Consider the following 288358-nt stretch of genomic DNA (forward strand, 5'->3'; position numbering starts at 1 on the left):
GCTGGATGTTAACCCCTCTGTGGGTAGGGATGGTTGCCCCGGGACCCAGTGTCTCTGTGCAGGGTATGGCGATAGCAGGGGCTTGCGCACCCAGACATACCAGGGGATGTTTGGTTACTCACAATTAAATGAATCACATGAGTCTTTTGGTAAACCAAGGTGCTGGTGGCCGGCCACCGCGGCCGGTTGTACTCTGGTCCCCCACCCGGGCTGGTGGTCGCCGTCTTTTCCCTCTGCACTGTGTTTGCTTGTGTTGGACTTCCCGGTATGGAACACGGGAGTTCGCTCCCGGCTTGTTGTGTACCTGAGCAGCCGTGCCCGCTAACGCTGACCCGTGGGATCTATGGGCCCTGGCGGTTGCCCTATCCCTCTCTGTGGGTGGTTGTCTGCTTTTGGGACTTTGGTTGGGACAGGACCTATAATCCTGCCCTCAATCGGTTGATTAGCTAGGCCGTTGGTTCCCGTCCTGGCTTCAGGGTCTGAGTACCCCCTCTGTGCACAGTTTCCGGGTCGGGTCTCTGGTGTCGGTACCGGCGGGCTCCAACCCTGTACCGGTCCATCTCGGATGTCCGCTTGCCGTCTTCCAGTCGCCTGCCGATGGAGACCACCTTCTGCCACCTAGCCAACGTACCAGGGCTTCAACCCTGGCACCGTTCAACTTGAGCTACTTCTCTGCTGTTTTCACGCCCCGGGCTGTCTAGACCCTTAGGTGGGCATTCCCTAATCGCCTGGTCCCGCCCACTGGTGTGCCTGTCTTGCCGGGGGTGACTAGGGTTTCAGGTCGGCTGTATGTGACCCTGTGGGGGATGGTGTTATGCGGGGGCCTATTGTGTGACTACCTGGTTTTGCCAGGGCGTCACACATCCGTCTGTTTCATGTACAATAAAAACAGGCAGATATTTTAGGTCAGTGTGTCATCCGACTTTGGTTTGAGTATAATCAGTTTTTCTCATGTGTGAAAAACTAAAAATCCTATTTTCCCCCTATCTACCAGGCTGTGAAAATCAGACTGCAGTCAGTCGCCATCAGAATGCGGTGCGATTTTTTTCACTGATCCATAGACTTGCATGCTCACTCTGATCAAAATTTGGCATGTATCTGTGATTCTGCACAGACCACTAGGTCCATGGAAAATCACAGACATGTGAATGACCCAATTCACCATTGTAAGTATGGGTATATCTGTGATAAACACGGATAGCACTTGTATGCAGAAATTGAAGGAGGATTCATACATATGTGCCGCCCCAGCAGCGGATCTAAGCACTCAGGTCCAGAGGTAGTATTCGTTCGTGGCCCGAGGGTCTCCGAAACTGGGGGCTTAGGTGCCACACTCAAAATGCAAAAGGGGTATTTACAGGGGATTTGGTATAGTTTGTGACGCCACCCGTGGTGTGCAGTAATTGGGAGTACCCGGGGTGATGGAGTGGGGCAACTAGGTGACGTTGCCCTCCACGGGTAGGGGTAGGCCCCGGGACTCTGGATGGTGCTGCTTGGGACACAGTGCAGGGGTCAGTCGGGTACTCACTCAGCAATGAAGCAGACGCTGACATCAGGGTAATCCAAGTCTCTGAATGCCGCTGCCTCTCAAGGGGAGCTTGTCCGGGTCCTTTCCCCTGCAGTGCTGCTGGTGGTCTGTAACCTGCCTCCTGGCACTAAATTTTAGAGTGTCCATTGTGGTCCGGTAGGTTGGAGCTATCCGGGCCCCGCTCCCCATTGTGGCTAAGTGGAGGAGCCTGCTCTCAGGACTCACGCTTGGGATTTCAGTGGGCTGCTTGCTAGGAAAGCCCTATCCCCCTCGTTGCGCTAGTGCCCCGATTCTCGAGCTGGTGGGAACAGTCCATAAAGACCCCGTTCTCCTCAGGTTAATTGCCGGGTTGCCTGAAGCTTCTCCCCGACCTAGGGTCAGTGTACCCCGTCGTGCCTTCGGTCCCGGACCAGTGATAGGACCAGGCTGTTGACCGTCCTCCTTGATGGGTTCCAGGCACCTAGCCTCAATCTCCTGCGACTGGGGGTTCAACTCCTCTAGGTCCAGACCACCATCTGCGACCTAGTTTACTTCTCTCCTGGGAGCTACAACTCCCAGATTCCTCAGAGCTCCTCACAGCTCGAGGGCTACCACTCAACTGGCTGACCTTGACACCTCCCACCTCCCTGTCTGACCCCAATAGCTGGGCAGCCCTATTCCTGCTTAAGCAGCCCACTGGTGTGCCTGACAGGTGTGGTGCAAAGTGTATCTAGGATTTGTGAATGCTGATGGAGGCAACACTGCAGGATAGAGACCCAGAACCATGAGGGGTTGAATACTGCACAGGTAGGGTAGTTTGTGCAGTACCCTGTGACGACCTGAATAGTACAGGAGCGTCACATTCCCCCTTGGTTAAACGTAGCTTGTCATCTAGCTACAGGAAATTCAGAGGTTTATTTTTTTTTAACTGAAAAGGAAAAAGGAATAATATTTTTATTTTTCATCCCACATAAGGGAGACACAGTTACTTTAACGTTCTACTAACTCTTAGGGGCCCTTTGCACACTACGACATCGCAAGCTGATGCTGCGATGCCGAGCGCGATAGTCCCCGCCCCCGTCGCAGCTGCGATATCTTGTGATAGGAGCCATAGCGAATATTATCGCTACGGCAGCTTCACATGCACTTACCTGCCCTGCGACGTCGCTCTTGCCGGCGACCCGCCTCCTTCCTAAGGGGGTGGGTCGTGTGGCGTCACAGCGACGTCACACGGCAGGCGGCCAATAGAAGCGGAGGGGCGGACTTTCCGGCCTTCATCTCGAGCCTGGGTCTACCCGCAGTCTCCATTTCAGCATGGCCCATGGCCCACCACCCTGCTTCAGCCGTGGGTCCCCGGGGGGGAAACGAACGCTCCCAAGTCAAACCCACCTGCAGAATCCAGCAGGGGGCTACCCCCGAGAGGAGAAAGGGGTCGCAGAGGGGGCCGCCTTCGGCAAACGACATAGAAAAGCCCGGAGGCTACGCACGCCTTTACGACTCATATTACTTAGTCATTTATGCTAATTAACCTTCATATTTCGCCCTTCAAAACTTACTTATTGCCCGTATTGCTTAAACATGTTACCTTTGCCGGTGTTTATGGTTATCTTTAATGTTCTAAGTATAGATTGAGCTCTGCTCGGTTATGTCTGACATCTTCTTTCCCCAAATAGGTTAAGATCCTCTGTCCTGCTTAGTTGAAGCGGATATGTTCCCTATGAACGTTTGTTCGGACTTAGATTACTGTGTAAGGTCTTTATACCTGCTGTTCTTGTTGTTTTTTTCTCTGATACACTCTACCCTTCCCAAGTCTTTCTCTCCTCTACTCTTCCGCGGCCGGGCTGATCGTGTTCGATCCCCTCTTTCATATATCTCTAATGTCTCATTCCCTTATAGATGGCGGACCTAACCATCGCTTCTTTCAATGCCAAGGGCCTCAATGTTCCGGAGAAACGGACACAGGTACTTTACTACCTTCACAAACGGAAGGTGGGAATAGTGTGTTTCCAGGAGACCCACTTCAAGCTAGGACATGCCCCCATTATTAAAAATAAGTATTACCAGACATGGGTATTCTCTGACAACCCAGATTCCCCTTCTAAAGGAGTGGCGATTGCCATCCATAAGTCCCTCCCGCATCAATTCTTAAAATGCTCGACTGATAGTTTTGGCAGATACATCATCCTCTCTCTGAGAGTGGGGGACCAAACTCTCACAATACAATGCCTATGCCCCAAACCAAAGGCAGGACAACTTTATTACCCGCTTGGTCGACGAGGCGATCCCGCTGATACAGGGCACGGCAATTCTGTGTGGCGACCTCAATGTCACCCTGGACCCCACATTGGACAATTCCAGGGGGAAATCCAGCATTTCATACACTACCATTAAACGCATCAAAAAAGCTTTATTGCGTATTCAACTGTTCGACACATGGAGACTGAAACACCCGTCGGACAGAGACTATAGCTTCTACTCTCATACACAAGACTCATACAGTCGTATAGACTATATACTACTACAGCACAATGCTCTTCCATGGATCCAACATTCCAGGATGGATAACATTTTGTGGTCAGACCACGCGCCGGTCTATTGTACGATTGCAATTTCCTCTCTCTCTGCCCCTTCAGGGTCGTGGCGGCTGAATGAGTCGTTGCTGCTGGATGAGCTCTGCGTCACAGACGTTCAGACCTCTATCACAAGGTTCATGGAGGACTACACGGCGGACGACACAGCCCCCACTTACAAGTGGGAAGCATTGAAGTGTGTCCTACGAGGTATTTTTATCAAGCATGGGTTCCGAATTAAAAAAGAAAGGGCCCAAGACATAGTAAACGCTCTCCATAGGGTCTCTGAACTGGAGCTCATCCATAAACGATCCTTATCGGCCACAAATTTACAAGCTCTTTTGCAAGCCAGGATTGAGGTTAAAAATCTGTTAGATTCCTCTTACAAGCACCTACTACAGGTGGGGAAAGGGAAGTTTTACGAGTTTGGGGACAAGCCAGGAAGATTGTTGGCTAATGCGTTGAGAGAAGGGAGAGCCCATACCCTCATTCCTTGCATCAAAAACTCACGCGACGAACTGCTCTATGCTACCCCCGACATTTCAAACACCTTTCATAACTTTTATTCCAAGTTATATAACCTACCTGTCGAGCCACCGGAGCCGAGGGTAGGCGGTCCTTTAATGCCCTCACCTTTCCGACGTCTTAATAGCGCTATAATTGAAAACTTGGAAAGCCCATTTTCACTGGAGGAACTGTTGGCGGTGATTAGCGACTCACCTGGTAATAAGAGTTCTGGACCAGACGGGTTCTCCGCCAAATTCTACAATTCCTTTTCTGAACAATTCACTATAAAGAAAAAGTAGCGCCTATGAGTAGTACCTGCGGGTCTAGTATACAATTTATAGGTATAAGAATTTGCTCACCTGATGAGGTTGTGCGCCCTCGCACAACCTCGGTGTTAGTTGTATAGATCCTCCGATCTTTTCTGGATTGGGAGTCTGGAGCCTTGGTAGCGATCCTATCGTAATCTTTGTTGCAGGGGATGTCCGGATTCAGGACCGCTGATTCCTCCTGATCCCCGGCACTCTAGGTTCTGGAGTGTTACAGCGATCCACCGTGTATTGTAAGCGCTCAATAGACCGATAATTCAATCACCTACTTTTCTGAACAATTGGCTCCCCTAATGCTTCTCTCCTTCAATTCAATTTCTGACTCTGTCCCTCTCCCGCCCCATTCCACTACGGCCCCCATCTCCTTGCTCCGCAAGGCTGGAAAAGACCCCACGGCGTGTAGCAGTTTTAGACCGATCTCACTCCTTAATGTCGATTTAAAATTCTATGCCAAGCTTTTGGCAAATAGACTTGGCCCTTTACTGCCTGACCTGATACATCTGGACCAGTTCGGATTTGTCCCGGGTAGGGAGGCGAGGGACAATACAATAAAGACCTTGGACCTGATCCAACATGCACACACAAAAAAACTCTCTTTGATGTTGCTATCTCTGGACGCTGAGAAGGCCTTCGACAGAGTCTCCTGGCAGTCGCTTTCACAAACACTGGACCATATGGGCCTGGGGCCAGTTTTTTCGTCCAGGATTATGGCCTTATATCATTCTCCGACTGCACACCTTAAAATTAATGGCACTCTGTCGAGGCCCTTCACCGTCCATAACGGGACCAGGCAGGGGTGTCCCTTGTCACCTCTGCTATATATCCTGGTCATGGAGCACTTGTTGTCGGCCATTAGGACCAACCCGGATATATAGGGAATTAGGATCGCCAATCGGGAACATAAATGCGCCGCCTTTGCCGACGATCTTATTATTTACCTCTGTAACCCCCTCATATCACTCCCACCCCTAATGCTAGAACTAAACCGCTTTAGTAAATGGTCCAACTTTAAAATTAATTTTGATAAAACAGAGGCCCTAAATATTACTTTGCCACAAACGACAATAAATGCAATAAAACCTAACTTCCCCTTCAGATGGCCACCCCACGGCAGTATTGGATACTTGGGCATCAATATCCCATCCGACTTGACGAGACTTTTTCAACTAAACTATCAAAGCTTCCTGTCAAAGCTTGAGGGAGACCTGACCTTGTGGCAGAGAGGTACTCATTCATGGTTCGGCAGGATTGGCGCCCTTAGAATGACAGCCCTGCCTAGATTGCTGTACTTGATACAGACTGTCCCGGTTTACGTTCCGGCAGCCTATTGGGCCAGGATACAGCGCTTAGTTAATCAATTCATTTGGTCAAAGAAGCGCGCCCGTCTCAGGAGCAGCGTTCTAACTAGGACCAAGAACGCAGGAGGTGTGGGGCTGCCCGACTACAGGCGTTATTACATGGCGGCCGCCCATGCCAGAGTTTTGGACCTCTTGCATAGCTCTGGGTCTAAGCTTTGGGTCTGCCTAGCGCAGGATCTATGCCCCTTGTCAGTGCTGACCCTGCCGTGGACCTGGCCACTCCTTACCAAACATAAGATCGAAATGTGTTATAGCACTAAACAAACATTGAAAACTGTACACTCTAAATCATTACGCAATCGCCTGATTCAGCCGGGAGGACCCCTTATGCCATTAACTGATAACCCTGAGTTTCTACCGGGGGCATCACCCAACAACTTCCTGGGCAGTACGAAACAGAGCCCCTTAAGACTGAACCAAGTGGCCCCTGGGGGTTCCCTTCTACCGCTTCTGGAGAGTGTGGAAAATCGTAATTTCAGGATGCGGTTTCATTTTGAATATGCACAACTCAAACACTTCATAATCTCACAAAACATTGTTATGGCGCATCTTCCACCCCAAACCCCATTTGAAAACCTTTGCACTGGGTCTTTAGATACACGTCATGCGATATCAAAAATATATAAGATCATAACCAACGCGGCAGAGGCATCCCTTCCTCGCTTTTGAGCGGCGTGGAAAGCAGAGGGAGGTCAACCAGACGTTCCTCAGGAACCAGTGGGCACGTTGCTTCCGACTGACCCACAAGTCCGTCGTGGCCACCAGAATGCAAGAAACCAGCTATAAAATACTCTCCAGGTGGTACAGGGTCCCAGCGTCTCTTTATGCGTGGTGTCCCGAGGTACCTGATACCTGTTGGCGTTGTGGAGCACAGGGAGGCGCCATGTCCCACATCTGGTGGTATTGCCCGGGCTTGGGGGTCTTTTGGAAAAAAGTACTAGTGTGGCGCCCTGGACAAGCCAGGACGTCACAGGTACTGCAACAACACACCCCACACCCCGGCTAGGCACATCACGGTCAGACAAAAATCCTTGTTGCCTCCCTCCAGGGGCTGATGTCCACACCAGGGGGTGGAGCCAGGCGGTTGGCCCCACCCACCGAGGAGTTCACAGTCCTGAAGGCGGGAAAAGGAAGGAGAGGAGAGAGTTCAGTTTGAGGAGTGAAGTGGTAGCGGAGCAGCCTGACCGTGTCCGGGTGCGTGGCCCGGGCACATACAGCAAGGTTGGCAGACGGTGGTGACCGTCTGCAGGAGGGGCTGATTGACGTGAACCGTAAGGATCGGGGACAGGCGGTGGCCCCCCAGTACCGGATCGGGGAGCGAAGAGAAGCCAGCACTATTCGGCAGGGCCTATGGAGCCCGACCAGGCTTGGAGTCGCCGTAAAACCATTCAAATCCGTTAGCGAAGGGAACCTCCGGGGTTTCCCAGCAGTCAAGACCCGATTGAAGGCAACCGCTCAAACCGTGAAGGGAAATACAGTCACCGCCAAGGCTACAGTTCCCAGGGCCAGAGCCTGCGGGCAAAAGGGGCTCCCTCAGCCTCCATCCAAGCTGGGGAGCGGGTTACCGGTGGGAAGCCACCAGAACCGAGAACATAACACAGGTGCAGGGAAAGGCAGTCACCGCCAACCTACCGGGAGAAGAACCACCGCAGCCATCTGTGGGACCCATCCATCCAGCCATTTGTTTTACCGGAGACTTTGCATTCATCATTGGCTGAGTGAGTACCACCGTGCCGTGCGGCACCGCGCTGCCCCCGCGACCCTGCACCTCACCAGGCCCCGTAACCCGCCTGCCATTCCTCCCTCACCGGGCCCCGGGACAACCAACCCCCCTACCCATGGAGGGGAAAAACAACATCCAAGCTGCTTTCTGTCATCGCTCCCGGGATCCCCATCCAGAGCAGCGGTGGTGTCACAACCTCACCACAACCGTGGGTGGCGTCACGGACAATAAATCCCCCAAACCATTCCCCTTTTCACTCACGGGCAAGGAGCGCCGCTCGAGTCCCCGGATCCGGCCCACTGCTCGAGCCACCGAGCAGCAAGCGAGGCAGCAGCAGCGCCAGACCCGAGCGTGGTGAGCGCAGCGTCCCCTCCCCGCCCGCGACAACTTGGCATCACGAACAGGATCTTACCGCTCTGCCGTCTGGTAGAGGTGCGCCTTGTGACCGCCGGAGGTGTCCGGCCGAAAATTTTGAGAAGCCGCCATTTTGGGAGCGAAAAGTCCCCGCTCGAGCGTCTCCTCGAGCAGTGGATGCACGAAAGCCGAAACCCCGCCCCTGTAGAGGAGGAGCCGGAAAAAGACTAAGGGGGACGGATGGCGTCTGGCCGCATGTAGCCCGCGGCTATAAAAGCAGGGACACCAGGACCCTGCGGCCATCTTTTGGTTCCTGGAAGAGGCCGCAGCAATGCACCAACCGCCCCGCAGCACCGTAGCCCCCGCGCCCAGGACCGCGGCGTGGGTGGAGGTCCGGACCGCTCAGCTACAACAACGGCTGCAGATCCGTGTGCAGCTCCTCTTGGAGGAGTGGGAGGCCGACATGGCGGAGGTGGTGGCAGCCATACGGAGACGTGAGGTGGAGAGAGTTCTGGAAGAGCGGGTAAGTGACCCACGCCCCTGTACCCCTAGCGGGTCGGTCATCGCGGCTGAGGGGCCCGGTCTACACCCGCTCGCCCTGCTACCTCCCCCGCTACCCATGTTGACTGCTGCTGCCCTGTCACTAGGCCCGCTACCACCACAATCGGTAGCGGTACCCTGCCAATCCGCCCACCTCTCGAGCCACTGAGCAGCAAGCGAGGCAGCAGCAGCACCGGACCCGAGCGTGCTGAGCGCAGGGTCCCCTCCCCGCCTGCGACACTAGCAGCTATACAGGAGGTCACAGGGATCATAGTCCCCAGCCACCCACAGGCAGTCCTACTATACATTTTTAATGTCTCGGAAAAGGCCTTTAGAAAGTCCCTCTTGGGCCACCTTCTCCAGGCAGCCAAGACAGTGGTCCCACGGCGCTGGAAAGATCCTGCCCCCCCTACGATAGACGAGTGGGTAATGGTGGTGAATGTGATCCACCGCATGGAAATGGTGATGGCCCATTCGCGTGGACAGACGTTGGCGACAGCCACTAAATGGTTTCAATGGGAGTCATTCCTCTGGCAAAAAATTTCTTGAATTAATCTAACCTCCGGAAGATAGGCACCTTGGCCCCACTTACTTCAGATAATAGTCACCACCGTTCCAACATGTCTTGGCCCAACGGACAAAGTATCAGACCCGGCCGATGCGCTCTACTCTCCATCTCTTCCCCTCCTGCCCTGACTTATCCTTCCTTTGGTATTTTTCGTGATCATACTGCTTCTTAACCTTTCCTCAAATGGCTTCTTATTCTTTTTGGTTCAAAACAACTATCCATGTATTATAACAAATCATTTACATACTGTCATGACGTTTCCGAATGTGTTGTGTCGCATAGACTTTGGTTTCGCATTGGCAGTTATAACATGGATCCATATTCTTTTAATGTATTCTTTAAAACTCAATAAAACTTTAAATTGGAAAGAAACGGAGGGGCGGAGTAAACATCCCGCCCACCTCTTTCCTTCCGCATTGCAGACGGGACACAGGAAGGAGATGTTCCTCGCTCCTGTGACTTCATACACAGTGATGTGTGCTGCCGCAGGAACGAGGAACAACATCTTACCGTCGCAGCAGCCAAAATAATGAAAATGACCGACACTACACCGATCATACGAAACCGACGCTTTTGCACTTGGTAATCGTAGTTAAAACGATTTACACACTACGATGTCGAGAGCGACACCGGAAGTGCGTCACTTTCGATTTGACCCCACTGACATCGCACCTGCGATGTCGTAGTGTGCAAAGGGCCCCTTAGAGTTCATCTTTATAAAAACAGTGGAACGCTACCGGTTGTGTTAGTAGTGGGGGCTCAACCTGCTCCGTTGCAGCCCCTTCCTGCGACAGTCCAGTTCCAACGTCCCGGATCCCATTAACCCACAACCCAAACAAACCTGACCCTCTGCATTCCTACTTGGGGTCCGTGACAGGGTTAAAGTCCCAGAATTAAAAGGATGACTCTGGTAGGCACAGGAGGTGCAGCTTATTTATAATGAGCACAAGTCCATGCTGGCCGCAACCAGTCCCGCAGCCATGGTCCATTCTTACTACTAATATATACCTATGGAAAGAACAAAGTCCATGCACCAAGTGCAAACATCACATAAACGTTTCTTAATCAGATGAGGTACTTTGTTGATTAAACCCGGTAATCATCATTTTGCATATAAACACAACTTATCATTACTCAAGAAAAATAACAAACTATGAAAAATAAGAAAAGAAAACAGATTTCTAACTTTTTTTTTTTTAACTTTAGATAGCCGGGTCCCGTGACCACGATTCCTTGTGACAGCGCACCACGGACGCCGGCAGTAACTTCTCATCAATCACCATGTCTCCCGACTCCAGATTCCACCCAGGATGCCCCCTGGGGAAGTGCTGTGCCACATCTCGCCGGGACACAAACACCCCAGCCGTGAGGCCCGCTTCTCGGATAAACCCCCATCCTTGATCGGGGTCAAAGCGCTCTACAAGACCACGGTACCACGTCCCTCTGACTTGGAAGGTAGCTTTTTTCAGGTGCTCCTTTTCTCTCTGGGTATGGGCTGCAATCTCCCGTCTCTTGTTGTCACTTCCAGGTGTGTTTTCTGTAATTGCCTTTCTCTTTCCCAGTAAGGGGCGTCAGCGTCCGGCCTGCCTCACTGGTAGCTCTCGTAGGTGGACTCCTGCGGCCCCAGCAGCTGCTGGGATGCCGTGTGGTGGCGGAGCTGGCAGCTCCTCAGGTTCCGCCTCTGCCACAATGGGAAAAGGGACAGATTGCTCCGCAGCCGCGGGTGCAGAGTTCGGGTGTTCCGTATCAAGGTACGGGCCCGGTGATGCGGCCGAGTCTGGTCGGGCCGGTGCTGGGGTAGCTGTTGTCGTGACTTGGTCAGGTGGTTGAGTCAGAAGCTCTGCAGCTTGCTCTTGGTAAATGGGGACTGAAGGTTCCACTCCCGGTGTTGGGATAGGCAGCTCGGCGTCCGGTGAGGACGAGGGCGTCAGTGGCGGAGATCTTGCATCGGAGGGGGGCAGACCGGACCCCGCAGCCATATAGGCCGGATCAACCAGGGCTGGGTAGCTGCTTACCCGCTCCTCGTGTGGGACTTCAATCTCACGGGCTCGCACTGCCATTGCCAGGCTCCTCATCACTTCCCTCCAGTGGTCCAGAATAAATAGGAACTGCGTCCGCATCCTCCTGCAGATTTGTTCCGTCTTCTACTTGATCCAGGTTGCAGTCCCCGGAGCAGCGCGCTCCGATGACTAGTCTCGTGCAGCCGCCATCTTGCCTCTGCGGTACCCAGGAACATTATGGCAGAGTACTGGCGTCCCTGCTCCACTTCCACTGTTACATGCAGTCACGCCCCCTCGGTTTTCGCCAGCCACTCCCTGCTGCGCTGGGGCCCTTTGGGAACTTCCGGTTCCGGGCAAACTCTCAAAACAAAGGGCGGGGCTTCGGCTTTGCACGCTTTTGGTCTAGAAGATGGCGTTTTGGTGCCAAAGATGGCGGAAAATGGCAGGAACGGGACTTTTGACATGCAGTTTCGCTTTTCAAGGCGCACGTCACCCAGGTTAGTGGGCCCAGTTCGTATCCTGTTCGTGACGCCAGAAATTTTGAGGTGTGCCGTCCCAGCAGCGTATCGAACTGCTCGGGTCCGGGGGTAGTGTTCGTTCGTGGCTTGAGGGTCTCCGAACCCGGGACTTAGGGGCCACACTCAAAATGCAAAAGGGGTATTTACAAGGGATTTGGTATAGTTCGTGACGCCACCCGTGGTGTGCGGTAATTGGGAGTACCGCCGCTGTCGTTGGGAGTACCCGGGGTTATGGAGTGGGGCAGCTAGGTGACGTTGCCCTCCACGGGTAGGAGTAGGCCCCAGGATTCTGGATGGTGCTGCTTGGGACATAGTGCAGGGGTCAGTCGGGTACTCACTCAGCAATGAAGGAGACGCTATCAACAGGGTAAACCAAGTCTCTGAATGCCACTGCCTCTCAAGGAGAGCTTGTCCGGGTCCTGTCCCATGCAGTGCTACTGGTGTTCTGTAACCTGCCTCCTGGCACTAAATTTTAGAGTGTCCGTTGTGGTCCGGTAGCTTGGAACTATCCGGGCCCCACTCACCACTGTGGCTAAGTGGAGGAGCCTGCTCTCATGGCTCACGCTTGGGATTTCAGTGGGCTGCTTGCTATGAAAGCCCTATCCCCCTCGTTGCGCTAGTGCCCCGATTATGGAGCTGGAGGGAACAGTCCATAGAGGCCCCGTTCTCCTCAGGTTAATTGCCGGGTTGCCTGAAGCTTCTCCCCGAGCTAGGGTCTGTGTACCCCGTTGTGCCTTCGGTCCCGGACCAGTGATAAGACCAGGCTGCTGATCGTCCTCCTTGATGGGTTCCAGGCACGTAGCATCAATCCCCTACGTCCGGGGGTCCAACTCCTCTAGGTCCAGACCACCATCCGCGACCTAGTTTTCCTCTCCCCTGGGAGCTACAACTCCTAGCTTCCTCAGAGCTCCTCACAGCTCGAGGGCTACCACTCAACTGGCTGAACTTGACACCTCCCACCTCCCTGTCTGACCCCTAGGTGGGCGGCCCTATTCCTGCTTAAGCAGCCCACTGGTGTGCCTGACAGGTGTGGTGCAAAGTGTATCTAGGATTTGTGAATGCTGATGGAGGCAACATTGCAGGATAGAGACCCAGAACCATGAGGGGTTGAATACTGCATGGGAGGGTAGTTTGTGCAGTACCCTGTGACGACCTGAATAGTACAGGGGCGTCACACATAGTATACGGCACTATCAATAAAGTTTTCTATAATTTCGCTAATTTATAATCTGGCTGAACTTTAAAGGTATAAGCACACAGTTTTCTGAGAATTTTTTTTGTGGAGCACATTTCTAATATACTCTACAAAAACTCTTGGAAAACCTTTCCAATTTATTTCTAGGTGAAATCCACTTTGCTGCTCATTTGAGAAGTTTGAGCCTTTTGATCCTGAGGAGGTTTTAAAAAAAAAAAACTACAGGGGGAAGCGGACAGGCAGGGCCCTGAACTCAGCCAGCAGCGAGGCACCGATGGGCCGCCTAATGCAGCAGTCAGCTGTCTCCCATGTGTCGGCATTCTGACATCCCTCTGGGGGTGGAATTTGCTTGTTGTCTGAGACTGTTCTTACATTGGCAGCCAGCTCAAAAAACACATAAGGCACCAGCTCCATGCATTCACTGGGCACTCGTGTCTTGCAGGCACCAGTACAATTGAATACAGAGAAGATATCACCAATAAAAAGGTACCTGGAAGTAAATGTTTCTTTCCAATACGGACTGTCTCATCGGTAATGTGAATTCTGTATGGTCCGCAGGCTGACTATGAATAATAATAATAACACCCAATATCTACTTACCATTATTAAGGACATATGGAGAGTGGGGTTTTTGCGGGCGCGGGCGGGGGCCGCTGCCGCTTCTCTGGGCCTGCTCGGATCTGGGTTCGCTGCTGCGGCTCGAGTGGTGACCGGAGCGGGGCTTGCACGGCCGTCCATCCTCACAACCGTCGTAAAGGGGAATATTTACAGGGGATTTGTTGTGTCGGTGACGCCACCCATGGGTTGCGGTGAGGGATGGTGACACCGCCGCTGCTTGGTGATGGGGTGCCTGGGGCTGATGGAGCGTGGCAGCAAGATGGGATCCCCTCCACGTGTAGGGGAGGTGTAGTCCCGGGGCCCGCGGTCGGAACACGGGAGTAATGGCTGCTGGAGCTGGCGCGCCGGGTCGGACTGGGGGTCAATGGTGTACTCACAGTTCAGTAATCTAACACAAGTCCAGTGGTAAACCAAGTTGCCAGTGACCAGCTGCCGTTGAAGGGTGTATTCGGGTCCCACACCCGGGTTAGTGAACAGGTGTCCCTTCCTCCTGCACTCTGTTTGTCTCTCCTGTTGGACGACTTCGCATGGAACGGAGAAGTCCACTCCCGGTTCTGTGTGTGTGTTTGAGAGCTGTGGCCCGCAAAATCTGACCCTTGGGATTTCTGTGGGTTCTGACGGACACAGCGTTGGGCTTCCGTTTCGCTCTCTGGGCTCCGGGAGAACAAGGCCTGAAACCTCTGTGGAGGTCGCCTGAGCTGTAGTATGTTTGTTCAAACGTAATAAGAATATCTGTGTATATAAATAATCAAAATGTAGATGTAGTTGCATAATTGTCTGTCTGTCTATGTAGCAATTGCACAGACCTATAGTATAATTCAAAGCTGTATATTGAAAAAGTTAGCTAAAGTATAAATGAACAAAGGAGATATTCCTTAAGTTAATTGGGAGCCATATCAGTAAAATTCACTTGAGAAGGAATGTAGTATTTGTAGGATGAGGCGTGTGATCCCATACTCCCATGTATCATTTCTACAGAATCTCATTGTCGCTTACCGTCTTCATAGTGTACTATTTGGGATGATGTATGATCTCATGCATTCTCCCAATGCTGCCCATATGCACTCCCCCCCTAATTATTCTTTATCAGTATGTGTGAGCAAATGGAGAAGTTTTTGTAAATATCTTTCAGGCTGAAGTGATGTGTTTAATGCTTGAACAATAGAATACACGGGTCAGTTGGTGACGCTGGCTGAAAGAGAGAGCATGTCTGTGTTCTTTGTCTTATATACATTTATATATTTGCACTGATATACAGCTAATACGGCACCGTCTCTGGATATCCCAAACGAAGGCTCCATTAGCAGTCTTCAACCCAAATTCCTCCCTTGACACCTCATCCTATGCTGGTTGATTAACAAAGGGCATGCAACCTTCCTCCTCCTAGGGTCCAGACACCCAGTCTGTGCACGGCCTCTGGACCAGATTCCCGCTGTCGGCACCGGCGGGCTACGACCCTGCTCCGGTCCACTTAAGGTTTCCCGCGACCTGATCTCCGTCGCCTATAGCCTTGTTCACTCTCTGCCACCTAGCCAGGTAGTCCAAGGGCCCCTACCCTTGACTACACTTCACAGTGTGCACTTGACTTCCACTCACTACTCCACACTTGAACTCTCCTCAGACTTCAACTTGACCTGTCTGAACTGAACTCCACACTAAAACTGTCGTTTTCCCGCCCCTCACACCTCAGGACCCCTAGGTGGGCGTTCTCATCCGCCTGATCCCGCCCACTGGTGTGCCCTTATTATCATGAGGGGGTGGCTAGGCTTTAATGGCTGTGTGTTGTACCTAGGTGTGGGTTTTGGTGGTGACAAGGAGGGTGGACAACTTTTGTGACTACCTGGTTTTGCCAAGGTGCCACAGTAGCATCATGCAATATAATTGTATATGGAGCGGATACTGACTTAACATTCTAATTGAGTGCTGTACTGTAATGTTGGTGGTTCTTGTGCTGTATTCAGGTACTTTTGATTGTTCTGATAATGTAATGCTGTAGCAATCCATAACTTGTCAGATAACACAATACATGGATATGGTAATATATTTAGATTTTTGTTACGAGCATTAATAAAAAAAATTAAACACTGTAGCATAATGCTAACAGCGTGTAATATACTCACTGTCAGAATTTGGCTCTGCTTAAAAGGCTCCTAGTGCTCTCAATGAAGGAGGGTCTGTAGTTTTTCACTGAACTCTGAGAGAATTAGGAAAAGCAGCTTGTTGGCAGGTGACAGTATAAAAATCACATATGAATGGTCAAATGACAACTAGTTAAACCACGTAAGCTGTGTATACGAGGAGCACCCCAAACAAAATTTTCCCTGAGGGCAAGAAATCCTAGATTCACTTCTGCCCTGATAGAGGATTGCCATAGCAGATAATGATCCGTATGTCCAATTTTGGACTGCTGATCCATTTATTTTTTTTAAGAGATAAGCATCTTGTATATAGTGAACTTGGAAGTACTTGGCAGAGCAAACACTCCTATACATGGGACAGTCCGGTGACATAGCTGATGGCTGAATGATCAGCCATCCCATTATGTGGCTGACAACTTTCTGCGGAAATATATGACCTAGTTCAGATATCTGTATTTTTGGCATTTGTGTCCCTATAATAATCTATTGTTAAATGGAATCTCTCAGCAGAGATTGATTGTCTAAACCAAATACAGGTGCTTGGTGCATCATGACATGGACAAATATTTAAGTGCACTTTCCCACCTACTTGCTTTATCTCTATCTCCACCCTCTCCTTCTTGGATTCATAAATCTGGCTTCATAAAGTCCATGAAGGGCAGAGATAGATGGAAAACAAGCAAGTGGGAAGATGTATTTAAATGACACACCATGATGCACATATAGGGACATGGACTCGTGGTTATGTCCTTCCTCTTCAGACACCAATAGTGTTGCGATACGTGATGTATAATGTCAAGTGTAATGTGAATTATGTTGTGTGTGACGCCCTGAACTAGCCAGGTAGTCACAGATAGCGCCCCGCACAACACCTGTCCCCTAATAAGGTGTCACCAGCCAACCAGTAAAACCCTAGTCACCCCTCTCAGGGCTTGATGTTCACACCAGGGGGCAGAGCCAGGTGATTGGCCACACCCACCATGGAGTTTAGAGAGCCTGAGGCGGGAAAACGCCAGATAAAGTTAGTGGAGGTGAAGGAGAGTGGAAGCAGGCCTGTGCCCAGGTCTGCAGCAGTCTGACAGGTGCCAGGGTTGAAGCCCGGGCACCTTTGGCAAGGAGGCAAGCGGTGGCCTCAGCCTGCAGGAGCCCGGAAGACGGCTCGGTGGAACCGTGGTGGACCGGGACAGGGTAGTGGCCCGCCGGTACCGACCCGGGGAACCGACTCGGAAACCGGTGCACAAAGGGGGGTACTCAGACCCTGAAACGAGGTCCAGAAGCCACTGGACCGAGTTAATTAACTGATTGCGGTCTGGACTATAGGTCCTTTCCCACCCAAAGTCCCGACTGAAGACAACAGCCCAACAAGGGGGATAGAAAGCCACCGTACAAGCAGAGAGATCCCACGGGCCAGCGTCTGCGGGCAAAAGGGCTCTCCCAACATTCACAAAGCCGCGGAGCGGACTCCCGTCGCTGAAGCACAGGCAGTCCACAGATACACAACACGGTGCAGGAAAACGGCAGAGACCACCAACCGGGTGGGGGACCCGACCACCATCAACTTGGTTTACCAGAGACTTGTGTGTGTTACTAATCATGAGTACAACAGTGCCCTCCAGCCGCGCACCTCCCTACACCGCCCAACCACACAACACCCAACGGGTCCCGGGGCCATCATCCCTGCCCACGGAGGGGTTAACATCTTGCTGCGCAACATCTCCCCCGGGTGCCCAGTAAACGCAGCGGTGGTGTCCACCTTCACCACAACCCGTGGGTGACGTCACGAACTCAAACACTGTTCCGGCCGTACACCTACGTCCCCCTAAAGCGCCAGCCCCCCTTTCACATTGAAGTGGACCACGGGGCCCCCGGATCCGGAGAGGCTCGAGCCACCACCCGGCGAGTCCGGATCCGAGCGGCTCGGTTGCCGCCGAGCACGGGGCGGTACACAGTGCATTATTGTCAAGGCAATATGTCATGTGAGCTGTAATGTGTAGTAGTGTTGTTAAGTAGGTTATGTTATGATGTATTATAATGTTTTGTACAGTGGTGTGAGAAAGCTGGGTTCTGCACAGCAACAGACAGTAGGGGTTAAATAGAGTTGGAACTAGCCCATAGTGGGAGGGTTTAAGGTCTGGGGACAGAGGCGGTTTCCTGTGGAACATCAGATAGGGCTCAGTGAGTAAAAGTATACTGTAGACGTATGGTCTGATTAGCTGTCAAGATCACATGCAGTGGGTGACCTTTGGTGAGAAGGAGAGAGGAGACAGGGACAAAGAGTGATCCTGAAGGACAAACATACACAAGGAGAGAGTGGTATACACCCAGCGTGAAGGATAGCGTCAAGCTCCAGGACTGACCATAGAATGTAGTGACGGTTTCGGAAATGGGACGTCCAGCAGAAAGAAGCCGTAAGCTACTTGTGGTCTAATAATTAATGGGATAGACTGGAACATGAGATGGGAGTGCCCCTTAGACATCAGAAAGCTTAGAAGCTTGAGTCCGGCCACATTGGTGAACTCTCTCCTCTACAAGGAGAATCAGGAAGACAAAATGACTTCCACAAACTGTTTCATAGAGCTAGGCTAGGTAGTGGTGAAACGAACCAGAACAGAGGGGACAGGAAAAAAACGAGCTGGACTGAAGAGAGTGTGTCTAAAGTGACTGTGTCAATTAAACGTTGTGTGCCCTCTATCTTGTGTACATAGTTGTCAACAAAGGACTGTTAAGTAAAACTTCTCCGTTAATTTTAAATAGTTGGTGGTCTCTTCTTAAATGGTTTTTGACTATTATTAAAAATTTTATTTTTAGTAATATGCATTAAAAACATTTTTTCAAAAAGCAAGGACAAACAAACAATGATTTTTCAAAAAGTGAAAATTACCAGGGTGTCAATTTCTTTACCTCCTAAGTGCCTCAATCAGAGTGATAAAGAGTAGGTGACCTTATTAGTCAAAAATGTCTCAGTCAATACTGAAGGGGCACAGGGAGAAAAGTAAACCTTTCCTTATTCTCACCCTATCAGGGTGTATTCCTGCCTACCAATGGAGCACATCCTTACTTAACTGATGCCCCCATTCCTCGGTGGCTCTCCCTTTTCCTTCCCCTAACTCTCCCTCTCAAACTATAGTTTAAAGGCCTCTCCAGTGATAACAGAAACGCCCTAATGTTTCCTGGCACCCAAATACATATGAGGGGATGCAGAAATATACAACACTATGCAGGAACATTCCAGGATGTAATAATTTATGAAAAGTTCCGCTAGACTATCCCTCAGTTCTCTTTCTCCTACCTAGCAATGGAGTACACCCTTATTTTTCCGGTGCCCCCATTCCTCGGCGGCTTGACCTAAATATGCCCTAAATTCCTTAATAATAATCACAGGGCATCAGTCACAAGGACCTTTCAATATATGTAAACAATAGGACTTTAACGTAATTTAGCACTTCTGTCATTTCTTTAGTGTGGGGTGCCTAGAAACATCCAATATTTCAAAGCATAAATTGCTCAAGATCTCGACGAGTTTCACTCCATCTAAATGGTGAACGGAGTTCATCCAGAGATTTTTTCTTTATTCATTTTTCATAGTGGCATAATAGCCTCCTTAGGTGTTGTAGCCTCCAGGGACCAGAGCAGTATGATCATATTTAGGGCAAGCCGCCAAGGAATGGAGGCACTGGAAAAATAAGGGTGTACTCCATTGCTAGGTAGGAGAAAGAACTGAGGGATAGTCTAGCGGAACTTTTCATAAATTATTACATCCTGGAATGTTCCTGCATAGTGTTGTATATTTCTGCATCCCCTCATATGTATTTGGGTGCCAGGAAACATTAGGGCGTTTCTGTTATCACTGGAAAGGCCTTTAAACTATAGTTTGAGAGGGAGAGTTAGGGGAAGGGAAAGGGAGAGCCGCCAAGGAATGGGGGCATCGGATAAGTAAGGATGTGCTCCATTGGTAGGCAGGAATACAACATGATAGGGTGAGAATAAGGAAAGGTTTACTTTTCTCCCTGTCCCCCCTTCAGTATTCACTATTTGAGACATTTTTGACTAATAAGGTCACCTACTCTTTACCTCCTAAGTGCCTCAGAGTGGTAAAGAAATTGACACCCTGGTAATTTTCACTTTGTGAAAAAAATCATTGTTTGTTTATCCTTACTTTTTGAAAAAAAAATTGAATGCATATTAATAAAAATTTTAATAGTCAAAAACCGTAAATAGGTATATTCTGACACAACGCTAAGTTTGTATACGGATTTAGAAAATTCCTCTCTGTAATACCTCTTCTTAAATGGGTTAACCTTTGGTCCATGTTAGCCAAAGCAATCGGCATCATGAGGCCTGCATTGCCCACACCCCAGCGATCATCCACAGCCCCAGCCAGGACCCCATCTTTCATGTAGCGTGCAGGGTAATGGTAGGACAGCACCTTGCCCATGACATGCTACACACTGAGTGCCTCTACTTAGTTTGAACAGTAATTCAAACAGTCCCTTTAAGGTTAACAAATTGATTACTACTATATCTACATTAACCACTTCACGACCGATGACGTACGCATATGTTAGTGGTTGTGTATGGCCCTTTAATGCGGGCTCACAGAGCCTTGGGGTATCCTTATAGGCTATTATCCCACTCCCATTCCACAAGGGCCGCTAACAAACTACGTGTGCACTCTGAATATATGCCATCCTTCAACAGAAAAAAACCTCACATGGGAAAACAGGTTTTGCCATTGGCAGAGGGTGATGGATAGATCTGGTCACATGCTCCTCTACCAGCAGCCATTGTATGACGATCTCTGGGTGATGTCGCTGCTACGTCACCATTTTCTGTGACGTTACAGCGACGTCCCGTCGCTGTGTGTGACACCCAGCAACGACCTGGCCCCTGCTGTGAGGTCGCCGGTCGTTGCTGAATGTCCAGCTTAATTTTTTGGTCGTCGCTCTCCCGCTGTGACGCACACATTGCTGTGTGTGACAGCGAGAGAGCGACGAAATGAAGCGAGCAGGAGCCGGCAGCTGCGGTAAGCTGTAACCAGGGTAACCAATTGGGTAACCAAGGGAAGACCTTTCCCTGGTTACCCCATATTTACCTTAGTTACCAGCGTCCGCCACTCTCGTTGCCAGTGCTGGCTCCTGCTCTCTGCACATGTGGCTGCAGTACACATCAGGTAATTAACCCGATGTGTACTGGGGCTAGGAGTGCAGGGAGCCAGCGCTAAGCGGTGTGCGCGGCTCACTGCTCTCTGCACATGTAGCACAGCGACGCGTCTCGTAATGATCGCTGCTGTGTTTGACAGCTAAGCAGCGATCAGAACAGCGACTTACAAGGTCGCTGTTGCGTCACAGAAAATGGTGTGTGAACCCAGCTTTAGTGAGCTTCTTCTGATTGTAACTCTTATCTGCCTTTTTCTGAGCTCCTTTTATCTGATTGATGGCCACAGACTACATTAAAGTTGAATGTGCAGGGACACAGTCTGTAGAAGTAAAATGGTGCAAAATTTGTAATTTAACTCCATTCTAAAAATAACTTTTAGCCTAAAGTAAATGCATCAAAATTAAATAAAAGACATCTTAGAAGTGTATAGCTCAAGGAGATAGGACAGTATGGCCCGAACTCACCAAAAGCAAAGCTTTAACGGCAGAAGACTGACGTAAAAAGCTTGGAGTAGGGCAAAAATGCTGCAACTTGTGGCATTTTCACACCAGTTTCTTAAAGTGACGCAAAATTGGGCATATCAGGGGTGGAATAGGGGTGTTACAAGCTGTGGTGTCCCTTACGCCCCAAATCTTACTCCAGTTTCCTATTTGTGGTGAGGCGTACACCATTTCCCAGATGTTCCTGATTCATTAAGAGACATTCTACTATATCTTTTAAGCCAAGCACAATAAGAGCTCTTTTGTGTGCTTGGATGGGGCAAGGGGGTCATTGGACCAGGTGCTCATTAATCTGCCTGGAACTAAAAAAAAGCCAGTCTTCCAAGAGTTTACTTTTCAAAGTTAATTTACAGTGGCCATTCATAGAGAACGAATTATTGGCTTGTCTAAGCAGGTTATATGTATTTATGTCCTTTTTGTTCATCCTGGTGCCAAGCCCCGCAGCCTACTGCTCTAGGCATGGGACTGATGGTGCTTTGTGGCAGGTAGTCTTGACCCTAAGCATGTGTGGCCACAATTTTGTTCACTTCTGTAAGTATGTTGATGTTCAGTGTGCATTTGCAGCCACCAATATAGACATTGAATGGTGTAAGGTCATACTATTGGTTCAAATACACAATGGATTTTGGCATTTTCTTTCTTGGGATTGATGGGGGGTCCATAGTTTGAACCCCAGCAATCAAATGGGTCACATATACAGTGAATGTATTTAGTTTGAAAACCTTTTTACAATTTGTCGACGTGATGTGAATGTACTTCACATATCCCTTCCAGTGTATGAAGCAAAGTGGACATACTACATACATGGCGGGTGCTGGCTACATTGTACAGCTGACATCTTCCTGTAACTACAGTGTGCCAGATTTACACCTTAGATCGATAGCATCTACAGTTGTGCTTAAAACTTTGCATACCTCAGCAGATTTTTTGCTTTCTTGGTCTTTTTTCAAAGAATAGGAATCATAAAATCTTTTTTTTCCACTCATGGATAGTGGTTGGGTGAAGCCATTTATTGTCAAACTACTGTGTTTTTTCTTTTTAAATCATAATGACAACCCAAAACATCCAAATGACCTTGATCAAAGGTTCACATACCTTGGTGTTATCATGCACAGAAGTTGACACAAATTGGTTTGAATGGCTAATAAAGGTAACATCCTCACCTGTGACCTGTTTGCTTGTAATCAGTGTGTGTACATAAAAGCGGAGTTAGGGTACCGTCACACTTTAGTGACGCAGCAGCGATCCCACCAGCGATCTGACCTGGTCAGGATCGCTGCTGCGTCGCTACATGGTCGCTGGTGAGCTGTCAAACAGGCAGATCTCACCAGCGACCAGTGACCAGCCCCCAGCGACGTGCAAGCGACGCTGCGCGTGCACGGAGCCGGCGTCTGGAAGCTGCGGACACTGGTAACTAAGGTAAACATCGGGTATGGTTACCCGATGTTTACCTTAGTTACCAGTGCACACCGCTTAGCGTGTGCAGGGAGCAGGAGCCGGCACTGGCAGCGTGAGAGCTGCGGAGGCTGGTAACGAAGGTAAATATCGGGTTACCACCTTGGTTACCCCATGTTTACCCTGGTTACAGCTTACCGCAGGCTGTCAGACGCCGGCTCCTGCTCCCTGCACATTCAGGATTGTTGCTCTCTCGCTGTCACACACAGCGATGTGTGCTTAACAGCGGGAGAGCAACAATAAAAAAACGAACCAGAGCTGTGTGTAACGAGCAGCGATCTCACAGCAGGGGCCAGATCGCTGCTCAGTGTCACACACAGCGAGATCGCTAATAAGGTCACTGCTGCGTCACAAAAACCGTGACTCAGCAGCGATCTCAGCAGCGATCTCGCTGTGTGTGAAGTACCCCTTAGTTTCTGGGATCCAGACAGACTCTTGCATCTTTCATCCAGCCACTGACATTTCTGGATTGTGAGTCATGGGGAAAGAAAAAGAATTGTCGTCAACAGATCTAAGGGAATAGAAGGTTGAACTGAATAAAACAGGAAAGGGATACAAAAAGATATCCAAGACATTGATAATGCCGGTCAGCAGTATTCAATCTGTGATTAACAAATGGAAAATCACCGGATCTGTAAAAACCAAACCACAATCAGGTAGACCAAACAAAAATTTCAGCCACAACTGCCAGGAACAAATTGTTTGGGATGCAAAAATAACCCCCGCACAAACAACATTAGCTGACATACAGGACTCACTGAAAACTAGCAGAGTAGCTATTTCAAGATGCACAATAAGGAGGCACTTGAAGAAAAATGGGCTGCATGGTCGAGTCACCAGAAGAAAGCCATTACTGCGCAATTCCACAAAGTATCTCGCCTACAATACGTTAACACTAGAACTACTGAGGTAGTAATTTTGACTACTTTGCACCATGTATTTCTATATAGGTGTCACGAGTCCAGTAGTTCTAGTGTTAAACAGCACAGAGACAAGCGTCCAAACTTCTGGAACAAAGTAATTTGGAGTAATGAGACCAAAATCAAACTTTTTAGTCACAACCTAATACTTGGCAAATGAGATTTAATGTTGATAAATGTAAAGTAATGCACCTAGGACGGAGTAATCCTATAACTGCGTATACATTAAATGGAAGAAAACTCAGGACTACAGAACAGGAGAAGGACTTCGGTATTCCTATTACAAATAAGCTGAGCAGCAGCACTCAATGCCAGGCAGCAGCTGCAAAAGCAAACAAGATTTTAGGAGTGTATAAAAAGAAAGATTAGATCCCGTGATCCCAACGTATTGTTACCCCTCTATAAATCACTTGTAAGGCCACATCTGGAATATGGGAACCAGTTTTGGGCTCCACATTTTAAAAAAGACATTCAGAAGTTAGAGGCAGTTTAAAGGCAGGCAACTAGACTACTACAAGGGATGGAAGGCCTCCCATATGATGACAGGTTGACAAAGTTAGATCTGTTTAGCTTAGAAAAAAGACGTCTCAGAGGAGATCTCATTTATATGTATAAATACATGTGTGATCAATATAAAGGACTGGCACATGACTTATTTGTTCCAAAGACAATACTAAGGACCAGGGGGCACTCACTGCGAGTGGAAGAAAAGCGATTCCGACACCTAAATAGGAAAGGGTTCTTTACAGTTAGAGCAGCCAGACTGTGGAATGCCGTACCACAAGAGGTAGTAATGGCTGATACTATAACAGCTTTTAAAAAAGGGCTGGAGGATTTTCTCACTACACACAACATTGTTGGGTTATAAATGACTTTGTGACCAAATGTAGAACTGGTGGAGGAAGGTTGAACTAGAAGGACCTAGGTCTTTTTTCAACCTAAGTAACTATGCAACCATAAATGTTACATTTGGAGAGGTGTCAACAAGGTCTATGATGAAAGGAACACCATTCCTACTGTAAAGCACGGAGGTGGATCGCTGACGATGTGGGGATGTGTGAGCTACAAAAGGTACAGGAAACTTGGTCAAAGTTGAAGGAAAGATGAATGTAGCAAGTTATCAGCAAATACTGGAGGCACACTTGCACTCATCAGCAAGGAAGCGGTGCATGGGACGTACTGGGACGTTCCAACATTACAACGATCTAAAACACAAGGTCAAGTTGACCCATAATTGGCTACAGGAGAACAAAATGAAGGTTCTGAAGTGGCCATCTCAGTCTTCTAACCTCATTATAACGCGCCCACGGAGCCTCAGGGCTATTCGTCACTGGACCAGTGGTATTTGGGGTTGCTGTGAATGGCCTGACTCGGCTCAGTGGCCCTGTCGGTGTCAATAAAAGGATGCAAGGTGACAGTATAGGGGGATGATGGGGGTTTGCATTGCAGCGCCACCCATGGTATGCGGCCAACGATCAGCTGCCGCTGCGAGATGTTGCTCTCCTCTGGGGCGGATGGTAACGCAGCTCAGATGGTCCAGCTCCCCACAGGCAGAGCTAGGCCCCCAGGGAGGACAAGGGTGGGGGTAGCGGCCATTGGCGCCGAAGCGCGGGGCGACTGACTGCAATGACGGGACAACACCAGGACTGCAGACAAAGTTCTTCTACTCCCTGTCAGGTCGTCTCTCTTGGAGTGCTGGCCCCAGCCGATCCCGGATGACTCAGAGGCCACCACCAGTGTTGTGAAGCTGTGAAACCTTCCTGCCTTGAGCTCTGTAGTGTAGATCCCTATGGCGTGAAGCTACCTAGGGACCCCAGTGTCCTTGGGTTTAGTGATGTTTAGGATGTTTTTGGTTGTCATGATTTAAATAGAGAAAACATAGTAGTTTGACAATAAATGGTTTCAGCCAACTATGGCGCCCCTGACCTGGTCAGGCACCACTGAGTACTGTACCCATGCTGGGGGCAGTATAACACAGGTAATCCAGAAGGCTGACCGAGGTGTGATTACACAGGCTTTTAGTAATCAGGTCTCCCACATGGACCTTTGAGTGGACCCCTGGGGAATCCATGAGGGGGCGTGGCCTCCATGTCCACTCAAGGGGTGTATTAGAGAGCCTGGTTGCTAAGTTGCGTAGGCAGGCACAGTGGAGAGGGAGTAGTGAACCAGTTAGTGAGTGCAGCTCAGGGAGAGCAGACGCATGCAGCAGACCCGGGAGTCTGGCACAATCTGACAGCGCACGTGCAGTGGCTACCAACGGGGGAGAACGGTCACCTGGGAGTGCCACCCGAAAACCACCCGAGGCTGGAGGCAAGCGGTGGCTGAGTAAGGGGACTGCCAGGGAGGTACCAGGCCTGTAAGGGTGACAGGTCCCAGTGCAGAGATTCATTCAGTTTTCTCCTGCCAAACCTGCAGGAGGGGGCACTTCAGACCCTCTCCACCACACCACAGAGTCTTCAGCCACGTAGCAACGAGAGGGCCCCATAGCTCACAAGAGGCAAGCAGCCGGTGTGACCTGGTCCAGGCTACAAGCACTCGGGCTGAAAAGAGGGGAGAACAGGCAGCAGCAACTTCCCTGGGTGACCCCCGTAGGGACTTCAAGTCGAGGTCACCACAAAAACATCAGGGCTAGAGAAGGCGAGTCGGTAGTCACCCTCAAAAGTCAGCCTGATGGAGTGCCTGGTTTTCTCTGGTTAATCCCAGCTACGCCCGGGTACTCACCCTGCCATCTATTGTGAGTAAAAACCCTGAAAGACTGTCTGGACTGTGCCTGAGTCATTCTGTGACCTGTGGTTCCACACACCTACACAGGGCCCTGGGGCCTGCCTCACTCTCGGGAGGCCACTACATCTAGCTGCATCCAACATCAGCCCCAGGCGTCCCCTAATATGCAGTGGCAGTCCCCTGACCGCAATACCGACAGTGGCATCACGAAACTCCTAAAGAAGCAACCTACCTGTGACCAGACCATCCGTGGAGTCCCTGAAGGTAATGCACCGCTACACCTGGGCTGGGGGCTCCACACAACCACTAACCATGAGTGGAAAAAAAGTTTTCGTGTTATCATTCTCTGAAAAAAGGCCAAGAAAGCAAAAAAATATGCCGGGGTATGTAAACTTTTGAGCACAAGTGTAAGTGGTTAGATATTATTATATTTATTGACTTATATAGCGCTATTAATTCCACAGCACTTTACATACATTGTGAGTCCCAATGGGGACAGTGTTGCCAATCTAAATTCCCTATCAGTATGTTTTTTGGAGTGAGGGAGGAAACCGGAGAACCCGGAGGAAACCCACGCAAACACGGGGAGAACATACAAACTCCTTGCAGATGTCCTGTTGTTAGATGGGATAAGTGGGGGTTTCCTATAAAGGCATAAGTGTTTGCCATGGTTGTCCTCATGGGAGATCACTGAGCTTACAATACAATGCAGAAGTGTTGCAGTGTATTGTTAAAACTGATCATAAGTTCAAGATCTTTGGAGGACTTGAACACTACTTCATCTCACACTCGGCAATATGCTAGGTGATGTAAGACTTCCAGGGAAGCTGCTCAGCCATGGTAACATGTCAGGAAGCTCCTGACACGTTTTATTCAGATTTTAATACCAGAGAAGTCTTGGGTTCTGCAGTTATGAAGTCAATAGATTGTTGGTGACTTTCTGCCCTCTGCTCCTCAGCACTCGGTGACACAACCCTGTAACATTATGTGGACTCCACTTCGAGACTGAGTTGCTACAGTTCCTTCCATTTCTTAATAATATCACTCACAGGTGATAGGGAAGATTTAGGAGAGATGAAAGGTCATGAACGGACTTTTTAAAATGGTAAGTGCTTTGGAATGAACTGTTTCTCCACAAATATTAGTGAAAGCAGACGGCATGACTCGTGGCTGTGTTATATGTACATGTGGTAATGGAACGGCATTTAAAACTGGAAGTAATTGATTAAGACGTGTGTCCCAATAATTGTGGTGATATTATGTATTAATTTTTATTTTTTAGAGCAAATGAAAAAAAAGACCAGATATACAGAGTGAAATGAAAATATAATTATTATTTTAAATGAAGAACAAAAGTGCAACATTACTGAGAAAACACAAATACAATACCCCTTGCATTCAGGAATACTTTAAATCAAGTCTTCTAAATTCTTGCCAGTATAGATTTCGTTTTGTGAAAAATGCAAACAAAAGCAATATTTTCTGGAGACATTTTAGGCACTTCACATCCCGAACATCAATTCCATCAGGGCTACAAAAATAAACAAAGATTACAAATCAATGACAAATCTCAATGTATTATTTCTGATTAATTTGCTGGACGTTTTACAATCTCTTATCACATTAAATATTTAATGAATAAAATATTATGCAGTGTTTGTTTTTAACTAACTTTAGCTCTCATGTAAAATTGTGGAGTAAAGACAAAATCCCTTTCGGCGCTTCCGGAGGATAAATGGATTATCAGTGCAAGTTTGCAACAACTTCAAGAACAAGGGTTTATTAAGGGTTCAATAAAAAACGGACAATTACGGACAACGCGTTTCAGCTAACAAAATGTAAAATTACCAATGTTTTTGTACCCCATGCAGAATTTTTTTTTATTTTTTAAACATTGCATTTTATGATTATTGGGGTACTACACACGTCATATTAATTGGTTCATACATTAAATATAATCTCCAGTCACAGAGACATCTGCAATAAGTCTCAAATATGAACGTGTATGAGACTTATTTGGAAGTGTAATACATCTTTTACGTGTGACATTTCTGCTTGTAGAGTGGCAGTGATTTCATAGGACTCCACAATTACCTGGTTTGTTCATGCTTCTACGTAACACACGCAGCAGCTCATCTGTCAGGGCATGAATATCGGTCCTGAACTTCACCCTCCCTTGTCGTGTTAGTTTCCACAGACAGGAACGTCGGTGCCCATCAGCACAGTCCCACCCAGTGCTCTTCTCAAAGCTGCTGCTGAAGCACAAGTTGTGCCGAACAGTGTTCTTCCAGCCATCTGGTGCAACTCGAAAGAATGGAAAATGCTCTCTAAGAAGGGGAATATGTAAACTGTTACACAATATATATTTCAAAACAAAAGCAAAAAAGTGGTCGAAATTAGTTTGTCAATTGCTCAAACATTTTAAAAGTTTAAAATCAACATGACCAAAGATATCACCATGCTTTATCTAATTGCCTCCAAGTTTTATAAATGTTACAAATGGAATTCTTAATAAATTGGTTTTGAATTTGCCTCTCAGCATCAGACAACCCCCTGTCTATTTAGCACTTCTTGGGTGGCGCTATAACATTATATTGGAATATATATATATATATATATATATATATATATATATATATATAAACATAAAGGCAACTACCCATTCACCGCCATTGATGACCGAGATGGGAAGAGCTGTGTGTTCACCAGAGGTGGTCAGGGTGACTGTGCTATGTCATCTCTGTAACCCTCCATCACGTCTATGTCTCGTCTTTATGTTTATATCTTTTATTACAGAAGCAGTGTAGAGCAGCCTGCTTGATTATTTCTTATAAAAAATTACTGCAGCAATAAGTAATATCACACACTACAATTACTCACAGGATCACACCGATACATGGTTATTTCAGGGTTTATAGGCTGCATCAAAATAATAATTCTATAGAAGGTAGGTTCAAAATAATGAGGGAGATGTGCATGTGTGACGCCCAGGGTTATGGGGTACTCTGTCCCGGGCAGTGAATAACTGGGGAATGTCACTTTGGTGGCCGTTGCCCGGTTTCGTGCCCTGGGCCCTTTTTGTAAAGGGGATATATTTACAGGGGATTAGATTAGTGTTCACATGTGACGCCACTTGCGGTGTAGCAGCTATGTAGATTGAGCCGCCGCTGCACAATGTCCACTACTGGGGCTGGTGTTAATGGCAGCCTGGATGTTAGACCCTCCGCAAGCAGGGCCCTGCCCCAGAGGCTAGCTGTAATGACGGGTGTTGGAAGAAGGTAGTCCACACAAAGGGTTCAGTGCAACTGGTTCTTTACTCACTTTCTAGTGGTAGCTGGTCACCTAAGGCCGTCTGGTTTCACCTACAGGTCCCCTTTGTCCCAGTGCCAGTGTAGTAATCTGGTACCTTCTTCCCCTGCACCTGTTTCTGGTTAGTGGGTCCCCGTGGCGAAGAGCAACTGGGGACCCCCTTCCAGTGGTTTTTCCACTGCTGTCCGTATGATGGTAGTGTCGCGGGCGGAGGGGACGCGCTCACTACGCTCGGGTCCGGGGCTGCTGCTTCTGCTCGGTGGCTCGAGCGGTGGGCCGGACCCGGGAACTCGAGCAGCGCTCCTCGCCCACGAGTGAAAAGGGGGTGGTTTATTTTGGGAGATAGTTCGTGACGCCACCCACGGGTCGTGGTGATTATGGGCACCACCGCTGCTGGTGACGGGGATCCCGGGAGCGATGGTAGGGAGCAGCTTGGATGTTGTCCCCTCCGTGGGTAGGGGTTGGTGATCCCGGGGCCCGGTGGTGGTACGGGGAGGCTGAATAGCTGGGGTGCAGGGGCAGCGCGGCGCGGTGCCGGATGGCACTGTTGTACTCAGACACAGATGCACAGAGTCTCTGGTAAACCAAACGGCTGGATGGACAGGTCCCGCAGCTGGCTGCAGTGTTGGTGCTCTCTCCGGACAGGGTGATGGTGGCTGTCTTTCCCTGCACCTTGTTAGAATGTTCTGACTCCTGTGGTTGCATACCGGTAGTCCACTCCCCGGCTTATAGGTACCGAAGGAGCCCGTTTTGCCCGCAGGCGCTGGCCCTTGGATCTCTAGCCTGTGGCGGTGGCTGTGTATCCTCACGGTGTGGACTGTTGCCTTCTGTTGGGTCTTGGGTGTTCGGAAACCCCTGGGGTTCCGGTCACTTGCGGATTTGACCGTTGTTGGTGGCTCCAAGCCTAGTCGGGGTCCGATGGCCCTGCCTTTGTGCTTAGCTTCACTCCGCTCCCCGGCTCGGTACCGGCGGGCCACCGCCCGATCCCGGTCCTACGGTTCCACAGAGATCCACTAACTCCTGCAGACGGCCACCACCGTCTGCCAACCTTGCTGACAGTGCCTGGGCTCCTACCCAGACACTACCAGGTTCTGTCCTCTCACTTTCACCTCCAAACTTAATCTGTCACTTTTTCCGCCTGTGAACTCCTCGGTGGGTGGAGCCAACTGCCTGGCTCCGCCCCACCTGGTGTGGACATCAGACCCTGGAGGGAGGCAACAAGGGTTTTGTTTGACTGATGTGACATGTCCAGGGGAGGGGGTGTGTGTGATGTTATGTTTGTGACTACCTGGCTAGTCCAGGGCGTCACAGTAGCATGAACCCTGTGGGGTTGTAGTCTCTGGTCCTGTCCCTGGTTCTCCCTTTGCTACAGAGTCTCACATTTTTGGGGTCAGCAAGGTCCTTGATGGTCCCCTCACTGCGCAGGTGTTATTAGGCTTACTTGGAGCTTTATGCCTGACCTAGGGTACTGTAATCAGTTGGTGCGTAGTTACGGGAATACTCCACCGGCAACTACCCTCCTGGTCACCAGGTTACTGTCAACTCCTAGTCAGTGCGTCTCCTCACGTCCACCTTCACTACTCCGACTCCTGTGACTGAGTGTCCACTGTCTGCCCCTCCCACCTGGGCAACTAGTGGACTGGACTTGCTCCACCTCTAGGCGGCCATCCATTGGTCCGACCCTAGCTTTGCACCATTCTATGGGGGATTTTGTGAAGTATTTGTGACCGGCACTGGTCTTCCGGGACCCTATGGGGTAGGCCTTGCATCCTGGTGAGGATGCATAACCTTGTAGCTCCCTGATAGCTTCAGTGGCACTACACATGCATTGAATAGATAGCCAAAATATAATAAATGATGCCAAATATTTACAAATGGCCCACACTCCATGGTTTATTAGACTTAAAGGGGTAGTCCCATCTCCAAGATCCTACCTAATATGTAGTAGGTATAATAATAATAATAATAATAATAATAATAATAATAATAATAATAATAATAATAATAATAATAACAACAACAACAACAACAACAATAAAAAATAATATTTGCCCCTTCACCCCCCAGCTGGGTTTTTTTGCTCCCCTTCAAAAAAAATTGCAAGTGAGGAAAAATGCAAAAAAAGTGTGATTGCATGATTGTTTTTCAGATATTTTATTCACAGCATTCACTATAATGGTAAAATTCATGTGTTGGTGCGATACCTCAGTTTGTTACAAGTTTGTAGACACTAAACATGTTTAGGTTTACTTTTATCTAAGGCAGGGGTGGGCAATTAATTTTCCCATGTGGCCGCATGAGAAATTGGGATGGTTTTAGGGGGCCGGGCTAATATAATGAACTCGGTTCTACTAAAAATATACACACACACACATATACATATGTGTACATACAGAGCCTACAAGAGCAGGATTTATTAACAGATGCATAAATCTTACAAACCAACAAGTTATGTTGCTCAGTTATATTTTAATAAATTTTCAACATAAAAGTGTGGGTCAATTATTATTCAACCCCTAGGTTTAATATTTTGTGGAATAACCATTGTTTGCAATTACAGCTAATAATCGTCTTTTATAAGACCTGATCAGGCTGGCACAGGTCTCTGGAGTTATCTTGGCCCACTCCTCCATGCAGATCTTCTCCAAGTTATCTAGGTTCTTTGGGTGTCTCATGTGGACTTTAATCTTGAGCTCCTTCCACAAGTTTTCAATTGGGTTAAGGTCAGGAGACTGACTAGGCCACTGCAACACCTTGATTTTTTCCCTCTTGCACCAGGCCTTGGTTTTCTTGGCTGTGTGCTTTGGGTCGTTGTCTTGTTGGAAGATGAAATGACGACCCGTCTTAAGATCCTTGATGGAGGAGCGGAGGTTCTTAACCAAAATCTCCAGGTAGGCCGTGCTATCCATCTTCCCATGGATGCGGACCAGATGGCCAGGCCCCTTGGCTGAGAAACAGCCCCACAGCATGATGGAAGGCTAACAGTAGTTCCATAAGCCTTCCACTTCCAGATGATGCTCCCAACAGTGGAGACAGGTAGGCCCAACTCCTTGGAAACGGTTTTGTACCCCTTGCCAGCCTTGTGACCCTCCACGATCTTGTCTCTGATGGCCTTGGAATGCTCCTTTGTCTTTCCCATGTTGACCAAGTATGAGTGCTGTTCACAAGTTTGGGCAGGGTCTTAATTAGTCAAAAAAGGCTGGAAAAAGAGATAATTAATCCAAACATGTGAAGCTCATTGTTCTTTGTGCCTGAAATACTTCTTAATACTTTAGGGGAACCAAACAGAATTCTTGTGGTTTGAGGGGTTGAATAATAAATGACCCTCTGAATAAACGTTTCACAATTTAAAAAAAAAAAAAAAAAAAAATAATAGAAATGACATTCTTTTTTGCTGCAGTGCATTTCACACTTCCAGGCTGATCTACAGTCCAAATGTCACAATGCCAAGTTAATTCCGAATGTGTAAACCCGCAGGGGGTTGAAGGGTTGAATACTACTTGTAGGCACAGAATATAATATAATATAATATATAATATATATATATATATATATATATATATATATATATATATATATATATATATATATATATATATATATATATATATATATATATATATATATATATATATATATTTATATATATATTTATATATATATTTATATATATACATATATATTATACATACATACATACATACATACATACATACATACATATATGTATGTTCGTGTGTGTATATATATGTGTGGCGCCCTGGACTAGCCAGGTCGTCACAGGTACTGCAACAACACACCCCGAGATAGGCACATCAGCCAAACACCAAATCCTTGTTGCCTCCCTCCAGGGGCTGATGTCCACACCAGGTGGGGTGGAGCCAGGCGGTTGGCTCCACCCACTGAGGAGTTCACAGTCCTGGAGTCGGGAAAAGAAAGTCAGAGTCGTTCAGAGAGTGAAAGAGTGAGGAGTAAAGTGGTAGTAGAGGAGCAGATTTGACAGTGTCCGGGTAAGTGGCCCGAGCACCAAGAGCAAGGTTGGCAGACTGTGGTGGCCGTCTGCAGGAGAGGCAGATCGACGCAGAACCATAGGACCGGGGACGGGCGGTGGCCCGCCGGTACCGAACCGGGGAGCGAAAAGAAGCCAGCACAAACCGGCAGGGCCTGCGGACCCCGACCAGGCTTGGAGTCGCCGTTAAACAGGTCAAATCCGTTAGTGACCGGAACCCCAGGGGTTTCCTAACAGCCAAGACCCGACTGAAGGCAACCGTCCGACCAGCAAAAGGAAATACAGCTACCGCCACAGCTAGAGTTCCCAGGTCCAGAGCCTGCGGGCAAAAGGGCTCCTCCGGCATATATCCACACTGGAGAGCGGGTTACCGGTGGGAAGCCATCGGGACCGAAGTTACACAAAAGGTGCAGGGAAAGGCAGCCACCACCAACTGTCCGGGAGAAACCACAGCAGTCGGCTGCGGGACCCGTCCATCCAGCCGTTTGTTTTACCGGAGACTCTGCATCTGTTCTTGGCTGAGTGAGTACCACCGTGCCATCCGGCACAGTGCTGCCCCCGCGACTCTGCACCTCACCAACCGTACCTCCCCGTCACACCTCACCGGGACAACCAACCCCTGCCCACGGAGGGGGAAACAACATCCCAGCTGCTCCCTGCCATCGCTCCCGGGATCCCCGTCACCAGCAGCGGTGGTGCCCCAACCTTACCACAAACCGTGGGTGGAGTCACGGACCAAATCCCCAAACCTTGCAACCCCCCTTTTCACTCACTGGCGAGGAGCGCCGCTCGAGTCCCCAGATCCGGCCCACCGCTCGAGCCACCGAGCAGCAGCAGCGCCGGACCCGAGCGTGGTGAGCGCAGCACGCCCTCCCCGCCTGCGACATATGTATGTATGTATGTGTGTATATGAGTATATATGTGTGTATATGAGTATATATGTGTGTATATGAGTATATATGTGTGTATATGAGTATATATGTGTGTATATGAGTATATATGTGTGTATGAGTATATATGTGTGTGTGTATATATATAATATATATATATATATATATATATATATATATATATATATATATATATATATATATATATATATATATATATATATATATATATATATATATATATATATATATATATATATACATATATATACATATATATACATACATATATATATACACACATACATACTTACTGTGTGTGTGTATATAGTATATACACTTACACACAATGTATACATACATAGACACACAATCCCCATATACTACATCACTACACCCGTAATATACATCCCTATACACTACACCTGTAATAAACTACACCTCTATATATTATACCACTATATACTACATCACTACACCCCTATATACACCTGTAATCCTGTAATATACTACATCACTATATACTACACCTGTGATAACCTACATCACTACACCCCTATATACTACACCACTATATACACCTGTATTATACACCACTACACCCCTATATACACCTGTATAATACAGGTGTATATAGGGGTGTAGTATAATACAGGTGTATATAGGGGTGTAGCATAATACAGGTGTATATAGGGGTGTAGTATAATACAGGTGTATATAGGGGTTTAGTATAATACAGGTGTATATAGGGGTGTAGTATAATACAGGTGTATATAGGGGTGTAGTATAATACAGGTGTATATAGGGGTGTAGTATTATACTACACCCCTATATACACCTGTATTATACTACACCACTACACCCCTATAAAACTATATACTACACCACTACACCCCAAATATTTGTCGTCAACAGTTACCCCCCTTCCCCCACCGCCCGCCCCCCATTGTCCCCGCAGGTTACTAGTAACCACTCACCTGTCTCTTCTTATTGTCCCCTCCTCAGGCACCTCCGTACGAGCCCCCCGCTGAGCGGCTTCTCTTTTCCATGCCCAGGCTGCGCCGATGCTGTTTTCTTAGGAGCCCCCACCGCTGCTTCTCTCAGTACGGGCACCCGCCACTGCAGCTTCTTCTCCTGCCGGGCGGGAACTTTTCAAATGACACACGCGCGTCGTACTGACGATATCAGGGCGCGCGTGTGTCACAGAGTAAAGTGTCGGGCAGGGAACAGAGGAGAAATTCCTGCGTTCTGCTGCCTACACTGTGCGGCGCTGCAGGATCTGTCCTCTGTTCCCTTCCCGGCACGCAGCGTGTGATGAGGGCAATCTGACCACGGGCTTCCCGGAGCCTTGTGCTCCGGACACAGGTCAGATTGCCCTCATCAGTGACCGGCCAGCAAGGACACCCTGAACCAGGCGGGCCGGTCACAGAGAGTAGGTGGGCCAGATGTGGCCCGCGGGCTGCCCCTTGCCCAGGTCTGATGTAAGGGGTTACAAAAAAAATAAATAAATCAGAAGTTTGTCCAAAAAAAAAAAAAATAAAAAAAAAAAAAAAAAAGTGGTGCACATTTTGCGCCATTTACCACAACACTCACAGCTTTCTCATTTTTCAGGTTCTATGGCTCAGTGACAACTTACTTTTGGTGTCTCGAACTGACGTTTTTAATGGTACCATTTTTGTGCAGATGCTACGTTTTGATTGCCTATTACATTTTGCGCAAAATTTGTGGCGACCAAATGTCATTTTGGTGTTTGGGTTGTTTTTTTTTTTATTGCCGCTACACTGTTTACCGATCAGATTAATTGATTTTATATTTTAATACATCAGGCATTTCTGAATGTGACCAAATATGTGTACATTTGTTTTTTTAAGGGGGGTGATTTGAACTTAAGTTTTGGTTTTATTTTTTTTAATATTTTATAACTTTTTTTTTCATGTTACTCAACAAAAAAGAATGAACGATCAGACTGATGATCCTTATAGTCCCCTAGGTGAAATACCTAGGGGACTATAAGGATCATCAGTCTGATCGTTCATTCTTTTTTGTTGATCACAGCTGAGATCAGCAGAAAAACACCTCGTCACTGGCAGCAGCCAGCCGGGTGAAAGAGGAAGCGAGTCATGTGAGCTACAGGAGTCATCACATGACCCTGTGCTACCATGACAACCATCGGCTCACAGTGATCATGTGGCACCCGAGGCTTCAGTCGCCACACAGTATTGCACTTTATTTTAAGTGCAATATTCGCCTCGGATAAGGAGGGGGTTTAATCACCGGTGTTCAATATTTCACACTCACATAAAGCTCAGAAGCCTTCTTCCAGGTGGGATATGGCTCACGGTAGGCATGGGGGTGGCCATCATGAGTCATAGCACTTACCCGGTCACTGATGCCAGGCACCTGGGGGGCGGGTTCCACTTGGGGTAGACGTAGGAGCACACTCACACAATCCGTAGTCAGTCTACCCAGGACACGAGTTCTGGGACATGACACCACCTTCACCTTTTTCTTCTCTTTTCTACACAGGGCCTGGGGCTGGGAGCGGAACGCTCAGCCCAGGTGCCTCACAGCGGGAAGGGAAACTCCGAACAAGGACTTTTCTTCTTATTTCCAACACTGGTAACTTCTAACTTATCCAAGGTAAACGCAGCCTATCACAGCACAGGTGACCAGTACTATCCGGGCGAGGGGCACAGCACAGAGTGAGTAAAGACACCTGGAACCACCGCCACTGACTGACTCTTGATTACCGGCACTGCCGCCCCGTGCCTCGACATTGAAACGCCCTCCTCCCCAGGGCCCGCTCCACCTGTGGGGAGCGATACCATCTCTGGCTGCTACTACCATCCGCCCCGGAGGACAGCGACATCAGTGGCGGCTAAATCCCTGGCCGCATACCACAGGTGGCGTCATTACATTTCTAGTATGACTATCCCCATCATCTTCCCTCCTTATTGGTGTACACCTCGGGGCACGAAACCAGACAGGCCACTGCGACATCCCAGATAATCATACCAGCCCAGTGACGAGTAACGCCTGATGACCCCTGCCCCCTGGGTGCTACAATCATGACACTGCGATGCCGATGGAGCCCGGCGAGTACGGATTTACTGCTCCGGGGATTTAAAATGGCTCTGTCACATTTTGACAGCGCCATTTAAGGGGTTAACAGGCACAGGCAGAACGCGGATCCACTCGTGCCTGCGAGGCACTCGTCAGCTGTACAAATCAGCTGTCATGTGCGTGGCTCCCCGCCGCATCAGCCGGGGGAAGGGGGGGGAGGGATTAGACTATGACCGCTTAGGACTTATTACTGCCAGTCGTTAAGGGATTAGCAAATACCTTCATGTAGAAATGTAGTATGGTACTATAGATTCACTGTGTCGTTCATCTCCTTCAGGGCAATGCAGGACCTTAGATATCCATGTCTACGACCATGCATATAGTCACAGTCAGTTGCTTGTGGTCATAACCATGGACACCCAAGGTCCTGTATTGCCCTGAACAAGAGGTAAACGACACAGTGAATTAGGAGAACTATACTACATTCCTAATTGGAGGTATTTGCTAATATTATTTCTACTACTACACCTACTACATATTGGGATAGGATCATGGAGATGGGAATACCCCTTTAACTCACTATACATATTAGACACATATCCATATACTACATAATGACTGGTGTATACACTGGAGATCAAAATTAGAGAACACACAATTTCCTAAATGTTAAGGTCATTGTGTAGTCCTTTGTGATTATATCCTAACATGATCCGGAGGAAGGAAGCGGCAGCTCACAAGGTAGGTGGCCAAACAACTTTATTCGGCTATCGCAGACAAGCTTAGGTACAGTGGGGAGAGGAAGGAGTGCAGGGACGGCGCTCGTCCGTTCCCCGTCCCTGCACTCCTTCCTCTCCCCACTGTTCCTAAGCTTGTCTGCGATAGCAGAATAAACTTGTTTGGCCACCTACCTTGTGAGCTGCCGCTTCCTTCCTCCGGATTATTGGAATTTTGTTCACGTTGTTCGCTGAGCACCACTTGGTTTGGAATCATTAGCCCAGGAACACATGAAGTCCAGAAACAGCTGAATGCTCCAGAATTGTGAGTACGGCTCCACTATATGGCAACTTAGGCTGCAGTGCCCGACTTTTCTCTTCTACATTATTGCAGATATCCTAACATGAGTGAACCATCAGTATTTTAAGCTTATTTCATACTGTATATTGAACTTCTTCTAAAGCACATAATAAAAATGTAAAATGAGATAAATGTAAAAGACACTGATCAAAATTAGAGAACACTGTCAGACACCTGCAAGTTATTGGTGTTAATCTGGCACTTGGTGCTAATTTCCTTAATTATTTACCAAACCCTATGTAACTGGCAGCCTAACTTTCCAGTTTGCACTGACTTTGCAAAAATGGTGTGCCGTTCTAAAGTGACAAACCCTCCAGGAGTAGGTTGTCTAGATGAAGGCCGAAAAGGTGACCCTATCAGCCATAGCGAGAAGTTGGTCGTTCCAAGTCTGTGATTTTGAGAATAAAGTATCTTGACAACATCACAAATGCTTTCAAGTCCCCCAAGAAGGCTGGTCACCCTTGAAAGACAAATGCAGGAGAGGACAGGATAATGCAGAGAATCTTTATGAGTAATCGTTTCAACACGCAGCTACAATTGCTGCCAGTTCAGCACTGAACAGAGTAAGGATCTGTCTCTTAATACAGTGTCACGACTCTGCAGTGACGGAACCGCTCATTAGCAGAAAGGCTAGACACCTTTTCTGAGGAGCATGTGTGACGCCCTGGACACAGGGGTCACAGGTCACAACATCACCACATACACCCCCCCCACACTAGAAAAGGTACCAGTCAACCATAAAGACCTGATTGCCTCCCTCCGTGTTAGACAGGCACACCAGGTGGGCGAAGTCAGGAGGAAAGACACGCCCCCCCGAGGAGTCTGCTGGCCTGAGGCAGGGAAAACACAAGAGTAGAGTTCTGTACAGTGGAGTGGAGAGGAATGACATACAGTTATGCTTGGGGCCTGGCTGGAGCCTAGGACCCCAAAACAGTCAGGCAGGCAGACGGCAGTGACCGCCTGCAGGAGACCAGGAACACGACCAGCGGAACCGTAAGGGACCGGGACAGGGTAGTGGCCCGCCGGAACCGAACCGGGGAGCTAACCGGATACCGGAGCACCAGGTAGGGTACTCAGACCACGAACTAGGCTATATGCCAGCACCATAGTCGAATTAACTGATTGCGGTGTGGACCTCAGGGGTTCATTCCCACCAAAGTCCCGTTTGACGGCAACAGCCCAACCAGTAAGGATAGTAGCCACCGCCAAAGGCCAGAGATCCAAGGGCCAGCGCCTGCGGGCAAAGGAGCTCCTCCGACATCTACAGGCCGGGGAGCGGACTACCAGTGCTAAGGCACAGTGGTCAAACTACAACATAGGTGCAGGAGAAAGGTGGACATTGCCAACCCGACTAGGAAGCTGCAGCCGGCTGCGGGCCCCGTTCATACCTTAGTTTGGTTTACCAGTGACTGTGTGGTTTAATCGTGAGTACACCAGTGCCATCAGGCACCGCACCGCAACCCTGCGCCCTGCACCCCGGCCCTCGCACAACCGGGCCCTGGGACCAACAACCCCTACCCACGGAGGGGTCAACACCTAGCTGCGCCACTACACCGCTCCCGGGAGTCCCCGTACCTTCACCGCAGCGGTGTTGTCCACCATCACCACAACCCGTGAGTGGTGTCACGAACAATAACCCCAAAACCAAATACCCGCATTCCCCCGTGTGCAACGCCAACCCCCTTGCAGAGCGACATGACCCCCGGGTCCGTGAGAGGCTCGAGCCACCACCCGTGGAACGCGAGCACGGACCCGAGGCCGCGGGGCGGTACACATGTTGTGTGGACAGAGGAGAAGTGGTCCACAGTTCATTTTAGTGATGAAAGCAAGATTAATTTTATTTGGGTCTGATGTGCAATATTATGCTCATTGACAAACTGGGGAAAGACTGAACCCAAAGTATATTAAGAAGTCAGTGAAAGGCGGTGGAGGAAGTGTCATGGTTTGGGGGAATGTCTTCTGAAGCAGGAGTTGGATCTCTCATATAGACACATGGCAGAATGAATGCAAGTGTGTCTCAGAACCTTCTTCAACAAGATGTGGTTCCTTACTTGTGCTCATCACTCAGCCAGCAATTTTCATGCAGGACAAGGTCCCGTCACACAGCAAAACGGGTAAAGCAGTTCCTTGAAACCGAAAACATTGAAGCAATGAAATGACCAGCCCAGAGTCCTGATCTAAACCCATTAGAATACCTCTGGAAAATCCTTGGTGACAAAGTTATGGCCAAGAAACCCACAACAGCGAAAGAACCGTGGAAGAGACTGGAAGAACAGTTGACCAATATCACACGAGAGCAGTATGAGAGACTAGTGATATCCTGTGGCCGCAGATGTGCTGAAGCCATTCAAAGCAAAGGCCAGTACACTTCCTACTGATTGGTGACTGTTACCTTCTGAAAATTTAGTTATCTTTCTCTGTAGAAAAAAAAGAGGATGTCCAGCTCTTCAGGCAAAGAATCACGTCTTTATTTCATCATACAGAGAATGACATGACCAACACTACGCGTTTCAGGTGAAACACTCACCCTTAGGGGTGCTTCACACACAGCGAGCTCGCTGCCGAGATCGCTGCTGAGTCACGCTTTTTGTGACGCAGCAGTGACCTCATTAGCGATCTCGCTGTGTGTGACACTGAGCAGCGATCTGGCCCCTGCTGCGAGATCGCTGCTCGTTACACACAGCCCTGGTTCGTTTTCTTCAAAGCTGCTCTCCTGCTGTGACACACAGATCGCTGTGTGTGACAGCAAGAGAGCGACAAATGAAGCGAGCAGGGAGCAGGAGCCGGCGTCTGACAGCTGAGGTAAGCTGTATCCAAGATAAACATCGGGTAACCAAGGTGGTTACCCGATATTTACCTTAGTTACCAGCCTCTGCAGCTCTCACGCTGCCTGTGCTGCCGGCTCCGGCTCTCTGCACATGTAGCTACTGTACACATCGGGTTAATTAACCCGATGTGTACAGCAGCTAGGAGAGCAAGGAGCCAGCGCTAAGCAGTGTGCGCGGCTCCCTGCTCTCTGCACATGTAGCTGCATTACACATCGGGTTAATTAACCCGATGTGTACTGTAGCTATGGTAGGAGAGCAAGGAGCCAGCGCTCAGTGTGCGCGGCTCCCTGCTCCCTGCACACACAGCTGTGCGCTGGTAACTAATGTAAACATCGGGTAACCATACCCGATGTTTACCTTAGTTACCAGTCTCCGCAGCTTCCAGACGCCGGCTCCGTGCAAGCGCAGCGTCGCTTGCACGTCGCTGCTGGCTGGGGGCTGTTCACTGGTCGCTGGTGAGATCTGCCTGTTTGACAGCTCACCAGCGACCATGTAGCGATGCAGCAGCGATCCTGACCAGGTCAGATCGCTGGTCGGATCGCTGCTGCATCGCTAAGTGTGAAGGTACCCTTAATCATGATGCTGGAGAGACGGCGCTACAGAGTTTATATGCAAATGCTAATTAGCAGAACAAATGTTTAAATCACTTAAGCACTTTACATATTCAAAAATAAAGTTACCATGAAAGTTATTACATGTAAAATAAAATGCAAATACAAATACAATATAGGTATCAATAGTTTTCTGGACTAAGTTAGGAATGTATATAAATTCTGACATATTAATTGTGGTGCACAAATATACATATGCAGATATGACATCTACAAATAAGTGCACATAAAATATATGCAAATGCATGACTATATATATGAATGAATCTGCACATATATGAGGATGCACACAAGAATTTTTTATGTGCATAGCTACAATATTTTTTTTAATAAAAAAGTATTTATCTCCCCCTCATGTGCTATTGAAAAATCATGCTGCCTTTAATTACAATTTTGGGTGCAAAATGACCAGAGTTGCCTAAAATGACCCATTTTTGTGCAAGCGCTGTACTCCAATGAATTTTTAATAAATTTTTTTAGGGAAAAAAAATTAAGAAACATTTTTTTTAAATTTTTTTATTATATAGAATTTCTTTTCCCCCGGTTTATCAATATTAGGCTGTACCCAACTGAGTGAGATGAAAATATATATTGTGTTCAAGCAGAGGCCACCAAATCGTATTGTGAGTTATAATTATCTGTCAGATAATACTGACAGAATAACCAAACTCTAAAAGTGCCACAACTGGATTTTGCAATGCATTCATTTCTGATTACAGCATTTGGGATTAAATTTCAACAATTTCAAGAGGAACTAAAAATGCACCCTGCGGCTAACCATGCATTCCAACCAATATGAAAGAATCCATGCGCCAAAGACAAGGCAAAGAAAATCGCATTGTGGCTGAGCAGACATAACACACAGAAACCACACAAGCCGCACATAGTGTGAATTAGAATCACATTGGTTAAAAGTGAATTTTTTATGTTGTGAGTCACTGAATTACCTATAAATATTTTCAGACCTAATGGTCATGCATCTGGTCAGTGTTAATGAATATGTAATTACCCGCATTGTGATTGAGCAAACATAACACACAAAAACCACACAAGCCGCACATAGTGTGAATTAGGATCACATTGATTAAGGATAAAAAAATTTTTTTATGTTGTAAGTAACTAGATTACCAATGAATATTTTCAGACCTAATGCTCATGCATCTGGTCTAGATGTCATATCTGCATATGTATATTTGTGCACCACAATTAATATGTCAGAATTTATATACATTCCTAACTTAGTCCAGAAAACTATTGATACCTATATTGTATTTGCATTTTATTTTACATGTAATAACTTTCATGGTAAATTTTTGAATATGTAAAGTGCTTAAGTGATTTAAACATCTGTTCTGCTAATTAGCATTTGCATATAAACTCTGTAGCGCCGTCTCTCCAGCATCATGATTAAGGGTGAGTGTTTCACCTGAAACGCGTAGTGCTGGTCATGTCATTCTCTGTGTCTGCATGATGAAATAAAGACGTGATTCTTTGTCTGAAGAGCTGGACATCCTCTTTTTTCTGCATTTCATTGGGCTGTGGCAGTGCCTGTCCGTGCTCCAGGATGGAATCGGGATTGAGCCTTACACGGTGAGCTGATTCATATAAATTGGATCTTTCTCTGTGCTACAGTCATTGCTGTTCTCTGATTATGATCATCACGTTTTGGGCAAAATTAAGAATTTATGGTGATTAGAGTTGAGCGCGGTTCGTGGTTCTCCAGTTCGCGGTTCGAGTGATTTTGGGGGCTGTTCTAGATCGAACTAGAACTCGAGCTTTTTGCTAAAGCTCGATAGTTCTAGTTACGTTCGAGAACGGTTCTAGCAGCAAAAAGCCAAGCTAATTACTAGCTGGCTTTCCGCTGTAATAGTGTAAGTCACTCTGACTCACACTATTATGAAATTTCAGCATATAGTCTGCGGGAACAGCGGGTTCAGATCACTGCTGCTGGGATAATGGCGATCGCCATTTTTTTTTTCTGTTCTTCCTTCCCTCCCTAAGCGCGCGTGTAGTGGGGCGGGCCAGCATGTCAGCCAATCCCAGACACACACACACAGCTAAGTGGACTTTTAGCCAGAGAAGCAACGGCATGTGTGATAGGATGTCCATGTCACAAGTCCCTGCATTATACATACGGGCATCTGCCCGTCTGGACGCCATTATCTGCCTTCTGCATCTGGGTGTCAGTCACCGCTGGCGTAGCTCCTGTCTCCGATACTGCCGTGTACGCTCTACACACAGCGCTATACAGAATAGGGATAGAAGTTTCTTTCAGCTCTTGTAAAGGCTAATTGCAGCAGGCTCAGAGCCATAGGTGACAGTCAGGTCCGTGGAAAGAGGTTTTAACAGCTACAGATAAGAGCGTCTGTGTAGCTAAGGTCAGGGAGTTCCTTGCTGCATTTCACAATTAGGCTATGTTCACACTAGAAAAATGATTTTTCTTAAGAAATTTCTTAAGAAATTTCTTAAGAGTGCACCTGTGTTAAAAAACGCACCAAAAACGCACCTGCGTTTTTGCCGCGTTTTCGGTGCGTTTTTGGTGCGTTTTAGGTCCGTTTTAGGTCCGTTTTTGGTGCGTTTTTACCGCTGGTTGCTCCCTGCGTTATTGTGCCAATTATCTATGGCAAAAAACGCAGTTAGCTGCAGAAAAGAAGTGACATGCTCATTCTTTTTCTTAAGAAAATCTACTGAAAGAATTTTCTTAAGAAAAAAACGCAGTGTGTGCACAGCTAATTTTTTTTGCCATAGGTTTTGCTGGGGAATGTCTGCAGAAAGGTTACAAGAATTTCTCATGAAATTTCTGCAGCAAAAACGGACCAAAAACGGACCAAAAACGCAGGTAAAAAACGCAGTGTGTGAACACAGCCTTAGGAGGGATAGAAAGTGAGGCTTCCTTTCCTCTACCCAGACCCACAACCCTGCCACTGTACCCTCCTGCCCTTTGCACACTCAAACTCATTGTTACTAAGCCATTATACTAGCAAACACTGAGGAAACTTAGAGGCATCCTTAAAAGTGGCTGTTGGACTTCCATTAGTGTCTCACTGGTGCAAATCTATTTGCAGCACCTCTGCATTGCACACTCAAACTCATTTTTACTAAGCTATTATACTAGCAAACTGTGCTGCCATTTTAAGGGCCATAGTTTCATTGCCCGGGATAGTTATTGTTGTTTATTCTGCTGTCAATAAAGGTAGACCACCGCTGCAATCTACACCACCTCTCAATTTTTACTACCACATTTTAAGTGGACATTCTTGTCACTAGCAAAATGAGTGGCAAAATGACAGATGCTGCTGGAAAGGGGAACAGGCGTGTTGGAAAAGGAAAAAACGTTTGTGTCCGTGGGGAAGGTGGCAAAGCTCCATTAACATCTGGTGAAGATAGGCCATCTTCCAGCAAAAGTAAGATGTCTACTACTTTCCGTGGACAATCGGATGTGCTCCCTTTTTCACGAACACGAACAACTGGAACAAAGGTAGATGTTGCCCCAAAAAAAGAAAATGCTTGAATGGATCTCAAGTGGTCCAACAAGTGCCCTCTCCTCCACCTCAACTACCTCATCCAAAAATAAGAATTATTCTTACCGATAATTCGGTTTCTAGGACCTTCCACGACAGCATAGGAGGTTGTCTCTCCACGCCCTAATTGGGACAGGAAGTTCAAGAGGTTTAAAAGGACCCTCCCACCTCCCACAGCCAGTGTCTTACAAAGAATCCATAGCATATGAGAAGTACCACACATACAGGAATATATGAATACAAAGCGGAGGGAATTACCTGCTGTCGTGGAAGGTCCTAGAAACCGAATTATCGGTAAGAATAATTCTTATTTCTCTAGTCCCTTCCACGACAGCATAGGAGGAATACCAAAGAATTGATACCTAGGGGGGGACCACAGCCTGCAGGACCCTCCTGCCAAAGGCCAAATCCCTGTTGGAATCAAGATCCAACCGATAATGCTTCGTGAAAGTATGGAGCGAAGACCACGTAGCCGCCTTGCAGATCTGCTCAGGGGAAGCCCCTGCCCGTTCAGCCCAGGAGACAGAGGTAGCCCTGGTGGAGTGCGCCGTGAATCCAGTAGGTGGAGAGAGATGCTGAGCGAGGTAGGCATCTCTAATTGCCCGTACAATCCAGTTGGCGACGGTACTCTTAGCCACCTTCTTGCCCTTATTGCGGCCAAAGGGCTGGATGAACAGGTTAGAATCAAGGCGCCAAGAAGCAGTAACCTCCAGGTAGTGCAACACTATCCGACGGACATCCAAAGAATGAAACACTTCCTCACCCGGAGTCCGAGGATTCTGACAGAAGGAAGGCAGGACGATGGACTGAGAACGGTGAAAATCCGAAACCACCTTGGGAAGGAAGGAAGGGTCCAGCTGAAAAACAATGCTGTCATCTCTGGTCAGGTAAGGTTCCCTAATAGACAAAGCCTGAAGTTCTCCGACTCTGCGAGCAGACGTAATAGCCACAAGAAAAGCAGTTTTGTGAGAAAGAGAACGAATGTTACAAGAGCACAGAGGTTCAAACTGTGACTGAGATAGTCCGGAAAGGACCACATTGAGATCCCAGCGAGGCGTCAGGACCCTCTGACGTGGACAGAGTCTACTAGCGGACACAAAGAACCGACGGATCCAACGATGATCTGCCAGAGCCGTGTCAAAGACAGCACTGAGGGCGGACACCTGAACCTTCAGGGTGCTAGGCCGAAGGCCTAAGTCCAATCCACTCTGGAGGAAGTCCAGAATCTGCGCAATATTAGGCCGAAGTGGGTCAGGAGGCCGAGAACCACACCAGGAGGAAAATCTCTTCCAGATTTTGTTGTAAATACTATTAGTCACAGGTTTACGGTTCTTCTGTAGGGTAGCCACAACTTTGTCAGAAAGCCCTTGGGCCTTCAGTGCCCGGGCCTCAGAAGCCAGGCAGCCAAGTTGAGTTTCTGGGGAGCCGGATGGAAAATCGGACCCTGTGACAGTAAGCTGGGGTCCGAACCTAAGAGGACTGGGCCGTCGATTCCTAGCGTCAAGACCAGGCTGTACCAACTCCTCCGGGGCCACAGCGGGGCTACCAGTATAGTTGGGACCCCCTCGTCTCTGATCTTCCTCAGGGCCCTTGCGAGAAGAGGAAGGGGGGGGGGGAACGCGTAAGCGAGGCGAAATGACCACTTGTGGCAGAACGCGTCTACCCCTAACGCCTCGTCCCGTGGGTTCAGGGAGAAATATGTTGCGACCTTGCGATTCCCTGCCGAAGCAAAGAGGTCCACCTCTGGAGCACCCCACCTTGCCACCAGAGAGCAGAACACCGCCTGATCCAGACTCCATTCCCCCGGATGAACATCCCGACGACTCAGGAAATCCGCCTGAAGATTTAGGGAGCCCTTCAGATGGACCGCAGAGAGGGAGAGCAGAGATTGTTCCGCCCATTGAAAGATTCGGGAGGACACTGACTTCAGGGCGCCTGAGCGTGTACTGCCCTGATGGCGGAGATGTGCCACTGTTGTGATATTGTCTGAATACACCAGGACGTGAGAGTCCCGGACGAGGTCCTGAGCCGCAAGGAGGGCTTCCCTGACTGCCCTGAGCTCCCGGTAGTTGGAGGATTGGGAGCTGACGTAAGGACTCCAGACCCCTTGAAATGGGGAGTTTGCCACCATTGCCCCCCATCCTCGTAGGCTGGCATCTGTGGTCAGTGTAACTAGGGGTGTCTGAGTCCAGGCAACCCCCACCTGCAGGTTGGCGGGACGCAGCCACCAGAGAAGGGATGAGGAGACGGACCCAGAGAGGCGAAACCGTCTGTTTAGGGATGACGGGAGTCTGTCCCAATGTGCCAGGATATGATCCTGGAGACACCGAGAATGGGCCTGAGCCCACCTGACTGAGGGAATGCAGGACGTCATGGAACCCAGAGCTGACATAGCCGCTCGAAGCGTCGGGCGAGCCTGCCTGCGAAGCTTTGATATTTTGGCTAACAGAGCTACCCTGTGGCCCTCTGGGAGAAAAGATGCCTCTCTGTCGGAGTCCAGCAGCACTCCGAGAAACTGCCGAGTGGGGGAGGGGGTTAACTGTGATTTTTTGAGATTGGGAATCCATCCCAGGGACCGAAGGATTTCCAAAGACCTTTCCACATGGCTCCGGAGGGTTGGAGCAGATGGAGCCATGAGAAGAAAGTCGTCCAAATATGGAACCAGACAGATACCCTGCAATCTTATGAAGGCGACCACCTCTGCCATGATCTTTGAAAAGATCCTTGGAGCCGAGGAGATCCCGAAGGGAAGTACATTGAATTGGAAATTAAGCACTTCCTCCCCGTGTAGCACCGCAAACCTGAGGTATTGCCTGTGCTCCGGATGGACGGGTACATGGAAGTAGGCGTCTTTCAGATCTATAGAGGCCATCTGGTGGTGTAGACCTATCAGGGGAATAGCTGATTTTACTGACTCCATCTTGAACCGCCGGTACCTGACCTGACGGTTTAGACGTTTTAAATTGATAATTATTCGGACGTCGCCAGACGGCTTCTTGACAAGGAAGAGGCGGGAGTAGTGTCCTACCCCTTCTTCCTGACTCGGGACTGGGGAAACGACCCCCGAGTGCATTAGCTCTATAATCTTTGTGTACAACAGAGCCTGTGAAACCTGCGACGCCAGAGCAGTGACTCGGAGACCCGGACGAGGGGGGGAGAGGAATTCTATGAGGAGACCTTCCGAGACGATCTTCAGAACCCATTGGCAAGTGGTTATGGACCGCCACTGGGGAAGAAACGCCGAGAGTCGTCCCCCCACCCGGGCCGAGTCACTGTTTGTCCTGCTGAGGACGTTGCTGATGGGAAGGGATAAGGAAGTTTCTCCCTCTACCCTTGGGATAGCTCCACCTGCCTGCCTTCCCTTTCCCTCTGGGCTGGGAGGCTTGAGGCATCGAGGGACGAAAGGACCGCTTCCTGTTGGGTCTAGGATCGGGCAAGGCCTTACGATCGGTCGCCTTGTCCAGGATATCATCCAGGGCAGGCCCAAACACCAAATCCCCTTTAAACGGAAGGGAGCAAAGCCTCATTTTGGAGGTGGAGTCTCCGCTCCAGGCCTTAAGCCAGAGGGCACGTCTGGCAGAGTTAGAAAGAACCGAGGTCCTGGCCGCCAGGCGGACAGATTCCACTGAGGTATCTGCCAAAAAACTGGTGGCCTTCCTAAGCAAGGGAAGGGATTCCAGTAATTCCTCCCTAGGGGTCCCCTGGGAAATATGAGCCTCCAACTGGTCTAACCACCTAATTAGGGACCTGGATACACAGGTGGAGGCAATGTTAGCCTGAATTGAAGAAGACGATGCCTCCCAGGATCGCTTCATCAGGCCTTCTACCTTCCTATCCATCTGATCCTTCAGTTGGGAAGTATCTTCAAAGGGAAGAGCCGTTTGCTTAGCTACCCTAGCCACCTGAACGTCTACTCTTGGGACCTGCCAATGTAATCCAGAAGGTTCCAGGGGAAACCGGCGTCTAGGGTCACACCGTACCCGTCTCTCAGGAAATTCCCATTCCTGAGAGACAATATCCAAAATATTGGTATGAACTGGGAATCCTAATTGTTTGACTGACTTCAGGCCAGCAAACATTTCGTCCTGGATTGAGGGAAGCGACTGCACTTCCTCTAATCCCATAGTGCTCCGAACTGCCCCAATAAGATCCCCCAAATCTTCAGAGGGAAACAGAAAGGACTGGTCAGACCCCCCAGAGGGAAATCCTTCATCAGGACCCTCAGAGGTGGAATCAGCGTCCTCCTGATCAGACGGGGTCGACTGGAGTCTCCTCTTTTTTGGAGGAGAGGGTCCAGGAGCAGGGCCAGGAGCAGGGCCAGGAGCAGGAAGGGAGGCCAGTGAGGCCCTAATCTCCTGTTTCATCATGGACCGCAACTCGTCTATCAGGGACGGTTGTTCGGCCCTAATAATCTGGTCCGTACATTGCTGGCAAAGCTTTTTATCCCATACTGCAGGGAGCTTTTTTATACAGATAGGACATTTTTTATTTTTTTCCATTCTGTCAGGTCTATCAGGCTTATCGGACTTGTCAGCCTTTTCTGACTTCTCAGGCTTCTCTGATTTTTCATTTCTGTCAGTTTTCTTGGTGGCCTTGTCCTCCTAGAAAACACAGACCAGAGAGCCATAAATCATCTGACTGAGACCTATGTCTGAGGGACCATCCCCCTCCATACTTACAGTAGCAGGGGGCACACTGGGTTCTGCAGATGCAGCTGCAGCGGAAGACATGACCGGGAGCACGGTTGCTTACCATGATCTGACGTCTTCGCGGCAGCCCTTATGCAAAAGGGCCTGCCCCTCCCAGTGACGGTAATCGTTCCCCGCCTCCGGTCCTGGACAGGCCAAGTCACTGTCGGCGTGTCCTCCACGCTGCCTCCGCAAACCGGAAGCGCTCGACCGGAAGTCCGCAAGACCGGAAGTCCCGCCCCCGGGAGCACTTCCGGATCGCTCCGGCAGCGTGTATGCAGGAAGCGGCCGGCGGCTCAGGGAGGACGCCGGCCGGGGAGCTCAACAGCCTGCATCACCCCTAAGGAGGCTCCGGAAGGCTGGAGCAGCGGTCCCCCACAGCGTGAGTTAAGGAAGAGGGAAAGAGGTATACCAAACACGGGATCACCACATTGTCAATTAAATACAAGGAGTTAATTTTATTGTACAAAAAAACCACATGTCCGCACTGAAAGTGTGGCACACACACAAGGTAATAAAAACACTTAAAAAGCCTGTGGCATGTTGAACCTATCCCGTTGGGAAACAATATACATTAAGAAATTTGTATATCAAAATTATATACGTAACCTCTCCTTAGTACGCCATACATATATTACAAACAGTATCTACACATTGTATTGCTATCAAATTTATCAAAGAAAATTGGTCAGTTGTATCCACCACAGATGATGACCGGATATAGAGTACAAACACAATTTAATGAAGGCCTAGACCTCCAATAATACCCAGAAGATGTAAAATAAGGGATACTACATCAGCATCAAACTGCAGTATTAGAGCCTAATATAACCAGCTAAAGGGATCTGACTGTGCTGAGACAGTATAAGCACAATCCAGTATAACCCAGAATGAATCAGAGCGGATGACCTATACCAAGCCTTCAGGGTCCCTTCAGTCTATACTCACAGTCAGTGACAGCAAATTACACAGAGATACATGCAAATGAAAGTAGCGTAAAGAGAGGGTTTCCCATGGGATTACCCCACGCGTATCGCCACCTCAAGGGGTGGCTTCCTCAGGGGAAAGGAGAAAGCTGTGCAACGCTTCCGTATGTGCCCTATATAAAGGAAAATTCATTAAGACTCACCAGTACCGCAGCTGGAGAATCTCGTGTACTTGCAGCGTTCTGATGGCGGCCGCCATCTTGCTTAGGTCATGTGATAGACAAGTACAGGCCCCCAGCTTATACTGCGCATGCGCTGACCATAGGAGCGGGCAGCGCTTTATCAAAAATACCAGTATATGTCCCTAAGTATGTTAAATACTAATAAATAGTCTAGCGGCGCTTGAGAAAATATGTTTCTATCATCAATTACATATATATATTTATACAGCGCCGACCATCTGGTATACATCACATGATCTGACAAAGGGAGGAACGTCCTCATGTTATACTGCGCATGCGCTGGTGCTTAGAGTGTCATCAAATTGTAATCCTGTACAGCGTGTAATGTTACAGGTATTACATATAGGTGTGTGGTATACGGTATATGAGCTTCCCTTATGTTTGTAAATAAACAAACATAATCAGACTCATCCATTAGCAAGATGGTAAGGGGGTATTTAACCCTTCACGGAATACAGCAACAGATCCGTGATTCAATACCCAACAAGACGACCCGGGTTTATGCTACGCATATCCGGATCGGAAAGAAATCAAACCAGTAGCGCAGCCTGCACATACAAATAAAATTCATTTATCAGGTATGTGATCGATGGCATAAATATCAGCAAAAACAATAAAGTCACGATTACATTTATTTATTTGCATAATACAAGCAGAGAGGGTTATTAGAGGTTATCGGGGTATGCTGTTTCCAGCTAGTGCTAAACATGAACGGAGCTCATCACTGTTAGATAATACAGGGTATTTCACCCTGCAGGAGGCATATCCAAACGCAGAAAAAGACCATATGCCACAGCCCGAAAGGGTGACACATGGTCCCAACCAATGCATAAGCAGATCCCTCCATAAAGTGACAACAACACATTATCTATGGCCCACTATTCTGCCCTGAAAGCAAGGTGAACTGCGTGAATATCAGCCAAAATATAATCACAATTACGTTCATTTAAATAGTGCAAACAAAGAGAGTTTTTATAGCTTATCAGGTTGCGCTGTGTCCAGCAGGTGCTATGCATATAGGGGGCTCGTCATTATTAGATAATACAGGGTATTTCACCCTACAGGAGGCATACCCATACACAGAAATAAGGCCATGTGCCACATCCTAAAAGGGTGACGCATGGTCCCGACCAGTGCATAAGCAAAACTCTCCACCAAATGACAGCAACGCATTATCTATGGCCCACTACTCTACCCTGAAGGCAAGGTAAACTGCAGTCACAGCAAACGGATTAAGATAGAATAGGGAACAAGGGAGCGAAATACAACAGAAAAACACACGTAAGGTGAGGTTTAGTCATCGATCATTGGGTCAGTAAAGATAACATTGATCACTAGGGAGTCAAGATCAAAAAACAATGGTAGAGCTTGATCTCTAATCCCAACCTGCCCCCAGGGCATAGAACTTATTTACTGCCCATTCAGACAATATAGGCGCAAATCAGGTCAATTTTGGGCTCTCAAAGCATGGTATAATTGGCAAATTCACCTATCTAGGTTCAGACACAGCGTGAGGGAACAGCAAGGGAGGAGCAGTGAAGGCCCGACCGATGCTGTCCGGCTTAAGGTAACAGGGGAAGAAAAAAAAAAAAAAAATTATACTGTAGTTCGCCGGCCACCACAGCATAGGAGAAAAATAAAAACCTCTCCATGCCCCATGGGGACAGGAAAGACACTGGCTGTGGGAGGTGGGAGGGTCCTTTTAAACCTCTTGAACTTCCTGTCCCAATTAGGGCGTGGAGAGACAACCTCCTATGCTGTCGTGGAAGGGACTAGAGAAAACACCAGTCCTCCGAGTTGTCATCCCAAATCACACTTGCTTTCTCCCAGCTCTGAAGTCTCCATCCGCCCTGCACAGTATGGTGGAACAGAGATGGCTGAGTCTGCAGAGCTGTTCAGTCACACTATAGCCTGGGAATCAAAAGGTCTGCTCCCAAGCTACAGTGAGTACAGACCAGGTGGTCTGCAGTGATGCCCAGAACCTTTGTGACTCAGATTCAGGCAGTGATGACCAAGTTCATGAGCATAATGCTGACCCTTACTCACAAACTGAAACACCTGTTGTAATAGACAATGAGGAACATACTGATGATGATGAGACGCAGATACCAGATTGGGATGACAACTTAAATATTCGTTCAGGGCAGGAAGAGGCTCAGTCTGAGGGGGAGGGGAGTGCAAATAACGCTTGATGAGGAACTTCTAGTTCCCACCTACTGTCAACCCACAGTCAGGCACTCGAGGAGATCAACAGAGGCGGTGGAGGAGGATGCTACTGACGACTAAGTTACCTTGCGCCTTCCTGGACAGAGGAGGAGTACTGGTAGCACGTCTACAACTGCATCCTCAGCCACCACTCTGTCTCTGAGCACTAGTCGGGGTGGCTCAGCAGGTCGCATGCCCTCTAAGCCTTGCCTAGCCTGGTCCTTTTTTGACATAGCAAAAGATCGCCCAAATCATGTGATATGTAAAATTTGTCGTGATTCTGTTAGTAGAGGGCAAAACCTCAGCAGTTTGACAACTTCTTCCATGAATCGTCACATGAATAAATATATGTCCCAGTAGGAAGCTCACAGTGCTGCAATGCGGGCTAGTGGAGCGGACCATACACCGCCTGCCCCTTCCAGTGCATCCGCGCGCTCTTCATCTTCTAGGATTGTGGGGACAGCGGTCACACCTGGTTTTCCACGCACAACTTCCACCACTGTAACCGCAACAGGCAGTTTGCTTGGTAGGTCGTCAGTTGGTTTGGAAGGGGAAACAAGTGCGTGTGTACAGCTCTCTCAGACATCGATAGCACCAACGTTGGATGAAGCTAACATCTTGTCTACGCCTGCACTTTCCTCACAAACCTGCATTTTTCCAGGGACACCCTACTCACCACCGTCTACACACAGCCAGCCAGATCTGTCCCTCAGATGTGGACAAATAAAAGGCCATTTCCTGCGACCCATGACAAAGCTAAGAGGTTGACTTTATCCCTCTGTAAGCTCTTGGCTATCGAAATATTGCCTTTCCGCCTGGTGGACACACAGGATTTTAGAGACCTTATGTCTGTCACTGTGCCCCAGTACCAGATGCCCAGTCGCCACTACTTCTCTAAGAAAGGTGTGCCTGCGCTACACCAGCATATCGCACACAACATCACTGCTTCCTTGAGAAACTCTGTGTGTGAACGGGTGCATTTCACCACAGATACTTGGACCAGTAAGCATGGACAGGGACGTTACAGGTCGCTGACTGGGCACTGGGTAACTATGGTGATAGATGGTGAAGGGTCTGCTGCACAAGTCTTGCCATCCCCACGACTTGTGTGTCAATCCTCTGTCTCTCCAAGTTCCGCCACTGCTTCTGCCTCCTCAACCTCGTCTGGGTCCTCCACCTCCGCCCCAAGCCTGCCTGGTCAGGCCACCAGCATTGTAACTGCGCAGAAGGAATCACGCACCCCTCATTACTATGCTGGCAGCAGAGCGCAACGGCATCAGGCGGTCTTTATCTTGAAATGTCTTGGAAATAAGAGTCACACAGCAGCTGAGTTGTGGGCAGCTCTGGAGACTGAGTTTGGTAAATGGTTGTCTCCACTCAACCTGCAGCCTGGTAAGGCCGTGTGCGACAATGCTGCAAACCTGGGTGCGGCCCTTCGCCTGGGCAAGGTGACACACGTGCCTTGTATGGCTCACGTGTTGAACCTTGTTGTCCAGCAATTATTAACACACTATCCCGGCCTAGATGGCCTTTTAAACAGGGCACGAAAACTGTCTTCTCACTTCCGACGTTAAACCGCCGCAGCTGAGCGACTTGCATCGCTCCAGAAGTCTTTCGGCCTGCCGGTTCAGCGCCTGAAATGCGATCTGCCGATACGCTGGAATTCGACTCTCCACATGTTACAGTGACTGTGGCAGCACCGCCGAGCCCTGGTGCAATACGTCATGACGTATAGCTTGGGCCAACGAGATGCAGAGGTGGGGCAGATCACCGATTGAGTGGTCTCAGATCAAGGACCTATGCACCCTTCTGCACAGTTTCGACATGGCGATGAATATATATAACCTGGACACATCCACCATTCCTGCTCTGACATGACGCAAGGTAATATTTGTTAATCATTTATGCCCCTTTTGCTATTGGGACTTTTGTGAGATTCTACAGATCTCCTCCATAAACTGGTAACTTTACACTGTCCCTATTTGACTTTCCACGGGCTATTATATTGCTGCCTGTCATCAGGTTTTGCCATCTGGTGGTTTGTCCTGGTATTGCTGTGGGTTGTTTCTGGCAGGCTTTTTCCATCTAGCCTGCAACCACTGTGTGCCCTGTATCACCTTTATATTTATATTTAATAAAGTTTGTATTTCACTTTGATTATTCGTGGTCCTTTCTCTTTGTATCCCCACCTCTACTTAATTTATTGGTACCTTGGGGCTACATATTTTTAGGTTTTTACATGGCGATGAATATGTTTAGCGCGGACAATGCCATTATCAGCATGACAATTCCAGTCATTTACATGCTGGAGCACACGCTAAACACTATTCGGACTCAGGGGGTGGGACAACAGGAAGAGGAGGAACTACAGGAGGATTCATATGCGCAAGAGACAACAACATGACCAAGGTCCAGACGTTCATCACCAACGCGGCAGGCATGGGACCATGGGGGACAGGGATCAACAAGGGCGCATGGTAGGAGGAGAAATGTTGAGGAAGGTGCAGAAGAACATGAAGAAATGGAGGACGAACTGTCCATGGACATGGAAGACTCAGCGGATGAGGGAGACCTTGGTCAAATTTCAGTTGAAAGAGGTTGGGGGGGGGGGGGGGGGAGATGTCAGAGGAAGAAAGAACGGTTAGCATCTCTATGCCACAAACACAGCGTGGACTTTGTCTGCATGGCTGCGCCAGACACATGAGCGCCTTCTTGCTGCACTACCTCCAACATGACCCGTATTGTCAAAATTAGAAGTGATGATGACTACTGGGTTGCCACACTATTACATCCCTGGTACAAGTCCAAATTTTGTGACATAATTCCAGCCATAGAAAGGGACGCACGTATGCAGGAGTATCAGCAAAAGCTGTTACTCGATCTTAACTCGGCTTTTCCACAAAACACCCGTGGTGCACGGAGTGAATCTCCCAGTTGTAACTCGACAAACATGGGACGGTCTCGTCATCTTCAACAGTCTACCCGTACCAGCAGCACCGTATCTGGTGCTGGTAACAGCAATTTTATTGAATCTTTTCATAATTTTTTTTTTTTTTTCATCCTTTGCAAGGCCAACAGAGACAACAAGTCTGACACACAGTCAACGGCTGGAGCGGATGATACAGGAGTATCTCCAAATGAACATCAATGCCATGACTTTGCAAATGGAGCCTTGCTCATTTTGGGCTTCAAATCTTGAAAAAATGGCCAGAGCTCTCCACTTACGCCTTGGAGATCTTGTCGTGTTCAGCTGCCAGCGTGGTCTCTGAACGTGTCTTCAGTGCTGCTGGGTGTGTGCTGACAGATAAGCGCACGCGTCTCTCCAGTGACAATGTGGACAGACTAACATTCATCAAAATCAACAAGTCATGGATCCTCAAGGACTTTACTACCCCTGTGTCATCCTGGGGACAGTAAATGCTTGTGTATTTTGAATGTCCTTGATGCAAATCTACCTGTGAAGTGTACAACTGGGGCACAAGTGCTGCCACTGAAGGGGTGGGTGTCTGTGTGGCCCAATTTTTGGAAAAAAGGGAGACTCCGCTTGGAGTAACCCTTGCTTACAATGTTTCTAAAAATGATCCAAGATGAACAGATCTGGGATCAGCAAAGACTTTGCTACCTACCCCGGTGTCACCCTGGGGATGGTTAAGGATGGCGTATTTTTGAATGTGCTTGATGTGTGGCGCCCTGGACAAGCCAGGACGTCACAGGTACTGCAACAACACACCCTACACCCCGGTTAGGAACACCTAGGTCAAACAAATCCTTGTTGCCTCCCTCCAGGGGTTGATGTCCACACCAGGTGGGGCGGAGCCAGGCAGTGGGCTCCACCCACCGAGGAGTTCACAGTCCTGGAGGCGGGAAAAGGAAAGCAGTTGAGTTTTGGAGTTGAGTGAGGGAAGTGGGAGTAGAGGAGCAGACTGACCGTGTCCGGGTACGTGGCCCGGGCACCTGACAGCAAGGTTGGCAGACGGTGGTTTCCGTCTGCAGGAGAGGCCGATTGAAGCACAACCGTGAGGACCGGGGACGGGCGGTGGCCCGCCGGTACCGAATCGGGGAGCGAAGAGAAGCCAGCACCATCCGGCAGGGCCTACGGACCCCGACCAGGCTAGGAGTCGCCGTAAAACCAATAAAATCCGTCAGCGACGGGAACCTCCGGGGTTTCCCAGCAGTAAAGACCCAACTGAAGGCAACCGTCCAAACCGTGAGGGAGACAAAGCTACCGCCAGAGCTAGAGCTCCCAGGGCCAGAGCCTGCGGGCAACGGAAGGGCTCCCTTAGCCAATCTACTGCTGGGGAGCGGGCTATCAGTGGGAAGCCATTGGGGCCGAGAACAGAACACCGGTGCAGGGAGAGACAGTTACCGCCAACCTACCGGGAGTGACCGCCGCAGCCGTCTGTGGGACTCGTCCATCCAGCCGTTTGTTTTACCAGAGACTCCGTGTGCGTTACTGGCTGAGTAAGTACCACCGTGCCGTCTGGCACTGTGCTGCCCCGCGACCCTGCACCCGGCCAGGCCCCGCAACCCACCTTCCGACCTCCACCACCGAGCCCCGGGACCACCAAACCCCCCCCTACCCACGGAGGGGAGAAAATATGTCAGCTGCTCCCTGTCAACGCTCCTGGGATCCCCGTACAGAGCAGCGGTGGTGTCCCAACCTCCCCACAAACTGTGGGTGGCGTCACGGACAATACCCCTAAATCTAACCACCCCTTTCACTCACGGGCGAGGAGCGCCGCTCGAGTCCCCGGGATCCGGCCCACCGCTCGAGCCACCGACCGAGCGAGCAGCAGCAGCCGGACCCGAGCAGTGGGTGAGCGCAGCGCCCTCCCTGCCCGCGACAGATGCAAATCTACCTGTCCAGTTTGCAACTGGGGCACAAGTGCTGCTACTTAAGTGGTGTCTGTGGGGCCCAATTTTTGGAAAAAAGAGAGACTCTGATTGGGAGTCCCCTTGCGGTGTTATACATGATTTTAGAAGGGCATGCCATGCCTATATCTGTGTCTCGTCCTCTTTTTCCTCGCAACGCTGTTTTGTTTTCGCATGAGAATTTGTTCTTGTCACTTTCCCATGTGTTTGTGTTGTGAGTTGTTTGTCGCCTTTTGGACACCTTTAAGGGTGTTTTCTAGGTGTTTTTATGTGTTTGTGATTGCCTCCCATTGTTTCCTATGCGGTTCGCCGAACTGGTTCGCCGAACCGAACTCGAACGAGACCTCTGTTCGGCGAACCGAACTCAAGCCGATCCACGACCGCTTCGCTCATCTCTAATAGTGATATATTTTGGATTTTTTGTAAAACATTGTTCTAGTGAAATGGTGTACCCCGTACAAAAAAAAAAAAACAAAAAACCTTTAAAATGTTGAACGATGTAGATTACATTATTTTGGAAAAAAGCAATTGATCATGCATTGCTCTCTAATTTTGATCTCTAGTGTATATGTATCAATATATTGTGCCAAAAATTGGTTCCGAACTTTAACCCCATACCGACAGATGTCAGCTCCCCGACTTTGATGCAGACTCACAAGCCGAGCCTGTATCTTTATGATGGCTCTGATATTCAGCCATCATCTTATCCTGACTGCCACGCCTTGAGCGAAGCTCCGCCCACAGCTGTTAACCCTTTAAGCCTCCGACAGTGACACCTAAAGTGCGCCGGCAAGGGGCACACTAATCCATGCACTCATTTGCCCCCGGAACATGATCGCAGGTTGCTGATGTATCCTCATGATGGCTGCTGAAGACTCCCATGCCTCTCAATGGTACTCCTGTGAAGCAAACTTCTGGCTGGTGTTTATAGGAAACCATAATTTTAACTATATTCATCAATACTGTGGTATTACTGTATATCACAAGCAATCCGAAGGTTCAAATTAATTATATAAAAATAAATGAACCCAATTGATAGAGTAATGAGGAAAAAAAAAAAAAATCTAATATACCAGAACTATGATTTTTGGGGGATGCTGTAATCCTGCAAAAAAAAATAAAATAAATAATAATTGCAATAAGACTGGATTAAAACATTGCTTCTACCCTAAACTGGCATCACTAAAAACTTCGGCCCAGGGCACAGAAAACAAGCCTTCACACAGCTCCATCAACTGAAAATTGAACTTTACCGTTCTTAGCGGAAACTGGTAGCTCCAGCTTTACTTTATTTTCTTTAAACCACTTAAATTGAAAAATAGAACAAACTCCACACCCCCACCCCAAGAAATAAACCCCATTATGCATGGCTGGCATCACTAAGGCTATGTGCCCTCACTGCGGAAAATTTGCCGCAATTCGCAGTACAGCGGTCCCCAGCCATTTCTATGGCATTTGGGGAGTGCTGTGCCCATGCTGCGTTTTTTTCCACAGCGGAAATAATGCGGATTTCCCAGCAGAAAAATCTGCAGCATGTGAATTATTCCTGAGGATTTTTCCGCATGATTCCATACTTACCTGCGTTGATTGAAGACACCGGAGTCACTTCCTCCAGTGCAGAGGAGCGCAGTGGAGCCAGAAGCAGGAAGGAGGTGGGGGGGCCTGCACGAGCTCTGGTCATGTGACAGCCAGAGCTAGTGCAGGCCCGCCCACCTTCTCCGGCAATGTGCAGACAGACCCTGCCGGAGATAAGTGCTGCGTGATGGAGGCAAGTATGAACTTCCCGATCACTCCAGCACTTGTTCTGCATTTAGGATGCAGTGCCGAAGCCATGGTACTGTATCTTCAATGCAGTATGACCGCAGCATATCCGCAGGACATTCCGCAATAAAACCGCAGCATGTAAAAAGACAAAGTTGTGCTGCGGTTTTCTGGGAGCTCCTGCGGAATGTCCTGCGGATATAACCTCAGGACACTTTCCCCGTGGGCACATAGCCTAACTGTACTGATTTAGGGGGCGGGGGGGGGGGAATCATATTGCTGGGTAAGTTTTACCATATATTGAACACTGTAAATATGTAAATAAAAACAATTTGTGGAATTGTGCTTTTTTGCTGTACTTATACTTTTTTTTCTCACTTTCCTTTAGATCACTTGATAAAATAAATGCTGTCATTCAAAAATACAACTCATTCTGCAAAAAACTAAGCTGTTATACGTCTATGGTCAACAAACTAATAAAAAAAACAAAAACAAAACAGTATAGTCATGTGAGGAAAGGGTTAATATTTTTCTATTTTATAACTCTACTTAGTTAAGATACAGCACTTTTCTCAGGTTTAATGAAATCCTGTAAATTAATGTCTGCAGCCCCCTCTAGTGGTTATATATGCAGCTCATGTGAACGGTATCTACGGTTTCCAGAACCGCTTTACCTGACAAAGCTGTAGATTTGCTGTACATTCAGACTGCCGTCCTCACTGTTCCTCAGAGCCAGAGAGATCAAGTTGCAGTAGTTGATCGGAGGACGAGGCCATGTTCCACATGGAGATTTTTGCACTTGACCCTTCCTGTACTTTACCCTTTGTATGTGAGTGGAAGGTGAGCTGGACATAAAGCAGTCATCTTCTGTACACTGACAAAAGAAAAAAATGAGGTCACAGATGCATGGAAACATGGCAAATAGGCTTGGTGGAGGCTTATATACGTTTTCGGGCTCATTTGCATTGATCAATACATTTGCTAAATATCTCTACTATTTTCAAATATTCATAGCAGTTTTGCAATACCATTTTCATACATTCATTTTTCCCAGATAGCAAAATGTATTTTTCATTGTTCATAGTATCCCTATAGCAGTAATGCTTTGCCATTTTTCATGTTTATATTTTTATAGTGGTTAGTGTGCAGTTTATTATCTGTATTATATAGAAACATGGTCCTGAGTAGTGATGAGCTGTAAAAGTCTGGATCCCTACGGTTTCAAATACACCCGGGTGCCGGACCTGGGCCCGGGATTCTGGGTGATTGATCTGGATCCGGCACTCTAGAAATTAAAAAAAAAAAAAAAAAAAAAAAAAAGGAAAAATAAAAAGAAAATAAGAATGAAGCAAGCACTTTCTTCTTACCGAGGCTCAGTCGTGGCTGCAAAATGCTCTTGCGGCCTCTCCTTCACTTCCTGGGCCGCTCATCATTGCTATGCACCGCTTTCCCCACCCACCGGCTGTCCTGGCATCTGTGATTGGTTGCAGTCAGATGCGCCCCCAGCCTGTGTGACATTCCGACTGCAACCAATCACAGGTGCTGTCTGCGGGTCAGTATTGTGGTATAAAAATAAACAATTGGCGTAGGGTCCCCCCCATATTATAATAGTCAGCATAGATAAAGTATATGGCTACAGCCCCAGCCCTGCGCTTATCTAGGCTATCAAAATAAGAGGAACCACATGAGGCTTTTTTCTTTTAACTATTTCAATAAATAATTAAAAAAAAAAAAAAAAAAACAGCATGCAGTCCTCGCCAATTTTTATACCTAGCCATGATAAAGCCCGACAGCTAGGGGCTGGTATTCTCAGACTGGGGAGACAGGGTGGATAAAAATCTTGATTTTTTTAAAAAAAATCAAAAAAAAATCAGATTTTTTTTATTTAAATCAGATTTTTTTGATTTAAATCATTTGATTTAAATCAGATTTTTTAATCAAGTTGTACACAAGCAAAACTTTGTCTTTTTGCAAATCTAATTGTTTTACACAAATAAAAATATTAAAACAGTTGATTATGAAACCTAATAATTTTTATTTGCACTATTAAACACTCAGAATTGAACTACAGAGAGTAAGTACTTTTTAACAATAGCCTATCTCTAACGTTTGAAGTAAGCAAACATCTTCAGTGAATACATCAGTCCTTTAGGGGTGCTTCACACACAGCGAGCTCACTGCCGAGATCGCTGCTGAGTCACGCTTTTTGTGACGCAGCAGTGACCTCATTAGCGATCTCGCTGTGTGTGACACTGAGCAGCGATCTGGCCCCTGCTGCGAGATCGCTGCTCGTTACACACAGCCCTGGTTCGTTTTCTTCAAAGGCGCTCTCCCGCTGTGACACACAGATCGCTGTGTGTGACAGCGAGAGAGCGACAAATGAAGCGAGCAGGGAGCAGGAGCCGGCGTCTGACAGCTGAGGTAAGCTGTAACCAAGATAAACATCGGGTAACCAAGGTGGTTACCCAATATTTACCTTAGTTACCAGCCTCTGCAGCTCTCACGCTGCCTGTGCTGCCGGCTCCGGCTCTCTGCACATGTAGCTGCATTACACATCGGGTTAATTAACCCGATGTGTACAGCAGCTAGGAGAGCAAGGAGCCAGCGCTAAGCAGTGTGCGCGGCTCCCTGCTCTCTGCACATGTAGCTGCATTACACATCGGGTTAATTAACCCGATGTGTACTGTAGCTAGGAGAGCAAGGAGCCAGCGCTCAGTGTGCGCGGCTCCCTGCTCCCTGCACACACAGCTAAGCGGTGTGCGCTGGTAACTAATGTAAACATCGGGTAACCATACCCGATGTTTACCTTAGTTACCAGTCTCCGCAGCTTCCAGACGGCGGCTCCGTGCAAGCGCAGCGTCGCTTGCACGTCGCTGCTGGCTGGGGGCTGTTCACTGGTCGCTGGTGAGATCTGCCTGTTTGACAGCTCACCAGCGACCATGTAGCGATGCAGCAGCGATCCTGACCAGGTCAGATCGCTGGTCGGATCGCTGCTGCATTGCTAAGTGTGAAGGTACCCTTAAGCCTACTGTTTATTTAGGACTTTTAATAGGAAAACCAGTTGTCCTGCTTTAGCAGTTCCTAAGCGGTTTCGGACTGTTGTGTGCACAAAACCAAATGAAGAAAACAATCTCTCTACTCCTGCGGATGAAGCCGATGCAGTCAGTAGCTGAGTAGCTAGATTTATTATCTTTGCTGGAAGAACAAGTGATTGCGACTTCCACCAGTCCAGTGGTTTTAGTTCATTAACGACGTTATCTGCAAACATGTATTTTTGAAATGGTGCAGATTCACACTTCAATTTCAGCACAGTTGCCACAATGTCATGGTTAGTATTGGCGAGCCACTCCATTGCAGAGTTGATTTCTGCCATATAGTAAAACAAAAAAGATTTTTACTTACTTTGGGGTCCCCCCCTCACCCTGGCGTTAGATCGTTGCCCCTAGTTTCGTCCGTGTAACTATGGGCGCACATGCACACTGCTCTCACGTCTCATTTTAATCGTGATTTATATTAAAAAAAACCTTTTGATTTAAATCAGTGATTTAAATCATGATTAAAATCATGATTTAAATCGATCCGATTTAAATAGAAAAAAATCTTTTGGATTTAAATCGTGATTTAAATCATGATTTAAATCGGCGTGATTTAAATCAATCCACCCTGTGGGGAGACCCATGGTTATTAGGCCCCCCAGCCTAAAAATAGCAACCTGTAGCGGTCTGAGATTGTCGCATCCATTGGATGCACAGCTTTACCCGGCTCTTCTCGATTGCTCTGATGCAGTGGCAATCGGTAATGAGGGGTAATAACAGCACTCAACTGTCACCAAACCCAAAATTAGTCATGGCAAGGGGGCTGGCTGGCAGCAATGACGTCACTCAATTCACCAGAGGTCATACCCGGGTTCCCATAGTATGACCTCTGGTGACCTGAAGCACTCTGGGTTAAAGTGCGGGGCCGTGTCTCGCACCCCGCCAGCACTTTAACAGTGACAGTTAGTTGGTTAGTGGGCGTGGCGATGTTTCCTCGTGTCCACTATAATCATGCAAGAGGGGGGTGAAGCTGCCCCTGCAGCCCCGCACTTCTAGGGGTTTTACCTCCAGACCTCCCTATTACACTATGTAACATGATTTTTGTTCCCAGAGAATAAATGTCATTTCTTAATTGATTATATCATAAAAACATTTGAAAAAATGTATTAGCCTGCAAAAACTTTGATTTTGCGGTCAGGACACTGAAAAGTTAAAATTGGAATACCGTCTTAAAGAAAATTACAAATGTTTGGGTTTAAGTTCATAATGAAAATGAAATACAATATTTCAAAATCATTAGCATATTTTAATCAAAATGCTACAAATTGATGAAAAGGAACCTAAAATGTTTACTTTTGTGAGGGTACGTCATATCACTTTTACGCATTAATTCCCATTCCCAAATATAGTCCTGCAACAGGTTTTCCTTGTAGTTTCCCTGGTATCCTATATTTCGAAATTTGCTATCTTGATGAAAGCGCTCTCCTTGCTCCTCGGAATCCATCTTTTGTTTGAGTCGATCATGATGGGCATCAAGGATATGGACTTTGAGACCTCGTGCAGCTCATTTTGCTTCACCAGTCTCAACCAATGCAACATAGTTTTTAGCTTTATGATTTCCAAAGGAAGCCTGTAAGTACATTAACAAAACTGATCCATGCTTCTTTCTCTTTTGAGGAGTTTGGGAAACTCTTGACACTCCATAACTTTCTCGATTTGAGGGCCAACAAAAACTTTAACTGTTGCTTCTGAAAGCTTTTTGAAGAGATCTTGTAGATACTTGAATGGCACCGATTCCTTGTCCAAAGCTGTGCAAAGTGATTCACGAGGCCTAGCTTGATGTGGAAAGGTAGCATTAGAACCTTTGAAGGTCTACAAGTGGCTCCCATTTAATGTTGTTGTTCCCCACGGAAACTCAGTACATTCAGGCCAATATTGTCTATGGTAGCGTCCCTGTTATCCCAAAGGCAAACAAAGCATGGAAGCTTAGTATAGCCTCCTTGAAGACCCATCAAGAATGCAACCATTTTGAAATCTCAAATTACTTCCCAACAGGGGCTGGCTGGCACAATTTAGCCTGGGGGGGGGGGCAATCACAAAGCAGTGGCCCTCAAATTGCGGCAGCCCACCATTGGACTGTTCATCTCTGTCCGCTGCATTAAAGCAGCAGTGGTAATAGGCTTTATGAACAGGCTGGTACAAATTATATTATATTATATATATGGCATATGAAAAAGTTTGGGCACCCCTAACCTTAACCCCACCCCTAACCTAACCCCTAACCTTAACCTTTTTTCTTTATAACAATTTGGGTTTTTGCAACAGCTATTTCAGTTTCATATATCTAATAACTGATGGACTGAGTAATATTTCTGGATTGAAATGAGGTTTATTGTACTAACAGAAAATGTGCAAACCGCATTTAAACAAAATTTGACCGGTGCAAAAGTATGCGCACCCTTATCAATTTCTTGATTTGAACACTCCTAACTACTTTTTACTGACTTACTAAAGCACTAAATTGGTTTTGTAACCTCATTGAGCTTTGAACTTTATAGGCAGGTGTATTCAATCATGAGAAAAGGTATTTAAAAGGTGGCCACTTGCAAGTTGTTCTCTTATTTGAATCTCCCATGAAAAGTGGCATCATGGGCTCCTCAAAACAACTCTCAAATGATCTGAAAACATAGATTATGTAACATAGTTGTTCAGGGGAAGGATACAAAAAGTTATCTCAGAGATTTAAACTGTCAGTTTCCACTGTGAGGAACATAGTAAGGAAATGGAAGAACACAGGTACAGTTCTCGTCAAGCCCAGAAGTGGCAGGCCAAGAAAAATATCAGAAAGGCAGAGAAGAAGAATGGTGAAAACAGACAAGGACAATCCACAGACCACCTCCAAAGACCTGCAGCATCATCTTGCTGCAGATGGTGTCAATGTGCATTGGTCAGTAATACAGCGCACTTTGTAAAAGGAGAAGCTGTATGGGAGAGTGATGCGAAAGAAGCAGTTTCTGCAAGCACACCACAAACAGTCGCCTTAGGTATGCAAAAGCACATTTGGACAAGCCAGTTCCATTTTGGACGAAGGTCCTGTGGACTGATGAAACAAAGATTGAGTTGTTTGGTCATACAAAAAGGCGTTATGCATGGAGGCAAAAAAAAAACAAACAAAACACGGCATTCCAAGAAAAGCACTTGCTACCCACAGTAAAATTTGGTCGAGGGTCAGTCATGCTTTGGGGCTGTGTGGCCAATGCCGGCACCGGGAATCTTGTTAAAGTTGAGGGTCGCATGGATTCAACTCCGTATCAGCAGATTCTTGACAATAATGTGCAAGAATCAGTGACGAAGTTGAAGTTACGCAGGGGATGGCTATTTCAGCAAGACAATGATCCAAAACACCGCTCCAAATCTACTCAGGCATTCATGCAGAGGAACAATTACAATGTTCTGGAATGGCCATCCCAGTCCCCAGACCTGAATATCATTGAAAATCTGTGGGATGATTTGAAGCGTGCTGTCCATGCTCGGCGACCATCAAACTTAACTGGAATTGTTTTGGAAACAGGAATGGTCAAATAAACCTTCATCCAGGAACTCATTAAAAGCTACAGGAAGCGACTGGAGGCTGTTATTTTTGCAAAAGGAGGATCTACAAAATATTAATGTCACTTATGTTGAGGTGCCCATACTTTTGTACCGGTCAAATTTTGTGTAAATGCGGATTGCACATTTTTTGTTAGTACAATAAACCTCATTTCAATCCAGAAATATTACTCAGTCCATCAGTTATTAGATATATGAAACTGAAATAGCTATTACAAAAACCCAAATTGTTATAAAGAAAAAAAGGTTAACATTAATAGGGGTGCCCAAACTTTTTCATATGACTGTATATATGAACAGAACTAGACTATGGGGAGGAAGGGCACCACCCTATGGGATCATCAGGTATACGAAAGCCAAAACGAAATAAGAAGAAAAAGAGTATACCTATCAAGGGATCACCAAAAAATTGAATCGTATGAAAGTATAAATCTTTTATTACAAAAACAGAGAATACATGAATCTCCTCACTGGGAGTAAAGGCACATGAAAACAATTAAAAACATTTAAAAAACAGACTTGTATCCCCAAGCCAAAAACCATTTGTAATAAATGTGAAAGTGAATCACACAAAAAATATCAGATAACCCTCATACAAATATTACATAAATAAGTAATGTAACCTGCTACACAGTATGCACTTTAAACTGTACAATATAGGTTACGTAATTATAATATACTAGAAGGTGGCCCGATTCTACGCATCGGGTATTCTAGAATTTACGTATTGTGTAGTTCATGTATGATTTTTGTTATATATAAAATTATTATATTATATTATTATATATATATATATATATATATATATAGTTGTTGTTGTGTGTAGTTACCAAGTGTTTGTGTAGGGCGCTGTACATGTTCTGGGTGTTGTCTGGGTGTGGCGGGGGGTGAGAGCGGTGTTGTATGTGTGTTGCGTTGTTTGTGGAGCGTTTGTGTGTTGCGCGGTTTGTGTGTGTGTGTGTGGTGTGTTTTGGGGGAGGTATGTTTTGTGCAATGTGTGTGTTGTGCGGTATGTGCGTATATTTATGTATGCCGCGGTGTTTGTGTGTTGGGTGTTGTGTGTGTGCAGCGTTGTCTGTGTGTGTGTGTAGGGCGGTGTTTGTGGTTCCCAGTGTGTGTGTTGGGGAGGAGGTGTGTACCTCCCATCGTGCTCCATCCCCCATGCTGCGCACCCCCCATCGTGCTCCATCCCCCATGCTGCGCACCCCCCATCGTGCTCCATCCCCCATGCTGCGCACCCCCCATCGTGCTCCATCCCCCATGCTGCGCACCCCCCATCGTGCAGCATCAGCCTCTCTGCCCCCAGCATCAGCCTCTCTGCCCCCAGCATCAGCCTCTCTGCCCCCAGCATCAGCCTCTCTGCCCCCAGCATCAGCCTCTCTCCTTCCAGCCTACCCCAGCCTCTCTTCTCTCAGCCTCCCCCCTCCCAGCCTCCCCCTCCCAGCCTTCCCCAGGATCAGCCTAGCCTACCCCAGCCTCAGCCTCCCCCAGCATCAGCCTCTCTTCTCTCAGCCTCCCCCCTCCCCCTCCCAGCCTTCCCCAGGATCAGCCTCTCTCCTCCCAGCCTCCTCCAGCACGCCGTGCTCCTCTGCCGACACTCACACCCCCCCGATCGCATACACACCCGATCGCATACACTCACACACACACACACACACCCGATCGCATACACTCACACACACCCGATCGTATACACACACACCCGATCGCATACACACCCACACACCCGATCGCACACCCACACACACGATCGCACACCCACACACCCGATCGCATACACACCCACACACACATTGACGATATCGCACATACGCGCTCACACTCACAACATCCGGAGATACCACATGCTTCTGGCCATGTGATCCTCCGGCAGGTCCTGGAAGCTCACAGCACAGTGTCACCGCCGAGAAGCAAGCGATATCCCAGGATGTTGTGAGTGTGATCTGATGTATGTGTGTGTGGTGTGAGTGTGATCTGATGTGTGTGTGGTGTGAGTGTGATCTGATGTGTGTGTGGTGTGAGTGTGATCTGATGTGTGTGTGGTGTGAGTGTGATCTGATGTGTGTGTGATCTGATGTGTGTGTGTGTGTGTGTGTGTGTGTGTGTGTGTGTGTGTGTGTGTGTGTGTGTGTGTGTGTGTGTGTGTGTGTGTGTGTGTGTGTGTGTGTGCGCGCGCGCGCGCGCGCGCATGTTCCGCCGCTGCAGGACCTTGATGCGCTGGTAACTATGCTACCATGGTTACCAGCGTATCCCGTCCCCCGCTCGCACGGGAGCCCACACCAGCATACGCTGGCCAGCCCCAGCAATGCGAGGGTATGTGTCGGCTGGGTTGGCGGCGTACGCTGATAGGGGCTCCCGGGGGTACAGTACTTACCTGGGAGTCGTGTCTCCGTGTCGGTTCGGGGAATGCGTGCGGGGCCAGAGCGAGCGTGCATTGCGTGAGGGTGGCGGGGCGTGGCCGAGTTGCCAATGCCTGCAGGGTGCCGGGGCGAGAGGCCAATCCGTGTGGGGGGGGGGGGGGGGCGGAGCGTGGGCGAGCGGCCGACCAATCCGTGTGGGGGCGCGGGGCCATGGCGAGCCCAGCGGCCAATCAGCTTTGTGTCACCGTAAGGACACAATTTTGGAGCAAGACAGACAGACAGACAGACAGACAGACAAAGGCAATTATATATATAGATGGGCTTGGGCAGAGCCTTAGATGGTATAAAGAAGGAATAGCAGTACCTCAAGGGCTATGAGCTGTCTTTTTTAGGATGACAAAGATAAAACAAGCCTGTTCCGATTAATTCACATCAATATAGTACAGTAAATAGTATAGATGAAAAAACCTCTAAGAGACTAAAGTATCACAGACAGAGCCAGGAGATGAAACCCTGATCGAGGCTTGCGTGTTTCAGTATATATAAAAAGTGCAACAATAAGCACAGGCAGAGATGATCAGACCCCCGAGTACAAGGAACATATAGACTGGTGCAATAGATTTAAGACCACACGCACTATCCTAAATGAAGAGTATGTGTAACAGCCCCTGTAGGACCGAAATGTCACCAGCAAAATCAGAGGTTAGTTATCCTGATCAGAGTCTGCAAGTATACTGCAGCTATAAAGTGCAAAAGTACAGCAGAAAATGCATACACCCTATATAATGTAGTAGTATAGGCTAGTAGAATAAAACTGAGGCATACCCTATACCATGGTTCAGGGCAATGCCAAATTACCAGGTCTGTCTTTTTCCCCTGAGGAAGCCTCCTTTATGGGGGCGATACGCGTGGGGTTATCTTGCCAATAACCTACCCCTCCTGGTACCCTGCTATACATCTGCTTTACCCCTTTAGGATAGTGAGTATGAGACTATTTGGCTATCAGGCTTGTTTTATCTTTGTCATCCTAAAAAAGACAGCTCATAGCCCTTGAGGTACTGCTATTCCCTCTTTATACCATCTAAGGCTCTGCCCAAGCCCATATATTATAATTACATAACCTATATTGTACAGTTTAAAGTGCATACTGTGTAGCAGGTTACATTACTTATTTATGTAATATTTGTATGAGGGTTATCTGATATTTTTTGTGTGATTCACTTTCACATTTATTACAAATGGATTTTGGCTTGGGGATACAAGTCTGTTTTTAATTGTTTTCATGTTCCTTTACTCCCAAGTGAGGAGATTCATGTATTCTCTGTTTTTGTAATAAAGATTTATACTTTCATACGATTCAAATTTTTTGGTGATCCCTTGATAAGTATACTCTTTTTCTTCTTATTTCATATATGAACAGAACCGCGCTTACTGCGTACATAGATACCGCAACAGAACCAAGATGACTACATAGATATGGGAACTGAGGCGAGCTTATGAGAGCAGAACTGAGATATGGGACCAGAACAGAGCTTACTACAGAAATATGGGAGCAGAACCGAGCTTACTACAGAGATATGGAAGCAGAACCAAGCATACTACAGAGATATAGGAGGAGAACTGAGCTTACTATAGAGCTATGGGAGCAAAACCAAACTTACTACAGAGATATGGGAGCAGAACAGAGCTTACTATGGAGGTATGAGAGCAGAACCGAGCTTACTACATCGATACGGGAACAGAACAGAGCTTAGTGTATCAATACAGGAACACAATCTTACTTAGTCATCTACATAGAAACAGCAACAGAACCAAACCTCCTACATACATACGGGAACAGAACAATCTTACTGCATTCACATAGTACCATAACTAAGCTTACTGCTCAAATATGGTACCATAATTGAGCTTACTATATAGATATGGGAGCAAAACCATTCTTACTGCATAGATACAGTACCATAACCCAGCTAACTACATATACAACAAATACAAAGCTTCTCCTATATTTTCAATGTTAAACACGTACAGCAAACTGATGGCACACGGACTGTACACTGATGCCATCCGTGTGCTGTACATATGTTTCATGACCCCATAGTCTTCTATTGACCATTGTCATCTGTGCTGCAGGAAAAAAAAAACAAAAAAAAAAAACAAAAAAAAAAAAAAACACACACACACACACACACACACACACACACACACATCTCCATGTGGACCACATGGACACACGGTCTGTGTAAATACACAGACATGCAAGCAGCGCCATAGGTTATATTGGGTATATGTGGTAAAAAAAAAACAAAAAAAAAAAACAGGTAGAACACATACCAGAACCACGGACATGTGAAGGAGGCCTTAAAGTGACAGTTACGTCACAGTGCAAGAAGGGAAGGGGTTAATTTAATTTGTCTTTTCATAAACACAGAAAGACAAATGAAAGTCCCTAACACCTATGTGAACGGTCTCGTACCAACAATCAGTGACAGCAGCGTTTTGGACGCAGAGTGTTTTTGCTGCGTCCAAAAGGTTATTTTGTACATGACTCCGAAAGGTCTGACTGACGGCCTTACCTGCTGTACCACCTCCCTATCCCAGTAACCCCTAACCCAACTTCTTAACCTAAAGTAAAACACAAGACGGCATGACATTGGATGTAAAGGCCACAACAGCCCCGTTTATTAATCACCAAAAAAAAAAAAAAAATCAATAACACTTTATCCATAAACATAGTAATAATTCTATTAAACATAAAACATAACCACCTGCAAATGAGGGGGGGTAATTGAAGAGTACCGTTGTTCATGATTGTAACATCAGCTCCACCATGTGCCCTCAGCTGCACCACACCGGCTCGAGGACACCCAGCCGAATGGTGCCCAACCACTGCCCTGCTGGGACCAAACCCAGCAGGGACCCACATTAACATGTCCCGCTGAGACCCAGAACAGCAGAGACCCACCTTTACCCCCACACCATTGCACCACCAGGGGTAACCCATTCCTGCATTGGGTTCAACCCCGTTCTTTGTGCAATCCATCGACTTCAAATACCACCCCCCCCCCTTCCGCCACAGCGAGCATGTATGACACCTTGTACGTGCGAGTACCGCCACCAAAGACCAACCAGGGCCAACAACACTGTTCCATTAATCAATATCTGAATGTCCACACCAGTCAGACTAAACTGAACCCCATTAGACCTCAAAATTCACCAGAGACTTTAAAGCTCCCCTGCCCCCGAACCATCATCCCTCACATAACCGGCCACACAAACTGTACCCAGCTGGCTCCCAGCTTCTGCCCAACGCACAGCCTGCGTGACCACTCCCCAATGAGAAGCCTGAGACGCTGGCCCCATCCAGAAGGAATTGGACGCAAACTCTGCCTCGTTGAGAGCGCAACACTGCAGGCACCTCCAAAAATGCAGACAAACTGATAATTGAACAAAGCCAACCTGTCTTGATGTAACCAACAGGGACCCACATGGGTTCCCTTAACCTCTGACACCTCTAGCAAAACATGCTCTGTCAACCAACAAAGATGTCCCCAAAAGAAGTGACTCTCTACAATTGACCACACAAGCACAAACACCCAGGCAGGCAGACACGGGCCCAAGGCGGTCATGCCTGATCTCATGGAAAAGGCTCCTTGATGTCCCGGCGCCCATGTCCCTTCCACCCGGGTGCAGTACCAAAACATCCAGTGGTCGTTCCTCCTAATGGGATAGCACCAAATCCTAATATACCCCACTTCATGGCCATACCAATCACAAACCATTAAAACATCCCAATTACCCTAGGGCCACCAACTGAAGCCCGTCAAGACAAACGGAACCCCTTAATATCACCGCTGAGCAGAACATCCATCCTCCAAAAGAGGGTCCAAAACGTCTAAAATAACAGGACACCTCACTGTTTGAGTACTGCCCAACAACCTGAACAACAAAATCAGACCTGGCGTGCAATTCGTGGCTAGCCAATAACCCCCGTCAACTGTACGCCGTAATAGCAGCCCCGAATCCCAAACAAACAGCCGACGCCACTCCACTAAACTGAATAAGTCTCGACCTACTCCCTGAGATTGCCTCTGTCAAAAAAAACCGTGGAATACTCATAAAACTACAAGAAGGGGATAAGGCTTGTCGTGCGGTCCCAAAGGATTCTGACCTTTGCTAATTGAACACCGTAAGGGCGCCTCAGTCAATTGGATAAAACTGTAATGGCAGCCCCGATTTGCCACCACTGTTCCTTGCCTCAAATAAGTCAAGACATCCACCCCACAATTCCAAACTGAGAAAACTGAACCAGACCTCTCACGGAACCTTGGATCCTCAAAAGGCCAAACACATCCCCACAACTCATCCTTGAACAACTGCATCCAACCCAAACTCCTTTTGCTGGCCACTGCGAGTCATGCCTGCCACCATACGACCGTCAATCCTAACTAGTTGAAGAAAAACCTGTGCCTGTTAAACGGCCCAGCCCTATTAAACACGATTGCCTCCCGAATCACCTGAACCATACAACCGGCAAAACACTCAGTACATCAACCTGGCATACAGGGCCCGACATGCACAAGGTTCGATAAGCCAATGCAGGCTAAATTGCCACGCCATGACTTGTGCTGACTTGCCAAACTGACCCCTGCAAAACAATACAAACGTTGCGTCTCTAGTAGAATATGCCCCATGGCATAAAACCCAAAGTTAAAACCAAGACTGTCAATCCCAATCCACGAGAACTCATGCACCAGCAACACCCAGTGGTACGAATAACCAATGCAGCACTGGAAAAATTGACCGCACCCAAATTAGCTCCTGACCAATGTACAAATACCGTCCCCTCTCACTAGAGCCAGGGTGTACTCAAAAAGGGGGAACAATCCAAACATGCCAGATATTTTGAGGAGCAAAGATGCCCAGCTACAACCATACCCTGTGGTACTAGAAACGGACCTGAAAGCTCAAAATTTAACCCACAATGACCGTCAAAACCCCGATCTTTCTGAAATGATCTCCTTCCACCCCCATGGCCGAACCTTGTAGAGTACAGAAACCCGAACGGCAGTATGCAGTCCAGTTATGCTCACCCATCTACCATCAAAAGGCCAAGGTAAAACCCCGCAAGTGCATGTGCCCATCGGTGAGAAATCCACACATAGAAAGAAGCCTGCCAGCAGCGTCTGCTAACCCCTCAAAGGACTGCAAATCATGCCTGAAAATTATGTTGGCGCTCAAGAGACCCATAGCAACGGCCAAAGCTACAACATTAACCACCAACCAGGAGCCCCGAAACCTTCTAGAATAGCGGACTCTACTCCAATACCCATCCACGGATACCCAAAATAGCACTCAGAAAAACCTGGTGTGGCAAAACCATGAAGCACCGTACCACAGCTCGAGCACCCCGCCACATTAAGCACAGGTTGAAGCCCCCCACTAGGCCCGAAGACCAACCAGGTAATACAGACCCGTAGCGGGTTCAGCCCGGCCACACTCTTACCCAAACCCGAAACAAAACTACACAAAAGACAACTGCAAATTATAAACCTCTCAACAAGCAGGAATCCGCCTCATGCTTAGCCACTCTACCAGTAAAAGCTCAAACAAGGCTGGAAACTGACAAACGGCGGCCAAATGTTATCGTATCTAAAAGGATAACACCATGCCACCGCTCCGACCCTTCAAAAGATCTGAGACAGACCCCTTACACCGGAAATTTGGACACCACATCCGGGTAAAGGCCTAGTTCAAGACCCCAGGGGAGGTATCATCTACCGCAGCAAGAAAGGATGGGTCCTAAAAGACCTGCCGTCCCAACCATCTCGACCTCTCCTTAATGTCTGTCCGCAACAAACCACGCCGCACACCAGTGACCCTGAAAACCCTTAGTACACACACAGCCCCTTTGGAGAGCCTGACTTGGACAGAGGCATATAAACCACATCCTCATAGAAACGCAACCACCTTCCTCCTCACCACCGACCAACCATAGCACACACCCCACTGTAACACTAAAGATTAAGCCGCCAAATGCACGCCCCAAAACGGCCCACCAGGTCAGTGAAATACCATCGAAACCCTTATCAAATACGAGGGAGCAGCGAAAAAACCCCTGCCAAAAGACCCCCATGACTCATGACTATTAAAACAAACCATGAAACCACCATGGACACGACTATCCCCGTCACTTCACAAATATCCTTATCCCCACCTCAAGCTCCGCCCCACCGCCGACTTCCACCTGAGTTACTCGCGAAGCGCCGTAACATTACCACGAGTCATACAAAATCCACCATAGAGTACAAGCATAAGTACGCTGAGCAAAATAGAACGTCTCCTTCACCTGTAGATAGACGCACTAGTATGAAAAATGCGTCAGTGCCCAGTGCTGCATCTGACCTCAGTGCCCCTGGGCTCCTCCAATGCTGTAGAGACAAAGCTGCCTCTTTTTGCGGCATAGAAGGGCACACAGTTCAGACCAGGGGGGCAACCATATCACTGATCCACACTGTTAGTCTTCAGGATCGCACAGCACCCCTTCAGCAGGAAGGAAACCGGAAGGCAGAAAACCTCTTTAAGGCTCTGTGCGCACTGGGAAGTGGAATTTTCTTGAGAAAATTCCGCATGCCCTCAAAGATTACCGCACCCGCGGTAAAAAACCGCGGGAAACCGCACCCGAAAACCGCATGCGGTTTGCCGCGGTTTGCTGCGGTTTTACCGCGGTATTATTCGCGGTATTGCCGCGGTTTTGCCGCGTGCGGGTTGGGATGTGCTTTATTGCATTCAATGCAATAAAGCACATTGAAGAAAAAAAAAAAAAAAAAAAAAGTCATTTAATTCTGAGAGTAGATAGACAGAAGAATAGATAGAGGGATAGATAGATAGATAGAGGGATAGATAGACAGACAGAGGGATAGATAGATAGATGACAGATCGCTGCATTTCCCACGGTCGGCAGTGAGTTCACATTACCGGCCGTGGGAAATGACCGGTAATTACCTCTGCTGCTTTCATTCAGCCTGTGTCTGTGACAGTCGCGGCTGGATGGAAGCAGCGCTGGACGTCGGACCTGGATTACGCCGGAGTTTTGTTGCGGGAGGGGTTAATAAAATGGTGAACGAGGCTTGTTTGTTTTAGTTAAAATAAAGGATTTTTCGGTGTCTGTGTTTTTTTTCACTTTACTTACGGGTTGATCATGTCAGCTGTCACATAGACGCTGCCATGATCAAGCCTGGGGTTAATGGCGGTGGTCCCCCATCACCATTAACCCCTTGTATTACCTTGCCACCACTGCTACACGGTGGCAAGAAGAGCCGAGGACACGCCGGTATTGTCGCATATTGCATGCGACAGTGCCGGGGCAGCTGCGGCTGATATTCTCGGCTGCCGGAGGGGGAGTGAGGCAGGGGACATTAACCCTGCCCCTCTCCCTCCCCAGCCTGAGAATACCGGGCCGCCGCTGTGTGCTTACCTCGGCTGGAAGGTAAATATGCAGCGGAGCCCACGTTCTTTTTTTCCTATATTTCCGTTTTCTTTCTATGTGTGTTCTATGTGTCTGTGTCTATGTGATCTATGTGTCTGTGATGTCTGTGTGAGTGTGATCTGTGTGTGTGTTTACTCTGCACGGCTTCCTCTTCCTGTAATGACATCACTTCCCTGCAAAACCGCAGACAGGCGATGCACATTACCGGAGGTAAACCGCGAAATACCGCAGGGAATAACGCAGGAAAACGCAGTGAACCGCACAGAATTTGCTGCCTGCGTTATTCCCTGCGGGATTTCTTGATTAACATTGAGTCAATGGAGTGAAATCCCGCAGCGATGTGCGGAAAAGAAGTGACATGCACTTGTTTTTGCTGCGGGATTCCCGCAGCAAAACATGCAGCTGTCAAATTCCGCCCAGTGCGCACAGGATTTTTTTTCTCCATAGGATTTGCTGGTGATTCACTGCAGAGATGTTATGAACATTTTCTGCAGCGAAACATGCAGCAAATCCGTGGCAAAATCCGCGAAAAATCCGGTAAGTGCGCACATAGCCTAAACCATCTGGGTTTTTATTTGTTGTTTTGTTTTTAATAGGTTACTGGTATTCCATATTTCTTTATGGAAATTAAACAACTATACAAAATCCTAAACTCTGTAGATAATTCTTGCTTTATTAGATTATACAGACTGAGATTACCTCAAAACCTTATAGATTTCAAACAATAAGCTATTTTTTTATCTAGTTTATGTTGGGTCATGATAAGAAAAGGCAGAAATACAAACTATTGTACCAGTTCACTGCTGGATGATAAGTCTTCATCAGAATCTTCTATGGTTGAACAGTCAACACAAGATCGTGTCTTGCCATCTAGATTGAGGGATTTGCAGGAAGAGGTGATGAAAGCCTCAGGAGGAGGTGTAGACATCTTCGGGCATTGCATTACCGCGTTAGGGTCTACTATAAGCCATAGGGTAGGATAAAAAGTTCTTTCTAGAGAGAAGAAAAGAAAAACAAAGTGGATTTTCTTTAAAGAAGTTAAATATTAAAATAGGGCAGATGCTCCTTAATGGAATAAGTAACAATGCTTTTAATATATCTTAGTCAGCTCTTGGTTCTAGTTTACTACAAAATTCTCTGCAACATGATGTTGTTAATGGTGGATTCAATACTAAAAGTAGGGCCATGATGCCTCTCTGGAAAAATAGAACATTACCAATTATGAGCACCAGATTCTGTAATGGGACATTGCTGCAGGGAACTAGTCTGATTGCTGTATGTGGAGTCGGGAAGGAATTTTCCAGCTAACATGGAGCTTGTTCTCTGCCCCATGGGGTTTTTTTTGCCTTTTTTTCAGGATCCACATGTTGGTTGGACTTTATGGACTTAAGTCTACCTTCAACCTTAAAAATATGTCCAATTTACATATTGCACTTGTGTATTACACATTGATTAATCATGGAGGATCAAATTATGAGCAAAATACACACTGGCCTCAAGTCACCAAGGCGTTTTCACCCAGAACTCTGGCTTAAAATTCCTTAGAATGTTCTCATTTTTTGCACAACTGAGAAGGTGCACAAAAATGTTGCAACTTTTGGTGTTTTAATTCCGCATCAGCTAGAATCTCCAACTTTTAGAAAAGTGGGCACACCTGGTCAAGCTAGTGAGTGGCAAAGCCTGCCTGACAAATTACTAAAATTTATACTGTAAATTATGCCAGAAGTGTATGCCAGCGCCTGCACGTGGCAGTTGTAGGATGCAAACAACATTAGGAGGTGCACACCTTGTTAGGCCCCGTTCACACGTCCGTGAAAAAAACGTACCGTTTTTCACGGACGTATTAAAGGGGTGGTTTGCACTCCATGTGCCATGTTTTTGGCGCATGCGTGTTGTCCGTGTGTTATACGTAATAACACACGGAGAACGGATAGTCCCGCCTTACCCGTTTCTTCAGGAGCTGTCTGTGGTGCTGAATGACAGTGGCCGGCACAGGCCACGCCCCACTGACGCTGCTTCCGGACCCCCAGTGAAGAAGATGCGTTGTTCAAATTCACTGGGTGTCGGATGCAGGTGACAGCCACGGCAGAGACTGCAGGGCTGGTGGAGTTTGAGTTTTTTTTTATTTTTAAAATGGCACGTGTGTTTCTCCGGCGCGTGTCACGTGGGCCCACATCCACACTACATCCGTGTGGTACGTGTGCGGGCCGCGTGACACCCATGCTGCCGGAGAAAAACGGACATGCCTCCGTATTGAGCACACGGGCTCACGTCTGCTCCACACGGAGGCACGGACCAATGGCTGAACACGTGCGTGCACATAAACCCATTGATTTTAATGGGTTTACGTGTGCCCGTGTCTCCGGTACATGCGGGCACGGACTTAGCACGTACCAGAGGCACGTGCGTGTGAAGAGGGCCTAAGGAATTTAGCTAATCTTACTCTGACGCATTCTTCAGACTGGCATACAAAACACGCCGCCTTCAGAAATCAGGGCCATTGCGTTTGTACATTTAGTCAAAATTACACACATTACATGTACTTTATACCTCTAATTTTAAGGTTTTGTTTTTTTTTACTTTTGAGTATATATTTTTTTTTAACAATAAAATACTGATTGAATCCTTAACCCGGCTAGATAGACAAAATCTATTACATTCTATTATATTATCTATTATTGAAGCAGCTTGCCCTGCCTACTCTCTGCAGATAGCGCTGTGAAGGGGTTAATTCTGCGCTGCTAAGGACGGATGAAAGAATACAGTACGAGGATATGAAGATTCCAAATGATTTATTGATCTACGATTTTTGAAGTCTCTGACTTCTTCCTTAGGATCCAGCCACAATAATAACAAAGATAAAATAAACTTTTTACAATAAATATTGGGTTTAATTAACAACCATTAAAAGGAAAAAAAAAAAAAAAAAAAAAAAAAGCACAAAGGCCAGAAAAAAATACGGGAGTGGTCAGACCCATCAATTTCAGAATGGTCTGATAGAAAGTTAATTAAAAAACAAGACTAATAGATAAATCAAGATATCTAAAATGCTAAAAACATTAATTTAGAAAAAAGGATTAGCAAAATATGGAAAAAGGGAAAAAAATAAAACACCTGGAATCTTAATATCCTGGAAATGTATTGCTTCATCTGTACTGAGCAGCGCAGAATTAACCACTTTACCGCTCCAATCTCCGATGTTGTCCGACTCAAAGCCCATGGACTTGCAGCTGCTCATGTTTAGGGATGAGCAACCCATGGATGTTCGGGTTCACCCAGACACTACCTAAAAGTTTGGTTCTATACCCGGACAATAGAAAAGCAATCCTGCCTCACAGGCAAAAAGGTGCAGCCCAAATCCTGATATTAGTAACAGTACAGCAAGGATTAAAATATAACTTTTAATATCAATTGTCTAAAACCGACAGATCATAATAGAATAAAGTGCAGTGAATAAATAATAAAGGATAGATCTCACCCGATTCTTCTCCCGAGTAGATCAGACACCACTGGATAACCACAGGCGGAAGAGGGCAGAGTTAGAAAATGGGGGGGACCAATTCAATAAATCCTTACCCCTGTCGTGCCCATGCAAAATACTTCCGCCCTTACAAGGGCAGCACCCAAGTCAGGATAAACTACCCCAATGGATACCATATAAAAGTCAATGATGACCTGAACTTTGATGCTGTAAAATGGTCGTAATAAAGCTATGTGCGCACTGAGCGTTTTTTTGACGCTGCGTTTTTGGCCTCTAAAAACGCATAAAAACGCACCCACAGTAAAAACCCGCACTGGTAAAAACTGCACTGGTAAAAACGCATGCGTTTACTGCGTTTTGGTGCGTTTTTGGCTGCGTTTTTTTATTTCTGCATTTTGCTGCATTTTTCTAATGCATTGCATGGGTGAAAAACGCAGAAAATCACAGAAAAGAATTGGCATGACCATTTTTTTTTCCAGCTCAAAAACGCAGCTAAAAAAAAAAAAAAAAAAATTGCGTGCGGACAGTAAAAATGAAAACTCATAGGCTTTGCTGGAGAAGCAAAGTCATGCAGTTTTGAGCACAAAAGCCCACCCAAAAACGCCGCAAAAAATGCACTGTGCGCACATAGCCTAAGGGCTAGGCAGCTGCAAAATAAAGCAAATGAGGGTAAGAGCAGGACAATTGCCCTTCAAATAAATGTGGATAAAGGGAAAACAAAAAAATATATATGGCGTGGGGTTTCCCCTATTTTTTAATAACCAGCCAAGGTAAAGCATACAGCTGGGGGCTGGAATTATCGGGCTGGGAAGGGTCATAGTTATTTGGCACTTCCCAGCCTAAAAAGAGCAGCTTGCAGCCGCCCCAGAAGTGGTGCATCCAGGAGATGCGCCAATTCTTGTGCTTTATCCAGCTCTTCCTGATTGCCCTTGTGCAGTGACAATCAGGAAACTATTTTTGGGGTTGATGTCAGCTATGAATTATCAGCTAGAATCAAGCCCAGGGGGTTAGTAATGGAGAAGCGCCTATAAGACACCCCCATTACTAACTTGGTAAGTGTAAAGTAAAAAAAAAACAAAACAGACTAATACCAGCCCACAGCTGTATGGTTTACCTTGGCTGGATATCAAATAGGGGGGAACCCACGTTTTTTTTTTTATTAATTATTATTTTGTTCCTATCAGCATCCAGCCATCTTCTCTATGCCGAAAAGCTAGTTGATTGGCTGCATCCTTTCAACAAACTTTATTCAGCATCCAAATTCTGACATGAACTTCCGTTAAAAGTCAGCGTTTGGATTTGAGCCCTGGACACTAGGTTCCTTACAGTTCAGGTTCGCTCATCCCTGGGCCTTATCCTTACTCTCCATAGCGAGGTGAGCCTCTACACCATTCTTTCAGCATAACCCAGATAATACCCTGTTGCGCTGTTTTCTTTTAGCTAACTGCTTACGCTCTGGAGACCCGTCCTCTGATCCACATGGTGACACCTCAGTGCTATGTTGTCTTTTTATGGCATAGCGGTCCACCTTCTCTTCAGCACCTGATTAAGAATTAGAAAGAAAATGGCTGTTATTTACAGTACATTTATACTTTTTCTTTCTCATCAAATGATGACTTTGGCTTAAAAGGGCCTCTGTCAGCACATAATGACTGTTCAAACCAAGTGCAGACGCTCGTGCATCATAGCGGGGCTGATCATTTACATGCACCCTCCCACCTGCTCGTTTGCCCCGTATTACCCCCTTCTCTGGTTCTGTGAAGCCAAAGCCGTCAATTAAAGAAGAGGGGAGGGTGGAGACAGAGGGAAAACAAGCAAGTAGAAAGTGATCTTAAATGATCTGCCAGGATGTACCAAGCGCCTGTACTTTATTTGAATAGTGATTAGGCAGGACATCTCTTCTCCCGGCCTAGTCATACCTCAGATCTTATAATCACATCTCATTGCAAATGACTGACAGCCTTCGCTAGGTTGCATTCACATGTTGCGGCCAAGGTGCATTTTTTTGGCTCAAACGCAGCAAAAAAATGCACCATTTGCACAATGTTTGAATATTGGGGCTAAACATCGCAGTTTTAGGCCATGTTCCCACAATTAACTTTTCACTGAATTTTGGCACCTATTATGTAAAGTAGGTTTCTTGCATTTTTTCATTGTGTTTTTAGCACGTTCTTTTGACGGTGTGTAGTGCCCCTGAGACTGCTCGCTACAAGGTATATTATTATAATCTTCCCGGGCATGAAGAGGTTAACCCGGTAAGTTTACACACACCTCACATAGCTCATCTAAACAGTCAGGAAGTGACTCAGCCAATTCCTAGCAGACCCAGGCACTGGGGGAACTCCGGGTCATCATAACAACATCTGGATCCTTGCAAAGGTGGGGTGCAGGAGTAGGAATAAGTTACAAAGCAGACAGGAAGGCGCAGTCAGTTCCAGTCAGACAGAGAGAGTAGACACGCTGTGGAGCAGCTCCCTGAGGGTTTTTTGCCAGGCACCCCTCAGGGAGGCAGAACAGAACCGTCTGGGATGTAACACCGCACCGACCTCTGCAGGAGTCTCCTGCAGAAGGGAGCCAGCCAGACCAGGGCTAGTAACACCTGGAGGGACGGGACCCGGTACCAGTAATCGTGGGCAAAAGGAGTACAATTGCCAGGGAGAGTACGATATGAGTACTCACGGGACTGAGCACAGGCAGGGTACGGAGCCCTAGTTCAGGACGACGCTTCAAGCTCACCTGATAAAAATGTGCTCGGCGAGGGGACCCTCATTAGTGTTCGGGGCACAGCAGCAAAGAGGGAACCTGGGAACGGGGACAGCGGTCCAACCCAAGAGGAGGTTAAAGCTGTCTGCCATACGGGCCAAGACAGAGAGAGAGCGAGCGCAGGAGGGGATCCCAAGACACTTCAGGCCACGGGAACCCACCAAGTACAGAGTTGTGCACAGAGGAGATAGCTCACCGATTACCAGACTGGACCGGACCTCACACCTGCCCAGGATTGACCGGAGTCTGATGGCAAGGACCAGCACCTGGGGTGCGATACCATCTTAACCAGAGAATAAAAGCATCTGGAACCCGCACCCGGTGACTGAGTAAATTCCGCCGCCCTGTGCCCCGGTGCTCCCGTGGACTGCCGCCCCGTTCTCACCAACCTCCCGGGGTAATCCCACTCCGCCTGTGGGGAGCGATACTATCCTGGCTGCACCCAGCACCTGCCCCGGAGAGAGACTCTGCAGCAGCGGCCAATTCCTGGCCACTCACCACGGGTGGCGCTGCAAAGCATCCCCCATCCCTATCCAACACCGCTCCTGGGAGAGGAAAAGTTGCAGGAAGGGTCGGCGGCGGAGGAGGAGGCCGAGACCCAGTCACCATTGGAACCGGCTACATGCTTCCCAGGGACCCTTCGCCCTCCTTCCATCCCCCCCCCCTCTCGCACTTGTTTGTCTTTTCATGTAGCCGACGGGGCCACGGAGCCAGGTCAGGCCAGTCACAGCAACCCCAAGAAACCACTGGCCTGGTGACACGTACCCTAAGGCCCCGTGGGGCACTACAGGTGGATTTTTGGCTTCTTTATAAAGTGCTTTGTTTTTGATACTTCCTGGTATTTGGCTTAGACAAAACTTCACTGATATGTACCACCCCTGCTCGAATCCAGATGTCACTACTCGTGGCTCGAGGGTCTCCGGACCTGGGGGCTGAGGGTCACACCCAAATGAAGAGGAGGGCTATTTACAAGGGAGATATATAGTTTGTGACGCCACCCGTGGTGTACGGTAATAGCGCGAACCACCGCTGCCGTTGGGAGTACCTGGGGTGATGGAGTGGGGTAGCCAGATGACGTTACCCTCCACGGGTAGGGGAAGGCCCCGGGACTCTGGATGGTGGATTGGGGTGCAGGGGGAGCGCAGGCTTGCTGGTCGCAGGGGTTAATCAGGTACTCACTCAGCAAGAAAGCAGATGCTGACAACGTGGTAAACCAAGTCTCTGGGTGCCGATGCCCTCTTGGGGAGCTCGTTCGGGTCCCGTCCCCTGCAGCACTGCCTGGTGGTCCGTGGCCTGCCTCCGGGCACAGTAATTTTAGCGTGTTCAAATGGCCCGTCAGCTTTGAGCTTTCCGGGCCCCGCACCCTGCTAAGAGTAGCAGAGGAGCTTGCTCTCAGGAGCTCACGCTTGGGATTTCAGTGGGCTGCTTTGCTTGGAAAGCCCTATCCCCCTCGTTGCGCTAGTGCCCCCGATCTCTGAGCTTTGTGGGAACAGTTCATATAGGCCCTGTCCTCCGCAGGTTAATTGCCGGGTTGCTTGAAGCTTCTCCCCGACCTAGGGTCCATGTACCACGACAAGTCTTCGGTCCCAGCCCGGCTACTGAACTGCGGCTGCTGGCTATCCTCCAAGACTAGCCAAGCACCCAGTCCCAATCTCCTGCGACCGGGTCTCCGACTCCTCTAGGTCGAGACCACAGTCTGTGACCAGGGCCAAATTTGGAGTTCATCCTGCCCTAGACACGGTCATTGGTGGCGCCCCCTTCTGATCAGTCAGATTAAGGTTTTGTGCACACAGCATTTTGTTTTCAGACAGATGCACCCTGTAACCCACCCAAAATACCCAAACTATGAATTCTAAAAGGAATGAACTCATACACTGCAGTGTAAAAACGACTTACTGTTCATATGTTCAGTCTTTGAAGTTTTTTTTAAGCGGGTCAGGTTTCCTCAGACATGAAGCAGCTAAATGTGATCGGTCCATTATATGGGTGGCGTCTGCTTGGATGCCGCTTACTAGTTTATTAAATTAAGTAGAATCAAGTAGCTAAACGATGTTTGAAAAAAAAAAACGACCAAGAAGCAACAGCACGAACTTCTGGGAGGCGGAGCATTGGAATGGCTGCTTCTTAAGAGAGCTCCCTGTTACAGCCTGAGAAAAGCCCAAATAGAAAATCAGCAGAGGGCTTACCGAAAACCAGGCAGTGGGGATAAGGCCAGGACAAGGGCAGTGCAGCGTTAGCCCGGCTCTCCTGTGTCCCCGGGGGTCCTAGAAGCTCGTCACACCGAGCAGCAGCAAGCTCAGCAAACAGGACTGCACGCTGTGTTTACCTGTCACACAGAGCTCCGTGGACAGGCCCACCGTCTGAGATACTGTGAGTGAGGGGGGAGCTGAGAGCCCCTGGAGACATTCGGCTGTGAGAGCAGGTCAGGAGATAAACGGGGCTGAGGAGGGGGCAGATACATCCCTGCAGGTCTCATCTTAAATGGCTGCTGCACAAGGCCTGTAATCTGCAACAGTAAACAGAGGCAGATAAGCCTGAAGTGCATCACAGCTCAACTTGATTAACCCCTACTTCACCACTTCACCAGCACTGACAGTATAGAAGAGGGTGAAAAACAAAAAGAAGTGGGATCAGTCATCTGGCCTGCCTCCTGCCCTTCTGACTGGTCTTTTTCAAGTAACATCTATACACTCTCATACACAGCGTGGAAATAATTGTGAAACAGCCAAGTTTACCACACAGATGTAATTAAGCTTATGTTATTGTGACGTCACCACAGTCTCTAAAGAAGCTCCATATTTACAGTTCTTACTATGGATAAATTTGTGGGTAAGAGCAATGCCACACAACCAAGTAAAGGAATTAGACCGCAAAGACGAAACCAAAATGCACCCCCATCACCAGGGGCTTCCCCTGAAGCAACTACAGACGCACCCCAGGCCACTGCTAAGGCCATCACGGATCTCTTGATGCCGGTGATTGATGGGCGGCTGGCAGCCTTCCAGTCTTCATTATACGTTATAGTCACCCAAGTTAATGCCCAGGGTTCAAGGCTAACAGATGTGGAGCAGAGGGTCTCTGACATGGAGGACTCTGTAAAGAAAATTTCAGAGATGCTGGAGAGCAGGAATAAGGACATTGCTGTATTGCTGGACAAGGTAGATGATCTTGAGAACAGGTCCAGACGCAATAATTTAAGGTTGGTGGGCGTCCCTGAATCGGTTCGGCAAGCTGATCTACTGAAACTCACTTCAGAATGGCTACCAGGAGCTTTGAAATTGGATCTAAAGTCGGGGCCAATTGCTATTTAAAGGGCCCACAGAGTGGGCCCACCTCGAAATGATGGAGAGGTCAGACCCAGACAAGTAATTTTTAAGGTCCTGGACTTCCAAGACAAGATCAGATTGCTGACAGCATTTAGAAAAAAAAAAAAAAAAAAAAAAAAAAAAATCGCTTACTTACCTACAATAACTCTAAACTGCTTTTGTTCCAAGATTACTCAGCAGCCTTGACAACAAGACGCAAAGCCTTCAATCCAGTATGCAAACTATTGGCGGAAAAATATATTCTCTTCAGTCTACTGTATCCTGCTGTTCTACGCTTCACTACAGGGGGAAAGAATTGGACTTTTGAAGATCCTAAGTTGGCTTTAAATTACCTTCTTCAGGACAATGGAGCTTCGCCAGCAGTCAACATAGACACTTAAATCGGAGACGTCACTGTGCTAGAGTTCTGATGTTCATTCTGTTTTTCCTTTTTTTTTCAGTGTCAAGACTGCCAGAGAGGCAGGTGACATTGTCATTAGATTAAGGTTTTTGTTTAGATGGGAAGGGGTTAGGGGGGCTCTGCGTGCGTACCTTTAGTTTAGCTCTCATATGGGTTGTCGCGTTTACTCGCTGGGATGGACGAGGGAACCCAAATAGGTTGTTTATAATTTTACAATTAATTCCTCCTTCTGGAATAGGATAAATGACTAACACAGAGAGCACAAATGTGTCCACGATTAAATCGCTGTATTGGTGCTCCTGGAATGTTAACGGGTTAAACTCTCCTATTAAGAGGAAAAAAGTTTTAAATTATCTACATCGTTTAAATTGCCATATTGTCTTCTTACAGGAAACACACTGGATGAAGGGCAATCACCCATTTCTTCACAGCAGAAAATATGCCGTATGCGCAGAAGCGTCATTTACGAGAAAACAAAGAGGGGTAGCTATATTGATCAATAAGCATATTAGTCATGAAGTTCTGGAGGTTTCAGAGGACCCTATGGGGAGATTATTATTGGTGAAAGTGAAGATAGAGGGCACTATCTACAACTTAGCAAACATATATGCACCAAATATTCCTGATCCACAGTTCAGAGCCAGATTGATCGAAAGTATCACAGGTTGGGATATGACTAATTTAATTGTAGGCGGAGATTTCAATGAGGCTCATGATGGAATTTTAGACAGGTCAAGTCCCCAGCCATCACCTCTATTGGCGCTCCATAGTGGTTTGCAATATCTCGTCAATCAATTGGGACTAATAGACACATGGCGCATGCAGCACCCAATAGATAAAGATTATACATTTTATTCACATGTCCATGACTTACATACACGGATTGACTATTGGCTACTAAGCCCAGCACTGACGCCACATTTACTTTCCTCCAACATCCTAAACATCTGTATTTCGGATCATGCACCGGTTACTTTTAATTTGCTATTATCTACCACAATACTACGGGAAAGAAGCTGGAGGTTTCCTTCATATTTATATCAATCTGAGGATTTCAAAGCTTCTTTACAAAACTACTGGAGCTTTTATGAGAATGATAATCACGAGCATAGTGGGGACGCTGGTTTGTATTGGGCTGCCTCCAAGGCAGTAGTAAGAGGTCAGATAATATCATATGTCAGCCATAAGAGAAAAAAGCTCCTGGAACAAACTATATCAGCACAAAAACTTCACGCAGGCATATAAAAGATTTTAAAAATAACAACACGGATACGACAAAACAACATTTCTTGGAGGCCAAGGAGGCGGCGGACACCTTGGCCCATGAGATGGCACTTAGTAACCTGGACTACCAGAAACATAAATACTTTAAATGGGGCAACAAACCTGGGAAATTACTAGCTTCTTTAACCAAACCCTTTAGAACCACCACTAGAATCCACAAAATTAAAAAGAAAGATGGTACCATGGTAACAAAAGATGAGGAAATAGTGGAGGAGTTCAGGGCATTCTTTGGCTCCCCCTATGAGGCGGAACCGAGGGAGGTTGACGGGGAAGCTGATTTTATCCATGGTACCATAGCGCCCATCTTGACAGAGGAACAAAGAGTAGTACTAAACGGCCCTATAAATATTTCAGAAATAGTAAAAACTATTGGCACTCTTAAACTAGCCAAAAGCCCAGGGCCCGACGGATTTAGTGACGAATATTATAAGATCTTGGGAGCCTCTATCGGTCCTCATCTATGTGCAGTGTATAATAAGATAGTCACAGATAGAATAATTCCCGACAGGTTCAATGAGGCAAACATAGTATTACCTAAGCCAGGAAAAGACCCACTACAGGTGGAGGGATACAGACCCAACTCATTACTCAACTCGGATTTTAAAATCTTTACTAAAATACTAGCTGGTAGATTACAACAAGTGATTCCAGATCTTATTCTGCCCTTCCAAACGGGATTCGTGCATGGGAAATCCATCACCTATAACATCAGGATGGCTATTGGGGGCTATCTCTTATAGCAGGAACCATAGATGTACCAAACATATAGTAGTTAGCCTTGATGCGGACAAGGCCTTTGACAGGGTCTCTTGGGCCTATTTACATAATCTTTTGGCATGTCTCCAGGTGGGATCCTGGTTTTGCGAAGCAGTCAAGATGATATACACAGAACCCAAATCCAGACTATCTATAAATAATACATTCTCTGAGCCATTTGAGGTACAGAGGGGAACGAGGCAGGGGTGTCCCTTGTCTCCTTTATTGTTTAATTTGGCTCTGGACCCAATGTTGAGGACCCTACATAATTTAGCAATATTTCAGGGCATGAGAGTCGGTGGGACAACAATTAAACTTTTGGCTTTTGCCGATGATATTTTATTGTTTATTGCCAATCCCTCTCAAGCGATTCCAGAGATAATGAACACATTGAATAATTTTGGAAAGGCCTCAGGCTTCAGGGTAAATTACAAAAAAACTGAGGCATTGGCAATGTACAAATCGGGTAAAATTGATAACAACTTATTTCCCTTCCAGTGGTGTACCAGGTCCATTAAATATTTGGGGATTCAGCTCCCAGCAAACCCCTTGTTACTATATCAAATTAATTATAAGCCTCTTATAAATTCATTAATACATCTACTCCAATCTTGGAAACATCTGAAAATATCCTTTTCGGGCCGATGTCACTTAATTAAAATGGTAGCATTCCCCAAAATAATGTTCTTATTTCAGACTCTCCCGTTGCTTCTACGCAAATCAGATATTAAGCTACTAAATTCATCCTTTGGAAAATTCATTTGGGGGCACAAGGGTCGTACTAGGATCAGCTTAATCAAGCTTCAATTACCAAAAGGGGCAGGGGGCATAAATCTTCCAGATCTGGGCAGATATAATCTAGCAGCAAATTTGAGATATGTGGTGGACTGGGTGCGAGGAGTATCTCACTTTGCCAATGTACAATTGGAACAACAGCTATGTTCACAAGTCTCGTTAACAGCATTGCTGCATTTAGGGAACGAGGAAATACCAAGTGAGGTTAGGGATCATCCAACACTATGGTATACTATACAAACGTGGAGGAAGGTGAGGAAACTTGGTAAAATTAACACTTCAAGTTCCCCATTTCAACCCTTTATTGGAAATCCGAGATTCCTCCAGGGTCGCCCTCCGAGGATTTATGAAACATTGTCAATGCAGGGTTGTGCTTATGCTGCAGATCTAATGGAGCCTGATTGGTCGTTGCTTTCTTACGAGAAGGCGGCACACCGATTTCCAGCTTTTGTAGGTCAGCCTTTTCTTTTTCTTCAGGCGCGTAGCTTGGCACAAAAATATCTTGTTGACAAGCCAAAGGGAGATCTTGGAGGAAGTGTGGATAACTTTCTTAGGAGGGCAAGAAGCCAGGCGTCCTCGACTAGTCAGGTTTATTCAATGTTGCGTACAGTTTGGACATGGGAGGGGAAAACAACAGGTCCAGCAAAATGGAAGGTAGACATGCCAGAGTTCGAGGTAATGGATTTTTTACAAGCCACGCTGTTGCAATGTAAATTTCTGTCGTCCAGTAGCTACACAGATATGGCCTTGATGATTCTACATAGAGCATATATTACTCCAAAAATTCAATCAAAAATGGACACAAATGCCTTATACTCTTGTTCTAAATGTGGCATAAGAGACACTGACCTGTTTCACCACTTATGGGACTGTGTTCAGATACAGGGAGTATGGAGAAGCGTTCACTCACTCTTACAAAACACATACAATATTCAGTTTGCTCTGACACCACAGTGGGCGATTTTTAACATGTTGGAGGAGGCTCAACAAAGTCTTCCGAGAGGTACCAGGGCAATGTTAACTATTTGGGCCTCGGCCACTAGGAAAAGTATCCTACATCTCTGGGTAAATCCTGAAGCACCCTCTCTAGCGTTTATCCAAACAAAACTAATGTTCATATTCAAAATGGACTGGCTGGATGCACTGTCGAATAAGGAGAAGTTGACTAAGGGTTTCTTTGAAACATGGTCTTTATTTATACCTAACTTGGCTACAGTGCTTAAGGATAGACTTAAATCTCAGTTTGGACAGACCTCTTGGTACCTTCTTGAACTGCTTAATGGACACATACCAATTACATAAGTTACCATTTTAAGTTGCTTCTGGTCGCACGCAGAGCAGGGGGAGGGGTGGGCGGGACTGTTTTGATTATAATGTCATCAATGAAATGCTCTTTGTATAAGAGAAGATTGTAAAAGAAATTCGGTTAAAATTCAACAAAAAGATGTTTAAAAAAAAAAAAGAAGCAACAGCACAAAAGAAAAAAAAAAAAAAAAAATCTATAATATATACACACTACAGTTCAAAAGTTTAGGGTCGATTACATATTTCTTTATTTTTGAAAGAAAAGAACATTTTTTTGTTTCAATGAAGCTAACATTAAATTAAAACAGAAATACACTCTATACATTGCTTATGTGGTGAATGACTAATTTTAGCTGCAAACGTCTGTTTTTTAATGGAATATCTACATAAGTGTATAGAGGCCCATTTCCAACAACCACCACTCCAGTTTTCTAATCGTAAATTGCGTTTGCTGTAATAGAAGGCTAATGGATGTTTAGAAATCCCTTGAAAATCCTTTTGCAAGTATGTTGGCACAGCTGAAAACAGTTTTGCTGATTAGAAAAGCTATAAAACTGACCTTTCTTTGAGCTAGTTGAGAATCTGGAGCATTACATTTGTTGGTTCCATTAAACTCTCAAAATGGCCAGAAAAAGAGAACTTTCATGTGAAACTCGACAGTCTATTCTTGTTCTTAGAAATGAAGGATATTCCATGCGAGAAATTGCCAAGAAACTGATGATTTCCTACAACAGTGTCTACTACTCCCTTCAGAGGAGAGCACAAACAGGCTCTAACCAGAGTAGAAAGAGAAGTGGGAGGCCGCACTGCACAACTGAGCAGCAAGACAAGTACATTAGAGTCTCTAGTTTGAGAAATTGATGCCTCACAGGTCCTCAACTAGCAGCTGCATTAAATAGTACCCGCAAAACGCCAGTGTCAAGGTCTACTGTGAAGAGGCGACTCCGGGATGCTGGCCTTCAGGGCAGAGTGGCAAAGAAAAAGCCCTATCTGAGACTGGCTAATTAAAGAAAAAGATTAATATGGGCAAAAGAACACAGACATTGGACAGAGGAAGTTTGGAAAAAAAGCGTTATGGACAGACGAATCGAAGTTTGAGGTGTTTGGATCACACAGAAGAACATTTGTGAGACGCAGAACAACTGTTAAGATGCTGGAAGAGTGCCTGACGCCATCTGTCAAGCATGGTGGAGGTAATGTGATGGTCTGGGGTTGCTTTGGTGCTGGTAAAGTGGGAGATTTGTACAAGGTAAAAAGGGATTTTGAATAAGGAAGGCTATCACTCCATTTTACAACGTCATGCCATACCCTGTGGACAGCGCTTGATTGGAGCCAAGTTCATCCTACAACAGGACAATGACCCAAAGCATACCTCCAAATTATGCATGAACTATTTAGGGAAGAAGCGGCAGCTGGTATTCTATCTGTAATGGAGTGGCCAGCCCAATCACCAGATCTCAACCCTATTGAGCTGTTGTGGGAGCACAGCTTGACCGTATGGTACGCAAAATGTGCCCATCAAGCTAATCCAACTTGTGGGAGGGGGGAGGGGGGAGGGGGGGGGGGGGGAGCATGGGGTGAAATATCTCCAGATTACCTCTGCAAATTACCAGCTGGAATGCCAAAGGTCTGCAAAGCTGTGATTGCTGCAAAGGAGCATTCTGTGTCAAAAGCAAAGTTTGAAGGAGAAAATTATTATTTCAAGTAAAAATCATTATTTCTAACCCAGTCACTGTCTGGACGATATTTTCTATTCATTATGCAACTCATTTGATAATTAAAAGTAGGATTTTTCATGGAAAAGACAATATTGTCTGGGTAACCCTAAACTTTTGAACGGTAGTGTATATATATTTGCTTCAGGTTAAAATGATGACTGTCCTGAAGTGTATTCTGTCTGAATAAATCAGGGGGTTCACAGACAGCCACAAGACCTCGTATGCACATACCCTGAGAGTGTCTATAGCCTTCAGATAGTAGTTAAGACCTCCATACATATTAATCAAAACTTGTCTAAACCCGCCATTATCAACAGGTTCTGCTCACAGTCCAATGTGAATGGGGGCACTAACCTACACTTGTCGGGTGGGGAATAAGAATCAAGCATGTCCAATTACGGAGTGTAGATCCTATTATCCTCTAAATGATAAGCTGCTGCCAGAGATGTCTAGCAGCGACTCTAATAGAGAACACAAACACTTGGCAGAATGAGTGCTCCTGTATATGGGAGAGCTGAGCAAGATAGCTGTCGGTTGAAAGATCAGACTATAGTGTATGGGGGATTTAGTCTCTTACTCGGCTGACAGACATGCAGATAGCTGTATGTTTAGTCCAGCACGCTGCCCTATGTTTTAGGATCAAGACTGATAATGTAAAGATTACAACATCCACATGACTGTCACCAGAACCACCATCAGTACAGTAATACATCACCAAAAGCACCCTAAATATAATAATACATCACCAGAACCACCCCAAAGACAATAATAGATCACCAAAACCCCCGTCAGTACATGAATACATTGCCAAACTTAGTACAGCAATCAAGTGAAGTGTCAGTTTAGACCCATATAAATATATGTATTGCATTAACGTACAACTCCCAGTATGTCCTTAACAATGGTAAGGAGATGCTGGTAGTTGTTACCAGCCATCACCAGACTGTGGACCATATAGAAACCACAATACTGATTAGCCACAGGCAGTAGACTTAACTTTTGGAAGATATCATGGGGCATCATGGGGTGGGACTCGAGATCCCCACCAATTGCTCAAAAGACCTCTTAAGTGCACAGCTCAGGAGACAGGACTATGAAATTCTATTCCCGGCATCCATTCTGTCTGCATGCTCTTCTGTCTCCTGAACTGTGGTCTTCTAAGCAGTCTACTCAGAAGGGGCTTAAAATAGAAATAATATCCCAAAACTTTAGATATTCTTTATAGCAGATTCCTCAAACTTCAACGTTACCCCTCTATGTGATCGGAAAGTTATTCCCTATCTCTGGGGGTCTGACTGCCGTGTGATGTGGCCCCCAACAATTGTGTGAACCGGGGCTCTTCTGAATGTAGTGGAGATCGATCAACCGCACCTCTGCTCCATTCATTCTAACGCCAAAGATCAGCATGAGTGCTGCACTCAGCACTCCCATTAAGTATGAATGAAGTGGTAGTGTGAATGATCAAACTCTGTTCTGGTTCTGGGAAACACTCGGGGCCACGGTAGTCGGACCCCCAGCGATTGGAAAGTTATTCCCCATCCCAAGGAAATGGGATAAGTTTCCAATGTGAGAAAACGCCTTTAAAAAGGAGCATTAACACTGCGACCAAAGATAGGAAACGGATTTATCTAAACAGTGTCCATCACCCGATGCACAAGCAAAACTTTCATACGTCGGGTGAGATGATTTTTAAGCTGACTGAAAGGGGATCTGTCACCCCAAAATAACACCTACACTGCAGAAATATTTATATAGGGGACATATATAATCCCCCATTATATAGAGTTCAGCTTAAAGGGAACCGGTCACATCCTTTTTTTAATATTAAACTGCTCTCTTGTTAGTCAGAAAATGTGCATCACTTGCACTGCGTCACTAACAAGACATTGAGGCAGTTTAATATCGAAAAATGATGTGACAGGTTCCCTTTAATATTTACTGAAAAAGCGACATTTATTTAATATGAAAATGAGGACATTTCTGCGCACCCTCGGCGCGGCATAAGCCTGGGTGCACCGATACCACCGAATATAGGAAAATACTAGCCAGTCCTTTGTCTTGATTGATAGTGATCCATTGGTAAGAGTGAGCACTGTAACATCAGATCTCCTGTCTGCACCGCACCCAACACATGAGGAGCACAGCCGCACACTCCAAGCGTCACAACAGGTGTGCACACAACATTGGAGGAGCACAGTGGCACACTCCAAGTGTCAGTGCAGGTGTGTACACAATGAGGTGGAGCACAGCGGCACACTCCAAGTGTCAATGCTGCGTTCTGATGCCCGAATCCTGTGTCTGTAGCTGCCACTGATGCACCTGGAATATAGCAAGTGAGCGGCTTCTCTGGGGAGGGGGACACGGCGCTGTGATGTGCCGTCTGCTCACTTCAACAACCTTCCTCCTCATTGAATCTGCAGTCAAATATAGGCAGCAACCAGGTGTCAGAACACACCAGCAGTCACATTGTGTGCACACCCTCGCCAAGACTGCAGTCACATTGCCTGCGCACCCACGCCGACACTGCAGTCACACTGCATGCAGACCCACACTGACAATGCAATCACATTGTGCATGTGTGCCACCCCCGTGCCAGCAGCCGGGCTGCTCGGATCTGGATCTGCGGTAGCTCGAGGGGTCTCCGTACCCAGGGGTCGTGCGGCCACTCAGTAAAAAGGGGGATTGAAAGTTCGTGACGCCACCCACGGTGTGTTGTAATGTGGGAGACCACCGCTGCTGTTGGGGGAGCCCGGTGGCGATGGTGTAATAGAAGGATGTTTAACCCCTCCATGAGTAGGGGGTTTGTGCCCCGGGGCCCGTCAGGTGTTGGTGTTTGGGGTGCCGTTGGGTAGTGGAAAAGGGGCTTTTCAGCGTACTCACTCAATACAGGAATAATGACACCGACAGCTTGTAAACCAGAATTCTGAGCACCACTGTAGCCTGGAGGGAGCACGCCGGGATCCGTGCCCTTGGTGTTGCTGTTAGCCTGTGGCCTTTCCCATGGCACCTTCTCACTAGTTGGACCCTCAAGCTTGAAACTTTTCAGGTCCTGCTGACCCGTATGGCTAACGGAGTGAGCTTGCTCTCAGGGTTCACGCGTAGTATTTCTTTGGACTGTATTTGGGAAAGTCCTATCCCATCAGTGCGCTAGTACCCAGATTTTGGAGCGGGTTGGGGATGAATCTAAAAGTCTTCACCCCAGTCGGGTAAATTACCGGGACACGTGAAGCTACTTCCCGGCCTAGGGTCCACGTACCCAGTCGTGCCCTGGCCCCTACCCGTTGATGGCTCAAGGCCGCCGGCTGCCCTCCTCAGGAGTCCGTGCCCCTTGATGCGATCCCCTGCGACCGGGGTTCCAGCTCCTACCAGGCCCAGACCAAAGTCTGCCACCTAGTAAACTCCAGGAGCCCTGCTCCAGACCGGTGACCTCTCTCTCCCAGAGAGTCACTTTTCCACCTCCTCCCACTCTTGTTTCACTTCTTTGTCACTTTCTCACTTCTCCCTACCTACCCCCAAGTGGGCGGCCCTATTCCCATCAGGCCCCCCAATGGTGTGTCTGGTGGGTTCGGTGTAAAGTGTTCCTAGGATTTTGACTGGCTAAGCTGTTAGCAACACCAAAGGATCAGGATCCGTAACCAAGAAGGAGTGCATACTGTACGGAAGGCCAGATTGCACAATACCCTGTGACGACCTGATAGGCCAGGGCGTCACACATGCACCCACACTGACACTGCAGTCACATTCTGTGCACACCCACACTGACACTTGGAGTGCTACTCTGCTCCTCCAGTGTCAGGACACGTGCAGAAACGCTAAGTGATTTTTTTACAGCACTGACTCTCACCAATGGACGTCTGTCAGTTAAGACGAGGACTGTCTTTAACATGCAAATAGAAGAGTGCAACGCTGCACCAAGACATCGGCACACCAGGGGGGACAGAACCGTCTGCATATATAAAATAACATATTAAGTAAAAACTGAATATGCCAGTGTGACGTCCCCTATATAAATGTGTATGCAGATTAATTGTCATTTTGGGAGTAAAATACTCTTAAAATGTCATTGTTCTTAGCAACACATTGTACGGAGTCTCCCAAGACTTCCCTCTCGTCTGGTCTTCTGCAACACATACCGAAACGGTGCCTGTACAGGGAATCTGTCACCAGGTTTTTGTTCCTCGATCTGAGAGCAGCATAATGTAGAGACAGAGCCCCTGATTCCAGCAATGTGTCACTTACTGAGCTGTTTACTGTCATTTTCTCTGCTGCAGATCTAGCAGTTATACAGAACTCATGTATATGCTGGACTACCTGCAGGACACCAAGTAGTCCTGTAATGATAAGCTATTGCTGCATAAACAGTGATTTTTTATCAAAACTACACTAAGCAGCCCAGTGAGTGACACATAGCTGGAATCAGGATCTCTGCCCCCTACATTATGCTGCACTCAGATTAGGTGGCAAAAACCTGGTGGCAGATTCTCTTTAAGATAAACCATGTCAATGTAATGCTCCTCACTAAAGAGTAACCACCCTAAGTAAGCCCTAGGCTGTGCCCAGAATAAATAATTGCCCATCACTGAGGTCACTGCACAAAAAACAACAACACTGGCTCACTTATAGTATACGGCCTCCATGTTATTCTCTCCTATAACATATTGCCACTATACTGTCCATAGTGAAATATGACAGTCACCATGCCCCCTCAAATGAAGACCCCCACTGTACTCACCACTATGAATTATACACTCCACACCTTCCTCACTTATGAAAAATCACCTCCACTGTCCCCACCTCTCCATGCAGCCCCCACTTCACTGTCCCTCTCATGATGTCACCACTCTATAATGATGAACCTTCTGCTTCGCATTCTGCATACCGAGCCCTCCCAGGCTCCTAACTGAGCCCCCAATGCTACCCTTCTCCATATCACGCCCCCTACATACCAAGCCCCCCCATGCAGCCCCTTCTCTATACTGCAACCCCCATTCTCTATCCTGTCCACCACTCTCATTTTACATCCCCCCCGTCTCGCTCCATCCCCCATGCTCCGCACGCCCCCCCGTCGCGCTCCATCCCCCATGCTCCGCACGCCCCCCCCCGTCGCACTCCATCCCCCATGCTCCGCACGCCCCCCCCCCCCCCGTCGCGCTCCATCCCCCATGCTCCGCACGCCCCCCCCCGTCGCGCTCCATCCCCCATGCTCCGCACGCCCCCCCCGTCGCACTCCATCCCCCATGCTCCGCACGCCCCCCCCCCGTCGCGCTCCATCCCCCATGCTCCGCACGCCCCCCCCCCCCCGTCGCGCTCCATCCCCCATGCTCCGCACGCCCCCCCCCCGTCGCGCTCCATCCCCCATGCTCCGCACGCCCCCCCCCCGTCGCGCTCCATCCCCCATGCTCCGCACGCCCCCCGTCGCGCTCCATCCCCCATGCTCCGCACGCCCCCCCCGTCGCACTCCATCCCCCATGCTCCGCACGCCCCCCCCCGTCGCGCTCCATCCCCCATGCTCCGCACGCCCCCCCCGTCGCGCTCCATCCCCCATGCTCCGCACGCCCCCCCCGTCGCACTCCATCCCCCATGCTCCGCACGCCCCCCCCCCGTCGCACTCCATCCCCCATGCTCCGCACGCCCCCCCCCGTCGCACTCCATCCCCCATGCTCCGCACGCCCCCCCCCCGTCGCGCTCCATCCCCCATGCTCCGCACGCCCCCCCCCCGTCGCGCTCCATCCCCCATGCTCCGCACGCCACCCCCCCGTCGCGCTCCATCCCCCATGCTCCGCACGCCCCCCCCCGTCGCGCTCCATCCCCCATGCTCCGCACGCCCCCCCGTCGCGCTCCATCCCCCATGCTCCGCACGCCCCCCCCCCGTCGCGCTCCATCCCCCATGCTCCGCACGCCCCCCCCGTCGCGCTCCATCCCCCCCATCTTCCATGTTGTGCACCCCCTCCCCCAGGTTGCTTGTTTGGCGCTGTCTTCGGCTGTAAAGTGCTTACCTGCTCCAGGCTGCATCTCCTGTTATCATATGCGGCGGTGGAGGGTCCTCCTCTGCGGCGGCTGCATCTCCCATATTCCGCGGCAGCAGCGGAGGCAGGATCATCTCCCGTCCTCTTCTGCGGCGGTTCAATCATTTCCCGTCCTCCTCTGCGCAGCGCTGCTGTGACCTCTGCAGTGTGAGGGCATGGACGCACATCGGGGCAGGGAGCTGATTGGAGCTCAGCTGACCCCGGAAGAGCAGGCGCGCTCACAGCTTCATTTACATTCGCGTCTTATAGACACAAATGTAAATGACTGCAGCGCCCCCTCCCTCCTCCAAAAAGACGCCGGATTTGACAAAGTTTGAATCAGGGAGTAAGATTTAAAAAAAAAATATTTTTTTTTTTTAAATTTTGGGTTTGGCGCCGCCCCAGGCACGTGCCCTCCAGTGCCTAGTGGCAAATACAGCCCTGTCTGCAACCTAATCTGCTTCTCCCCTGGGAGCTACAACTCCCAGCTTCCTCCAAGCTCCTCACAGCTCGAGGGCTACCACTGAACTCTTTGTTCCCCTGGAGCCGACTGACTTGTCACCTCCCACTACACTGCCTGACCCCTAGGTGGGCGCCCTTATTCCAGCTTAGCAGCCCACTGGTGTGCCTGACGGTGTGGTGCGAGGTGTGACTAGGATTTGTAGATGCTGGTGGAGGCAGTACTGAAGGATGGGTTCCCAGAACCATGTGGGTTTGAGTCCTGCACTGGAGAGAAAGAGCGTGTAGTACCCTGTGACGACCTGATAGTCCAGGGGCGTCACAGATATACTGCGGTGCAGATTACACGTGTTTTTGATGCATTTTCAAAGTGGAAACACACTAGAAATGCATGAACGTTTTTTACGTGTGGATTTTCTGCAGGTGAAATGCAATCTATGGGGAAAGTCTGCACAGAAAACTCAGCGTACCCGAAAGAGAAACGGACATGAAACACGCTCCACAGGTCAGTTTATGCTGAGTAAAAAAAGGAGCGCAATGGGCAGGAGATTCTATAAATCCATTCACTTTACTGGAACTGGAAGATGCTGTGTTTTTGATGTAGTCCAGAACATCCCACTTTAATTGTGCCAAAAAAACGCACCGTGGCCTCAGTGTCAACAAAGCCTATTGGTTCTTTCAAAACATGGATCCAATGCACCAAGGGAGAAGTTATTAGAAGATTCAAGGCTGGACTAGTGTGGGCAGAACACGCCCTCTGGACTCCAAGGTCATTAGCATATGCGGCACTGCAGGACGTAAGTTCAAGGATTCTTATTTACATTAAACAACTTCAGAAAAGAATTGTCCCATGTACTGCTATAGTTGAGGTTGGAAACAGTCATGGGTCCTTAGGCTACATGTGCACGTTACAGTTTTGTTGCTTTTTTTGGTGCAGTTTTGTTGTCAAAGTTCTGACTTTTGACTTCCCAGCAAAGTCTATGAGAATTCAGATTTGCTGTTCGCACATTGCATTTTTTTTGTCTGCAGTTTGTCACAAACTTCTGGAAAAAAAAAATGCAATATGTTCATTCTTCTTGCTTTCTTGTCACAGTCTTGTCACACTTTGTATACTGACAAACACATGAAGTCTAAATTGACAAAAATGTGACAAAATTGCACCAAACAAACCACCAAAAAACACACCAGCTATATGCGCACGCTGCAGTTTTTCCTGCATGCAAACTGCACCTTGTCACAGAGAAAATGGAAATGCAAAAAAAAAAAATGCTTGAATAAGGGTGCAACTGCAAAGTTTTTTTTGCTGCTTTTTCAACTGCAGCGTTTAATGCCAAACGGATGTGTTCTGCTTTTCAAGCAAAGTCTATGGGAATTTGGGTTTCTTGTGCACACCATGCTGTTCAAACTGCAGCCTTTTTGTTGCAGAACTTTGGTCAAAAACCCAGCTTTGCAGTGCAAAACCAAATGGCAAAAACAATTGACATGTCAATTGTTTTTGCCATTTTGGTTTTGCACTGCAAAGCTGAGTTTTTGACCAAAGTTCTGCAACAAAAAGGCACCTTTTTTGAACTGCATAGTGCGGACAAGAAACCCAAATTCCCATAGACTTTGCTCAGAACACATCCATTTTGGCATTAAACGCTGCAGTTGAAAAAGCAAAGTGCATTCTTAGCCTAACTGTGCAGACCCACATGGAATCACGCCTACCCCCGAAAACCTTTCCCAATCACATGAGGGCCAGGCAGAGTCTTACCCATAAAGCACTGGTCTATAGTGATACACTGCTTCATCTCCTCCAGCATGTCCCAGTCCTCTAAAGCAGTTGATAAATGAAGGTTTTGATACCTATGTCTGTGTGAGAAGTGCAGATACATCCTCCCCTGCTCCTCACAGGCACTCTGCTCAGCTTCATGCACTCACAGGTGTTTTGTGAGGCTGCAACATGATCCCACCCACTCAACACCAGTCATTAGAAAAAGAGACCCCTAACTAAAGGCCCTTCAATGCTTATTAAAGGCATATCTTTTAGCTTGGAAATTGTAGGCAATGCATCTCTGAAGTTGTACTGACACCCCCTGCACCTCCAGCCCTCATGCCTGCCTCCTTATTTCTCCAAGTCTATGACAGATCTATCACTGCTCTCTTCTCATGTCAAAGATTTAGCTCAGGTGACAAATCATTGCCTGGGGTGGTCTCATCAGAAGGGGTGGTGCACGTACAGTAGGCTCCTGATGATGTTTCAGGCTCTGCGCATGCGCCGGCCCTTCCATTGAGACCACCTCGAGTGATGATTCGGTGCCTGCATGGAATCACTGCATGGAGTCGCTTTATCAGATGTGGCACATGTACAAACATGCCTTCAGTTAAAGGTCGATTTCCTGTGTACAGGTTCGCTTTAGGGCAGGTGCAGACAATTGTATTTTTGAACCAAGTGCAATCCAACAAAACATCAGATCACACTCACACCAATGTTATTCTATGGGATCGCGCACATGTCTGCTTTTTTTGTTTGTTTTTTTGGGGGGTTTTTTTTTGTTTTTTTTTCCTGGAATAAAGTCTTTCTGAACAAAAAATAGCAGAATGCATGATTTGCATTCATATCATAGATCACACTCGACCGTTTAAGTCAATAGGTCCATGAAAAGAAAATCAGATTCAGATGGCAACATTTTAATTTTGTCAATCTTCTCCACATCTGGTAAGATCAGATCACATTCTGATCAGTGTGATTTGCATGGTTGGACTGATTTTCTCATGCGACTGACACCATAGGCTACACTCCCACAATGCGCTTTTGATATTACAGATTTCTGCACCTATTATGTAAATTAGGCTATGTGCCCACGCTGTGGCAGTTGGTATTTTGCAGGGTTTTTCTCTGGCAACCATCAGTCCCTTTCCTGTCCTTTCCTATTTTAGTCAGCGGGGGCCTCACCTTTTGCTAATCCTGTCATCTACCTGTGTATTGTGTTTTTCCTATATCACCGCAGTCTTTGAATGTGGGGGGCTAGCTATTCTTGTCTATTTTCTGAGGCAGAGAGTTATTCATCTTTCCTACCTTTAGGATAGTTAGTTCTCCGGCTGGGTTCGCGGTGCACAGGATGTTCGTTCACCCCTCGGCTACTTCTAGTTGTGTTGGTTAGTAAGGGGATGGCGGCCAGATTAGTTGCCAATGCTCTTGTCACCTTTTTGCCAATGATTTGTGGTGGTCTTCCATGGTTCCGGATCATAACAGTAAACACTCAGATTGGGAGGGGGGGAGGCGTGCCACCACACACAGGAGAGCAGACTCCGCCCACTTTACTGCAGGCTGTAATCTGAGCTTTTTTCTACAGTGGGATTTCTGTAGGATTTCAGAAGCTGCTCCCCCTAGTGTTTAACAGTGGAAAATATTAACCTTTTTAATTTTTTATTTATATTTTGCTCAATTACAAAAAAAAAATATTTAAACAAAACATTAAAATATTATTACTTTACATTTTTTAAGGTATTTAATTTTTTTCTGACGATACATTCCCTTTAAGGTATTGTTAAAATGGATTATAAAAGGGGTGTCCAATTTTATCTTTGGATTCTGGCACAGCATGCTTGAGATGCACACATACATATATGTGTGTATACTTCTATAGATGTACGTGCGTGTGTGTGTGTGTGTATATATATATATATATATATATGTGTGTGTGTGTGTGTGTATCCCTTTAAGTAGTTATAGCAGCTTTCTCTCCACTGTTCTCCTACACTGCTTTTAATCATTTTTAATGTGTATAAATTATGTGTTTTTCTACAGTTACTTTTCCCTGTCACCTTGAGAACTGTTTGTGAATCTGATCCTTATGGAATTCTGCTTGCCACCCGGAGACATCCTGTTCTATATGAAAAAAGTCACCATGATTGTGTGCAATTTTGGACATATAGTGCATTTTATTGTATATGCACATCTGTATACATTGGTATTAATGTGATGATATGTGTAACATTGAATTAGGTCCCCTCAAAAGGACATATTGAGTCCCAGGTGCGTCCCTGTGCGCTGTTCTTCGCCTGCTCTCCTGGACGACGCTGCTGTCACAAGCGACGCATGTGCACATTGGCGTCACAGCCATTGAGCACGCACGTGCGACGCCGACGAGCGACGCTTCCGGGGGAGTGGTGGATGGCATCGCGCATGCGCCGACGTGGGATCGCAGGTGGGACCTGACGCCGACGCATGTGCGTATTGGCGTCACAGCCATTGAGAACGCATGTGCGGTGGCATCGCACATGCGTGGGATCGCAGGTAGGAAATGATTAAATCACAACAGTACAAAAGGTGTGGGTGCATAGATTAATGGCAGCCCCCTGGGGAAGTGTTTTTCTGCGAAATGTACATTGGGGTGGAGGTCTTACTGTGCTGATTCACCTATCCACAATGGGTAATATTATTTTGCTATGCTAGACTGAGTCATTTGGACCACATGTGCTATAATGTCGATCATACAATGTATCTATCTATATATATAATTGCCTTATTCTGTCTGTCTGTCTGTCTGTCTATCTGTCTGTCATGCTCTGAAATTGTGTCCTTACGGTGACACAAAGCTGATTGGCCGCTGGGCTCGCCATGGCCCCGCCCCCCCACACGGATTGGCCTCTCGCCCCGGCTCTCTGCAGGCCCCGCCCCCCTCACGCAATGCACGCTCGCTCTGGCCCAACTGACACGGAGCCCTGATTCTCACACTCACTCTCACACACACCTCACACATCACAACATGCTGGGATATCGCTTGCTTCTACACCGGCTCCGTCAGGATCCCAGCAGCGCCACACATAACCTTGCGATGCTGGGATCTTCACGGAGGCCGTGAAAGCTGGTAACCATTATACACATCGGGTAACTAAGGTCCCTTAGTTACCCGATGTGTATCATAGTTACCAGTGTACACCGGCTCACACTCACTCTCATACACACCTCACACACACATCACATCGCATCCACACATCAAGGTCCTGCAGTGGCGGAAAATACAGACACATAACAGCACACACATAACAGCACACACATACACACACACAAATCAGATCACACTCACTCACACACACACATCACATCGCATCCACATACTCACAACATCCTGGGATATCGCTTGCTTCTCGGCGGCGATACTGTGCTGTTGTGATCTTCCAGGACCTGCCGGAGGATCACATGGCCAGAAGCATGTGATATCCCCGGATGTTGTGAGTATAAGCGCGTATGTGCGATATCGTCAGTGTCTGTGTGTGTGAGTGTATGCGATCGGGTGTGTGTGAGTGGATGCGATCGGGTGTGTGTGAGTGGATGCGATCGGGTGTGTGTGAGTGGATGCGATCGGGTGTGTGTGAGTGGATGCGATCGGGTGTGTGTGAGTGGGTGCGATCGGGTGTGTGAGTGTCGGCAGAGGAGCACGGCGTGCTGGAGGAGGCTGGGAGCAGAGAGGCTGATCATGGGGAAGGCTGGGAGGAGAGAGGCTGATGCTGGGGGAGGCTGGGAGGGGGAGGCTGGGACGAGGGAGGCTGATGCTGGTGGAGGCTGATGCTTGGGGAGGCTGATGCTGGGGGAGGCTGGAAGGAGAGAGGCTAATGCTGGTGGAGGCTGATGCTTGGGGAGGCTGATGCTGGGGGAGACTGGGAGGGGAAGGCTGATGCTGAGGGAGGCTGGGAGGAAGGAGGCTGGGAGGAGAGAGGCTGATCCTGGGGAAGGCTGGGAACGGGAGGCTGATGCTGAGGGAGGCTGGAAGGAGAGAGGCTGATGCTGGTGGAGGCTGATGCTTGGGGAGGCTGATGCTGGGGGAGACTGGGAGCGAAAGGCTGATGCTGAGGGAGGCTGGGAGAGGGAGGCTGGGAGGAAGGAGGCTGGGAGGAGAGAGGCTGATCCTGGGGAAGGCTGGGAAGGGGAGGCTGATGCTGGGGGAGGCTGGAAGGAGAGAGGCTGGAAGGAGAGAGGCTGATGCTGGTGGAGGCTGATGCATGGGGAGGCTGATGCTGGGGGAGACTGGGAGCAGAAGGCTGATGCTGAGGGAGGCTGGGAGGAAGGAGGCTGGGAGGAAGGAGGCTGGGAGGAGAGAGGCTGATCCTGGGGAAGGCTGGGAAGGGGAGGCTGATGCTGAGGGAAGCTGGAAGGAGAGAGGCTGATGCTGGGGGAGGCTGGAAGGAGAGAGGCTGAGGCTGGGAGGAGAGAGGCTGATGCTGGGGAAGGCTGATGCTGAGGGAGGCTGGGAGGGGAAAGCTGATGCTGGGGAAGGCTGGGAGGACGGAGGCTGGGAGGAGAGAGGCTGATCCTGGGGAAGGCTGGGAGAGGGAGGCTGATGCTGGAGGAGGCTGGAAGGAGAGAGGCTGATGCTGGCGGAGGCTGATGCTGGGGAGGCTGGGAGAGGGAGGCTGATGCTGAGGGAGGCTGGGAGGAGGGAGGCTGGGAGAGGTAGGCTGAGAGAAGAGAGGCTGATGCACACACACACACACACGCGCGCGCACTGCACAACACACCACACACACACACTGGGAACCACAAACAACTGCCCTACACAGACACCCACACACACAGACAACGCTGCACACACACAACACCCAACACACAAACACCGCGGCACACACAAATATACGCACATACCGCACAACACACACATTGCACAAAACATACCTCCCCCCAAAACACACCACACACACACAAACCGCGCAACACACACACAACGCTACAGACACACAGCGCTCTCCACAAACAACGCAACACACGCAACACACATAAAACACCGCTCTCACCCCCCGTCACACCCAGACAACACCCAGAACATGTACAGCGCCTACACAAACACTTGGTAACTACAGACAACAACATCTCTCTCTCTATATATATATATATATATATATATATATATATATATATATATATATATATAACAAAAATCATACATGAACTACACAATACGTAAATTCTAGAATACCCGATGCGTAGAATCGGGCCACCTTCTAGTATCTGAATAATGACTGTGGACTTACATGTGTGGATCCACATTTGCCCAGCCATTTGTTCAATTTGGAGATGTAACATTTACCTACACTGGTTCATACAAATGGTGATTGTATTTTTCATATCGCTTTTTTTGACCAGACACTGTGATCATATTCACTCTATGGGCAACATAGCAATTATTAACCTGTTGTTTGCACTAAGCACTTTAATTGCAACATCTAGGTGATTTGTAAATATCTGTTGCTTTGTATTAGCAGGGAGAATAGACCTATGTAAGCCCTTCCTGTTTGTTACATCAATTACTTCACTGCAACGGAGATTCAGCCTGTATTTTTGCCCTCCGCATCTATGTGTGTTTTGAACACTGTAACACTTCATTTTTTAATGTTCATGTATGGTTTTATTATTGTCAGTATATATGTGTAATAAAAAAATGTTTGTACTATTGAAATGCGCAATTACTCCGGTGTTCCCTTTATTTAAAAATCCTTCAATACCTCTATCTCTCTGTCTCTTTATCTATCTATCCATCTCTATATCTACGCATATATTTATCTTTGTAGCTGCTTCCGTTTTTTTGCGGTCCGCAAAAAAAAATGGAAGGCACACGGATGGCACACGGACCATATACGGAACGGAACGGAACGGATATCATACGGATGCCACATGCATGCATCCGTGAAAAAAAAACAGACCATTTTTTGCGGACCGCAAAAATAGAACGGTCATATGAATATAGCCTTAGTGTTACGGTACCTGAGGGTTGGCCATATCTACAAGAGAGGGTTTCAGCTCAAGCAATCGCACAATTATTAAATGTCACCCCCTGCAGTGTTTTTTATCGACAATTACCCCTTTTCCAGCACGTCTCTTCAAGATGGAATCAATTTTAGGGGTTCTGGCAGCAATAACCAAGTTTCTCACTCTGCCAATTAGAATTCCAGCATGTCCCTCTTGCAGACTCTATCTTATTGCCAGCTGCAGAGTGTGCACAACACAGCGCATGTGATGAATAGTAGAGAGATTTGAAGCACCTTCAACAAGATTAACTAATTTGAAAATATCATTTTATTGTTGTTCTGTACTAATGTTTGTTCCTCAGTTACAGGAACAGGACTGTGGCTCCATCTCAAACATACTGAAGCTGACGTTTTCTAGCTGCTGTTCATCTTCATTATTCTCATTCATCAGTTTAATTAATTTCTGCTTATCATGTTTGAAGCATTGTCAGTTACAACAGCAAGAACCTGTATACTGCATTGAACTACTATACTTAATTTATTACACATTTTAGGAGACGGACTATTTTATACCGACTCCAACTCCACCAAAATAGACACCAACTCAACCATTCAGACTCCACAGCCCTGCTACCAAGCCAGTGAAACAGTATGTAAAAGCTATTTAGCTGCAGATTACCACAATATCCATACTCCCAACCATCCTGGATCCATCAGCACTGTCCCAAATATAGGGACTAGAGTTAACCGAGTACCTAACTATTTGTACTCGCTATACTCATAACGAGCACTGTCTAATACTCACATATTCGTTTCGAATAACGAGTGCAATGCAAGTCAATGGGGAAAACTTGCAAAGTAACGAGTAACCCGAATGCCGCACTGCTCGCTACTCGCACGAATAGTATGGCATTCGGGTTACTCGTTACTTTGCAAGTTTTTCCCCATTGACTTGCATTGCATACGCTATTCGGAAACGAGTGTGAATAGTTAGGTACTCGCTCAACTCTAGTAGGGACCTGTCAAGAATAATCAGGGTATTTCTTGACTTTAGCTTTAGCAGTGTCCTCAGATTACCTCACATTACAGTGCAGCAGGGATCCATCAAATCCCAAGTCCACTATTTCTGTCTTTGTAGAGACTGAAGTGCCTGCCAGGACCTCTAGGTTATGTCACTTTCTTACATCATGTGATTAGGCAGCAGAAACAAGAGTATTGATGAAGCTGAGATATATATATATATATGTGTGCATGTGTATGCTTTTAGGGGGGCATCAGACTGCATTTGGGCCATCATACTGTGTGTAGGACTATGGGGGCATCATACTGTTTGGGGTGCTGAGGTCACCATACTGTATGTAGGGAATTGTGGGAGCATCATATTGAGTGGAAGCATTATACTTTTGACTTTTTAACATTTTTTTTCACTTGATAAAGGCATCAGCAGTGCATTAAAATGTGTTAATAAAAAAAAATAATAAAAAAAGTTATCATTTTTCAAGAATCTAATTACTGCAGCAGCGCAACCTACCTAACTTTTTTTTTTAACCAAAATTGAATACAGAGGTCCAGTTAATAGAGTTAGGTGCCAGCAAGGTCCGAAAAAATACAATTATAACCTACACTTGACCTGTGGTGAAGCGTTATATACAAAATATAATCCAAAGTTAGAATTGCAATCAAGATAACTTTATTAACAAAAAATAATATAAAAACTAAATAATATCAATTACATAAATATCATAAAAACATGAAACAACGCAGGGCAGAGTGGTCATAAGAGAGATTAAATGGCAGGATATATACAAATGTAATAAATATACATGGCATCATAGAGTAGTATAGCTAGTTTCCAAAATTTGTGATGTTATAGGGAACCTGGTCAGGTGCAATATGCACCTCTGGGTGCGTATTGTTAATACCAGCATTTAGTAGCATAGATAAAGGGATCTCAAGAAAAAGTATTTCTAAAGAGTCTTCATTATATGCTAACTAGAAATAGGCCCGATGCTATTGCATCGGGAGTGTGGTGAAAAAAACACACCTGTCTATGCTTAGTGGTGCCGACAGGAGCAGTGGTGAGTGGGGCTGGGGGCATGCAGATCTGGTGAGGGGGGCTGGAGGCATTCATATCTGGTGGGGGGCATAAAGATCTGGTGGGGGGGGGGGGCTGGGGGCCTACAGATCTGGTGGGGGGGGTCTGGGGGCCTACAGATCTGGTGGGGGGGCTGGGGGCCTACAGATCTGGTGGGGGGGGTCTGGGGGCCTATAGATCTGGTGGGGGGGCCTACAGATCTGGTGGGGGGGGGGCTGGGGGCCTATAGATCTGGTGGGGGGGCTGGGGGCCTACAGATCTGGTGGGGGGGCTGGGGGCCTATAGATCTGGTGGGGGGGGCTGGGGGCCTATAGATCTGGTGGGGGGGGCTGGGGGCCTACAGATCTGGTGGGGGGGGGGGGCTGGGGGCCTACAGATCTGGTGGGGGGGGGGCTGGGGGCCTACAGATCTGGTGGGGGGGGGCCTACAGATCTGGTGCGGGGGGCTGGGGACCTACAGATCTGGTGCGGGGGGCCTACAGATCTGGTGGGAGGGGCTGGGGGCCTACAGATCTGGGGGTATACAGATCTGGGGGGGGCTGGGGGTATACAGATCTGGTGGGGGGGCTGGGGTATACAGATCTGGCGGGGGGTATACACATCTGGTGGAGGGAAGCTGATGTCCCCTGCAGCAATGAGCACATTGTTTAGTAATGTGCTCCTGCTGGTTCCCTGCTGTCCTCTATTATGCCATGTCTCACCTGTCCTCCGTGCCCGTGGATCCTCCAGCTGCAGCAGACTCCTCCGTGATAGCGAGCGGTGTACGGAGCGGCTGCTGCAGGTTGATGTCATGGCTTTACTGCAGTTGAATGCTTTAATGCGCCACAACGCATTCAACTGCAGTAAAGGGCTGACAGCAGAATCAGCGGCGGCCCCGGACAGGTGAGTGTACAGCAGTGTGTGTGGCTGTGTTGTGTGCATGTGCGCTATGTGTGTGTATGTGCTCGGTTATCTATGTGTGTCTGCTGTGTGTGTGTGTTTGTGTGTGTGTGTGTGTATGCGGGCGTGTACGAATGCGTGCGTGCAGTGAGAATACGGAAGGCGGAGCATCGTTCGAACTGCGGCTGCGCAACGGACAATGCCGCAGTGCATCACGGAATAGGGGAACAGACAGAACTGGTGATTATGTAAGTAGATGAGGCAAGTGACTAGTCACAAGTTTGTTAGTTCCCTTGGCTAGTCGGCCCTCTTAGCAAGTAATCTCGCCCCTGTGTGTGTGCTAACATGCTAATGAATGCCCAGTGTCAGAGGATGGTCACGTTCACCTCTCTGCTGCCAACACGCCCGACACTGGATTATGGCTCAGTGCGCATGATCCCCGGACTTCCTGTCATGCACACTATGAAGCTGGGTGTACACAAACTGGCTTCAAACTGGTGTAGTGAGCATAACCGAAAGTGCTGGGGAATTCTGATCATGTGCACTGACATTATACCGGCGTTCTGAGATGGTGAAACAGACACAGGCATACGCGTCACTGCCAATGATGACGCTGGGCAGTGGGCACTGAATTGCATTTTAGTACACCCCTGTGGGTGTGCTGCCATACTAAGAGGGCGGAATGAGCGCAGGAACTAACGCCCTTGTGACTAGTCCCTGCGCTCATTAGCATATCATAAAGGATCTTTAGAAATAAGTTTTCTAAAGATCTCTTTATGTGCTACTAGATACAGGGACGGTTAGGCAGGGATTAGCAATATGCACCCAAAACTGCTCATGGTTCTGGGTGCATATTGCACCTGACAGGTTTCCTTTAATATATCAATATCTATATTCACAGTATATATAGGAATATACAGATTAAACCTCAATAAAATGATAGTGCTTATTCAAAGAACAGTATCTTTCCAGATAGGAATGAGCAGCCATATTATCCATCAAAGGCATAAGTGTGTATAAAAAGGATTAACACCCTCTAGCAGCAGCCATGAGATAAAGCGCAGACCACACGGCAGTGTTCAAGCCATCTTATACAGTACTGTAACCACCAAAACCCACCTTTGAAATATTCGGCGCATGTGAGCCACCCGTACAATCATCCTCCACCGCACCTGGCATCCCAAAAGTCACAATGTATATATATCGTGGGGGACCCTCATGATGTATTACGGTCCCCTTAGTAGCCCTCATGGTGTATAATGATCCCCCTCAGTAACCCCTAGGTGTATTATGGGCCCCACAGTAGCCCCCACACTTTTCGATGGCCTCCTAGTAGCTCCCACACTGTACGATGGCCCACACTGTACGATGGCCCACACTGCACGATGGCCCCCCACAGTAGCTCCCACACTGTATCATGCTCCACTCAGTGCAATGGCCCGACTCTAGCCCCCAGACTGTATGATGGCCCCCACATTAGCCTTAGAAGCCACCATGCTGTATAATGGCCACCTCAGTAGCCCCATAGTTTTATGGCTCCCTTAGTTGCGCCCATGATGTATCATTGCCCCCTTAGTAATTCCTACACTTAGTAATTCCTCCACACTGAACGATTGCCTCGACATTGTATCATGTCCTCACATAGTATGACAGACCTACATTAGTCCCCACATTGTTTGGAGGCCCCCTCACTGTATGATGGCCCCCACATTATCCACCACACTGTATCATTCCCCCTTGTTCATGGATGGCCCCACATTATCCCTCACACTGCATGATGGCCCCTAAATGAATGATGGCCTCCACAGTAGTCCCCATACTATACGATAGCCCCAACTCTGCATGATGCCCCCCCCTTACTAGCCCCTACACTACATGATGGCCCCCTTACTAGCCCCCACTCTGCATGATGGCCCTCTTGTGTAGCCTCCACACTGTATCATGACCCTCTTAGTAGCCCCCATGCTGAATCATGGTCCCATTAGTAGCACCGACACTGTATCATGGGTTTCTTAGTAGAGGCCACGCTGTATGGTGAAATATTGTTTGGTAAAATATTATGGCCCCCTTAGTAGACCCCACACTGTATCATGGCCCTGCAGAAATTAAAAGAGGTTTCAGTACAGTTATAGTGACTTACAGATGACGTTCTTTATGATAGAGTTGTTCATTTTGCCATGTGGACCAGACCGACATAACTTCTTCCAGACATGGATTCATGTACAGAGATTACAACAAAGACACATCTGTCTTCTCACATTTCCAGTGCTGTCTCCTTCTATTCCCAACTTGCACAAACTCCTCATCCTGCTGATACTCCAGTGCTGAACTGATGCTGCCGTTTGTGTCCTACCGTGCTTTCCCTAAAATAAGACCTACCCCAAAAAAAAGCCCTAGCAGGAATTTTCAGCATTTTCGGCGTAAGGCTTAAAAATAAGCCCTACCCAGAAAATAAGCCCAAGTCGCGGTTCAATAATGAAGTGTCTATGCAGCTAATTAAGTTAAGGAATACTGCAGGAGACTTAATTATAGAAAACAGACATCTCCAAAAGAGAGAAGAAAGAAGACGGAAGACCTCACAATCATACTTACCAGACACCGAACGGGAGGCCATACAGTGAAACGCACACCCACACACACCACATCTGGCGATACCAAACCTGGGCGAAGTGCAGTGGAGCACGAGGACCTGCGGTGAAATGCATGGAGGACTTGAGGTGGAACGCACTGATCCTACACCTCCCCAATAAACAACATGATGTCCCCACATCTCCCATCTGCACAGTATGATGGGCCCTCAGCTTCCTTCTACATAATATAAAGCCCCCAGTGCTCCCCTCTACACAGTATGATGCCCTCACAGCTCCCCTATACATAGAATCACGTATCCACAGCTCACCTCTACACAGTATGATGTCCCCACATCTCCTCTCTATACAGTATGATGGACCTGCAGCTCCCCCATACACAATATAGTGCCCCCAGTGCTCTGCTATACACAATAGAATGCCCGCAGTGTTCCCCTCTACAAAGTTTCATACCGTAAAAACTCCCCGAGGGAAGGGAAACCCCGTGTCTCGGGAAAAAGAAGATGGTGACCATTGACCAAACCTACTGCTGGTCCCTCACCGCCCTAGATAGGTTCCGCACCTATGCGCTGAGCCAGATACCTGACCCTAGGTATCCCTAGTGCTGGGCCCTAAATAGGAAACGGATGGGATGAGCTCTTTGTCAACCTCACTAAACAAGTGTAGAAGGCACAAGGGGGAAACGCATGAACTATTTATCATTAGATGACTCAGGTAGAAGTTCAGCAGAGTTTTAAGCAGCAAGACCACAGAGGAGTACAAACCACCTGCTTGCAACCTAAGCTTGAAGAAACTGAAAAATATCACAAGCACCAGTCCAAAGCAAGGAAGGGGTATTTAAACACCAAGGAAATACGTAGCAGCTAGGTGGAAGTCGAGCTCCTGCGAGGTCCAAAAGGGGAGAGATGACTCCAGCAGGAAAGCTGCATATACCAATGAATACTGAGAACAGGACCAATGGAAAGTCACGGAGCATTCTGTGCAGCCAGACACTGTGACCTTCTATGGCCTGAAACCACATGACTGTCTATCACACAAGACACACCAGTGTCATCTACACAGTATGATGTGCCCATTGCTTCTCTCTAAACAATATGATGTCCCCACCAATCCCCTATATACAGAATCATGTGCCCAAACAAAGTATGATGTCCCCACAGCTCCCCACTACTCAATATGATGCACCCACAGTTCCACTATATACTGTATAATGCCCACCAAATGGTCCTATAGCCTATAGTAGCACCCACACTGTATAAAGGCCCCTTAGTACCACCCATACTGTGCGATGGCCCCACATTAGCCCCCACACTGTATGCTGGCCTTCATAGTAGTCCCCACACTGTATGATGGCCCCCCTTAATGTGTCATGGCACTCTACATGATGTGTCATGGCACCCTGGCACCCTAAGTAGCATTCACACAGTATAAGAACCCCCTTTGTAAGTATGAGGGCCCCCATAGTGTCCCCCACTGGTATTATGGGTCTGAAACTGGTGTAGGAGCAGGGTGACTGGTGCTATGGGTTCTGTGTCTGGTGTAGGAGCACTGTGATTGATGTTATGGGGTCTGTGACCGGTGTAGGAGCAGGGTGACTGGTGTGATGGGGTCTGTGACCGGTGTAGGAGCAGGGTGACTGGTGTGATGGGGTCTGTGACCGGTGAAGGAGCAGGGTGACTGGTGTGATGGGGTCTGTGACCGGTGTAGGAGCAGGGTGACTGGTGTAGGAGCAGGGTGACTGGTGTAGGAGCAGGGTGACTGGTGTAGGAGCAGGGTGACTGGTGTAGGAGCAGGGTGACTGGTGTAGGAGCAGGGTGACTGGTGTAGGAGCAGGGTGACTGGTGTAGGAGCAGGGTGACTGGTGTAGGAGCAGGGTGACTGGTGTAGGAGCAGGGTGACTGGTGTAGGAGCAGGGTGACTGGTGTAGGAGCAGGGTGACTGCTGTTATGGGGTCTGACTGGTGTAGGAGCAGGGTGACTGGTGTAGGAGCAGGGTGACTGGTGTAGGAGTAGGGTGACTGGTGTTATGGGGTCTGACTGGTGAAGGAGCAGGGTGACTGGTGAAGGAGCAGGGTGACTGCTGTTATGGGGTCTGACTGGTGTAGGAGCAGGGTGACTGGTGTAGGAGTAGGGTGACTGGTGTTATGGGGTCTGACTGGTGAAGGAGCAGGGTGACTGGTGTTATGGGGTCTGTGACTGGTGTAGGAGCAGGGTGACTGCTGTTATGGGGTCTGACTGGTGTAGGAGCAGGGTGACTGGTGTTATGGGGTCTGACTGGTGAAGGAGCAGGGTGACTGGTGAAGGAGCAGGGTGACTGGTGAAGGAGCAGGGTGACTGGTGAAGGAGCAGGGTGACTGGTGAAGGAGCAGGGTGACTGGTGAAGGAGCAGGGTGACTGGTGAAGGAGCAGGGTGACTGGTGAAGGAGCAGGGTGACTGCTGTTATGGGGTCTGACTGGTGTAGGAGCAGGGTGACTGGTGTAGGAGTAGGGTGACTGGTGTTATGGGGTCTGACTGGTGAAGGAGCAGGGTGACTGGTGTAGGAGTAGGGTGACTGGTGTTATGGGGTCTGACTGGTGAAGGAGCAGGGTGACTGGTGTTATGGGGTCGGTGGCTGGTGTAGGAGCAGGGTGGCTGGTGTAGGAGCAGGGTGGCTGGTGTAGGAGCAGGGTGGCTGGTGTAGGAGCAGGGTGGCTGGTGTAGGAGCAGGGTGGCTGGTGTAGGAGCAGGGTGGCTGGTGTAGGAGCAGGGTGGCTGGTGTAGGAGCAGGGTGGCTGGTGTAGGAGCAGGGTGGCTGGTGTAGGAGCAGGGTGGCTGGTGTAGGAGCAGGGTGGCTGGTGTAGGAGCAGGGTGGCTGGTGTAGGAGCAGGGTGGCTGGTGTAGGAGCAGGGTGGCTGGTGTAGGAGCAGGGTGGCTGGTGTAGGAGCAGGGTGGCTGGTGTAGGAGCAGGGTGGCTGGTGTTATGGGGTCTGTGACTGGTATTAATACAAACATTTCCATAGTTCCTACAAAAGGATGTCAAAAGACATTATAGACTACTCCAAAAGGACTACATGAACAGCAAAGAAAAAATGGAGTTTCCAAGTCCATTAAAAAATTGTAAATTTTATTTTATTTTATCACATAAATTAATTACAAAAGATCATGTACAAAAATACATTACAGAATAAAAGTGAGGCAAAAGAAGGGGAGGAAAATACCCCCAGGCAAGGTGATATGGCTACAATAACATGTGGGGGTTAAGTATTAACCTTTTCCAAGAAGGGTACAATCCAATTACAACTGCATTCCTATCAGCAGTGGATTAAGGTCCAGTCACACTAAGCAACTTACCAGCGATCCCAACAACGATAGGGATCGCTGGTAAGTTGCTAGGAGGTTGCTGGTGAGATGTCACACTGCGACGCTCCAGCGATCCCACCAGCAACCTGACCTGGCAGGGATCGCTGGAGCGTGGCTACACGAGTTGCTGGTGAGCTCACCAGCAACCAGTGACAAGCCCCCAGCGCCGCGTGGAAGATGCTGCGCTTTGTAACTAAGGTAAATATCGGGTAACCAACCCGATATTTACCTTGGTTACCACCGCACGGAGCTACACGTGCAGAGAGCAGGGAGCAGCGCACACTGAGCGCTGGCTCCTTGCTCTCCTAGTTACAGCACACATCGGGTTAATTACCCGATGTATGCTGCAGCTAAATGTGCACAGAGCAGGGAGCAGCGCACAATGCTTAGCGCTGGCTCCTTGCTCTCCTAGTTACAGCACACATCGGGTTAATTAACCCAATGTGTGCTGCAGCTAAATGTGCACAGAGCAGGAGCCGGCACTGACAGTGAGAGCGGCGGAGGCTGGTAACAAAGGTAAATATCGGGTAACCAAGGACAGGGCTTCTTGGTTACCCGATGTTTACATCGGTTACCAGCCTCCGCAGAAGCCGGCTCCTGCTGCCTGCACATTTAGTTGTTGCTCTCTCGCTGTCACACACAGCGATGTGTGCTTCACAGCGGGACAGCAACAACTAAAAAATGGCCCAGGACATTCAGCAACAACCAACGACCTCACAGCAGGGGCCAGGTTGTTGCTGGATGTCACACACAGCAACATCGCTAGCAACGTCACAAAAGTTGTTCGTTAGCAGCGATGTTGCTAGCGATGTTGCTTAGTGTGACGGGGCCTTTAGTCACAACGTACGTTAGTAAACTGCAGTTATTTGCTTACAATTTAAATTCACAGTTATCCCCACAGGAGGTTGATGTGCCCACCAGAGTATAAAGCTGGGTTTACACACTGCAACATCTCAAACGACATTGCTGTAACGTCACCGGTTGTGTGACGCAATAGCGATGTTGTTTGCGATGTTGCAGTGTGTGAAACCTATCAGCGACCTGGCCCCTGCTGTGAAGTTGTAATCGTTACAAATCGTTCAGGACCATTCCTAGGTCCTTTGTTTCCCGCTGTGCAGCATGAAGTTTCAGTGTGTGAAGACTTTGCAGCGACTTTGTTAGCAACTTCCCTTTCAAAAGGCTGCTTATCAACGTCCCCAACAACCAGCTAGGTCGCTCTGCAGGTCCGGATCGCTGTTGCGTTGTTGGCCAGGTTTGCCTGTTTGAACGCTCACCAGAGACTTAGCAGAGACTTAGGGAGGTCGCTATTGCGTCACCAAACCGGTGACGTTACAGCGATGTCCTTTGCGATGTTGCAGTGTGTAAACCCAGCTTAAGGCTAGGTTCGCACACTGCGTCTTTTTGACGCTGCGTTTTTGGCCGCTAAAAACGCACAAAAACGCATAAAAACGCATGCGTTTTTGCCGCGATTTGGTGCGTTTTTGGCTGCGTTTTTCCAATGCATTGCATGGGGGGAAAACGCAGAAAAACGCAGAAAAGAACTGACATGTCCATTTTTTTTTTAACTCAAAAACGCAGGTAAAAAAAACAGATGTGTGCGGACAGCAAAAAAGAAAACTCAGACTTTGCTGGGGAAGCAAAGTCCTGCAGTTTTGAGGCCAAAAACGCACGCAAAAACGCGCAAAAACGCCGCGAAAAACGCACTGTGTGCACATAGCCTTATAGAACCCTCCAAACGCGCGTTTTCGCGTCAGTGTACTTTACTGCTTCATCAGGGAAGGCATAAACCCCCCATCTGTGAAGGACCTTTTAAACACTGGTCATGTGACCGCATTGGTCATCGCTCCAGGGCTTGTCTGCAGTGATCAACCATTAGTGGCTGCCATATCAGCACATGCACACTGCACAGCCACCGCCCCATGCACCACCCCCGAGCCATCAAAGGGCAGTGAGTCATCCACCCCCGTGGGTAAACACGGGAACCAGACGCTCAGCAAACCCCATTTAGATGCTGAATGAGATGCACAGGGAGGGGGCCGGGCAGAGCACAGGCGCACAGCAGGACACCAGGCTGATCAGAGAGCCTGCATATCACAGTGATATTCAGTTCATAGGATGCATCCATAAGTAGAGAACAAGTCAGAATAAAGGGATGTTTTACACATCATATAGGGGAAAGGCTAGTGTGCTCAGTATAACACATTAATGTCAAATAATATATAATAACCACATAACACGTTTATTTCCCTATATGTATGTTCAAAGAGATAAATATATACCAACAGCACCCCCAGGTGATGGAAAAGATTATTGCATCCCATAGGTATATTAACTTGATAATTATATTCAATCCTGGGGAGATGTCCATGTTCTTGAACAGCGATATGAGGCTATGTCCGCACGTTGCTTTTTACCTGCTTTTTTGCTGCTTTTTCAACTGCAGCGTTTAATGGCACAATGGTTGTGTTCTGCTTTTCAAGCAAAGTCTATGGGAATTTGGGTTTCTTGTCCGCACTATGCAGTTCAAACTGCAGCCTTTTTGTGGCAGAAATTTGGTCAAAAACTCAGCTTTGCAGTGCAAAACCCAAATGGCAAAAACAATTGACATGTGAATTGTTTTTGCCATTTGGGTTTTGCACTGCAAAGCTGAGCTTTTGATCAAAGTTCTGCAACAAAAAGGCTGCAGTTTGAACTGCATAGTGCGGACAAGAAACCAAATTCCCATAGACTTTGCTTGAAAAGCAGAACACAACCATTGTGCCATTAAACGCTGCAGTTGAAAAAGCAGCAAAAAAGCAGGTAAAAAGCAACATGCGGACATAGCCTAAGGCTATGTGCGCACTAGGCGTTTTTTTCACGCTGCGTTTTTATGTGCGTTTTTGTCTAAAAAACGCACCCGCGGCTAAAAAAACGCGGCAAAAACGCATGCGTTTTTGCCGCGATTTGGTGCGTTTTTTGCTGCGTTTTTGCTCACTGCGTTTTTAATCAGTGCACAATGCCATTAAAGATTGTTGATGAAAAAAAAAAAAAAAAAAAGGTCTGATGTCATTTCCTTCTTCAAAATGTTCATTGTATGCAGGAGAGCAGACAGCAGCTGCAGAACTACAAGTCTCAGCATCCTCCATTCACTAGTGTATGCAGGAGAGCAGACAGCAGCTGCAGAACTACAAGTCTCAGCATCCTCCATTCACTAGTGTATGCAGGAGAGCAGACAGCAGCTGCAGAACTACAAGTCTCAGCATCCTCCATTCACTAGTGTATGCAGGAGAGCAGACAGCAGCTGTAGAACTACAAGTCTCAGCATCCTCCATTCACTAGTGTATGCAGGAGAGCAGACAGCAGCTGCAGAACTACAAGTCTCAGCATCCTCCATTCACTAGTGTATGCAGGAGAGCAGACAGCAGCTGCAGAACTACAAGTCTCAGCATCCTCCATTCACTAGTGTATGCAGGAGAGCAGGCAGCAGCTGCAGAACTACAAGGCTCAGCAGCCTCCATCCAGGACTGTATGCAGTTTTTTGCCCAAAAAGAAAAAAAAAATGACATGGGCTTCGCCATATTTTTGTATGCTAGCCGGGTACAGCAGGCAGGTACGGGCTGCCCCCAACCCCCAGCTGCCTATTTGTACCCGGCTGGGAACCAAAAATATAGAGAAGCCCTTTTTTTTTAATTATTTCATGAAATAATTAAAAAAAAAAAAATGACGTGGGCTTCGCCTAATTTTTGAGTCCAGCCGGGTACAACTAGGCAGCTGGGGATTGGAATCCACAGTGCAGGGTGCCCATGCTTTCTGGGCACCCCCACTGCGAATTGCAGTCCGCAGCCACCCCAGAAAATGGCGCTTTCATAGAAGCGCCATCTTCTGGCGCTGTATCCAACTCTTCTAGCTGCCCTGATGCCAGGTGGCTAGCCAGGTAATAATGGAGTTAGGGCTAGCTGTATATTATCAGCTAGCCCTAAGCCCGAAATTCATGGTGTCACGCCAATATTAGGCATGGCCACCATGAATTTCTAGTAATGATAAAAAAAAAAAACACAACACACAGAAAAATATTTTTATTAGAAATAAAACACAACACAATTAGTGACTCCATCTTTATTGAAATTAACCCCCCTCCGCAGTAATCCTGGGTCAGGGTCCCACGCCGTCCAATCCGGATCCAATATCATCTGATCGGTTTGCTGGAAGGCAAAGCGATCAGATGATGTGTCAGGTTAAAGGATGTGAATCACATCACACATCAGCTGATTGTATAAAAGCCGATTATACAATCAGCTGATGCATCAGTAGAAAAAAAAAAAAAAATAATACTCACTTATGTGCTCTGCTGATGACCGGCAGCTCCTGCAGCGATCGATTGGACAGGAGTCTGATCCTATACGATCGCTGCCGGAGCTGCCGGTAATCAGCTGATGAAGTCCCCTGACGGCAGGATCAGCTGATAGCCGGCCGGGCGCGAAAAAGCCGGCGAGACTACGATCAGCTGATGCGTCAGGTGACTGCATCAGGTGATCCACCGCCAGGTCCTGCAAGCAAGGTCCTGCCGGCCGGGGAGACTGCACACAGCCAGAGCGGCGGTACCGGGAGGAGCTGGGAGCGGGCATGGCACCGGGACCCTGCGGACAGGTGAGTATATGACATTTTTTTATTTTTCTACTGTTCACTTTGGTTTTCGCCGCTGCCTCCACCTCCCGCCCAGACACGGCGCCGCACGGAGCTGACATGCACAGGACGGGAGGTGGAAGCAGCGGTGACGGTACCGGGAGGATTCATGCTTCTGTGTTTACCAACAGAAGGAATCCTCTTCCTGTACACGTCACTGTAGTGCCCACCCCTTGCGTGTATAGCTGCGTTTTTAGTCATAGAAACGCGGCTATATGCGTTTTTCATTGCGTTTTTAACATCTCATTGAATTCAATGAGTGAAAAACGCAGTGAAAAACGCAGAAATAATTGACATGCTGCGTTTTTGTGGTCACCACAAAAACGCAGCTAAAAAAAAAACGCTGTGTGGGGACAGCACTTATGAAAACCCATTGACATTGCTGGGGAAGCAATGTCACTGCGTTTTCAGCACAAAAACGCGGTAAAAAACGCCGCTAAAAACGCGGCAAAAACGCCTAGTGCGCACATAGCCTTAGTGTCCATTGGGTGATTTGAGCTGGGATCTCCGTAATAACTGCCAATCATGTAATGCAGAGTCTAGGGGTATTAAATAATGAAGAATAATAAAATTAATAAAAAAGAAACCAAAAAATTAAAACCACCAAAGATCCTCCACATAAGGAGGAAAAGAGAAGGAGGAAAAACAAATAAAATAAAATCAGGAAAAATACCATAAGATGTCAATGAAAAAATGCAGGATTTTTAAAGAAATGGAACAAAACTTAGGGATTCATTAAGTCCCTTTGGAGCCATGGTATCAAGAGTGCTTATCCATTTGACCTCGCGTTGGGCCAACAGCTTTTTTATATCCCCACCACGTATACCACAACGTATCAAATCAATGCCCCGAACCATGAAGCATTTGGGGTCACATCCATGGTGTAATTTGTAGTGGCGTGGGATAGTTTTTAATTCTGTAGTGTCGGTCACTGTCTTTGCCGCACCAATGTCCCTCACATGCTCTCTCACTCGAACTCTAAGTTCTCTCGATGTAAGTCCTATATATATTTTTGGGCAACTACATGTTTCCCAATAAATAACATTCGAGCTACTACAAGATATATACTCATTAATTTGATAGGTACGTGACCCATCAAAGTTAGAGAAGTCCGAGCAGCGGGAGACATTGGTGCAGGAAAGACAGTGACCGCAAGGAAAACAACCCTTAAGCCGAGCCCCAGAGCCCAGAAAATTGGTAACCCTTGGTGGTACATAATGACTGGTAACCAAAATATCCTTTAAATTCTTGCACTGTCTAGCTGTCATCAACGGTGCATCAGACAGATAACCCTTGAGAACAGGATCAGAGCAGAGGACAGGCCAGGGTTCTATTATACTCTGGTGGGCACATCAACCTCCTGTGGGGATAACTGTGAATTTAAATGGGTAAGCAAATAACTGCAGTTTACTAACGTCCATTGTGACTAATCCACTGCTGGTGGTAGGAGCAGGGCGGCTGGTGTAGGAGCAGGGCGGCTGGTGTAGGAGCAGGGCGGCTGGTGTAGGAGCAGGGCGGCTGGTGTAGGAGCAGGGCGGCTGGTGTAGGAGCAGGGTGGCTGGTGTAGGAGCAGGGTGGCTGGTGTTATGGGGTCTGTGACTGGTGTAGGAGCAGGGTGACTGGTGTTATGGGGTCTGTGACTGGTGTAGGAGCAGGGTGACTGGTGTTATGGGGTCGGCGACTGGTGTAGGAGCAGGGCGACCGGTGTTATGGGGTCGGCGACTGGTGTAGGAGCAGGGCGGCCGGTGTAGGAGCAGGGTAGGAGCAGGGCGGCCAGTGTAGGAGCAGGGCGGCCGGTGTAGGAGCAGGGCGGCCGGTGTAGGAGCAGGGCGGCCGGTGTAGGAGCAGGGCGGCCGGTGTAGGAGCAGGGCGGCCGGTGTAGGAGCAGGGCGGCTGGTGTTATGGGGTCTGTGACTGGTGTAGGAGCAGGGTGACTGGTGTTATGGGGTCTGTGACTGGTGTAGGAGCAGGGTGACCGGTGTTATGGGGTCTGTGACTGGTGTAGGAGCAGGGTGACTGGTGTTATGGGGTCTGTGACTGGTGTAGGAGCAGGGCGACCGGTGTTATGGGGTCGGCGACTGGTGTAGGAGCAGGGCGACCGGTGTTATGGGGTCGGCGACTGGTGTAGGAGCAGGGCGGCCGGTGTAGGAGCAGGGTAGGAGCAGGGTAGGAGCAGGGCGGCCGGTGTAGGAGCAGGGCGGCCGGTGTAGGAGCAGGGCGGCCGGTGTAGGAGCAGGGCGGCCGGTGTAGGAGCAGGGCGGCCGGTGTAGGAGCAGGGCGGCCGGTGTAGGAGCAGGGCGGCCGGTGTAGGAGCAGGGCGGCCGGTGTAGGAGCAGGGCGGCCGGTGTAGGAGCAGGGCGGCTGGTGTTATGGGGTCTGTGACTGGTGTAGGAGCAGGGTGACTGGTGTTATGGGGTCTGTGACTGGTGTAGGAGCAGGGTGACCGGTGTTATGGGGTCTGTGACTGGTGTAGGAGCAGGGTGACCGGTGTTATGGGGTCTGTGACTGGTGTAGGAGCAGGGTGACTGGTGTTATGGGGTCTGTGACTGGTGTAGGAGCAGGGTGACTGGTGTTATGGGGTCTGTGACTGGTGTAGGAGCAGGGTGACTGGTGTTATGGGGTCGGCGACTGGTGTAGGAGCAGGGCGGCCGGGGTAGGAGCAGGGCGGCCGGGGTAGGAGCAGGGCGGCCGGGGTAGGAGCAGGGCGGCCGGGGTAGGAGCAGGGCGGCCGGGGTAGGAGCAGGGCGGCCGGGGTAGGAGCAGGGCGGCCGGGGTAGGAGCAGGGCGGCCGGGGTAGGCGCAGGGCGGCCGGGGTAGGAGCAGGGCGGCCGGGGTAGGAGCAGGGCGGCCGGGGTAGGAGCAGGGCGGCCGGGGTAGGAGCAGGGCGGCCGGGGTAGGAGCAGGGCGGCCGGGGTAGGAGCAGGGCGGCCGGGGTAGGAGCAGGGCGGCCGGGGTAGGAGCAGGGCGGCCGGGGTAGGAGCAGGGCGGCCGGGGTAGGCGCAGGGCGGCCGGGGTAGGCGCAGGGCGGCCGGGGTAGGCGCAGGGCGGCCGGGGTAGGAGCAGGGCGGCCGGGGTAGGCGCGCTTCTGTACTTCAGCCCTCATACAGCCAGGTCAGGCCTCGCTGTGCTGTGTGGCCGGGCTCCTCCCCTCAGTCTTCTATCGGTCAGTCACCTGCTGCACTGATGTCCTCTCTGCAGGGAGCAGCGCCGTCTAGAGGCCATTGTGTACAGGAGCCGCACAGCGTCACGGTCACTTGCTGCTTCCTCACCAGCACCCCTGCCCTGCCCACAAATATCCTTGCTGAAGACTAGGAACTTTCTGAACAAAATACTCAATAAAGTTTTGTACATAAAAAAATGACAGCTGGAAAGAGGAAGTGACGTTGGTGACGTCCTGTGCACGCTGTGTCTGGCTGCGGCTTGTGTGTGAGAGTGAGGAGGCGCCGGTGCGGACTATGCGGGACTCTCCGTCAATCCTGCTGTGGAGAACACCGGGAGGCTGCAGACAGTAGAGGCCGCTGACAGTAGAGGCCGCAGGAGGAGACATCATGGTGAGTTACTACTAGCACTGACCTGTGGCGGTGACTGCGGGGCGGGGCTGTAGTGGTGAGGAACAGGCTTGTGATTGGTTGTTGTCAGCACTGGGGGCGTCACCGACTCTGTGTAGGACTTTGGCGGCTCTTGCATGCCGCTGTACTGGTCCCCGGTGTAATCCACCACATGGAGCACATGAGTGACAGTCCCCGGCACGCTCCATCCCGCTGTATTGGGGGGGTGTGGGTCGCTGCTGCTCTGCCCCGGCCGCCTCCTGGCTCAGTGACTGCTAAAGGCCCCGTTACACGCAGCGACATCGCTACCGAGATGTCGTTGGGGTCACGGAATTCGTGACGCACATCCGGCCTCGTTAGCGACGTCGTTGCGTGTGACACCTACGAGTGACCGCTAATGATCAGAAATACTCACCTAATCGTTGATCGTTGACACATCGTTCATTTTCAAACTATCGTTGCTGGGGCAGGACGCAGGTTGTTCGTCGTTCCTGAGGCAGAACACATCGCTACGTGTGACACCGCAGGAACGACTAACGACAGCGTTCCTGCGTCCTCCGGCAACGAGGTGGGAGTGACGTTTATGCGGCTGCTCTTCGCCCCTCCGCTTCTATTGGGCCGCTGAGTGACGTCGCTGTGACGACGCACGAACCTCCCCCTTAGAAAAGAGGTTGTTCGCCGGCCACAGCGACGTTGTTAGGAAGGTAAGTATGTGTGACGCGCACTACCGATTTTGTCCGCCATGGGCAGCGATTTGCCCGTGACACACAAACGACGGGGGCGGGTGCAATCACTAGCAATGTCTCAGCGTGTAAAGCGTCCTTTAGATTTTGCGTCTCGAGCTTTTTTAGTTATACAATTAACAGCTGCGATGTTTTGATCCTGTTATTGCATTTAATGCTATATTGCGGTGACCAAAAATCCATAATTTTAGTGTTTGGAATTTTGGTGATTTTGAACTTAGTGGTTTTTTTTGTTTTTCTTTCCTATTTCTTAAAACATTTTTCTTTTACATTGTTTAATCATTTTGCTGGTCTTCCCAGGGCACTGTATGCCTGCACACGCCGATTGCTTCTCATGATCACAGCGGTGCTTCAACATGGCTCTGAACAGCAGAAATGCTGCTCTCCTGTGAGTGTCAGCGCTTTGGCAGTACTCACAGGAAACATGTAATGACAACTTCAGGGGTCACCTGTCACCTCCCATCTATTTCCTGTTCCAGGGAAAGGTGGTTAAGAGGTGACGTGGGGTCATATGGCCAGTGCTTGCGCAGAACGGTGGAGGCAGAGGGGAAAGCGCGGGTACGAGATTATGGACGGGTACTTGCTGATGACAATCACAGCGCCGCCCATAATCTCTTGCCTGCGCACACGTCACCAGCGGTCACACTGTGCTAAGTGCTCAGTCCCGTGAGACTGGCACTGGGCATGCGCGGGGACCGCTGGAGCACTGGGCGGCGTTATCAGCTATGGAAAGGCGCGATGGGGGACGGCGACCAGGAGGGAGAATAACGGATGCCGGAAAACCCGCCCCCGTGACTATAAAAAAAGATTTGCATAGGAAAAGGTAAGACTTTATAAAGTCTTTATTTTGGTCTCACAGGGGGCACAATAACAACAGGAACCTTGCTGGAATGCAGCCCAGGAGCTGCAGAGGGGGAATCTTTTAGGTTTTGTGCAAAATTTCTGCTGACAGGTTCCCTTTAGGGAGACCTATGAATGCCATGGCTATCCATCAGCATCCCACAGTAGCATTTGGGGATTGGGTGGGGGAAACCAATGAGGTGACTGAAGGAGCACTCTCCCCTTTCTGTTTGGATGCTACGGACCACAACATCTAAAGAGTTAAACAACTGGGATCTGAGTTCTTTCCAATCCCAGTCTTTATGACCTCTATAGCCAGCTCCAGGCTGCCCTTGTGGGCCCGCACCACACCGCCTGGCACCTTCACATGTAAATATACGGCAGATGCTGCCAAGTACATTCTGATTTGTCCAATAATTGATTAGGTAATTTTCACTTCATATAAAGAGGTACATGTGGGTGTCTGACTTCCGTTGTTAGAGCTGTATAGGGTTGGTGACATGAAATTACATTTAGGAGACAATGCATGAAAGCGAGGTGTACATTCAATGCACACAGTAACCTGTTCTATGATTTGCCATTCAGTGATCCTATTGGACTGGACAGCAGGATCGCTCACTTATCACTTCTCCAGCGCTGCTGTCCTTTGCCGCCTTTATAGTAGGAGGTGGATCGGTCACTTATCACTTCTCCAGCGCTGCTGTCCTTTGCTACCTTTTATAGTAGGAGGTGGATCGATCACTGATCATTTCTCCAGCGCTGCTGTCCTTTGCCGCCTTTATAGTAGGAGGTGGATCGGTCACTGATCACTTCTCCAGCGCTGCTGTCCTTTGCTACCTTTTATAGTATGAGGTGGATCGGTCACTGATCACTTCTCCAGCGCTGCTGTCCTTTGCTACCTTTTATAGTAGGAGGTGGATCGATCACTGATCACTTCTCCAGCGCTGCTGTCCTTTGCCGCCTTTATAGTAGGAGGTGGATCGGTCACTGATCATTTCTCCAGCGCTGCTGTCCTTTGCCGCCTTTATAGTAGGAGGTGGATCGGTCACTGATCATTTCTCCAGCGCTGCTGTCCTTTGCCGCCTTTATAGTAGGAGGTGGATCGGTCACTGATCACTTCTCCAGCGCTGCTGTCCTTTGCTACCTTTTATAGTATGAGGTGGATCGGTCACTGATCACTTCTCCAGCGCTGCTGTCCTTTGCCGCCTTTATAGTAGGAGGTGGATCGGTCACTGATCATTTCTCCAGCGCTGCTGTCCTTTGCCGCCTTTATAGTAGGAGGTGGATCGGTCACTGATCACTTCTCCAGCGCTGCTGTCCTTTGCTACCTTTTATAGTAGGAGGTGGATCGATCACTGATCACTTCTCCAGCGCTGCTGTCCTTTGCCGCCTTTATAGTAGAAGGTGGATCGGTCACTGATCACTTCTCCAGCGCTGCTGTCCTTTGCCGCCTTTATAGTAGGAGGTGGATCGATCACTGATCACTTCTCCAGCGCTGCTGTCCTTTGCCGCCTTTATAGTAGGAGGTGGATCGGTCACTGATCACTTCTCCAGCGCTGCTGTCCTTTGCTACCTTTTTATAGTAGGAGGTGGATCGATCACTGATCATTTCTCCAGCGCTGCTGTCCTTTGCGGCTTTTATAGTAGGAGGGGGATCGGTCGCTGATCACTTCTCCAGCGCTGCTGTCCTTTGCTGCCTTTTATAGTAGGAGGTGGATCGGTCACTGATCACTTCTCCAGTGCTGTCCTTTTCTACCTTTTATAGTATGAGGTGGATCGGTCACTGATCACTTCTCCAGCGCTGCTGTCCTTTGCTGCCTTTTATAGTAGGAGGTGGATCGCTCTCTGATCACTTCTCCAGCGCTGCTGTCCTTATCTACCTTTTATAGTATGAGGTGGATCACTCACTGATCACTTCTCCAGCGCTGCTGTCCTTTGCCGCTTTTATAGTAGGAGGTGGATCGGTCACTGATCACTTCTCCAGCGCTGCTGTCCTTTGCCGCTTTTATAGTAGGAGGTGGATCGGTCACTGATCACTTCTCCAGCGCTGCTGTCCTTTGCCGCCTTTATAGTAGGAGGTGGATCGGTCACTGATCATTTCTCCAGCGCTGCTGTCCTTTGCCGCCTTTATAGTAGGAGGTGGATCGGTCACTGATCACTTCTCCAGCGCTGCTGTCCTTTGCTGCCTTTATAGTAGGAGGTGGATCGGTCACTGATCATTTCTCCAGCGCTGCTGTCCTTTGCCGCCTTTATAGTAGGAGGTGGATCGGTCACTGATCACTTCTCCAGCGCTGCTGTCCTTTGCTACCTTTTATAGTAGGAGGTGGATCGATCACTGATCACTTCTCCAGCGCTGCTGTCCTTTGCCGCCTTTATAGTAGGAGGTGGATCGGTGACTGATCATTTCTCCAGCGCTGCTGTCCTTTGCCGCTTTTATAGTAGGAGGTGGATCGGTCACTGATCACTTCTCCAGCGCTGCTGTCCTTTTCTGCCTTTTATAGTAGGAGGTGGATCGGTCACTGATCACTTCTCTAGTGCTGTCCTTTGCTACCTTTTATAGTATGAGGTGGATCGGTCACTGATCACTTCTCCAGCGCTGCTGTCCTTTGCTGCCTTTTATAGTAGGAGGTGGATCGGTCACTGATCACTTCTCCAGTGCTGTCCTTTGCCGCCTTTTATAGTATGAGGTGGATCGCTCTCTGATCACTTCTCCAGCGCTGCTGTCCTTTCCTACCTTTTATAGTATGAGGTGGATCGCTCTCTGATCACTTCTCCAGCGCTGCTGTCCTTTCCTACCTTTTATAGTATGAGGTGGATCGCTCACTGATCACTTCTCCAGCGCTGCTGTCCTTTGACGCCTTTATAGTAGGAGGTGGATCGGTCACTGATCACTTCTCCAGCGCTGCTGTCCTTTGCCGCTTTTATAGTAGGAGGTGGATCGGTCACTGATCACTTCTCCAGCGCTGCTGTCCTTTGCCGCCTTTATAGTAGGAGGTGGATCGGTCACTGATCACTTCTCCAGCGCTGCTGTCCTTTGCTACCTTTATAGTAGGAGGTGGATCGGTCACTGATCACTTCTCCAGCGCTGCTGTCCTTTGCTACCTTTATAGTAGGAGGTGGATCGGTCACTGATCACTTCTCCAGCGCTGCTGTCCTTTGCTACCTTTTGGGTCATTCCATGTCAAGTGGACCAGTGGTCCCCTCGACCTACTCCGATTCTGCTGAAAATTTATAAGAATGTACATGTATGTTTGAAAAGAGGTTCTGTAAATTTTTAGGGCCAGATCTTAAATACATTGGGCACTGTTGACCTTTCACTGGAGGTTCCACCAAGCCTGCGGCTTCAGCTAAGAGGATTTTCCTTTCGTCACGACAGCACCCACGAGAGAGGGATCCGCCCCCTTCAGGACAGGAAACCTACAGATAAAAAAGGGGCAGTCCCCCTCCCTCATCAGTTGGTTTCCTGTCCTGCATGGAGAGGAACCTACAGTACCTGGGTCCGGTTGAGTCCATGCGGTCTCCGAGGGAACGGCGGAGCTCAGGGTCCAGAAGCACGGTCGGTGGAGCTCCCCTCGTGGACTCCGTCCTCCGGTGCACCTCGTCCTCTTCCCTTTGGTTCGGCTTTGCCTCCAGGGTAATAACGCCTGCACATGCGCACGCCTGGCCTCTGTGGTACAGCAGGGGGGCCCTGCCGCGTCGGCGCACGCTCTCTGCTCTCGTGACCCGGAAGTGCACAGGAGCGCTTCCGGGGGAGTGGACCGGGCAGGTTCCTGGTGAGGCCCGTGGACCCCTCCCTCCTGAGCCGGACGCGGCGTGATCGGTAAGTTGCTGTCTGTGCACGGAGGCCGGCGCCTCTCCCTGTGTCGCGGGCTGCGCCTTCCGGCTGCACGGCGGGTGCGATGTGTCCGGGGCCGCGTCCACGCTCTGTCTCCTCGGCGGTGACCCGGCAGTGCACGGAGGATCGTCACGGAGTCTCTGCCTGCGCCAGTCCGGGGTCGGTGCGTGGCATCGGGCCGGGATCGGGCTTTTGGAGCTGGATTCTACCGCATGGCCCCGGGGCCCCTGTGGCCTCTGTGATCACCTGGCCCCCTGTGGCCCCTGTGGCCTCCGTGGACTCCTGGCCCCTGTGGCCTCTGTGGACTCCTGGCCCCTGTGGCCTCTGTGGACTCCTGGCCCCTGTGGCCTCTGTGGACTCCTGGCCCCTGTGGCCCCCTGTGGGCTCCTGGCCCCTGTGGCCCCCTGTGGGCTCCTGGCCCCTGTGGCCCCCTGTGGGCTCCTGGCCCCTGTGGCCCCCTGTGGGCTCCTGGCCCCTGTGGCCCCCTGTGGGCTCCTGGCCCCTGTGGCCCCCTGTGGGCTCCTGGCCCCTGTGGCCCCCTGTGGGCTCCTGGCCCCTGTGGCCCCCTGTGGGCTCCTGGCCCCTGTGGCCTCCGGGCCCCTGTGACCTCTGTGTATCCTGGCCCATGTGGCCTGTGTGTTTTCTGGCCCATGTGGCCTGTGTGGCCTGTGTGTGTCCTCCAGGCCTCTGTGGCCTCTGAGCCTTCTGGCCTCTGTGGCCTCCTGGCCTCTGTGACCTCTGGGCCTCCTGGCCTCTGTGACCTCTGGCCCTCCTGACCTCTGGCCTCTGGCCCTCCTGACCTCTGGCCTCTGGCCCTCCTGACCTCTGGCCTCTGGCCCTCCTGACCTCTGGCCTCGGGCCCTCCTGGCCTCCGGCCTCTGGCCCTCCCGGCCTCTGGGCCTCCTGGCCTTTGCGCCTCCTGGGTTTGGGTCTCTGGGCCTCCTGGCCTCCTGGTCCCTGTACCTCCTGGCCCCCGGGCCTCCTGGCCTCGGGCCTCTGTGTCTCTTGGCCTCGTGCTTCCGGGCCTCGTGCTTCCTGGCTTGTGCCTCTGTTCCTCTGTGCTGCCTGCCCTTGGTCCTCTGTGCCTCTTGGCCTTGGTCCTCTGTGCTGCCTGCCCTTGGGCCGCTGGGCCTCCTGGCCTTGGGCCGCTGTGCCTCCTGGCCTTTGGCCGCTGTGCCTCCGGGCCTTGGGCCGCTGTGCCTTCTGGCCTCGGGCCTCTGTGCCTTCTGGCCTCGGGCCTCTGTGCCTTCTGGCCTCGGGCCTCTGTGCCTTCTTGGCCTCGGGCCTCTGTGCCTTCTTGGCCTCGGGCCTTTGTGCTTCTTGGCCTCGGGCCTTTGTGCCTCCTGGCCTCGGTGCCTCCTGCCTTCGGGCCTCTGTGTGTCCTGCCTCTGTGCCTTGTGCTTCCTGGCCGCGCGCCTCGGTCGCCTCCTGGCCTCGTGCCTCCTGCCTCTGTACCTTCTGCCTCTGTGCTTCCTGGCCTCTGTGGCCTCCTGGCCTCTGTGGCTTCCTGGCCTCTGTGTGGCTTCCTGGCCTCTGTGTGGCTTCCTGGCCTCTGTGTGGCTTCCTGGCCTCTGTGTGGCTTCCTGGCCTCTGTGTGGCTTCCTGGCCTCTGTGTGGCTTCCTGGCCTCTGTGTGGCTTCCTGGCCTCTGTGTGGCTTCCTGGCCTCTGTGTGGCTTCCTGGCCTTTGTGTGGCTTCCTGGCCTTTGTGTGGCTTCCTGGCCTCGGTGTGGCTTCCTGGCCTCGGTGTGGCTTCCTGGCCTCGGTGTGGCTTCCTGGCCTCTGTGTGGCTTCCTGGCCTCTGTGTGGCTTCCTGGCCTCTGTGTGGCTTCCTGGCCTCTGTGTGGCTTCCTGGCCTCTGTGTGGCTTCCTGGCCTCTGTGTGGCTTCCTGGCCTCTGTGTGGCTTCCTGGCCTCTGTGTGGCTTCCTGGCCTCTGTGTGGCTTCCTGGCCTCTGTGTGGCTTCCTGGCCTCTGTGTGGCTTCCTGGCCTCTGTGTGGCTTCCTGGCCTCGTGCCTCTGTGCCTCCTGGCTCCGGTCTCTGTGCCTCTTGGCCTCTGTGCCTCTTGGCCTCTGTGCCTCTTGGCCTCTGTGCCTTCCTGGCCTCTGTACCTTCCTGGCCTCTGTGCCTTCCTGGCCTCTGAGCCTCCTGGCTTGGACCTCCTGGCCCTGTGCCTCCTGGCTCCGGCCTCTATGCCTCTTGGCCTCTGTGCCTCTTGGCCTTGTCGTCTTGGCCCTTGTGCCTCTGTGCCTCTTGGCCTCTGTGCCTCTTGGCCTCTGTGCCTCTTGGCCCTTGTGCCTCTTGGCCCTTGTGCCTCTTGGCCCTTGTGCCTCGGTACCTCTTGACCTCTTGGCCTCTGTGCCTCTTGGCCTCTGTGCCTCTTGGCCTCTGTGCCTCTTGGCCTCTGGGCCTCTTGGACTCTGTGCCTCTTGGCCTCTGGGCCTCGGGGCCTCTGGGCCTCTTGGACTCTGTGCCTCTTGGCCTCTGGGCCTCGGGGCCTCGGGTCCTCTTGGCCTCTTGGCCTCGGGGTCTCCGGGTCGTGTGGGCCTGTGTTCTCGTCCTGCGTCTCTAGGCCTTGCGCTTTTGTGCTTGCTCCTTGCGGTGCTCCTGCCTTGCGCCTCTGCTACCTTGCGCCTCCCTGGCCTTCCACCTGGCCTGGCGCCTCGGGCTTCCTGCTTCGCCTCTGAGTCTCTTCTCCTCCTCGTCCGGTACGGTGCTGTCCCTGTTCCTCTGTCTCTTGGTCGCCCTTGCTTCTGCCGGGCGTGTTGGCGCCCGTCCGGCCCTGTCCGTTGGTCCTCCCTTCCTTGGGGTGTTCCGGTTCAGGTTGTTCTTCTGCCGCGCGGGGTGTCTTCGGGTTTTTTTCCCGCGCTGGGTGCTTTCTCCATTCCTTCGTTTCGCTGCCCGATCGTGGGGGGGGCTCTGTCCTCGCCTATGTCGCTAGGTCGGCCCCTTGGCGGCGGGGTTGGTCTTTGTTCTTTGTCTTTCAGGATTCCGGCTGTGGTCCTCGCGTGGCGTGGCGTCCCTTGTCCCGATGGCTGTGGGATGCTGTCTCCCTCTCGTCTGTGGTGAAGCGAGTTCCTCTGGCCTCTTCGGTGTCGGATCCTTCTCCTGGGCGGTGGCCTCCCCCTTGGGTGGCTGTGGCCAGTGTCTCCATCGATGGTATTGTACGGCTGCGCCCTGGTCCTCTCCGTCCGCCTTTTCCGGGCTCTGCCGGCTAGCCTTTGTTCTTCCACTGTCTTCCGTTGGAGGCTTGGCCCTTCGCGCGGTTTTCCCACCCTCTGAGTGTATTCTCTCTAAGTCTCTCGTGGGTGCTGTTGTGACGAAAGGAAAAGACTAAATTACTTACCGGTAATGGGATTTTCCTGAGTCCACGACAGCACCCTTTACACCCCTGCCCTTTCTTGTTTGTTTTTCACCATTTGGTGTCCTGGGATTTGTCTGTTTTGTATATTCATTCATTGGCGGTTCCTCTCCCGGTTCTCTGCAACCAACTGATGAGGGAGGGGGACTGCCCCTTTTTTATCTGTAGGTTTCCTGTCCTGAAGGGGGCGGATCCCTCTCTCGTGGGTGCTTTCGTGGACTCAGGAAAATCCCATTACCGGTAAGTAATTTAGTCTTTTGCAAACTTTGGCACATAGCCATTAGAGTTCTATACTGGCTATAATGCTGAAATTTGGCAAACTAGCTCAACTTTTGCTGCTAAACACAAAATTATTACCGGCTATGACAAAACAATATTTCGGCCGCAATTTTGTGTCAAAGTAGCTTGTAAAACGCCTCGCATAAAGTAAAGCCTAACTTTGCCCATATATAACTCAAGACCAAAAACCAATAGTAACTGGTGCTTTGCCCTGTACACCAAACATCTACATGACTTTGCATTGCTGCAATATCACGGTCAAAGCATATGTATTTGTGGAAATATTGACACCCACATATGATGACAAACTTAAAAAAGCCGAATTTTACCTATTTTTTTAGGCCAAATTTCTCAAAAAGGATACCCCTAAAATATATTAATTCTGATATCATTAGAAAGAGCACATTTTTCTCTACAAGGATCATTGGTTTTTTTTTTTGTTTTTTTTTTTGGAGTCTCTCCGTTTAAGAAAAGAAAAATGCCACTGAACTTGGTGTTATTTATGTGCGTAATGCATTGATTTTTTGTTTGATTTTCAGATTCTTATCATGTTACAGAGTTGTATTGTTGCTGGCAATGTCTATTATAATCAAAAACATATAAACCTTTTTATTTATGAAAAGTTATTGACTAATAATAATAACTAATAATAACCAGTGATTGCTCACGACATGACACAGTTGCAGTCCACACTTTCTTAACAGTAATTGTGGAGTATCTCAAGACTCTCATCTATGGGATTCGTCATATCCACTACTTCAGCGATGGATCTGCAGCTCAGTACAAAAACTTCAAAAGTTTTCTCAACTTGTGCCACCACAATGCTGATTTCAATATCAGCGCTGAATGGAATTTTTTTGGTACCAGTCATGGAAAGTCGCCCTGTGATGGGATTGGAGGGACAGCAAAGAGGTTGGCAGCTCGTGCCAGTCTTCAACGCCCAACTGAAAACCAAATAAATACTGACCACGGTGGATTTATTCAACTTTTGCAACAAGCAACTGCATGGAATCAAGTTTTTGTTTTTTTTTTTTTTTGTTCCAAAAGAAAAAAATTGACGAAATACGGGTAGATCAAGAGGAAAGGTTCAAAGATGGACATACAATTGCTGGAACAAAAGAACATCACCAGTTTGTGCCAATTGATGACAAAAAGATTCACATTTCAAGGGTGTGAAATGACCCATCATCTTTCCTTGCCCATGTAGATAGATCTGTCAGATCAGAAATGCCTTTTGTGCCAATTGCAAACCTCCAGCCAGGGCAATACATTGCCTGCATTTACAATAGGAACTGGTGGATTGGAAATATTTTTGAAATTTCAGTCGACGACCATGATTCATTAATACATTTTATGCATCCTCATGGACCAGCTAGCTTCTTTCACTGGCCTGTGAGAAATGATACATGCTGGATTCCCAAGCAGTCGATCATTGCAATAATTGCAGCACCAGCTGCAACAGCAATGGGCCGACAATACAGCTTCTCTGAACCCATTATGTTGCAAATTCAGCAACATTTCCAGACCACTTAGACTGAACATTATGGCTTGGGAACCAACAAAAGATACCCAATATTAGGCTTGGGATCCTAGGCAAAGACACCCACCCTCAGGCTTTGGAACCTGTGATAAAGAGACCGCCCGTGGCTGGCCTTGAACGGCTATCAGCCATGGCTCCTAGGCAATGGGGCTGCCAATTCTCGAAAGACAGCATTATTACAATTCTTAATAGGATTATAAGACCAATTCTTAGGGAATTGGTTGTGGTATACCCACCATGGACCAACGCAAGGGTTTGAATAGTGCAGTTACCGTTCATTGCGTATTAATAAATAACACCATGTTCAGTGGCATTTTTCTTTTCTTAAACTGAGAGACTCCAAATAAGAAACCCTAATGATCCTTGTAGAGAAAAATGTGCTCTTTCTAATGATATCAGAATTAATATATTTTAGGGATACCCTTTTTGAGAAATTTGACCTAAAAATATGTAAAATTCGGGTTTTTTAAGTTTGTCATCATATGTGGGTGTGAATATTTCCACAAATACATATGCTTTGACCGTGATATTGCAGCAATGCAAAGTCATGTAGATGTTTGGTGTACAGGGCAAAGCACCAGTTACTATTGGTTTTTGGTCTTGAGTTATATATGGGCAAAGTTAGGCATAAATTTTATGCGAGGCGTTTTACAAGCTACTTTGACACAAAATTGCAGCCGAAATATTGTTTTGTCATAGCCGGTAATAATTATATCGTGTTTAGCAGCAAAAGTTGAGCTAGTATGCCAAATTTCAGCATCATAACCAGTATAGAACTGTAATGGCTATGTGCCAAAGTTTGCAAAATCCTCTTAGCTGAAGCCGCAGGCTTGGTGGGACCTCCAGTGAAAGGTCAACAGTGCCCAATGTATTTGAGATCTGGACCTAAAAATTTACAGAACCTCTTTTTTCAAACATACATGTACATCCTTATAAATTTTCAACAAAATCGGAGAAGGTCGAGTGGGGACGATTTTTAAAACTGGTCCACTTGATGTGGGATGACCCTTTTATAGTATGAGGTGGATCGGTCACTGATCTCTTCTCCAGCGCTGCTGTCCTTTGCCGCTTTTATAGTATGAGGTGGATCGGTCACTGAGCACTTCTCCAGCGCTGCTGTCCTTTGCCGCCTTTATAGTATGAGGTGGATCGGTCACTGATCTCTTCTCCAGCGCTGCTGTCCTTTGCCGCCTTTATAGTATGAGGTGGATCGGTCACTGATCACTTCTCCAGCGCTGCTGTCCTTTGCCGCTTTTATAGTATGAGGTGGATCGGTCACTGATCACTTCTCCAGCGCTGCTGTCCTTTGCCGCCTTTATAGTAGGAGGTGGATTGCTCACTGATCACTTCTCCAGCGCTGCTGTCCTTTGCCGCCTTTATAGTAGGAGGTGGATCGGTGACTGATCATTTCTCCAGCGCTGCTGTCCTTTGCCGCCTTTATAGTAGGAGGTGGATCGGTCACTGATCTCTTCTCCAGCGCTGCTGTCCTTTGCCGCTTTTATAGTAGGAGGTGGATCGGTCACTGATCTCTTCTCCAGCGCTGCTGTCCTTTGCTACCTTTCATAGTAGGAGGTGGATCGGTCACTGATCACTTCGCCAGCGCTGCTGTCCTTTGCCGCCTTTATAGTAGAAGGTGGATCGGTCACTGATCTCTTCTCCAGCGCTGCTGTCTTTTGCTGCCTTTTATAGTACGAGGTTTGGAAAATGATGGCAATAATCACTATATAAGCTTTTAGAGTGGCGCACATTATACCCTTCATTGAATCCAGAACTAGAATAAATTGCAGTTATAAAAAAAAAAAGTAGAATTAGTTTTCTGAAACTCTTGTAAGTGAACGAAAATGTCAGCCACAGCCCTGCCAGCCCGAGCCATTCATGTATTCAGCATACTTGTCACACAGACGTGTGATGGGACAGTCGGGAGCACTCGTTTTTGCAGCTCAGCAGTAGCTGGGGAGTCGCCCGTCTGTGCCCAGATAACAGTTCCTGTGCCATATACTCCGCTTTGGTTATAAGAATTCAAGTCCGGCCTGAGCCCCACTGATAACAGTGCAGGTCCCAGGTAGAATTATCCAGCGGGGTGGGGTCCTGCTGACTATCTATCCCACCCCCTGCCTCTTCCATTTTATCAGGGTGACCACATTGTCCCTCTCATATCCTCCGGACTGTCACTGTAGTAAGGGCTGTTAATGAGAGAAGACACGTGGAGCTCAGGACCATCGAACTGGTAAAATGGAGAACAGGAATGTGCAGGTAATGTGTGAGACATACCGTAGTAATGGACTTCTGGATATTGCACAGATGCGGCAACATTAGATGCTTTTCTGCATTTTTGCTTCTTAAATAACGGACCCCATTATACTCGGTGGGGCTTGTCTGGGGTCACTTGTGTCCACCATAAGAAGGGGCCTTTTTCTTGCATAAGTTTTTTTTTTTTTTTTTGTGTCTATTGCCGCAAAGTAATGAAGAAGCAGAACTTGAAACACTGATGTGAACCTGGTCTGACGGATCTAGTGGCCATGTCTGTCTCTGTCTGGGTTATATCTATGAATCATAGATACTCTGCTGTTTTTTTTTTTTTTGCAGGAACAAAGAAATGTCATACGAGTTGGTACAAGGAAAAGTCAGGTGAGCCGGGCTGTACATGTGGTATTTATTGATAACACTAGGTGCTGTTTTTCCATGCCATACCCTTCATTTTTAATACAATTTAATGAGTATTCTCGTCACGTCCGTGTTTCGGTGACAGTAACATACTATACGCTCTTCTGTCTTATCACCAACTTGCCTCTTTTGAATGAAATCATGTGAGATAAGTCCCCGATAACTCACCGAATGCTCCTTTCCATTACTGCCTGTGTATCTACTGAACGGGTGATGTTCTGTCCCCTGCAATATGCAGACTACACGGGGAGCGGCAGATCATATTCACCATCATTGCATCGTGCGGGGGTATTTCATATGTAATTAGCAGAATGGAGCGTGTAAATGTGGCTGTATTTTACTGACCGTGAAGTGGCTGCATATGATGTGCGTCTAATCTGCGCGGTCTCCACACAGCTGGCGCGGATCCAGACGGACAGCGTTGTAGAAATGCTGAGCAACCAGTTTCCGGAGGCTCACTTTGAAATTGGTAAGTAAAGGCTTATTCCATACTGACTTGATAAGGGCACTTGTTTTACCACACCATCAGTGATGGCAGGAAAAAAGCTGCGTAACCCTAGAACGCATAATTGGGGCCTCGCTGGCCTGCTAGGTTACTTGTTTTCTATGGTAGATTTCTGTGGTTGTGCGTTCTAGGGTTAAAATCTGCTTTTTTTTTCTTTTTTTTTTTCTTTCACTTTTTGATGGTTGAAAAATGCTGAAAGAATTGAAATGCTTCAGATCGGTAAGGAAAACATAAGCCATGTGCACATGAGACTACATACAGCTCAGTCACATTGCTGGTACTGTAAAACACTGGTGTTTGTGGGAAAACATGGCAAAAACAAAACGTGAAATACCCTTAGGGAATATACAGGTTCTTCAGAACGTATACTAATAAAGGGTTTAGTGCAAACCAATGACACAACGCTTATTTCTCACTTTTGTGCATTCCATTGTTTTAGTTGCCATGTCCACAACGGGAGACAAGATTTTAGATACTGCTTTATCGAAGGTGAGTGGAGTGTGGATTACCAGGGAGCATCAAAAAGTCACCTGGTTCCTCCAGGAAGGTGCAGTATAGCATATGTATGGCTCTTTATGGGTCAGTTGCAACAAATGCTCAATTCGAAGTCTTCTTCTGATTACATTCATGGCTTTGGTTACATTAGGGCTTTTTTTTTAAACGAAACACATTAGGAAAACATTTCCTGAATCAGCTGCATACCTGTCCCTGGGTTGTACAGTGTTACAGCTCAGCTCTATTAGAGAATCTGTCAGCAGGTTTTTACTATGTAATCTCAGGACAACATGATATAGGGGGTAACACAGAATTCAAGAATGTACCACATGTCACCTCTTCCTGTGCTGTTGTTCACTTAGGCCTAAGCCACACGGCATGAAAATCGGTGCGAGTGGAGTGTGATAAAAAATCGCATTCCACTCGGACCAATATTAGCCTTTGTGCCAGCACCCATGAGCGATTATTTTCTCAGCCCTAATCGGACTGAGAAAACAATCGCAGCATGCTGCGATTGTAATGCGATCATTGTTTCTCTCGCACCCATTCAAGTGTATGGGGTGAGAGAAAAATTGCACTGCACTGGCGGTACACCGGTGTACCGCAAGTGCAGTGTGAGACTGGCAATAGCCGGCTATGGAGGAGAGAGGGAGATAAATCCCTCCCTCCCCCCGCAGCTGAGGTCCGCTCGCAAGGTTGGACTTCAGTCGCAGGGACACTCGCATGACACTCTGCTCTGCTGTACTGCCAGCGCGCGTCGGATGTCATGCAAGGGGATCGCAGTAATCCCAGTGTGGCACCAGCCTTAAACTGAGTGTTTTATAACTAGTACCTTATCATTGCTGTTACTTGCTGCCTCCTGCCATATTGTCCGACACAATCCCTCTTGTGATTAGCACCTCACTGTCTAGACTTTGTACACAGAGAGCCCAGTGTGGGTGGGCACAACATTCTCAGCTCTGCTGCATTACTAAATCTAACATTTTTGACTGTCAAAACGGCTGCAGCCAGTAATCTAAGTGATATATCAATGGATTCAGGATCTCTTTGCCTACATCATGTTGCTCGCATATGCGGTAGCAAAAACCTGCTGACAGATTCCGTTTAAAGTGAGTGGCGAAAAGCTGTAATACCATGCACAACCTGTGACCAAGTGTGGTGCTGTTTTCTTTATTCTTATTCAGCCAAGTTGGATGATAAGCGTCTGGTCCTCTTATCTGTGTGAAGGCGGTTGTCTTATCCAAGAAAGAGCACGTGCCATGTCTGCAAAGCAAAGGACACTGTACACAATATATATACTTTTACTTTTTTTCTTTCCAGATTGGTGAAAAAAGTCTATTTACAAAGGAGCTGGAGAACGCTCTGGAGAGAAATGAGTAAGTCCCTCATTTGTTTGATCATATTGGATATTTTGGGTTTCCATGAGGCTTCTTACATGCAGCCTCCCACTCTGCTGCTCTTTACATGGCAGAACCATGCAGGACGCCGTGCTAATCTGTAGGGTGTCAGTATACGTTAGTTATAGATCCTGGAAAATGGAAGCCATGATGTTATTGTGAGCATAGAAGATGCCTCCATTCCATGTGTCCTCTCTGTATTCCAGGGTTGATCTCGTCGTTCATTCGCTGAAAGATTTACCAACAACTCTACCTCCTGGCTTTACAATTGGAGCGGTTTGCAAGTAGGTGTCTTTTCTTTATTTCTAAGGATACTCTCACCCCACAGGAGATAATGCCACTATTCATTTTTTTCATCCAAAAGAAGATTGAATGTCTAAATAAGGCAAACAGGGGAAAGCTTCCCATCATCTCCATAAAGAATTCCATTACGGTCTCTTAATCTGCAAAACACATTTGGTTGAGTAAATCTCATTAAAGGGAATCTGTCACCAGTTATTATTATTATTATTATTATTTATTATTATAGCGCCATTTATTCCATGGCGCTTTACAAGTGAAAGAGGGTATACGTACAACAATCATTAACAGTACAAGACAGACTGGTATAGGAGGAGAGAGGACCCTGCCCGCGAGGGCTCACAGTCTACAGGGAATGGGTGATGGTACAATAGGTGAGGACAGAGCTGGTTGCGCAGTGGTCTACTGGGCTGAGGGCTATTGTAGGTTGTAGGCTTGTTGGAAGAGGTGGGTCTTGAGGTTCCTCTTGAAGCTTTCCACGGTAGGGGAGAGTCTGATGTGCTGAGGTAGAGCGTTCCAGAGTATGGGGGATGCACGGGAGAAATCTTGTACACGATTGTGGGAAGAGGAAATAAGAGAGGAGCAGAGAAGGAGATCTTGTGAGGATCTAAGGTTGCGTGCAGGTAGGTACTGGGAGACTAGGTCACAGATGTAGGGAGGAGACAGGTTGTGCATGGCTTTGTATGTCATGGTTAATGTTTTGAACCAGTTTTTTGTATCCCTCATCTGAGAGCAGCATAATGTAGATAACAGAAAGTAAACGGGAAACGGGTTGTAAATCCGCGCCAAGGACTCAGAAGATTCAAAGGAGATTTATGCCTCTTTTATTGGCATGCACATGTCTACGCGTTTCAGGATTCACCGCTCCCTTCATCAGGACAGCAAGCAAGGAACATCAAATCTGTTACAAGCAGAATCTGAGTAGTATAAAAAACCTTTGTGGTGACATCATCAGACCAGCCACTGTTTGAAAAAAACGTCAAAGGCACACCCATCCTGAGTCAGCATGACGTACTAATAGCAAGTGATACAATACAGATCAAAAAACAATGAAAGTAAGTTCATTCCACATTGCATTTAAACACAATCCTTAATCAATTGTGCCCGGCAGAAAAAGCGTTGAGTCCTAAGAAAAAAGGCAAAAAGAAAAATTGGTTCATATGTTTTGAACCAGGGTCAGAATTACGGGAGGAGTGGAGCAGGGTATTTAACCACAGAGCAATCTGCTCGTGCGTAAAGTTTTGGACCGAAAAAACAGTCCTGGGAATCTAGGAAATCAATGTGTATGTTGCAATTTAGTGTAAACATGTAGATGACAGGAGAAGGAAAAAGACAAAAAAGGAAGAAATAAGAAAAAGAAAAAAACTCTCACTAATGCATTATTTTTTTGCCTTTTTTCTTAGGACTCCTTAACGCTTTTTCTGCCGGGCACAATTGATTAAGGATTGTGTTTAAATGCAATGTGGAATGAACTTATTTTCATTGTTTTTTGATCTGTATTGTATCACTTGCTATTAGTACGTCATGCTGACTCAGGATGGGTGTGCCTTTGACGTTTTTTTCAAACAGTGGGTGGTCTGATGATGTCACCACAAAGGTTTTTTATACTACTCAGATTCTGCTTGTAACAGATTTGATGTTCCTTGCTTGCTGTCCTGACGAAGGGAGCGGTGACTCCTGAAACGCGTAGACATGTGCATGCCAATAAAAGAAGCATGAATCTCCTTTTGAATCTTCTGAGTCCTTGGCGCGGATTTACAACCTGTTTCCCGTTTACTTTCGGTTATCAGCCAGATTTGGGACTGCTGTCGGACTTGGATTCCTACATGTGTGCATAGTGGTTGTGACTGGCACAACCATTATAGGTGAGTCTAATACCTGATTTCACCCTTTCCATCACCTGGGTAAGACCCTATTGCGCTTTCTTTTCCACAGTTTTTTTTTCTTTCCAGCATAATGTATAGACAGAGACCCTGATTCCAGCGATGTCACTTAATGAGTTGTTTGTTGTCATTATGATAAAATCAATGGGTTTTTTTTCTGGTGCAGATCTAGCAGTTATACAGAGCTCATGAATATGCTGCAGCACGCCAAGTAGTCCTCTAATGATAATCTACTGCTGATTAAACAGCGATTTTTATCAAAACAACACTAAGCAGCCCAGTAAGTGACACATCGCTGGAATCAAAGTGTCTGTCTCTATATTATGCTGCTCTCAGGTTAGGTGGAAAAACCTGGTGACAGATTCCCTTTTAAAGGGATTATCCAGCAGCTGGCCAAACGCTTAATTGATTTAAGAAAAAGAAAAAAAAAAAGCTTATACTCCCCTCCTGTAGCAACGCTATTCCAGGGTTTCCAGCTACCGCATGACATTTTGCCAGTTAGCGGGCAATGTTCGGCTGCGGTGCTCATGCTACGTAATAATGTCATGCAAGTGCTGGGAAACTTGGTGCAGAGGAGTGTATGTGTGTGTGTATATATATATATATATATATATATATATATATATATATATATATATATATATATATATATATATATATATATATATATATATATTTTTTTTTTTAGTGGAGGGAATGGTTAATAAATACAGGATTTAAATGAAATCTTATGACCAGATTCTTGGTATCAAATCTGGCATCAGCAGGATGTAGGGGCAGAGACCCTGATTCCCGAGATGTAGCACTTATTTTGCCAGTTGTTGTAGTTTTGATAAAATCACTGTTTTATCTGCTGCAGATCTAACAGTCTCTGAATGCTGAGCTGTGTATAGCCCCACGTACACCACTTATGGCAGCTTTCTGTATATACTGTACATTGGCAGAAAGTTGCCAATCCGTGGTGGGGCGGGGTTATACAGAGCTCATGAATATGGAGGACTACATGGCAGCTGGTTTACTAGTCCTTTTAGTGATCTATTTCTGATAAACTATGGCTATAGTTTTGCTAAAATAAGTAGACAAGGGTACTTTCACACTTGCGCTAGTCGCAACCCGCCGCATTGGATAACAGCGCAATCCGTTGATGGCTTGCGCTGTTTCCCATAGACTTGTATGGACAACGGATTGCAACTAATGTGTCTGCGTTGTATCCGCCACGTGACAGATCAGTCGTGGAACGACTGACCGTTGGGCGGCAGGAACGCTGCATATAGCATTTTTTGAGCTGCGGATTCCCTTTTTTTTTTTTCACTGCACATGCTCAGCTCTTATGTTTAACTAGAAGGTGGCCCGATTCTAACGTATCGGGTAGTCTAGAATGTGTATCTAGGTTAGCAGATTGAATAATAATATAATCAGCAAGTCTTAAATAATGATGGTTCATTTTCTTCATCGTTCCTTATGGGAGACCCAGACCATGGGTGTATAGCTTCTGCCTCCGGAGGACACACAAAGTACTACACTAAAAAGTGTAGCCCCTCCCTCCGAGCATATACACCCCCTGGTTAACCAAATATAGCCAGTTCAATGCTTTGTGTTCAGGAGGCACACATCCACACATGCATTCTCATCTGATTTTGATTTTTGGAAAGAGTTTGAAGAAAAGCGGGTCCAAGCCTGGACTCCCGGCATGTCCCTTCTCACCCCACTGTGTCGGCGGTGCTGTTAAGGTTGATTTCATGGCTGTAGCCTTTGCATGCCGCGCTCCTTCACCATCCCTCGGGCTCTGGCTTGAAGTGGGAGCCAGCACGGTTCTTCCTGCCTTGCAGGAGACCGGTCTCCATCCGCAGCCCTTTCAGGATCCTGCCGGACGGAGCACTCATCCCTCAGGGACCTGGCCCTGCGTCTCACAAGCTAAGTATCTGAGACGTTATTATCGGGGGGTCCCTTGTACTTTATTGTTGGGGAGAGTGTGCTGTGTATCTATTGTGACATTTCCGGCCGGTTCTCTGGTTTTTACCTGAGAACCGCGCCGATGGTGCCTGCTCGTCGGCTGCATCGTTAAATTTAGGCCCCGGCTTCGCCTGAGGCCTAGTTTCGTTTTCACTGCCCCTGCATGCCAATCATGCAGAGGGACAGTGTGGCTCCGCCCAGCGACTGTTCAGCACTGGGGAGGGACACTCCTCTCTGAGGAAATATTCCCTCCCCTGTATATCTCCTTGGCCCTCCGATCCCGCTCTTAGAGTTGGCCCCGCCCCCTCTCCTCGCTTCGGCGCCATTTTATCAGCGTTCTCATGCATGTCTGCATAACCACATTGTGACAGCGATCGGCGCTGGCCATCTCTCTGGGGGTCCGGGCTGTGGGATCTGGAGGGCACAGAGATGTCTCTATGTCAAACGGTCTGGCAAGCCACAACCTCCGGTTGTGGACCTGCTTATATACACTGTTTATATACTCTGCTGGGGGTCATTCTGGCCAGAGCCCCCACTTCAGCAGCATGTCTCACATCAGAGCAAGGCTGCAAGGCTGTACTTAATATGCACTGCTGTAGGCTCGTACTGCCTGTACCGAGCACATAACCACATTGTGATGCCTGCTCTAACATAGTGGTGCCTCAGCCTGGAGGCTCATCCCCAGTGGTCCCTCCGGCTGCTCCGGCTCCGGTGGCTGAACCCCCGGCTTGGGTAGAATCCCTCTCTCCAGGGGACAGCTGTCCCGGACACTGCTGAGCATGCATCAGCCCCCTTCTCAGGGCGCTTCTGCTGCTACGGCTCGCTCAGCAAAGCTCACAGAGGATTCTTCATCTGGTCTCAGACCCCGTCCTCCTAAAATGGAGACGCAGGGTCCCCTTTCCTTCCTCGTCCCGCGGCTCTGGTTCACGAGCTGACTCGCAGGACAAGGAGGATGCCTTTACTGGGGGCTCGGACGCTACTCCATGTACCCCATTGATCTGTCCGAAAGTGACGCAGATGCTAATGATTTGATTGCGTCCATTATATTTGTACTGGACCTCAATCCGCCTGTATCAGGGGAGCACCCCTCTCTGGCAGAAAAGCATCAGTATACCTTGCCTAAGAGAACAAGGCGTGTGTTCCTTAGCCACTCCAGTTTTTCAGGCCACTGTGACCAAGCCCAGAGCCTGTCCTGACAGACGCTTCCCAAAGCGTGGTTCTGATGACCGTTTTCCGTTTCCACCAGAGGTGGTCAAGGATTGGGCTCATTCACCAAAGATAGACCCTCCGGTGTCTAGACTCTCAGCCCGGAAAGTTGTATCAGTGGCTGATGGCAACTCCCTTAAGGATTCCACTGACCGCCATCTGTATATGAGGCGGCAGGGGCCTCGTTCTCCCCACCTTTTGCAGCAGTGTGGGCTTCAGAGCCATCTCTGCTTCTCTAGAGGAGATGCATTCCCTCACCAGGGACTCTATGCCCGAGATGGTTGCCTTAACTTCCAGGTCTTCAGCCTTTTCATCCTATGCCATGTCTGCCATGCTGGAGGCTCCGCACTGCGGTGGCTTCGGCCAATTCTCTCGCTATCCACAGGATCCTGTGGCTTCGAGAGTGGAAGGCAGACGCTTCTTCAAAGAAGTCCCTTGCTGGGCTCCCATTTGCTGGGCCCAGGCTGTTCGGTGAACAACTGGATGAAATTGTTCAGGAAGCTACTGGCGGGAAGAGTACTTCCATGCCACAAGCAAAAACAGGGCAGGAACCAGTCGAGGTTTCGTTCCTTTCGTTCCTCCAACTGGTCGTCCTCTAAGCCCTCGGCCTCGTCCACTAACTCAGCCAAGGACCAAAAACCCAACTGGCGCACGAAGCCGCGTCCTCAGAAGACTGCAGGAGCTGCTGCCACTGACGCAGCCTCCTCTTGACTATCTGGCAGCGCCAGCAACGTCCTTGGTCGGTGGTAGGCTCTCCCGCTTGGCGACATGTGGTTTCAACACGTCTCCGATCAGTGGGTGCGGGATATCATCTCCCACGGCTACAGGATAGAATTCTATCCAGCCCGCCAAACAGATTTTTTTCTGTCAACTCCCCCCTGCTCCAAGGCCGCCGCCTTCTCTCAGGCCGTGGCATCCTTGCAGGCCAACGGAGTAATTGTACCGGTTCCCGCCTGGGAATGGTTCAGAGGTTTCTACTCAAATCTCTACCAAGTCCCCTAAAGGGACGGTTCCTTCCGGCCCATCCTGGATCTCAGGCTTCTCAACAAGCATGTTCAGGTGCGGCTTTTTCGCATGGAGTCTCTCCGATCAGTCATTGCCTCAATGACCCAAGGAGGTTCCTTGCATCCTCGACATCAGAGATGTCTATCTGCATGTGCCAATTGCAGTTTCGCACCAGCGTTGGCAACGTTTTGCAATCAGAGAGGAACATTTCCGATTCGTGGCTCTTCCCTTCGGGTTAGCCAAGGCCCCTCGAGTATTCATCAGGGTCATGGCAGCAGTGGTTGCGGTTCTGCACCTCCAAGGGTTGGCATACCTTTTCCTGGACGGCCTTCTAGTCAAGGCGTCATCCTGTGCAGACCGTCAGCGGAGTGCCTCGCTCACTCTCGCCACTCTAGTCCAATTCGGGTGGCTTGTCATTCTGCCCAAGTCCACTCTGACTCCGACCCAGAAGCTCACGTACCTAGGGATGCAATTCGAGACTCTGCCGGCACTTGTGAAGCTGCCTTTAGTCGAACAGCAGTCCCTCCACTAGCGGTGCGCTCTTTGCTGAGGCCCCGCCGTCATTCCATCAGGCACCTAATGCAGGTGCTGGGTCAGATGGTGGCGTCAATGGAAGCGGTTCCCTTGCCCAGTTCCATCTGCGTCCTGCAGCTGGACATTCTTCGCTGTTGGGACAAGCGGACTTCCTTTTTGCACAGGTTAGTGGCTCTGTCGCCACATACCAGGGACTTCCTTCAGTGGTGGCTTCGGCCCCTCTCTCTTCAGGGACGCTCCTTCCTGGCCCCGTCCTGGCTGATCCGCCCCACGGATGCCAGTCTATCCGGCTGGGGAGCGGTATATCTCTACCACAGAGCGCAGGGCACTTGGACTCCGTCCGAATCAGCCCTCTCGATCACTGTGCTGGAAATCAGAGCTGTGCTTCTAGCTCTCTTGGCCTTTCACCACCTGTTGGCGGGCAAGAACATTCGAGTCCAGCCAGACAACGCCACAGCGGTTGCCTACATTAACACCAGGGCGTGACACTCGGCCGCCTGGCACTGTTGGTATCCTTCAGTGGACGGAGGATTCCAGGTCCACCACATCCGCAGTCCACAACCCAGGCGTGGAAAACTGGGAGGCAGATTGTCTCAGCCGTCAAACCGTGGACAGCGGCGAGTGGGCTCTGCATCCGGCAGTGTTTCGGTTAATCTGCCGCAAGTGGGGCACTCCGGAGGTGGATCTTCTCTCCCACGATCCTCGGGCCTTTGCAGCAGACGTGCTGGTTCAAGATTGGTCCCAGTTTCGTCTGTCTTACGCGTTTCCCCCTCTAGCTCTTGCCCAGAGACCTGCGCAAGTTCAGAATGGGGGGCCGTCGGGTCATTCTCATTGCCAGACTGGCCCAGGCGAGCTTGGTACCCTGACCTGCTCCATCTGTCCGTTGAGGTGCTGTGGCATCTCCCGGACCGTCCAGACCTTCTCTCACAAGGTCCGTCTTTCCGCCAGAATTCTGTGGCTCTCAGATTGACGGCGTGGCTCTTGAGTCCTGGATCTTGACGACTTCTGGTATCCCTCCTGAAGTCATCTCCACTATGACTCGGGCTCGGAAGTATTCCTTGGCCAACATCTATCACAGGACCTGGAGAATTTTCCTGTCCTGGTGTCGCCCTTCCGGCCATGCTTCTTGGCCTTTTTTCCTTGCCGACCCTCCGGTCCTTTCTACAGTCCGGTCTGCAGCTAGGACTATTCCTCAAGGGACAGGTCTCGGCTCTGCCAGTGTGTTTCCAGCGGCGTATCGCCCGGCTGGCTCAGGTGCGCTCCTTCATACAGGGCGCATTTCACATCATTCCGCCTTACCGGCGGCCTTTGGATCCCTGGGACCTTAATCTGGTCCTCACGGCTTCCAGAAACCCCCCTTTGAGCCTCTTAGGGAGGTTTCTTTGTCTCGTCTTTCACAGAAGGTGGTTTTTCTAGTGGCCATAACTTCCCTCGGGAGAGTCTCTGATTTGGCTGCACTCTCCTCGGAGTCACCTCTTTTTGGTTTTTCATCAAAACAAGGTGGTTCTCCGTCCGACTCTGGACTTCCTCCCTAAGGTGGTTTTTCCTCCACCTTAACCAGGACATTTCCCTGCCTTCCTTTTGTCCGGCTCCTGTTCATCGCTTTGAAAAAGCGGTGCATATCCTGGATCTGGTGCGGTCGCTCCGGATCTATGTGTCTCGCACCGCTGTTCTTAGGCGGTGCACCTCTCTTTTTGTGCTGACCACAGGTCGGCGTAAGAGCCTCTCGGCTCTAAGCCGACCCTAGCTCGTTGGATTATGTCGGCCATTTCCGATGCCTACCAGTGTACTCAAATGCCTCCCCCGCCGGGGGATCAAGGCACACTCGACCAGAGCTGTCGGTGCCTCTTGGGTTTCAGGCACCAGGCTACGGCTCAGCAGGTCTGTCAGACTGCCACTTGGACTAGTCTGCATGCCTTTTCGAATCACTACAAGGGCATGCTCATGCTTCGGCAGATGCGAGCTTGGGCAGACGCACCCTTCTGGCGGCTGTCGCCCATTTGCGAAGTTAGGTTTCGCCTACTTCTCAGTTTTCTGTTTATTCCCACCCATGGACTGCTTTGAGACGTCCCATGGTCTGGGTCTCCCATAGGAACGATGAAGAAAAAGAGTATTTTGTTTACTTACCGTAAATTCTTTTTCTTATAGTTCCGTAATGGGAGACCCAGCTCCCTCCCTGTTGCCTGTTGGCAGTTTCTTGTTCCGTGTGTTATCACCGGCTGTTGTTGTAGACAGACTCCGGTTGTTCCGGTTCTTGCTCTATCTCTACTTGTGGGTGGCTACTCTCCTTCAGGTTTTGCACTAAACTGGCTATATTTGGTTAACCAGGAGGTGTATATGCTCGGAGGGAGGGGCTACACTTTTTAGTGTAGTACTTTGTGTGTCCTCCGGAGGCAGAAGCTATACACCCATGGTCTGGGTCTCCCATTACGGAACTATAAGAAAAAGAATTTACGGTAAGTAAACAAAATTCTCTTTTTTTGCTCGTTGGTCTCCTGCTGTGCAGCACGCATCGGCGTGTGTCTGCTATGTGTGTGTGTTTGCTGTGACTGTGCTTCTGAATGCTGGACACTTGCAGTCATGCACAGTATGAGGCCGGGTGTACCCGCATCCAGGCTTTAGAGAGGTCTAGTGTGCATGACCGGAAGTGCCCGACATTCAGAAGCGCGAACACAGGTACGAATGTCACTACTGGTGACGCTGCATTGAATATCATGTTAGTACACCCCTGTGAACGTGCTACCATGCTAAGAAGGCGACTAGTCGGGGGATATAACGCCCTTGGAACTAGTCTCTGCGCTCATTAGCATACGGTAAAACATCTTTACAAATACTTTTTCAAACGATCTTTTTGTCTGTTAGTGTATACAGGGACGGTTAGGCAGGGAATAGCAATATGTACTCAGAACTGCTCGTGGTTCTGGGTGCATATTGCACCTGACAGGTTCCCATTAAGTGGAAAAACCCTGCACCTCCCTTTTTAAGGGATGGTTGTCCAAGGAGTGTAAACCCCATTACCATGTAGACACAGGCCCTTTGTTCTTTGACTTATTTGTAGAGATAATAGATTTTGTGCTGATATTTTCTGTCTATGTTGTGACTCTCATGTTTCTTATTTTTATTGCCCATAGGCGTGAAAGTCCATATGATGCAGTTGTTTTTCACCCTAAGAATGTGGGAAATACTTTGGAGAGTTTGCCCAAAAATAGGTGAGATTAGCGAGTGCAAACTGCGTGTGACCAGAAGGGTAATAACACAAAATGTAGGGACACTGGGTGTATTGGCCTCGTGACTTCTGTTCATGGCGAGATCATTGTACTCCCGATGTCATATTGCATCACTACCGTCACACAATGGATATCTGACAGCAAAGCTCTTTTCTTTTGGAGCTTATTCAAATATAATATAGGGCTAGAGATCTAGGCCTGGTAGGAGCAGGAGGACATTTATGCTGTAATTTGACAGTTTTTGACATAAATCACAATAGATTTTTGAGAACTGGAGCAAATAAGTTAATAAACTCCCCTTTGTGTTTCCACTGTGCAGATTTCCTTCCACTGCTTAATATTTACATTGCATAAACTTAGTCTGCATATGCGGCACATTACTGCCAGTGATTCATGCTGGGTGAAGAGGGTGCTGCATCCATAGTCACCTGTGTTATACATAATGATGCGCAAACAGTTTGGTATTCCGGTGCTCGGTGCTCTTAACGAGCAGCTGATGCTCGGATGGGTGCGAGTCGAGTACAAGTATAATGGAAGTCAGTGGGAACTCATACATATTTCCGGAAAATCTTTAGCAAAATTGCTTGAGTTCCCATTGACTTGCATTATACTCAAGTCGCGCTCATCTGAGCATCAGGTGTTTGTTAAGAGCGTTGAGCACCTGAATACCGAACTGTTCGATCCTGACTAGTTATACACCATCACTCTGCTTCACCTACGCTGCATCCACACCCACTGAAGCTGTGTCTAAAACACATAAGACCTTATGCAGACGGCCTTTTTTTTTTTTTTTTGTTCGAGAAAAACTTTCATCCGTGTGACTGACCTGATTTTTACCTATTTTACCCATCATAACTGCATCACTTTTTATCCATGAGAAATGGCTGTCTGAACGAGGCCTTATTGTGGTGTAAGACATGTTTGTCGGCACCCAGCGAGACAGCATGCATTTATCCTTCCAATTCTCTTTAACAATATGTAAAATGGTGTTCCTCTAGATTACTAACCATCAGTACAGGCAGATTGTATTTAATCATTGAGTATATTTTTATATTAATAAGACGTAGAATAATGCTAATTGTTATATTTTTGTTTAGTACAATTGGGACCAGCTCTCTTCGCAGGGCCGCTCAGCTGAAGAAGCGATACCCTCATTTACAGTTTAAAGATATTGTATCCTTTTCACAATTAAATGTGATAGAAGCCCAGGGATCAGCTGTTATCTGGAGATATCAAGTGCATAAAGAAGCCCGACAGGCCTCGACACTCACAGTACAATTAGGAATGTGAATCCAGTTTCCTAATGTCTCTGAGGTATTACACTGCTCACTCCTCCAATTAGTTGTGCACTTATTAGTTCTCTAGAGAATGATGTTTGTCAGTTGTCCACCCTGGTTAAATGACATTTCGTAACACAAGAAATGAGATTTCGTAACCCATCTGTTAACCCAAATCATTCTAATATGGTAGATAGCTTGTTTCGAGGGCACATTTTATTTTAAGAGAAATATATTTCATTTGTATTTCACGGTTTTTCAAGCTCAAACATGTGCACACAATCTATATTCTGCCTGATGAGTGCACATTAACCCCTTCAGCCCCCAGCCTGTTTTCACCTTAAAGACCGGGCCATTTTTTACATTTCTGACCAGTGTCCCTTTGACAGGTTATAACTCTGGAATGCTTCAACGGATCCTGGCGATTCTGAGATTGTTTTTTCGTGACATATTGTGCTTCATGTCAGTGGTAAATTTAGGACGATATGTTTTGTGTTTATTTGTGAAAATTTTGGAAATTTGGCGAAAATTTCGCAATTTTCAAAATTTGAAATTTTATGCCCATAAATCTGAGATATGTCACACAAAAGTTACTAAATAACATTTCCCACTTGTCTACTTTATACCAGCGCAATTTATTTTTTTTCCGTTAGGAATTTAGAAGGGTTCAAAGTTCATCAGCAATTTTTCATTTTTCCAACAAAATTAACAAAAAATTTTTTCAAAACTACATCCAAGAAGTTTATTAACCTTTTTGGAGCTTTACAGCAACCAAAGCAATGTGGAAGGAAAAAATGAAAATTTTGCTTTTTTATACAAAAATGTTACTTTAGCCATAAAATTTAGCATTTTCACAAGGGTATCAGAAAAAATGCACCATAAAATTAATTGTGCAATTTCTCCTGAGTACACCGATATCTCATATGTGGGGGAAATCGATTGTTTGGGCGCACGGCAAGGCTCTGAAGAGGAGCATCATTTGAATTTTTGAAAGCAAAATTGTCTGGAATAATTAGCAGATGCGATGTTGCGTTTGGAGACCCCCTGAGCTGCCTAAACAATGTAGCTCCCCCACAAGTGACCCCATTTTGGAAACTAGACCCCTCATGGAATTTATCTAGATGTTTATTGAGCACTTTGAACCTCTGGGGGCTTCACAAAAGTTAATAACTTTGAGCCGTGAAAATATAAAAAAAAAAAAAAATAATTGCCACGAAATTGTTACTTCAACCAGGTAGCTTTTTTTTTTTCACAAGGGTATCAGGAAAAAATGCACCATAAAATGTATTGTGCAATTTCTCCTGAGTACACAGATACCTCATATGTGGTGGAAAGAAATTGTTTGGGCACACGGTGGGGCTCAGAAGAGAAGGAGAGCCATTTTACAGCAAAATTGGTTGGAATTATTAGCGTACGCCATGTTGCGTTTGGAGACCCCCTGAGGTGCCTAAACAATGGAGCTCCCTAACAAGTGACCTCATTTTGGAAACTAGACCCCCCCCCCATGGCATAAATCTAGATGGGTAATGAGCACTTTGAACCCTCACGTGCTTCATACATTGAGGCATAAAAACAAAAAAGTACTTTTTTTTTTCCACAAAAATGTTATTTTAGGCTCAATTTTTTAATTTTTACAGGGGTAACAGGATAAAATGGACCGCAAAATTTGTTGGGCAATTTGTTCTGACTACGCTGATACCTTTTATGCGGCAGAAAACCACTGTTTGGGTGCACGGCAGAGCTCCAGAGGGAAGGAGCGTCATTTGGCTTTTTAAATGGAAAATTAGCTGGAATCGTTAGCCACACCATGTTGCGTTTGGAGATCCCCCTGATGTGCCCAAACAGTGGATCTTCCCCACATGTGACCCCATGTTGGAAACTAGACCCCCCCTATACAAAGAAATATTAGTTTGGCAAAATAAAAAGTATAGACGTCAGTAAAAAAAAAAAAAAAATTATATTTATATACAGTTAGGTTCAGAAATATTTGGACAGTGACACAATTTTCGCGAGTTGGGCTCTGCATGCCACAACATTGGATTTGAAATGAAACATCTACAACAGAATTCAAGTGCAGATTGTAACGTTTAATTTGAAGGTTTGAACAAAAATATCTGATAGAAATTGTAGGAATTGTACACATTTCTTTACAAACACTCCACATTTTAGGAGGTCAAAAGTAATTGGACAAATAAACCAAACCCAAACAAAATATTTTTATTTTCAATATTTTGTTGCGAATCCTTTGGAGGCAATCACTGCCTTAAGTCTGGAACCCATGGACATCACCAAACGCTGGGTTTCCTCCTTCTTAATGCTTTGCCAGGCCTTTACAGCCGCAGCCTTCAGGTCTTGCTTGTTTGTGGGTCTTTCCGTCTTAAGTCTGGATTTGAGCAAGTGAAATGCATGCTCAATTGGGTTAAGATCTGGTGACTGACTTGGCCATTGCAGAATGTTCCACTTTTTTGCACTCATGAACTCCTGGGTAGCTTTGGCTGTATGCTTGGGGTCATTGTCCATCTGTACTATGAAGCGCCGTCCGATCAACTTTGCGGCATTTGGCTGAATCTGGGCTGAAAGTATATCCCGGTACACTTCAGAATTCATCCGGCTACTCTTGTCTGCTGTTATGTCATTAATAAACACAAGTGACCCAGTGCCATTGAAAGCCATGCATGCCCATGCCATCACGTTGCCTCCACCATGTTTTACAGAGGATGTGGTGTGCCTTGGATCATGTGCCGTTCCCTTTCTTCTCCAAACTTTTTTCTTCGCATCATTCTGGTACAGGTTGATCTTTGTCTCATCTGTCCATAGAATACTTTTCCAGAACTGAGCTGGCTTCATGAGGTGTTTTTCAGCAAATTTAACTCTGGCCTGTCTATTTTTGGAATTGATGAATGGTTTGCATCTAGATGTGAACCCTTTGTATTTACTTTCATGGAGTCTTCTCTTTACTGTTGACTTAGAGACAGATACACCTACTTCACTGAGAGTGTTCTGGACTTCAGTTGATGTTGTGAACGGGTTCTTCTTCACCAAAGAAAGTATGCGGCGATCATCCACCACTGTTGTCATCCGTGGACGCCCAGGCCTTTTTGAGTTCCCAAGCTCACCAGTCAATTCCTTTTTTCTCAGAATGTACCCGACTGTTGATTTTGCTACTCCAAGCATGTCTGCTATCTCTCTGATGGATTTTTTCTTTTTTTTCAGCCTCAGGATGTTCTGCTTCACCTCAATTGAGAGTTCCTTAGACCGCATGTTGTCTGGTCACAGCAACAGCTTCCAAATGCAAAACCACACACCTGTAATCAACCCCAGACCTTTTAACTACTTCATTGATTACAGGTTAACGAGGGAGACGCCTTCAGAGTTAATTGCAGCCCTTAGAGTCCCTTGTCCAATTACTTTTGGTCCCTTGAAAAAGAGGAGGCTATGCATTACAGAACTATGATTCCTAAACCCTTTCTCCGATTTGGATGTGAAAACTCTCATATTGCAGCTGGGAGTGTGCACTTTCAGCCCATATTATATATATAATTGTATTTCTGAACATGTTTTTGTAAACAGCTAAAATAACAAAACTTGTGTCACTGTCCAAATATTTCTGGACCTAACTGTATATATAATATATATATGCACCTGCAACTGATACTAAGGCAAGTGGCACACGTGAGAGCGATGCACAAATCTCGCATCGCATCACCCGACACAGCCGCACACTCCTGTCTGGAAGAGAGCGACCGTGTCGGATGATGCGGTTTGAGACTTGTGCATCGCTCTCATGTGTGGCACTGGGCTGACCCTTACAATATTTAGTAAAAAATACTGTAGTTGCCAATTACTACAGTATAATTTTACTGGCCCTAAACTAAGTTTATTTGTATTTCTTTCTTAGTTTACAGAAAAAAAATCAGGACGAACGCAAGGATGTGCTGCAAAAAGGGGGGGACTAGGTGGGATGGAAAAAAAGATGGATGGAGGATGGGAGAGGGCGCGGCGGAGGAAGGGAGAGGGCGCGGTGGAGGATGGGAGAGGGTGCGGCGGATGGAGGAGTGGCGGAGGATGGGTGAGGGCACAACGGATGCAGGAGCGGCGGGGGAGAGGGGAAGGGTGGAAGGGGAGTGGGAGGTGAGATTGGGGATAGCTACCTTACAGGATGGATCTAGGCAGCAGGATTGCAGCAGATCCGGGAGGGGGAGAGGGGGCAGAGGATTAAGGGGATGGGAGAGAGCAGGCAGCAGATCAGGGAGGGGGCAGAGGCTGATGGGGGAGTGAGGTGGCGGATGCAGGGGCGCGGCGGAAGATGCAGGGGCGCGGCGGAAGATGCAGGGGCGCGGCGGAAGATGCAGGGGCGCGGCAGAAGATGCAGGGGCGCGGCGGAAGATGCAGGGGCGCGGCGGCAGATGGGGAGAGTGCGGCGGCAGATGGGGAGAGTGCGGCGGCAGATGGGGAGAGTGCGGCGGCAGATGGGGAGAGTGCGGTGGCAGATGCAGGGGCGGTGGCAGATGGGGAGAGTGCTGTGGCTGATGGGGGAATGGAGCGGCAGATGCAGGGGCGGCGGCAGATGGGGAGAGTGCTGTGGCTGATGGGGAGAGTGCTGTGGCTGATGGGGAGAGTGCTGTGGCTGATGGGGAGAGTGCTGTGGCTGATGGGGAGAGTGGAGCGGCAGATGCAGGGGCGGCGGCAGATGGGGAAAGTGCTGTGGCTGATGGGGGAGTGGAGCGGCAGATGCAGGGGCGGCGGCAGATGGGGAGAGTGCTGTGGCTGATGGGGGAGTGGAGCGGCAGATGCAGGGGCGGCGGCTGATGGGGAGAGTGCAGTGGCTGATGGGGAGAGTGCAGTGGCTGATGGGGAGAGTGCAGTGGCTGATGGGGAGAGTGCTGTGGCTGATGGGGAGAGTGGAGCGGCAGATGCAGGGGCGGCGGCAGATGGGGAAAGTGCTGTGGCTGATGGGGGAGTGGAGCGGCAGATGCAGGGGCGGCGGCAGATGGGGAGAGTGCTGTGGCTGATGGGGGAGTGGAGCGGCAGATGCAGGGGCGGCGGCTGATGGGGAGAGTGCTGTGGCTGATGGGGAGAGTGCAGTGGCTGATGGGGGAGTGGAGCGGCAGGGGCGACGGCAGATGGGGAGAGTGCTGTGGCTGATGGGGGAGTGGAGCGGCAGATGCAGGGGCGGCTGCAGATGGGGAGAGTGCTGTGGCTGATGGGGGAATGGAGCGGCAGATGCAGGGGCGGCGGCAGATGGGGAGAGTGCTGTGGCTGATGGGGGAGTGGAGCGGCAGGGGCGACGGCAGATGGGGAGAGTGCTGTGGCTGATGGGGGAGTGGAGCGGCAGATGCAGGGGCGGCGGCTGATGGGGAGAGTGCAGTGGCAGATGCAGGGGCGGCGGCTGATGGGGAGAGTGCAGTGGCTGATGGGGGAGTGGAGCGACAGGGGCGGCGCAGCGGCGGATACAAGGAGGCAGCAGAAAGAGAGCAGCGGCGTCAGATGCAGGGGGGGGCGCAGTGTGAGGAGAGCAGCGCCGTCAGATGCCCCCATGCATCTGATGCCGCTGCTCTCTTCCCGCTGCGCCACCCCCTGCATCTGACGCCGCTGCTCTCTTTCTGCTGAGTAGCGGCGTAACATGCAGGGGTGCAGTAGGAAAGTGGCGGCGTCACATGCAGGGGCGCAGCGGGAGAACAGGGGCGAAGCAGATGGAGGAGGGCAGCGGTGGATCGGGGGCTGGGACTCACAGATGGGCACCCTCAGGGATCGCTCTCCTCAGATTCCACGGAGGGAGAAGTTAAGGAGAGCGATCTCCTACAGCGACCTCACCCGGTCCCAGATGCACGGTGCTTGGAGAGATCGGTCACAAGGCCGATCTCTCCAATCAGAGCCGGAGGCGGGTGCAGTAAAGCTCACCGAGCTCCAGCCAATGGCCAGTGCTGCAGCTGCACTGACATAGCTGGATTTCAATGCTTAAGCCATTTTCAATGGCTGAAACATTACACTGGCTGTGATTGGCTGAGCGGCGTTCGTCAGCCAATCACAGCCTCCGTAGGTCCGGTAAGGAGACACCACCCTCCTGAGGTCAGGTACAAGTCCTCTCCTTCCCGAATCTACAGTTTTTGAAAACCGATCACGGTGCCCGTGGCTCCGGGGCCGCGATTTCGCCATGACGGATGTATCCGTCATGGGTCTTTAAGTACCAGGGCACCATGACGGCTAGATCCGTCAAAGGTCATGAAGGGGTTAAAATATATCCGCAATTGACCATATTGTTTTAGCTGAATTGTTCCTTCAAACAAACTTTTTTTTTTTTTGTCTGGATGTGCAAGTAATGAAACTGAGATGTCCCTTTTTTTCTTTTTATTTTCAGTAAATAAATGAACATATATATTTGTAGCTGTATTGTAATTCTCGGTGTGTTCATCCTTAATATTTCCCTCTTCAGAGGGGTAATTTAAACACTCGACTGAAAAAGCTGGATGACCATAACGATTTTAGTGCCATTATTTTGGCTGCAGCAGGTCTGCTTCGCATGGGCTGGGAGAAGCGAATTGATCAGGTAAGTAGATGGCGAGTTTCCTGGAGTTTACCCCTTTGCTTTGCAGGGACACTGGGCAGATTTTCTATCATTAGTACACCTTGTTTTTTGTCAAAAATCCCTCAGATATTTGTGCAAATTGAAGTCTAGTTTGTTAGTGTTTGTGCCTCACTCGTAAAGCGGGGTAACATTGCAGGATGTAAATTAGCTAGAAAGTCATATGGTTTGAAAGGTGTGCCAACAAATGGGTGCAAAAAGTGGCACAAAATAGGTCAAAACAGAAGATGGTGTCTAAAGATGCGCCAAAGGTATCATCCAGCCTGAGGCACTGATACATTTGGAGCATTTTGGACTAGTTTAATTTTCACTGTCTAATTAGGACTTATAACTCTGCCCCATAGAGAGTCCGGACAGGAGCATGACGCCATGTGCCATCAGATCCGGTATCTCAGGCCATATGATACACCCCATACATTTATTCTTCTCACCCCTCAGATCCTGTTACCGGAGCAGTGCCTGTATGCGGTGGGCCAGGTATGGATTGTCTGATTTCCTTCTTTTCTCACAGCATTTGCATTATACTGCCAGAATATTTTTAGGTTTATGATCTTGAAATGTAATTACTGGAGTAACTTTCTTTTTCTTTGATGGTTACCTTCTGTGTTGTTAGGGGGCATTAGCTGTTGAGGTTCGAGCCAGAGACCAGGACATCTTGAAAATGGTTTGTGCCTTACAGGACGCACAGACGGTGTTCTGCTGCATTGCTGAAAGAGCATTCATGAGAAGACTGGTAAGCCCCGCGAATAGCAGAGAAAGATTAACCAAAGTAATCTGTGTGATCACAGAATGGTCAGAGGGAAATACGTACATCTGTAGATATGTGAGGAGAGAGCGCACCCCGCCGCTGACTGCCATAACAAAGTATAGCTACGGACTCATCATTATAGGCCCCCAAAACCACCCCCTGCTGCTGTTCCCCGAATGCAATGACTGAGATGGCATTAGTGAGTGATGGCTCCAGCTGTGACTAGCTGCTCCATTTATTAGGATGGATTATATCAAAGATCTGCAACAATTTTAATAACACAATATATATGCACCAAGACAAGTTTAAGAAGTCCTTTGAGGAAATCTACTACCTTATTACATGTTGTAGGGCAGCGGTCCTGATTCCAGCGATGTGTCACTTACTGGGCTGTTTTCTGCAGGTTTACTAGCCCTCTAGTGATAATGTATTGCTGATTTTAAACCGATATCAAAACTAAAGCAAGCAGCCCAGTAAGTGACAGATCGCTGGAATCAGGATCTCTGCCCTTATGTTATACTGCTTTCAGATCATCTGGCAAAATCCTGGTGACAGATTCCCTTTAAATGTTATGTACACAAGGATAAATGTGGTGATATTCGCTACTGGACTTTTGTTCCTTCAGCTCTGTGTTATGGAGATGCAGCATCGTCTGTACTCATATTTCCCATAAATCCAGTGTCCATCCTCCCAAATGTTATTTTCTGGCTCTTGTATGATTGAGTATCGGATGTCCTCCTTAACATTTGCCCCTGTTGTGCATTGGTTTTTAGGAGGGTGGCTGCAGTGTGCCTGTGGCAGTGTGCACATTTATCCAGGATTCTCAGGTAACAGATCGCTAGGTCTTTACACATTTCTCTGTTTCATATTGGGATTCTCATTCTGCCCGGTTTTGTTTAGCTGTATCTCACAGGAGCTGTTTACAGCCTGGACGGATCAGACTGCCTGAAGGAGACAATGCAGAGAACTGTTATGTTTCCAGATGAGGTAAGACAGGAGCACAACCTTTATCATCCCAATATAAAAAAAAACAAACACCGCAAACCCCAAGACTTCCCTCTATGCAGGGGCCAGAGACAAGGCATTCTTTAATAGTGTGCCATGTCAGTCTCTCTTAATTATCCAGTGTGGCACTGACCTTTAGATTGGCAGAGATTTCATCCTACGAATTGCAAAGGATGAAGTATTTTACTTCCACATCAGATGATAAACTGGAGCGGGAGTATCTACTGATGTCTGCAGCTGGGTTCCAGAACAGACTTCCTTCCCTCTGGGAGTAAGGGGTACTTTGCACACTACGACATCGCAAGCCGATGCTGAGAACAATAGTCCCCGCCCCCGTCGCAGCAGCGATATCTTGTGATCGCTGCCGTAGCAAAAATTATCGCTACGGCAGCTTCACACGCACTTACCTGCCCTGCGACGTCGCTCTGGCCGGCGAACCGCCTCCTACTAAGGGGGCGAGTTGTGCTGCGTCACAGCGACGTCACACGTCAGGTGGCCTTAAACATCCCGCCCACCTCCTTCCTTCTGCATAGCCGGCGTGAGCCGCGGTGACACAGGTAGATGTTCCTGGCTCCTGCGGCTTCTCACACAGCGATGTGTACTGCCGCAGGAACGAGGAACAACATCGTACCGTCGCTGCAGCAACATTATAGAAATGTCGGACACTACACCGATGATACGATTACGACGCTTTTGCGCTCGTTAATCGCATCATAAAGGATTTACACACTACGATATCGACAGCGACGCCGGATGTGCGTCACTTTCGATTTGACCCCAAAGACATCGCACCTGCGATATTGTAGTGTGCAAAGTACCCCTAAGACCTGCCCTATCTGTTAGGCTGGAATCACACATCCAGTGTTTCATGTGTCTTCAGCTCTTCATTAATATTTTCTTTTACACTTCTGGTTTTGTCTGAAAAAAACTTCACTAAAAATTGTGCCAATATTAGGGTTTGTCCAACTTGAGACAGTTGCATGCTTGATAAAGCCCTATTGGAGGGTGAAACGTTGCTGTTCGCGGTTTGGATGGAATAAAAACCTTTAAGATTAACCCCTGGGACGCTGTCTTTCTAATTACTATGACAGTGTTGCATAATCTTGTTAACCTAGGACGTATATATACATGTCCAAGGTCATGAAGGGGTTATGTCCCTCTGGTTACCGCAGGCTCCAGCGTCGAGCCCACCCTAATCCTCGCACATGAGCCGATCAATAGACATGTGAGGATTACAGGTGCGAGTGAATCAGATTCACCCGCGCCTGCTTACCACTTAATCACACTGTCAAATACTGATAGTGCAATTTAAATGGCCACATTAGGGATTGCGCCTTCCCCGCCGCCATCGGTGGCCCCGTGACGTGATCATGGGGCGCCAATGGGTTGCCATGGTAGTGCAGGGTCAGCTGATGACGTATTTCCTGTGAGCTGACAGAGCGCCGACTCTTACAATAACGCTGCATTTTTGCTAAGAGCAATGCTGCTCTGATCAGCAGAAATGAGAAAGTGATCAGCCTGTGGGGGTGAAGGGGTTAAAAAGGACCTGGGCTTTCTAGACAACAAGCAGGACATTTATGCCGATTTTGTTTGTAAACTGCCTCCTATCATCACAAATAGATGTGTTTATTCTAAATTTTGGTTGAAACTTTTTTTCTTGTTATATTCTTTCTGAATAATACGTAACGCTGAGTAACACTTTCTTCTCATATAGGATGTTGATGGACCAAATGATGACAGTCAGCACGTAGGGATCACAGCGCTCGGTGTACCACATAAGGCCTTGGCATCTGCAGAATATCTAGGAACAGAACTCGCAGACCTACTACTGAGCAAAGGTGCTAAAGAGATCCTGACTGTGGCAAGACAGCTCAACGATGCCAGATAATGCACATTACATAGTACTTCAAGACAAAGATCAATCACTATATTCTATTTTCTAGGTACCACTGTTTGGCGAACATATAATTATGTGATCAGCCAAGGTTCTCCAGACAGTGGAGCCTACACAATAGGAAATATAGTTGTGCCTAGTCATTAGGATTGGGCCTTTTACAATGAACTTGGCCAAGAGACGACATTCACTTGTAGAACATGTAGCTGAAAATGATCAGTATTTTATAATGCGCTGCTAAGACGTGGAATTCTGTAATTTTCTGGCTGTAATCATTTATTATAATGTACAATAAAGAAGCTGTTTTACCAGTCACACGGCAGGAAAAGCTTATAGAAAAATGCTATGGCTTATCGGGATTTAATTTTGTTCTCATCTATAGAGTTTAGTAACTGAGGGCCTGATTCATAAAGACCGGCGTGGATGAGATGTGCTGGAGTCAGACTTTCCTGATTCATGAAGATGCATATGGCCTTGCAGGAAGTAGGAGTGGTCTAAACCTCTGCGCCTCGCCACACATCCAACTCCAGTCCTTGCTAGAGTAATACATATGAAGCATACGTTGCTGCTTATGATGAATTTGATAAGCAGCAATTGCCCTGTCCCGACACAGCTCTGCCCACTGTCACAATATGATGTGAACTAAAGGTGCATAATGTTAGGGCAGTCGCCAATTGCACCAAAATAATCTGACTTTTCAAAGCTTTTTACATCAGAATAATGCTTTGACGAGCAAATCCCTAAACCTCTCATTTCACTTCTGTGGCAGTGTGATTATATAAGTACTAGAAGGTGGCCCGATTCTACGCATCGGGTATTCTAGAATTTACGTATTGTGTAGTTCATGTATGATTTTTGTTATATATATATATATTATATATATATATATATATATATATATAGATGTTGTTGTGTGTAGTTACCAAGTGTTTGTGTAGGGCGCTGTACATGTTCTGGGTGTTGTCTGGGTGTGACGGGGGGTGAGAGCGGTGTTGTATGTGTGTTGCGTTGTTTGTGGAGCGCTGTGTCTGTAGCGTTGTGTGTGTGTTGCGCGGTTTGTGTGTGTGTGGTGTGTTTTGGGGGAGGTATGTTTTGTGCAATGTGTGTGTTGTGCGGTATGTGCGTATATTTGTGTGTGCAGCGTTGTCTGTGTGTGTGGGTGTCTGTGTAGGGCAGTTGTTTGTGGTTCCCAGTGTGTGCGTGTGTGGTGTGCTGTGCAGTGCGCGCGCGCGCGTGTGTGTGTGTGCGCATCAGCCTCTCTTCTCTCAGCCTACCTCTCCCAGCCTCCCTCCTCCCAGCCTCCCTCAGCATCAGCTTCCCTCTCCCAGCCTCCCTAAGCATCAGCCTCCACCAGCATCAGCCTCTCTCCTTCCAGCCTCCCCCAGCATCAGCCTCCGCCAGCATCAGCCTCTCTCCTTCTAGCCTCCTCCAGCATCAGCCTCCCTCTCCCAGCCTTCCCCAGGATCAGCGTCTCTCCTCCCAGCCTCCATCCTCCCAGCCTTCCCCAGCATCAGCTTTCCCCTCCCAGCCTCCCTCAGCATCAGCCTTCCCCAGCATCGGCCTCTCTCCTCCCAGCCTCGGCCTCTCTCCTTCCAGCCTCTCCCAGCATCAGCCTCTCTCCTTCCAGCCTCCCTCAGCATCAGCCTCCTCTTCCCAGCCTTCCTCAGGATCAGCCTCTCTCCTCCCAGCCTCCTTCTTCCCAGCCTCATCCTCCCAGCCTCCCTCAGCATCAGCCTTCCGCTCCCAGTCTCCCCCAGCATCAGCCTCCCCAAGCATCAGCCTCCACCAGCATCAGCCTCTCTCCTTCCAGCCTCCCCCAGCATCAGCCTCTCTCCTTCCAGCCTCCCCCAGCATCAGCCTCCCGTTCCCAGCCTTCCCCAGGATCAGCCTCTCTCCTCCCAGCCTCCCTCAGCATCAGCCTTCCCCTCCCAGTCTCCCCCAGCATCAGCCTCCCCAAGCATCAGCCTCCACCAGCATTAGCCTCTCTCCTCCCAGCCTCCTTCTTCCCAGCCTCATCCTCCCAGCCTCCCTCAGCATCAGCCTTCCGCTCCCAGTCTCCCCCAGCATCAGCCTCCCCAAGCATCAGCCTCCCCCAGCATCAGCCTCTCTCCTTCCAGCCTCCCTCAGCATCAGCCTCCCGTTCCCAGCCTTCCCCAGGATCAGCCTCTCTCCTCCCAGCCTCCTTCCTCCCAGCCTCCCTCAGCATCAGCCTTCCCCTCCCAGTCTCCACCAGCATTAGCCTCTCTCCTTCCAGCCTCCCCCAGCATCAGCCTCCCCAAGCATCAGCCTCCCTCGTCCCAGCCTCCCCCAGCATCAGCCTCTCTCCTCCCAGCCTTCCCCATGATCAGCCTCTCTGCTCCCAGCCTCCTCCAGCACGCCGTGCTCCTCTGCCGACACTCACACACCCGATCGCATCCACTCACACACACCCGATCGCATACACTCACACACAAAGACACACAGACACTGACGATATTGCACATACGCGCTGATACTCACAACATCCGGGGATATCACATGCTTCTGGCCATGTGATCCCCCGGCAGGTCCTGGAAGCTCACAACAGCACAGTATCGCCGCCGAGAAGCAAGCGATATCCCAGGATGCTGTGAGTATGTGGATGCGATGTGATGTGTGAGGTGTGTGTGAGTGTGATCTGATTTGTGTGTGTGTGTGTGTGTGCTGTTATGTGTGTGTATGTTCCGCAGCTGCAGGACCTTGATGTGTGGATGCGATGTGATGTGTGTGTGAGGTGTGTATGAGAGTGAGTGTGAGCCGGTGTACACTGGTAACTATGATACACATCGGGTAACTAAGGGACCTTAGTTACCCGATGTGTATAATGGTTACCAGCTTTCACGGCCTCCGTCAAGATCCCAGCATCGCAAGGTTATGTCTGGCGCTGCCGGGATCCTGACGGAGCCGGTGTAGAAGCAAGCGATATCCCAGCATGTTGTGATGTGTGAGGTGTGTGTGAGAGTGAGTGTGAGTGTGATCTGATGTGTGTGTGTACTCACCTGGGAATCGGAGCTCCGTGTCAGTTGGGCCAGAGCGAGCGTGCATTGCGTGAGGGGGGTGGGGCCTGCAGAGAGCCGGGGCGAGAGGCCAATCCGTGTGGGGGGGCGGGGCCATGGCGAGCCCAGCGGCCAATCAGCTTTGTGTCACCGTAAGGACATGTCACGGTGACACAATTTTGGAGCATGACAGACAGACAGAATAAGGCAATTATATATATAGATTAATATGGAAGCTGTCGGAATTGTCACCCATGGATTGTGCCCTGTGGGTAGAGAGGAGTGATGGCACCCTGATTTTAGCAGGCTGCCTGTCAGTTGTTATAGAGAACCTGTGCCCATGATAATGCCGTCTAATCTGCAGCAGCATGTTATAGAGCAGGGGGAGGGGAGCACCATGTAAATAGTTTGGGGAGAAAAGATTCAGTATGACCTGTGATTTCATCATCTACCCTGTGCTCTGTGATCATTGGGCCCGTGGACAGTCCTGTCAGTGACTGACCGCTACCTCTGTATACAAAGCTGTCTGTCACTGATAGGACTGCCCACTGGAGCAGGAATCCCAGAAAGAGCCAAGGAGTAGGGGATGTGTGAGAAAAGTCAGTATAGCAGTCTACTCAGCGCCTCCTGCTATGAGATTGTGACTACACATTGGACACCATTTTCATGGTGAGCCGTTCTCTTTAAACTCCATTCATTCATTAGTTTGGAGGCTGGAGTATGAATCCATGAAATATTCAGGATATGTCTGCTTCGATGCTGGTTGACTTTTTTTTTTTTACTATTACTGTGCATAGTTAGAAAGCTGTCAATTAGCAGCTGGAGGGTGAGAGAAGCCACATATCAGGAATAGCAGACGCTGTGACTGATGAATTGAGTAATATTTAGGAATAAGCTGTCATTTTGTTACACTGCAGGAATTAGTGTCTGTACTCATTTAGGGCCACATATACAGGGCGTCAGAACTCATTAAAGCTGGCTAAGAGTTGACCACAATACAGTGACGTTTATATATTAAAACCTACATGGATAATAGAATGTTTTGTCACTTGGAAAACTACGTATTAGATCGCCACAAACAGATCGTCCTCCTGTCTGAGAATTTAGCCATACCACTGAGCTGCAATCCTTTTGGAATTATTTTTTTTTTTTTTCTCTCCCTGGACAAGGGCAGTATTTTTCTTTTATTAATTGGTTTTCCTTACAAGACATCATGTACATATCTGCATTATAACTCTGGGTTGTAATGTGGTGTCTGTTGATAAGGTCCCATCATATTTCCATGTGCTATTTATTATAGGAAGCTGCAGTTTCATTTATATTTCCTCAATTTGGATTTTATAACAAATGGTTGTACCATTCTCCACTGGACATCAGTATGGGGATGGTCTCCCAGAAACCTTGTAGATGAAATGTCACTAAGAGCACACAAGTATGGGGCTGGATATTTTATGTGTTACATCACAATGAATAAAGTGCAGCTAAAATCGGGTCTGATTGCTTCCTGCTCCGCATGTCTGATGCAGGTCAGTAACACGGAGGGGTCACACTTCTCCACCTATTCGGATGACACGTACAAACTATCTTTAGATCCTTAAAGCGCAGACTTCTTTCAACACTTGAATCTTATAGGATTGGGCCCTACTTGAGCTAATGACTATCCCAGGACCCCCATATTTCCTTTACATATTTTGATATTACCAGGTTGCCATCAGCTACTGGCAATTAAATATTTTTACTTAAAGGTAAGATCTTAACAATTTCCCTCTTCAAACATCACATTTACATAAAGTGTAAAATAAAAAAGGCAGAGTAATTAAAAACATAAACCTTTTAATATTTAAAAATAAAAAAAATCCTGCTTTAGTTCCTTCACAATAAATCGGCCACCATATGAGTTCCAGTCCAGTTACACCAAAGGCTTTAGTGCGTTTTTGTAAAGATGGATCCCGATGTTGAGGGATAGTTTATTTGGTAAAATAATTGGATGTAATGTGACTATTAATGGCCTTAAAGCAGCAGCGAGGTCATAATGTCCAGTCCAAAGGGGATGTCACACATCATAGAAGAGCCTCACCAACTGGTACCGGATTAAGAAGGCACAGCAGCTTCCCAGAACCTGCCAAGGCAACAAACAGCAGCTGTAACTGCGCTCATGCTGTGGAAGAGTCCCCCCCCATAGTGCTCTTCTCCACTTGCGTTTAAAAAAAAAATCACAACGATACTCTGCTACAAATGTGAGTCGAGTGTCCTGTGCATGATCAGCGTACAGTGTGTTTTGTTTTTTTTTACTCGCATGTCATATGGATGCTATGTGAGTGTTTATGCAAGCAGCGGTGGACTGGCTACTGGAGGAATCTCCAGTAATACCAGGCCTGGCCGCGGTTACCTGCAGTAAACTCCAGAGCTGTCACCTAAGCTCCAGAGATCAGCCCGGTCTGTCTGCAGCTGTGCTGAACTGAACAGCAATGGCCAGGGAATCAATCACTCGGCGCTCGCTGTTCAGTCCAGGCTGCACGCCAGAGCTCAGGTGACAGCTCCGGAGTTCAGTGCATGTAACCGCGGCCAGGACTGGTATTACTGGAGATTCCTCCGGTAGCCAGTCTGACGCGGTATGCAAGTGTCAAGGATCCGGGTGACATGCGCATGCCACCCGTATTCTGATTATTTTCTCGCTCCCATAGGATTGCATGGGGGTGCAAGAGCTGGGACTCTGTGCAAATCGCAGCATGCTGCGATTTCACAGAGAGCACAAGTCATGCCGTTAAAAATTTAGGACGAGGACACTGCCTCATTGATTAATACTGGTGCAAGTGCGATCCGATTTTTTTTTTTTTATCGGATCGCACTTGCACATAGAAATCGCAAGTGGAGAAGAGCTCTTAATCATACACTAGGGCAAAGTAAAGCGATTGTAGGACAAAATACACTAGAAACAAATGCTCCAAGTGTATTATGTGCTCACCTGTGGGGTTTTTTTTCCTGCTTTCTTGCAGCGTTTACTGATTCTAAGTTATCTCCTAATTCATCAATTTCAACTTTTTAAAAGTTAAAATTTGTCAAACTTCAGTCCTATCCTCGGTATGTTTTGGCACCAACAAATACCCAAAAAAACAGCTCAAAACAAGAATTTTTTTTTTACTTTGCATGCAATTCATGAATTTGGTGCTAAAAAGGCAAATACCACAAGACAATAGCAGAAAGTGACATAAAACACAAATGATGAATCGAGGCCTTAGGTTTAAAATAAGCTTTAGGCTACTTTCACATTTCCGTTGTTTCAAATCCGCCAGGTCCATCGTTGCAACGGAACAGCCTTGTTTTAGCTGTCAACGGACGAATTATTTCACAGGATTCCATTCAGAGGCATCCTGTGAAATAACTGATCCGTTGTGTGTTTTACGACTGATTCGTCGTGCTCCGTTGTTTTTGGTACAGCCCAGTGGGAATGCCAGACATTTTGGAGACCTATATAACTGTTTTCACAGGCCATCTGTGACAGTTTGGAGAGAAAGGGGCAGAATGAATGGTGTTATAGCTAAAAAATGACCAGCATTATGTGGATTATTACTATTATTACTATCAAACCAATCTGGAGCCTTGCAATGTGATTGTGTACATACTGGGCGTGCTCAGTAGAAAATGACTGAATCCAGTGCTGGATTCTGTCGTGCGATGGATTATGGCAGAATCCTGCACCATAGACAACCATTATACCTCTTCACGGATTGCGACGGAATCCTGTGCAGTGCGTCGTTCGATGTTCCAAAAAAAACGTTACATTGTTCGTTGCTTCCGTCCAATGGTCAGTCATTCCACGACTGATCCCCCACGCGACAGATGCAAAGCCATGAGTCGCAATCCGTCGTTAATACAAGTCTGTGGGAAAAAATGGAATCCTGGAAATTATTTTGCAGGATTCCGTTTTTTTCTCAAAGTGATGGATTGTGTCTGAGGCAAAATGACAGAAATGTGAAATTAGCCTTATATAGTAAACTTCCTTGTCATTGTGTTAGGGTGTGTGCCCACAATCAGTGTATGCAGCATGTTTAAGCTGCGTCCAAAACGCTGCGATGTACAAGCACTGTGGATTGGATTTCTAGAAATCTCCTGCCCACTGTGCGTGTACTGCCCATAGTGTGAACTGACCTGTGGTGCAGCTTCCCAAGCCACAAGCGTTCTCTGCAGGGAGAACAGAAGAGAGCGACCGCAACTACCCAAACCTCGATTGTGGGCACGAGCGGCTGCAGTCTCCTGCGGAGAAGACTCGCAGCCCCACAGGTCAGGACCCGCCCCGTCCAGATTGTGGGCATGTAGCATCTTCTGTGTCCACTGTATTAATGAGATTTGTGCCATTAGGCCCCAGGACAGTCAGCCTCTAATTGTAATATGCAGCCTGTAACTAGTCATGGTGGTTTCCATTGGGAAATGAACAGCAGCCTGGAAGTGTGAGGCAATAACTCAGGTTGCCGTGATCTGTTCGCTAAGGTAAGACGGTTGCTTGTAATAAGTAGATCACATTTTACAAGTTAGTACCAAATCACATCAGGTAGAAAAGCGAGATCAATGCCCATCAGCACTTCCCATTCACCACCATACAAGTGTCCTGAATCTCCACTTTTCACATCTTCTCTTAGCCACCATGATTGGATTTGTTTAACATTAGAGGTAAAGAAGTCAGTTCCCCCTCCCTCACCCTAGTTTGAGCCGTAATTCCTAATGTAGCACCAGTGACATGTCAGTGGCTGAGGTGCAAGGTGTGTATGACCAGTGATCAGTATATGTCACTCCCTCTCAGGGTCCACACTGCTAATATATTAGGAAAAACTCAAACCTGGAAGGTATACAGTTGAATAGGTTTATTTATGCAATCCAATAAATATGCAAAGCAATAACTGACGTTTGGTCCCACGGTCAGGCCTTCATCAGAATGGTGCGGATGGCTGAAGGCGTATAAGTGCAGCACTACGGGGCATGTGACCGCTGGATGGGGGCTACTTACCATTTATCATCCTGGGAGATCTGTATAATAAATTACATTTGTTTCTACATTATAATTGTTTTATAGTTACATTGCCCTTCTAATAATACAACATATTGAGCAGCTACTTAACAAGGAATTAGCTTTCTTTATCGTTTCTTTGGGAGACCCCAACCATGGGTGTTTAGCTTCTGCCTCCGGAGGACACACAAAGTACTACACTTAAAAGTGTAGCTCCTCCCTCTGAGCTTATACACCCCCTGGTAGCCAGTCCTAGCCAGTTTATCGCTTTGTGTTCAGGAGGTCATACATCCACACATGCATTCTCATCTGATTTGTTTGACTTTTGGAAAGAGTTTGAAGAAAAGCAGGTCCATGTCTGGACTCCCGGCATGTCCCTTCTCACCCCACTGTGTCGGCGGTGTTGTTAAGGTTGATTTACAAGGCTGAAGCCTTACATGCCGCGCTCCTTCACCATCCCTTCTGGGCTCTGGCTTGAAGTGGGAGCCAGCACGGTCTCCATGCCTGGCAGGAGTCCGGTCTCCATCCACAGCCCCTTGAGGATTCTGTTGGACCGGAGCACTCATCCCCAGGGACATGGCCCTGCGTCTCAGCAGCTAAGTACCTGAGATGTTTATGTTGGGGGTCCCGGTTCTTTATTGTATGGGGAGAGTATGCTGTATGTGATTGTTTTTAACTTTTCCGGCGGGTTCTCCAGCTTTTGCCAGAGAACCGCGCCGATGGTGCCTGCTTGTCGGCCTCGCCGATTAAATTTAGGCCCCGGCTTTGCCGGAGGCCTAGTTTCTGTTAACTACCCTCGCATGTCACTCATGCAGAGGGACAGGTTCGGCTCCTCCTGGCGGCCGTTCTACACAGGGGAGGGACACTCCCCACTGCTGGGGCATCCCTCCTTCCCTGCAGGTCTCTATAGCCCTCCAGTTCCCGCTCTTTTATAGGAACGCCCCATTTCTCAGGCAGAGTTCACTCTGCTCTGGGACATCCTGCATTCTGCATCTCTGCTGAGGTGCTGCGCACTGGGGGACTGGGCTTCGGGATCTGGAGGGCACACAACACCGCGCTCAGCGGTCTGGTAAGCCACAGCCGGTCTCCGGTTGTGGACCTCTGTATATTCTCCCTGGGGTTCATTCTCTGCAAAGCTCCCACTCCAGCAGCATGTCTCACACAAGGAGCAAGGCTCCAAAGCTTTATGCTGCATGCACTGCATGTAAGCTCCTGCTGCCTGAGCCGAGCATTTATCCACACTGTGATGGTTGCTCTAACTTGGCGGTGCCACAGCCTGGAGTCTCATCCCCAGTGGTCTCTCAGGCTGCTGCTGCTGCACCTGTGACTGAACCCCCGGCCTGGGTAGAATCCTTTTCTAGGTCCATATCCCAGTCATTTGCTGAGTCCATGGGACTTTTGTCCAGGACTTTGATGAATATGCATCAGCCCCCCTCACAGGGTGCCTCCAATACTCTTGACAGAGGACTCCTATCCTCTGACCTCCGTCCATCAGAGCTCACGGAGGATTCATCATCTGATCCCAGACCCCATCCTAAGAGAAGGCGCAGGGTTTCCTCCCCCTCCCCATCCCACGGCTCTGTCTCAAGAGCTGACTCTCAAGATGAGGAGGATGCCCTCACTGGGGGCTTGGAGGCTATGTATCCCATCGATTTCTCTGAGGGTGACTCGGACCTTAGTGATTTGATTGCTTCTATTAATTCTGTGCTGGATCTCAATCTGCCAGTGTCAGAGGAGCAACTCTCTTTGGCAGAAAAACATCAGTTTACCTCGCCTAAGAGAGTGAAGAGTGTGTTCTTTAACCACTCCAGTTTTCAGACCGCTGTGACCAAACCCAGGGCCTGCCCTGACAAACGCTTTCCAAAGCGTGGTTCTGATGACCGGTTTCCATTTCCACCTGAGGTGGTCAAGGAGTGGTCTCACTCCCCAAAGGTAGACCCTCCGGTGTCTAGGCTATCAGCCCGGATCGTTGTGTCGGTGGCTGACTGCACCTCACTTAAGGATTCCACTGACCGTCAGATTGACCTTCTGGCCAAATCTGTGTATGAAGCTGCGGGGGCCGCGTTTTCCCCGACTTTTGCAGCAGTGTGGGCTCTCAAAGCCATCTCTGCTTCTCTAGAGGAGATGCATTCCCTCACCAAGGAATCTATGCATGAGATGGTTACCTTAACTGCTCAGGCTTCAGCTTTTTCATCTTATGCCATGTCTGCCATGCTAGAGGCTGCTCACCGCACTGCGGTGGCTTCAGCTAATTCTCTTGTTATCCGCAGGATTTTGTGGCTTCGAGAGTGGAAGGCAGATGCTTCTTCCAAGAAGTTTCTTGCTGGGCTCCCTTTTGCTGGTTCACGGCTGTTTGGTGAACAGCTGGATGAAATCATTAAAGAAGCTACTGGCGGGAAGAGTGCTTCCATGCCACAAACCAAGACCAGGAAACCCGCCCAGGGTAGGAATCAATCGAGGTTTCGTTCCTCCAACTGGTCATCCTCTAAGCCTTCCGCCTCGTCCGCTAACTCAGCCAAGGATCAGAAATCCAACTGGCGCCCAAAAGCGCGTCCGCAGCAGGTTCTGCCACTAAGGCAGCTTCCTCATGACTCTCGGCCCGCTCCAACCACGTCCTTAGTCGGTGGCAGGCTCTCCCACTTTGGCGACGCTTGGTTAAAGCAAGTCTCCGATCAGTGGGTGAGAGACATCATATTTCACGGCTACAGGATACAATTCTCTTCCAGCCCTCCAAACAGATTTTTTTTCTCTCAACTCCCCCCTGCTCCAAGGCCGTGGCGTCCTTGCAGGCAAACGGAGTGATTGTTCCAGTTCCCGCTCAGGAAAGGTTCAGAGGTTTTTACTCAAATCTCTTCCTAGTTCCAAAAAAGGACGGTACCTTCCGGCCCATCCTGGATCTCAAGCTTCTCAACAAGCATGTTCGGGTGCGGCATTTTCGCATGGAGTCCCTGCGATCAGTCATTGCCTCTATGACCCAAGGGGAGTTCCTGGCGTCCATCGACATCAGAGATGCCTATCTACATGTGCCAATCGCAGTGTCACATCAGCGTTGGTTACGTTTGGCGATAGGAGAGGATCATTTCCAATTCGTGGCTCTCCCCTTCGGGTTAGCCACGGCCCCTCGGGTATTCACCAAGGTCATGGCGGCAGTGATTGCGGTCCTGCACCTCCAGGGGTTGGCAGTGCTCCCTTACCTGGACGACCTTCTGGTCAAGGGTCCATCCAGCGCAGACTGTCAGCGGAGTGTTTCGCTCACTCTCGCCACCCTAGCCCAATTCGGGTGGATTGTCAATCTTCACAAATCCACTCTGACTCCAACTCAGAGTCTCAAGTACCTAGGGATGCAGTTTGAGACTTTGCCGGCACTTGTGAAGTTGCCCTTAATCAAACAGCAGTCTCTCTGGCTAGCGGTGCGCTCTCTCCTGAGGCCCCGCTGTTATTCCCTCAGGCGCCTGATGCAGGTGCTGGGTCAAATGGTGGCTTCCATGGAGGCGGTTCCCTTTGCCCAGTTCCATCTCCGTCCTCTGCAGCTGGACATCCTCCGCTGTTGGGACAAGCGGCCTTCCTCCTTACAGAGGTTAGTGGCTCTGTCGCCACGGACCAGGAGCTCTCTTCAGTGGTGGCTTCGACCCCTCTCCCTGTCCCAAGGGCGCTCCTTCCTGGCTCCGTCCTGGGTGATTCTCACCACGCATGCCAGGCTATCCGGATGGGGAGCGGTACATCTCCACCACAGAGCTCAGGGCACTTGGACTCCGTCCGAGTCAGCCCTTTCAATCAATGTGCTGGAAACCAGAGCTGTGCTTCTAGCTCTCCTAGCCTTTCACCACCTGTTGGCGGGCAGGCACATTCGAGTCCAGTCAGACAATGCGACAGCGGTTGCCTACATCAATCACCAAGGCGGGACACGCAGCCGCCTGGCAATGTTGGAGGTCCAACGCATCCTTCAATGGGCGGAGGACTCCAAGTCCACCATATCCGCAGTCCACATCCCTGGCGTAGAAAACTGGGAGGCAGATTATCTCAGCCGTCAATCCGTGGACGGTGGCGAGTGGTCCCTGCACCCGGCAGTGTTTCAGTCAATCTGCCGCAAATGGGGCACTCCGGACGTGGACCTAATGACATCCCGTCACAACAACAAGGTTCCGGTTTACGTGGCTCGCTCCCACGATCCTCAGGCCTTCGCCGCGGACGCTCTGGTTCAAGACTGGTCCCAGTTTCGTCTGTCCTACGTGTTTCCCCCTCTAGCTCTCTTGCCCAGAGTCCTGCGCAAGATCAGAATGGAGGGCCGTCGAGTCATCCTCATTGCACCGGACTGGCCCAGGCGAGCTTGGTATCCGGACCTGCTCCAACTGTCCGTGGAGATGCCGTCCAGACCTGCTCTTGCAAGGTCCGTTTTTCCGCCCGAATTCTGCGGCACTCAAATTGACGGCGTGGCTCTTGAGTCCTGGATTTTGACGGCTTCTGGTATTCCTCCTGAAGTCATCTCCACTATGACCCGGGCCCGTAAGCCTTCCTCCGTCAAGATCTATCACAGGACTTGGAAAATGTTCCTGTCCTGGTGTCGCTCTTCCGGCCATTCTCCTTGGCCATTCTCGTTGACGACCCTTCTGTCTTTTTTACAGTCCGGTCTGCAGCTAGGACTGTCCCTTAACTCTCTCAAGGGACAAGTCTCAGCTCTATCAGTGCTGTTCCAGCGGCGTATCGCCCGGCTGGCTCAAATCCGCACCTTCATGCAAGGTGCGTCTCACATCATTCCGCCTTATCGGCGGCCCTTGGATCCCTGGGACCTTAACTTGGTCCTCACGGTATTGCAGAAACCCCCCTTTGAGCCTCTTAGACGATACAAAGAAACCTCCCTTTCTCAAAAGGTGGCCTTTCTAGTTGCCATAACTTCTCTCAGGAGAGTCTCTGATTTGGCTGCGCTCTCCTCGGAGTCACCTTTTTTGGTTTTTCACCAAGACAAGGTAGTTCTCCGTCCGACCCCGGACTTTCTTCCTAAGGTGGTCTCTCCCTTCCACCTTAACCAGGATATTTCCTTGCCTTCCTTCTGTCCGGCCCCTGTTCATCGCTTTGAGAAAGCGCTGCATACTCTAGATCTGGTGCGTGCTCTCCGGATTTATGTGGCTCGCACCGCTGCGCTTAGGCGGTGTACCTCTCTTTTTGTGCTAACCACAGGGCGGCGCAAGGGTCTCTCTGCTTCTAAGCCGACCTTGGCCCGTTGGATTAGATCGACCATTTCGGACGCCTACCAGAGTACTCAGGTGCCTCCCCCGCCGGGGATCAAAGCACACTCGACCAGAGCTGTCGGTGCCTCTTGGGCTTTTAGGCACCAGGCTACGGCTCAACAAGTCTGTCAGGCTGCCACTTGGACTAGCCTGCATACCTTTTCGAAGCACTACCAAGTGCATGCTCATACTTCGGCAGATGCGAGCTTGGGCAGACGCATCCTTCAGGCGGCTGTCGCCCACTTGTGAAGTTAGGCTCCGCCTACTTCTTAGTTTTTTCTGTTTATTCCCACCCGGGGACAGCTTTGGAACGTCCCATGGTCTGGGTCTCCCAAAGGAACGATAAAGAAAAAGAGAATTTTGTTACTTACCGTAAATTCTTTTTCTTATAGTTCCGTATTGGGAGACCCAGCTCCCTCCCTGTTGCCTGTTGGCAATTTTCTTGTTCCGTGTGTTATCACCGGCTGTTGTCGTGGACAGAGTCTCCGGTTGTTCCGGTTCTTACTCGGTTCTACTTGTGGGTGGCTATTCTCCTTCAGCTTTTGCACTAAACTGGCTAGGACTGGCTACCAGGGGGTATATAGGCTCAGAGGGAGGAGCTACACTTTTAAGTGTAGTACTTTGTGTGTCCTCCGGAGGCAGAAGCTAAACACCCATGGTCTGGGTCTCCCAATACGGAACTATAAGAAAAAGAATTTACGGTAAGTAACAAAATTCTCTTTTTCAATTGTTTCTCCACTAAAGAAAAGTGAATATGAGCAGTTGTACATCTAACCCTTAGGCTTAAGAGGCGGTTTAGCAAGTCCATACCTCATGTTTTCTGGCATGTGATCGCTGAGAGGTTTGGTAATTGTGTGCATACAGACGTGGTGTATATAAATCCTACACTAACAATGTTTTACTTTAACTGACAACTGTCATTTCAACTTATTTTTAAATTAGAAAAATACTAATGAATCCTGCAATTCTTTCCCCACAGCCACAGGAAAATCACTTGTGCACTAGCACCAATAGCAGGGTGGGCGGTGGAATAGGTCACCCAACATCAAAACCATCGGCACCTACAGGCACTGCTTCTCGGAGCGGCGTAGAGTGCCCGGAGCTGCCTATCCAGACCAGGGATGTCAGAGGCTGCGAGCGGCCGAGGCAGCTATCAAAGTGAATTATGGAAGACCTCAGTTCTGAGAACTAGCAGCAATTCAAGCACACCAGTGAACTTCTTTACATGTGTGCTATACATTAAAAGAGGATTGTGACTATTTCCCCTTTACCCCCATGATCACTGTAGTGAAGAGGTGCCCTGAACTCTTCCAATGTTCACACTTCTGGAATAGGGCTCAAAAAAGACTTCACCACCCACAGCATTAGACATTCACTTCTACATCACTGAAAAGCATTGTCAAAGAATAATGCTGGGTGTGAAGAACGACAGACACAACAAGAGGTTCTGTTGTCAGTGCACCATCACTATGACCAGTCCATGTCTATATCATAAAAGCACATCCAAAAATCATACGTGGATCTACGTAAAAATAAATACAACTGAACATGAGGTTCTTTTAGTTTAACATTCTGATCAGACTGTATGAAGCCCAGTGCCATGCCACAGTGAACTTCTCAGTGCATCCCTGACACTTAATAGGCTTAAAGGTGCGGTGCAACGTGCCAACCACAGCGACAGTGCACCGGCAGGGTAGGCGACCTGGTGTCTCACAGCACCTGCTGTGCGGCTGAGTCCCCATAACTCCAGGCCACCCCACCCAAGACACAAAACCATAGCAACAATGGCCGACACCACATCAACACTAAGTGAAAGTAGCTGGAAAACTGACCTGTTACAGGCTCTCAGAATGTGAACTGAAGGCAAAAATAGGCAGAACCCCTTTTTGCAGTCTCCTGCAAATTAAAAATGCCTGTGCCAAATGGGAGAAGTAAGACAAACGGGACAGGTCTTGGAATGGAACATAGCTACAGAAAAACATGGACTGCACATCCAAAAATTATCAGTTGATCTTGTGCTGCTGGGCAAAAATTAAGGCTATTAAAACTTCGGGACGCCCTGAAGGGTTCGCCGTGACGTGGCAGTGGCTTCACACAGTCTGGTCAGAATGTTACACCAAGAACCTCATGTTCAGTTTTATACATTTTTGCCTATACATTACATGACCATATGATTTTTGGATGTGCAGTCCATGTCCTTCTACAACTATGTCACTCTGTGCTTTTCTGCAATCCCTGAATTATAGCTAGTACTGATATTAATATAAGGGTCTATCCATCTATTGTAGTGGGAATAAGGGGAAAACCCTCAGATGCCTATTCTGCTCACCTGGATGAGAAGTAACAGTATGGTCAGATATTTCTCTTGCGTTGGCCCAATGATCATCAGCACAAAGTTAATGAGAGTTAAATTACTCATCTCCACGAATTCTTCATCAGCCTGCGGTCTGATGTCAACAACACGAAGAACCTCTGCAACCTAAATATAGGGAATAGAAGGAACAGAAATCCGAATACGGACAGCGCTCTGATGATTATTCCTGCAGACACGTGGTGTATATACAGTATATCCATCTGTTACCTTTATAACAAGAGATCCAGTTACTGACAGATCTTTTATCTTGAATTTGGAGTAGCTCATATTCAGTTTTCCTGTGCTGCGGTCAAACCTTAAGAAATATACAGGCACTTGTGGTTATATAGCAGAGAATGATGATGTGTATAAGGAGATGCTCATCTGTACTGGTCACCACTCATCTCATACATGTGTAATAAGGTATACAGCTTGTTCATATGATGGGTACAGGACTTAAGGGGGCTTTACATGCAACGACATCGCTAATGAGATGTCGTTGGAGTCACGGAATTCGTGACGCACATCCGGCCTCATTAGCGACATCGTTGCGTGTGAAACGTACGAACGACCGCTAACGATCAAAATTACTCACCTAATCGTTGATCGTTGACACGTCTTTCTAATCCCAAATATCGCTACTGTTGCAGGACGCAGGTTGTTAGTCGTTCCTGAGGCAGCACACATCGCTACGTGTGACACCCCAGGAACGATGAACAACAACGTACCTGCGTCCTCCGGCAACGAGGTGGGGCGTCACTTTCTTTTGGCTGCTCTACGCCCCTCCGCTTCTATTGGACGGCTGCCGTGTGACGTTGCTGTGACGCCGGACGAACCGCCCCCTTAGAAAGGAGGCGGTTTGCCGGCCACAGCGACATCGCTAGGTAGGTAAGTACGTGTGACGGGTCCTAGCGATGTTGTGCGCCACGGGCAGCGATTTGCCCGTGACACACAACCGATGGGGTCGGGTGCTTTCACCAGCGACAGCGCTAGCGATGACGCTGCGTCTCAAGTAGCCTTAAGGCTTTGTACACACATTCATTATTTTATCACTATGGTGAGAATAGTGTAGCTCACAGAAAACTGACCCATTGTAAGTCAATGGAGGAAAAAAAACCCCAAAAACCCAATTATTCATTATGGATCATAATAGATCTGTTTATCAATCAGTACTGGTGTAAAAATTGAGGTCATGACACCAATGAAAAGAAGACTAAGGCCAGGTTGACATGAGTGTATTTCATGATCTATAAATGACCAAAATGCCCAGATTGAACTTGGGCTTCTGTCCCGAACTTACAGTCTCAGACACACATAAGTTAGGGCCAAGAGACCTGCGGTCAGTCTGAGAGCTGCACTTCAGTTATGGACTGTGAAATACACATGAACTTGACCTAAAAGAGGTTGTTCCATTACAACCACCTTGTAGAGCAGGGCTGAAAAAAGTGCGGCCTGTGGGCCACATCCGATCCTCTAGCTGTTCCAGTCCGACTCGTGGACCAAGACAACAGAAAGGCTAAAACAGTGGTCCGCACTGTGCCCTCTCTGCCTGGCCAGTGCCCAACACCGTATGTCACGGTTACCCACAGGATGCGGATAGCGGAGAATACATTGGTAGAGGAGGGGTCACCGGTCACTTCTTCCACCAATGAGCATGAGACAGCTGTGCTGATGGTCAGTGCAACAGAGCGGGGGAGGAATTGGAGAGAGGAGAGTATGTGGTGGTTTTTTTTTTTTCATATGTGTATGTGCACATACTGAATATAGATGGCTATGTGGGGCTTATGTATATAGGAGACTATGTGGGGCTCAGGTATATGTGAAGCTATGCAGGAGTCAATGTATATAACAGAGGCTATATGGGGCTCAGAGTATATAAGACGCTGTGTGGGGGGGGTCACAGTGTATATGGGAGGCTATATGTGGGCTCATGCTGTATATACTAAGCTATGTGGGGGTTCATGCTGTATTTAGGAGGTTATATGGGGTGTCATACTGTATATAAGGGGCTATGTGGAGGTTTATACTGTATATAGGGGTCGGTGTGGGCCCATATGGTATATAGGGAGCTATGTGGAGGTTCATACTGTACGTAGAGTGCTGTGTGTGTGCTCATACGGTACATAGGGGGGTGGCAGCATACTTAATTCTGCTTAATATTAATATGAAATATGTTAAATATTAATATTGAGCAGCATTAATTTCAGCCTATTGGTTTGGTCCTCCACACCAGTCATGGTCTCATGTGGACCCTCTGGAAAATTAAATGCCCACCCTTACAGTAGAGTTTATGGACATGAAAAAATGTATAACAACTTTGCCTCCCAAAATGATAAAGGTTGTCTATGATGAGACAATCACTGTTAGAAGAGTGCACCAGAGATGAAGAGTTAGGCCTTGTGCCCACAGAGCGTTTTATAGCGTTTTTTATTGCTATTTTTAATCAATAGAAGCAAGGAAAAAGCATCCCAGCAAAGTCTATGAGAATCGGGACTTGCTGTGCCCACGTTGCTTCTTTTTCAGTTGCTTTTTTTCTTTTCTTTTTGCTGAAAAAAGAAGCAACATGTCAAATTGTTTTAGCGTTTTTTTCCTGCTTTTTTCCCCAATTGACTTCAATGGAGTAGGGGAAAAAAAGCAGGAAAAAACGCATGTGTAATGCCCACGTTGCTTTATATTTTATGCGTTTGGGCGTTTCTAGGAAGAAAAGAAAGCTATGGCTATGTAGATTCCTTCATAGAAGAATGCCACATAGCCAGCGTCGGCAGCTATTTCCTTATCTCCCATTGTTTACCACGACACCTCTGCAGGGACCCCCCACTGACGTCACAAGGTAAAGAGTTCATCCAGCAGGGGATCTCCAGGAAATCCCACAGTAATCCTCCTGTATGAATTGTATTCACCTTGTGACATCCCCGAACTTGTACAGCGAGATGTCCCGGTAAACAATGTAGGCCCCCCCCCCCCCGCTGACGTCACAAGGTAAAGGAGTTTATCCCAGCTGGGATCTACAGGAACGGGGAGGGGGGTTTGGGGAAAGTAATTCCTCGGCAATCCCCATGCATGAATTGTATTCACCTTGTGACATCCCCGAACTTCCCTGCAGGGACACGTCGCGGTAAACAATGCAGGGTCCCCCGCTGATGTCACAGGGTAAATAGTTCATCCCAGCGGGGGATCTCCAGGAAACTTCCCCCGGTATTCCTCCTTAATTAATTGTATTCACCTCCTGACATCCCCGGACTTCCCTGCAGAGAGATGTCGTGGTAAAACACTGCAAGAATACTGAATGCCTGTTGCACAGTCTATGCAACATAAATGCAGGGAACCCCCGCTGACGTCAAGGTGAACCCCGAAAAACCCCAGTGATCCTCCTGCATGAGCTGTGTTCACCTTGTGCCGTGCACCAGGCATTCAGAATTCTTGCGGTGTTTTATGACACCACTCTACAGGGAGGTCCGGGGATGTCACAAGTTGAATACAGTTTATGTAAGAGGATCACCGGGGTTTCCTGGAGATCCGCTGCTGGGATGAACTCTGCACCTTACTCATCTCTCTGCAGACTCCCGGGTCACGTCCGATGGGCTCCAGGACCCGCCGGTAAGCAGCTGATTGTTAAGAAGCCGGCAGGCTTTTCACAGCTGGACGTAAACAATCAGATGATGCCATCAGGTGACAGCATCAGCTGCTTACTGGCGGGTCCTCGAGCCCATGGGACTTTTAGACAATCAGCTGAAGTGTAATCTGATTCAGGTTCTTGAACCTGTGTCAGGTTCAAAGACCTGAATCCAATATCATCTAATCGGAAGGCAAACCAATCAGATCTGATCAGTTTGCCTTCTGATCAGATGATATTGGATCCGGATTGGACATCGCGGGACCCTCGACCCAGGACTATGGCGGAGGGGGGTTCTTTAGTTCAATAAAGATGGAGTCACTAATTGTGTTGTGTTTTATTTCTAATAAAAAATACTTTTCTCTGTGTTGTGTTTTTTTTATCTTTACTACAAATTCATGGTGGCTATGTTTAATATTGGCGTGACACCATGAATTTCAGGCTTAGGGCCAGCTGATAATACAAAGCTGGCCCTAACCCCATTATTACCCAGCGAGCCACACAATACCATGGCCACTGGAAGAGTTGGATACAGCGCCAGGAGATGGCACTTCCTATGAACGCGCCATTTTCTGGGGCGGCTGCAGACTGCAATTTGCAGCGGGGGGGCCCAGAAAGCTTGGGCCACCCTGTGCTGTGGACTCCAGTCCCCAGCTGCCTAGTTGTACCTGGCTGGACACATACATTTGGCGAAGCCCATGTTGTGTTTTTTTTTTTTTAATTATTTTATGAAATTCATGAAATAATTAAAAAAAGGGCTTCCCTATATTTTTGGTTCCCAGCTGGGTACAAATAGGCAGCCGGGGGTTGGGGGCAGCCCGTACCTGCCTGCTGTACCTGGCTGGCATACAAAAATATGGCGAAGCCCATGTCGATTTATTTATTTTTTTTTAAATTCACTAAAACAAAAAACAAACACATAACCCAAAAGGGTTAGGGGTAAAGAAAATAAATGCGTAGGCTCCCGCTGCATTTTCTATTGCTAGCTAAGGGTAACCCAAACAGCTACTGGCTGCTAACGTCTACTGCTTGGAGTTACCTTCACTGGCAATGGAAAATCCAGGGAAGCAATATTTTCTTGAGGGTTTTATTGCCAAAAAACTAAAAAAAAAAAATGACGTGGACTTCGCCCAATTTTTGTGTCCAGCCAGGTACAACCAGACAGCTAGGGACTGGAATCTGCAGTGCAGAGTGGCCCAAGCTTTCTAGGCCCCCTGCTGCATACTGCAGTCTGCAGCTGCCCCAGAAAATGGTGCTTTCATAGAAGCGCCATCTTCTGGCACTGTATCCAACTCTTCCAGCGGACCTGGTGTCGGGTGGCACGCTGGGTAATAAGGCTTTAATACCAGCTTTGTTTTACCAGCTGGTATTAAGTCCGAGATTCTTAATGTCAGGCGAAGTTTGACCCGGCCATTAAGAATCTCCAATAAAAAAAGTGTTAAAATAAACACCACACAGAAAAAGAAGGGAATTTTGTTACTTACCGTAAATTCCTTTTCTTCTAGCTCCAATTGGGAGACCCAGACGATTGGGTGTATAGCTACTGCCTCCGGAGGCCACACAAAGCATTACACTAAAAAGTGTAAGGCCCCTCCCCTTCTGGCTATACACCCCCCGTGGGATCACGGGCTGCTCAGTTTTAGTGCTAAAGCAAGAAGGAGGAAAGCCAATAACTGGTTTAAACAAATTCAATCCGAAGTAACATCGGAGAACTGAAACCGTTCAACATGAACAACATGTGTACCCGAAAAAAACAAAAATCCCGAAGGAAACAGGGCGGGTGCTGGGTCTCCCAATTGGAGCTAGAAGAAAAGGAATTTACGGTAAGTAACAAAATTCCCTTCTTCTTCGGCGCTCCATTGGGAGACCCAGACGATTGGGACGTCCAAAAGCAGTCCCTGGGTGGGTAAAGTAATACCTCAAGTTAGAGCTGCAAAACAGCCCTCTCCTACGAGGAGGCAACCGCCGCCTGCAGGACTCTTCTACCTAGGCTGGCGTCCGCCGAAGCGTAGGTATGCACCTGATAATGTTTGGTGAAAGTGTGCAGACTCGACCAGGTAGCTGCCTGGCACACCTGTTGAGCCGTAGCCTGGTGTCGTAATGCCCAGGACGCACCCACGGCTCTGGTAGAATGGGCCTTCAGCCCTGATGGAACCGGAAGCCCAGCAGAACGGTAGGCTTCAAGAATTGGTTCCTTGATCCATCGAGCCAGGGTGGATTTGGAAGCCTGCGATCCTTTGCGCTTACCAGCGACAAGGACAAAGAGTGCATCCGAGCGGCGCAGGGGCGCCGTGCGGGAAATGTAGATTCTGAGTGCTCTCACGAGATCCAACAAATGCAAATCCTTTTCATACCGATGAACTGGATGAGGACAAAAGGAAGGCAAGGAGATATCCTGATTGAGATGAAAAGAGGATACCACCTTAGGGAGAAACTCCTGAATCGGGCGCAGCACTACCTTGTCCTGGTGAAAAACCAGGAAGGGAGCTTTGGATGACAGCGCTGCCAGCTCGGATACCCTCCGAAGAGACGTGACCGCTACCAGAAAGGCCACTTTCTGTGAAAGTCGAGAAAGTGAAACATCCTTCAGAGGCTCGAAGGGCGGCTTCTGGAGAGTAACTAGTACCCTGTTCAGATCCCATGGATCTAACGGCCGTTTGTACGGAGGGACGATGTGACAAACCCCCTGCAGGAACGTGCGTACCTGAGGAAGTCGTGCTAGACGCTTCTGAAAAAATACCGATAGCGCTGAGACTTGCCCTTTAAGGGAGCCGAGCGATAAGCCTTTTTCCAAACCAGATTGCAGGAAGGAAAGAAAAGTAGGCAATGCAAATGGCCAGGGGGACACTCTCTGTGCCGAGCACCAGGATAAGAAAATCTTCCACGTTCTGTGGTAGATCTTAGCAGACGTGGGCTTCCTAGCCTGTCTCATGGTGGCCACGACCCCTTGAGATAATCCTGAAGATGCTAGTATCCAGGACTCAATGGCCACACAGTCAGGTTCAGGGCCGCAGAATTCAGATGGAAAAACGGCCCTTGTGACAGTAAGTCTGGCCGGTCTGGTAGCGCCCACGGTTGGCCGACCGTGAGATGCCACAGATCCGGATACCACGACCTTCTCGGCCAGTCTGGGGCGACGAGCAGGACGCGGCGGCAATCGGACCTGATCTTGCGTAGCACTCTGGGCAAGAGTGCCAGAGGGGGAAACACATAGGGCAGTTGGAACTGCGACCAATCTTGCACTAAGGCGTCTGCCGCCAGAGCTCTGTGATCGCGAGACCGTGCCATGAAAGTTGGGACCTTGTTGTTGTGCCGGGACGCCATTAGGTCGACGTCCGGCCTTCCCCAGCGGCGACAGATTTCCTGAAACACGTCCGGGTGAAGGGACCATTCCCCTGCGTCCATACCCTGGCGACTGAGGAAGTCCGCTTCCCAGTTTTCTACGCCGGGGATGTGAACTGCGGAGATGGTGGAGGCCATGGCTTCCACCCACATCAGAATCCGCCGGACTTCCTGGAAGGCTTGCCGACTGCGTGTCCCGCCTTGGTGGTTGATGTATGCCACCGCTGTGGAGTTGTCTGACTGAATTCGGATCTGCTTTCCTTCCAGCCACTGCTGGAAGGCTTGTAGGGCAAGATACACTGCCCTGATTTCCAGAACATTGATCTGAAGGGTGGACTCCTGCTGAGTCCACGTACCCTGAGCCCTGTGGTGGAGAAAAACTGCTCCCCACCCTGACAGACTCGCGTCTGTCGTGACCACCGCCCAGGATGGGGGTAGGAAGGACCTTCCTTGTGATAATGAGGTGGGAAGAAGCCACCATTGAAGAGAGTCCTTGGTCGTCTGGGAAAGGGAGACTTTCCTGTCTAAGGACGTCGACTTCCCGTCCCATTGGCGGAGAATGTCCCATTGAAGTGGGCGCAGATGAAACTGCGCAAACGGGACTGCCTCCATTGCTGCCACCATCTTCCCCAGGAAGTGCATGAGGCGTCTTAAGGGGTGCGACTGGCCTTGAAGGAGCGAGTGCACCCCTGTCTGTAGTGAACGCTGCTTGTCCATCGGAAGCTTCACTGTCGCTGAGAGAGTATGAAACTCCATGCCAAGATATGTTAGCGATTGGGTCGGTGACAGATTTGACTTTGAAAAGTTGATGATCCACCCGAAAGTCTGGAGAGTCTCCAGCGCAACGTTCAGGCTGTGTTGGCATGCCTCTTGAGAGGGTGCCTTGACAAGTAGATCGTCCAAGTAAGGGATCACCGAGTGTCCCTGAGAGTGCAAGACTGCTACCACTGCTGCCATGACCTTGGTGAAAACCCGTGGGGCTGTCGCCAGACCAAATGGCAGGGCTACGAACTGAAGGTGTTCGTCTCCTATAACGAAGCGTAGAAAACGCTGGTGCTCTGGAGCAATCGGCACGTGGAGATAAGCATCTTTGATGTCTATTGATGCTAGGAAATCTCCTTGAGACATCGAGGCAATGACGGAGCGGAGGGATTCCATCCGGAACCGCCTGGTTTTCACGTGCTTGTTGAGCAGTTTTAGGTCCAGAACAGGACGGAAAGAGCCGTCCTTTTTTGGCACCACAAACAGATTGGAGTAAAAACCTTGACCTCGTTCCTGAAGAGGAACAGGGATCACCACTCCCTCTGCCCTTAGCGAGCACACCGCTTGCAGAAGAGCATCGGCTCGGTCGGGATGTGGGGAAGTTCTGAAGAACCGAGGCGGAGGACGAGAACTGAACTCTATCCGGTACCCGTGAGACAAAATGTCTGTTACCCACCGGTCTTTGACCTGTGGCAGCCAAATGCCGCAAAAGCGGGAGAGCCTGCCACCGACCGAGGATGCGGAGAGAGGAGGCCGAAAGTCATGAGGCAGCCGGCTTGGAAGCGGTTCCTCCGGCTGCTTTCTTTGGGCGTGAGTGAGTCCGCCAGGAATCTGAGCTCCTCTGCTCCTTCTGAGTCCTTTTGGACGAGGAGAATTGGGTCCTGCCCGAACCTCGAAAGGACCGAAACCTCGACTGTCCCTTCCACTGTTGAGGTTTGCTTGATCTGGGCTGGGGTAAGGAAGAGTCCTTACCCTTGGACTGTTTAATGATTTCCGCCAATTGCTCACCAAACAGCCTGTCTTGAGATAATGGCAAACTGGTTAAGCATTTTTTGGAAGCAGAATCTGCTTTCCATTCCTTTAACCATAAGGCTCTGCGTAAAACCACCGAGTTGGCGGACGCCATTGACGTACGGCTGGTAGAGTCCAAGACCGCATTGATAGCGTAAGTCGCAAACGCAGACATTTGCGAGGTCAAGGACGCCACCTGCGGCACTGATGGACGTATGATAGAGTCCACCTGCGCCAGACCAGCTGAAATAGCTTGGAGTGCCCACACGGCTGCGAATGCTGGAGCAAACGACGCGCCGATAGCTTCATAGACAGATTTCAACCAAAGGTCCATCTGTCTGTCATTGGCATCTTTAAGTGAAGCCCCATCTTCCACTGCAACTATGGATCTAGCCGCAAGCCTGGAGATTGGGGGGTCCACCTTTGGACACTGGGTCCAGCGTTTGACCACGTCAGGGGGAAAGGGATAACGTGTATCCTTAAGACGTTTGGAGAAACGCTTATCTGGATAAGCATGGTGTTTCTGGACTGCTTCTCTGAAGTCCGCGTGGTCCAGAAAAGAGCTCAATTTACGTTTGGGATACCTAAAATGGAATTTCTCCTGCTGTGCTGCTGCCTCCTCCGCTGGAGGAGAAATATCCAGCAGTCTATTGATGGCCGCTATAAGATCATTCACCATGGCGTCACCATCAGGGGTATCCAGGTTGAGAGCAGTCTCAGGATTTGACTCCTGATCACCTAGTTCTGTCTCATCATACAGAGAATCCTCTCGCTGAGACCCTGACCAGCGTGATGACGCCGAGGGTCTCTCCCAGCGAGCTCGCTTAGGCTGCCTGGGACTGTCGTCCGAGTCAGAGCCTTCAGCCTGTGATGTCTGGGACCCCCTTGGAGCACGGATTAGTTCCAACTGAGGGGGACCGGGGAACATTGAATCAGCAGTGCCCATGGTCTGAGTGACCGGCCTGGACTGCAAGGTTTCTAGAATTTTTGTCATAGTCACAGACATCTTATCAGCAAAAACTGCAAACTCTGTCCCCGTCACCGGGGCAGGGTTCACAGGCGTCTCTGCCTGGGCCACTACTAGCATAGACTCCGGCTGACGAAGTGGCACAGGGACCGAACATTGCACACAATGGGGGTCAGGGGAACCTGCCGGTAGATCAGCCCCACATGCGGTACAGGCAGCATATGAAGCCCGTGCCTTGGCACCCTTGCTTTTTGCGGATGACATGCTGTTGTCTCCTCAGAGCAATATAGGGGTATAAGCCAAGAAGCGACCGTACAGTGCAATATATATAGGTACAAACAAAAGTACACAAAACAACACTGTGGCACTAGTGGGGTCAGCACCTAGGTGCTGCTTAGCGCCCGCCTAACAGCGGGTGTGTGGTCGCCAGAATCCCCTGTCTGGGTCTCCCAGGGCTATGTCCGTTCTCCAGCTCAGACTGCGTGCAGGAATGGCTGCCGGCGTCCTGTGAAGAGGGGCGGGCCGTGGGCGTGCTGCAGACAAAGAGCGGGAAACTGGCGTCCCACTGTGCCCAGTGAGAGGGCTGGAGTATGTAAATAAGACTCCAGCCCTCGGCGCTGACTATTGTACAGCGTCTCTCCCCTTCCCTGACTGACAGGGCTGGGGGCGGGAACGAAACGCAACTAGGCCGCAGAAGCCGGGGACTAGATTTATCAGCGCTGCCGTCGTAAAAGCACGGTCGGCGCGAAGTCCCCGGCGCACCACAAGTCTCAGCCGCGCCGCAGTCTCCATGGCGGCCGGCGCGGTAGTTCCCCACACATAAACTCACTCAGCTAAGCTGCAGTGAGTATAACCCAAGCGCGCAGCGCTACTGTCCCCGGCGCACTAGAACACCCAGCAACGCTGGAGTGTGTCCGTGCCTGTCTGTACGGGGACACAGAGTACCTGAATGTTGCAGGGCCTTGTCCCTGACGGTACCCAGCTCCGTATCCAGCAGGATCTCCAGGTCTGTGGATGGAGCCCGGCCTCAGAGTCTGGAGGCCGGTAAGATTCCACTTCACCAGAGCCCTCAGGGGGATGGGGAAGGAAAACAGCATGTGGGCTCCAGCCTCCGTACCCGCAATGGGTACCTCAACCTTAAACACCGCCAACAAGAGTGGGGTGAGAAGGGAGCATGCTGGGGGCCCTTTAGCATGGGCCCTCTTTTCTTCCATCCGATATAGTCAGCAGCTACTGCTGACTAAACAGTGGAGCTATGCGTGGATGTCTGACCTCCTTCGCACAAAGCTTGAAAACTGAGCAGCCCGTGATCCCACGGGGGTGTATAGCCAGAAGGGGAGGGGCCTTACACTTTTTAGTGTAATGCTTTGTGTGGCCTCCGGAGGCAGTAGCTATACACCCAATCGTCTGGGTCTCCCAATGGAGCGCCGAAGAAAATACTTTATTAGAAATAAATACACAGACACACTTAGGGACTCCATCTTTATTACTCCCTCTCGCCCCTCCTCGATCCTGGTCTTCTGTCACTGATCTAGCTCTGCTATATCAGAAAGTACGGGGGAGGAAGAACGCTTCTGCTCCTCGTGCTGTCTAATCACTCAATATGTGAGCAAAGACTGTGGGTTGCTAAGCGGTGACGTCACCACTGCCACCATTGCCATAGTAACCTAATTAGAGGGTTACTATAGCAACGGTGATCTCCGAGCACCTGATTCCCACCGCCGCTATTCACCTGAATGAGCCGGTGAATAGTGGCGCCAGTAAACGATCTAATAGATCATCATTTTCCTATCACTTTTATTCCAAAATGGAGATTGAAGAAAATGGGTTGAACAAGGAAATTACATCAGAACACCTCTTTTTTCCACATCCAACTTTAATGAGCTGAAACAAGCATTCAATAGTAGCAAAAAAAGCATGAAAAGAAGCATGAAAAAAAGCATGAAAAAAAGCACGAAAGCATGGAAAAAAGCATGAAAAGAAGCATGAAAAAAAGCAAGAAAAAAAGCAAGAAAGCATGAAAAGAAGCATGAAAAAAGCATGAAAAGAAACGCAACGAGACTACGGGTACAAGCTCACATCAATGGCAGCAAAAAGCTGCTTTTTTTGTGCTGAAAAAAAAGCAACGTGGGCACATAGCCTTACCTTGGCAGGCGGTGACGTGGACAAGGGATAATGTGCAGTAACTGTGGCAGTGAATATAAGAAGTTCAGCACTTGAGGAATGAAGAAGAGTAGCATAGTTTTACTGAAGTGTCCAATGATTCCAACTACAGCAAAAGTCATCCCCGCAAAGTAACAAAATGTGTCACCAACAAAGACTCTGGAAGGATACCTGGGGAAGGAAAATATTCAGAAAGGAAAAAATACAACCAGCAGACGGTACAATACAGTAGACATAATGCTTGTACAAAAACTACAGTGTACCCACGATCAATCTTGTGTTACTTCAGGCTTAGGAAACTGAAATAGATAAAAGTAGTAACACCCGCTCTTTGTAGTGGCAAGTGTTGCAAGGAGCAGCCGCATAAAACCTCAGCAAAGGATACCCCCGCAACAGAGCAGTTCCCTGGGACACCCCCGCAACAGAGAAGTTCCCTGGGACACCCCCGCAACAGAGAAGTTCCCTGGGACACCCCCGCAACAGAGAAGTTCCCTGGGACACCCCCGCAACAGAGAAGTTCCCTGGGACACCCCCGCAACAGAGAAGTTCCCTGGGACACCCCCGCAACAGAGAAGGTCCCTGCGACATTGCCGCAATAGAGAATTTCCCTGGAATACCCCACAACAGAGAAGGTCCATGGGATACCCTTGTAATAAAGAGTGACTCTCCCAGATTTGATTGCTTTTACATAGAGTGCATCTTTGGCTCTGAAGAACTTGCCCTGCATTATACAGATAGCCTATTGATTTAAATGGGTACCATCTACGGCTTAGTTTCCAGATATGGCACTGCAGGCCGTGCTGTGGAGATAAGGTTTTGACTCCTATTTTTCCACACGTGGCTAATTGATAAGAACAAGTTTACTGTAGTAAATTAGGCAAGATCACGCTTGGATAGATTCTATTTATCGCCATATCCAAGAGCCATAGATTATAAACTTCTATACATTTCTACAAGAATTAATAAATTGTTAGCCAGTACTGCTAACAAAATAGTTTTTGTAAAGCTGTAGTTGCAACATTTCTATTAGTTTTACGCAATAATTAATAACTCAGACGCCACAACTTAATTTCACAGCCCTGGAAGCAGGTAAAGAAAGCAGTGACAAGCGGATCTCTGGCTCCTGCCACAATGTGGAGTCAAGGGCCCTTTTAAGATACAGTTCAAATTAAAATCAGTGACACACACACACACACACACACAGTTGTGTTCAAAAGTTTACATACCCAGGCAGATTTTTTGCTTTTCAGAGAATATGAATGGTACACAAAATCTTTTTTCCACTCATAGTCAGTGGTTGGGTGAAGCCATTTATTGTCAAACTACTGTTTTCTCTTTCTAAATCATAATGACAACCAAAAACATCCAAATGACCCCGATCAATAGTTCACATACATTTTTTACCTGGAGAGTTTCTGCATCTAAGGCTAGTTTCACACTTGCGTTAATTACCTTCTAGCGCAATCCGCCGTTTTGGAAAACAGCGGAATCCGTTAACGAATTCCGCTGTTTCTCATAGACTTGAATGGATGACAGATTGTGCCAGAAGTACCTGCGTTGCTTCCGCTGGACGACGCTGCGTTGCTTCCGCTGGGCAGAAGGAACGCAGCATGTAACGTTATTTGCTTGCGTTAAGTGATGCAGAGCGGCGGATTCTGTTACATCCGTCAATAGTTATAATGGATCCCTATGGTGGCAGATTCCGTTGCAAAGTGCTTTACAACGGAATCCGCCGCTGGATTCCGCTAATGTCTACTGAGCATGCCCAGAATGGGAAAAAAAAACAAAAAACAAAGCCGACGCATTCCGTTAGACGGACGCCTAACGGATGCAACAGGTCCGTTATTTCACAGGAATCAGCTAACTGATTCCTGTGAAATAATGGACCCGTTGCATCCGTTGACAACACAAAAATAACGGATGCGTCAAAACAACGCAGCAACGGACCCAGCGGATTCAACCCAACGCAAGTGTGAAACTAGCCTAATACAATTCTGACAGAAAAATTTGCATATAAATCTTGGTGTATCCGAAAGAGAAAAGTGATATGTTGTGGATTTGAAAAACAAACTGTAGGTCATAAAAACAAAAAAAAAAAACAAAAAACACAGTGGGCATGAAATATCTGTAAATCCCAGCCACTTTGCTGTAAGATGCTATGATTTTGTGTATCAAAAACTCATTGTGGGGACACAGCATAGCAGACTTCACATTTTCTTAAAATAAGTTATACAAAAAGCAGTTCTTACCAGTTATGGTACAGCAATCCCAATGTGGTGAAAAAGAAAGGAATAATAAGATAGAGAGAAAAGAGATGGTCATCACGGCAGTCACCTGGAAAGCAGGAAGCAAAGTGAATGTGCTGGAGCCTCAGGGGGGTAACAAAGCAGCACAATCGCCTAAAGGGTATGATCCCACTTGTGTATGACTCGTGCGAGTCTGCCATCGGTATCACCCGGAACGGTGCACATTCTCCTGACACGAGCGGGTCGGCTGCATGTATTTCCAGGCGCTCCTGTCAGGAGAGTGTGTGCCATGCCGGGTGATACCGATGCCAGACTCGCACGAGTCATACACAAGTGGAATCATATCCAAATACAAACACCGCAGAAAAGCACGAGGACAGCAACGAGACTACGGGTACAAGCTCAGATCAATGGCAAAATGTGTCACCTTTGCACGGTTAGGCTACGTTCACATGTTGCATTTTTTGCAGCGTCTTTTTCCTGCAGGCAGAACCTACTCTCTTGGCAATAAAGAAGCCGCTTACAAAAAGAAGGTTTTGTTGTATTTTTTTTTTTGCAAGCAGTCTCACTCGACTGCAGCAAATATATACAAGCATGATGATGGAGGTGAGAGGAGATCTGCAGAAAGCCGAGACACGCAAATGTGTTTTCTAGGATGTTTGGCAGGGCGTCACAGGATTTCTAACAGCAGACACAGGACCCTGCAGAAATCCCCTGCCTGCCAGGTCTACCGATCAGCACCCCGCTGTGGCATTGTGCCAAGGACTGATGGCTGACAGAAGTGGCGGACGCCATCTTACATATCACAATTATGCCTAACAATGGCTTTTAAAAGCTTAAACTGCTGTGACTGGAGCCAGAGCCAATGTCATAAGTGTTGGGTGCCGCCAGCTCTGTAACACACCCACACTGCATGGAGCGGGCTCAGCTACCGAGGCTGCTCACCCACTCCATATACTGATGGTGCACAGTGAATTTCTATTCATGTCGGCCTAGCAAGGAATATTCTTCCCTGCAAAGCAAAACCACCCACCCACAAGGCTGCACAGTGATGTGGCATCATAGCTGTTATTATTCTGTTATCCCTGGTACGACCATGTCTGCTATTCTCATGTCCTGTACAGTCCTGTTCTCAGCAGGCAAAACACGTGCAGCAGTTTTAGCAAATCTGCTGATGTAAAATGGGAAACTCATAAAAAACACTTAGTCTGAGCCTATTGCAGAATAAGGAATTTGTAAAATACCTTCTATTGGATGTAGCCCCCTGTGTGTGACCACCTCCACTCCTTGAGTAGGGTGTTCTAAACAAGTGAAAAAAGGACACCCGCTTAAGAATAAGTACTCCCTCAAAAGCCCAAGTACTCACCATTCAGTTCTGCTATATTAAAGATGATTATGGAACCAGCAATGACCAGAGACTGCCCAGCCTCCAGACCATTGATTCCTGCCAGGATATTGATGGCATTGGTACAAAAGACTGCCAGCATGCCCATATAGACATAATACAGGACACCTATTAGCAAAAGGGAGGAAATATATAAACAGAAGGTTACTCAGAGAAAGCAGTATCCAAACTATAGAGGAGCGAACGAGATAAGTGTAAAGTGATGGCGTGCCGATCTCCAGCACAAAGCAGGGACTGTAGAGCTGTGTGCAATACTCTGATACATGGCAGGACATCATCCGGAAACGTCAGCAGATCGGCAGACAACTAATGGGCCAAGGAAGCCACCATTTTTGGCAAGTCCACAGCTGTTTTATTGGTATATGGCATGTCCGCCCCTTACTTTCTGGTGTTCCCACACAGCTGTTCACCCCCCCCTTATCCCCCCAACTAAACATTCTGAATGGCACTAAATAAGAAAGAAAGAAGGAAAAAAAAAAAAAAAAAAAAAAAAAAAAAAAGAACAAGACCATTTTTACAGCTTGGCCAACAACTTACAATTTTGCTATTTTTTTGTTATATACCGTATTTTTCGTATTATAAAATGCACTCTTATCCCAAAAATGTGGGAGGAAAATGAGGGGTGCGCCTTAAAATGCGAATGTAGCTTATCGGGAGGTGGAGAATCTGCCTGTGCGGGCCACCCACTGCCTGTGCGGGCCACCCACTGCCTGTGCGGGCCACCCACTGCCTGGAGCAGGGAGGAAAATGAGGGGTGTGTCTTAAAATCCAAATGTAGCTTACCGGGAGGTGGAGAATAGGCCACCTGCATGTGTGGGTGGCTGTGTGTGGCAGGGTGGAGTGGCGGGTATCCCAGATGCTCTGTCTTCAAATAATGGCGCGCAGAGATAGTGTGTGCACAGATGGAGCTCCTGGCTTGTCGTTGAGCCAAGAGCTCCAAATGTGCACGCGCCAACTCCGGGGCCCATTTCTTTGAAGCCCGCACCGCCGACAGAGCATCCGTGACACTCACCTCATCGCCTTGCTCCACGCAGCAAGCACAGCCCCCACCCCACCGCAGTGCCTGCAGCATCGGCCTACTCCACCACCGCCCCTGCCTCCTGTGACCCCGCTCCACCACCGCTGCCGACTCCCCTCCAGTAAGACACCATCAGATTATAAAAAGGACCCCATATATAATTTTTTGTACCGGTTTTTTTTCCTCTAAATTTGGGGTACATTTTATAATCCGATGCATTTTATAAAACGAAAAATACGGTATTCAAAATGTAAATATCAACTTTCCATTTATTTTATAAAACTTTACAGCAGGCACTAGATATGTCCACAACCTACCCTCTTAACAGTTTATAATGTGGTTTTCAAAGTGTTGGCCCAAACAAGAGGGGTGGGAGTTAAAAAATGGATTTCTCCAACTTTATCTCCAAATTTGCATGAACTACATGAAGAAAGCTTAGCGCCTGTCACAAGTTTGGTCCCGTTTTACTAAAATGGTGTAATTATTCTAATGTTACTAAAAACTGCCTGTCTTCTCTCCAAATGTTACCATACATCAATAATAATAATTCACACATAATTCAATAATTCAGATGAATATACTTACTCAAGTCCACATGAAGCCCGAGGATCGGCCTGAAGGGCTTGGGCACTACAATAGTGGTGTTACCAAAGGTGGTAAAGTAGACCATTAATAATGGCAGTGACGCCGCTGTGGGTAACAATAGCTTATGCCGCCAGCGGAGATTGAGGACGTCATCAGCAAAACCAAGAAATATCATACAGCAAATGGCAAGAAGAGATCCAATAAGGGCAACAAACTGGAAAAAGACACAAAAACGCTTAGTAGTGATGTCCAACGATGGAGGTGGTCAGCAATATCACACAAGAGCTCATAGGGGCATTTACAAGAGTTCAGGGTTTGCCAGGGAATGAGAAGTGAAGATTGAATGTCTACACTGAAGATCCACAACAAAAAGTACAATAAAAGTGCCTGGGGCTGTAAGTGGCATTTAGGGTGTACCGTGTACACACAGATCTGTGGATTTACAGCCATACACAAGAATGTGCACAGCATCTTAATAAATAGAGGAGAACCATAATGTCTCGTGTCATGAAGTGTCATCTATACGTACATGTAGGACGTGTTGCTGCAGAGATGGAGACTCCCCCTGCTCAGGTAAACATCGTATGATGCCAGAGTCTACACAAGCTCATTTAGGTAAAGGGTTTCCAAAAACAAAGTTGCTTTAATCAATAGATCTTGGAATTATAAGAAATTCTACAATGGGATGTTATATAAGATGTTCCTGTGCTGAGATAATGGACACATATATAAGATTATCTCCTCACAGGAACACTTTATATAACATCCACTCATGAAACCTATTACTATTCCAGGATCTTTTCATGGGAAAACCCTTTTATGTAATGGAGTGGACTTTCATCAGGATGAATCAGCTACAAATAGCCCACCTACAGTACAGTCAGCTGATCCCACCTATATCAGGGGTATCGGCCGACCATGTGATGTGTCTGAGGGTCTCCAAACTGTCCACCAACTGATGAGGACATCGGAATTTCTTTTTGCCCCATGGTGGAATAAGCCTAGAGAACAGGAGCTGAGTTTCTCAGTATGGGGGAGTCTGGAGGGGAAGAGCCATGAAATGTTCAGGTAACAGCTGTCTAATGTGTAGGGGCCTAAACGTGTGTCATTTTGCTGCACAATATAGGTCCTGTGGGACCAAGCCCCGGAGTCAGGATTCATACGTCTGCTTAGAAATGTCACCTCATTATGGGGGAACGCTTTACACTTCTCTTCAATGAAACAACTCAAAAATGGAACCGGAATGAAGAAAAACAGGATGAGCAGGAAAACGGCGCCGCTGATCACTCCGAGAGACTCGGGGCTGTGGAAAGAAGAATAAGGGGTGAACACCATAGGGCTGTGCATGTAATGTTAATAACAACCAACCTCATCCCCTGCAGGGGACGTCTGTGCAATAAAACAGGGTAAAGGTGGAAACATCCAAACCCTTAGATGTGGCGACTGACAGCAGCCAACCAGAAGGAGAGCACCATCCGTGACACCTCCGCCTGTGATAGCCATCACGAGGCATTGGTACCTGCTGTCAGTAGCACGGTAGTCAGATTTAAAATAAAATATATATAATATAGAGGGTGCACAGCTTTAATAGTTTTCACCCCCTCCTAAATCAATAGTAAATGAGAATAGGAAACTGTGTCATAGGCCTCTTTCACACGTCCATGTCTCCGATACGTGTTTGGTCCGTTTCCTCATGTACCGGAGACACGGGCACAAGTAGACCCATTTAAATTAATGGGTCTGCGCTCACGTGCGTATTCTGCCATGGACCATGTGTACATGTGGAGCATACATGTGCCCGTGTGCGCCACACATAGACATGTCCGTTTTTCTCCGGTATCACGGGTGTCACACGAAACGCAAACGGACCATACGGTGGTGTTCCGTGTGACACGCGCCGGAGAAAACACGTGTCTGAGAAAATTAATAAAAAAACCTTTACTCCCCTTCTCCTGCCCTCCTGTCTCTGCCGCTGCTGTCACTTGCTTCCGACCGGCGCTCATTATGCTCATTGCATATTCACTTCACTGCGGCCAGAAGCAGCAGCAGCGGGGAGTCTGCAGGACCGGAGACCGAAGATCAGCACCACGGACAGCGACGCCAGGGACAGGTGAGCAGAAAGTTCCCGTTCTCCATGTGGTATCACAGATAACACACGGAGAACACACGTGTGCCATAAACACAGGTCATGGAGGGCAAAAAGCACCTTTGACACGTCCGTGAAAAATGTGCGTGGTTTTTCACGGACGTGTGAAAGAGGCCATACATTGTATCGGAGAAATCGCTGCTTTAAGTCTCAAAATTCTCTATTTACAGGTGAAATGTGTCTTCAATGAACCCAGCCTTTCCCATTACTGAGATAGGAGATGGCAGTTGGTGCTTACAAAGTTCTATGGAGGAGCCTTAAGAGTGAGGAGAACTTATAGCAGAACGTCTGTATCTGATATTAGCTCTTCCTCCCATCTATAAAGAAGCCCTCCCATGCAAACCGCACAGCCCCCTCCCCCCCAGCGCAAACCGCACGCCCCCCCCAGCGCAAAACCGCACGCCCCCCCCAGCGCAAAACCGCACGGCCCCCCCCAGCGCAAAACCACACAGCCCCCTCCCCCCAGCGCAAAACCACACGGCCCCCTCCCCCCAGCGCAAAACCACACGGCCCCCTCCCCCCAGCGCAAAACCGCACGGCCCCCTCCCCCCAGCGCAAAACCGCACGGCCCCCCCCAGCGCAAAACCACACGGCCCCCTCCCCCCAGCGCAAAACCGCACGGCCCCCTCCCCCCAGCGCAAAACCGCACGGCCCCCTCCCCCCAGCGCAAAACCGCACGGCCCCCTCCCCCAGCGCAAAACCGCACGGCCCCCTCCCCCCAGCGCAAAACCGCATGGCCCCCTCCCCCCAGCGCAAAACCGCATGGCCCCCTCCCCCCAGCGCAAAACCGCACGGCCCCCTCCCCCCAGCGCAAAACCGCACAGCCCCCAGCGCAAAACCGCACAGCCCCCTCCCCCCAGCGCAAAACCGCACAGCCCCCTCCCCCCAGCGCAAAACGCACAGCCCCGGCCCTGTCCAGCCCTCCAGCATTGTGCAGTCACAGCGCAGACACTTACATCTCCTTCTTGCTCGGCTTGTTCAGGTCCACTCCGCACAGTCTCGCCGCTATGAAGTGACTCTGGAAGGCGGGGATCAGTGCAGCCGTTGCCAGGCCGCCCAGCAGCGAGAGGCCCACATTCACCAGCAGCGCTATTACCGGCATCTTCGCCGGCTTCCAGCACTGCACAGTGCACACTTCCTGCTTCCTCAGCCGAGAGCTGTCACCTCTGTAGCGTGGACGCGTACTCCATGCAGTGATTGGCCGGCGAGAGGAAAGGGCGTGTTCTAAATGAAAGTGACAGAACTGGTGGTTGTATTCGCAGTGTGAGAGATTCTGGGAGCAGAGCTCCGCCTGGTGGCGGGAGGAGGTACAGCTAACATACAGCTGGTTGGAGGAAAATAATCCTATAGAATGACATTTTCTATCGCTATCCATCCATTACAGCTTTTATTTCCAGGTTTTCACACTTTATATACAGATGTTCGTGCTGTCCTCACCCGTGTTATCTGTGGCACTGGTAGGTTCTCAGCTGAATTGCTGCATCTTCTATATTAGAGCCTCCACAGACAATTGATTAGAACACAGTAATTAGCATACCTCCCAACTTTTGAAGAAAGGAAAGAGGGACAAAGTATGTGGCGCGCTGCATGTGCCACGGCAAATTTTGATCACACCCCTAGCCACACCCCTAGCCACACCCATTTGGCAGTAAGGGTCATTCAGCAGATGCCCCGACTGTTCATGCATAGTCATAGCAGCCAGAATTTTCTTATATTTCTACCGTGTTTCCCCGAATGTAAGGCCCTGTCTTACATTAATTTTACCCCCAAAAGTCCCACCCTGCCTTACTTTCGGGGGAGGCCTTACATTGGAAAAAAAATGACAATCCTCCCCCCTGCAGCCTCCCCATTGTTTGAGAGTCCGGCATCCACCCCATCCTCCCCCCTGCAGCCTCCCCATACAGTGGTTCTGCCCCCCACTCTGCCACCACACACACTGACACATACGGTACCGGTACAGCCCCACACGGCACCCACACACATATCGTACCGGTACCGTACACACACACACACACACACACACACACACACACTGACACATACAGCCCCATACGGCACCCATACACATACCGTACACATACCGTACACACACACACACACACACACACACACACACACACAGAGTTTCGTAACTTACCGTTACTTTCCTTCTTTATCGATCTCCTCTGCGGTGCCGGGCTGACGATTCAGATGCCAGGGACGCTGGACCAATCGGAGCGAGCCTGCAGGCGGTGACGTCGCGGCTGATTTCGGCCAATCAGCTGCGAGCCGGCTGATTTCGGCCAATCAGCTGTGAGCCCGCTGACTGGCCAATCGCAGCACGAGCTGAGGGCCAATCAGCTGCGAGCCGGCTGACTGGCCAATCGCAGCTCGAGCTGAGGGCCAATCAGCTGCGAGCCGGCTGACTGGCCAATCACAGCTCGAGCTGATGGCCAGCAGGGAGCCTTGCGGGGGCCATTCACCGGAGGCGGACCACGGGTGGCACGAGACTGGAGAAGGCCTGGATGGAGCGAGGGAACAGCGGCAAGTTCCTGTACTGTCCCCAGTGACCCCACCCATATGCGGCCTTACATTACGCCGCGACCACCACCCATAGGCGGCCTTACATTCCCCGGGCCCCCCCCCGCTACCCTGCCTTACAATCGGGGGGGTGCCCCACATTGGCGGACCCCCCCGAAACCCCCACCCTGCCTTACTTTCGGGGGGGGTCCTACTTTCGGGGAAACACGGTATGTGTCACTATATGACATGTTGCTTATTTGTGCCTATAAGGCCGTGTTCACATGTTGCATAAATCCTGTTTCTTTTTGTTTCTGTCTGCACCAAACTACACAATAACAATCTTCTCTGGTTATTCCATTTTTTCTGCCTTTTCTCCATTATTTAATGCGTATTTGGTTCAGATGTGAATCTGCGGTTTTAAGTGTTTTTATTGTACAGAGAAGCTTTTTCCTGCGTTTTTTTAAGCTCCACATAGAAACCTCTAAAGAAAAAAAAAAACAACAAAACCGCAGAGTTCGGTGGCATCTTTTCATGGAATCACATCCACTTTGCTTGGACAATTACACTCAGCAGAATAAATGTGCAAAAAACAGCAGAAAAAAAAAATGCAGCATTTACACTACATGTGAACACGGACTAATTTCCCAAGCAAAGTGGATGAGACGTCATGAAATCTCCGCCACTTTTGCGACTAAAGACGCAAGAATTGTGCGGTTTTGGTGTTTTTTCTTTATAAGCTTCAGGATTGACATCTGCACCAAACATGTATCAAATAAGGGACAATGCATAAAAAATACCGCAAGACAAAACAATCACTGATCTCAGGGAGACCAGCCAGAGAAAACACTGCCGGCAGCCAACAAGAGCGCTCAACACAGTGAAATCTTAGGTGCATTGCCCCCTGGGAAATATGCAAATCTAAAAAGTCCATGGAGCCTCTGTTAGGAGTCTCGACACAGAAACTAGCCAGCTATCCTTCCGGGTAGGACCTAGCCAAGGAGTGGCTCTTTTTAGGAGACCACCATAACCACCATATTAAGTGGCCCTTTTAGTCAATATCCAACTCTTTGACAAGTTTAAAGATATGACAAGATATTCCCTTGTCATATCTTTAAACTTGTCAAAGAATTGGATATTGACTAAAAGGGCCACTTAATATGGTGGTTATGGTGGTCTCCTAAAAAGAGCCACTCCTTGGCTAGGTCCTTCCCGGAGGGATAGCTGGCTAGTTTCTGTGTCGAGACTCCTAACAGAGGCTCCATGGACTTTTTATATTTAAAAAATACCGCAGGCACTCAATAATCAGAGAAGAATGTTATTGTATAGCATGCTGCGGACACCTGCAGAAAAAACGCAGCATTTACGCTACGTGTGAACACGGCCTCAACAATACATATTTATTACATTTTTTTATGTGTTTGAATAAAGAAAAATAATACATTGCGCCATTTTTTTACGCCATTTACCAATCCCCATAAATAATCTGATTGCTGTGTTGCTCTGGTCGTTACGATTACAGGGACACCAAATATGTCCATGTTATTTGCTGATTTGTGATGTTTATTATTTTATAAAAAAAAGTGTAATAAAACGACTTTATTCTATTTTTTTTTCATTATTTTTATTCATTTTATTAGGAGAATAAAAACCATTTTTCCTCTCGCTTTAGAATACAGGATATAGTGATGCTGCTCTGTACAATGGAGCTCTGTGTCCTGTGTAATCTTCTATGTAATCAGTCAATGCATTGTAGGTTCATATATCTATATAAAAATCCTCCTCCTGATATCATCAATTGTAGTAGCTCAACAGCTAGAAAAGCTAGGAGGGCAGCTGGACACATGTTTGAAAGTTACTGGTCTGAATCCAAGGTGGTGAAAATAAAGAAAAAATTGTTATATTTGTATTTTTTTTTCTCATTTCTTTATAGTAGTTTTATGGGAACAAATGAATCTGACTCATTCCTTCACCTACATTGAGATACAATATCTATCTATCTATCTATCTATCTATCTATCTATCTATCTATCTATCAATCCATTCATCCATCCATCCATCCATCCACCTATCATGTATCTATGTGTGCAGAAGAGACCTGTCCTGTGCCCTGCAGATAGCACAGGATTTCTTGTAGCATCTTATTTATTGTGGTTAATAATGGAACCTGTTATTTACAGTCAGTCGCAGTTTTTCTTACACACGGATGGATGTTCCTTGTCCTAGATAAACCACCGAGTCCATCAGCCAAATAATATACAAAGAGAAGCAAAATGTTATCCAGCATCTTGAGATGGAAAAGATTACTAACGTTAATCCAGCGAAGCCACCATCTATCTGCCATATAGGGAAATCCCCTATAAGAGTCAGTATGTGGTGGTGTGAAGCATTACCCTCCATACACTCTTCTATCTGGAGACTTTGGTGAATAGTCGTCTTCTCTTTCCACAGTCACACATTACATAATTATCAGGTAATGATCGGCCCCCAGTGTCTGTACTGGATGTGACCAGTCATTCTGTGGGGACTGAGGCCTATAACACCATCACTATGGATTCAAAACTAGTATTACATGTAGGATAAACCCTTTACTAGTCCTGGTTATTCTGACAATACTGCTCTATAGGCAGATCAGGCCTTTTTTTTTTTTTACATGTACTGTACAGTATTTATACTGAGGTCCCTCTTGTACTATCATCACATATAGAGGCTTCCCTGAAGAGTAATTACATATAGCCTAAGATAATGACACTGACACTGGGGGTACAGGATAATGACACTGACACTGGGGCTACAGGATAATGACGCTGACACTGGGGGTACAGGATAATGACACTGGCACTGAGGTACAGAATAATGACACTGACACTGGGGGTACAGGATAATGACACTGGCACTGAGGTACAGGATAATGACACTGACACTGAGGGTACAGGATAATGACGCTGACACTGGGGGTACAGGATAATGACACTGACACTGGGGCTACAGGATAATGACGCTGACACTGGGGGTACAGGATAATGACACTGGCACTGAGGTACAGAATAATGACACTGACACTGGGGTACAGGATAATGACACTGACACTGGGGGTACAGGATAATGACACTGACACTGAGAGAACAGGATAATGACACTGCCACTGAGGGTACAGGATAATGACACTGACTCTCGGGGTACAGGATAATGACACTGACACTGAGGGTACAGGATAATGACACTGACACTGGGGGTACAGAATAATGACACTGACACTGGGGGTACAGGATAATGACACTGGCACTGAGGTACAGGATAATGACACTGACACTGAGGGTACAGGATAATGACGCTGACACTGGGGGTACAGGATAATGACACTGACACTGGGGCTACAGGATAATGACGCTGACACTGGGGGTACAGGATAATGACACTGGCACTGAGGTACAGAATAATGACACTGACACTGGGGTACAGGATAATGACACTGACACTGAGGGTACAGGATAATGACACTGACACTGAGAGAACAGGATAATGACACTGCCACTGAGGGTACAGGATAATGACACTGACTCTCGGGGTACAGGATAATGACACTGACACTGAGGGTACAGGATAATGACACTGACACTGGGGGTACAGGATAAGGACACTGACACTGGGGGTACAGGATAAGGACACTGACGTCGGGGTACAGGATAAGGACACTGACACTAGGGTGCAGGATAATGACACTAACACTGGGGGTACAGGATAATGACACTGAAACTAGGGTTACAGGATACTGACGCTTGATACTCGGTACAGGATAAGACACATGGGGCACAGGATAATTACTCTGGGCACTCAGTTCTTTTCCTCAGCACCCAGCTTTTCTATGTTCTGATAGCCATCTTGTCTTCACCACCCAGCTTTCTCATATCAGAGAATGGGAAAGCTGGGAGCTGGGGAGCCAAGGACAAGATGGATATCAGAACACTGAAAGGCTGGGTGATGAAGAAAAGAGCCTCTTTCTATTAGCTTAGTGTGATGCCCTGGACTAGCCAGGTAGTCACATACGTAACAACATACACACCCCCCACCCTAGACAGTTACAACAGTCAACCAAAAACCCTTGTTGCCTCCCTCGAGGGTCTGATGTCCACACCAGGTGGGGTGGAGCCAGGCGGTTGGCCCCACCCACTGAGGAGTTCACAGGCCTGGAGGCGGGAAAAGCAGTAGATGAGTTCAGGAGGTGAAAGTGAGAGGTCACAAAACTGCAAGTGTCTGGGTCGGAGCCCAGGCACTGACAGCAAGGTTGGCAGATGGTGGTGGCCGTCTGCAGGAGTTAGTGGAACTCTTCAGAGCCATAAGGACCAGGGTCGGGCGTTGGCTCGCCGGTACCGAACCGGGGAGCGGAGTGAAGCTAAGCACACAGGCAGGGCCATCGGACCCCGACCAGGCTTGGAGCCGCCGTTAATAGTCAAATCCAAGTGTGACAGGAACCCCAGGGGTTTCCTAACAACCAAGACCCGACAGAAGGCAACAGTCCACACCGAGAGGATATACAGCCATCGCCACAAGCTAGAGATCCAAGATCCAAGGGCCAGCGCCTGCAGGCAAAACGGGCTCCTACGGCACCTATACGCCAGGAAGCGGACTACCGGTGTGCAACCACAGGAGTCAGAACATTCTAACAGGTGCAGGGAAAGACAGCCACCATCAGCCGTCCGGGGAGAGCACAACAACACTGCAGCCGGCTGCGGGATCCGTCCATCCGGTCGTTTTGGTTTACCAGAGACTCTGTCATTGATTGTCTGAGTGAGTACACCAGTGCCGTCCGGCACCGCGCCGCGCTGTCCCTGCAACCCTGCACCCCAGCCATCCAGCCTCCCCGTTACACCACCGGGCCCCGGGATCACCAACCCCCTACCCACGGAGGGAACAACATCCTAGCTGCTCCCTACCACTTCTCCCGGGTTCCCCGTCACCAGCAGCGGGGGTGCCCTTGTGGCGCCCTGGACAAGCCAGGGGCCACAGAGCACAACACCCACACACCCCACACTCCCGGTCAGGCACACCGAAGTCAGACACAAAACCCTTGTTGCCTTCCTCCAGGGGCTGATGTCCACACCAGGGGGTGGGCCAGGCGGTTGGTGCCGCCCACCGAGGAGTTCACAGTCCTGGATGCGGGAAAACCAGGTAGTTTTGGAAGAGAAGTGAGAGGAGTAAAGTGGCAGTTAAGCAGCCTGAAGTTGGTCCGGGTGTGTGGCCCGGACGGATCAGCAAGGTTGGCAGACGGTGGTGACCGTCTGCAGGAGTTGCCTATCAGAGCTTACCGTAATGACCGTGGACGGGCGGTGGCCCGGCGGTACCGGACCGGTACGCAAAGAGAAGCCAGCACCATCTGACAGGGGCTTACGGACCCCGGCAAGGCTAGGAGTCGCCATGAATTTGCCAAATTCGTTAGTGAAGGGAACCTCCTGGGTTTCCCAGCAGCCAAGTCCCGACAGAAGGCAACAGTCCAACCAGGAGAGGGAGACACCGCCACCGCCAAGGCAACCATTTCCCAGGGCCAGAGCCTGCGGGCAAAAGGGGCTCCTCCAGCCCATACCCAAGCTGGGGAGCGGGTTACCGGTGGGAACCCATTGGAACCATCTACCATACATAGGTGCAGGTAAAGGCAGTCACCATCAACCTGCCGGGAGAAACAACACCGCAGCTGTCTGTGGGACCCGTCCATCCAGCCGTGTGTTTTACCAAGAACTGTGTCCTCATCATTGGCTGAGTGAGTACCACCGTGCCGTGTGGCACAGCGCTGCCCCCGCGACCCTGCACCTCACCAGGCCATGTAACCCGCCAGTCATCCATCCCTACCCCCATCACCGGGCCCCGGGACAACCAACCCCCTACCCACGGAGGGGAGAATTAACAACAAGGCTGCTCCCTGTCACCGCTCCCGGGATCCCCGTCTAGAGCAGCGGTGGTGTCACCAATATCACCACAACCGTGGGTGGCGTCACGGACAATAACTAAATCCCCACAATTCCCCACCCTTTTCACTCACGGGCGAGGAGCGCCGCTCGAGTCCCCGGGATCCGGCCCACCGCTCGAGCCACCACCGAGCAGCGGCAGCAGCAGCGGCTGGACCCGAGCAGTGGGAGAGCGCAGCGTCCCCTCCTCCGCCCGCGACAACTTGGCGTCACGAACAGGATTCTACCGTTCTACCAACTGGTGGAAGTGCGCCTTGTGTGACCGCCTGAGGTGTCCGGCCGAAAAATTTGTGAAGCCGCCATCTTGGGCGCGAAGAATTCCCGCTCGAGCATCTCCTCGAGTAGGGGAGGCGCAAAGGCCAAAACCCCGCCCCTGTAGAGGAGCAGCCGGAAAGAGACTAAGGGGGACGAAATGGCGACTGGTCGCATGTGAGCGCGGCTATAAAAGCAGGGACGCCAGGACCCTGCGGCCATCTTGTTCCTGGGAAAGGCCGCCAGCAAGATATATATGCCGTCCCGTAGCACCGCAGCCCCCGCGCCTGGAACCGCAGCGTGGGTGGAGATCCGGACCGCGCAGCTCCAACAACGGCTGCAGGTCAAGATGCAGCTCCTCTTGGAGGAGTTGGAGGCCGACATGGCGGAGGTTATAGCGACCGTGCAGAGACGCGAAGAGGAGGGAGCTTCGGAAGGGAGGGTGAGTGACCCACGCCCCGGTACCCCTAGTGGGTCGGTCATCGTGGCTGCGGGACCCGGTCTGAACCCTCTCGCCCTGCTACCTCCCTCGCTACCCGTATCGGCTGCCGTGACCCCGCCACTAGGCCCGCTACCCGCGCAACCAGTAGCGGTACCCTGCATGTCCGCCCAGGCGGATCGACCTGTAGCCGGAGCCCGTGACTGACCGGAAGTGCTGCCCTGGAAAGTCCAGAAGCCCGAGCCGAAGGCATTTACAGAGACTTCCCCTGAGCCGGAGCCGACAGGCGCTCCGTGCAGAAGGCCCAACGGAAGAAAGCCCCTGTGCCCATCCCCCACACCTCGGCTGAGGTTGCGCCGGGTTGCTGCTGCAAAGCGGCACCCCAGGCCAAGTCACCGCGGGACCTTCCACCCAGATTGCCAGTGGTGGGCAGTGTCCAGAAGGTCTCTCGGGGCCCGACCCGTCTGCCGGAGCTCACAGCAGCACCGTATTAGGACAGGGAGCCGACACCGCTGGGCCCGGAGATTGCGGAAAGGGAAAGGAAGAAGGCGGAGATGGTAGCCCGTACGATCCGGGAGAAGGAGAGCCTCCGCCAAGCGACCTTCCGTGTCCGGGGCCTCCTGTATGAAGGGCAGGTGAGGCGGTTTGATGTCTGCCGGGGCTATGGCTTCATATATGAACCGGGCCTGGAGGCCGAAGTCTTCATAGCCCAGCGGGATGTTAATGCCCACCTGCCGGAGGAGCACCCAGGCCGTAACCTGATGCCGGGCGACCTGGTACAGTACACCCGGCACTGTGGGGAGAGGGGGTGGTTTGCGCTGGATGCCAAGCTGAGGGGCAGCCAGGAGACCCGGGTGTCCACCGCATCCCCTCCCCCAGCCGACACCGAAGAGTCGGAATAAGGTCAGCGGAGCCCCGCTGCAGTTATTCCCCGTTGGGACCACCAAAGTACCGTTTAACTGTTTTTGAAAGAATGAAAAGAATGATTTACCGAAGAGTCACCTGATTTGCTGCTTGATTAGAAACGGTCGTTGCCGGCAACTGGTCCCCGTTGGGACTCCCTTTTCATATTATGCGTAGAAACTACTACGGACAAGCCCGAGAACTAGCAGGGCAACCACAAACTTGTGGCATGTAAATAATAATGCTGTTGTGGCTTCCACCGTTACCGCCTCCGGAGAGGCAGATTGGAGGAAGGGCCCGCAGTGGAGCAGGCTGGGGCCCAGCCACCACCGGAACCGGTGGCGATCCTCTGGGGGTTTCAGGGGTTCCCCATGGACGTGGGTCCCCTGAAAAGCACAGAACCCACTCGGGCAACTTGTGCAGGACTGGGGTCAAGGGGTGCTGCCTGTTTGCTTAGGGGCAGCATCAGGGACAGGTTGCTTGGGTGGGAGAGAGCGGAAGCCGTTACCGTTTGCAACGTTAAAGTAAGAGTACCTCCCAATGTGGGAAGATGTTATTTTAATTGTAATCTCTGTTTTACCGTTTATCTTTTCAGTTGTGAAAATAAAACCGGTGATGGACGGGCAGCCCGCGGACGGTCTGCATTTAACTAAGGGGGAATGTGGCACTCTGGACAAGCCAGGGGCCACAGAGCACAACACCCACACACCCCACACTCCCGGTCAGGCACACCGAAGTCAGACACAAAACCCTTGTTGCCTTCCTCCAGGGGCTGATGTCCACACCAGGGGGTGGGCCAGGCAGTTGGTCCCGCCCACCGAGGAGTTCACAGTCCTGGAGGCGGGAAAACCAGGCAGTTCAGTGAGGAGTAGAGTTGAGGAGTGGAGAGAGATTAGTTTTGGAAGAGAAGTGAGAGGAGTAAAGTGGCAGTTAAGCAGCCTGAAGTTGGTCCGGGTGTGTGGCCCGGACGGATCAGCAAGGTTGGCAGACGGTGGTGACCGTCTGCAGGAGTGGCCTATCAGAGCTTACCGTAACGACCGTGGATGGGCGGTGGCCCGGTGGTACCGGACCGGTACGCAAAGAGAAGCCAGCACCATCTGGCAGGGGCTTACGGACCTGTCACGCTCCCCGTGTCCCAGCACCGCTCCTTACCCACTGATCCAGTCCATGTGTTCACCAGTCATGGCTGCCGCTCCCGCTCTTGCTCCCCTGAGTCCTGTTCCTGGTCTCAGGAGTCTGACTCTGAGTCTTAGCCTCATGGTTCTGTATAGGACCAGGCCGCGCCCACTCTCCTGGTCTTATAGGCCCAGCACACCTGTAGCAGGAAATGACATGGGGCTGTGCTGGGTATATAAGACTTGCCTTTCCATGTGGGCGGGGCCTGATCAACGTGTCTTGTAGCTAGTCTTATGAGCTAGGTGCTCAGGTCCCCTGGTACCGTGTCCTACTGACTTCTTGTCCTTACACTCTGGTACCTTGCCTGTTTACATTACTGTCCTAAAGAACTCTGTGACTCTGGTGACCTGTTTATACTTGTCCCTACCACGCCAGTGCTGAGGCTGCCGTGTGCCCTGCCCTCCGGTGGGGTGCAAGGTCCAGTGGATCCACCTCCTGGGCCCACCAGTACTCCCGGCCCTGACAGATTGATCAGGCCATGGATCCCGCTGGAGCACAAACATCGGAGCTGGCTGAGCTGCGCCAGGAGCTGGCACAACAGCGTGAAACCCTGAACCGGATGCTGAAATTCATGACGTCCGTGGACCACCGGTTGTATACGCTGCAGACTGCCGTCTCGTCCACGCAGCAACCAGTCTCCAGGTCCGAACCAGTTTCTTCCATGGCCTCGCAACTTCGCCTCGCTGCTCCGCCTCGCTATGCAGGGGATCCCAAGTCCTGCCGCGGTTTCCTGAACCAGTGCTCCCTGCACTTCCAGTTGCTCCCGCACTTGTTTGCCTCAGACCAGGCCAAGGTGGCGTTCCTGATGTCACACCTGGAAGGCGAAGCCCTGGCCTGGATTAACCCCCTGTGGGAAAACGAGGATCCAATGATCACCGACATCCAGGAGTTCCTGCGAGCCTTCAGAGGCACCTTCGACGAACCCGGACGAACTACCGCAGTGACCTCTACGCTCCTCCGGCTACGCCAAGGGACCCAAACAGTCGGCCAATACGCCATCCAGTTCCGCACGCTCGCTTCGGAGCTGGGCTGGAACAATGAGGCCTTAACAGCGGCCTTTTGGGAGGGTCTCTCTGGTCGTATTAAAGACGAACTAGCCGGCCGTGATGTCCCTCACACCCTGGACGCTTTGATTTCCCTGGCCATCCGGATTGATCTTCGCTTTCAGGAGCGTACCAAAGAAAGAGTCCGGGAGAAGCGACCACCTTGCTATGCCTTGCCCCCGCAGAGACCTACCGTTCCCTCGTCCCTGCCTTTCCGTGACTTATCGCCAGAACCCATGCAGGTGGACCATCTGACCCAGGCCAAGCAACGCCGTGCAGAACGGCTCGCCCGGGGCCTGTGCTTCTATTGCGGAGACGGGTCACATATGCTACGTTCTTGCCCGGAGAAACCTGGTAGACCCCAGGTCCAAGGGGAGGTGGGAACCGCCACCCTTGGCACCGGAATCCCCTCCGTTCCAGTTACGCAGACTGTCCAGGTGACGACGGAGAAGATCAGGTTCACAGCAGAGGCCCACATTGATTCTGGGGCAGCGGGTAATTTCATACACCAGTCTGCAGTGAACCGATACCAGGTACCTGTGATCCCGTTTGCCAAGCCCCTCTGGTTCGCCTCCGTGGATGGTAAACCACTATACGAACCTGTCCGGTATACCACTGAACCCGTGAGACTCCAGGTTGGCACTCTACATACTGAGACCATTGCCTTCTATGTCATCCCAAGAATGGCTCCTGAGCTCCTGCTGGGTCTTCCCTGGCTTCAACTCCATGACCCTGCCATTAGTTGGCGCTCGAGCTATTACTCGCTGGGGACCCTTGTGTCATGACCACTGCCTACAGCCCGTTCCTCGGCCCCTGTCACCTGAACCTGTTATGCCGCAGGAAGATGAAGAGGTGATGACTCAGTCCAGTGCCGTGCCACAACTCTTGTCACTTGTACCTGTGGTGCCACCGGAACCAGAGGAGACGACGCACTCCAGCGCCGTCCCGCCGTCCCTGACAATTGAGACTGTGGTGCCACCGGAACCAGAGGAGACGACGCACTCCAGCAACGTTCCACCGTCCCTGACAATTGAGACTGTGATGCCATCGGCTACCGAGGAAGAGACATTGTCCTGTACCCGGCCCGAGGCGCCTGATCCGGTCGTCCAAGACTCCAGTCCTACTTCTGACTGTCTCCCCCCGCTTCCCGTTGCCCCCGTTGCCACTGCTGGTAGATCGGCTAGGCGTCGTGCGGCCAGGAAGGCGGTACGGGGTCAGCGGTCCATCCCCGCCTTTGTGTTGGATCCTGGTCCGGTGACTCGATCCGGGGTGCCCCTGGGGTTCTGTGCACGGAGGGGGGGGCATAGAGGGGGGGTACTGTCACGCTCCCCGTGTCCCAGCACCGCTCCTTACCCACTGATCCAGTCCATGTGTTCACCAGTCATGGCTGCCGCTCCCGCTCTTGCTCCCCTGAGTCCTGTTCCTGGTCTCAGGAGTCTGACTCTGAGTCTTAGCCTCATGGTTCTGTATAGGACCAGGCCGCGCCCACTCTCCTGGTCTTATAGGCCCAGCACACCTGTAGCAGGAAATGACATGGGGCTGTGCTGGGTATATAAGACTTGCCTTTCCATGTGGGCGGGGCCTGATCAACGTGTCTTGTAGCTAGTCTTATGAGCTAGGTGCTCAGGTCCCCTGGTACCGTGTCCTACTGACTTCTTGTCCTTGCACTCTGGTACCTTGCCTGTTTACATTACTGTCCTAAAGAACTCTGTGACTCTGGTGACCTGTTTATACTTGTCCCTGCCACGCCAGTGCTCCGGCTGCCGTGTGCCCTGCCCTCCGGTGGGGTGCAAGGTCCAGTGGATCCACCTCCTGGGCCCACCAGTACTCCCGACCCTGACAGGACCCCAGCAAGGCTAGGAGTCGCCGTGAATTTGCCGAATTCGTTAGTGAAGGGAACCTCCTGGGTTCCCTAGCAGCCAAGTCCCGACAGAAGGCAACAGTCCAACCAGGAGAGGGAGACACGGCCACCGCCAAGGAAACCGTTTCCCAGGGCCAGAGCCTGCGGGCAAAAGGCTCCTCCAGCCCATACCCAAGCTGGGGAGCGGGTTACCGGTGGGAACCCATTGGAACCATCTACCGTACATAGGTGCAGGGAAAGGCAGTCACCATCAACCTGCCGGGAGAAACAACACCGCAGCCGTCTGTGGGACCCGTCCATCCAGCTGTGTGTTTTACCGAGAACTGTGTCCTCATCATTGGCTGAGTGAGTACCACCGTGCCATGCGGCACAGCGCTGCCCCCACGACCCTGCACCTCACCAGGCCATGTAACCCGCCAGTCATCCATCCCTACCCCCATCACCGGGCCCCGGGACAACCAACCCCCTACCCACGGAGGGGAGAATTAACAACAAGGCTGCTCCCTGTCACCGCTCCCGGGATCCCCGTCTAGAGCAGCGGTGGTGTCACCAATATCACCACAACCGTGGGTGGCGTCACGGACAATAACTAAATCCCCACAATTCCCCACCCTTTTCACTCACGGGCGAGGAGCGCCGCTCGAGTTCCCGGGATCCGGCCCACCGCTCGAGCCACCACCGAGCAGCGGCAGCAGCAGCAGCGGCCGGACCCGAGCAGTGGGAGAGCGCAGCGTCCCCTCCTCCGCCCGCGACACCCTCATCACCACGTCCCGTGGGTGGCATCACAAACTCTCTCCCCAAACAAACCATCCCTTTTCACACATGGGTGAGGAGCGCTGCTCGAGTCCCCAGGTCCGGCCCACCGCTCGAGCCACCGAGCAGCAGCAGCAGAAGCCCCGGACCCGAGCGTGGCGAGCTCGTCCCCTCCACCCACGACATCAGCACCCAGCTTTCCCATGATATGAGAGAATGAGAAAGCTGGGGAGCTGAGGACAAGCTGGATATCAGAACATAGAAAGGCTGGGTGATTAGGAAAAGAACCTCTTTCTCTCAGCTCAGCTCCCAGCTTTCCCATGATATCAGAGAATGGGAAAGCTGGGAGCTGAGTACAAGATGGATATCAGAACAAAGACAGGCTGGGTGATGAGGAAGAGAGCTTCTTTCTCTCAGCTCAGCACCCAGCTTTCCCAATCCCATCCCATGCTTGACTGCTGCTATTCCTCTTTCGCTAATCCCTACTGATATATGGTTACTGTGTGGACTTCACTCACGTCACGCAGCAGGGACTGGTGCAAATCACACACACCAAGCACCCTCATGTCCTGCATATCTCAAAGACTGGCTGTACCCCAAATTAACCCTCTCTCAAACACACTGAAACCCCATAATCAACACACCCTGTATCCCTTAAAACCCCTCTGTTACAGTCTGGACACCTCATATGCAGGGGTGGATTAAGGGGTAACCAGAGCCCCGGGCTGTTCAGGACCTGTGGGCCCCCCCATCCCTACACATGGGTCATGTGACTGGTCCATCATCATACACTTGAAACAGATCATTTCTGAAAAATAGTTGCCGAAGCTATAACCTAAAAAACATCCAGTTATCTAATAAATATACCCTTCAGCTAAAATAAAAAAACACTAAAGGGGGCTTTACACGGTACGACCGATTGTGCAATTTCACAATCGATTGTACCCGCCCCCGTCCTTTTTGCGTCACGGGTATTCTGTCCCCACTTAAAGGCGATGGAAGGTGCGTAGTTGTGAGAGGTTGTGAGAATCTTACCTTCGTTTTTCCTATAGGTGGGGCAGACAGGACCAGAGCTCTCCAGAGTGAAAAATGCACATGCTGAGATGAAACAATGGTGGCTTATTTTCTCCAAAGGTTAGGACATGCAGAGTGCAGTAATCCAAGTACTTGGCATTGTAATTCTCAGTGATGCTTGCCTCTGAAGCTACTACGTGGTCAGAAGACTTTGCTCCTAGTAGCTCCAATCCAATATGGGAAGTTGTTCTCACAAACTCTGCTTTGGAAATGAACATCCCAGGATGTGATGCAAGAGGGTCATCAGACACTCCCATGGGCTGGACAATAGAAACAGAGGAGCCGAAAGGTCTGACCAGTAGATGGCAGCAGAGACAAGCATGAAGAACATTAAATAACAGTTTTAACTAAGACAAATAGAAACAGCACACTCCCCGTCTGAAATTCACTTTGGGGATTTCACTATTGAGTCCATAATACAACCTGAAAGGAAAGGCATGTTAAATGCAAAAACAAGCTCAATTGAGTCCAAAACAAGAAGGATGGTTCAAAGTTCAGGTCCGGTAGCGTTCATCCTGTAGGGACGCTCTCTATGGGCAAAAGCAGAACAAGTTCGTGGATTGGCCTTGCAAAGGTCTTCGTCTCAACTTTCCTGATGACCTTTAGCTCCACCTTCCGAACATTGCCGTCTTGACTAGGCAGTATCCTAGTAATTAGTCCCATAGGCCAGTCAGTCCTTTCTGTGGTCTGATCTTTCATGAGGACTAGGTCTCCTTCCTTGAGGTTCGGCTTGGGATATCGCCACTTCTTTCTTCCTTGAAGAATGGTGAGGTATTCCTTCCTCCATCGGTTCCAGAAGTAGTCAGCCAAGTATTGAACCCGTTTCCAGTGTTTTTGATAAGTGTTCGCGTGGGTGAACTCTCCGCTCCGCATTACCGCGTTGTCAGTTTTTTGGGTAATGAGAATAGTAGGAGTTAATATGGTTGGTGTTTCTGGATCCATGGTCACCGGCACAAGGGGTCTTGAATTGATAATGGCTGAGACTTCAGCTAAAAGAGTGACTAGAGTCTCATGTGTGAGTCTTGAGGAATTGACGTCCATTAGCATGGAGTTCAAGATGTTGCGTGAAATCCCGATCATCCTCTCCCAGGAGCCTCCCATGTGAGAACTGTGAGGGGGATTGAAGATCCAGGTGCAACCTTTCTCTGCCAGCTGATCTTGGATAGGTTTGGTGTCGATGTTCAGTTCTCTACATGCACCGACAAAGTTGCTTCCACGGTCAGACCTCAGCTGTTTCACTGGTCCTCTGATGGCAAGGAACCTTCTCAAGGCGTTGATTAGGCTGGAGGTATCCATGGACTCTAACACCTCAATGTGAACGGCTCGAACACTCATGCAGGTGAATAACACAGCCCACCGCTTGCTGTTTGCTTGGCCTCCGCGAGTTCTGCGTGTGGACACCATCCATGGTCCGAAAACGTCTAGGCCCACGTAGGTGAAAGGTGGCTCTGTGGAAAGTCTGTCTGTAGGCAAGTCAGCCATTTGCTGGTACAGTTGTTTTCCTCTCGCTTTACGACAGTGCACACAATCGTGTAGTATTCGTGCTACACGTCTCTTCATTCCAATAATCCAGAGGCCTGCAGACCGTAAAGCACCTTCTGTAATTTGCCTGCCTTGGTGTTCAGTCTTTTCATAGTGGTGTCGGATCAGCAAGACTGTAACATGGTGTTTGTTGGGAATGATGAGAGGATTTTGTTCTGCAACTCCAAGATGAGCCTGATTTAAACGACCACCAACTCTTAGTAAGCCGAAACTGTCGATGACTGGGTTTCAATTGGCGAGAGGACTTCTTAATGGTATCTGCTGTTTGTTGTATAAACACTTCCATTCTATGGCGAATTCACTTTGTTGGAGGTGGCGTATTATGAGGGACTCGCTATAGGAGATGTCCTCAGCAGAAAGGGGTTTGTGGCAGACATGCCAGCGATGACAGTCTTTGTTTTTAAGGTCAGTACTACAGCATCTGGCGATATGCACTAACCTAGCAACAGTCCTGACGAGCCTCATCCAGCTGGAGAAACGTTCAAAACGTTGGCAACCGAAGTTGGAAGTTTTTTCTGCACTGGTGGCCAGGGTATTGACTTCAGCTCGGACATCTGGATCGTTGTCTGGATCTAGGATGCTGAAGGTTTCCTGGACACCTTCTTCTGACTGTCTCAGCAGGAACTCTGGACCTGTAAGCCAAGAAGAGTTAGCAAAAGAACTTATAGACATAGGTCTAGTTGCGTGATCTGCTGGATTCAGTTCAGATGGTACATAACGCCATTGTTCTGGTTTGGAGGATCTCCTGATCCTTTCAATGCGGTTACTGACGTACACATAAAATCGTCTTGATTGTAGATGTAACCTAAAACGACCTTACTGTCAGTGTAGTATTGGACCTCATCTATTTCGACACACAGTCCTTGTCGTATGAAGTCGGCAATTTCCACTGCCAAAACGGTGCCACAGAGTTCCAGTCTGGGAATGGTATGGTCAGGCTTCGGGGCCAGCTTCGCCTTGCCAAATACAAATCCAACGTAGTTTTGTCCGTTGGGGTCTGTCACTTTCAGGTATGCAACTGCTGCTATAGCTTCTGTGGAGGCGTCTGAGAAGATGTGCAGTTCCTTCTTTATGCTAGAGGTGAGGGAGATTTTGAGATAACATCTTGGGATGTGGATGTTGTGAAACCCACACAACGACTGTTTCCAAGCTTCCCATTTTTGCTGTTTGTCGGAAGGGAGTGGGGTATCCCAGTCCTTGACGGTTTCAGAGAATTGTCTCAGCAAGGATTTGCCTTGTATAGTGATAGGCGCCACAAATCCCAGTGGGTCGAACAAGCTGTTCACTATAGAGAGGACACCACGTTTTGTGAATGGCTTGTCTGAGCAACTTACTTGAAATCCGAAGGAGTCGGCTGCAAGATCCCATCTGATGCCCAGGCTCCTCTGCACGGGTGGACTGTCTAGCCCCAAGTCAATGTCTTTGAACCCAGGGGCGTGATCACCCGACTCAAAGGCTCTCATTACGGTCAGGCTATTGGAAGCAATTTTGTGTAACCTGAGTTTTGCCTGGGACAGCATGCCTTGAGTCCTTTTGAGCAAATCAATGGCTTCTTCCTCGGTGGGTAGTGATTTGAGCCCATCATCTACATAAAAGTCTTTCTCAACAAAGTCTCTGGCATCTGTTCTATACTCGGACTCTCCCTCTAATGCGGTTCTCCGGAGACCATAGGTTGCAACTGCGGGTGAAGGGCTGTTTCCAAACACGTGGACCCTCATACGATATTCCACCATCTCTTTATTGGTGTCATTATCCTTGTACCACATAAATCTGAGGAAGTTCCGGTGGTCCTCTCTGACTAGGAAACAGTGGAACATCTGTTCAATATCGGCAGTGATGGCGACAAGCTCTTTTCTGAACCTCAGCAATACTCCTACCAAGTTGTTTGTTAGGTTAGGACCTGTGAGGAGAACATCGTTAAGGGATACGCCTTCATGTTTGGTGCTGGAGTCGAAGACAACCCTGATTTGATTCAGTTTTCGTGGGTGGTATACACCGAATGAAGGCAGATACCAACACTCTTCGTTCTTCTTCAAGAATGGAGCAGGTTCTGCGTGGTTGTTGCGGAATATTTTGTCCATAAAGGCAACAATATGTTCTCTCATTTCAGGTTTGCTGCTCATAGAACGCTGAAGAGAGTTAAATCTGGTCTGAGCTTGCGCTCGGTTGTTTGGGAGTCTTACCCTGGTAGATCGGAAGGGTAATGGAGAGACCCAATGGTTGGTTTTGTCTTTAGAAAACTCACAGTCCATTATTCCGATGAATTCTCTGTCCTCTACTGACAAGGCTACTTTATCGTCGTCCTTGGTTGTGAGAAAGACTGATCTTCCCAAGTTGTCGATATGCAGAGAAGAAGCGATGTCAGGTAGCTGTATTGTGTCTGGAGACTTCACTTTCACTCCATAGTGATGAGGACATGGCTTTAAGCAGGTTGTGCGCCCATCTCCATGCACATAAGTCTTGAAGGAATCAATTTCTGATCTATCAACGCACACATTTCCTATGACTACCCATCCCAAGTCCAGTCTCTGGGCGTATGGTGCATAGTCAGGCCCATTACACTGCTGTCGCACCTTGTGTACCCTTAGATTGTCTCTGCCGAGCAGGAGTAGAATCTCTGCGTTATTGTCCAGAGGTGGGATAACACTAGCGAGGTGTCTTAGGTGTGGTTGATGAAATGCAGCTTCTGGGGTAGGAATTTCATTCCTGTGGCTGGGTATTTGGTCACATTCAACGAGCGTTGGTAGAGGTATTTCAGTCTTCCCATTGATAGGAGAAGCAATGAATCCCTGGGCTCTTCTGCTGCTAGTCTCTATGCGACCCGAGCAGGTGTTCAAGGTGTAGGGTTCTGATGGTCCATTAATTCCGAAGGCTTCAAAGAATTTGGTTCCTGCTAGGGACCGGTTGCTTTGGTCGTCTATGATGGCATACACCTTCATTGCCTTTTCTGGTTGTCCCTCAGGATAAAACTTGATGAGGCATATTCGGGCACAACATTTCTGTGTTTGGCCCTCTCCACATACCTCTGAGCATGAGCAGGAGACGGCTGTGGTGGTGTCAGTCTGATTCTTGGGCTCCCCGCCATGACTTGGAGTGGGAGTGGTGGTGACTGCAGCCGGTGTGTCTCTAGCTAGCTGGGTTGGGTGCACGGCTGAAACGTGTTTTTCACTATGACACTCCTCACACTTGACGATGGATTTACAGTCCTTGGCCAAGTGCTCAAGTGATGCGCAGCATTTGAAACAGATCCCAAGCTCTGTGAGGACTTTCTTGCGCTCCTGTAGGGTTTTGGATCTAAACCCTCTGCACTTGTTCAGTGAATGCGGTTTTTTATGGATGGGGCATTCTTGATTGAAAGACTTATCTCGTGATAAGATGGTGTTCTGTTTATCTGTGCGTGCTGCAGGTGATGGTAGCTCAGTCTTCCTGACACTCACAGTGTTCTTAATGTCTCTGCGTTTGTGTATGGCACCTTCATACCTTGATGATGATGATGTTGCAGCTGCCGAAGTGTTGAACTCTAGGAAGTCGAGGCTGGGGTCGTTCCTCATCTGGCCTGCTCGTCAATGAACTTGCAGAACTGAATAAATGGGGGAAAGGTGACGTCATTCATTCTTTTGTACCTTGAGACTGACGTTGCCCATTTCTCCTGCAGACTGTATGGCAGCTTCACCACGATTGGGTTCACTCCATGGGCTGTATCCAGGTAGCACAGCCCAGACAGACGAGGATCTCTTTTGGCGAGCTCCAGCTCCATGAGCAGATCACTTAGGTCTTGAAGCTTGTGGACTTCTTTAAGGTTGATCTTTGGGATGTCCTGCAGTCTCTTGAATAGGGCTTTCTCTATTGCTTCTGCGCTGCCAAAGGTGCGTTCCAGTCTCTGCCATGCAGCAGCGAGACCTGCTTCTGCTTGTCCCACATAGACGGTTCTGAGGCTCTTGATACGGTTTGTAGAGCCTGGGCCCAACCACTTGATCAGAAGGTCGAGCTCCTGTTCCGCAGTGAAGTTGAGATTGGCGATGGCTGCCTTGAAAGTTGCTTTCCAGGCCCTGTAGCTCTCTGCACGATCATCGAATTTCGTGAGACTAGTGTTGATTAGCTCTCTGCTCACCATGAACCTGGCAAACTCAGACATATCTGATTTCTCACCACTTGTTGCCACGACGACTCGTGATGCCCCTGGGGCGTATGGGCTGCCTGGCGTGAATGGATGAGATGTTCCCGGGTAAAATGACGTTGCTGCAGGGTTGAGCTGTGGTTTAGCCTCTGTAGATTCTGATGACCGCTGCTTGAGCTGTGGAAGTGGGTCAGGAAACACTTGGTTGCCATCTTGCTGTGGTGGCTGTGTTTGAGAGGGCACCTCTTGGTGACTGTTATTAATTTGCTCGGGTGCTTTAGGTGGCACTGGCACTAGTAGAGGTAAGTTGAAGGTTTCGGTGTTGTCGGCTTGGACGGTACTGCAAACCGGGGTTGCTACAGGTAACTGATTCAGTACATAGTCTCTTGTGCGATCAACTGGATTGTCTGCTTCCAGTGGTGGCGAGTCAACTGGATCAGGACCTTGGATCAATGCTTGCTCAAGTAGTCTCACTTTAGCTAGCGCAACTTCATCTTCCATCTGTGACCGAAGAATCTTTATCCGAGCCTCCGCTTCTGCCCTTTTGGCTTCCGCTTTAGCAGCTTCTGCTTTTGCATGGGCTTCTGCTTTAGCGGCTTCTGCTTGTGCAAGGGCTTCTGCTTTAGCAGCTTCTGCTTTTGCAAGGGCTTCTGCTTTAGCAGCTTCTGCTTTTGCAAGGGCTTCTGCCCTTTTGGCTTCTTCCTCTACTTCTCTTTCTGTGAAGGAACGTCTCACCTTGGATTCCTCTGCTCTTATGCAGGCCTCTAGTATCCTGTCGCTCAGGGCTGAGCTTCTTGAGGATGATGACCCGGATGACCGAGAGGAACGTCTAGATGAGGTTGATCGGTGTGATCTGGTTTCTTGCTGGTGAGAGATACGGTGTTCGGCCTTGTCTATGGCATCTTGCACCTTGGCATCTCTTTCCTTGTTTACCTCTTCTGCCTTGCTCAGGTCTGAAAGAGCTTCATCAATTTTAGAGTCTTTTAGAAAGGAAATGTACCTTGTTGACAGTCTCTTGTATCTTTCATGAGCTGTGTTCAGCCGTTCCAGAGCGGCTTGTAAGCATGTGGCATCACCTGATGAGGATTCAAGTCTTGACATGTAATAGGTGACTCGTTCCCACTGTTCTTCCAGGTGTTCACATAGCTCATCTTTCATAGTGTGATAGTTTTCAGCGGCCTTTATCGTGGGTTTGGAAGAGCGCTTTGGTCGGACAACTTGGTCTGCTGAAAGCGTGGGCTCTGCCTCCTGGGCTTCATAATGGACAGTATCAGATTGTATTTGCTCTGTTTCAGCAGTGGGGAACTGTCCAAGGTCTTTTTCAGCCATTTTGATTAAAGGTGTACTGTCTCTTTAAGAAACTTGACTTTTGAATAGGGGTCCAAAAATCGTTGTGCAGCTCTGCAAGGACTCCCTGATGAGATTCCCAAGGTGTCTTTAGTAAAACTTGGGGTTCGCAGTGCAGCGATGTGTAGTAATGGGGTATAATGTACTGCAAGTCTATAGAAGGAATATAGCAGGAGAGAAACAGCAGGTGCATAAACTGTCCCTTTACAATGCAAGCAGAGGTGACACAGGACGTGGCAGATGGAAGAGCTTCCCCTTAGGCTTGTCCAGGCATGCACTGTGCAGGCAGACTAGTGCACAAGGCTTGTTGCTAGGCAGATTACATGGGAAGTTACAGGGCTCTTAGGGATCTGTAGCGGGGTATTGAGCTCTTAAGCAGTCTTCTGACTATTCTGTCCCCACTTAAAGGCGATGGAAGGTGCGTAGTTGTGAGAGGTTGTGAGAATCTTACCTTTGTTTTTCCTATAGGTGGGGTAGACAGGACCAGAGCGCTCCAGAGTGAAACATGCACATGCTGAGATGAAACAATGGTGGTTTATTTTCTCCAAAGGTTAGGACATGCAGAGTGCAGTAATCCAAGTACTTGGCATTGTAATTCTCAGTGATGCTTGCCTCTGAAGCTACTACGTGGTCAGAAGACTTTGCTCCTAGTAGCTCCAATCCAATATGGGAAGTTGTTCTCACAAACTCTGCTTTGGAAATGAACATCCCAGGATGTGATGCAAGAGGGTCATCAGACACTCCCATGGGCTGGACAATAGAAACAGAGGAGCCGAAAGGTCTGACCAGTAGATGGCAGCAGAGACAAGCATGAAGAACATTAAATAACAGTTTTAACTAAGACAAATAGAAACAGCACACTCCCCGTCTGAAATTCACTTTGGGGATTTCACTATTGAGTCCATAATACAACCTGAAAGGAAAGGCATGTTAAATGCAAAAACAAGCTCAATTGAGTCCAAAACAACAGTTTTAACTAAGACAAATAGAAACAGCACAATGGGCAAATCGCTGCCCGTGTCGCACAAAGTCAGTAACCCCCGTCACACATACTTACCTCTCGTGCGACCTCGCTGTGGGCGGCGATCGTCCACTTCCTGGAGTGTGAGGGACGTTCGGCGTCACAGCGACGTCACACGGCCGCCGGCAAATGGAAGCGGAGGGGTGGAGATGAGCGGGAAGTAAACATCCCGCCCACCTCCTTCCTTCACATAGTGACGCAGGTGAGCTGCTGTTCATCATTCCCGGGGTGTCACACGGAGCGGCGTGTCCTACCCCGGAAACAATGAACAACTAAAATAAACGATATTATGGAACCTAGCGAGCAGTACACGACTCACGATTTGTGAGCGATACTGCGTCGCTAGGAGGTGTCACACAGGCCGGCATCGCCAGCGATGCCGGATGTGCGTCACAAAAACCGTGACCCCGACGATCTATCGCACGATAGATTGTCTGGTGTAAAGCAGCCTTAAGGCTGAACTCACACGAACGTATGGCATCCGATGCGAGAGCATCGGATGCGATATGCTAATGTCCCCCGGCTCAGGCTCTGCTGCGAGCGTGAGCCGAGTGTCATGCGACTGTAACCCGATCTTGCGATCGGGTCACAGCTGTGAAGCTGAGTGCGGGCGCTGTGGAGGAGAGGGAGGGGTTAATCCTCCCATCTCCTCCACTGTCAGCCTGTGCGTATATCGCACTGCACTGGGATAACATCCGAGTGCAGTCCGATGTATCTCTCGCATCCATTCACTTGAATGGCTGCGAGAGATACGGCTGTAGCAGCAAAACGCAGCATGCTGCCGCTTTTGTCGCATCAAGAATCTGGATGCGAGAAAAGCTGACCAACAGCTCGCACTCATAGAATGACATTAATTCGAGTGTAATGCGAGAATTTCTCGCATTGCTCTCGTCCGTATTTGTCGCTCGTGTGAGCGTACCCTAAGGGTAGCTTTATATGCTGCGATATCCGGCCCGATATCGCTAGCATGCGACCCACCCCCATCGTTTGTGCGCGACGGGCATATCACTGCCCGTCGCGCACAAAATAGCGCACCCGTGTCACACGTACTTACCTGCCCTTTGACATCGCTGTGACTGGCGAACCGCCTCCTTTCTAAGGGGGCGGTCTGTTCGGCGTCACAGCGACGTCACTGAGCGGCAGCCCAATGAAAGCGGAGGGGCGGAGATGAGCGGGAGGAACATCCCGCCCACCTCCTTCCGCATTATGGCCGGCGGCAGGTAGGAGATGTTCCTCGTTCCTTCGGGGGTCACACACAGCGATGTGCACTGCCGCAGGAACGAGGAACAACAACGGGAAAGCGATAGTATCGATAATTGGGAGCGGACCCCCATGTCAACGAGGAGCGATTTTGGACGTTTTTGCAACGATCCAAAATCGCTCCTTGGAGTCACACACTACGAGATCGCTACAGTGGCCGGATGTGCGTCACAAAATCCGTGACCCCAACGAGATCGCTGCAGCAAAATCGTAGCGTGTAAAGCCCGCTTAAGGCATAGTATAGAACAGTCCAACTTTAATCTGTAAACAAGACTATTGCCAAAAAAATGAAAAAAACTTAGCAAAAAACCCCTGTGTGAGCATAGTTTAACAAATACTGAAGTCAAAAAACTCATCAAATTCTCAGCGTGTGCATGAGGCCTTACAGATACTGAGGTAAAAACTCACCAATACTGAACATGGAACATGGCACATGACCTTAGGCTTTGTTCACACAGGGTGTTTTTTTCTGCAGCAAAATCCGAGCAAAAGCTGCAGTTTGTTATTAGCATGTATCTGCATTAAACCAATTTAAAAAAAAAAAAGAAAAAAAACCTGCACAACCGCCCTATGTGAACATAGCTTAATTACTAAGGTAACAAAAACTCTAAGGCTGGAAACACATCTATGCGAGTAAAATCGGTCCGACTGGGCTGAAAAAAACTCGGCTGATTTTAGTTCACATTAGGTGCGAGTGCAACGCAAGTGCGATGCTATTTCTGAATAAATGAATGATTTTACTAGCGTGTGTAATGCGTGTGTAATGCGTGTGTAATGCGTATTTTTTACTATGTCATCTGCCATTCAGCGCTGCTACATGGCCGCTGACAGCAGACACAGACAGCCATGTAGCAGAGCTGAATGGCAGATGACAGCAGACACAGACAGAGACGCACAGTCAGAATGAACTCGGGTGAACTTAACCCGACTTCATTGTCATGCTGCGGCTCTGTCTGTGCTGCGTCCTGATTAGCGGTCACCAGTGAAGGGCTCACCGGTGACCACTAATCCCCCGAGTGACTGAAGTTAGCAGCCCTCTCTCATACTCACCGATCCCCGGCGCCGCGCTGCACGGCATTCACACTGCTCCGGCGGCTTTTACTATTTTGAAAAAGCCGGCCGCTCATTAAACAATCTCGTATTCCCTGCTTTCCCCGCCCACAGGCGCCTATGATTGGTTGCAGTGAGACACGCCCCCACGCTGAGTGACAGGTGTCACACTGCACCCAATCACAGCAGCCGGTGGGCGGGTCTATACTGTGCAGTGAAATAAATAATTAAATAATTAAAAAAAATGGCGTGCCATTAACTCCTTATTACCCCGATTTGCCAACGCACCAGGGCAAATCGGGAAGAGCCGGGTACAGTCCCAGAACTGTCGCATATAATGTATGCGGCAATTCTGGGCGGCTGCTGACTGATATTGTTAGGGTGGGGGGCTCCCCATAACGTGGAGCTCCCCATCCTGAGAATACCAGCCTTCAGCCGTATGGCTTTATCTGGCTGGTATTAAAATTGGGGGGGACCGCACGCCATTTTTTTTTAATTATTTATTTATTTATTTCACTGCACAGTATAGACCCGCCCACCGGCTGCTGTGATTGGGTGCAGTGAGACACCTGTCACTCAGCGTGGGGGCGTGTCTCACTGCAACCAATCATAGGCGCCTGTGGGCGGGGAAAGCAGGGAATACGAGATTGTTTAATGAGCGGCCGGCTTTTTCAAAATAGTAAAAGCCGCCGCAGCAGTGTGAATGCCGTGCAGTGCCGCGCCGGAGATCGGGGAACAGTGAGTATGAGAGAGGAGGGGAAAATGACCGACAGACTGTGAGAGAGGGACAGAGATAGTGACGGACCGACAGAGAGAGAATAGAGACCGAGAGGGAGAGACCGACTGACAGAGAATAGAGATTGACAGACATTGGGAGACATCGCTCGTTTCCAGTGTTTTAGGAAACATGCGAGAAATGTATTTAGAAAATCGGATGTCACTAGGATGGTGTGAGTGCCGTCCCGTGACATCCGATTTTTTACACGCTCCCATAGACTTGCATTGGAGAGACTCGCAGTAGAAACTTGCAAAAAAGCAGCATGCTGCGATTTTTTTCTCAGTCCGATTTGGACTGAGAAAAAAATCGCAGATGAGAGCTGAATCATTCACTAACATGTGTCCGATTCCAATGCGAGATTTTCTCGCATTGCTCTACTGCGAGAAACTTGCAAGTGAGAAGCAGCCCTAATACTGAACGTGTGCACAAGGCCTTGGACCACGTGCACACATTGAGTATTTGGTTAGTTTTTTACCTCAGTATTTGTAAGGCCATGTGTACACAGTCAGCATTTAGTGAGTTTTTTACCTCCGTATCTGTAAAAAATACTGAGGTAAAAAAAACTCACCAAATACTCAATGTGTGCACATGGCCTTATTGTAGTAGTGAAAATATATGGGTTTAGGATTGGTGTGGGCAGATGTCTCCGGCCTGCACACAGTGCCGGATCGGAGAGCAAAGAGAAGCCAGCACCATCCGGCAGGGCTTTCGGACCCCGACCAGGCTAGGAATCGCCGTAAAACTGGTCAAATCCGTTAGCGAAGGGAACCTCCGGAGTTTCCCAGCAGTCAAGACCCGATTGAAGGCAACAGCTCACACCGTGAAGGGAAACACAGTCACCGCCAAGGCTACAGTTCCCAGGACCAGAGCCTGCGGGCAAAAGGGGCTCCTTCAGCATCCATCCAAGCTGGGGAGCGGGTTACCGGTGGGAAGCCATTGGAACCGTAAACACAACACAGGTGCAGGGAAAGGCAGTCACCATCAACCTACCGGGAGAGCTGCCGCAGCCGTCTGTGGGACCCGTTCATCCAGCCGTTTGTTTCACCGGAAACTTTGCATTCATCATTGGCTGAGTGAGTACCACCGTGCCGTGCGGCACAGCGCTGCCCCCGCGACCCTGCACCTCACCAGGCCCCGTAACCCGCCTGCCATCCATCCCTACCCCTCACCGGGCCCCGGGACAACCAACCCCCCTACCCACGGAGGGGAGAACCAACATCCGAGCTGCTCCCTGTCATCGCTCTCGGGATCCCCGTCCAGAGCAGCGCTGGTGTCACAACCTCACCACAACCGTGGGTGGCGTCACGGTCAATATCCCTAAACCAAACCACCCCCCCTTTTCACTCACGGGCGAGGAACGCCGCTCGAGTCCCCGGGATCCGGCCCACCGCTCGAGCCACCACCGAGCAGTAGCAGCAGCCGAACCCGAGCAGTGGGTGAGCGCAGCGTCCCCTCCTCCGCCCGCGACAACTTGGCATCACGAACAGGATCTTACCGATCTGCAGTCTGGTAGAGGTGCGCCTTGTGACCGCCGGAGGTGTCCGGCCGAAAAACTTGAGAAGCCGCCATTTTGGGCGCGAAAAGTTCTTGTTCGAGCGTCTTCCCGAGTAGTGGAGGCGCGAAAACCGAAACCCCGCCCCTGTAGAGGAGGAGCCGGAAAAAGACTAAGGGGGACGGAAACAAGATGTCTGCGCCCGACGGAGCCGCTGGAGGAGCGGCGGTCACAGTCGCAGTGGCACCCGCGGATGGGAATGGGCCCGCCCAGGCCCCGGCCGCACTGGCGGGAGGTGCCGTGGCCCCAGCTCTCGCTCAGGTGATGCCGTTCTCCTTGCCTTATGTGCCCGGAGCTACCTGGCTGCTGCAGTACGATGGGAAACCTGATGCGTTGCAGGTCTTCCGGAAGAAGCTTAGCCCGCTACTGGAATTGTACCCCCTAACTGATAAGCAACGTGCAGCGGTAGTGCTGGGGCAGCTAACTTGCGTGGCTGAGCAGGAGGCGGAGACCTGGGCCGAGGGGGACCGGTCCTCTGTAGCCACCATCTTTGAGAAGCTACAGACTGCCTTTGAGACCCATACCGAAGCCGAGCTGCGGATGCAGTTTTACCAATGCCGGCAACGGCCCGCGGATAGCATTCGGGACTGCGCCTTGCGTCTGCAAACCGCCCTCCGCACACTGAAGCGGGTAGACACCATCAACGATGCAGACAGCAACAAAATGCTAGTGGAGCAGTTTGTACAGGGGATGAGGTCCTCGGAGGACCGCAAGCAACTCCGGCTATGGGCCCTAGAACACCCTGATGTTGGCTTTGCCGTGTTAAAGGAATGGGCCATTAAAGCTCTGCAGCCTCCAGCATCGGAAGTCCCTGAGGCAGCCCCATGGCCAGCTGAGACGGCTCCCGTCGTGGTGGCCCCTGTCCTCCCAACACCTCCGGTACCTGCAGCCACAAGCGGAATGATGGAGGAACTGGCTGCCCAAGTCCGCCGCATGGATGGGGACCTCGCCAAGATCCTCGCCGCACTCCAGCCTCTGACCAGGTCCCAGCCCCCGGGGAAGATGCAGCTCGCCGACAGCCCCGAGGACGTCCCCTGGATGCAGCGGAGAAGGGCCAATGACTCACGGTATGGACCTCCGATTTGTTACAGGTGCAGCAAGCCCGGCCACTACTCCCGACGGTGTCCGTTAAACGAGCAACCCCTGGGGCCACGGGCCAATCCTCAGGAGTAGAACCTAGTGGCCCCCCCGACTGGTGGGACCGGTACATCGGAGCCCGGCCAATCATCCCCGTGGCAGTGGACGGTATCCCGCTGATGGCTCTCCTGGACACTGGATCGCAGGTAACCACAATACCATACACACTGTATCAGCGGTATTGGGGAAAGGACGAACTAGCCCCCCCAGATGCCAGTATGACACTGATTGCCACTGATGGACTCCCATTGACCCAAGTAGGGTACAAACAAGTGGCCATGACTGTGGGACGAGCTGAACTGCAACACCAGGGTTTGATTGTGATAATGAATGAACCCAGTGATCATAACCCAAAGGTAGTGCTAGGTACTAATGTGATGGAGCACTGCATGAGTGACGTGCTGACCCTACTGCAGCAGCTGGCCGCCACGGTGGCGGGGAGCCGACAGCGAGCTGTGCAGCGTGAGATCCGGGCCCTGATGTATCGCCAGCATGTGAATTCGACAGGGGGAGAGATTGGAGGAGTGAGGGTGATGGATGCGGCCCCTTGGCCCCTTTGATTGTGCCTCCCAGGAGTGAGATGATGATTTGGTGTAGGGCAGCGGTAGGGCCCCAAGGGCGAGACTACCCCGCCATGGTAGAGCCCATGTCCTCTGAACACTGGCCCACAGTAATGGCCGCCCGAGGGGTGGTAGACGTCAAGAAAGGGAGAGTGCCTGTGCGAGTATTGAACTGTGGGGAGGAAGAGGTTAGGCTTCCCCGGTTCGCTACCCTTGCCAAATTGCTCAGTCTAGATCCCCACACCATCCATGAAGCCGTTCCCCCGATCGCACTGCCTGCTGCCAGTCCCCACCCATCCCTGGGGGAGTTAGACGAGTGGCGTCGAGAGCTACACGTCGGCACTGATGATACCCCCACACACCACAAGGAAGGGGTATACCGCGTGGTACAGGAGTATGAGCGAGTTTTTAGCAAGCACCCTCTAGATTTTGGGCAGATTAAAGGGGTCTAACACCACATCCCTACCGGTACCCACCCCCCTATCAAGGAGAGATACAGGCCTATTCCCCCTGCGCACTACCAATGCGGCAAAGACATGTTGAGGAACATGAAGGAGGCAGGGGTTATTAGGGACAGTTGTAGTCCCTGGGCCGCCCCATTGGTACTGGTTAAGAAGAAGGATGGCACCATGCGGATGTGTGTGGATTACCGGAAGATTAACCAGATAACGCATAAGGATGCTTACCCTTTGCCCCGCATTGAAGAGTCCCTGGCCACGCTGAGAACCGCTAACTACTTCTCCACCCTTGACCTCACCAGCGGATACTGGCAGGTGGCAGTGGCGCCAGAAGACCGAGAGAAGACTGCCTTCGCCACTCCTATGGGACTCTGCGAGTTCAACAGCATGCCGTTCGGGCTGTGCAATGCCCCCGGAACCTTCCAACTGCTGATGGAATGCTGTCTGGGACACCTAAATTTCAAGACCGTCTTGCTGTACTTGGATGATGTGATTGTGTACTCACAGATGTATGAGGCCCACCTGGAGCATCTAGCCGAGGTGTTCGCGTCCCTTGCTAAGTATGGGATGAAGTTGAAGCTCTCCAAGTGTCATCTGCTAAAGCCCAGAGTGCAGTACCTTGGACATGTGGTGGGTGCGGAGGGTGTCGCCTCCGACCCCGAGAAGATCACCGCCATCCAAGACTGGCCGAGACCGACCACGGTGAGGGAAGTGAGGCAGTTCCTGGGCCTGGTGAGGTATTACCGTTGCTTCATCAAGGGGTACACGAAGATGGCTGCCCCCATGTAAGATCTCCTCGTGGGAGAGACCAAGGGTGGTAGACCCCTAGGAGCCCCACTGGTGTGGGAAGAAAAGCATGAAGAATCCTTCCGCCAGCTGAGAGCGGCCCTGACCGGAGAGGAAATCCTAGCGTACCCTGATTACAGCCACCCATTCATCCTCTACACCGATGCCAGCAATGTGGGCTTGGGGGCTGCCCTATCCCAGGTCCAAGACGGAAGGGAGAAGGTGATTGCTTATGTTAGCCAAAAACTCCGACCGACTGAGAGGAACCCTGAGAACTACAGCTCTTTCAAGCTTGAGCTCCTAGCACTGGTGTGGGCTATCACCGAGCGGTTCTGCTATTACCTGGCAGCAGCCAAATTCACCACTTTCACGGACAATAACCCGCTGACCCACCTGGACACCGCCAAGCTGGGCGCGTTGGAGCAGCGGTGGGTGGCCAGACTAGCCAACTACGATTTCACCATCAAGTACCGGGCCGGCCGTGCCAACGTTAATGCCGATGCACTCTCTCGGATGCCCCACCTGTCGGAAGAAGGGCCCGAAGATGACGACCTCGAAGAGATTGAGTTGCCTGCGTTTCACCGGCCGTTAACTGAGAAAGTGCATGTCCATCAACAACGGGTGAACCTGGACCCGCTGCCCAGTCAGGAGTGGCAGGAAGCTCAGGACCAGGCACCTGCTGTCCGCCTGGTCAAGACCCTGGTGGAACAGGGTTCTGCTGGGATAGACCCTGCCGCCCCTGCCGAAGCCCAGCGCCTGTGGCGAGAACGGACCCGGCTGTACCTACACCAGGGGAAGTTGTATCGTGAGCTGATTAATCCGAAGACCCACGAGAAGATCCGCCAGCTGGTGATTCCCCAGGCTAACGTACCCACCGTCCTCCAAGCATACCATGATGGTGCTGGGTACTTCGGGTGGAAGAAGCTGGAGATGTTGTTGAGAGAGCGGTTCTATTGGAGCGGAATGCGGGAATCTGTGGAGGACTGGTGCCGAGAATGTGGCCCCTGCGCGTTGAGAAGGAAGGACGAGGCCAGCCAGAAGGCACCCCTACACCCGATGATTACGCATCAACCGCTGGAGCTGGTTGCCCTTGACTATGTAAAGCTCACCCCCAGCCGAAGTGGGTACACCTACGCTCTGACCATTGTAGACCACTATTCAAAGTTCATGGTGGTTGTCCCAGTTAAAGACCTAAGTGGCCGTACCGCCGCTAGAGCGTTCCAGGCTTATTTCTGCCGACCACATGGGTACCCTGAGAAGGTGCTTACCGACCAAGGCCAGGCTTTTGAAGCGGAGGTATTCCAAGAATTCTGCCAGTTGTACGGCTGCAAGAAAATCCAGACCACGCCTTACCATGCCCAAACCAACGGCATGTGTGAAAAGATGAACCACCTGGTCCTGGGCCTTCTCAAGACGTTGCCGCTAGAAGAGCGGAACCTGTGGCCGGAGAAGCTACCTGACCTGGTCGATATGTATAACAACATCCCTTCCAGCTCGACGAAATGCACTCCAGCATACCTGATGAGGGCTCGCCCCGGCCGGCTACCAGTGGATTTAGAAATGGGGTTGGAAGCCCCGGAAGTGCTCCCTTGGACAGCTGAATGGGACACTCGGCGGAGGGTGCAGTACCGACAGGTCCAGGAATATGTTGAAAAGAACTTGTGCCGGAGTCGGGGACAACAGGAGCAGTGCTTCAACAAGAAGGCGTCTGCCGGTCCTTTCCAGCCTGGAGATGTAGTGCTGAAGCGAAAAAGAAGGACCCACAAGCTGGATGATCAATGGGAACAAACCCCGTATGTAATACAGTCCACAGGATGGGAGAATGGGAAGGCTTACCAGATAAGCAGTGACAAAGAAGGGACCTTGGCCACGGTTTCCCGAGACCATCTGAAGAGGTGCCCACCAGCCTTGAGGGTAGCGGATGAAGCTCCAATTCCCAGACCAGCGGAGAAAGAAAAAGAGGTAATCCACACCATGATGGGTGATTTTCCAGCAGACTGGCCTACACAGAACGGCGCGGTGATTCTTCCAGTGATACTGTTCCCACAACCCGTGGATGAGGAAGTGATGGAAGTGGTCAACCACGAGCCAGTGCCCAGGGATGTACCTGTACCCAGCAACCCTACGCCTCCGCCTGCCCCACACGATAGCAGGGAAGAGGAACTGATTGTTCCCTCTGCCCCACTGCCTGTCACCACTGACACCGGACCCCGGAGGTCCACTCGTCCCAACCTAGGTAGACACCCACTTAGGTATAGGGAAACTACACTTTAAAAGGGGGGGGGCTTTATGTATTGAGAGTACAGTTTAAAAGTTTGTGAATGATAAGCGAAGAAAAATCAACCGAAGAAGTTTACCTGGTTGAACTGTGATTAAACCGGCCGTTGCCGGCAACTGTTGTCCCCGTAGGGACTGCCTTTAATCCTTGCGTAAGGAACTGCTTACGGACAAGCCCGAGAACTTGCAGGGCAACCACAAACTTAGTGGAATGTAAATAAAAATGTGTTTTGGCTTGTACCGTTACCGCCTCCAGAGAGGCTGATTTGGGAGGATGGGCCTGGAGGAACGTGATGGCCCAGGCCCGCCACTACTGGACGCGGGTCCCCTGAAAGAGACAGAGCCCGCTCGGGCAGCCTGGTGATGGACTGGGGCAAGGGGTGCTGCCCACTTCTTAGGGGCAGCATCAGGGCCAGGTTGTTTGGGTGGGAGAAGAGCGGAAGCCGTACCGTTATAAAATGTCTGTGATGTTTTTACATGTTTTACCGTTTTCTATCTTTGCAGTTAAACAAAAATAAAACCGGTGATGGACGGGCAGCCCGCGGACGGTCTGCATTTTACTAAGGGGGAATGTGGCGCCCTGGACAAGCCAGGTCGTCACAGAACTACACCAACACACCCCACTCCCCGGTTAGGCACACCAAAGTCAAACACAAAAATCCTTGTTGCCTTCCTCCAGGGGCTGATGTCCACACCAGGGGGTGGGCCAGGCGGTTGGTCCCGCCCACCGAGGAGTTCACAGTCCTGGAGGCGGGAAAAGGAGGCAGATTAGTTTTGAGTGGAGAAGAGTGAAGTGGTAGAGGAGCAGTCTGACGGCGTCCGGGTGTGTGGCCCGGACGGTACAGCAAGGTTGGCAGACGGTGGTGACCGTCTGCAGGAGAGGCTGATTGGAGCAAACCGTAAGGACCGTGGACGGGCGGTGGCCCGACGGTACCGGATCGGAGAGCAAAGAGAAGCCAGCACCATCCGGCAGGGCTTTCGGACCCCGACCAGGCTAGGAGTCGCCGTAAAACTGGTCAAATCCGTTAGCGAAGGGAACCTCCGGGGTTTCCCAGCAGTCAAGACCCGATTGAAGGCAAAAGCTCACACCGTGAAGGGAAACACAGTCACCGCCAAGGCTACAGTTCCCAGGGCCAGAGCCTGCGGGCAAAAGGGGCTCCTTCAGCATCCATCCAAGCTGGGGAGCGGGTTACCGGTGGGAAGCCATTGGAACCGTAAACACAACACAGGTGCAGGGAAAGGCAGTCACCATCAACCTACCGGGAGAGCTGCCGCAGCCGTCTGTGGGACCCGTCCATCCAGCCGTTTGTTTTACCGGAGACTTTGCATTCATCATTGGCTGAGTGAGTACCACCGTGCCGTGTGGCACAGCGCTGCCCCCGCGACCCTGCACCTCACCAGGCCCCGTAACCCGCCTGCCATCCATCCCTACCCCTCACCGGGCCCCGGGACAACCAACCCCCCTACCCACGGAGGGGAGAACCAACATCCAAGCTACTCCCTGTCATCGCTCCCGGGATCCCCGTCCAGAGCAGCGGTGGTGTCACAACCTCACCACAACCGTGGGTGGCGTCACGGACAATATCCCTAAACCAAACCACCCCCCCTTTCACTCACGGGCGAGGAATGCCTCTCGAGTCCCCGGGATCCAGCCCTCCGCTCGAGCCACCACCGAGCAGCAGCAGCAGCCGGACCCGAGCAGTGGGTGAGCGCAGTGTCCCCTCCTCCGCCCTCCTCCGCCCGCGACATATGTATATGTATTGTGTGTATATGTATGTATGTATGTATGTATAGTATGTATGTATGTATGTCCACTAAAGGAATCCGCACTGTCACATTTACAATCACAATATTTTACACAGACACCCTATTTAGAGACTGACAGAGACAGCCAGACAGGGAAAGAGATAGAAAGACAGAGAGAGACAGACAGAGAAAGAGACAGAAGACAGACTACATGCACATGCACATTTCCTTACACACTATACATTACCTCATCTTGCAGCTCTTGACCGATGCAGTGCAGGAGAGGAGACACTGGGAGCTGCACGAGGCTGCAGCAGCTGAATAACAGGACCTGCTAGGTCACCGGTCATGTGATCAGGCAAGGTCCTTCATCTCAGTCTCCGTTCTGCTCCAGTACATTTCCAGTCCTCCTCTGCACCGATCATAACATAGATCAGTGCAGGAAGAGAGAGGGCATCTCTCTATGAGCGACCCGGGCCCCAACTCATTACCCTGACGACGGCCCCATCCCCTGGGGTGAGCAGAGGAATGAAAGAGGAGGGGCCCGGGCTGTCAGCGGCCCTACTCCCTCCTGGCTGCTGCTTACGGGGCCTCTACAGGAGTCAAGATTGTAATACTCTGATGTGCTGCAGGGTGGGCGGATGACCCAGCAGCTTAATGTTTTATGCGGATTATGTCAGGGCCAGGCGGTCGGGCAGACCCAGGAGGTGGATCCACTGGGCCGAACTCTAAGATGGTGGCAAGGAGTCCGGTAGCTGAAGCACTATGGGCAGCAGAACAGTCCGTGCCAGTGAGTGTAACGAAGAAGTCCCTGGGACCACGGAGTCACAGATGGTAGTCCGGGTGACGTAGCTCAGGTTCGGAAGCCGAGGTGATGTCAGGCGGGGTCCGGAACCTTTGGAGCGAGATGACGGGTCACCGCAGGGATCCGAGATGGTACGGACTTGTCAGATGGCAGACGGACAGCGTGCGGGGTTCGGGATTCAACAGGACCGGATGGCGAGGCAGGATCAGCTCTAGAAGAGAGATACGTGAGTATGGCACGAAGACACAAGGAGACCTGACTCCTAGCTTGGAAAACACGAAGATCAGGCCCCAACCTCTTGGACAATACACCCCTTTATACCCTGTACCTGTTTAGCCTCATTTCCTGTTAATGGACGCTGGCCCTTTAAGAAAGGGTCAGTGACCGCGCGCGCGCCCTAATGCGCATGCGCGCAGCCCGGGTGCCAGAAGCCAGGGAAGGAGGCTGAGAAGAGGACGCAGGGGAGCCGGCCAGGGCCTGGGAAGCCGTCGGGCGCCGCGATCGGAGACCAGGGGGCCTGGGAAGGACGGGCACCGGAGCCAAGGACCCGGGGAGCGTGGCAGGTGAGCCGGGGAGCGGGGCTGAGGACCCGGGGAGCGGAGCAGAGGACCCGGGGAGGGGAGCCAAGGACCCGGGAAGCGTGACAGTACCCCCCCCCCCACGCCCCCCTCCCCGCAACCGGGACATGAAGGCACGGATCAGAGGAGTGCCCACGTTCTCCCTGGGCTCCCAGGACCTATCCTCAGGACCATACCCCTCCCAGTCCACCAGGAAGAACTGTCGACCTCGTACGGTCTTCAAGGCCACGATATCCCTTACCGCATAGATGTCGTCATCGGCAATAGGTGGAGGAGCCGGACTGGCAGCAGCGGAGAAGGGACCAAGGACAACCGGCTTGAGCAGGGAGACGTGGAATGAGTTGGGTATCCTCATCGTGGCCGGGAGCTGTAGCTTGTAGGAGACCTCATTGATCTTGCTGAGGACCTTAAACGGCCCGATGTAGCGAGGACCCAGCTTGTAGGAAGGTATCTTCAATCGGATGTACTGGGAAGCAAGCCAGACCAGGTCACCAGGAGAGAAACACGGAGGGTCCAGACGCCTCTTGTCAGCGTGTTTCTTCATCCGCTGGGAAGCGCGTCCAAGGGACGCCTTGACAGAGTCCCAAATGGTAGCGAAGTCACGGGCTACAGTATCAGCCGCAGGGACATCCGAAGAAGGGGATATAGGCAATGGGACGGAGGGCTGAAGTCCGTAAACGACATGGAAGGGAGATTTGGAGGACGACTCACTGATGTGGTGGTTATGTGAGAATTCAGCCCAAGGCAGAAGCGTGGACCAGTCGTCGTGATGGGCGTTGACATAGTGACGTAAGAAGGATGTCAAGATTTGATTGACCCTCTCCACTTGGCCATTAGACTGAGGATGGTATGCAGAAGAAAAGTCCAGAGTTACTCCCAGATGTTTGCAGAGCGCCCTCCAGAAGCGGGAGGTGAACTGAGTTCCTCTGTCGGACACGATGTGGGATGGAAAGCCATGCAAGCGGAAGATGTGATGTATATAGGCTTCCGCGAGTTCCTGAGCAGAGGGCAGTCCAGCCATGGGGATGAAGTGAGCCATTTTGGAGAACCGGTCCACCACGACCCATATGACTGTGTGTCCAGAGGATAATGGCAAGTCCGTAATAAAATCCATCGCTATGTGTTGCCACGGAACTGAGGGTATAGGCAGAGGCAGAAGACGGCCATAGGGCAGGTGTTTGGGCGTCTTGTTCCTGGCACAAGAGGAGCAGGCAGAGACAAAAGCAGCGACGTCCGTGCGAAGGGATGGCCACCAGTAATGGCGTACAATCGCACCCCATGTTCTCTTCTGGCCTGCATGCCCGGCTGTTTTTGAGGCATGACCCCAGTGTAACACTTTTTGCCTGTCAGTCTCAGAGACATAGGTCTTTCCGGGCGGTATCTGGGCCAGGGTGACAGGGGCCACCGGAATGATCTTGCTAGGAGAGATGATGGGTTGGGTAGTCTCTTCCTCCTGCTCCATGGGCATGAAAGACCTAGACAAGGCATCAGCGCGTACATTCTTGTCCGCGGGTCGGAAATGGAGCTGGAAGTCAAACCTGGCAAAGAATAGGGACCACCTGGCTTGCCGTGGGTTCAGTCGCTGAGCGGACCGCAGGTATTCCAGGTTCTTGTGGTCCGTGTAGATAATCACGGGGTACACTGCTCCTTCCAGGAGGTAGCGCCACTCCTCCAGAGCCAGTTTGACCGCCAATAGTTCTCGGTCACCGATGGTGTAATTACGTTCAGGCGCTGAGAAGCTCTTGGAGAAGAAACCGCACGTCACCATCTTGCCGGAGGAGGACTTCTGCATGAGCACTGCTCCGGCTCCCGAGGAGGAGGCATCCACCTCCAAGGTGAACTGGCGGTTTAACTCCGGACGGTGGAGTACAGGAGCGGAGGCAAATGCTCGCTTCAGTGAGCAAAACGCGGCGTCGGCCGCAGGTGACCAGTCCTTTGGATTAGCCTCCTTTTTGGTCAAAGCGGAGAGAGGAGCAGTCAGGGCAGAGAAGTGAGGGATAAACTGGCGGTAGTAGTTGGCGAATCCCAGGAACCGTTGGATTGCCTTCAGTCCAGAAGGGGGAGGCCAGTTGAGTATGGAGGAGACCTTCTTTGGATCCATCTGCAGTCCAGTGCCCGAGATGATGTATCCCAGGAAAGGGAGAGAAGACTGCTCAAAGACACACTTCTCATATTTGGCGTAGAGACGATTCTCTCTCAGTCTTTGTAGAACCAGCTGTACGTTCTCTCTGTGGGTCTGGAGGTCCGGAGAGAAGATAAGGATGTCATCCAGATAAACTACTACACAGATGTAGAGGAGGTCCCGGAATATGTCGTTCACCAATTCTTGGAAGACTGCTGGTGGGTTACACAGGCCGAAGGGCATCACGCAGTATTCATAATGCCCATCGCGAGTATTAAACGCGGTCTTCCATTCGTCCCCAGAGCGGATACGAACTAGGTTGTAGGCACCCCGAAGATCCAGCTTGGTGAACACACGGGCTCCTCTGAGCCGGTCGAACAATTCGGGGATGAGCGGCAGGGGGTACTTGTTTTTTACGGTGATCTGATTCAGACCCCGGTAGTCGATGCATGGGCGTAGGTCACCCTCTTTCTTCTTAACGAAGAAGAAGCCGGCTCCCGCAGGAGAGGAGGATCTCCGGATGAATCCCCTTGCCAGGCTCTCTGTGATGTAGGTAGACATGGCCCTGGTTTCGGCTGGAGACAACGGATATATCCATCCTCGAGGCGGTGTTGTTCCTGGGAGCAGGTCGATGGCACAATCGTAGGGACGGTGTGGCGGAAGTACCTCAGACTCCTTCTTGTCAAAAACGTCTGCGAAGGACCAATAGGCCGAAGGCAGTTCCGGTAGGTTCTCTGGAACCGGAGGTCGTCGGATGGGTTGTATGGACTTCAGACACTTCTCATGACAAGCAGGACCCCATCGGGTGATTTCGCCAGTACCCCAGCTGACTGATGGTTCGTGTGTCCGCAACCAGGGAAGTCCCAGCAGGATTTGATGGGACATGTGTGGAAGGACGTAGAGAGCGATGTTCTCGGTGTGCAGGGCACCGATACGCAGTTCGACCGGACTGGTGACCCAGGAGATGGTATCAGAGAGGGGTCTCCCATCCACAGAGGCAATCACTAGGGGCTTCTCGAGTGGAGTAACAGGCAGCTGGTACTTGTCCACCGTGGCCTGCTGGATAAAATTGCCTGCTGCTCCAGAGTCGAGGTATGCCTCAGCCTTGAAGCGCGTCTCTCCCGTTGACACTTGCACAGTCCACATAACCGGGTCTGAGAGAGTCCCAGTACCTAGGGTGGCCTCTCCTACCAACCCTAGGCTTTGGAGTTTCCCGGCCTTTCCGGACAGGAGCGTAGGAGGTGTGTGTCCTCTCCGCAGTAAAAGCAGAGACCCTTGGCGAGCCGCTCTGCTCGACGTTGTTCAGACTGTCGTACTCGGTCGATCTGCATGGGCTCGTGGACGGGAATCCCAGCTGTTGATGACTGAGATACGGAGGGCTTCTGTGGAGGAGAGGAATGCCGTACCGGACGTCTCTCACGAGACAGCTCTTTGGAGCGCTCCTGGAAACGAATGTCCACTCGAGTTGCTAGGGCAATCAGGGCATCTAGGGTGGAGGGCACGTCACGACCCGCCAACTCATCTTTGATGCGACTCGAGAGTCCTTCCCAGAAGGCGGCTGTTAGGGCCTCATTATTCCACCCGAGTTCTGAAGCCAAAGTGCGGAAACGGATGGCGTATTGGCCCACCGTCAGTGTTCCTTGACGTAAGCGGAGGAGGGATGAAGCAGACGCAGAGGCGCGTCCCGGCTCGTCAAAGGTGCTGCGAAAGGCCTGCAGGAACTCTTGAAGATCCTTGGTCATAGGGTCCTCCTTCTCCCACAACGGGTTCATCCACGCCAGTGCCTCGCCCTCCAGGTGAGACATGATGAAGGCGACCTTGGCTTGGTCGGAGGCAAACAGATGTGGCAGCTGCGTGAAATGGAGGGAGCATTGGTTTATAAACCCCCTGCAGGACTTGGGATCTCCGGCGTACCGGGGTGGTGAGGCCAAACGCAGTCTGGAAGCATCCGAAGAAGCAGCCACGGGAGCGGGGGACGTGGCTTGACTAGTGGCGGCTTGGGATGTCGAAGACGTGACTGCCGCTTGTAGCGTGGTCAGGCGGGTGTCCACGGAAGTCATAAAGTTCAGCATGCGGGTCTGGACTTCACGCTGGCGTTGGAGTTCCTCTTGCAAGGCTGCTAGTGCTGCAGCGGGATCCATGGCCTGATCTTACTGTCAGGGCCAGGCGGTCGGGCAGACCCAGGAGGTGGATCCACTGGGCCGAACTCTAAGATGGTGGCAAGGAGTCCGGTAGCTGAAGCACTATGGGCAGCAGAACAGTCCGTGCCAGTGAGTGTAACGAAGAAGTCCCTGGGACCACGGAGTCACAGATGGTAGTCCGGGTGACGTAGCTCAGGTTCGGAAGCCGAGGTGATGTCAGGCGGGGTCCGGAACCTTTGGAGCGAGATGACGGGTCACCGCAGGGATCCGAGATGGTACGGACTTGTCAGATGGCAGACGGACAGCGTGCGGGGTTCGGGATTCAACAGGACCGGATGGCGAGGCAGGATCAGCTCTAGAAGAGAGATACGTGAGTATGGCACGAAGACACAAGGAGACCTGACTCCTAGCTTGGAAAACACGAAGATCAGGCCCCGCCCTCTTGGACAATACACCCCTTTATACCCTGTACCTGTTTAGCCTCATTTCCTGTTAATGGACGCTGGCCCTTTAAGAAAGGGTCAGTGACCGCGCGCGCGCCCTAATGCGCATGCGCGCAGCCCGGGTGCCAGAAGCCAGGGAAGGAGGCTGAGAAGAGGACGCAGGGGAGCCGGCCAGGGCCTGGGAAGCCGTCGGGCGCCGCGATCGGAGACCAGGGGGCCTGGGAAGGACGGGCACCGGAGCCAAGGACCCGGGGAGCGTGGCAGGTGAGCCGGGGAGCGGGGCTGAGGACCCGGGGAGCGGAGCAGAGGACCCGGGGAGGGGAGCCAAGGACCCGGGGAGCGTGACAGATTATAACGGGGCAATTTACTTTTGTGAACATGGGCCCCCTGGATTTTCGGGCCCCGGGCGGCAGCCCAAATTGCCCTCATTATACGCCTATGCTCATCTGCCACTCACCCTGCAACCCCCCCCTCATGCCCTCTTTTTTTCTTTTTTAACTATATTTTTATTCAAATTTTTCAATAACATAACACTGGCATAAGCGAATTCAGCATTGTAAATTCAATTCAAAAACATTACATTGTCATGTTTGATCATCCCAAATTCCATACCAGTTTTTAGAATCAATAACCGCAACATGGCAAGATAAAGCAAAGGAAAGCAGCGACCCCTTAACCCAAGATTCTTATCATTCCCCCCATTGAACCCTTGTGAACATGGTAATGACATACAATAAAGAAGTCCCACTCGAATCGGTTATTTCCCCCTCTCCTTTTAGTCACCTTTCGGCCTTTCCTCCCCCACCTCCAAGCCATCCAATGTATCCTTCAATTTTTCAGTATGATACCAGACTGTGTCTTTGAAAGGTGACATAATCCTGACTATCTCCTCTCGAGTACAATATGCCAGTATGATTTTCTTCCATTTGTTAAAGTACAGTCGTATTCTATCCGCCCTCCTTTCTGCATCCAATCCTTCTATTTCAAGAAGATGCATGAGCTGACCCAAGATCTCTTCAATCGTGGGGACCCTAGACTCCAACCAATTTTTTAGTATCGCTCTCTTGGCTGCCAGAAGTATCACATGTATAAGTCTGGGTGGGTTAGTCATCTTCCCTTTAGTATCGTTCCCCTCCTCCCAATGGTGAAAAATTGCAAACCCAGGTGAGAGCCGAACTTCAAGACCCAACACCTTTTGTATACAACTTTTGATCTTTGACCATAATGGACTCAAAAGGGGGCAGGACCACAACCCGTGAAGGAGATCAGTTCCACCACTCTTACATTTAGGGCAAAATGTAAGTGTCGCGGGCGGAGGAGGGGACGCCGCGCCCTCCCACTGCTCGGGTCCGGCTGCCGCGGCTGCTGCGGCCTGCTGCTGCTCGGTGGCTCGAGCGATGGGCCGGATCCCGGGGACTCGAGCGGCGCTCCTCGCCCGTGAGTGAAAAGGGGTTGGTTTTTGGGATTGTTTATTGTCCGTGACGCCACCCACGGTTGTGGTGATTGTGTGGACACCACCGCTGCTCTGTATGGGGATCCCGGGAGCGGTGACAGGGAGCAGCAAAGTTGTTGGTTCTCCCCTCCGTGGGTATGGGTGTAGTTGTCCCGGGGCCCAGGGATGAGGTGGGTGATGAGGGATGGCAGGGCCGGTGCAGGGCTTGGTGGGGTGCAGGGACACGGGGGCAGTGCTGTGCCTCACGGCACTGTGGTACTCACTCAGCCTGAGACGGGGACACAGTTCTCGGTAGAACACACGGCTGGAAAGACGGTTCCCACGGATGGCTGCAGTTGCTTTTCCCCAGTAGTTGACGGTGACGGTCCCTTTTCCTGCACCTAAGATGATGATGGTAGCGATGGGTTCCCACCGGTAACCCGCTCCCCGGCTTGGATATGTGTGACGCCCTGGCAAAGCCAGGTTGTCACAGAAAGAGTTAATCCTCCTTGGTAACCTGATCTCACACCGGTGCAGCAGGACAAACCACAGCCCCCAGTGTAAGAGAAAAGCAGAGCAGAGGGGAGGGGCTGGAGCAGAGTGTAAGGAGAGGCAGACAGAAGAGGAGTCTGGAGTTGTAGCTCCCAGGCTGAAAGTGAAGCGTGCTCCGAGAGGGCCGGGACAGGCTGCGAGTGAGGAAGGGGCCAGAGGTAGCCGGGCAGGGTAGTGGCCCCCCGGTACCTGGGTGACCCGGATCACTGCAGGGGAGTGGATTCCCCATTCCCGGCTGAGGAGAGGAGGAAGAGAGTGGAGAGAAAGGCACCTGGCTGCAGGGAAAGAACAACAAGGGCTGCTGCACCGTGTGTGGAACACTAACACCCCATACCGAAGGCTGCGGACACCGGCACTTCCTAGTTTACCAGTGACTCCGTGTGAAATACTTGTGAGTACGCCCGTGCCTTCGGGCACCGGACCGCAGCACTGCGCCCTGCTCCCTGCTTACCCCATCACCGGGCCCCGGGACAACCAACCCCCCTACCCACGGAGGGGAGAAATAACAACCAAGCTGCTCCCTGTCACCGCTCCCGGGATCCCCATAAAGAGCAGCGGTGGTGTCCACAATCACCACAACCGTGGGTGGCGTCACGGACAATCTCCCTTAACAAACCCCCTTTCACTGTGGAGCCTGGGATCACAGACCGGGTCACGCTACCGTGATACCCACAGAAGTGACCCTGTGGCCCGGATCTGAGTACCCCTGGTCCCCGGGCGTCACATATGGGCCGGAGGAGCCCCTCTTTGCCCGCAGGCGCTGGCCCTGAGAAACTGGTGCCTTGGCGGTGGCGATGTCTCCCTCTAACGGTTGGACTGTTGCCTTCAAACGGGACTTGGCTGTTGGGAGACCCAGAGGTCCCCTTCACTAACGGATTTGGCAGATTCACGGCGACTCCTAGCCTTGCCGGGATCCGAAAGGCCCCTGCCAATGGTGCTGACTGCTCTTCGTATACCGCTCCGGTACCGCCGGGCCACCACCCGTCCACGGTCCTTTCGGCAACCTCCAAGCAGCCTCTCCTGCAGACAGTCACCGCCGTCTGCTGACCTTGCTATCTCAGTCCGGGGCACACACCCGGACCAACTTCAGGCTTTCAACTGTCACTTTTTCTGTCACTAGTCTCACTGTCCTCCTTCTCCTTCCTCTCACTTTGAACTCTCCACTTAATCTCTCACTGCTTCCACTTCCTCCTCCAAACTCTCCCTAAACTCATCTGCCTGGTTCTCCCGCCTCCAGGGCGGTGAACTCCTCGGTGGGCGGAGCCAACCGCCTGGCCCACCCTCCGGTGTGGACATCAGCCCCTGGAGGAAGGCAACAAGGATTTTTGTGTAGCTTTGGTGTACCTATCCGGGGTGTAGGGTGTGGTGGTGTCACGACCTGTGACCCCTGGCTTGCCCAGAGCGTCACATTTCCCCTTAGCAAAATGCAGACCGTCCGCGGGCTGCCCGTCCAACACCGGTTTTATTTTCTGAAAAGACATAAAAACATGACATACAAGTAAAATAATTTCTTCCCACATCGGGAGGTTCATTTCTTAAACGTTGCGTAACATTTTAAATGGTTGCGGCTGCCGCTCTCTCCCACCCAAGTAACCTGGCCCTGATGCTGCCCCTAAAACCCAGGCAGCACCCCTTGACCCCAGTCCTGAACCAAGTCACCCGAGCGGGATCTGTCCTTCCCCTCCAGAGGGTAGCCAGCGGTTCCTGTGGTGGCTGGGCCCCAGCCTGCTCCACTGCGGGCCCTCCCTCCAACCTGCCTCTCCGGAGGCGGTAACGGTAGCTGCAACAAAAGATTTTTATTTACAAGCCACTAACGTTTGTGGTTGCCCTGCAAGTTCTCGGGCTTGTCCATAGAAGTTTCTATGCAGTTAGATGGTCCCCACGGGGACAACGGTGCCGGCAACGACCGGTTTCAGTCACATGGCTAATCAGGTCAATCTTCGGTTATTATTCTCATTTTCAAAACTTTTCAAACTTTTAAACACACATGTTGGTCGCAACGGGGACAACTTTTAGGCGGAGGACCGCCGGCTTAACAGTCCATCCTCAATCGCGGGGCTCTAGTGCCACCTTCACATGGTGCACCGCTGTGGACCCCGATGGTAGCTCGCTGCGGGTGATCTTCCTCCATATTCATGCGGGCATGCACATCCGCTCTACACCCCTCTCGGGCATCGATCTTCCTGCGCAGCTGCTGTTGCCGCCGCTCCCAGCCGGGAGCACTTTCTGTTTGCTCCGGTTCAGCGTGTGCGGGGGACAGACCCAGCCAGAGTCCCTCCGTGTTGGCTACGACCGGCACCTTCAGTAATGAGGGACCCCGCTGTGACATGGCCTGCTCTGCCTCCTGGCAGCTGCATCCCCGCCGTGCCTCCGGTGCATCTCTGCTGACAGCCTCAGCCTTCGGCTTCTTCCATGGAAGCAGATCAGGGCGGTCACGAGCTTCTGCTGCAGGTCGGTCCGCCAGGGCCGATTGGCAGGGTACCGCTACCGGTGGTGGTGGTAGCGGGCCTAGTGGCGGGGCAGCAGCAGCCAACACGGGTAGCGGGGAAGGTAGCAGGGCGAGCGGGTATGGACCGGGTCCCTCAGCCGCGATGACCAACCCACTAGGGGTACAGGGGTGTGGGTCACTTACCCTCCCTTCCAAGACTCCCTCCACTTCGCGTCTCCGTATGGCCGCCACCACTTCCGCCATGTCGGCCTCCCACTCCTCCAGGAGGAGCTGCATGCGGACCTGCAGTCGGCTGCTTAGCTGGACGGTCCGGACTTCCACCCACGCTGCGGGGCCAGGCGCGGGGACCACGGTGCTGTCGGTCGGACTCAGCATCTTTAGCAGCGGCCTCTTCCAGGAACCAGTCAATGGCCGCAGGGTCCTGGCGTCCCTGCTTCTATAGCCGCGGCGACATGCGGCCAGTCGCCATTTCGTCCCCCTTAGCCTCTTTTCGGCCCCTCCTCTCTCGGGGCGGGGTTTTGGCCTTCGCGCCTCCGCTACTCGAGAAGACGCTCGAGCGGGAACTCTTCGCGCCAAAGATGGCGGCTTCTGAAATTTTCTGGCCTGACACCTCCGGCGGTAACAAGGCGCACCTCTACCCAACGGCAGAGCGGTAAGATCCTGTTTAAGAGCCTGGTTCTCCCGCCTCCAGGGCTGTGAACTCCTCGGTGGGCGGAGCCAACCGCCTGGCCCACCCCCTGGTGTGGACATCAGCCCCTGGAGGAAGGCAACAAGGATTTTTATGTAGCTTTGGTGTACCTATCCGGGGTGTAGGGTGTGGTGGTGTCACGACCTGTGACCCCTGGCTTGCCCAGGGCGTCACATTAGCCTGTCTGGCTTTGTTGCTGATGGAGGGAGATTAAAACCATAAATTGCCTTGTGCATAATTCTAAATTGGGTTTCTCGCCAATGCTCATTTAAAATTGATTTACGAAGAGCATTCCACCCTCCCCTAATTTTTACCCCCATAGACGGGTCCTCAAATTGTTTTTCCCAAGATTTAAAAAACACTTCCGGGTGCTGTCCTATTAATAGATCACGCATGTCTTCATAAAGAAAAGAGATAGATGATGAAGTTATTGAGTTCTTTACCAGACAATCAAAAGAGTTAAATACTACCTCCTGGGTCACATCATGCAACTGAGTCATAATACTATATCTCACTTGGTCATATTGGATTAGTTGGTTAGGCCCCAAGCCATACTGCGCTATAATTTCGTCTCTACTCAACCATCTAGGCTCTGAGGTGTGCAAGAGATGAGCAACAGTCCTTATACCCCTCACCTTCCACTCTTCAAACAGCTTATTGCTTGTCCCCTGCACAAACTCCGGATTCCCCCATATAGGCAAGTATTTGGATATTTTATGGGGACGTTTGTAATTTTTCCTCAACGCCTTCAATGCTGCAATCGTATCTTTAACCCCTTAACGACCCATAACGTACTGTGTACGTCATGGACCGTGTGCTGGTAAGCCCCGCCCCCTGCCGCCGGCAGGCGGCGGCGATGCGTGCACATATCAGTTGTTATCAACAGCTGACATGTGTGCCTGCTAGCCGCGGGTGGAATCGCTTCTACCCGCGGCCATTAACCCCTTACATTTCGTTGCCAAAATCTTGGCAGTGATATGTTTATGGGCGCCGCCATGACAGTCACTTACCGCCCCCACCGGAAGTCACGTGACATGATCACGTGACTTTCAGTGGTTGCCATGGTAGCACAGGGTCATGGGATGACGCCTGTAGCTAACATGACTCACTTCCTCTCAATGCCGGAATACAGCCGGCATTGAAAGTGAAGCAGCAAATCTGCAGTTCTCAGCTCTGTAGCTGAGATCTGCAGATAGTGCAAAGCGATCGGATTGCTGATCGCTATAGCCCCCTAGGGGGACTAGTAAAATGAAAAAAAAAAGTAAAAAAAAATAAAAAAACCTAAAAGTTCAAATCACCCCCCTTTCACCCCATTGAAAATTAAAGGGTTAAAAAATAAAAAATACACACATATTTGGTATTGCCGCGTTCAGAAATGCCCGATCTATCAAAATATAAAATCAATGAATCTGATCAGTAAACGGTGTAGCGGCAAAAAAATTCCAAACGCCAAAATTACGTTTTTTGGTTGCCGCAAATTTTGCGCAAAATGCAATAACAGGCGATCAAAACGTAGCATCTGTGCAAGAATGGTACCGTTAAAAACGTCAGGTCGAGACGCAAAAAATAAGCAATCACTGAGCCTCAGATCCTGAAAAATGAGAACGCTACGGGTTTTGGAAAATGGCGCAAAACGTGCGCCACGTTTTTTGGACAAGCTTGTGAATTTTTTTTAACCCCTTAGATGCAAGTAAACCTATACATGTTTGGTGTCTACAAACTCGCACCGACCTGAGGCATCACATAGATACCTCAGTTTTACCATATAGTGAACACAGTGAATAAAATATCCCAAAAACTATTGTACGATCACACTTTTTTTGCAATTTTTCCGCACTTGGAATTTTTTTGCCGTTTTCCAGTACACTATATGGTAAAACTTATGGTTTCATTTAAAAGTACAACTCGTCCTGCAAAAAACACGCCCTCATATGGCAAGATTGATGGAAAAATAAGAAAGTTACGCCTCTCGGAAGAAGGGGAGCAAAAAACAAAAACGCAAAAACGGAAAAGTGCCCGGGGGCTGAAGGGGTTAAATAAGGAAGAGTGCTTGATTTTCACTGGGAGATTAGCCTGCCTAGTATGAAGTAATGCCACCAGATCCCAAGGTTGTGCATAGTCTCTCTCAAGCTCCAACGCTGAATAATGCCCAGAGCCTTTAATCCAATCCAATATATATCTAGTCAAACCGGCTATATTGTAACCCCGAATGTTCGGCAAACTCAGACCTCCATGAACCTTAGATGCCGTCAACTTCTTAAGCCCTATACGAGGGCGTTTCCCCCTCCAAATGAAGTGTGAAAAAGCTCTGTTTAGCTGGACAATATCTTTATGCTTGAGAAGCAGGGGAAGTGTTTGAAGATGATACATTAATTTTGATATCGACATCATCTTAATTAGGTGGACTCTACCAATTAGGTTCAATGGAAGGTCGTGCCATTGACTCGCCCACCCCAGGGCTATGGGACACCCGGTGCCGGGCCGGACTAGTCCGGTGGTAGTCAGTGGTGGCTGGGCCCGGCTCCGTGGCCCTGGTGGGTGTCAGTTGAATATGTGGCTGATGAGTTAGAGTTAATGTTCGTGACGCCACCTGTGGTATGCGGCTATTAAGCCGCCGCTGTTATGGGAGAACTCCGGGGTGATGTTATGACAGCTATGATGGTACTGCTCCCCACAGGTGGAGCGATGCCCCGGGATACCGTTGGTGCCCGTGAAAGTCTATGGTGTTGTGTGGCTAACACGGTGCAGGGCCGACAGGCGAGGAAAGAACCAGGCACAAACAACAGTCTCTTTACCTTTTCCTCTTTTACTCTGGGAACAGTCCAGTCCTGGGAGACCGTTACAGGTGGTGATGGGGATCCGGTCGGCCTGGAAGTACTTGGGATGATCTTTCTGGCCAGCTGAGTATGAGGCCTACTCCTGTACTTTGCTTTGTGATGATAGGACCCTGCTTCTCTGAATCCAGCAATGGCCCTCTTTGCTGCTGGGACCGATGTCACGTCCCTTCTTTCTGTAGGTGGCTGCGCAGACCCTCTCTCTGGTGCTTCTCCGCTGGAGTCCACACCGGGCCCTGATGCTGCAGCTGTACCTTGGATCTTTCTGGGCCAGGGGCTTGCAGCTCTCCTGCCCTTCGGACTCGGCTACCAGGGACGGATTTTATACCCTGGCAACCACAGACTCCGATGTCTGAGTCTCTCTGCTGCCTCTCAGCTATTCCTGCTTCTCTGGGCCAAGCTGCTCCAGCTCTAGGCCCCAGATTCACAGGACAGCTCACTCTGCGTCTGTTCACTTTCACTACTCCCTTCAGACTGACTCCACTTCCTCCCTCTGGTCAGGTAGAGGAAGGCTCCCTGGAATTCCAGGTTCAGAGCTCCCCCTGCTGGCCGGAGGGAGAACTGTGTTGGGTGTTAAACCTGCTGGCCAATGGATCTCCCAATTACCTCCAGGCTCAGCATTAACCCTTTGGGAGGGCAATGCTGTTGTGGCGACCAGGTCCTAGGGCGCCACACTCCCCCTTAGTTAAATTCAGTACTCCCGGACTGTGGAAACAAAACATAACATGTCATACATTTCATCCCAATATGGGAGGCACATTCTCTTTAACGTTACAAATTCAAACAGTACTATAAGAGTCCAGTGTGGCTCCCTGCCGGGTGTCCATTACACTGCTCCATGGGGGACCCGCCGCGATAAAACCCCCAACGTAGGCTCTGGGCGTGCGTCAGAGCATTGATGACCCCACTCTATGCACGCCGGACGGGTTTTTCTTCAGGGGTGTCGAGCACACTGGTGCTAACTATGAACAATTTAGGTGTTGGCCACCCATAGTCCAGTGGCCCAATTGTCCATTTTCACAATCAAAGAAAAAGAAAAACATTTTGTACACAACATTACAGACATTTCGCATAACTATTTACATTCCAATAAATACTCTTTCTTTCTCCTTTATACATTTGATTCCCTATACCTTAGAGGGGGTTGTCCCCGAGTGCTGCGTTGGGACCTGCGTAGCTCTGGTGTTTGTCCCTGACTACTTAGTGTGTCTCCTATCTCAGCACTACCGGTAGGCCTAACCCCAATAGGTATGCATGATGATCGCCCATGTGGTCTAAGAGTCGCCAAGGGTATGACAGGTTCACCACTGACAGGGGGTTGATCCTCCTGTTCCACTGCTGGCGTGTCACCTCGTGTCGGGGCGGACGGTTCTTTGGGTGAATCCGGAACCTGTTCTGTTTCTGGCTCGACCAACTGTGGGAACGTCAGGACCGGTACCACTACGGCACCATTTATGCGGGTCCAAGTCTTGGGGAATTTGCCGAGGATTGTTTGTATCATCTCTTCCCCCTCTTCTTGAACTTCCTCCACTTCCTTTTGAACTTTGCACCGCTCAGGGCACGTCTTCAGGCGGTCTCGGGAAATTGCTTGGCAGGTCTTGCCTTCATCTTTACTTATGAGGCATACCTTACTATTGTCAAAGTTGGAGGGGATAATGGTGTAGGGCTCGTTTTCCCACTGATCATCCAACTTATGCGTCTTCCGCTTCTTCTTGAGGACTTGTTCTCCAGGTGCTAAGGGAGTTGCTGGGGCTGTTTGATTGTAATGCTGTTCTTGTCTCGTTCTTGCTTGAGACAGGCTCCTTTCCACGCACTCCTGGACCTTACGGTACCGCTGCTGCCGTTCTGCATCCCAATCCTCTATTTCTTGAGCCGCCTCAGGCGACACAGTCCCCATCTCAAAGTCTACAGGCAACTTGCCTGGTCTGGCTCGCATCAGGTAAGCGGGGCTGCAGTTGGTCGAAGTCACTGGGATGTGGTTGTACAGGTCTACCAGATCTGGCAACTTTTCTGGCCATTGGTTCCTCTCTTCCAGCGGTAGGGTCTTCAGCATATCAATAACCACATGGTTCATTTTCTCGCACAGTCCATTGGTCTGGGGGTGGTACGGTGTGGTTCGAATTTTCTTACAACCGTACATGTTACAGAACTCTTGGAACACTTCAGCCTCGAATGCAGGACCCTGATCCGTCAGTACCCTTTCCGGATAGCCGTGCGGTCGACAAAAGGATGCCTGGAACGCTCTAGCTGCCGTCCTGGCTGTCTGGTCCTTCACAGGCACTACTACCAGGAAACGAGAGTAATGGTCCACAATGGTGAGGGCGTACACATAGCCTGACCGACTTGGTGTCAACTTCACGTGGTCCAGGGCCACCAACTCCAGGGGCTGCTTCGTGACAATTGGCTGTAGGGGAGACCTTTGGCTGGCATCATCTTTCCGCCTCAAGTTACACGGGCCACAGTCTCGGCACCATTTCTCGATCATCTTTCTCATGTGCACCCAGTAGAACCGATCACGGAGTAAGGCCTCCAACTTCTTCCACCCGAAGTGTCCTGCGTTATCATGATACGCTGCTAGGACCATTGGAGCATCCCTCTGCGGAACCACTATCTGCCAGACAAGTTCATTTGTTCGATAGTTGACATATCTCTTGCAGAGCTTGCCTTGGTAGGTGAACAGTCGTCCCCTCTCCTTCCACAGCTGCTGGGCTTCCTCTGGAGCGTCTGGGCCAAGATGGGTCTCAGCTTGCGCTAGCTTCTCTTTGACCAATCGCACGGCCGGGTCACCATTCTGTGTTTCTTCCCAATTATGGTGGAGTAATGGGTTAACCGAGACCTCGTGTTGGCTCGAGCGCTTCACTCCCACAGCATGCTCACACTGGGAAACACCCTGATGATGGAAAGCCGGTAACTCTATCTCTTCGAGTTCATCCAGGTCTTCTCCAGATTCGGGTAAGTGAGGCATTCTGGACAGCGCATCAGCATTGTTATTCTTCTTGCCAGCCCGATACTTGATGGTAAAGTCAAAGTTAGACAGCCGGGCCATCCACCGCTGTTCCAACGCACCTAACTTGGCTGTTGCCAGGTGTGTCAACGGATTGTTGTCCGTGAAGATGGTGAACTTGGCCGACGCCAGATAGTGCTTGAAGCGTTCAGTCACTGCCCAAACAATAGCGAGGAACTCCAGCTTGAAGGAACTGTAGTTTTCTGGATTCCTTTCTGTGGGCCGAAGCTTCCTACTGGCGTACGCTATCACCTTCTCTCTGCCTCCCTGCACCTGGGACAACACGGCTCCCAGGCCCACGTTGCTGGCGTCTGTATACAGTACAAACGGCTGGCTGTAGTCAGGGTAGGCCAGAATTTCTTCTCCCGTGAGAGCCCCTTTCAGCTGGACAAAGGATGTTTCTAGTTGGCTGCTCCATTCAAAGGGAGGGCTCTGCTTCTTAGCCTGCTTTGGCTGGCCCACCAGGAGATCTTGAAGGGGCGCTGCTATCTTGGTGAAACCATCAATGAACCTTCGGTAGTAGCCCACCAGCCCAAGGAACTGCCGCACCTCCTTTACCGTGGTGGGTCTTGGCCAGTCCTTGATTACGGTGACTTTCTCCGGATCAGGTGCCACACCTTCTGCGCTGACCACATGACCCAGGTACTGTACCTTTGGCTTCAAGAGGTGACATTTGGACGGCTTGATCTTCAGGCCATATTTTGACAAAGACTCAAACACTTCTGCTAAGTGCTTCAGGTGGTCTTCATAAGTCTTGGAGTAGACTATGACGTCATCCAGGTACAACAGCACGGTTTCGAAGTTGTGGTGGCCCAAGCAGCACTCCATCAACCGTTGGAATGTCCCTGGGGCGTTGCAGAGCCCGAATGGCATACAGTTGAACTCGCAGAGGCCCATTGGCGTCGTGAATGCAGTCTTCTCCTTGTCCGCCTCTGCCACGGGAACCTGCCAATACCCACTGGTGAGATCCAAGGTGGAGAAATAGTTAGCTGACTTTAAGGCTGTTAGTGACTCCTCTATTCTGGGTAGTGGATAAGCATCTTTATGTGTAATGCGGTTAATTTGCCTGTAATCTACACACATTCTCATTGTACCATCTTTTTTCTTTACGAGCACTAGTGGAGCTGCCCAGGGGCTACAACTATCTCTGATAACCCCAGCCTCCTTCATTTCCCGTAACATTTCTTTGGCACGCTGATACTGTGCGGGGGGTACAGGGCGGTATCTCTCTTTAACGGGAGGATGATCACCCGTGGGGATTTGATGTTTAACCCCTTTCACCTGCCCAAAATCTAGGGGGTGTTTGCTGAAGACCCGCTCGTACTCCTGTACCACCCGGTAAACCCCATGCTTTTGGTGTGAGGGGGTGGAGTCGGTGCCCACATGTAAGTTTTGGCACCAGTCTTCCAGCTGCCCCTTGGAGCCATTGTCTTCCGCCTGGTCGGACGGGATCAAGGGTTCCACTGCTTTGATGGTGTTGTTGCTGACAGTGTACAGTTTTGCTACAGTGGCGTACCGGGGCAATTTGGCTTCCTCCTCCCCACAATTCAGGACACGGATGGGCACTCTCCCCTTGCGGACGTCTGCTACCCCTCTGGCTATCAGGACTCCAGGCCTGCTGTCTGAATACACCGGTTCTACCAAGGCATGGTAATCCTGACCCTTGAGGCCTATTGCTGCCCGACACCATATCAACATTTCACTTCTTGGGGGTATTGCAATGGGGAGGGGGTCACTTACCCTCACACTGCCAATTTCTCCTCCGGCCAGCTCCACCTGCTGCCTCCTCATCAGGGCTCTGATCTCCCTCTGTAGGGCACGCTGCTGCCCGGAGCTGGCAGTTTCAGACGCCTGTTGCAACAAAATTATCACTTCGGCAACACAATTTTCTATCACATTTGTACCAATGGTTACCAATGGGTCAGATTCTTTGCGATCAATATCTACAATTATCATCCCCTGACACGGCAATTCTACCCGCCCCACTTTAATGGTTACTTCTTTGTACCCAATTTGAGGTAAGGGCTGACCATTACTGGCCACAATTGTTAAATCATCATCTGGGCCATGGTCAATGTCTGAATCAGCCCAATATCTTTTATACAGTTTGTAGGGGATGGTTGTTACCTGGGACCCCGTATCCAGGAGGGCATTCAAAGGGATCCCATCCAGCACAATAGGAAGGACCGGTCGTCCTCCCACATACTTGCTGCGGCTGGGTGTTGAGCCGGGCTTCCTTACACCTGGGGGTCGGCTCCTGGCCCCAGGCTCGGCCCATTTAAAGGACAGTATCGTGCAATGTGGCCCGCCTGGCTGCAGCGGCGGCAGATCGGTTGTCCCGTTGAATCATACCGGTCTGTGTCTCTGCCTCGGGTCGGCGGAACCCTCCTCTGTCGCATCCATGGGACGTCATCTGGGCTGGAGGCCAACTCGATTCTTGCAGGCGATGGGGTCACTTGTAGAGACTGCACGGTCTTGGCAAGGGCAGCCACAGTCTTGGTCAGCTCCTGGACCTGCTGTCTGAGCTCTGCAGTGGGATCCTTATCCAGGGACTGCGCCTCAGCCCCTGCAGTGGCTCGTGTTGCAGGCACCACCCCGGGGTACGTGATAGCAAGAGGCCGGAGGGGTACTGGGTCATTCGGTGTAGATTCTCTCAGTACCCGGATGGCCTGGTCCTTAAACTTTGCAAAGTCCAGAGCAGGGTTCTGCAGGACCATGATACGCAGCTGGGTCCTGTGGGCATCTGACAGGAGCCCCTCTATGAACTGCTCGGTTAGGAGTTTGTGTTCCTCACGTACACTCTCTGGGTCCACTTGTTTAACCGCTTTCAGGGCCTCCTGCAGGTTTAAGGCATAGTCCCTTATGCTGTCTGTGGCCCGCTGCTTGCACCCAAAGAATCTCATCTTTATCTCTGCTGCGGTGCGGGTGTCAAAAGTACTCTTTAGCTTGGCCAGTATCTGGGTTACTGTCCCTTTATCTGTATCAGGCCAGGACTTCACTTCACGCTGGGCTGCGCCGGCTAGCTGTCCCATTAATATGCCCACCTTCTGGCTCTCAGTCAGCGGATACACCCGGAACAAGCTGTGCAGGCTTTCTCTGAAGTCGCTCAAGGTATGGGACTCCCCGGAGTACTGCGGCAGCCATTCTGCTCCCGGTATGTACGGCATGGTGATCGGCATTACCGGCGCTACAGCGGGGGCTGGGGCGACGGCGACAGGGATCGCTTCGGCTGGTGCTGCGGCGTCTCGGGCTATGGCAGCCACCTGCCCTCCCTCTGCGTCGGACATCTTCCTCCCCCTTAGTGAACCTTACCAGGCTCCGTTCACTTTTCAAATTTCCTTCTGGGTCGCGCGGGGTTAACAGCGCTCTGCTCTGATGGCGCGCTCCCTTCGCGCTCTTTGTCAGGCACGCCCCCCTTCTTCCTGCGCTCAGTGAGGCTAATGGCGGCGGCAGTTTTCAAACAGTGAAACACGCAGTAATACAGTCTTTAAAGCGCAATTCTTCAGGCGCACAGTACCCGGTGTGACCGGGCACGAAATCCTGTTCGTGACGCCAAAAGTTGACTCGCCCACCCCAGGGCTATGGGACACCCGGTGCCGGGCCGGACTAGTCCGGTGGTAGTCAGTGGTGGCTGGGCCCGGCTCCGTGGCCCTGGTGGGTGTCAGTTGAATATGTGGCTGATGAGTTAGAGTTAATGTTCGTGACGCCACCTGTGGTATGCGGCTATTAAGCCGCCGCTGTTATGGGAGAACTCCGGGGTGATGTTATGACAGCTATGATGGTACTGCTCCCCACAGGTGGAGCGATGCCCCGGGATACCGTTGGTGCCCGTGAAAGTCTATGGTGTTGTGTGGCTAACACGGTGCAGGGCCGACAGGCGAGGAAAGAACCAGGCACAAACAACAGTCTCTTTACCTTTTCCTCTTTTACTCTGGGAACAGTCCAGTCCTGGGAGACCGTTACAGGGGGTGATGGGGATCCGGTCGGCCTGGAAGTACTTGGGATGATCTTTCTGGCCAGCTGAGTATGAGGCCTACTCCTGTACTTTGCTTTGTGATGATAGGACCCTGCTTCTCTGAATCCAGCAATGGCCCTCTTTGCTGCTGGGACCGATGTCACGTCCCTTCTTTCTGTAGGTGGCTGCGCAGACCCTCTCTCTGGTGCTTCTCCGCTGGAGTCCACACCGGGCCCTGATGCTGCAGCTGTACCTTGGATCTTTCTGGGCCAGGGGCTTGCAGCTCTCCTGCCCTTCGGACTCGGCTACCAGGGACGGATTTTATACCCTGGCAACCACAGACTCCGATGTCTGAGTCTCTCTGCTGCCTCTCAGCTATTCCTGCTTCTCTGGGCCAAGCTGCTCCAGCTCTAGGCCCCAGATTCACAGGACAGCTCACTCTGCGTCTGTTCACTTTCACTACTCCCTTCAGACTGACTCCACTTCCTCCCTCTGGTCAGGTAGAGGAAGGCTCCCTGGAATTCCAGGTTCAGAGCTCCCCCTGCTGGCCGGAGGGAGAACTGTGTTGGGTGTTAAACCTGCTGGCCAATGGATCTCCCAATTACCTCCAGGCTCAGCATTAACCCTTTGGGAGGGCAATGCTGTTGTGGCGACCAGGTCCTAGGGCGCCACACCATCTTTTAAGATCTTGCTCTATTTGGCTCAGAAGGGGTGGATAGTTTAGACTATAAAGGGTTGCCGGAACCTTATCTATTTTAACTCCCAAGTATGTGATATATGACTTAGCCACTGTAATTCCTTCAAAAGGGTTCTGCTCCCATGTTTGAACATTTGTCCCTCCCAGGTATAGAAGCTTGCACTTTGACGCATTAATCTTGAAGCCTGAGTACGCCCTCTTTTACCGGGCCCATCTTCCTCCGTCAGTATCTCCTGCCCAGCTCCTCCCACAGGGTTACAGGGGCATGAGTCATCGCAGGTCCTGGCTGATCCATCACTAGCTGCATTTTCTTCCATTCTGAAGGAGCTTTCTGTTCTGCCCCTGCCGCGCTCTCTGCTCAAAAGCTCCGGGTGCCCCTCCAGGTCAGGACCGCCCCCTCTGCCCACCTGTAGCTACTGGCGCTGTCATAATCTGACTGCTGCCTGCATACAGTATCATCACCTGTGGCGCCAGCCCGCTGTCTAAGGAGCCGCGGCCCCAGGTCATTTTAATACACCCGGCGGGGGCCTCTGCAGGCTGCCGGAGACAGCATAGTTTGAAAAGGTCGGGGCCTACCAGGGGTTTCCCTGCTACCCCGACACGCCAGAGCGAGGCTGCATGTATCATCTATCTATCCATATATCTATCTATGTATCTATCATCTATCTAATTACAGTGCTGGCCAAAAGTATTGGCACCCCTGCAATTCTGTGAGATAATACTCAGTTTATTCTTGAAAATGATTGCAATCACACATCTTTGGTATTATTATCTTCATTTATTTTGCTTGCAATGAAGAAACACAAAAGAGAATGAAACAAAAATCAAATCATTGATCATTTCACACAAAACTCCAAAATTGGGCCAGACAAAAGTATTGGCACCCTTAGCCTAATACTTGGTTGCACAACCTTTAGCCAAAATAACTGCGAACAACCGCTTCCGGTAACCATCAATGATGGTATAATGCTCTGCTGGAATTTTAGACCATTCTTCTTTGGCAAACTGCTCCAGGTCCCTGAGATTTGAAGGGTGCCTTCTCCAAACTGCCATTTTGAGATCTCTCCACAGGGGTTCTATGGGATTCAGGTCTGGACTCATTGCTGGCCACTTTAGTAGTCTCCAGTGCTTTCTATCAAGCCATTTTCTAGTGCTTTTTGAAGTGTGTTTTGGGTTATTGTCCTGCTGGAAGACCCATGACCTCTGAGGAAGACCCAGCTTTCTCCCACTGGGGCCTACACTATGCTGAAAAATTTGTTGGTAGTCTTCAGACTTCATAATGCCATGCACACGGTCAAGCAGTCCAGTGCCAGAGGCAGCAAAGCAACCCCAAAACATGAGGGAACCTCCGCCATGTTTGACTGTAGGGACCGTGTTCTTTTCTTTGAATGCCTCTTTTTTTTCCTGTAAACTCTATGTTGATAGCTTTTCCCAAAAAGCTCTACTTTTGTCTTATCTGACCAGAGAACATTCTTCCAAAACGTTTTAGGCTTTCTCAGGTAAGTTTTGACAAACTCCAGCCTGGCTTTTTTATGTCTCGGGGTAAGAAGTGGGGTCTTCCTGGGTATTCGACCATACAGTCCCTTTTCATTCAGACGCCGACGGATAGTACGGGTTGACACTGTTGTACCCTCGGACTGCAGGGCAGCTTGAACTTGTTTGGATGTTAGTCGAGGTTCTTTATCCACCATCCGCACAATCTTGCGTTGAAATCTCTTGTCAATTTTTCTTTTCCTTACACATCTAGGGAGGTTAGCCACAGTGCCATGGGCTTTAAACGTCTTGATGACATTGCGCACCATAGACACAGGAACTTTCAGGTCTTTGGAGATGGACATGTAGCCTTGAAATTGCTCATGCTTACTCACAATTTGGATTCTCAAGTCCTCAGACAGTTCTTTGGTCTTCTTTCTTTTCTCCATGCTCAATGTGGTACACACAAGGGCACAGGACAGAGGTTGAGTCAACTTTAATCCATGCCAACTGGCTGCAAGTGTGATTTAGTTATTGCCAACACCTGTTAGGTGCCACAGGTAAGTTACAGGTGCTGTTAATTACACAAATTAGAGAAGCATCACATGATTTTTCAAACAGTGCCAATACTTTTGTCCACCCCCTTTTTATGTTTGGTTTGGAATTATATCCAATTTGGCTTTATGACAATTTTTTTTATTTTTTTTCATTGAAGACAAATTAAATGAAGATAATAATACCAAAGAATTTGTGATTGCAATCATTTTCAAGAAGAAACTGAGTATTATCTGACAGAATTGCAGGGGTGCCAATACTTTTGGCCAGCACTTACAAGGGTGTGTCTAGCTCACCTCTTTGTTTTAGGAGACCATCATTTCACCATGCAGGGATCCATTTGGAGTCAGCCCGCTCCCTTAGTATCCAAGATTCAAAGAAGTCGATCCAGCACGGTGCATTTGATTAAAAATAAAAGTCCTTTATTGAAAAACCATTAAAAAGTCCATTATGCCATGCTAGGAGGACGCGTTTGCTAGTAGTCTCTGAAACTGAGCAAGGACAACCCATCCGAAACGCGTCCTCCTAGCATGGCATAATGGACTTTTTAATGGTTTTTCAATAAAGGACTTTTATTTTTAATCAAATGCACCATGCTGGATCGACTTCTTTGAATTTTGGCTAGCACTGTATGTATCTGTGGCACCCCAGTGTCAGGTTGCCACAGTAGTGTTGCGCCACAGGGTGTTAATACTAAGCCTGGAAGCAAGCGGGGAGGTCCCTTCGCCAGTAGTACCTACATTCAACACATTTCCTACTCCGGGCCAGCAGAGGGAGCTCTAAACCTGGGGTTATGGGAAGTTTCCCAGAAGCTCAAACCTGGGGGAGGAGTTAGTGGAGTGACAGTTGGAAGTTAACCGTTGGTGAGGGAAGAGGTCTAGTGAGGAGCTCAAGTAGTGCAGATAGGCAAGCTGGGGTCTGGGGCTAGGATAGCTCAGCCCAAGAAAGCAAGATCTGCAGAGAGGCAAAGGAGGAACATTCTGGGGAGCGGAGCTGAACAGGTTCACCTCAGAAGGAAACGCAAAAGACAAGACATTTGAGTCCGTGGTTGCTAGGATACTCGAGTCCCAGTAACTAAATCTGAAGGGCAAGAGGACTGCAAGTCTCCTGACCCCACAAAAAACCTGAAGGTACAGTCGCACATGAGGGACCCAGAGCTGCTGCCAGCAGGGCGGCACCTGTGATGGCCCACACAGCCTGCCATACGGGTGAAAGTAGTATCACAAGTCACAGCAGAAAGGGCCTCCATTTGGCTAACGCAGTGGGGTCCTGTAATAGAGAAGAGAAGCGTAGTGAGAAGGCCTCAATACTCACCTGGCTAGAGAGATACCCCCAAACTGCTTCCAAGCCAACTGGATCACTACCACCACCTGTACCGGTCTCCCCGGACTTCACCAGCTGTTGCGGAGTGAAAGAAAGAGGTAAAGAAACTGCTGTCTTTGTCCATTATTGTCTGTAACCCGACCCTGCACATCCTCCAGGTTCCCAAAATAGACTCTCCAATGGTTGCCCCGGGGTCCCGCTCTACCTGTGGGGAGCAAGAACACCTCAGCTGCACCATCACCACCTGCCCCGGGGAATACGCAGCGTAGCGGCGGCCCACATAGCCCCAAAACCATAGGTGGTGTCATGAACTTTATCCATCTTAATATAATCATCATCCCCTTTATTCAAAGACACCGCCGGGGTCACGGAGTCGGGCCCCGCCACCGATGACATCCCCGGACTAGTCTTGCTCGGTTCCGAATATCACCTAAGGCCCTGGGGCTGGGCATGTAATATCTGTCTATGTATGTATGTATGAATGTATGTATGTATGTATGTATCTATCTATCTATCTATCTATCTATCATGTATCTATCTATTTATCATGTGTCTATTTATCTATGCATCTATCTATCTATCCCTCTATCTATCATGTATCTATCTATCCATCTATCTATCTATCCCTCTGTCTATTATCTATCTATCTATCTATCTATCTATCTATCTATCTATCTATCTATCTATCTATCCATGTATTCATCTATCCCTCTATCTATCTATCTATCCATGAATCTATCTGTCCATCTATCCATCTACAGTGCCTTTCGAAAGTATTCGGCTCCCTTGAATTTTTGAACCTTTTCCCACATTTCAGGCTTTAAACGTAAAGATAAAAAAATTTAATGTTATGGTGAAGAATCAACAACAAGTGGGGCACAATTATGAAGGGGAACAATATTTGCTTATTTTAAATTTTTGTAAAAAATAAATAACTGAAAAGTGGAGCGTGCAATATTAATCGTCCCCTTTACTTTCAGTGCAGCAAACTAACTCCAAAAGATCACTGAGGATCTCTGAATGATCCAATGTTGTCCTAATGACTGATGATGATAAATATAAGCCACCTGTGTGTAATGAAGTTTCCGTATAAATGCACCCGCTTTGTGATAGTCTCAGTGTTCTGTTTAAAGCGCAGATAGCATCATGAAGACTAAGGAACACAACAGGCAGGTCCGTGATACTGTTGGGGAGAAGTTTAAAGCCGGATTTGGTTGCAAAAAGATTTCCAAAACTTTAAACATCCCAAGAAGCACTGTGCAAGTGATCATATTGAAATGGAAGGAGTATCATACCACTGAAAATCTACCAAGACCCGACCGTCCATCCATACTTTCATCTCAAACAAGAAGAAGACTGATCAGAGATGCAGTCAAGAGGCCCATGATCACTCTGGATAAACTGCAGAGATCTACAGCTGAGGTGGGAGAGTCTGTACATAGGACAACAATCAGTCGTACACTGCACAAATCTGCCCTTTATGGAAGTGGCAAGGAGAAAGCCACTTCTCAAAGATATCCATAAAAAGTGTTGTTTAAAGTTTGCCACAAGCCACCTGGGAGACACAACAAACATGTGGAAGAAGGTGCTCTGGTCAGATGAAACCAAAATCGAACTTTTTGGCCACAATGCCAAACGATATGTTTGGCGTAAAAGCAACACAGCACATCACCCTGAACACACCATCCCCACTGTCAAACATGGTGGTGGCAGCATCATGGTTTGGGCCTGCTTTGCTTCAGCAGGGACAGGGAAGATGGTTAAAATTGATGGGAAGATGGATGGAGCCAAATACAGGACCATTCTTGAAGAAAACCTGTTGGAGTCTGCAAAAGTCTTGAGACTGGGACGGAGATTTGTCTACCAACAAGACAATAATCCCAAACATAAAGCAAAATCTACAATAGAATGGTTCACAAATAAACGTAACCAGATGTTAGAATGTAGAAAGAGCTGAAAACTGCTGTTCACAAACGCTCTGCATCCAACCTCACTCAGCTCCAGCTGTTTGCAAAGGAAGAATGGGCAAGAATTTCAGTCTCTCGATGTGCAAAACTGATAGAGACATACCCAAGCGACTGCAGCTGTAATGGCAGCAAAAGATGGCGATACAAAGTATTAACTAAAAGGGGATGAATAATATTGCACGCCCCAATTTTCAGTTTTTTACAAAAATTTAAAATTAACAATAAATATTGTTCTCCTTCATAATTGTGTCCCACTTGTTGATTCTTCACCATAAAATTAAATTTTTTTATCTTTATGTTTGAAGGCTGAAATTTGGGAAAAGGTTGAAAAATTCAAGGGGGCCGAAAACTTTCGAAAGGCACTGTATCTATCTTTCTATCATGTATGCATCTATCTATTTATCTATCTATCTGTGGCGCCCTGGACTAGCCAGGTCGTCACAGGTAACACACACACCCCCCCCCCCACCCCTGGACAGTAACATTAGTCAGACACTCAACCCTTGTTGCCTCCCTCCAGGGTCTGATGTCCACACCAGGTGGGGCGGAGCCAGGGCGGTTGGCCCCACCCACCGAGGAGTTCACAGGCCTGGAGGCGGGAAAAGTGACAGATCAGTCTTGGAGGTCAAAGTGTGAGGAGTGATCACTGGAGTGTCTAGGTTCGTGGCCCATGCACTGACAGCAAGGTTGGCAGACGGTGGTGGCTGTCTGCAGGAGTGGTGGAGCAACGCGGAAACGTAGGACCGGGGTCGGGCGTTGGCCCGCCGGTCCGACCGGGGAGCGAAGTGAAGCCAGCACACACAGGCAGGGCCATCGGACTCCGACCAGGCTTGGAGCCACCGACGACAGTCAAATCCGAATGTGACTGGAACCCCAGGGGTTTCCTAACAGCTAAAGTCCCGATTGAAGGCAACCGTCCACATCGTGAGGGTATACAGCCACCGCCAACGGCTAGAGACTCAAGGACCAGCGCCTGCGGGCACAACAGGCTCCTCCAGCACCCATACACCGGGGAGCGGACTACCGCTGGGAAGCCACAGTAGTCAAATCAGAACACCAAGGTGCAGGGAGAGACAGCCACCATCACCTGTCCAGGGAGAGATACAGCAGCCGGCTGCGGGACCCGTCCATCCAGCCGTTTGGTTTACTGGAGACTTTGTGCCTCATTTGCTGAGTGAGTACATCCGTGCCATCTGGCACTGCACCGCGCTGTCCCTGCAACCCTGCACCTCACTGACCCTGCCTTCTTGTCACATCACCGGGCCCCGGGACCACCGACCCCTACCCACGGAGGGGGGAAACAACATCCCAGCTGCTCCCTACCATCGCTCCCGGGATCCCCGTCACCAGCAGCAGTGGTGCCCATCTTCACCACAACCCATGGGTGGCGTCACGGACTAAATTCCCAAACCAAATCACCTCCCCTTTCACTCACGGGTGAGGAGCGCCGCTTGAGTCCCCGGATCCGGCCCACCGCACGAGCCACCGAGCAGCAGCAGCCGCAGCGCCGGACCCAAGCGTTAGCGAGCGCAGCGGCGTCCCCTCCGCCCACGACATATCTATCATGTATCTATTATATAGCTATCCCTCTGTCTATTATCTCTCTATCTATTAACTATCTATCATGTATGTATCTATTATCTATCTATCATGTATCTAGTTATCTATGTATCCCTCTATCTATCCATGTATCTATCCATCCATCCATCTTTGTAGCTGAATAATCTGCTTCTGGTTTCTCTACTGCAATATAGAGGTCAAGATTACCAAATCTTCCTATATTTTTCAATACAGGGAGTGGCTCGGTGGTAGAACTGCTGCCTATAGACAATGAGTTTAGGACTTCAGCTGTCCTGGTTAACTAGAGTAGATGAGAATTTAATTTATTCACTGCACTGGTGGGATGAGCCGGGACAACATCTGTGAGACGCGGGACTGAGGGAGGAAGCCCTAAAATTGGGAATGTCCCGCAGAATCGGGGACGGTTGGGAAAGTATGCAGTAGGTTTCAAAATCAGTTACATTTTGTGTGAGAATTTCATGTCTGTTTAGGTTGATGAGAACCCACCCCCTTTTTATGGTGATGTTATGGGGCGCTGTGGGGCCCCGAGGTTCGGTGTCGGTGCAGCGGTGCATTACCTTCAGGGACTCCACGCGGCTGGATCTTGTCACCGGTAGGAAATCCTCTATTTTGATTGTCGTGACGCCACTCTCAGAATTGCGGTCAGTGGAGACCGCCACTGCAGGTTAGGGGTGCCTGGGGCTGATAGTAGGTGCAGTCAGTTGTAATAGCCTCCTGAGAGTGAGGCATGCCCCAGGGTCCCGTGTAGGTGTGTGGAACTACAAGTCGCAGAATGACTCACACGCACAAGCAGGATGTCTTTCAGGGGTTTTACTCACTGATGGTGGCAGGGTGAGTAACCCGGGCGTAGCTGGGATGAACCAGGCTGGAACCAGGTGTCCTTCAGGCTGACTGGTGAGGGTGGCTACCAACTCGCCTTCCTTAGCCCGTTGTGTTTTGGGGTAACCCCTGCTTGAAGCCCTGCTGGGGTCGCCCAGGGAAGTTGCTGGTGCCTCTCTCCCCTTCTTTTGGCCCGTTTGCTTGTAGCCTGGACCAGGTCACTCCGGCTGCTTGCCTCCTGTGAGCTATGGGCCCTCACTATGGCTACGTGGCTGCGGACTCTGTGGTGATGTCTTGGGGGTGTAAAGTGCCCCCTCATGCAGGTTTGGCAAAGGACAGGTGGATCTATCCCTGCACTGGGACCTGTTACCCGTTTGGGCCTGGTATCTCCCTGACAGTCTCCTTACTCTCCACTCCGTTGCTCTCTCTTTAGTCGTGGGTGGATTTCGGGCAGCACTCCCAGGTGACCGTTCTCCCCCGTCGGTAGTCACTGCGCGTACGTTGTCAGAATTGTGTAGAGCTACAGGGTCTGCTTCTGCCCTCCCTGAACTTCACCACTCAACTGTCTTCGGCTCACTCTTCCCTCCTCTCCTGTTCTTGCCTACGTCACCTAGCAACCAGGCTCTCTACCACACCCCTCGAGTGGAGATGGAGGCTTCGCCCCCTCCTGGGATCCCCAGGGGTCCTCTCAAAGGTAAATGTGTGAGACCTGATCACTATGCGCCTGTGTAGTCACACACCTCGGTCAGCCTTCTGGATTACCTGTTTTGTACTGTCCCCAGCATGGGTGCAGTACTCAGTGGTGCCTGACCAGGTCAGGGGTGCCACATTCCCCCTTAGTTATCACCAGCACGTCCTCGGGCTGCAAGACAACATTTTGAAATGCGTAAAACAGTAAAACATGGTAAAACGTTTTAAAACCATCAGGTACCATACATCACCACCTTCCACCCACAAGTCCGTTAACCCACCCTAAACCCTCTCAGGTGGCAGGTCACCGGTTTCTTTTGGTAACCAGGTCTGGGCCATCAGCTTCCCCAGACCTTTCTTCCCATCTGCCTCTCCCATTGGCCGCGCCTTCAGCCACTTCTGGCAGGATGTAGAGGCGGCTTTCATGGTCTGGTGGTTTCAGGGTATACCTGGCCTGGTGGAGCCGCGCCTTCAGCCTCTTCTGGCAGGATGTAGAGGCGGCCTCCACAGTTGGTGCTGACCAGGTACCCTCTTTGTGGTGGAGAGCCAGGCCCCATAAACAGGCGTGCTCCCTGGTAGTGGTTGTACCTCTGGGGTAACTATAAACACTGCGAGAGTTTGTGGCTATAGCCAGTTCATAGCCTATGGTCCATGGGTTAAAGTGCAAAAGGGTTTCTCACACAAGTTCATGTGGGCACGTGCTTAAACTTGAACGTTGCAAACTTCAAACTGCTGTAGTTTTCTTTACTTTTCTCTACATGGACTTTGCTCCTTCTTCCTCCTCACCAGGGCTTGGGCCTGTAGGGCTGTGGCACCTGTCGTCATCATCTGTAGTGGTTTCATCAATGAGTTCTTTGTATTTTCTTTCCTCTTCTTCTGTGTCTGTTTCTTTTTCTCTTTCTTTATCTTGTAGTGTTGAGACAGCAGGGTTACTGCAGGGATTTCTGGGACATGGTGTAACATCTAGTGCGTACCATCCGCGTTCTCCTTGGTGTTTGGTGAATTCTACTGAGTCTCCTATCTGTAGGTTTCTTCCTGGATGTCCTCTAGGTAAATGTGCTCTCACATCCCTTCTGTTCACAAAGATGCCCTCTTTTACACCAGGTGCTACTATAAAGCCATATCCAGACCTTAGACTGAAGTCTTCTACAACTCCTCGACAAAGTGGGCCTCTGACCTGCGATTTGGCTCTTCTCAAGGACCGCTTTTCCTCTAAGTCTCTGGCCGTGACCTCGTCCTTCTCCTGGGGAGACTGCTGTGCAGGTGGATCCCTTATCCTGCTGCGGCGCCGTGTCCTGCGGGCTGGGTCCTGCCTGACTGCCACCTCACCGCTTGCAGGCTCCCAGGTGAGGTATCTGGACAAATCTTCCTCAGCGGAGGATGTCGGGCTCTCTTCATCCCAGCGGGAGTACGGCAGCATCTCTGGCTCTTGGACTGGTGCTGCATCCACTGCTGATGGCTCTGGGGTCAGCTTCTCAGCTTCCTGGCCTCCCCTCCCCCTTAGTTCTTCTGGGCACTCCTCTTGTGGCAGCGCTAGGGATGGATTTTCATCAGCAGGCCAGGGCGGGGGACCCTTTGGCATGAATGTTGCAGGAGTCTTCCTGTGAGTATGCGGAGGGAGCAGATACCGGTCCACCATCTCTTTTGGGAAGTGGGCCTCTAGATCAGCCTTCAGCTTCCAGTATTCGGGGTCCTCCCCCAGCAGGGACTTCCTAGCAGGGATTTCCTTGGGCTGGGGAGCGGTGTCTGCTCTGACCTGGCAGGCCGGGGTAAATAATTGTACAGTCTTGTCTTGGCGGGCCGAGCCTGGCGTGGCAGCGGCCTGGTCTTGGCGGGTCGAGCCTGGCGTGGCAGCGGCCTGGTCTTGGCGGGCCGAGCAGGGCATCGCTGCGGCGGCCTGGATTGGCGTCGCAGCTGCGATGGGATCTGTGCGGGCCGGGCTGGGCGCTTCTGCGGCCTGGATTGGCGTCGCAGCTGCAGCCGGTCCTTGGCGGGCCGCACCTGCGGCGTGGAGGAGGGTCGCAGTGGCAGCCGGATCTGTGCGGGCCGGGCTGGGCATCATTGCGGCGGCCTGGGCTCGGCGGGCCGCACCTGGCGTGGCTGCGGCCTGATTCAGCGTCGCCGCGCCGGGCATCTCCCCAGGGACCGCGGGCATGGCAGCAGGGGTCGGGGCACTTGCGCTGACAGGGGCAACACAGGACTCACCCATCGGTAACATCATCGGGGTCTGAGTCGTCGCCGCTTGGTCTGGCACTCGTCGTGCGGTTCCCCTCTCATAGGCCTGAACCGCTGCAGCCATCTCCAGAAGCTCCGTGCGTCCCTCGCTGATCTGCCATACGACCCTGGCCTCCAGTTGGTCGCAAAACTGGGCAAGTTCCCGATACCACCAGGCAGCGGAGCCTGGCTCTGGGTCTCTGCGTTCAGACGCCATTTCCTCTGCGTCTCCTTCTTCTAGTAGCAGGCTTCTGGCTCCCTTTCTTTCCCGACGTCTCTGAACGCCTCCGCTCTCATCACTTGCGAAGCCAGGACCCTCCAGGGGATCTCTGGGTAGCCACACCTCTTCGTGGGCGGTAACTTCTCCCAGCGCGGGCTGCTGTTGTTTTTCAGCGCGCTTTTCATGGTGGCAATATGGCGGCGCTTCCAATTTTCCAAGCGGACCGCCCAGGCACATGGTCACCTGTCTGAACAGGTCTAGTCCTTATCCTGTTCGTGACGCCAGATGTGTGGGGCCCCGAGGTTCGGTGTCGGTGCAGCGGTGCATTACCTTCAGGGACTCCACGCGGCTGGATCTTGTCACCGGTAGGAAATCCTCTATTTTGATTGTCGTGACGCCACTCTCAGAATTGCGGTCAGTGGAGACCGCCACTGCAGGTTAGGGGTGCCTGGGGCTGATAGTAGGTGCAGTCAGTTGTAATAGCCTCCTGAGAGTGAGGCATGCCCCAGGGTCCCATGTAGGTGTGTGGAACTACAAGTCGCAGAATGACTCACACGCACAAGCAGGATGTCTTTCAGGGGTTTTACTCACTGATGGTGGCAGGGTGAGTAACCCGGGCGTAGCTGGGATGAACCAGGCTGGAACCAGGTGTCCTTCAGGCTGACTGGTGAGGGTGGCTACCAACTCGCCTTCCTTAGCCCGTTGTGTTTTGGGGTAACCCCTGCTTGAAGCCCTGCTGGGGTCGCCCAGGGAAGTTGCTGGTGCCTCTCTCCCCTTTTTTTGGCCCGTTTGCTTGTAACCTGGACCAGGTCACTCCGGCTGCTTGCCTCCTGTGAGCTATGGGCCCTCACTATGGCTACGTGGCTGCGGACTCTGTGGTGATGTCTTGGGGGTGTAAAGTGCCCCCTCATGCAGGTTTGGCAAAGGACAGGTGGATCTATCCCTGCACTGGGACCTGTTACCCGTTTGGGCCTGGTATCTCCCTGACAGTCTCCTTACTCTCCACTCCGTTGCTCTCTCTTTAGTCGTGGGTGGATTTCGGGCAGCACTCCCAGGTGACCGTTCTCCCCCGTCGGTAGTCACTGCGCGTACGTTGTCAGAATTGTGTAGAGCTACAGGGTCTGCTTCTGCCCTCCCTGAACTTCACCACTCAACTGTCTTCGGCTCACTCTTCCCTCCTCTCCTGTTCTTGCCTACGTCACCTAGCAACCAGGCTCTCTACCACACCCCTCGAGTGGAGATGGAGGCTTCGCCCCCTCCTGGGATCCCCAGGGGTCCTCTCAAAGGTAAATGTGTGAGACCTGATCACTATGCGCCTGTGTAGTCACACACCTCGGTCAGCCTTCTGGATTACCTGTTTTGTACTGTTCCCAGCATGGGTGCAGTACTCAGTGGTGCCTGACCAGGTCAGGGGCGCCACAGCGCCATTGCACTGGACATTTACCACTACGCAGCGGGCAGTTAATCACTGAGCACCAGGCAGTTATCAATGAGCAGAAGCTGCCAATCAGTATTGTGGACATGGTTATACATGACTCAGCATTCTGAGCACTGCTAGGTCAGTCTGCAGCAGAGAAACCAAGGATTGTATCAGAATGACAGCAAACAGCCCAGTAAGTGACTCATCGCCGGAATCAGGGTTCCAGCACCTACATTGTGCTGCGCTCAGATTATATAGCACAAACCTGCTGACAGATTCCCTGTAAAAGTATTGTCAAAGCGTCTGATATTGACGATATAATCTCAGGACAGATCATCGATATCATCACATGAGTGGGGGTCCGACACCCCCACCATTGCGATACTGACATTAGTTAATCAAAATTATATGCCCTGACAACCCCTTCTATAATAGATCCCAGGTGAGCACCAGGCGTACTGACAAGATGTGCCATAAGTGTCTCCAAGATGCGAGTCGCTCCCTCCGCTGGAGCCAGCAAACGGCTGGAGTTTGGGTCAGAAATGAGGAGGGGGCGACGAATACGTGTCTCTCTCCATTCCTTTTCCTGGACTTCCGAAAACTGCAGAGTGCACATGACAATAGGTATTGACGAGTCATTTCTAACCCCAATTTAAGTCCTTCCCTCCCCCTTCCTATTCATCCTCCCCGCTAGGCCCATAGCTTAAATACTAAACTAAAATAAAGAGACCACGCCAGAGGACGGAATGAATTGGCCACAGCAGCCTTTTATTTAAACATACATCATATAACCAAAATGATACCACTAATAAGAAGGGAATGGTCCTCGAAGCCCCCAACAATTCTTTTATTGCGGGCATGGCCCAGCATAGACTTACAAGGTGGTATGACCCCTAGCCGATTATACTCCTGCTCAGAGGCACTTTCTGCAAAACGACCTGTCCGATTATTAACCGCACGCCACGGGCTCCCCCTTCACTACCTGTGTGGCGTTCTGCCATCTTCCACTCTATTGAATCTACCTGGGGAGTCCAGAGCCTTTTGAGCTCCCCCCCATCCATCCACTGTGAGATCACATTCCCAACTTGGAGGACCCTCCCCTCCACCTGCCGCCGCTGTGACAAGAATTAAAGAAACTAATAGGTCAAAAGTACACCCCAACCTAAATCTCAGTTCTGATTGTAACCTAAAAATTTATACCTGTGTAAGGCCTGTTGACATTTATACATATAGGTTAAAAGACTGTTTTGTGGACTTTTCCTTGTGTTATGCTGCCACCTGCTGTCAAACCAGAGAACAGCAGACACAAAGCCCCTGCTGCGCCGAGTGACTTGGTACAGTCCTGCAGCAGGATGTGACGAGAGACAGGAAGGAGAAAGAAAACTACGTGGTGGCTGATGGCAAAGAGGAGGGTGCTCGGCTGTGCTGTAGAATAGATGGCCGCAGTCTGCCCTGCTTAACAAGGTCCAAGTACCTGAGAGTGTTGCTTGGCGCCTCCCCAAGGCACAGATCCAAAAGAGGCTGGATGTGGAGCGAGGAGCCAGACAGCACGGGCAAGTTACAGATCCGGGACAAAGACAGAACTTTAGAGGTGTCTGCACAGCGGAATACGGGCCCCAACGGTGGTATCGAGGTATCCCACGGTAAAACCGGCAGTTAAGTGTGCACACTACTTTTAGTTAGGGACAGATAGGAAAAGATTCTGCACTGTGTTATACGAGTAAAGTAACAAGGACCCCCGCGTTTTTGCTTAATAAGGACTTTGTGTTTTGTTATTGGAGGACATCCGGAGGCTTCGCACCCTTGATAAACTAGTCAAAGCAGTTGTATGTATATTATATTTACTGCTGTGCACCTTCCCACTTCTCTCCCTTCTCCTTTCCCGCGCTTTTCCCCCACTTGTATTGTGCAATACGTTATTAAATTTGCATTGGTTAACCCCCGTGGTTCCGTGCAGTCCTTGCGTATCCCGTCACCTGCTGGTTATTACACCTGGACAAATAAATGAGAGCCCATACGTAGCCGCTCAGACCTCCTCACCATGTACTGGCACTGCATTAAAAGGGAGGGTGGCTGGGAGTGTAATTGTAGGCTGCCTTAAATGGCTGCCCTACGCTAATGGCTTCCCCTATTTATACCCCTAAGGTGGGCTTTGCACGTTGCAACATCGCAAGCCGATGATGCGATGCCGAGCGCGATAGTCCCCGGCCCCGTCGCAGCTGCGATATCCTTGTGATAGCTGCCGTAGCGAACATTATCGCTACGGCAGCTTCACATGGACTCGCCTGTCCTGCAACGTCGCTCTGGCCGGCGACCTGCCTCCTTATTAAGGGGGCGGGTCGTGCGGCATCACTGCGACGTCACACGGCAGGTGGACAATAGGAGCGGAGGGGCGGAGATGAGCGGGATGTAAACATCCCACCCACCTCTGTCCTTCCGCATATCCTACGGGAGCCGCGGTGATGCCGGTAGGAGATGTTCCTTGCTCCTGCGACTTCACACACAGCGATGTGTGCTGCCGCAGGAACGAGGAACAACATCGGACTGTCGCGTCAGCGTCGCGCCGACATTACACCGATGATACGATTACGACGCTTTTGCGATCGTTAATCGTATCATCTAGGATTTACACACTACGATATCGCCTGCGATGCCGGATGTGCGTCACTTTCGATTTGACCCCACCGACATCGCAGCTACGATGTCATAGTGTGCAAAGTGCCCCTAATTCACTACACCGCCTCGTTGGGATCTCCCCGCCTTTGTTTTTATCCTTTATTTCCCTAATCCTAGCAAAGCCCCCTAAACCCCACATTATTTGAAAATTCCCCTATACTTGAAACACCCCCAAGCCCAGCATTATTTAACACTTTCATTCCCATCCAACCCTGTCAGGGCAGCCTCCTACTAGGCTGTGGCCGAAGTCCGGCCTTACTGAACTCTAGTGACACAGAGATGTCTGCCCCTTTTTGGTGAGCAGTGCCCGGGACATCGTGAGCTTTCCCGCTGGACCCCGACTGATGTGCACTTTATTATGGGACACGAGACTGTAACAACACCCCGAGGTGGGATCTGCTGATCCTGTATGTAATAGATAGACCCCACTTACCGAAAGAAATAAAAATAAAAGCTATTTGTTTTGTAAGTTTTGTATTTGTAAGAAGCCTGAAATCCTTGAGGCTGTGTCCACAGTGGGATTGGAACCCACAGCCCCAGCTTGCGCTGGTCGGTGAGCTCTGAGTCAGTGAGCTGTGAGTTCCCAAGAATGTATAAAAAGGGGGGTGCGGTGGGCACTTGGTGTGTCCTGTCGGGTACGGTGGGTGCAGGGGAGCATCATGTTGTTGCTCTCTGGTGCCCCGTGCGGTGGGTGCAGGGTGGGTCGTCAAGTTGATCCCCCCTGCCGCTGGAGATCTCATCCCGCTCCTCCGACTGCCGTAGCCCGAGCTCCGCACCCAATAGTTTAGAATGTTCCGAGCTCTATTTATGTGCTGATATTGGGGGGTGCTACTGCTATGGACAATAAGAAACACGCTGCCACTTTAAGAGACAGAAACCTCCCCGTGTTGAGGGGTAATGGAATGTTCTGCTCCCCCTGCAGAAAGTGTGCTAATGGACAGCCCGAGTGTAAGAAGAGAAGTGAGTTTCTGTTTTGATTTTAGAAGCGTGTGAAGGAACACACAGCCGGTGTGTCTCGGAGGATTGGAGTTTTTCTTCTGAATCGAGAGAGAGACTTGCAGATAACAGGGAACCAGCGAGTAATCTGAAGCAAGAAGAAGATTTTGTTCTCCTTAACCCGGCCCAGGAGAAGTGCGCACCTTCAGATGAGACTGATGTTGGGGGGCCCCCGGGACTGGATCCACGTCCCCAGCATCACTGTGAGTTGAATATTGTGCACATACTAGGGGCTAAAGTAGGTAGAACACGGCATCCGTGTGGCCCGTTTAGCAGAGGCCAGAGAGGTTATGTGTAGAGTAGCATTGCACCTGACTGTTTTTTGTGTTTCTTGAACCTGTAATAGTTGGAGCACCGTGCTATTGAGCGGACCAGCTAGAGAATACAAAAGTGTTGTTAAATCACGTTTTGCCACTGTATACCCCGTGCCTGAACCTGCCTTCTCCACATCTTCCCCCGCCTGTTAATAAATACACCCTTGTTGTTCACACCTCGTCTTGTGTAGTGTAACCTACTCTGCACTGCGGTGGTCCTCTCGGCTATCGCTTCAAGTGGCGCTGCGAGCAGGGTACGGTCACCAAGATGGAGTCAGCAGACAGCAACGGCGGGAACGCTAATATTAATGGGGGTGCTGTGGGCAATGGTGGAACCCCTGCAAGGACACTTCTAATGGGCACCATATTTAGTGTGCTACCAAAATTCGATGGCAATAACATGGCACTGTGCGACTGGGTGTCCCGGCTGCAGAGCACCCTGAAAGTGTATAACATCGGCCCAGAGCTTGAGGTGGACATCGCTTTGACTGCTCTAGAGGGAGAAGCACGTAGAAATGTCTGTCTACAACCAGAACCCACCCGTAGTACCCTGAAAGAGTTGGATTCTTGGAAGAGATCTATGGCGAGACTGCTAGCGCGGGACATCTTCGCGCCAAATTTTTTTCGAGGCTGCAGCGGGAAGAAGAAGGGATCTCTCAGTATGCAACAGCACTACAAGAAGTGTTAGCGGAGGTCCAGAGAAAGGAGTCAGATGGACTCGGCGGCATAGGCTCTACCGACCGGATACTCCGGGAACAGTTTATTCTGGGATTGCATAGCGTATCCTTGCGGCGAGCCCTGGCAGAACGGGTCCGAGCGAATCCGGCTCTTACTTTTCGTCAAATCCTAGCAGAAGCAGTAGCCCGAAGTAAAGAAGAATGTTACGCATCTGGGGTGGTGCGCGTCCAAACTGCCACCTCCAGAGTGGACCCAAACTGCCAGGTGGGACTGGTCCAGGTGGTGCAAGATTTACAGAAATCCGTTCTCAACGTACAGGAGAAGCTGACCCAGATGGAGCAAAGAATAAGGGACTTGTCTGGTGAACATCCCTACTCAGCTGTATCCTCCTCCTTCCAACCTGGCCCATCATACTCACGCAACAATTCCTCGGCTCTACCAATGGGGCACTGGAGGATGCAGGCTTCCTCTCGTCAGCCACCAGAAGCACGAGGTATTCCCCAGCGAGGAGAAGACATCCACTGCTGGGGATGTGGAGGTCGGGGGCATATTGCCAGGGGGTGCCGGAATAACACTCAAAGCCAACGGAAGCCATCGTTAAACTACCAACCCCCGCAGTAGTGCGGCACTCTGCGGGGGAGGCGAGAAGGGAGGCCGCTCCGTATCATAACGAACATTTGATCGCTGGTTGTCCCATCCTACATGCTGAATTCGAGAGTGTCCCAGTGAAATGCTTGATAGATACTGGGTCACAAGTGACGACGATGCCAGAAGCATATTTCAATCAACATTTCCAGACACTGGCCAGGCCACAGAAAGAGACCCTGGTCCGAGTGATTGCTGCTAATCAACAACCGATCCCGGTCACAGGAGTTGTGTGGATGAATGTTCGAATCTGTGGGCAAGAAGTGGGGAAAAAAGGGATCCTACTAGTCCCCGAGCCCATCAACGAAGATGTACCTGTAATATTGGGGATGAATGTCCTACGTGAATTAGATCAGATTATGTTCACCAAACGGGGACCCGAATACTGGAAGCAAGCTACTACACATAAGCCTACACAGGAAGCACTTCAACGGCTGATCCGCATCTGTGGGACGCAGAAGAGTGTGCCATCTCATCAGACGGTAGGGGTCATCAGGGCTCCTGGGAAGGAACCTATAATCCTGCCTCCCAGCCGAGAAAGTATATTACACCTGCCAGTGGGAACCTATCGCAATCTCGATGGGATAGAAGTGATTGTTCAGCCTGTAGCAACCGGAAGAGTGGACCAAGAAGTTATGATAGCTTGTACGGTAGCTGTGGTCCAACAAGGACGCGTCCCTAGCAGAGCCTTGAATGTGGGCCCCGGTGAGGCCACCTTGCCTCGAGGGACGGATCTGGCCCTGGTGTACGTACATAAAGGCGAGGTAATGAGTCATAAAGAGATATCCTTATCGCCGATAGAAGGTGTGGGGTGGACCCTAGCAGTCTCTGCGAGGGCCAAAGAGATGCCATCCCCAGAGTGGAGTGGAAAGGCCATCCTCAATCAGATGGAAGTGGATGTGAATTCGCTGGGCCATGAGCGTGTGCAAGCAGTAGAAGCTATGCTGTGGGAGAAGAGGCCGCATTCGCTCGCCACACTGAAGATTTCGGCTGCACTGAAGCCATCATGCATGAGATACCGACCGGGGAAGCTCGTCCGATTCGAGAACGGTACCGACAGATCCCTCCCAAGATGTACCAAGAGGTAAAGACGTTACTGAAGCAGATGCTGGATTCAGGAATAGTGCAGGGCAGCCAGAGCCCTTGGGCGGCCCCGGTGGTACTCGTCAAGAAAAAGGATGGAACCATCCGGTTCTGTGTAGACTACAGAAAACTCAACGCTTGTACCGTTCGCGACTCGTACCCATTACCACGAATCGAAGAATCCTTGACGGCCTTGGGGAAGGCCAAGTACTTCTCCACCTTGGATCTAGCAAGCGGGTACTGGCAAGTACCTGTGGCGGAAAAAGACAAAGCCAAGACCGCGTTCATCCTCCCGATGGGATTGTTTGAGTTTAACCGGATGCCCTTCGGACTCTCCAATGCTCCGGGCACGTTTCAACGGCAGATGGAAAAGTGCTTGGGAGACCTAAATTTTGAAGCGACCCTGATCTATCTGGATGACATCATCGTGTTCTCGGCCACGTTCAAAGAACACCTTGACCGGCTTGGACAGGTACTCGGGAGACTGCAGGCTCATAACCTGAAGGTGAAGCCCAAAAAATGCCACCTCTTCAAGAGAGAGATCGAGTACCTGGGCCACACAGTGTCACAAGATGGAGTCCTACCCTCCGCAGAAAAGGTGGCGGCCATTCAGAAGTGGCCAGTTCCTCGAACGGTGAAGGAACTCAAGGCATTTCTTGGACTCGCCGGGTATTACCGCCGGTTCGTCAAAGACTTCGCAAAGGTGGCGGGTCCTTTGAATGAGCTGCTGAGGGGGACCGCCGGAGTGTTGAAGAACCAGGGCATCTCTTGGGCTCAGAGACAAGATGAAGCTTTTCAGGCTATGAAGAATGCCCTTACTTCAGCCCCGATCCTGGCCTATGCGGACTTCGACCGACCATTCCTGCTGTACACAGATGGTAGCCTTCATGGACTCGGTGCCGTATTGTTTCAGATGCAAAATGGACATGAGAGAGTCATTGGCTATGCCAGTAGGTCCCTGCGGGACAGCGAAAGAAACCCACACAATTACAGCTCCTTTCGACTAGAGCTCCTGGCCCTAGTGTGGGCCATAACAGAGAAATTTGCTGGCTTCCTGACAGGAACCAAGATCCAGGTCCGGACAGACAATAATCCTCTGGCCCACCTTGAGAATACCAAATTGGGAGCCTTGGAACAACGGTGGGTGGCTCGCCTTGCAAAGTTTGACTTTACCATCTGTTATCGCCCTGCTACCGAAAACGCAAATGCGGATGGGCTGTCAAGAGTGACGGTGGAGACCCCAGTGGGGGATCTCGATGAACGATTAGAAGAGGAAGAAACGCCAGACTTTAGCAAGTTTGGGCCCTCGGTGGTTGCGTCCCAGTTGAGTAGGCAGGCTTGCACACTGCCCCGGTCCCTGGGGAGAACCAATGAAGAATGGGGACGTGCTCAAGATGCAGACGAAGGGCTGCAACAGATGAAACACTGGATAACTGAGAAGCAGAAGCCAGACAAACAAGAAAGGGCTAACCTGGACGCTGAGATGAAGAGTGTCTTACACCAGTGGGATAGACTGGAAGTTCGAGGAGCAGTGTTATATCATAAGAGACAACAGCCAAAAGATATAGAAGCAAGATGGCAGGTGGTCATCCCCGGAAAAATGGCTCAAGAGGTAGCTAAGGAAGCTCACGAGTTTGGCGCTCACTTTGGACCTGCAAAGACCTACCAATGGTTACAGCAGTACGTGTACTGCCCCAGGTTGGAGTCTGTGGTGGAAGAGGTTTGCCGGCAATGTCGAGTATGCGACCTCGTTAAAAGCACCGAACAAAGGGCACCCGTTCATGACCATACAGACCAAAGAACCGCTAGAACTGTTGATGATTGATTATCTCCTCGTGGGACACTCCACTCGGGGACTACAATACTGTTTGGTTATGACCAACCATTTCTCCAAGTTCGCTGTAGTCACCCCGACTAGAGATCAGACTGCTGAGTCGGCGGCACGGGCCATCTGCCAAGACTTCATCCGGGTGTATGGATGCCCGAAGCGGATCCACTCCGATCAAGGTGCATGTTTTCAAGGCAAGGTGATGGAGGAATTATGTCGTATGTATGACATCGAGCGATCTCGGACTACACCTTACCATCCCCAAGGCAATGGAGCATGTGAACGCTTCAACCGAACTCTACTTCAAATGCTGAGAACATTACAGGAAGATAAGAAGGCATGTTGGCCGGATTACCTGGCAGAACTGGTCTGGGCCTACAATAACCGAGTTCACTCCACTACAGGTTACACCCCATATCTACTGCTGTTTGGAAGAGTTGGGCGAGAAATCATCGAGCTGAATTTGGAGCAGCCAGAGGATTTCATGGAACGAACTGTCACTTCGTGGGTGAAAGAACATCGACAACGATTACAGACGATACGTCGGTTGGCTTGTCAACAGCTACAGAAGAAAGAACATTTGAGCCCTAAACCGATTCAAGAGATACCGCTTCAACCTGGAGATCGAGTGTTAGTCAGAGAGAAACGCCCCAAGGGTAAACTGAGTGAAAGATGGGAAGTTCAACCCTACAGAGTAATCGAACGGGTGTATGCTGACGGCCCGGTCTACAAGGTGCAAATTGAGAATGGAGCCTCCGGCCCTAGAGTACTACACAGAAATATGTTGCGACCATGCCGGTCTGATGCTCTTTCTACGCCAAGATCTCCTGCAGTCTCTGCCCCACTCCCTGAACTTACGTCATCTGTGTGTGAAGTCGATGATGACTGGTGGACAGTCCCCGATGCAGGGGCGGATCCTCAGCCTTCCGGAAACGGAGATCCCATGGATGAGCCACTACTGCCACGGGAAGAAGAGACCAGCCAAGATTCCACTGCAGCTCCCACAGCAAGTGTTCCTCCGGAAGCTAGTCAAGCCGGGCCTGATAGTCAAGATCTTAGAAGATCTCAGAGGTCTACTGCAGGGGTTCCACCAATCCGATATGTTGTACTAGGTCTGCTGTACTGCCATTGTTGTCTCCTCTACAGGTTTGAACCTTCCTTCAAAACACAGTGGGCTCGAAGCTGTGCCGAGGACAACCATCATTAAGTGGGGAGGCATATTGGGGGGTGCTACTGCTATGGACAATAAGAAACACGCTGCCACTTTAAGAGACAGAAACCTCCCCGTGTTGAGGAGTAATGGAATGTTCTGCTCCCCCTGCAGAAAGTGTGCTAATGGAAAGCCCGAGTGTAAGAAGAGAAGTGAGTTTCTGTTTTGATTTTAGAAGCGTGTGAAGGAACACACAGCCGGTGTGTCTCGGAGGATTGGAGTTTTTCTTCTGAATCGAGAGAGACTTGCAGATAACAGGGAACCAGCGAGGAATCTGAAGCAAGAAGAAGATTTTGATCTCCTTAACCCGGCCCAGGAGAAGTGCGCACCTTCAGATGAGACTATTGTTGGGGGGGCCCCGGGACTGGATCCACGTCCCCAGCATCACTGTGAGTTGAATATTGTGCACATACTAGGGGCTAAAGTAGGCTTCAGTAGGTAGAACACGGCATCCGTGTGGCCCGTTTAGCAGAGGCCAGAGAGGTTACGTGTAGAGTAGCATTGTACCTGACTGTTTTTTGTGTTTCTTGAACCTGTAATAGTTGGAGCACCGTGCTATTGAGCGGACCAGCTAGAGAATACAAAAGTGTTGTTAAATCACGTTTTGCCACTGTATACCCCGTGCCTGAAACTGCTTCCTCCACATCTTTCCCCGCCTGTTAATAAATACACCCTAATTGTTCGCACCTCGTCTTGTGTAGTGTAACCTACTCTGCACTGCGGTGGTCCTCTCGGCAATTTCGCTTCACTCACATTGTCAGAGACTTTTACCTTATGGAGACGAAAAAAAAAGTGAAATTGAAATTGACCTGGTGACAAAGTGAACCCGCCCCTACTGCCAGAATGGTCCGCCCCTGCTGAATATTTAGGAGAAAATGGTTAAAAAGCAGTTGGCTGTTGCTTTTTGCCGCCAGCTGATTTGCATATATCGGTGAGCGAGAGCTCTGATTGGCTGGCTGGAGAATGCACACGTGAGCTAGAGAAAGTACTGTAGACAGGCAGAGAGCTGATGTGAGGGTATCCGGCTCGTACTATAGGTGGCGCTGCAACAAATAGTCATCAGGAGAGATGAGTGAGGAGCGAGAGAAGCCGTCTGGGTACAGGAATTGGCCCTCGTCGCGGAATATGTCATTTAGTCTCTTTAAAGGTCTTGGATTGAGCATCCCAGCCTGTGATAGGTGACTGGAATCAGGTTCTCTGCCCCTATATCATGCTGCTCTCATATGAGGCAGCAAAATCCTGGTGACATACTCTCTATGAGGAGCGATTGATGCATGAAATCATGCCTGCAACTACTTCCATCTGTAAACCTATAGAAAAAAGTGAGTATAGGAGCCAAAGCAAGAATTTTTGTAAAAGAAAGTTTTTTATTTCAGCAAGTTAAAAGGATTAAAAAAAATCACAAAGAGATCACTCCCATTCCTTTTCCTGGACTTCCGAAAACAGTAGAGCGCACGTGACAATTTGTATTGACGAGTCATTCCTAACCCCAATTTAAGTCCTTGGCTCCCCCGTGCTATTCATCCTCCCCGCTAGGCCCATAGCTTAAATACTAAACTAAAATAATGACACCACACCAGAGGACGGAATGAATTGGCCACAGCAGCCTTTTATTTAAACATACAACATATAACCAAAATGATACCACTAATAAGAAGGGAAAGGTCCTCGAAGCCCCCAACAATTCTTTTATTGCGGGCACGGCCCAGCATAGACGTACAAGGTGGTATATGACCCCTAGCCGATTATACTCCCGCTCAGAGGCACTTGTTGCAAAACGACCTGTCCGATTTTTTACCGCACCCCCACGGGCTCCCCCTTCACCACCTGTGTGGCGTTCTGCCATCTTCCATTCCATTGAATCCACCTGGGGAGTCCAGAGCCTTTTGAGCTCCCCCCGCCCCCACCCCCATCCATCCACCGTGAGATCACATTCCCAACTTGGAGGACCCTCCCCTCCACCTGCCGCCGCTGTGACAAGAATTAAAGAAACTAATAGGTCAAAAGTACACCCCAACCTAAATCTCAGTTCTGATTGTAACCTAAACCTATATACCTGTACGAATAAATGAAAGCCCATACGTAGCCGCTCACACCTCCTCACCATGTACTGGCACTGCACTAAAAGGGAGGGCGGCTGGGAGTGTAATTGTAGGCTGCCTTAAATGGCTGCCCTACGCTAATGGCTTCCCCTATTTATACCCCTAATTCACTACGCCGCCTCGTTGGGATCTCCCCGCCTTTGTTTTTATCCTTTATTTCCCTAATCCTAGCAAAGCCCCCTAAACCCCCTAAACACTTTCATTCCCGTCCAACCCGGTCAGGGCAGCCTCCCCCTAGGCTGTGGCCGAAGTTCGGCCTTACTGAACTCTAGTGACACAGAGATGTCTGCCCCTTTTTGGTGAGCAGTGCCCGGGACATGGGGAGCCTTCCCGCCGGACCCCGACTAATGTGCACTTTATTATGGGACACGAGACTGCAACAACACCCCGAGGTGGGATCTGCTGATCCCGAATTTAATAGATAGACCCCACTTACCGAAAGAAATAAAAATAAAAGCTATTTGTTTTGTAAGTTTTGTATTTGTAAGAAGCCTGAAATCCTTGAGGCTGTGTCCACAGTGGGATTGTAACCCACAGCCCCAGCGGTGCGGCGCTGGTCGGTGAGCTGTGAGTCAGTGAGCTGTGAGTTAGCAAGAATGTATAAAAAGGGGGGTGCGGTGGGCACTTGGTGTGCCCTGTCAGGTTGGTACAGAGGAGCATCATCATGTTGTTGCTCTCTGGTACCTGGTTTGGTGGGCGCAGGGTGGGACATGGGTGCTCTCCTCTCTGCTGGCTGGCCATCCATGGTCGTGGTCCCACTCCTCCTGCTCCCACCACTGCCGTTGCCTGAGCTCCGCACCCAAATGATTAGAATGTTCCGAGCTCTATTTATGTGCTCACATTGTCAGAGCCTTTTACCTTATGGAGATGAAAAAAAAACCTGAAATTGAAATTGACCTGGTGACAAAGTGAACCGGCCCCTGCTGCCAGAATGGTCCGCCCCTGCTGAATATTTAGGAGAAAATGGTTAAAAAGCGGTTGGCTGTTGCTTTTTGCCGCCAGCTGATTTGCATATATATCGGTGAGCGAGAGCTCTGATTGGCTGGCTGGAGAATGTGCACGTGAGCTAGAGAAAGTACTGTAGACAGGCAGAGAGCTGATGTGAGGGTATCTGGCTAGTACTGTAGGTGGCGCTGCAACAAATAGTCATCAGGAGAGATGAGGAGCGAGAGAAGCCATCTGGGTACAGGAATTGTCCCTCGTCGGGGAATATGTCATTTAGTCTCTGGAAAGGTCTTGGATTGAGCATCCCAGCCTGCGATAGATGACTGGAATCAGGTTCTCTGCCCCTACATCATGCTGCTCTCATATGAGGCAGCAAAAACCTGGTGACAGATTCCCTATGAGAAGCGATTGATGCATGAAATCATGCCTGCACCTACTTCCATCTGTAAACCTATAGAAAAAAGTGAGTATAGGAGCCAAAGCAAGAATTTTTGTAAAAGAAAGTTTTTTATTTCAGCAAGTTAAAAGGCTTAAAAAAAATCACAAAGAGATCACTCCCAATAGACCCCATAGGTTGTCAAGAAGCACAAAAAAATACACTAGTATCATCAGAGAGTTGTATATATTATACAGTCACTGTATGCACACTGGTAATGAAGCCACTGCTCAAGAGGAATGAAAAAAACATACCTGTCTGCACCAACACATGCTAGAAAAAGAAACAATGCGCCGAAAAACGACCGCAAAAAAAACCGCACAACACCAATTGGCCAGAGATTACCAGAAACATCTGGAAAAAAGGAATGGAAAGGCGTGATCAGATATTCGCATGAACCAAGAAGAAAAAGATAATGTCAAGATAAAGAAATACAGTAGAACTGCAATTGCTATCACTATCCACAAGAAGGCGATGTGTTTCACAGGTTTGTAAAAGACCAAATTGTCCCTCCAGTGAGGAAGGAGACAAACTCTAGCGCCACCTATTGGAAGTAGTAGTAAAAGACCACTAATCCAAAGAAAATCCAGAAAAATCATAGATATGTTGCATACACATGCTAGAATGGCACCATTTTTGTACATAAATTGTCAAATACTAAGGGACTAGAAAACACTCGAAAAAGACGAACAAAGAGTGAGAGTGGTCTTTTCACAGAGAGACGCATAAAAATACGTCAAGGTAATTAATATGCAGAGGAATAGCTGCACGACATCAGAAGGAATACCAAGAGGGCGCACAGAAGCAAGGAGCCCTTAAAGGGAACCTGTCAGGTAATTTATGTGTTCTAACCTAGTAGCAGCGTGATGTGTGGCCTAGTAACCCCTTCCTACCCATCCCTGTGTTGTAATATTGTGTAATGTGCATGTATAAAAATATGTTTCCAACAAGCCTACAACCTACAATAGCCCTCAGTCCAGTACACCAGTGCGCAACCAGCTCTGTCCTCACCTCCTGTACCATCACCCATTCCCTGTAGACTGTGAGCCCTCGCGGGCAGGGTCCTCTCTCCTCCTATACCAGTCTGTTTTGTACTGTTAATGATTGTTGTACGTATACCCTCTTTCACTTGTAAAGCGCTATGGAATAAATGGCGCTATAATAATAAATAATAATAATGTTTTATTACTTATGTGTACCCTATGTAAATGATCAGAGGCTCTGGCCCCATGGGCGTTGCATCTCCCTGTGGGAGTTTGCATGTTTTCCGTGGTATCACGCCCCTGTGGGCGTGATACCATGGATTTACATGAGCAACGTCCTGTCGCTCCTTGAAAACCCGCGCGTGCGCACCTACCATTCCCGCAGCCTTGTTATCCGGGTGCTTGCTTCTCGTCTTCAGACACGCACTCCGCATGCTCAGAAGACTCCTGCGGTTCCGGTCATGCGCAGTGCGCGTCTGAAGACGAGAAGCAAGCACCCGGATGACAAGGCTGCGGGAATGGTAAGTGCGCACGCACGGCATCTCATGGGGCAACGGGACGTCGCTCATGTAAAACCATGGTATCACGCCCACAGGCGCGTGATACCACGGAAACCATGCAAACTCCCACAGGGCTAGAGCCTCTGATCATTTACATAGGGAACACGTAAGTAATAAAACATATTTTTACACATGCACGTTACACAGTATTACAACACAGGGATGGGTAAGAAGGGGTTACTAGGCCACACATCACACTGCTACTAGGTTAGAACACATAAATTACCGGACAGGTTCCCTTTAACAGAAAAAGATACTTGAGCGGCAGGTCGTGGGAAAGATAGAAGTGAGCTTTCCCCTTGTTTGGCTTATATGAACAGGAGTGACAAAATCTATTCAGGTCCCCTGTAATAAAATTATAGCTGATAACACCCAAATAGATTCTGACCCAGCGCTAATATTAAAGGGAATTAATTGGTCACCATGTTTTTGCTATGTAATTTGAGAACAGCACGCTGTAGGGGCGGAGACCCTGATCCGGTGATGTGTCACTTACTGGGCTGTGTGTTGCTATTTCAATAAAATTAGTGTTTAATCAGCTTGAGAGGATCACTACAGGACTTGGTGTCTCGTACCTTCTTGTCCTGCTGTTCTGTGTAACTCCACCCCTGCCACTGATTAGCGGCTTTCTGTCAGTATGCAGTGTACACAGAAGCTGCCAATCAGTATTGTGGACAGGGTTATACATGGCTAAGCATTCTGAGCACTGCTAGGTCAGTCTGCAGCAGAGAAACCAGGGACTGTATCAGAATGACAGCAAACAGCCCAGTAAGTGGCTCATTGCCGGAATCGGGGTCCCAGCACCTACATTGTGCCGCGCTCAGAATATATAGCACAAACCTGCTGACAGATTCCCTTTAAAAGTATTGTCCAGGCGTCTGATACTGACGACTTAATCTCAGGACAGATCATCGATATCATCACATGAGTGGGGGTCCGACACCCCCACCATTGCGATACTGATGTTAGGTCATCAAAATTGGATGCCCTTGCAACCCCTTCTATAATAGATCCCAGGTGAGCACCAGGCGTACTGACAAGATGTGCCATAAGTGTCTCCAAGATTCGGGTCCCTCCCTGCGTTGGAGCCAGCAAACGGCTGGAGTTTGGGTCAGAAATGAGGAGGGGGCGAGGAATACGTGTCTCTCTCCATTCCTTTTCCTGGACTTCCGAAAACAGTAGAGCGCACGTGACAATTTGTATTGACGAGTCATTCCTAACCCCAATTTAAGTCCTTGGCTCCCCCGTGCTATTCATCCTCCCCGCTAGGCCCATAGCTTAAATACTAAACTAAAATAAAGACACCACGCCAGAGGACGGAATGAATTGGCCACAGCAGCCTTTTATTTAAACATACAACATATAACCAAAATGATACCACTAATAAGAAGGGAAAGGTCCTCGAAGCCCCCAACAATTCTTTTATTGCGGGCACGGCCCAGCATAGACGTACAAGGTGGTATATGACCCCTAGCCGATTATACTCCCGCTCAGAGGCACTTGTTGCAAAACCACCTGTCCGATTTTTTACCGCACCCCCACGGGCTCCCCCTTCACCACCTGTGTGGCGTTCTGCCATCTTCCATTCCATTGAATCCACCTGGGGAGTCCAGAGCCTTTTGAGCTCCCCCCGCCCCCACCCCCATCCATCCACCGTGAGATCACATTCCCAACTTGGAGGACCCTCCCCTCCACCTGCCGCCGCTGTGACAAGAATTAAAGAAACTAATAGGTCAAAAGTACACCCCAACCTAAATCTCAGTTCTGATTGTAACCTAAACCTATATACCTGTACGAATAAATGAAAGCCCATACGTAGCCGCTCACACCTCCTCACCATGTACTGGCACTGTGCACTAAAAGGGAGGGCGGCTGGGAGTGTAATTGTAGGCTGCCTTAAATGGCTGCCCTACGCTAATGGCTTCCCCTATTTATACCCCTAATTCACTACGCCGCCTCGTTGGGATCTCCCCGCCTTTGTTTTTATCCTTTATTTCCCTAATCCTAGCAAAGCCCCCTAAACCCCCTAAACACTTTCATTCCCGTCCAACCCGGTCAGGGCAGCCTCCCCCTAGGCTGTGGCCGAAGTTCGGCCTTACTGAACTCTAGTGACACAGAGATGTCTGCCCCTTTTTGGTGAGCAGTGCCCGGGACATGGGGAGCCTTCCCGCCGGACCCCGACTAATGTGCACTTTATTATGGGACACGAGACTGCAACAACACCCCGAGGTGGGATCTGCTGATCCCGAATTTAATAGATAGACCCCACTTACCGAAAGAAATAAAAATAAAAGCTATTTGTTTTGTAAGTTTTGTATTTGTAAGAAGCCTGAAATCCTTGAGGCTGTGTCCACAGTGGGATTGTAACCCACAGCCCCAGCGGTGCGGCGCTGGTCGGTGAGCTGTGAGTCAGTGAGCTGTGAGTTAGCAAGAATGTATAAAAAGGGGGGTGCGGTGGGCACTTGGTGTGCCCTGTCAGGTTGGTACAGAGGAGCATCATCATGTTGTTGCTCTCTGGTACCTGGTTTGGTGGGCGCAGGGTGGGACATGGGTGCTCTCCTCTCTGCTGGCTGGCCATCCATGGTCGTGGGGTCCCACGCCTCCTCCTGCTCCCACCACTGCCGTTGCCTGAGCTCCGCACCCAAATGATTAGAATGTTCCGAGCTCTATTTATGTGCTCACATTGTCAGAGCCTTTTACCTTATGGAGATGAAAAAAAAACCTGAAATTGAAATTGACCTGGTGACAAAGTGAACCGGCCCCTGCTGCCAGAATGGTCCGCCCCTGCTGAATATTTAGGAGAAAATGGTTAAAAAGCGGTTGGCTGTTGCTTTTTGCCGCCAGCTGATTTGCATATATATCGGTGAGCGAGAGCTCTGATTGGCTGGCTGGAGAATGTGCACGTGAGCTAGAGAAAGTACTGTAGACAGGCAGAGAGCTGATGTGAGGGTATCTGGCTAGTACTGTAGGTGGCGCTGCAACAAATAGTCATCAGGAGAGATGAGGAGCGAGAGAAGCCATCTGGGTACAGGAATTGTCCCTCGTCGGGGAATATGTCATTTAGTCTCTGGAAAGGTCTTGGATTGAGCATCCCAGCCTGCGATAGATGACTGGAATCAGGTTCTCTGCCCCTACATCATGCTGCTCTCATATGAGGCAGCAAAAACCTGGTGACAGATTCCCTATGAGAAGCGATTGATGCATGAAATCATGCCTGCACCTACTTCCATCTGTAAACCTATAGAAAAAAGTGAGTATAGGAGCCAAAGCAAGAATTTTTGTAAAAGAAAGTTTTTTATTTCAGCAAGTTAAAAGGCTTAAAAAAAATCACAAAGAGATCACTCCCAATAGACCCCATAGGTTGTCAAGAAGCACAAAAAAATACACTAGTATCATCAGAGAGTTGTATATATTATACAGTCACTGTATGCACACTGGTAATGAAGCCACTGCTCAAGAGGAATGAAAAAAACATACCTGTCTGCACGAACACATGCTAGAAAAAGAAACAATGCGCCGAAAAACGACCGCAAAAAAAACCGCACAACACCAATTGGCCAGAGATTACCAGAAACATCTGGAAAAAGGGAATGGAAAGACGTGATCAGATATTCGCATGAACCAAGAAGAAAAAGATAATGTCAAGATAAAGAAATACAGTAGAACTGCAATTGCTATCACTATCCACAAGAAGGCGATGTGTTTCACAGGTTTGTAAAAGACCAAATTGTCCCTCCAGTGAGGAAGGAGACAAACTCTAGCGCCACCTATTGGAAGTAGTAGTAAAAGACCACTAATCCAAAGAAAATCCAGAAAAATCATAGATATGTTGCATACACATGCTAGAATGGCACCATTTTTGTACATAAATTGTCAAATACTAAGGGACTAGAAAACACTCGCAAAAGACGAACAAAGAGTGAGAGTGGTCTTTTCACAGAGAGACGCATAAAAATACGTCAAGGTAATTAATATGCAGAGGAATAGCTGCACGACATCAGAAGGAATACCAAGAGGGCGCACAGAAGCAAGGAGCCCTTAAAGGGAACCTGTCAGGTAATTTATGTGTTCTAACCTAGTAGCAGCGTGATGTGTGGCCTAGTAACCCCTTCCTACCCATCCCTGTGTTGTAATATTGTGTAATGTGCATGTATAAAAATATGTTTCCAACAAGCCTACAACCTACAATAGCCCTCAGTCCAGTACACCAGTGCGCAACCAGCTCTGTCCTCACCTCCTGTACCATCACCCATTCCCTGTAGACTGTGAGCCCTCGCGGGCAGGGTCCTCTCTCCTCCTATACCAGTCTGTTTTGTACTGTTAATGATTGTTGTACGTATACCCTCTTTCACTTGTAAAGCGCTATGGAATAAATGGCGCTATAATAATAAATAATAATAATGTTTTATTACTTATGTGTACCCTATGTAAATGATCAGAGGCTCTGGCCCCATGGGCGTTGCATCGCCCTGTGGGAGTTTGCATGTTTTCCGTGGTATCACGCCCCTGTGGGCGTGATACCATGGATTTACATGAGCAACGTCCTGTCGCTCCTTGAAAACCCGCGCGTGCGCACCTACCATTCCCGCAGCCTTGTTATCCGGGTGCTTGCTTCTCGTCTTCAGACACGCACTCCGCATGCTCAGAAGACTCCTGCGGTTCCGGTCATGCGCAGTGCGCGTCTGAAGACGAGAAGCAAGCACCCGGATGACAAGGCTGCGGGAATGGTAAGTGCGCACGCACGGCATCTCATGGGGCAACGGGACGTCGCTCATGTAAAACCATGGTATCACGCCCACAGGCGCGTGATACCACGGAAACCATGCAAACTCCCACAGGGCTAGAGCCTCTGATCATTTACATAGGGAACACGTAAGTAATAAAACATATTTTTACACATGCACGTTACACAGTATTACAACACAGGGATGGGTAAGAAGGGGTTACTAGGCCACACATCACACTGCTACTAGGTTAGAACACATAAATTACCGGACAGGTTCCCTTTAACAGAAAAAGATACTTGAGCGGCAGGTCGTGGGAAAGATAGAAGTGAGCTTTCCCCTTGTTTGGCTTATATGAACAGGAGTGACAAAATCTATTCAGGTCCCCTGTAATAAAATTATAGCTGATAACACCCAAATAGATTCTGACCCAGCGCTAATATTAAAGGGAATTAATTGGTCACCATGTTTTTGCTATGTAATTTGAGAACAGCACGCTGTAGGGGCGGAGACCCTGATCCGGTGATGTGTCACTTACTGGGCTGTGTGTTGCTATTTCAATAAAATTAGTGTTTAATCAGCTTGAGAGGATCACTACAGGACTTGGTGTCTCGTACCTTCTTGTCCTGCTGTTCTGTGTAACTCCACCCCTGCCACTGATTAGCGGCTTTCTGTCAGTATGCAGTGTACACAGAAGCTGCCAATCAGTATTGTGGACAGGGTTATACATGGCTAAGCATTCTGAGCACTGCTAGGTCAGTCTGCAGCAGAGAAACCAGGGACTGTATCAGAATGACAGCAAACAGCCCAGTAAGTGGCTCATTGCCGGAATCGGGGTCCCAGCACCTACATTGTGCCGCGCTCAGAATATATAGCACAAACCTGCTGACAGATTCCCTTTAAAAGTATTGTCCAGGCGTCTGATACTGACGACTTAATCTCAGGACAGATCATCGATATCATCACATGAGTGGGGGTCCGACACCCCCACCATTGCGATACTGATGTTAGGTCATCAAAATTGGATGCCCTTGCAACCCCTTCTATAATAGATCCCAGGTGAGCACCAGGCGTACTGACAAGATGTGCCATAAGTGTCTCCAAGATTCGGGTCCCTCCCTGCGTTGGAGCCAGCAAACGGCTGGAGTTTGGGTCAGAAATGAGGAGGGGGCGAGGAATACGTGTCTCTCTCCATTCCTTTTCCTGGACTTCCGAAAACAGTAGAGCGCACGTGACAATTTGTATTGACGAGTCATTCCTAACCCCAATTTAAGTCCTTGGCTCCCCCGTGCTATTCATCCTCCCCGCTAGGCCCATAGCTTAAATACTAAACTAAAATAAAGACACCACGCCAGAGGACGGAATGAATTGGCCACAGCAGCCTTTTATTTAAACATACAACATATAACCAAAATGATACCACTAATAAGAAGGGAAAGGTCCTCGAAGCCCCCAACAATTCTTTTATTGCGGGCACGGCCCAGCATAGACGTACAAGGTGGTATATGACCCCTAGCCGATTATACTCCCGCTCAGAGGCACTTGTTGCAAAACCACCTGTCCGATTTTTTACCGCACCCCCACGGGCTCCCCCTTCACCACCTGTGTGGCGTTCTGCCATCTTCCATTCCATTGAATCCACCTGGGGAGTCCAGAGCCTTTTGAGCTCCCCCCGCCCCCACCCCCATCCATCCACCGTGAGATCACATTCCCAACTTGGAGGACCCTCCCCTCCACCTGCCGCCGCTGTGACAAGAATTAAAGAAACTAATAGGTCAAAAGTACACCCCAACCTAAATCTCAGTTCTGATTGTAACCTAAACCTATATACCTGTACGAATAAATGAAAGCCCATACGTAGCCGCTCACACCTCCTCACCATGTACTGGCACTGTGCACTAAAAGGGAGGGCGGCTGGGAGTGTAATTGTAGGCTGCCTTAAATGGCTGCCCTACGCTAATGGCTTCCCCTATTTATACCCCTAATTCACTACGCCGCCTCGTTGGGATCTCCCCGCCTTTGTTTTTATCCTTTATTTCCCTAATCCTAGCAAAGCCCCCTAAACCCCCTAAACACTTTCATTCCCGTCCAACCCGGTCAGGGCAGCCTCCCCCTAGGCTGTGGCCGAAGTTCGGCCTTACTGAACTCTAGTGACACAGAGATGTCTGCCCCTTTTTGGTGAGCAGTGCCCGGGACATGGGGAGCCTTCCCGCCGGACCCCGACTAATGTGCACTTTATTATGGGACACGAGACTGCAACAACACCCCGAGGTGGGATCTGCTGATCCCGAATTTAATAGATAGACCCCACTTACCGAAAGAAATAAAAATAAAAGCTATTTGTTTTGTAAGTTTTGTATTTGTAAGAAGCCTGAAATCCTTGAGGCTGTGTCCACAGTGGGATTGTAACCCACAGCCCCAGCGGTGCGGCGCTGGTCGGTGAGCTGTGAGTCAGTGAGCTGTGAGTTAGCAAGAATGTATAAAAAGGGGGGTGCGGTGGGCACTTGGTGTGCCCTGTCAGGTTGGTACAGAGGAGCATCATCATGTTGTTGCTCTCTGGTACCTGGTTTGGTGGGCGCAGGGTGGGACATGGGTGCTCTCCTCTCTGCTGGCTGGCCATCCATGGTCGTGGGGTCCCACGCCTCCTCCTGCTCCCACCACTGCCGTTGCCTGAGCTCCGCACCCAAATGATTAGAATGTTCCGAGCTCTATTTATGTGCTCACATTGTCAGAGCCTTTTACCTTATGGAGATGAAAAAAAAACCTGAAATTGAAATTGACCTGGTGACAAAGTGAACCGGCCCCTGCTGCCAGAATGGTCCGCCCCTGCTGAATATTTAGGAGAAAATGGTTAAAAAGCGGTTGGCTGTTGCTTTTTGCCGCCAGCTGATTTGCATATATATCGGTGAGCGAGAGCTCTGATTGGCTGGCTGGAGAATGTGCACGTGAGCTAGAGAAAGTACTGTAGACAGGCAGAGAGCTGATGTGAGGGTATCTGGCTAGTACTGTAGGTGGCGCTGCAACAAATAGTCATCAGGAGAGATGAGGAGCGAGAGAAGCCATCTGGGTACAGGAATTGTCCCTCGTCGGGGAATATGTCATTTAGTCTCTGGAAAGGTCTTGGATTGAGCATCCCAGCCTGCGATAGATGACTGGAATCAGGTTCTCTGCCCCTACATCATGCTGCTCTCATATGAGGCAG

The 288358-nt window shown here is 49.6% G+C and overlaps 3 protein-coding genes across 4 annotated transcripts; 1 reads left to right on the forward strand and 2 right to left on the reverse strand.

The window, feature by feature from the left end:
- Positions 1–27984: 27984 nt before the first annotated feature.
- On the reverse strand, positions 27985–101339 carry FOXR1 (forkhead box R1). The gene is made up of 6 exons (XM_075327269.1): positions 101219–101339; positions 82107–82196; positions 77967–78166; positions 61355–61554; positions 28773–29005; positions 27985–28209 (listed from the first exon to the last, which is right to left on the reverse strand). The coding sequence occupies exons 1-6, from the start codon at positions 101337–101339 to the stop codon at positions 28181–28183; spliced, it is 873 nt and encodes a 290-aa protein (XP_075183384.1). The 3' UTR covers positions 27985–28180.
- A 22779-nt stretch (positions 101340–124118) lies between these two features.
- On the forward strand, positions 124119–161912 carry HMBS (hydroxymethylbilane synthase). 2 transcript variants are annotated; one of them, XM_075328715.1, is made up of 14 exons: positions 124119–124303; positions 137482–137523; positions 137956–138028; positions 138504–138553; positions 139880–139935; positions 140163–140240; positions 149969–150046; positions 151162–151237; positions 157775–157888; positions 158363–158401; positions 158538–158657; positions 159446–159499; positions 159573–159659; positions 161392–161912. In XM_075328715.1, exons 1-14 carry the CDS (start codon positions 124301–124303, stop codon positions 161563–161565), a joined length of 1044 nt encoding a protein of 347 aa, XP_075184830.1. In that variant the 5' UTR covers positions 124119–124300; the 3' UTR covers positions 161566–161912. The 2 variants fall into 2 exon arrangements, with proteins under 2 accessions (XP_075184830.1, XP_075184829.1); XM_075328714.1 differs by lacking the exon at positions 124119–124303 and adding an exon at positions 136977–137148.
- Positions 161913–166401: 4489 nt separating this feature from the next.
- DPAGT1 (dolichyl-phosphate N-acetylglucosaminephosphotransferase 1) lies at positions 166402–197604 on the reverse strand. Its single transcript, XM_075327633.1, has 9 exons — positions 197380–197604; positions 195460–195580; positions 194278–194491; positions 192636–192782; positions 191273–191357; positions 189006–189194; positions 177394–177481; positions 177142–177291; positions 166402–166704 (listed from the first exon to the last, which is right to left on the reverse strand). Exons 1-9 carry the CDS (start codon positions 197523–197525, stop codon positions 166639–166641), a joined length of 1206 nt encoding a protein of 401 aa, XP_075183748.1. The 5' UTR covers positions 197526–197604; the 3' UTR covers positions 166402–166638.
- Positions 197605–288358: the final 90754 nt, after the last annotated feature.

Source organism: Anomaloglossus baeobatrachus, chromosome 11 (assembly GCF_048569485.1).
Source record: "Anomaloglossus baeobatrachus isolate aAnoBae1 chromosome 11, aAnoBae1.hap1, whole genome shotgun sequence".
Lineage (NCBI taxonomy): Eukaryota > Metazoa > Chordata > Amphibia > Anura > Aromobatidae > Anomaloglossus > Anomaloglossus baeobatrachus.

What these genes read in the sequence shown, in the direction of transcription:
- FOXR1 (XM_075327269.1), bottom strand. Translation starts at nt 101,339, where the DNA reads ATGTATCTGCACTTCTCACACAGACATAGGTATCAAAACCTTCATTTA. An exon ending in TATAGACCAGTGCTTTATGG is followed by an intron (nt 82,197 to 101,218) that starts GTAAGACTCTGC and finishes ATTCTTAATCAG; the next exon opens with GTGCTGAAGAGAAGGTGGAC. An exon ending in AGAGGACGGGTCTCCAGAGC is followed by an intron (nt 78,167 to 82,106) that starts GTAAGCAGTTAG and finishes TCTTCTCTCTAG; the next exon opens with AAAGAACTTTTTATCCTACC.
- HMBS (XM_075328714.1), top strand. Translation starts at nt 137,128, where the DNA reads ATGGAGAACAGGAATGTGCAG. An exon ending in TGGAGAACAGGAATGTGCAG is followed by an intron (nt 137,149 to 137,481) that starts GTAATGTGTGAG and finishes TTTTTTTTGCAG; the next exon opens with GAACAAAGAAATGTCATACG. An exon ending in TAGATACTGCTTTATCGAAG is followed by an intron (nt 138,554 to 139,879) that starts GTGAGTGGAGTG and finishes TTTTCTTTCCAG; the next exon opens with ATTGGTGAAAAAAGTCTATT.
- DPAGT1 (XM_075327633.1), bottom strand. Translation starts at nt 197,525, where the DNA reads ATGCCGGTAATAGCGCTGCTGGTGAATGTGGGCCTCTCGCTGCTGGGC. An exon ending in AAGCGTTCCCCCATAATGAG is followed by an intron (nt 194,492 to 195,459) that starts GTGACATTTCTA and finishes GTCTTTTTCCAG; the next exon opens with TTTGTTGCCCTTATTGGATC. An exon ending in CGGGCTTCATGTGGACTTGA is followed by an intron (nt 192,783 to 194,277) that starts GTAAGTATATTC and finishes TTTTGCTAATAG; the next exon opens with GTGTCCTGTATTATGTCTAT.